The 288,358-nt window shown below is 39.6% G+C and overlaps 2 protein-coding genes across 3 annotated transcripts; one reads left to right on the forward strand and one right to left on the reverse strand.

Moving 5' to 3' along the window:
• Window positions 1–84,727: 84,727 nt before the first annotated feature.
• On the forward strand, window positions 84,728–210,979 carry LIN28B (lin-28 homolog B; the record flags this gene model as incomplete). Of its 2 annotated transcripts, XM_080700328.1 has the most annotated exons (5): window positions 84,728–84,761; window positions 93,743–93,930; window positions 149,820–150,004; window positions 152,561–152,632; window positions 210,610–210,979. In XM_080700328.1, 5 exons carry the CDS (start codon window positions 84,728–84,730, stop codon window positions 210,977–210,979), a joined length of 849 nt encoding a protein of 282 aa, XP_080556454.1. The 2 variants fall into 2 exon arrangements, with proteins under 2 accessions (XP_080556454.1, XP_080556455.1); XM_080700329.1 differs by lacking the exon at window positions 152,561–152,632.
• Window positions 210,980–230,741: 19,762 nt separating this feature from the next.
• On the reverse strand, window positions 230,742–264,065 carry POPDC1 (popeye domain cAMP effector 1; the record flags this gene model as incomplete). The annotated part of the gene is made up of 7 exons (XM_080700676.1): window positions 230,742–230,936; window positions 249,373–249,514; window positions 250,434–250,601; window positions 256,741–256,849; window positions 257,704–257,891; window positions 261,327–261,451; window positions 263,840–264,065. 7 exons carry the CDS (start codon window positions 264,063–264,065, stop codon window positions 230,812–230,814), a joined length of 1,083 nt encoding a protein of 360 aa, XP_080556802.1. The 3' UTR covers window positions 230,742–230,811.
• Window positions 264,066–288,358: the final 24,293 nt, after the last annotated feature.

Here is a 288,358-nt window from a genome sequence, read left to right on the forward strand (position 1 = left end):
CGTCCGGGTGCGCGTCGAGGGGCGGGGCCTCGAGAGCGCGCGCGGGCCCGGAGCCCCGCCCCCTCGGCGCCGGGCGGGGCTGCGAGCACGCGGAGCCACGCTGGACCCCAGGACTCCGCGAGCCCAGGGGGGGCTCCCCCGGCGTCCCCACGCCCCGCCTTCCCTACCAAGCGGTGTGGGAACGCTTTCCCCCCGTTCTAACCTATAAAGCAGTTTGGGGACGGGCACAATTGTTCTTAAATTCATCCTTACCATCCCCGTATTTGTTTTCCCAATTAAACGGCTTAAGTTTAATTGGGAAAACATTAAATTAAATTCATTACACGGAGCCAGCATCTGGATACAAGAGTCTCGTCTGCCCAGCCAGGACTGAAAGGAACCCACCCACAGTGGCTGTTTAATGGGTGTTCCCTGCCAGAGCCACCCTAATTCCGTCACGTCTCACAGGTCAAATTCGAGGAGTAGCTGGGCGTCGTGACCAACGCTTGTAATCCCAGCATTGGGGAGGCTGAGCCAGGACGATCGCGGTTCGCAGACAGCCTCGGCTACTTAGTGAGGCCCTTTGCAACTTAGTGAGACCCTGTTTGAAAATAAAGAATAAAAAATAGAGCTGGAGGTGTCGCTCAGAGATAGAATGCCCCTGGGTTTCAACCCTAGTATCGAGGAAAAAAATCGAGTAATAAAAGTGAAAGCAACACACAGGTTTTCCTTGATTGTAGGTAACTTAATATCTTAATTATGTGTTCCCCCTGTTGGATGACTTTCTGGGGGTAAGGACATCACTCTGTCGTGTGCCTTGTAGTCTCCGTGTACTTAACATCTAGCACCAAGTTGGAACTTTAGAGACGATATGAAGGATAGCAGCTTGAAAGAAAATTTTTGCTTATGGCTGTTTCATAATGACAGAACCCAGTGGGGGAATGAAAAGACTTAGACTTTGTGAGCTACAGAAAACCTAGCTACCAAAAAAGTATGGAGGAAATTAAGAGAAAAGAAATCAGTGAGGGTAAATCATGTTTGTCAGCGGTGCTCGATGTTGACCCCAAGCCAGGATAAAACAAAAATTTAAGCAACTCAAACTTGAATTAACCCAATCTGGGGGTGTTAGCCTGGCTAACACCACTGAAAATGCAAAGTTAAGGAAGAACTTCTTTCTTCTTGAATCTGTAACAAGGGCCAAGGTGATGTTGGAGTAGGAGAAGGGCAAAGTGCTGGACTTCCTCAACTTCTCCCTCAAACACACAACACATGCATAAGAATAAAAGATCCCACCCGCCCATCCAGGATAGAAAGGAATAATAGTGGCTGTTGCAGGTGTTTCCTGCAAAGCCATCCTAAAACAGTCCCAACCTACAACTGAAAGCCACTTGCGCTTGCCTGTGGGGCCACAGGCCCAGGGCGGAGCTCCATCATCTTCCACCTAACCAGTTTGTTCAGTTGAAACCTAAACTAGTCTGGCAACCAGGTGGGAGAAGTCAGAGCTTCAAAGGAATACCAACTGCCATGGCCCAATCTGGCCATGCCCAACCTTTGCAACCTGTCTTCAGCTGAAAATGCTTCAGTCTTGCTTGGCGTCCCTAAATTATTCAGAAAGTTAAGAGTCCAGGCTAGGAGGATAGCACTGTGGTAGAGTACTTGCCAAGCGTGTGAAAGGCCCCAGCTTTCATCCTCACTATCACAAAATATAAAATAAAATCTGCTTCAATAATGGGCAGACTGTTGTCCCAGCTACTCAGAGCCTTAGGTAGAAAGATTGCTTGAGCCCAGGAATCCAGGCAATATAGCAAGGCTCTATTCTTGGGCGGGTAGGGTTGAGGATTCCCATTGCTACATAGAATTTAGCCTCTCAGCTCCTATTATCACCATTACTCATGATCTCTTGCTCCACACGAATCAACTCAAGAGCAGGAGCCCCTAACAGCCTCCACTGTGTGCACTGCTTCCCATGTTGATCATTGTTCACTGTAAGACCGAAAGATGCTGGAACAGCATTACAGATGCTGCTATGCATTGTCAGTTCCAAATTCTGCCATCCAATGTGATCTTTCAAACAGCTCCGTTCCAAGGTGTTGAAGCTGCAGTACTACGATGGGCTTATCGCCTCTCTTTCGATAGAAACACTACAGTCATAGAAATGTTCTATAATCTTCACTGACCAAAATGGTAGCCACTAACCAAATGTGACGACTGGGTGCTTGAAATGTGGCAGGTGCAACCAAGATTTTAAATTTGTGTTTAAGTGCAGTTAATTTAATTAATTAGTTTAAATTAAATAGCCACATGTGACTAGGGGGCTACCAGATTGGACAGAGCATCACAGCAAGAAGAAAGCTGCTTAGTAAGGCACCAAAAAAGCCAAAAACTTCCTCATAAATTATTAGCTAAAGAGTCAAATATTTTTTTCACTTGTCTTATGAACACAAACACCAAGACTTTCAAATGGAAGCTTTAAAATGACATTTTTGTCTCATCAGTTATAATATCAAAAGAATAAAGGTTCTTGATGTTTGTTTATGTTTTGTTTTGCTGGGCAGGAGGACACACAGCTGTGATCCCAGTTCTTGAGAGGCTGAGATGGGAGAATTGCAAGTTTGAGGCCAGCCTCAGCAACTTAGTGAAACCCTGTTTCAAAGTAAAAATAAAATAGGGTTCAGCTCTAGATGAAGGAGTAAAAACCATAGATGAGCAAATAAGGGGGTCAACTGGGAGTGATGGGAGGGGAAAAGAGGAAAATTCCCTAATGCACATCATGTACATACAGACATATCAAAGTCAGTTACTAAGCCAAATGAGAAGGAGGGATGGGAAGGGAATGGGGTGGAAACTGAGGAAGGGCTAAATGAGTGCTGTGTGCATGTATGCCTCTACCATCCTGTGCTCCATTAAGATGCATGACTGCAATGCACCAACAAAAAATTACTGTTCAGGATGTAGTTTGAAGGTAGAACACCCCTGGGTTCAATTCCTAGTACAAAAGTAAATAAATAAGCAAATAATAAATAAATAAATAAATAAATAAATAAATAAATAAAACTGAACCCCAAATAGCATAGAGTTGGGAGTGTATTTCAGAGGTATATACCCCTGAATCCCTCTCCAGAACCCTTCACACACACACACACACACACACACACACACACACACACACACACACAGCATACACCTTTTCACTTTTAAGAATTCAAGTTTAAGCCCGGCGTGGTGGTACACGCTTGTAATCCCTGCTAGGGAGGCTGAGACAAGAGGATTGCACAAGTTCAAAGCTGCCAGAGCCAGCCAGCAAAAGTATGGGTTCTGAAGAGAGGAGTGAGGATGAAATAATTCAATTCTAAGAATTCAATTCAAAGAATTTAATTCAAGCATGGAAGGGTCGCCAGTCTACTGGGCCGATATCTCTACTGGCTGACAACTGGGTTTATTCTCTTGTGGTTATTTACACAGTTTCTAGCTTCAGGTTACCCTGGAATACAAGAAAGACAAGTCCAAAGTACATATAACACGGGGCAGGTCAAACAATACCCTGGTGCAACACAAACAACACAAACCTAATCTTAGCTCAGACAGAACAATAGCATCATTAGTTCTGAGAGAGTCTTACTTTGAAAGCTCCATGACCCCAAACCTTGTTGACTCTGGGTGGAAGGACAGTTAGAAGTATTCTTTTAGTAAAGATAAGGGGAAGACCTTAATGGCTCCCACACGAAGCCAGCCTCAGCTGGCTTAAGAGACCCCGTTTCCAAATAAAATAAAATAAAATAAATAGGTCTGGGAGTATAGCCCGGAGGTAGAAAGTCCCTGGGTTCCATCCCCAGGACCACAAAAAAAAAAAAAAATTTCAAGTTTAAGATGCTGCCAAGTTGAGCCTGGTGTGATGGTGCACAGTTGTAATCCTGGAGCTTGGGAAGTTGAGACAGGAGGATCACACAGATTCGAAGCCAGCCTCGGGTACTAAGTGAGGCTCTCAGCAACTTAGTGAGACCCTGTTTCCAAATAAAGTATAAAATAGGTCTGGGAGTATAGCCTGGAGGTAGAAAAGCCCTGGGTTCCACCCCGAGTACTGCAAAAAAAAAAAAAAAGATGCTGCCAAGTAATCAGACACTAGGAGGGGATCTTCCTGTTATCATAAAACAATTACAATTTTCCCTCATATATTAAGGGCTGATATGCCCTGATATAGCATGGACCAGATTTTGACCTCAAACTGTTTGGCTTATTAAACAAATCTTATGTGTAACTTTGATTATATATAGATATATATCAATCCAGGTTCTGTGGTCCAATATTTTCTGCCTTTTTTTTTGTCTCCCAGAAATTGGTCTTATTTAGAGTACCTAAGATTAACTTTCTCCAGTAAAAAGAAGAAAAAAGCAATCAATTAAACAAAGGCATAAAGAAAGAAAAAAGTGTAAGGCATGGTGGCACACACCTATAATTCTAGTACATAGGAGGCTCAGACAGGAAGATCATAGATTCAAGGCCCAGCCTTAGAAACTTAGTGAGCCCCTATTTCAAGTTAAAAAAAATTAAAAGAGCTGAGGGTGTAGCTCAGAGATAAAATGCCCCTGAGTTCATTCTGCAGTATAAGGGAGAAAGGAAGGAAATATAAGTTCAAATACATCCATAATACATGGAGTAAACCCAATGGTCAAGTCACAGAGGTCTCAGATTGTATGTATAAGACAAAAATAAAAGTAGAGGCCATGATTTAGATAAAACCAAGGCCAACTGGGTTCAAGGCCAGAGCCATGAACCAAAACTTAAATCATCGTGATTTCCCCAAAATGCTATCTCTAATCATAAACACAAAATGTAAGTTTTATGTTCTTTTCAACATAATTCAGTAAAATTAAACCAATCATCTATAGACAAATTAGCTTAAATAGCTGTTTACCAAAAAAAAACGGTTAATCATACCAGCCAATCACAAAAAGGTCAAAGTCCTTCCTCCTTTAATGCTCTATAAAATGTGCTTAACTTCAGTAAGGTGAGCTTCTTGCTACTGATTCAAAGTCTCCTGGGTCACGACCTATGCTTTTTGTATGACAATAAATTTTCAAATTGTTTTCTAACTTGATCTGATTTTATTTTGACATACAAAAAGGTAAAACAAAATAGCAATTTGCTGTTTCTAAGAGATTACCATTTCCTGTGATTTCAAATAAAAATTGAATATATATGACAAATATTAATAAAATATCAAGTACAACAATGTATTTGTCAAGGTTCTCCAGAGAAACAGAACCAATAGCGTGTACGCATGTGCGTGTATGTATGTATGTGTGTAAAGAAATTTATTGTAAGGAATTGGCCTACAGTGTTACAGAAGCTGATGAGTTCAACTTTTGTGGTTTGGGCCAGCAGGCTTGAGACGTAGGACACCCAACATTGCAAATAAATTGAACGGCAGTCTGAGTCTGCCAGAGAGTTCCCACTAGCTCTAGGAGGTCAGTCTTTTTGCTCACTGGGGCCTTCAACTGATTGAACAAGGCTTGCTTACCTACATTATGGAGGACAGTCAGCTTTGTCCACAGTACACAAATTTAAACTTTAGTCTCACCCAAACACAAGTTGACACATAAAATTAACCATCAAAAACAATATTAATATGATCAAAATAAACTTCAAGGCAAAAAAAACCACATTATTTGAGTCAAAGAAAATCACTGAGGAGTTCATAATTATCCAGAAGGCATACCTAAGAACATAAACTAAAAATAAAACTACATGTGGCAGAATTACAAGAATACATTTCACAACCACAATGGTAGATTTTTAACACCCTTTCCTCTGAAACTGACAGAATTAGCAGCAACAAAAATAGGTATGGTATAGAACATTCAAAATATTCATTGACAGGCTTCATCCAAGGGCATATGTGAACATTCACTTTGCCTAACAGAGAGGGAATGAACTTTCTTTTTTCTGAGTCTAGGCTATAACTCAGGGCACTCTACTCTGTATCCCCAGCCCTTTTCTTTTATTTTCCTTTCTTTTCTGTTTTTATTTTTATACTTTATTTGGAAACAGGGTCTCATTAAGTTGCTGAGAGCCTCACACAGGATCGCGCAGGTTTGAAGCCAGCCTCAGCTACTGAATGAGACCCTGTTTCCAAATAACGTATAAAATAGGCCTGGGAGTATAGCCTGGAGGTAGAAATCCCCTGGGTTTCAACCCTAGTACCACAAAAAAAAAAAAAAAGATGTATAGGATACAATATCCAGACAAGGAAATAGGATGATAGAGAGCATCCTGGATGAAGAGAATGGAATTTGCAAAGATCCTGTGGAACATGGACTGTTCAAGGATTGGTTGTGTGTGTGAAAGTCAAGTAGTCAAAGGGAGTCGACTGACAGAAGGAGAGAAGAAGCAGTCCACACAGGACTCTGAAGGCCGGATGGGTCTGTTAGCATACATAAGGGCAGTAAGATAGCACTAAGAATGCAAGGCAGGCAAAGTGGCACATGCCTGTAATCCCAGTACGTGGGAAGATGAGACAGGAGGATCGCAGGTACAGAGCCAGCCTCAGCAAGTGAGGCCTTTGCATCTTAGTGAGGCCTCCAGAATTTTAATAAATAGTAATAAAATATGGCTTGGGAGCCGGGCATGGTGGCACACTCTTGTAATCCCAGTACTTGGGGGGCTGAGACAGGAGGATCACAGGTGTGCAGGCAGTATCAACTACTTAGTGAAGCCCTCTGCAACTTAGTGAGACCTTGCTTCAAAAGAAAAGACTAAAAAGTAGGGCTAGGGGTATAGCTCAGAGGTAGAACACCCCTGGGTTCAATTCCCAGTACCTTATACACACACACACACACACACACACACACACACACACACACACACGCAGTAGGTGGAAATAATATGATCAAATCTGTGTTTTGAGGGAAAAAAACTTTACTTAAGGTATAAAAATAGGTCAGATTGACAGTTAACTACTCAACTGTAGTTAACTAGTTAGTGGACTACAAGTTAGTACAGTTAAGAAATAATTATCTTTATAAGTATCTTTTAAAGTTGGGCATCATGGCATATGCCTGTATTCCCAGCTACTTGGGAGGCTGAGATTGGATGATCCTTGAATCCAGAAGTTAAAGAGAAACTTGAGCAACATAGACTCCATCTCAAAACAAAACAAGAAAAAAGAAAGAACAATTATATTTTAGACAGCATGGTGGCTTCAAACGTAGAAAGAACTGGGTGGATTAAGATTAATGTTTTTGTATCCAGGCATGATGGCACATGATTATAATCCTAGTACTTGAAAAGCATGAAACAGGAGGATCAGAAGTTCAAAGCCAGCTTCAGCAATTTAGCAAGGCTCTCAGCAACCTAGTGAGAACTTGTTTCCAAATAAAATATAAAATCAGGCTGGGAGTGTAGCTTGGAGGTAGAATGCCTCTGGGTTCAATCCCCAATACCCGCAAAAAATGTTTTTATAAAATTGTACCACTTGCAGGAAAATAGAACTCGAGAATATTATACTACGTGAGTATACCCAGTCCCAAAGAATGTATGCTCTCTCTTATATGTGAAGCTAGAGAGATGTTCTGAAACAAGGGTAACATAGAGCTGGGAGTGGTGGTGCACGCTTGTAATCCCAGTACTTGGGGGGCTGAGACAGAGGGATCGCAGATTCGTGGCCAGCCTCAGCTACTTAGTGAGGCCCTCTGCAACTCAGTGAGACCCAGTTTCAAAATAAAAAGAATAAAAAAAAAATAGGGAAGGGGGTGTAGCTCGGAGTTCAAATGCCCCTGGGTTCCATCCCCAGACCCGAAAAAAAAAATTAAAGTACAGGAAGCTTTGTAAGTAAATACTGTTTAAAACTTCAACAGTAAAATTAAAAGCTCATTGAATCAGAATCCAAATAATGTTTATACATTCCATTTTGTTGATATATGACTAAAGCCTCTCTTAATCTATGGGATCACTTTCCTTTTACCCCACTTAACATTAATTATAAATCCTACCCTCATTCAGGTGCCCACAGTTCTGCATAGCCAGCATTGTCTCTTCCCCTGGCTCTAGTAGCATGCAGCCCAGGTGTAATCTCATCCCAGGCCACTGCTGACAGTTGAGAGTTCAGAACTCAGACCAATGGCTGTAATCGCTTACTTGGGAGGCTGAGACAGGAGGATCACAGTTTCAACACTGGCACACAGTAACTTATATGACTCTGTTTTAAAATAAAAAATGGGCCGGGCGTGGTGGCGCACGCTTGTAATCCCCGCGCTTGGGAGGCAGAGACAGGAGGATCACGCAGGTTGAAAGCCAGCCACACACGGGCTGGCTTAGGAGGCCCTGTTTCCAAATAAAAATGTAAAAATAGGTCTGGGAGTGTAGCCCGGAGGTAGAAGGGCTTCCAGGAACCCCGGTACCACCAAAATAAATAAATAAATAAATTAATTAATTAATTAAATTAAAAATGGAATAAAAAAGAGGCTGGGGTGCAGTTCAGTGATAGAAAGCCCATGGATTCAAAAGAAAGAAAGGAAAAAAGGAAGAAAGAAAGAAATAAAGAGAGGAAGGGAGGGAGGGAAAGAGGTAGTGAAAGGAAAGAAAGAGAGAGGGAGGGAAGGAAGGAAAGAAAATAAAAGAAAAAATAATTCAGATCAACAAAAATGAGAAATTGCTGAGAACTGTCAGGAAAGAAGTTTCCTTAACCTTATAAAAAACACTTTGAGAACTTAAACACTCCTTTTCTTCCCTGCCTCCTTTTCTCCCATCATAGAAAGCAGGAAAAAAAGGCAAAAATTGATTTCAGTCTTTTAAAAATTCTTACCAAATGATACCATTATGAAAATGAGTAGGTATTTTCTCCATAGGATAAAACATTTACAAAGCACATATATCATAAAGAATTTTTTTTTTTTTTACGGGTTTGGGAATGGAACCCAGGGGCATTCAACCTCCGAGTTACACCCCCTGCCCTATTTTTTATTCTTTATTTTGAAACCAGGTCTCACTGAGGTGCAGAGGGCCTCATAAGTAGCTGAGGCTGTCCGAAAACTGCAATCCTCCGGTCTCAGCCTCCCGAGTGCGGGGATCACAAGCGTGTGCCACCATGCCTGGCTCAAAAAGAATTTTTATATGAAGAACTCCAACCACTCAAAAGACAAACTACCCAATAAAATGAAGTTCATGCTATACTACTCTCAAGAAGTATAATATGGCCCCAAGAACCAAAAGATGTCCTAATATCTCTTATGACACATTAATAAGTGTATATTCCCCCCAATGCAAAACCTTTCTTCTTTAAAACCAAGATGAATACTTTAAAACCAAGATAGATGGAAATGGTCTCCTTTTTTACACAACACATTTTGCTTAATATATTAGTCCTGAAAAAATCTAAATTCACTAAAATATTTTTCTATTGTCTTGAATCTTAAGATAATACTTAGCATGTATAAATCTCTGGGTTTGACTCTAGCACTGCAAAAAAAAATCCATTTATAACTATAAATTCAGAGCCCTAAAGACAAACATGGTGGCACATGCTTGTAATCCCAGTACTTGGGAATCTTAGACAGGCAGATCACAGGTTCAAAGACAGCCTCAGCAAGTAGTGAGATTCTCATCAACCTAGCAAGACCTTGTTTCAAATAAAAAATAAAATAGGACTGGGGCTGTAGCTCAGAGGTAGAGTCCCCTGGGTTCAATCTCCAGTACCAAAAAAAAAAAAAAAAAAAAAAAAAATCCCTGCAGATCTCACTTCTCTTTCCTGAGGATCTATTATGGGAGGTACATGCTAACAGCAACTGATCTTTGTGGATATAAATTACAGACTGTCAGAACTTTCTCAGGAGTAGATTATTACAAGCCTACTTTCATGTTACATTAGCTCTTGGGAGAAATATAAATTATGATTTTTTTGTGTGGTACTGGGAATGGAACCCAAGGGCATTCTACCTCCGAGTTACCAGCCCTCTCTTTTCTTATTTTGAAACAGGATCTCACTGAGTTGCAAAGGGCCTCACTAAGTAGCTGAGGCTGATCCATGATCTTCCTGTCTCAGCCTCCCGAATGCTGGAATTGCAAGCGCGTGCCACCGCGCATGGCTTGATGGGATTTTTGTAAATCATATAAATTGATCGTGTAAAGTAGGAGCTTTTGGCTGTGCTTGAAATAAATTTGGTGTTTCAAACTTTCATGTACCTATTGCAAATAGTTCACTAAAAGCAGTGCTGGGTCTTCCAAAGTAAAATATAATATTTATTATAATATTATTATAATAATATATTATGATTATATATAATAATGTATTATATTATATAGTATAATTATATATTATTAATATAATAATTATATTTTATTATAATATTATATTATAATATTTAAAGTAAGATATAATATTTTCTCTCTTTTTTTTCAGTGTTGGAGATGGAACCCAGGGGCATTCTATCTTCGAGCTACAGCCCCAGTCCTATTTTTTATTCTTTATTTTGAAACAGTCTCACTGAGTTGCAAAGGGCCTTGCTAAGTGGCTGAGGCTGTCTGCCAACCGTGATCCTCCTGTCTCAGCCTCCCAAATGCTGGAATTAACAAGCATGTGCCACCCTGCCCAGCTGATTATAATATTAGTAAACAAAGACAACATTCAAAATTTGATTTATACTGAGAATGTGTGTGTGTGTGTGTGTGTGTGTGTGTGTGTGTGTGTGTGTCGTACTAGGTACCAGAGATTAAACACAAGGGTATTCGACCTCTGAACTACATCCCCAGACCTATTTTATTTTTATTTTGAAAAACAGATTCTCACTAAGTTACAAAAGGTCTCACTAAAAGTTGCTGATGCTGGCCGAAAACCTGAAATCCTCCTGTCTCAGCCTCCCAAGTACTAGAATTACAAATGTGTGCCACAACCCCAAGCTTCATACTAAAATTTTAAAAATATTAGCCACTAAAGCACTTGTGAAAGTCTGTGGCTTCCATAAAAATTGAAATAAAATGAGGAATGAGTCCTATAAAAATTTTCTGAGGTTTATAGTAAATTCAATGACTTATTTATTTATTTATTGGCGGTACTGGGGGTCCTGGAAGCCCTTCTACCTCCAGGCTTTACTCCCAGACCTATTTTTTTTTTTTAATATTTTCTTTATTTGGAAACAGGGTCTCTTAAGCCAGCGAGGCTGGCTCCGAACCAGCGCAATCCTCCTGTCTCTGCCTCCCAAGCGCGGGAATTACAAGCGTTCGCCACCACGCCCGGCAATTCAATGACTTTATTGATCACTTTAGAGAGCAGCATGGAAGATCATGTTTCCTACAAAAAAATAATAGTGCAAGGAAAACTAGTACATTGTACCTGTATGGAGGAAAACATTTTTATTTATACTTAGTTGGGTTTTTTTCATTTAGTAAAGTGCTGTCTTTTTAAAACATTATATTTGGTTAGATTAAAAAGTCCTGGTTACTGGGCATGGTGACCTACACTTGTAATCCCAGCATTCAGGCGGCTGAGACTGGAGGATCATGGTTCACGGACAGCCTCAGCTACTTAGTGAGGCCCTCCACAACTTAGTGAGACAGTGTCAAAATTAAAAAATAGAATAGGGTTGGGGGTATAACTCAGAGGTAGAATGTCCCTGGGTTCAATTCCCAGTAACACACACACACACACACACACACACACACACACACGTGTTCTGGCGAATTTGCCCTGGGTAACTTGGTCCCAAGTTGTACACATATTTCTATGTCCCAAGTTGTACACATATTTCTATGTAAGGTGTAAGTACAGTAAAGAATAAGAGATTTTTTTCTTATTCAAGAAATTCAACTTCTGGAAAGAAAGTTAAGGCACATACAAATGTAATAGTAATATACAAAAAACTATGGAGAATCCTTTTGAATTATACTGAAACCCCTGGAGTTAGGAGGAATAGGAGGGAGAAAGTCACCCCTTCAAGGTAGAAAGGGTGTAGAACGGGAGCGATTTTACACCTGAAGGAGATCACATTTACACATGGAGAACAGAAATGAGCAGGACAGGTGAGGGGTGGTGAAGCACCCCTGAAACTGCAGCAACTGGAGAAGTTAATCCAGAAGAATCACAAGTTCAAGGCCAGTCTGGGCAACTTGGTGAGACTTTGTCTCAAAACAAAATTGAAAAGGGCTAGAAGTGAATTGAGTGATAGAGTTCAATCCCCAGCATGGCAAATAAACAAACAAACCAACAGGACAACTGCTTAACAACAAATGATGATAGCTGATGGTTGTTGAGCATTAATAGCTGATTTAATTGAGGCCCATAGATAATTGGAGAATTAACGTGACAGCCAGGGTTCATTTAGCCTTAACTGACATGCTTAGGAGCTTGAAGCTGATTCTGCTAGCAGTTAGGACTCATCATTAGGTGGTAGTGAGAAAGAGTGTCAATAGCTGAATGAGTTTTAAGGCTACTACCATTTTACAGGTGAGTGGAAACCAAGTATTAAGATGAGAGTGAAGAAGATGGATATTAGTACTGTGAATTGACAGGATGCAGGATCTAGAATCTAGAAACTAATGTCCTATGGGTAAGAGTTAAAGGTGACTTGAAAGTCAGTTGTAGTCAGAAAAAGAATAGGTCTTTGGAGAGAGAAAGGCTGGTTCAAAAGTTAACACATCACCCTCTCATCCTTGGGGTTTTATTTGGGTGGCTGTTTTGTTTTATTTTGTGTATGTGCTGGGAGTAAAACCCAGGGCCTCGCTCATGCTAGGTAAGTGCTCTGCAATTGACCTACACTCCCAAGAAACCTTTTTATAACAGATTTTCATGGAAGAAAACAATTTTCTATTTGAGACATCTATTTCTCACAAAGCCACATCTGAGACATTCAAATTTAGAGTTCTGTTTGTTTGATTTTTGTCCTTTACTTCACTATAACGCAGCAGACTTGCTGATGAGTACATGTTACCATGGTTCTTGCTGTTGACATACACATGCTGTATTTCTAACCAGCCTGAGCCTGGAGCATAGAATGACCCTATGGGGAGGTTCATTTCCTAACTGCTTCTGTTGTCTCAGCACTGGTTTCCCACACGCCTATTGGTACAGGTTTAATTTACAGAAAATCACTTTCAATCGCTGTTTTGGAAAAACCCTGTGTACAAGAGCAGGCCACTAAAGGCAGAAGTTGCCAAGAAATTGATGAAGAGATGGACAAATCCAGTGTTGCACAAATTGCAGTTTTTTAGGGACTTCAAAGTATGTGTCAGGGGTGGCAGAAAGAAAGAAATATTCCTGTAACATGGGGCAAGAGGAGAGTTTAAATGCTAAGAGACAAAAGTGGACCAGCAAGAATGTACCTGGTCTTTCTCAAAAGTTATTAACAAGCACATTTATAATCCCAGTACTTGGGAGGCTGAGACAGGAGGATCACAGGTTTGTGGTCAGCCTCAGATAGTTAGTGGGGCCCTCCACAACTTAGGAGATGCTGTTTCAAAATAAGAATAAAAAATAGGGTTGAAGATATAGCTCGTAGGTAGGATGCCCCTGGGTTCAACCCCCAGTACCGAAAATAAAAATAGCTCTTAATATGTCAAAATATCACTTAAGCCAAGGGTGGTTGTGCACACCTGTAATATCAGTACTTCAGAGGCTGAGACAAGAAGGAAGCAAGTTCAACCTAGCAAGACTTTCAATAACAGAGTAGTGGTGGCACATGCCTATAATCCTAGTAGTTAGGAGTAGTGGTGGTACATGCCTATAATCCTAGTAGTTAGGAGTAGTGGTGGCACAAGCCTATAATCCTAGTAGTTAGGAGGCTGAGACAGGAGGATGACAGATTGAGGTCAGAGACTTAGCCAGACTCTATTTCAAAATGAAAAGGGGGGCCTGAGGGTGTAGCTCAGAGGTGGAATGCCTCTGGATCCAATCCCCAGTACAAAAAAGTAAAAGGGTCGGGGGTGTAGATCAGAGATAGAATGCCTCTACGTTCAATACCCAGTACCTCCCACAACACACACACACACACACACACACACACACACACACACACACACACACACAAATCAGTAAAGAAAGTCTGGGAGCCTGGCATCATGGCATGTCTGTAATCTCAGTACTTCAGAGGTTGAGACAGAGATTTCAAGTTCAAGGACAATCTCAGCCATTTAGCAAGACTCTCAGAAATCTAGCAAGACCCTTTTGAAAACAAAAAGTAGTGCTGGGGTGTGCCTGTAATTCCAGTACTTGAGAGGATTAGACAGGAGGATCATGAGTTCAAGGATGCCTCAGGATTTAGATAGATTCTTCAGCAACCTAGGTAGACCCTGTTTCAAAAAAAAAAATTCTAAAGGGCTGAAGGTACAGCAAAGAGGTAGATGTTAGGTTGAAAATAGAGTTAGGGGGTTTAGGAGGGAGGTATAAACACCAACAGGGTTATCAGAGACTGCTGATTTATTCAGACCCGGCACCCTCCGGAGAGTCAGCCGGCCATGGGGGAAGGGACCGACGGGCCACGTGTCTGGAGAGTTACGCATAGTCCTGATCGGCCGGCTGAGTCACGTGGTGGATCGGACGCACTGATGTTTTATAGGCATGCCGATTCTCGCAACATCTGTAGTCTCGGGATGTTTGGAGTCTCGAGGCACCTGGAGTCTCGCAATATCTCCGCTTCTGGCTTCTGGGGTTCCGCTGCCAGATCACATGGGGGAGGGACCCAACTTATCAGTAGAATGCCTCTAGGTTCAATCCTAGCATCGAAAAGAAAGAAAGAAAGAAAGAAAGAAAGAAAGAAAGAAAGAAAGAAAGAAAGAAAGAAAGAAAGAAAGAAAGAAAGGTAAGGCATCTCCTTTGATATACTTTTCTTTTCTTTCTTTCTTTCTTTCTTTCTTTCTTTCTTTCTTTCTTTCTTTCTTTCTTTCTTTCTTTCTTTCTTTCGTGTGTGCTACTGGGGATTGAACCCAGGGGCATTCTACCTCCAAGCTACAACCCCAGTCCTATTTTTATTCTTTTTTGTGTGTGTGTGTGTGTGTGGGGTGGGGGGGTTCCTGGGAACCCTTCTACCTCCGGGCTACACTCCCAGACCTATTTTATACTTTTTTTTTTTTTTTTGAAACAGGGTCTCTTAAGCCAGCACGGCTGGTTTCAAACCTGCACGATCCTCCTGTCTCTGCCTCCCAAGCGAGGGGATTACAAGCGTGTGCCACCACACCCGGCTATTCTTTATTTTTTTGAAACAGGGTCTCAGTGAATTGCAAAGGGCCTCACCAAGTAGCTAAGGCTGTCCACCAACTGTGATCATCCTGTCTCAGCCTCCCAAATGCTAGGATTACAAGCATGTGCCACCACGCCCAGTTTAGAGGAGTTGTTTTTAATTTTATTTATTTATCTGTTTGTTTGTTTGTTTATTTATTGTGTGGTACTGAGGATTAAACCTTGGGGCATTCTATCTCCAGTGTACACCCCCAGACCTATTTTTTATTTTGAAATAGGGTCTCACTGAATTGCCAAGGGCTTCACTAAGTAGCTGAGACTGTCCTTAAACTGTGATCCTCCTGTCTCAGCCTTCCAAATGCTGAGATTACAAGCATCCCCCACCATACCCGGCTGAGTTGTTTTTATTTTTATTTATTTATTTATTTATTTATTTATTTATATTTATTTATTTATTTATTTATTTTTGTGGATCTGGGGGTGGAACCCAGGGGCATTCTACCTCTGAGCTACACTCCCTGCCCTATTTTTTATTCTTTATTTTGAAACAGGGTCTCACTAAGTTGCAGAGGGCCTCGTTAAGTAGCTGAGGCTGTCCACGAATTGCGATCCTCCAGTCTCAGCCTCTTGAATTACAAGCATGAGCCGCCACGCCAGGTTTGGAATTGTTTTTAAAAGAAGAAAAAAACTGTGGGTGTCAGCGGTGAAAATAAAACACGTGTGTGTGTGGGGGGGGCATTACCTACCTCCAAGCTACACCCCAGCCCTTTTTATGTTCTATTTTTTTATGTTTGGAAATAGGGTCTCACTAGGTCGCTGAGGCTGGCCTCAAACCTGCAATCCTCCTGATCCTTAGCTTACCAAATATTGGGATTACATGTTGGTGTCACAGTACCTGACCAAAATGTTTAAAGTTGTAATCAACAAGGAAGTTACAGGTGTAGCTCAGTGGTAGAGTCTGCGCTTGGCATCTGAGGCACTGGGTTCACTTCCCAGCACCAAAAATAAATAAAGAAGTAAACAAAAAGCCATCTTGGTTGCTACCACCATTTTGCTGGTTGGAAGATCCTGGCACACATTCCAAACCCCACAAGATAGCAAGTTATTAAGACAGTCAGCCAAGCCAGGAGTGGTGGTGGGCACCTATAATCACATAGTACTTGGGAGGCTGAGACAGAAGGATTGCAGGTTCAAGAAGAGCTTCAACAAGTAGTGAGACTCTCAGCACCCCCAGAGAGACTTCAAAACATAAAAATAAATAAAATTTCAAAAAACAAAAAAGGCTGGGGGTCTATCTTTAAGTTAGAATACCACTGTGTTTAATCCCCAGTACCTAATTAAATAAGTAAATAGTAAAAAGAAACATACGTACATGTCGGGAAGTGGAAAAGAGCTTGGAGTATTTGAGGAATAGCACAAAGCCTCATGTAATTAGATTAGAGGGAGCCTGGGTGAAAGAGGTAGGAAATTTGGTCAAAGAGGTGGTAGGATTATTTGATGGGTCACAAGATGATTTGAACCAATGGCTTAATGTGACTCAACAAAATATATTTTTAAAAATATTTCCCTTGCTAGCCAGGTGAGGTGGCGCACACTTGTTATTTCAGAATCTGTGAGGCTGATACAGGAGGATTGCGGTTTGAGGACAGCCTCAGCTACTACTTAGTGAGGCCCTTTGTAACTCAGTGATACCTTGTTTCAAAATAAAAAAATAGGGCAGGGGGTGTAGCTCAGAGGTATAATGGTCCTGGATTCCATCTCCAGTACTGCAAAGAAAAAAAGAAATTATATATATATATATATATATATATATATATATATAGAGAGAGAGAGAGAGAGAGAGAGAGAAGAAGAAGAAGAAGAAGAAGAAGAAGAAGAAGAAGAAGAAGAAGAAGAAGAAGAAGAAGACGGAGGAGGGAGAGAGGAAGGGAGGAAAAAAGGAAGGATGGAAGATAAGGCTGGGGGTGTAGCTCAGAGGTAGAATACCCTGGGTTCCATCTCTAGTACTGAAAAAAAATTACCCTTGCTACAGAGTAGAAAGCAAACTATAGGACTTGAAAGAGTGCAAGCCAAGAAGTCAGTCAGGCAGTCACTGAAATAATTCAGCAGCCCCTTGGACAACAAGGTTTATAGTAAGGTGATGAGATAGGATGGCTTCTGAGGATTTGCTGGAGATAAGCCGGGCGTGGTGGCGCACACTTGTAATCCCCAAGCTTGGGAGGCGGAGATAGGAGGATCGCGCAGGTTCGAAGCCAGCTGTGCTGGCTTAAGAGACCCTCTTTCCAAATAAAAAAATAAAAATAGGTCTGGAGTGCAGCCCGGAGGTAGAATGATTTCCAGGAACCACAGTACCACCAAAAATAATAATAATAATAATAATAATAATAAGAAGAAGAAGAAGAAGAAGAAGAAGAAGAAGAAGAAGAAGAAGAAGAAGAAGAAGAATTTGCTGGAGATAAAATAAGAGGTTTGAGTGAAAGAGAGAAGTCAAGAATCTAACACTTAGAGCTTAAGGGTGTGGACTTGAGTTACTGGGTGCCTGGAGCTTTTTGTTATAGCTATGGAAGACATGGGAAAAGGAGCAGCTGGGAGGGGGAAGAATAAAGAGTGTCTTAAGATTAAGCTGCTTAGTAAGTACCTACAAAAATATATCAAGTAGAGCCAGGCGTGGTGGCACACGCTTGTAATCCCCACACTTGGGAGGCTGAAACAGGAGGATCTCACAGGCTCGAAGCCAGCCTCAGCTACTTAGTGAGGCTTTCAGCAACTTAGTGAGACCCCTGTTTCCAAATAAAATATAAAATGGGTCTGGGAGTATAGCCCGGAGGTAGAAAGCCTCTGGGTTCCACCCCCAGTACCACTTAAAAAAAAAAAAAAAAAAGAAAAAGAAAAGCAAAAAGAAAAAGAAAAAAATCAAGTAGGAAAATGAATACAAGAGTCTGGCATTGAGAAAAGAGGTTGTGGCTGGGTTTACTATGTGATAAGAGTCATCAACAATGGGTAGTACTAAAACTGAATGAAACCACTTAGGAAAGATGATATTGAAACTTGAAGTAATAAGTCATCCACCATTTACAGATAGGCAAATGGAGAAGGATCTAGCAAACCAGTCTAAGAATGAGCAACCAGGAAGCCAGGCATGATGGCTCACACTTGTAATCCCCGCACTTGGTAGGCTGAGACAGGAGGATCACACAGGTTCGAAGCCAGCCTCAGCTACTTAGTGAGGCCCTCTGCAACTTGGTGAGACCCTGTTTCAAAATAAAGAATAAAATAGGGTTGGGGGTGTAGCTTGGAGATGGAATGCCCCTGGGTCAATCCCCACTACTGCAAAAAGAAAGAGCAATCAAGAGAGTTGTTGGATCAGAAGAAAAAAAAAATCCAAAGTTTTAATGGTCCTGTTCCTGTTAAAATAAAAAAGATTGAAAATTAATTATTGAATTTGATAACATAGGGGCCATTTGTGTCCCTGAATTGGTTTCAGTGAAATGTAAAACCTGATTGGAATGGATTTAATGGAAAAAGAAACCATTTTCCTATCACCACAGAATGTTAATTAGTATAACCCATTTGAGGATAATTTGGCAATATCTATCAAACTTCAAACACATAAATTAGATGCAGTGATCTTGCCTGTAATCTCAGTACTTGAGAGGATAAAACCAAAGACCAGCCTTAGCAATTTAGAGAGACAGAGTCTCAAAATAAAAAGGACTGGGGTATAGCACAGGGGTAGAAGATCTCTAGATTCAATCTCCAGTACCTGGTAGGTACCATCTTAAAGCATCTGAATTTGAACTTATTAAATGTGTTGCCTACTGATGTGTATGTGAGGGGGAGGGGGTAGCTGGGGATTAAACCCAGGGGTGAGCTACATCCCCAGCCCTGTTATATATTTTTATTTTAAAACAAGGTTTTGCTAAGTTGCTGAGGCTGGCCTTGAAACTGTGATTCTTCTGTCTCAACCTCCCAAGCACTGGGATTACAGGAGGATACCGCCACACTTGTTTAAATTTCTGGATTCCTGATGCTGAGTTCAGTCCCCAAAGAAATTAACTAAGCCTAGGATGGCCTCGCTGAATCTGAATTTACATATGTGTATCACCTGGGTTTTGTTTCTATAAATTGCAACTGCTCCTATGAGGCCTGTGAGATGCTGCTTTCCCTCAGTTTGATCAAGCTACATACAACTCAGTTTTCCTTTCTTCATTGTCTGCCTATTTCTTATGTAGGTTGGTGGGGGAGTCGCCTTGTGGGGGCAGCCTTGCTGGCTGGGCTGCAGGTGACACTTGTTCTCCAGTTGCATCCTGCTCACTCACACATCCCGCCTATGCCTGTGCTGTCGCCTCCCCTGAAGTGTCCCTCCAACCTCATCCACCTGCAACTCCTGCTCTTCCTTCAAGATTCAGCACTTAGCCGGGCGCAGTGGCGCACGCTTGTAATCCCAGTGCTTGGGAGGCTGAGACAGGAGGATCGCATAGATTTGAAGAGAGCTTGGCTACTTAGTGAGACCCTGTTTCAAAGTATAAAATAGGTCTGGGAGTATATCCCAGAGGTAGAAAAGCCCCTGGGTTCCACCCCCAGTACCACCAAAAAAATTAAAAATAAAAAAATAAAAGATTCAGCACTTGCCTAGATGAGTTAGGGCCTGCCCTCTGTGATCTCAGAGCCTCTTCTACACACATGTATTACAACTTAATTCCCCAGTGTCAGGCGGTTTACTATCTAGGCCCCTGGCTAAGTAATGTCTTTTCTTTCCATTTCTTTTTTGGTAATGGGGATTGAACCACATTGAACTAAGGAGCATTATACTTCTGAACAACATTCCAAGCCCTTGTTTTTATTTTGAAAATATTTATTTTATTTATTTTTAAATAGCCCTCAAACTAGCCTCAGCCTTCTGCCTCAGCCTCCCAAGTACTGAGATAGAGTTATGATATCTACATCCTCATTGCCTTAAATATTTAATAAATATTTGATTTATTGATGATGGCCAGTCATGGTGGTATACACCTGTAATCCCAATACTTGGGAAGTCGAGACAGGAAGATCACAAGACCAGCCTCAGCAATGTACTAAAACTCTCAGCAACCTAGAGAGACTCTGTCTCAAGACAAAAAAATAAAAAGGGAATGGGGGTATCTCAGAGGTAGAATGCTCTTGGGTTCAATTTCCAGTACTCACACACACACAAAAAAAAAAAATGATGATAAATAAATAGTACCATTGGGGCAAAAAATAAAAGAATTTCATTGGACAAATAAAGGAGATCTAGCCAGATTAGAGTTATGCAAAGCTACACAATTAACTATGACAGAACTAAAACTATAATTTTTCTTTTTTTTCTTTTCTTTTTTTTTTTTGAGACAGGTCTTACTAAGTGCTAAGTTGTCTAGGTTGGTCTTGTAGGCCTTAAACTTTCCATTCTTTTTACCCTAGCCTCCCACGTTGCTGGAATTACAGACATGAAACGCCGTCATGCCCAGTTTCTCTGTGACTACTCTTATTAGGAAGAGGCTATTCAGTACCTCAGAGAAAAGTTACCCAGGTTTTATCAATTTCATACATACAAAAATCATTTCTATCATAACATATTTATTATTTTTATTTTTTGGTGGTACTGGGGTTGGAAACCAGAGGCTTTTCTACCTCCAGGCTATACTCCCAGACCTATTTTATATTTTATTTGGAAACAGGGTCTCATTAAGTTGCTGAGAGCCTCACTAAGTAGCTGAGGCTGGCTTCGAACCCGTGCGATCCTCCTGTCTCAGCCTCCCAAGTGCGGGGATTACAAGCATGCCCACGCCTGGCTAATCATAACATATTTAAAAGCCTATGTCTTCAAACACGGTCAGCTGATCTGGCAGTCTGGTTTTTTTTTGTTGTTGTTGTTGTTGTTGTTGTTTGTTTGTTTGTTGGTGGAATTAGGGTGGAACCCTTCTACCTCCGGGATACACTCCCAGACCTATTTTTATATTTTTATTTGGAAACAGGGTCTCTTAAGCCAGAGCAGCTGGCTTTGAGCCTGCACGATCCTCCTGTCTCACCTCCCAAGCACGGGGATTACAAGCATGCGCCACCACGCCCAGCTAATCATAACATATTTAAAAGCCAGTGTCTTCTAACACAGTCAGCTGATCTGCCAGTCTGGGTTTTAGTGGAGCAAGACATGTCTTTAGACGTTGATGTGTCCATAACATAAAATAGCTTTTTGCTCTCACTATTGTTAATCAAGTTATATTTGATCACTTATGTTCCTGCCAGTGCTCAGACACAGTAATGGCAGTAATTGTTGGCTCAATAAAAGTAATAGAGTCAACCAACAGCAGTAGGAAGCTGGGGCACACGAGTGACCCAAAATAAAGTTACCTGACTCTGCATGTGAGGCTATAATTATAGGATCAGAGGCTCTGAATCATAGCTCTGGAAAAACTAGAGGAGTATTTCCAAATCACTGCTTCCTGGTGTTTTATAACCTCGGGTTAACAAGTTATCATGCCTACACAGTTGGGTCTAACAACAGGGAGCAAATATTTTTTTTAATCTTTGAAATTGTTTGCTTTGTTTTATTTTATATTCCAGAAAGGCTCAAAAGCTTGTCATTAGAATAATGAGAGAAACCGGGCGTGGTGGCGCACACTTGTAATTCCCACGCTTGGGAGGCTGAGGCGGGAGGATCGCATGGATTTGAAGCCAGCCTCAGCTACTTAGTGAGGCTTTCAGCAACTTAGTGACACCCTGTTTCCAAATAAAGTATAAAAAAGGTCTGGGAGTATAGCCCGGAGGTAGAAAGCCTCTGGGTTCCACCCCCAGTACCACCACCAAAAAAAAGAAAAAAAAGAATAATGAGACAACAGGTTTTTCCTGAAAAGAAAAACTTGTTGATTTTAATTTGTTTTGTTTTGTTTTAATGTCTGGGAATCAAATCCAGGGCTTGTGGTATATGCCAGGCAAACATTCTACCACTGAGTTACACCCCTAGTCTCAAATAGTTATTTTAAATACAGGAAGTAAATTCCTACTTAATGACTATTTATATCACCCGAATACAATTAGTTTAAAATTTAATTGGCAGGAAAACATATAATACAATGACATATGTCCTATAACAAAACCAGGTATTTCTGCATTTACATATCAATATAATTCATATTTTTAATTTTTACTTTTATTTATTTATTGGTAATGGTGAATAAACCTAAGGGCCTTCTACTTCCAAGCTACGTCCACAGCCCCTTTTATTTTTTATTTTTATTTTATTTTTATAAATTTATTGGTGCATTATAGTCTCACATCATAATGCAGTTCAGAGTGATAATGAATATGTGTACATAGAACTTGGTGGGCTTCCCCCAGCTCCCTCTCTACTCTCCCTCCCCTATACAGGACACTGATGTTGACATTGGTATTCTCACAGATGTATATAATGTCAGTGGAAGTGTTTCCTTCATTAATTCTCCCTCTCACCCCCCTCCACCCCACACCCCCATCCTTAGACCACCTCCCTTGCTCCACTGGAGTTTCTCTTTTGTTATCTAAAGTCACTCTTGGAAGCCAGGATGGTGGCACACGCTTGTAATCCCAGCGCTTGGGAGGCTTGAGACAGGAGGACCGCACAGGTTCGAAGCCAGCCTCAGCTACTGAGTGAAGCTCTCAGTAACTAAGTGAGACCCTGTTTCCAAATAAAGTGTAAAACAGGTCTGGAATTGTAGCCCGGAGGTAGAAAAGCCCCTGGGTTTCACCCTCAGTACCACAAAATAATAATAATAATAAATAAAGACACTCTTCTATCCCAATTACTCCCTAGCTTCCATGTATGAGGGAAAACACATGGCCCTTCAGGATTTCACTAAGTTGCCGAGGGTCTCACTACATTGCTGAGGCCGGCCTGCAACCTTTGACTCTCCAACCTCCAATGTATTGAATTAGAGGTGTGCATTGGCTTTTTAATAAAGCATCGAAGGTAGAGACTAAAAAATGTACTGCAACTGGGTGTGGTGACTTGTAGTCCCAGCATTTGGGAGGCTGAGATAGGAGGATCAAGGTTTGCGGACAGCTGCAGCTACTTAGTGAGATCCTTTGCAACTCAGTGAGACCCTGTTTCAAAATAAAGAATAAAAAATAGGGCTGGGGATATAGCTCAGAGGTAGAATGCCTCTGAATTCCATCCCCAGTACTGCAAAAAAAAAAAAAAAAAAAGTTCTGCAGCTGGGTGTGGTGGCATATGCCTATAATCCTAGTGTTTGGGAGGGTGAGATGGGGGATCACAGGTTTAGCCTCAGCAACTTAGTGAGATCCTGTTTCAAAATAACTGAACTATACTGATGGTGTAGTTCAGAGGTATCATGCCCCTGGGTTCAATCCTCAGTATCAAGAGAAGAACATCTATAATGACATTGGTATTTTCTGTACCAATGCTCTGTATGGGGAAATAAATATCTGATCTCCACTCATTGCAAAGTTCATCTTTACCACAATAAACATATTAACAAAAGAAAAGCATAATGACTTGCATGTTTAATATCCACTCATAATTTTTTTTTGGTGGTACTGGAGATTGAACCCAGGGGCATTCTACCTCCTAGCGACACCTCCAGGCCTATTTTTATTCACTCATAACTTTTTCTTTTTAGCTGTGGTCTTTGGTTCTAGGCATCTTTTGGTTAAATGAAAATAAACTCAAGTGGCGGCTGCAGACCCTATTCACTATTTTAGTGCACCACCTAGCATTTTCCTACAGGCACTTTGCAACCTAAACTAGTGGTATTGTCCAGTGTGTGGCAGGATAGAACTGGAAGGCCAGAACCATGGACCAGGCTAGAGAGCAAGATGAGAGGAGGCAGGTGCGTTGACAGCAACACCACAGTGTCCGGGCTCAATGGCTATTCAGAACCATGGACAGCGACATTTTTTTTTTCATTTTTTTTTTTTTTAATCTCTTACCATCCTCATGGTGGGCTGTCTGCTCACACGGAAAGGAAATTGTTCCTGGGTTTCAGAGGAACTACCTGCGAAGGTTAATGTGACATCCACAGAACTTGGCAGAGCCATGATAAAGGCCATAACCTCCAAAGGCTCATACTCAGGAAAAAAAGAAGTTAAATTTGAGGACAAAATGGAAAAATAGAGTAGAAGTGAAGTATGAAGGAAATTGAAAAGGGAAGGCATCCAGACTTAGGGGTAAGAAACAGCACCCAGGGCAGGAGCAGGTAAGCAGGTCCACACAACGTGGGGCTACAGTAAGGTCTCCCTGCCTATGAAGCTGAATTCAATTTATATTGGTTCAAATCCACAAGCATTCAGTGTACATCAGTAACAGCAAGATCATGGTTTGTACTGCAGTCCTGGTGTGGGAAGACAGGAGCTGACAGGTGTTGTAGTGCTCACATGTGTGAACAAGATTAAACAGATGCTACTGATCACACCTGTGGCCTTCACATTTGGAAGCGGGTATCTTAATTCACTGCCATTTTTTTTTTTTGCACTTATCCAAAAAAGATATAGAAAACATAATGAAAAGAAGAGGAAGATATCTGGGGAAGGTAAAAGTAGTAAGTACTGTCATGATCATTCCCAGCCATATCTTGGTTATTTCTTGTGTGTGTGTGTGTGTGTGTGTGTGTGTGTGTGTGCGTGCGCGCGCACGCGTGTGTGCATGTATGCACCGTGCAGTACTGGGGATTAAATCCAAGGGCACTCAACACCTGAGCTATGCTCCCAGCCCTATTTTATTTTATTTTATTTTATTTTATTTTATTTTTTATTTTTCAGTACTGGGAATGGAACCCAGGGGCATTCTACCTCTGAGCCACACTCCCAGGCTTATGTTTTATTCTTTATTTTTGAAACAGGATCTCATTGAGTTACAGAATCCCTCACTAAGTAGTAGCTGAAGCTGTCCATGAACCACAATCCTCCTGTCTCAGCCTCTCAAATGCGGGGATTACAAGCATGAGCCACCATGCCCAGACATTATTTTTACTTTGAAAGAGAGTCTCATTAAGTTGCTGAGGCTGGCCTTGAACCTGTGATGTTGTGTCTCAGCCCTTCAAGTACAGATATGTGCCATTGCACATGGCTAGTTATTTCACTTCAACTTTTTTTTTAATCTCTTAGGTCAAAAAAGAAAAGAACTGACCTTATGTGGACTTACTTTAGAGATGAAACCACAAGCATGGTTTTTGTTTGTATGTATAGATATACATAAAAGTTGAGAGTTCTGCCTTAGTTTTATTCTAAATAAAAAAAGTATGCCAAAAAAGTTCAGCGAAATGGACAAATAATACTTTCTAGAGAGCATGACTGTAATCCCAGTACTTGGGAGGCTAAGACAGGAGAATCACAGGTTCAAGGACAGCCTCAGCAATGTGGTGAGGCCCTGAGAAACTTAGTGAGAAAACTCTGTTTCAAAATTTAAAAACGAACCAGTCATGGTGGCACATGCTTATAATACCAGTACTTGGGAGACTGAGACAGGAAGATCGCAAGGTTCGAGACCAGCCTCAGAAGAGTAGTGACCCTCTCAGCAGCTTAGTGAGATTCTGTTTTCAAACAAAAAGTAAAAAGAGCCGAGGTTGTAACTTGGAGGTAGAACGCTCCTAAATTCAATCTCTAGTACCACAGAAGAGGAGAGGCCAAACCTGGTCTGTAATGATTTTTCATCTGCAGTGCTATGATTAGAGGCTTTGAATAAACTCCAAGAATAGGGCTGAACAAGCTTTTTCTGTAAAGTACTAGGTAGTAAATATTTCATGTTTTATGGGCTATATAACCTTCTCTGTCACATACTCTCCATTTTGTTCTGTTGTGTTTTATAGTGCAGCGATCCAACGCATGGCCTTGGCATGCTGAGCAAGTGCTCTACCACTAAACCCACCCCCATTCCTGTTTTGTTCCTTTTGTGTGGGGGGGTGGGGGGGGTCTGGGGATGGAACCTAGGGGCATTCGACCTTGGAGCTACACCCCCTACCCTATTTTTAATTCTTTATTTTGAAACAGGGTTTCGCTGAGTTGAGGAGGGCCTCACTAAGTGGCCGAGGCTGTCCATGAACCACGATCTTCCTGTCTCAGCCTCCTGAATGACAGGATTACAAGCTTGTGCCACCACACCCGGATTGTTTGTTTATCTTTAACAACAATTTAAAATGAAAAAAAAATTCTTAGTTTGTGGTCTCTCTGAGAACAGACAGATTTGTTCTACAGGACACCTAGTTTGACAACTCCTGCAAGGAAAAAGCTTAAAGGAAAATTAGAATTGTTTAGCCAAAAGAAAATATGGGGAAGAGATCACATCACTGAAGCCAGGGAAATATAAATAACTTTCTAAAGAAGATGTGATATACCTTTCCTAATGGGATGATATGGCCCTACCATCTGTATTTTGGTTTCTTTGACAACTGAATTTATTTTGCTCCTTAGAACATTCCATATGAGCGGTAACGTTTGTAGAAGAGAATGGATAGGAAAGGCTGCTGACAAACTCAAGTATTTGCCATCCTTCGTGACTTCCCATCTCAGAGCTGTTTAAGGAGTAACCCAAAAGAAAAAACTTGCCTTCTATACTACGGGGGGAAAATGTGTATATGTGCATATTAATGTATAGAAAAATATAAGACATATTTTATATAAAATGAGTATATAAAATTATGTATATAAGTACACAAGCACATTTATATATTCTCTCTACTTCACACTTCACATTTAATAGATGCAGCTTTCATATATCATCAAAAAATATATAAGGGTAGCCAGGCATGGTGCTACATGCCTGTAATCCCAGTACTTGGGAGGCTGAGACAGGAGGATCACAGGTTCAAGGGCAGCCTTAGCAATGTATTAAGACTCTCAGCAACCTAGTAAGAGTCTGTTTCAATAAAAAAAGAATTTTGTACTATGTTTTGTAAGGTAATTAGCACATATGTAATCCATTTGTAGTAGAGAGTACTACCTGCTTGAAAATAAGATTATTAATCCAGTGTATACCGTTATGAAAACTTCTTCCTCCAGGAAGAATGGTACTAGGTACTGGGGATTGAACCCAGAGGCATTATAACCCAAGTTATACCCCCAGATCAATTTTATTTCTTATTTGGAAACAGGGTCTTTATATGTTGTAGAGGGCCTCTCTGAGTTGCCAAGGCTGGCCTCGAACCTGCCATCCTCCTGTCTCAGCCTCCCAAGTACTGAGATTACAGTCATGTACCACCACCACACCTGACTCAAACAAACAAACAAACAAACAAACAACAACAACAACAAAAAAAAAAATATATATATATATATATATTTTTTTTTTTTGCGGGTCTGGGGGATGGAACCCAGAGACATTTGACCTCTGAGCCACACCCCCTGCCAAATTTTTAATTCTTTATTTTGAAACAGGGTCTCACTGAGTTGCGGAGGGTCTCACTAAGCAGCTGAGCCTGTCTGCAAACTGCGATCATCCAGTCTCAGCCTCCCAAATGCTGGGATTACAATCGTGCGCCACCACACCTGGCTTCAAAAATATTTTTTTCCAGCCGGGCGTGGTGGCGCACGCTTGTAATCCCCGCTCTTGGGAGGCAGAGACAGGAGGATCGCGCAGGTTCGAAGCCAGCCGTTCTGGCGTAAGAGACCCTGTTTCAAAAATATAAAATAGGTCTGGGAGTGTAGCCCGGAGGAAGGAGGGCTTCCAGGAACCCCAGTACCACCAAAAATATATATTTTTTCCAAAATAACTTTATTTTTTATTTATTTTATTTTTTTATTTTTATTGTAATCATATATCACTTTGAAATATAAGACTTGAGAGGATATACAAGCACATATCATCCAATAAGCCTTCATCCAATCCCCATCCCATTCCCTCCCCCTCTGTCGATCCCATGCTTAATTGGTGATTATCTTTGATATAATTGCTTACACACCTAATGAGTTTTAAAGAGATTCCATCCTTCTCCATCCCCTCCCCTCTGATTGGTCACCTTAATTGCTTCTCAAAAGGGCCTTTTCTACTACTCGACCTCCTCCTGTTACCCCTTTCCTCCTAGGTCTTGCTAATTAGGGGAAGCATCTGGATTTTATTTTCTGTGATATTTCTCTGTGCATGCTGCATTGCAAGTTCCAATCCCACTCTTGACGGCCCCAGTAGTGGCCTGGCCACCCAGGGGACTCTTATCCCGACCTCACTGGCTCCAGCATCAGCTTTGCCTCATGGGAGGCCCCGATCCTGGCCTCGCTGGCCCCTGCACAGAACTAACCCCTCGGCTGGCTCCTCTCCAGCCTCAGAGGCCCCAGCACCGGCCTAGCCTCACGACAGGCTCCAATCCCAGCCTCGTTGACCCTGGCACCGGTCAAACAGCTCAGCAGGCTCAGAGACTATCCTGGTCTCTCATGTCCCAGCTCCGTCCTTGCCTCACGGCAGTTTCCGATCCCAACCTCACTGGCCCTGGCACCGGCCTTACCCCTCGGCAGAGTCCAATCTCAGCCTCGGAGGTCCCAGCACTGGTCTTGCCTCATGGCAGGCTGCAATCCAGACCTCGATGGCCCCAGCACTGGCCTAACCCCTTGGCAGGCTCTGATCCTGGCCTCGGAGGCCCCATCACCTGCCTTGCCTCACGGCAGGCTCCGATCCAAGCCCCCTCTTCACCCAGCAGATTGTCCCACGTTCCCTAGGTGCATGGTGGTAGTATTCCACCTCTGAGGTAATTTCTTCAAAAAGTTCCAGGTGTATTATGTCAGATCTCTGCCTCCCCTGAGTACTTGCCGCTGCCAATGTGACTGCCTCCACCATTTCAAATCTTTCCCAAGCTCTTTTCCCATACTGTATAATGTCCAGTGTTCCTAAGCATGCGCGATGGTAGCATTCGACCTTTGGGGTAATTTCTTCAGAGGATCAGGGTGGGTTGGATCAGATGTCTGCCTCTCCCAAAGACAAGTCTCCACTGTCATCTCGGCCACTACTGCCGCCACCGCCTTCCTCCTAGGTCTCCGCTAGACTCTCTCCTTACAGGTGATGTCCAAAAATTCTTAAAGATGTAGAGACGCCTCAGTCCTCCTTCACGGGGAATTTTTCCAAAAGTTCCAGTTCAGATGGATATATTTAGTCTGCATCTCCAATATTCTAGCTGCCGCCTCAGCCATCTTAACTTCTCGCAAATATTTTTCTTCTCTCTCTCTCTCTCTCTCTCTCTCTCTCTCTCTCTCTCTCTCTCTCTCTTTTTTTTTTTTTTTTTTTTTTTTTTGGTGGTACTGGGGTTCCTGGAAGTCCTTCTACCTTCGGGCTACACTCCCAGACCTATTTTATATTTTTGAAACAGGGTCTCTTACGCCAGCACGGCTGGCTTCGAACCTGCACGATCCTCCTGTCTCTGCCTTCCAAGTGCGGGGATTACAAGCATGCGCCACCACGCCCGGCTATTTTTCTTTTTTCTTTCCCCCCCCCTTTTTTTTTAAAATAGAAGAGAGCCAGGTGTGGTGGCGCATGCTTGTAATCCCCGCGCTTGGGAGGCAGAGACAGGAGGATCACACCAGCCGCGCTGGTTTAAGAGACCCTGTTTCCAAAAATAAAATAAAAAAGTAAAAAATAGGTCTGGTAGTGTAGCCCGGTGGTAGAAGGGCTTCCAGGAACCCCAGTACCACCAATAAATAAATAAATAAATAAATAAATAAATAAATAAATAAATAAAGTATGTGTGGTTTGGGGAGGATGTGGGATCAGGCACTTGGTAACAATGAAAAATTTTTTTTCATTCTGGGTGTGTGGGGTGGGGGTCGCCTAAGGGTGCCCTGCCCATGCCAGCCCACATGCCCAGAGTCGGGACCTGAAGGCCCAGACCTCATGGTCCTTCCGGGTGGGGAGAGGGTCGCCTAAGGGTGCCCTGCCAGCGTCTGCCACCTGCCCAGGGTCGGGGCCTGGAGGCCTGGACCCAAAAATATTTTTAAGAGGACTGAGGATGTAGCTCAGAGGTAGAATGCCCTAGGTTCAATCAGCAGTACAATACACAAGTGCACACACACACACACACACACACACACACACACACACACACATTCTCTCTATAGGGGTTCTAATATAGTAGAAGACTAGGAATGGCCACCATACAGCCATCTGGATACCCCTCCATAAATACAGGACATACTCAGTGACGTAGCAAAGCAGTCTCTAGTGTCGCTTTAGAGGATAGTACGCAGGTCCAGGGTGAAGGGGGCTCTGCATTTTCCCAAGAGCCATCAGCAAGGCACGTCTTACCCATATCCATTTAATCAATCAGCCACTCCTGGAGGAAGAAGTTTTCATAAGGGTATACACTGGACTGATTAATCTTATTGTCAAACAGGTAGAACGCTCCGCTACAAGTGGATTCCATATGTGCTAATTACTTTACAAACACAGAAGCCATGGAGAGATTACAGTAATGACTTGGCTGGATGAACAAATAGGTCAGCTAGAGATAAGTAGACTGATTTGTCTAATATTAGAATTGAGCCCTGCAAAACCATGCCTGAGCTAAGACATTCAATAGCTTTGCAGCTTTCAAGAATTTCTAGTGTGTTTGAAACCTTCAGAGTTTCATATCTTTGTATATTGCCAGTCTTCTGTGTCCGGAGAGTCACTAGGAATGTAAAAACATGATCTCTCCCAAAACTGCATTCCTAAGGGGTTATGATTTATCAAATGATTTCTTACGTCCTGGAAGGCTTTCATGATTTTCCTAATACCCACTATAAAAAAGCTCTGAATGAAAATCCTCAGCAAGTATGTGGACTGCAGTCATGAACAAATAATGAATGTAACACAGAGATATTCTTCAGTAACACGTATCAAGAAATGGGACATAAACCAGGCTCAGTGGTGTATACATGCAGTTCCAATACTTAGGAGGCTGGGACAAGCGGATCACAGGCTCGAGGCCAGCCTCAGCAACTCAGCAAGACTCTCGGCAACCTAGTGAAACCCTGATTCCAAATTTAAGAAAAAAGAACTGGGGGTGCATCTTGGAGGCAGAATGCCCTGGGTTCAATCTTAGTACCCTTACAGAGAAAGGGGGAGGGAGAGGAAGGGGGAGGAGAAGAAAAGAAAAAGAGAGAGATTAGACTTTAGTAGATAATATGAGGTCCTAAGTTGGGCATTTAAGACAGAGGGTTTGCAGATGGTGGAGTCAAGGGAGAGATAGTTACATTATCCCTGTCGTAAGGGAAGTTATCCTTAAAGCATTTTATCCCTCAGTGCCTCATTTTTCTCATCCTATCACATGCTAGCATATACACTTCAGTTAACATTAAAGTTATCTGAGAGTACGGAAAGCTGGGCCTGGTGGTACATGCTTATAATCCCAGCATTTGGGAGGATCATGGTTTGAGGACAGCCTCAGCTACTTAGTGAGGTCCTTTGCAACTCAGTGAGACCCTGTTTCAAAATAAAGAATAAAAAATAAGGCTGGGGTATAGCTCAGAGGTAGAATGCTTCTGGGTTCCATTCCCAGTACAAATTAATTAATTAATTAATTAATTTTCATCTCAGATCCACAAAAGTAAAAAATACAAGATCAGTGATAGAATGAATAAGAACATATACTAAATACATTGGGATATCATTTAAGGAAACAGTTTAATGGGATTTTAAATTTCTATGTAATCACTGTTATCTTTTATTATTGGTCAAGTAAATTAAAAAAGCTACCCTATTAGGCAATACAAATTTATACTTTTTATTTTTTTATTTTTTGGTGGTACTGGGGTTCCTGGAAACCCTTCTAACGCCGGGCTACACTCCCAGACCTATTTTTTATATTTATTTTATTTGGAAACAGGGTCTCTTTTTTTTTCTGGTGGTACTGGGGTTCCTGGAAGCCCTTCTACCTCCGGGCTACACTCCCAGACCTATTTTATATTTTTTATTTGGAAACAGGGCCTCTTAAGCCAGCGTGGCTGGCTTCGAACCTGCGCGATCCTCCTGTCTCCGCCTCCCAAACGTGGGGATTACAAGCGTGCGCCACCACGCCTGGCCAAATTTATACTTTTTAACTAAAAAGTTGATAATTTTATTTTCAAAGTTCATAATACAAACAATAACTGCATAATTTTGGTCCTACTACTCCCTCAAAAACTATTCTCTCTGCCATGCATGGTGGCATACACCTGTAATCCCAGGACTTGGGAGGTAGAGGCAAGAAGATCACAGATTTTCAAGGCCAGCACCAGCAACTCAGTGAGACCCTCAACAACTCAGCAAGGTCCTGATTCAAAATAAAACATAAGAGGGCTGGAGATTTAGCTTGGGGGTAGAATACCCCTGAGTTCAATCTTCCATAAGCAAAACAAAACACATATTTTTTCTTTGGTAAAAATGGGGAATAATCTTCCTTGTCATGCTGATAGAAAACAAAATCACAGCACCATGATCTTCCGGTACAATAGAATGAGTAATATAAAACTGATTATATTAGTCTGTTTTCTATTACTCAAACAGAATAGCTGGGCTGGATCACTCATAAAGAAAAGATGCTGCTGGGCATGATGGCACATGCTTGTAATTCCTGCGCTTGGGAGGCTGAGACAGGAAGATCACATAGGTTCAAAGCCAGCCTCAGCCACTTAGTGAGGCTCTCAGCAACTTAGTGAGACCCTGTTTCCAAATAAAATATAAAATGGGTCTGGGAGTATACCCCGGAGGTAGAAAGCCTCTGGTTTCCACCCCCAGTACCACAAAAAAAAAGCTTATTTATCTCAGAGTTTTAGAGGTGTAGTCTAAAATGATGAGGCCCCATCAGTTCAGCCTCTGATGAGGGCTTCCTTGACTACAGCAGCAGAACATGGTGGAGTGCATGAAGAGGGTATGAGAGGAAGCCAGAGATTTGAAAGCCAGGTTTGCTCTTTTTATATTCTCTCGCTCTCTCTCGGGATTGAACCCAGGGGCAGTCCCCCTCTGAGCTACACCCCCAGTACTTTTTATTTACCATTTTGGAAACAAGATCTGGCTAAGTTGATGAGAGGCTCACTATTTGCTGATGTTGTCCTCACACCTGTGATTCTCCTGTCCCAGCCTCCAAAGTACAGGAATTACAGGTGTGCACCACCATGTCTGGCAATATAGCAGTCCACTCTCAAAGAAACTAACCTGGGTCCCACAAGACCTTCCCTGACCCTACTGAGGGCAGAATCCCCAGGGACCTAGTCATCTCCCTCTGTGCTCCACCTCTGAATGGTTCCACCGCCTCCCAACACCATCACACTGAAAGCATCTAGCACGTGAGGCCTTTAAGGTGCACACTTAAACATGTCCAAGCCATAGCACAGATATGAAGACACCTTATCTCTATCTTCAGATATCTGTTTGATTCATTTCTGGTGGTGTGGGAACCTGTCATGTGATGGGAGAGAGATCTCTTCATTGGGGGTCCAGGCATCATTGGCAGGTGGCCTTCCTGTAGAGCCCCATTCCAGGAGCAGGTCCCAGTTGTATTATCCTGGGAGGAGAAGGGACCATCACTGGCACCCTGGAAGCTCCCCCCATATGGAGTGCTGGCATCGTACCAGAATGAGAAGGACAGAGAAGAGTGAGGTGAGGTGGCTCATTGCCTCTGCAGGAGGGAGCAGAGAAAAAGTAGAATGTATCTATCCTTGCTGAAGGGCAGGCACTGTTCGTCCATCAGGCTCTGGGCTTTCTCTTCTGCCCACTTCTGATCGTAGCGCATTCTTTCTGTTTTCCATAATAGCAGTGCATCTTTCTCACAGGGATGAGTCAGGGGTGAATTTTATTATAAATAGCCATGCGTGTGTTGCTCTGAAACCTGTGGACCAGTCTATTTCATGCCACCTGGAAATTACTATATCCCTGTTTTATTTGTTTTTTGGGGTTTTTTTTTGTTGTTGTTGTTGTTTTTTGGTTGTTTTTTTTTTTTTTTTTTTTTGGTGGTACTGGGGTTCCTGGAAGCCCTTCTACCTCCGGGCTACACTCCCAGACCTATTTTTATTCGGAAATAGGGTCTCCTAAGCCAGCGCGCACGGCTGGCTTCGAACCTGCGCGATCCTCCTGTCTCTGCCTCCCAAGCGCAGGGATTACAAGCATGCGCCACCACGCCTGGCTACATCCCTGTTTTAATTTACTTAGGCAACCAAAGACCATTACTATGGTGCTGTCCAGACATCTTTGTGGTGAGAAGTTAGAGAAAGCTTAAATAAGGCCAATTTTATCACCATAGGAAAAATGGAAGGCTACCCATGTGCTTGAATATAGTGGAGACCCTACTAAATCAAAATCAGCATTTAGACATGTCTGGACTTACTATTAATTTGCTTTTTTCCTTTTCCTTTTCTCTTTTTTAAACCCTGCCACCTCCCACATTTGCACACACCCCAACCACGCACCTGAGGTAAAAGATGGAGAAAACAGTATATTATATGTCTTGTATACTCATCTTTTGGCTTAGCTCCATTATGTGTCTTGGAACCCTTCAAAGAGAAAAGTTCCTGAAAGAAATCCGAAGACCAGCAGGCATAGTAGCACATGCTTATAATCCCAATACTTGGGAGGCTGAGACAAGATGATCACAGATTCAAAGGCAGCCTCAGCAACTTAGCAAGATCCTGTCTCAAAGTAAAAAATAAAATAAAAAAGGCTAGGGGCGTATCTCAGTGGTAGAATCCCCAATACCAAAAATGGAAGGAAGAAAGGAAGGAAGGAAGGATATATGGAAGGAGTCCATGGGCCACTTTATATGGACTCTGGAAGTCAAGGAGACACAGCTTGATGAGAAAGGGAGACCATTCTCCATGTTTACTCACAGCACAGGGTGAAGGGGCATCACCCAGAATAGCTTCAGAAAAAGCATGGCTACATCAGCACCTCTAGATTTGGCTGCCCTGAAGACAAAAAAAGATGATGAAGACAGAGGAATTCACTCATTTGGATTTTTTCTGGTCAAACCAGATTTTATATTCTACCTATTGTGTTCATATATCATGGAAATGCATAAATTTCATCTTCATACTTTATGCTCAAGTTGGGGGCAGAAATATAGTTATCATATTTGGATGCTGTAATCAGAGAGTTGTTAGACAGCAACTTCCAGAAAAGAAATTTATTTTCATTGCTGAAATTCTGCCATAAATAATGTATCTCTTGTTATGAAGTGCCGCTCTTTGAAAGCAAATCGGTTCCTTCGCCAGGTAGACGGGAGATAGAAATATTGCTGAGGGAGTAGTGAAATAAAACTGAGAGGAAACCACAAGGAAAATGCCTCAGACCTCACAATGCTTTTATTTTGTTTTTGTTTTTGTTTTCAGTACTGGGGGCTGAACCCAGGGGCATTCTACCACTGAGCTACACCCCCAGCCTTTTTTATTTTTCATTTTGAGATAGAGTCTTGCTAAATTGCCCAGGCTGGCCTCGAATTTGTGATCCTCCTACCTCAGCATCTCGGTAGCTGGGATTACAGGTGTGTATCATGCCCATCCCGTCCCTCACAATCCTGACTAGTGCCTTTCTTCCCCTCTAGTCTGTGCTCTGGCTTTCCCCTCCCCAGTGTGCCTCTGAGCAGTATCTGGTTACATTGGTGAAATGACTGATGGTTGGTGTAAGAATGACTGGGATTAAGAATTAAGACATCTAATTTTGGAATTTTCTCTCGAATTAGTTAACAACTGGCTTTTGAAATGGGAGGGGGAGGGGATCAACCATAACTTATAATACATGTCCATTTTTGTGATGTGAACATTCCGATCATAACTTCTTTTAAGCTACCAGCCTGATGTCAGTGAACTTGGAGTCATGAAGAGATGCAAAGTGGCATACTGCCATGTGGTAGTGCCACCATAGAGACACAACACATGTCAACAAACAAAAACACAGACAATGACAAACGCAGTGAAATAATTAGGACACAAGTTCTAAGTATTTTATGCATGCATGTGTGTTTTTAAAAGCTAAATTTTATTAAATTACCACTATGGGTCAGTTTGTTTTTTAAGTTAAGTTGTAATGAATATATAATAAATTGCATATATGTAAAGTATACAATATGACAATGTTGGTAGACTTATTCAAGACAGTGAACACATCTATCACCTTCAATAGTTTTCTCATGCTCCTTTGTAATCTTTTCCTGCCCCTCCCACTATATTTTTTTATTTTATCTTAACTTTTGGTATTGGAGATTGATCCCAGAGTAATTCTCTCTTCAAGCTACACTCGTGTGTGTGTGTGTGTGTGTGTGTGTGTGTGTGTGTGTTTGAGGATTGAACCCACAGACATTCTATCTCCAAGCTACACCCACAGTCCTATTTTTATTTTATTTTATTTTTTTATTTTGAAATAGGGTCTCACTAAATTACTGAGAGACTCACTAAATTGCTGAGGCTAGCCTTGAACCTGTGATCCTCCTGTCTCAGTCTCCAAGTACCTAGATTACAGGCATATGTGACAATGCTGCCCCTACTCTACTTTTTAGCCAAACTCCAATTTGCTTTCTATCACTATAAATTAATTTGAATTTTCTACAGTTATTTAAGTAGACAGATATAATATGTACCATTTTTTTCTAACCTTTTCACGGACCAATTATTTTGAGATTTATCTGTATTTCTGTGTATAGCAATAGTTTCTTTTTATTCCTGAGTAGTATCCCATTATACAGATACACACCTATCTACAAGTCATCTGGGCATGGTTTATTCATCCTTTTATTGACATATATTTAAATTATTTTATCCCAAGTTCACAAAGGCCCTTTTTGCTTAAAATAGGTTACTCTTGCTTTTTTGAGGTTTTGCTTGGTTTGGATTGGTACTGGGGATTGAACCTAGGGCATTCTACCTCAGAACTACACCCCAGCCCTATTTTATTTTTTAGTTTGAAACAACAAGGTCTCACTAAGTTGTGGGGACCTCGCTAAGTTGCTGAGGCTCGTCTCCAACCTCTGATCCTCCTGTCTCAGCCTCCCAATTACTAGGAATACAGGAATGTGCCACCACACCACACTCAGCTCTTTTTTGAGTTTATTGTGAACAGTTCTCTCTCTCTCTCTCTCTCTCTCTCTCTCTCTCTCTCTCTCTCTCTCTCATATGTATGTGGTCCAGGGGATTCAATCCACCACTGAACTACATCCCCAGCCACCACCACCCTTTTTTGAGACAGGGTCTCATTAAGTTACTGAGGCTAGCCTTGAACTTGTGATCTTCTTGCCTCAGCCTTTCCAGTCGATGGGATGATAGGCATTCACTTCCTTGCCTGGTGAGTTTCTTTTGCTATATATTCAAGTGTACCAGTCTTCACTTCTGCAATGTCTAGTCAGCTGTTAATCTAGTTTGGGGTGTTTTTCAATCTCAAACATTGTGGTTTTCAGATATGTATATTTCACTTGAGTCATTGTATATCTTCCATGTTTCTACTCAAATGCTGACACATGGAAGCGGTCTTTACCAATAACATACTCCAAAAATATCATTTAAGCTGGGTGGGGTGATGTATATGCCTCCAATCCCAGTGTATATGAAGATGATATCGTTGTATCACATGTTCAAGGCCAGCCTTGGCAACTTAGTAAGACCCTATTTCAAAATTTAAAAAAATTTTAAAGCTCTGGGAGTGTGATCAGTGGTAGAGTACCCCTTGGTTCAGACCTTTACTTACCATAAGTAAATAAATAAAATTAGATAAATACAACTTATATCTCCAGTCTGTACTTTACTAGGCATATGGTAGGTGCTTGGTAAATATTTATTGAATGACTAATGAAAAAATGATTATCCAGAATTCTTTTGTCAACTGGATAATTCTTAAATAATCTTCAGAGCCTGTTTTAGGGTTTGCTCCTATGTGAAGTTTTTTTATTCATCTCTCTGATATTCTCTTCTGTTTCTTTTGTTTTATATGTTTGCCTTTTGTTTTGTTTTGCAGGTCTGGGGATGGAACCCAGCGGCATTCGATCTCCAAGCCACGCCCCCTGCCCCATTTTTATTCTTTATTTTGAAACAGGGTCTCACTAAGTTGCAGACGGCCTCACTAATGCCTTTGTTTTGGTACTGAAGATTGAACTCAGGGGCATTCTACCTCCAAGTTACACCCCTAGCCCTTCTTTATTTTTATTTTTGGAACATGATCTCAATAGGTTGATGAGTTTCACTACTTGCTGAGGCTGTCCTTGAACCTACAGTTTTCCTGTCTCAGCCTCCCAAGTACTGGGATTACAGGTGTGTGCCACTATGCTTCACTCTCTTCTGTTTTATTTTTCCAATCCTATGACATAGCTCAAATTTCTCCCTATTACATGAATTTGCAATCATTCCATGACATTGCTTGTTTTCCTTGCCTTACAACTTCTAAATAATGAAGTAAGTTTTCTTTCTATTTGTTTTTGGTTTTTTGTTTGTTTTGTTTCTTTTTTTCTTTTTTTTTTTTTTTTTGGTGGTACTGGGGTTCCTGGAAGCCCTTCTACCTCCGGGCTACACTCCCAGACCTATGTTTATTTGGAAACAGGGTCTCTTATGCCAGCGCGGCTGGCTTTGAACCTGCACAATCCTCCTGTCTCCGCCTCCCAAGCAGGGATTTCAAGCGTGCGCCACCACGCCGGGCTCTATTTGTTTTTGGTGATCACCAAAACAATTTAAATTTCTAGGAAAGCCCACTAAATTTAAGCATTTTGACTATCCGGTGATAGTATCCGGTGATAAACACATACAAAACTTAATATAGTATGCTCCGAGGAGTTTGGGAAGCTTCTTACCTATTCCCTGGGACTTCTCACCCCTCTTCCAAGCCTGTGTTCAGAATCATCTTGCGCAGCATGATGGTTTAGCAGAGAAATCCTGCACTTGTGAATGGCACACTTCTGCAGAAAAACAAGTTTGAAAACTTTGCATTTGGGGTTGGGGTGTAAATCAGTGGCAGTGTGCTCATCTAGTATATGCCAGGACCAGTATTACATTAAAAAGAAGAAAAAAAAAAAAACTCAGCCAGGCGTGGTGGCGCACACTTGTAATCCCCGCACTTGGGAGGTGGAGACAGGAGGATGGCACAGGTTCGAAGCCAGCCGCGCTGGCTTAGGAGACCCTGTTTTCAAATAAAAATATAAAAAGATAGGTGTCTGGGAGTGTAGCCCGGAGGTAGGAGGTAGAAGGGTTTCCAGGAACCCCAGTACCACAAAAAACAAAAACAAAAACAAAACTCTGAGCCAAGTGTTGTGGTGCGCACCTATACTTCCAGTACTTGGAAGGCTGAGACAGTAGGATCACAAGTTCAAGGCCAGCCTGGACAGTTTACCAAGCCCTTGTCTCAATATAAAAAAAAACATGTCTTGAGGTTATAGCTTAGTGATAGAGCACCCCTGTACAAGAAAGAGGGAGAAAGACGAGAGAGGGAGAGAGAGAGAGAGAGAGAGAGAGAGAGGAGAGAGAGAGAGAGAGAGAGAGAGAGAGAGAGAAAAGAGAGAAATGGAGAGAGAGAGAGAGAGAGAGAGAGAGAGAGAGAGAGAGAGAGAGAGAGAGAGAGAGACCTTAATTCCAGGGTTTCAGAATTTTTTAACTAATGTTTTTCCAAATTATAAGGAGAAATATTACCTAAATTTTGAAGTAAATACTTTTAATTTTATTTTTAACGGGAAAAGAGTACACAAAATTTATTCTATGCCTTAGGCATGGCAGTATTAGACTTTGAAATAAGTATCTTTTAAACTCTATGTTATGATATATCCAACAGAAAAAGACTGCCTGGATAGTGCATTATCAAAGAATAACAACAACCACTAGATGTCAGTACTTAGGAACTCTAATCCAGCCAAGTCACCGCTGCCAACTTGTTTCTTATTTTTAAGATTATGATTTATGTTGATTGCTGGAAAACAAACACAAAATGTTTGCTTGAAGTATATAAGTAATGCATTTATAAAGTAATAAGCCAGGCTTGGTGGCGCACGCTTGTAATCCCAGCATTTGGGAGGGTAAGACAAGGAGGATCTCAATTCCGGGAAAGCCTTAGCTACTTAGTGAGCCCCTTTGTAACTCAATGAGACCCTGTTTCAAAATAAAGAATAAAAAAAATAGGGCTGGGGGTGTAAGTGGGAGGCAGAATGCCCCTGGGTTCAATCCCTAATACTGTAAAAAAAAAAAAAGTAATAGAGTAGCCAGAAGTGGTGGTACACATGACATCCAGTACTTGGGAAGCTAAAATAGGAGGATCACAAGTTCGAGGCCAGCCACAGCAACTTAGTGAAGCCTTCCTTAACTTAATGAGATCCTATTTCAAAACAAAAATAAAATAGGGTTGGAGGTATAGTTCAGAGGTAGAATTGCCCCTGGGTTCAATTCCCAGTACCAACAAATAAATAAATAAGTAAACCCTGAATTACAGTGATAATTCTTATAACAAAAAGAAAAATCTCATCTTAAGTGATCATTTTGTAAACAATGGGAATCCACAAACTGGTACTTTGGCAAAATAAAGCCAGGGAAAAACTTCTACACACAGGATTCTTCACAGGCAATACCCTATCAATCTCAAGAGCCAAATCTGTGTGTTTGGGATACACAGAGACTTTGAATTGGGGTTTTCTTCAGGTCATGAGCAACATACCCCTCTTCACAAAAGAACCACACATTATGATCTTGTATGTGTGCTATCTTTGCAGCATTTTGCCACCTACCCCAAAACTGTACTGTCTCCAGTTACATGTGTGTGTTTGTGTTACTGGTGATTGAACCCAGGGGCATTCTAACCTTCAAGATACACTCACAGCCCCATTTCTTTATTTTTTATTTTGAAACAGGGTCTCACTGAGTTGTGAAGGACCTCGCTAAATTGCTGAGGTTGGCCTCTAAACTGTGACCCTTCTTTCTTAGTCTCCCATGAACTGGGATTACAGATGTGTGTCACCATGCCCGGCTTCCATTTCTTTTTTTAACTTTTGTTTTCTTTTTGAGAAGGGATCCGGCTATGTTGCCCAGGCTGGCCTCAAACTCTTCCTACACTCAAGTGATCCTCCTGCCTCAGCTACCCAAGTAGCTGGGACTCCAGGCACATGCTACCATCACCACCACCCCACCACCCCCGCCTCTCTTTTTAGACCAAAGCTGTGGAATTACCTAAATCCATAGTACTCATCTTTTGAAGCACATTCAACAAAGCAAACCAAAACCAGTGCACTTACAGGCTGCCTAAAATATAAACTTGGTAGAACATAAAAATCCCTTTTGGGCTGCCTCTGAGGAGCAAAACAAAATGAGATGCCCCAAGAGCAACGATCACCCCAAAGGTGGGTCCACTGGGTGGGATCTGAGAGCTCACTGGAGGGCTGCAAGTCTAATGAGATGCTTAATGAGCCATTTGAAGCTGTCTAGGGAGGAGGGAGAAAAGTACTTGCTTGGCTCAGCTGACTGGCATCATTTTCATCAGAGTCTGAAATGAAATAATGCAATTGTTAAACCATTAGAGTGTGTGTGTGTGTGTGTGTGTGTGTGTGTGTGTGTGTGTGTTACTGGGGGTTGAATTCAGTAGTGTTCTACTTCCAAGCTATACCCCCAGCCCAATTTTTTTTTTTTTAAACAGAGTCTCACTAAATTGTTGAGGTTGGTCTTATACCTTCAATCCTCCTGTCTCAGCCTCCCAAGTACTGGGATTACAAGCATGAGTCACCACGCCCAGCCAGCCATTGAATACTTTTACAGGTAGCCTCAGAGATCTCTTCCACATCTGAGGTTCTGTAACCTGCTGAGGCTAAATAGTCCCTGTTCCTTGCATCACCTGAACTCATTTTTAGAAAACGACAGTGGGTTTTATTCTGATTTTTAATATAAAAATATGGTAAAGTCATGTCACAAAAGTAATTAATTGTGGCCCTATGGCAGGAAAGAAGACACTAATACTAATACTGCTTTTCATTTTCCCCAGCTATCCAACTATCCAACTTCCAATTTTTACTTAACATTCTCCTTCAATAATTTAATATTTTTATTCTGCACTTGGACCATAATTACCAGAGCTATTTAATTCTGTGTGTGTGTGTGTGTGTGTGTGTGTGTGTGTGTGTGTGTGTTGTGATAGGTATTAAAGCCAGGGAAATTCTTCCTCGGAGCTACACTCCCAGCCCTTTTTATTTTTTTGTTTTGAAACAGTGTCTCTCTAGGTTGCTGAGTCTCACTAAGTTTCTCAGGCTGATCCTTACCCTGCTATCCTCCCAACTCAGCCTTCCAAGTATTAGGATTACAGTCATGCGTCACCACATTCAACTTATTCTGTGTTTAAACAGGTGCAATATATATACCACTAGTCTTTTCCTACATAATCCAATTATTTATTTTCATTTATCTTTATCTTTTTTTTTCTTTGTGGTACTTGACATTGAGCTGAGGGTCTCACACATAGTAGGCCAAGTGCTCTAACCACTGAATTACACCTCCAAATCTTCATTTATCTCTTAAGCAAAAAGTTGTGTGTGTGTGTGTGTGTGTGTGTGTGTGTGTGTGTGTGTTCACACACATGCAGCACTGTGGATCAAACCTAGTGGCACTCTACCACTGAGCTATATCCCCAGAAACAACCCCCACTCCTTTCAAATTATTGTTATTATTTTTATAAAGTCTCACTAAATTGCCCTGTCTAGCCTGAGTTTGCAATCTTCTTGCCCTAGCCTCCCAAGTAGCTAGGATTATAGGCATAAGCCACCTCTCCTAGCCAGAAAAAAAATGTCTTCAAGTATTTTGTTGTTGTTCACTTATTTGGTCTAGTAAAGATAATGTGAATAATTAGAAATAGAGTTAGAGTTATTTAACATTGTCTTGTTTTGCCAAGCCCATATTTTCTCTAATGTCCTTGAAAATTGAAGCAATTATGTAAAATTTTGTTCTTCCAAAGTGTGCTCTTCATCTGTAATTCACATCTTCTATTCTATTCTGGTTTTGTTGCAGCATTTCTGTGCAGGTCTCCTGTGGGTTTTTCTTGCTGTTTGTCAAAAAATAATGGCAGTTGAATCATCTTGCTGACATTTCTCATTCATTTGGGGCCATTTGAATTCTTACCTTAAAATATGAGCTGGAAGCCGAGCATGGTGGTTCATGCCTGTAATTCTAGTACTTGGGAGGCTGAAACAGAAGGATTGCAGATTTGAAGCCAGCCTCAGCAACTTAGTGAGGCCCTCTGCAACTTAACAAGACTCTTTTTGGAAATAAAAAATAGAATAGGGTTGAAGCTGTAGTTCAGAGGTAGAATGCCTTTGGATTCAATTCCCAACACCACACAAAAAATAAATAAATAAAAGAGCTGGAGATATTTTTATATGCTTTTTATTTTTTATTTATTTTTGGTGGTACTGGGGTTCCTGGAAACCCTTCTGCCTCTGGGCTACACTCCCAGACCTATTTCTATATTTTTATCTGGAAAGAGGGTCTCTTAAGCCAGAGAGGCTGGCTTCGAACTTGCAGTCCTCCTGTCTCCGCCTCCCAAGCTCCAAGGGATTACAAGCGTGGGCCACCACACCTGGCTGCTTTTTTATTTTTTAAATCAGCCCTCTAATTGCCTCTTAAGGACTGGGTTAAAAAGTCTGGGGATACCTGGCTTGGTGGTATATGTTTGTAATCCCAGTACTTGGGAGACTGAGACAGAAGGATCTCAGGTTCAAAACCAGATTTGGCAACATAGAGAGGCACTCCAGAATATAGTGAGACCCTGTTTCCAAATAAGAAATAAAATCAGACTGGGGTGTAGCTCAGAGGTAGAATGCACCTGGGTTCACCACCTCAAGCACACACACACACACACACACACACACACACACACACTCACACACACACACCTGGAGTTGTAGGTAGTCACAGTATTGGAACTTTATGTTTGAAACCATCTACCACTGTCTAGTTCTGACAAATTGTGAAAAGTATTTTTTTATTCTTTAACTTTATAGTGAGTTGCACAGCTTGGTGAGATCTGGTAAAGTGTGACATTTTACCTTTCTTAACCACTTTCTTTTATTTTGTTCTTTCCTATTTCCTTTCCTTTTCTTTTAACTTTCCAACTTACCTTTTTTCATCCAATCATCTTTGCTCTTTTCCTCATATTTGAGTCATAATATAGAATCCCCTCTTCTTACTCTCTAGATCCCTCTCACTGAGATTAAGGAACTGGATTAGAGATTTGTTTAAATATGGTAGCTAATGATGACAAGGTATATTACAGCTGGGCATTTACATTAAAGCATGGGCTCTGGATGCCTTAATTTTTGCCTTTCTCATTGCCTATCCATGATTTTAACCTTGCATTATTTTTTTCTTATCTTGTCTTTTATTTTATTTTTTGAGGTATCGATGATTGAACCCAGGGGCGTTATAATGCCTCCAAGCTACACCTCAGCCCTATTTTATTCTTTGTTTTTATTTTTATTTATTTATGTATTAATTAATTAATTAATTTATTTATTTATTTATTTTTGCGGTACTGGGGATAGAACCCAGAGACATTCTACCTCCAAGATATACCCCCCCAGTCCTTTTTTTTTTTTTGGTACTGGAGATGGAGGTCATTCGACCTCTGAGCTACAGCCCCTGCCCTATTCTTTATTCTTTATTTTGAAACAAGGTCTTACTGAGTTGCAAAGGGCCTCACTAAGTATCAGCTGATGCTGTCTTCGAACTGCGATCCTCCTGTCTCAACCTCCCAAATGCTGGGATTACAAGTTTGCACAACCACACCCAGCTTTTATTCTTTATTTTGAATCAGGGTCTAAGTTGAGGAGGGCCTCACTAAGTAGCTGAGGCTGTCCGTGAACCCCGATCCTCCAGTCTCAGCCTCCCAAGTGCTGGGATGCACCACATCCAGCTTTTTTTAATTCATATTTTGAAACAGCTTCTCACTGAGTTGCAGAGGGACTCACTAAGTATCTGAGGCTTGCTGTGAACCCTGTCCATCCTCCTGTCTCAGCCTCCCATGCATTGGGATTACAAGCGTGATCCACCACACCCTGCTTTAACCTTGCATCTTTAGGGATTGCGAGAGATGGAAATCAAAACTACCCTGAGATTTCACCTAACTCCAGTTAGAATGGCAATTATTGAAAACACAACAACAAAAAATGCTGGCAATGGTGTGGAGAAGTGGGAACTTCAGTACATATTTGATGAGATTGCAAATTAGTGCAACCACTTTGGAAAACAGTATGGAGGATCCTCAGGAAAATGCGAATAAACCTACCATATGATCCTGCAATACCACTTCTTGGTATCTATCAAAAAAAATGGAAAGAAAACTAATGCATATGTATATATATATATATATATATATATATATATATATATATATTCATAGACACACGATTCACAATTGCCAAACTATGGAACCAACCAAGATGTCCATCAAGAGATGAATGTATTACAAAACTCTGGGATATGTACACAATGGAATTTTACTCAGCCATAAAAAAGAACAAAACTATGTCATTTGCAGGGAAATGGATGGAACTGAAAAATATTATGCTAAGTGAGATTAGTCAGCCACGAAAAGTAAAAATTCGGGTGCTCTCCCTAATATGCAGAAGCTAGGGTGAAAATGGGTCTTGGGAGGAACTCTAGATGGAGGAGAAACCATAGATGAGCAAATAAGGCGACCTCACTGGGAGTGATGGGAGGGAGGAAGGGGAAATTCCCTAATACATACGATGTATACCCACAAACATATCAAAGTCAATCACTAAGCCAAACGAGAAGGAAGGAGGGGAGAGGAAATGGGGAAGGGCTAAATGAGTGATGTGTGCATGTATGCCTCAACCATCTTGTACTCCATGAAGATGTATGACTGTAATGCACCAATTAAAAAACGAGAGGGGCACCATATTTCCATGACTTCCTCTAACACTACAGAATGACCTCAAGTAAGAAAATGTTTTCTGATGCTTTGCAAATGCATATAACAAAAAATTTTTTTGTAGTACTAGGGATTGAACCAAAGGGCAATCTACCTCCAGGCTATACCCCCAGCCCTATTTTATTCCTTACTTTGAAATATGGTCTCACTAAGTTGTGGAGGGCCTCACAAGTTGCTTGGGCTTGCCACAAACCTGTGGTTTTCCTGTCTCTCTTCTAAGTACTGGGGTTATAAGCATGTGCTTATAACCTGACATTATACCAAACTCAGTGGGGGGGGGCTTATTGGGGGTTGAACCCATGGGCATTCTACCTCTGAGCTACATCCCCAGCCCGATTTTTTATTCATTATTTTGAAACAGGGCCTCACTGAGTAGCTGAGGCTGGCTTTGAACCTGCGATCCTCCTATCACAATCTCCCAAATACTGGAATTACAAGCATAAGCCACATGCTCAGTTTATACCAAACCTATAACTCTGCCAACCCTACTTATTCCCTTATGTGCACTATCATGTTCTCGTTATTTCAATATAATTATTTGATTTCAACAACTTTACAATTAAAGTTTTTAAAAAGTAATCAGCTGCCGGGCATGGTGGCGCACGCTTGTAATTGTAGCATTCAGGAGGCTGAGACCTGAGGATCGCGGTTCACGGACAGCCTCAGCTAGTTAGTGAGAGATCCTTTGCAACTCAGTGAGACCCTGTTTCAAAATAAAGAATAAAAAGTAGGGCTGAGAGTGTAGCTCAGAGGTCAAATGCCCCTGGTTTCCATTTCCAGACCCACAAAAAAATAAATAAATAAAAGCCAGGCGTGGTGGCGCACGCTTGTATTCTCAGCATTGGGGAGGCTGAGACCACTGGATCGCGGTTCTCAGACAGCCTCAGCTATTTAGTGAGACCCTTTGCAACTCAGTGAGACCATGTTTCAAAACAAAACAAACAAAAATATAGGGCAGGGGGTGTAGCTCGGAGTTCGAATGCCCCTGGGTTCCATCCCCATACCCGCAATAAATAAATAAATAAATAAATAGTAAGTAGTCAGCTTTGCTATTGAGGTAATCTCCCCCCCCAAAAAAAAAAATCAGCTTTACTATTACAGCAAATAAAAATTTAGAACATTTGACATTTATTTATTTATTTATTTATTTATTTATTTATTTAGAGGTACTGGGGATGAAACCTAAGGGCATTGTACATTTGAGCTACACCTTCAGCCCTATTTTTTAGTCTCAATATTTAAGCTTAATATTTGACATTAAAAAAAAAAAACTTTGGCAGGGGTACAAGGACTGAACCCAAGTTGCATTCTACCTCTGAACTACACCCCTCAGCCCTTTTCAATTTTTATTTTGAAACAGGGTCTTGCTGAGTTGCTGAGACTGACTTCAAGCATGCAATCCTCCTGCCTTAGCCTTCAAAGTACTTGGGTGACAGACAAGTGCCATGGCACCCAGTCTACATTTGATACTTAAATGTGGAATGGTAACATGTAAATAAGGAAATGATTTGAAGAAAAAAAATGAATAAAATTATTGTTGAAATGAAAATTTTCCCAAATGAAGCTAAACACACTATAGCAGGTATATAGACTGCGGACAGGTTTAATTTTATTAAAATGCAATGAAAATTTTTTTATATTAGTATTAAAGACTAAGAAATTATCTAGAGCTTATTACTGAATTAATTGATTTACTTCAAAAGTGTTCAAACGTGTTTTTGCGTGTATAAATACATTTTGATTTTCCCAGTTATCAAATGAAAATTATTACAGCTCAGTAAGCCACAGTCATCTTCCATAAGTGTTTGAATCAGCCTCCCAGGTGCTTCTGTGAGATGATGATTATATTAGAGATGCTCATCCACATAGATATTGTAACTTAGAAGAGACAAATTCCTTGTAATGCACTAATTATTATCCAAACTCCTTCCAAGTTACTTGTTCAACTAAATTACAGTGTATGTATGTTAGGCCTTTGAGAAAATCTTACAGAAATCTGAGTGAAAGAAATCTGATCATCACTCAGTCACTCTAAATTAACTGTTTATTTTATTTATTTATTTATTTATTTATTTATTTATTTATTTATTTATTTGTGTGTGTTTGTGCATATGTATGTGTGTGTACACATGTGTGTGTTTCTGGGAATTGAGTCCACAGTGTTCTACTTCCAAACTACACCTCCAGCTCTATTTCTATTTTGAATCAGGATTTTGTTAGGTTGAGTCAGACCTGCAATTCTCCAGTCTCAGCCTCCCAAGTACTGGGATTACAAGCACGCACTACCATATCTAGCTTCAAGTGTTTATTTTAAGACTAACTGCTCCCATGGGTTTATCCTGAAGGTAGAGTATCACCATGGTAGAGTAAGATATTAGAGTAAAAAACGTTGTTCCATGAGCCAATATCATGGTGTCTTTTCTTAAAATTTTTTGCTTTATTTATTTATTTATTTATTTATTTATTTTTGTGGTACCAGGGATGGAACCCAAGGCTTTTCTGCCTCCAGGCTACATTCCCAGACCTATTTTATATTTTATTTGGAAACAGTGTCTCACTGAGTTGCTGAGAGCCTAAGTAGCTGAGGCTGGCTTCAAACCTGCGCAATCCTCCTGTCTCAGCCTCCCAAGTACTGGAATTACAAGCGTGTGACACTACACCCGGCTTTTTTTTTTTTATACTATATTAAAAATGTGTGTGTGTGTGTGTGTGTGTGTGTGTGTGTGTGTGTGTGTGTTGCTGAGGATGAAATCCAGGGGCCTTCTACTTCTGGGCCACACTTCCAGATCTATTCTATATTTTATTTGGAAACAGGGTCTCACTGAGTTGCTGAGAGCCTCACTAAGTAGCTGAGGTTGGCTTCAAACCTGTGCAATCCTCCTGTCTCAGCCTCCAAAGTACTGGGATTACAAGCATGTGCCACCACACCCGGCTCCTGTTGGACTTTTGTATATTAACTTTTGAGTCCTCCAACCTTACAATAATGGCTTATTAGAACAAGAAATCTTTTTGTCAATTTTTAAAATTTTCTACATAGACAATCATAGTCTGTGAACAAAAATAGTATTTTCTTTCTTCTGAATATGTATACTTTCTTGTTGCATTAGCTAGTAACTCTCGTATGATGACCAAAATGTGGGGGTGGGAGGACAATGGGGACGGAACTCAGAGACATTATACCTCCAGGCTATACTCCAAGCCCTTTTTAAGTTTTTGTTTTGAAACAAGGCCTTACTAAATTGCTAAGAGTCTCACCAAGTTACTGAAGCTGATTTTGAACCTACAATCCTATCTCAGCCTCCCAAGTACTAGAAGTACAGGTATGCACCACTGTGCCAAGTTAAAAGAGACATTCTTGTCTTGTTCTGATCTTAGTAAGAAAGCTTAAAGTTTCTCATCATTAAGTATGATGTTGGCTGTAGGGTTTTTGCAGATATATTTATTTACTTATTTTTCTTCATTCAAATATTCACTTATTTTTGGTGGTATTAAGGATTGAATCCAGGGACTTGCACATACTAGGCTGGTGCTCTACCACTTAGCTACAATACCAGTTCTGAGTGAGTGAGTGTGTGTGTGTGTGTGTGTGTGTGTGTGTGTGTGTGTGTGTGTGATAAGATCTCACTAAGTTGCCCAGGCTGACCTTGAACATGCAATCCTTCTGTCTCAGCCTACCAAGTAACTGGGATTACAAGCATGTGCCACCATGCCTGGCTAATAGATATTTTTAAGATGAGGAAGTTCCCTTCTATTCCTAGTTTACTGAGAATTTCAATTATGAAGGGTGTTAGATTTTGTCAAATGTGTTTTCTGTATCTATTGATATAATTGTCTGATTTTTCTCCTTTAGCCCGTTGATGCAATAGATTATAGTAATTGATTTTTAAATGTTGAATCAGACTTGCAGAACTGAGATAAATTCTAGCTGATGAGCGTGTGATCTTTTTATACATTGTTGAGTTCCATTTGCTGGTATTTTGTTAAGGATTTTTTTGTCTATGCTCTTTTTACTGTGGTAGTGCTGGGGATCAAACCCAGGGCCTCACACATACCTGGCAAGCACTATACCACTGAGATATATGCTCAGCCCATTTTTCTTTTCTTATATTGTGTTTTATTTTTGTGCTAGAAAAATGTTAGCTTTACAGAACATATTAGAAATATTCTCTCTGCTTCTATCACCTGAAACAGACTGTAGAGAATTGGCATAACATCTTCCTTAAATACTTGGTGAAACTCAAGAATGAATCAATCTGGGCCTGGTGTTTTATGTTTTAGTAGGCACTAATTATTCATTCAATTTCTTTAGTAGATACTGACTTATTCCAATTGCTTATTATCTTGTTGCATGAGTTTCTGCAAATTGTATCTTTCAAGGAATTGGTCCAGTTCATCTAAACTTATGGGCTTAAAGTTATTTATAGTGTTCCTTTATTATCTTTTGAATGCCCATGATATCTGTAGCAATGTCCCATCCTTCATTTCTTTCTCTCTCTCTCTCTCTCTCTCTCTCTCTCTCTCTCTCTCTCTCTCTCTCTCTCTCTCTCTCGTTGTCTTAAGTGGACTGCAGACATCAATTTATTGATTTTTTCCAAAGAAAATAGCTTTTGGCCTCATTGATTTTCTCTATTGACTCCTTTTTCTTCAATTTCTTTGATTTGTACCCTAATTATGATTTCATTTCTGCTGCTTACTTTGGATATAATTTGCTCTTCTTTTTCTAGTTTCTAAGGTGTGAGCTTAAATTATTGGCTTTAGATCATTCTTCCTTTCTAACATATGCATCCAATGAAATAGATTTCCCTCTAAGCACTGCTTTCACTGTATCCCACCACAGATAATAGTTTAGTACGAATCTTGTTTCTTCTTAGTTGTGTGAAACAAACCTGCAATTGTCCTGTTTCATTGTTCACGTGTCTTACTACTGCTCAATCCCAAGGCTTATGATGTGGTCTCCCCCATCTCTCTCTAGTATGGTTCTATAAGCCAAAAAGAATTGGACTGAAGCTCTCTACGCTCTCAGGCCTGAAACTCTCAAGTCAGTTCCCTGGACTTGTCCAAGTGGCGCTTGCTCCTCATTGTTAAACATTGCAGAATTCTGTTCCTTAGCAATGCTGTTTTCCTATCATGCTTTTCTCCTATCATTTTTTCCTACTATCACTGTGATATGGGCACCCTTCTTTACAACTGCAGTCATAGTCTGCTTCTATTTTCCATTGTATTGCGGATGCAGTGGAAGACAGAGAAGTGATGGATAATTATCAGCACTGATCTCAATAACATGTACAGGGAGGCAGAGAGAGAGAACTGGGATCTGGAGGAAACACAAGTGCGCTGTGCATGTATGTTTCCATCATTCTGAATGTCACCATGATATCATGGCAGCGCACCAATCAAAGTATATAAAAAGAAAATCCTGTCATACTAAACATTAGGAAAACCACAACTTAGATGAGACCCAGACAATTAAATGATACAAACATGAGATGAATCATATGTTGGAATTATCTGACATGGTTTTTAGAGCAGCTCTCAGAAAAAATGCTTCAACAAGCTGGGAGTAGCGGTGTGCACCTGTAATCCCAGTAATTGGGACGCTGAAACAGGAAGATCGCAGGTTCAAAAACAGCCTCAGGAACCTAATAAGACTCTTATTTCAAAACAAAAAATAAAAAATAAAAAGGGCTGGGGTTATAGCTTACAGGTAGAAAGTCCCTGGATTCAATCCCCAGTAACACAAACACATAAAAAGGGCTGGGGTTGTTGCTGAGAGGTTGAATGCCCTGGGTTTAATTTCCAGTATCAAAAAGAAATTGAGAGCCAGGCGTGGTGGTGCACGCTTGTAATCCCCGCGCTTGGGAGGCTGAGACAGGAGGATCTCGCAGATTTGAAGCCAGCCTCAGCTGCTGAGTGAGGCCCTCAGCAATTTAGTGAGACCCTGTTTCCAAATAATGTATAAAATAAGTCTGGGAGTATAGCTTGGAGATAGAAAATCCTCTAGGTTCCACCCTGGTACAAAAAAAATTTTTGAAAAAAAAAAATGGAAAGAAAAGAAAACTGAAAAAAAAAAAAAAGTAGTATGTCAAATACAAAAAAAAAAAAAAAAAAAAAAAAAAAAACAAAAAAACCTCACTGGATAGGTTCAGTCACAGAGTGGAAACAGTGAACTTGAGGACTAATACATATAACTCACTTGAACAGATGAGGGAACAGATGAGAAAACAACCACAAAAAAACAAATTCTTTCCCTGTTGATCAGCAAGAATCTCTCTTTTACAATACAGTGAATTCCTTTACTGATACATGATTCTCCACTCCCCTCCTCCGCAGAGGTTGGATGGATTTTGTTTCCCCACTTTGTCCTGATTTCAGTATCACTAAGAGAGTTCAGGCTGTCAGTCCTGGAGCCTTCTCCAGGTGGTACTGGAACCCTAAACAAAAAGGAAGCTTTGAAACTGGCTTGAGCTTCTCACCAGGTATTTATTTATTTATTTTTGTGGTACTGAGGGTGGAAACCAGGGACTTTTCTACCTCCAGGCTATACTCCCCAGACCTATTTTTTAATACTTTATTTGGAAACAGGGTCTCACTAAGTTGCTGAGAGCCTCACTAAGTAGCTGAGGCTGGCTTCAAACCCGTGCGATCCTCATGTCTCAGCCTCCCAAGCGCTGGGATTACAAGCCTGTGCCACTACACCCGGCTCTCACCAGGTATTTAATAGCTATGGCTACTCTCTCCCCCTTACCATCTCCCAAGCAGCAGATATTTCTTATCTTTCTTCATATAAGAGAGTGGGCAGTCCCATCAGGACTTAGAAGCTCAGCCTACTAGTTAGAATCTGTTTATGACCTTTTGAGTTCCAGAAATTACCTCTGTTAAGTTAGAGAAGAAAAAGTTTAAATCTAATATGTAACTATTTCTTTTAGTCTTTTTGTGGCACTGGGAATTGAAGCCATGGTAGTTGTTCTATCTCTGAGTTATACCTCAGCCCTATTTTATTTTTTAATTACTTTTTTTTTTGGTGGTTATGGAGATTGAACCTAGGGACATTCTATCCCTGACGTACATACCCAGCCTTATTTTATTTTTATTTTGAAACAATGTCTCACTAGTCTGATGAGAGTCTCACTACTTGTTAAAGCTATCCTTCAACCCATGATCCTCCTGTCTCAGCCTCCCAAGTATTGGGATTTTAAGCATGCACCACCACGCTTGTCTATTTTTTATTCTTGAAACAGGGTCTCACCAAGTTGTGGAGGACCTCACTAAGTTGCTGAGGCTGGCTGGGAATCTGTGATCTTCCTGTCTCAGCCTTCCAAGCACTAGGATTATAGGTATGTGCTACCACATCCAGCTATAATTCTTTATTAAGAGTAAATTTGAGCATTTATCAATGACACCCCCCCCCTTTTTTTGGTACTGGGATTTGAACCAGGTGCTTGGAGCTATATCCTCAATCCTTTTATTTTTTTTTAATTTTGAAACAAGGTCTCGCTGAATTGTTGAGGCTGGCCTTAAAACTGCAATCCTCCTGTTTCTGCCTTACAAGTACTGGAATAATTGGTGTGTGCCCCCATATCTGGCAATGTTGGAGTTTTTTATTTTACTACTTTTAAGAAAAAGAGAAAGCTGGGCGTGGTGGCCCAAGCTTGTAATCCGCGCATTTGGGAAGCTGAGACAGGAGGATCCTGGTTCAGGTACAGCCTCAGCTACTTAGTGAGAGAGACCCTCTGCGATTCAGTGAGACCCTGTTTCAAAATAAAGAATAAAAAATAGGGCTGGGAGTGTAGCTCGGAGGTAGAATGCCTCTCCATTCCTAGGACCACAAAAAAAGGAAGAAAGAAAGAAAGAAAGAAAGAAAGAAAGAAAGAAAGAAAGAAAGAAAGAAAGAAAGAAAGAGAGAGAGAGAAAGAAAGGAAGGAAGGAAGAGAGGGAGGGAAAAGAAAGAAAAAGAAAAAAGAAAAAGAAAGCTGGGCGTGGTGGTGCATGCTTGTAATCCCAGGATGATTCAGGAGGCTGAGACAGGAGGATCATGGTTCTCAGACAACCTCAGCTACTTAGTGAAACCCTCTGCAACTCAGTGAGACCCTGTTTCAAAATAAAGTATAAATAATATAGGGCTGGGGGTGTAGCTCAGAGGTAAAATGCCCTGGGTTCCATCTCCAGTACTGAAGAAGAAGGAGAAGGAGAAGGAGAAGGAGAAGGAGAAGGAGAAGGAGAAGGAGAAGGAGAAGGAGAAGGAGAAGGAGGAGAAGGAGAAGAAGAAAGGGAAAGGGAAAAGGAAAGGAAAGGAAAGGAAAGGAAAGGAAAGGAAAGGAAAGGAAAGGAAAGGAAAGGAAAAAGAGAACTCTTTCGCTTCTGGTACATCATGCCCATTCACAAGTGTGTTAGCTGCTTCAATGGTATGTTCTACAGTTTTGACACCAAAAGCCTTACTTTAGCCTGTTCAACTGTTTTGGAACTTTAGGTTTTTGAAGCTTAGACTTGAAGTCTGTTGTTAACTCATTAGCTTTGGCTAATTACTTGCGTATTCTAATTGCCCTAGCTCTCCAGGCCAGAATCCACCATAATCTCTAGATCTTGAATTCTTGGTGATTGTTTTATTTGGCAGCTTTGGCTTCCCTGTGTCTTAAAACTTGGCTTCTACAGTCTCACCCTCCTGTCTGTCCTGCAGCCCAATACAGCAACAGAGGAAACACGAACAAATTCCAATATAAAATGTGGTTCTTGCCACTTTCTGCTTCTGAACATGTAACATATGTTCATTAAGACTACTAGTAGCCAGGTGTACTGGTACACATCTATAATCCTGGTACTTGGGAGGCTGAGAGAAGAATCTCTAAAAAAAACAAGGTTGGGGTATAGCTCAGTGGAAAACAATAACCCTGGGTTAGTCCCCAGAAACACACACACACACACACCTACAAGTAATGATAATAGCACTAACAATTATTTTTGGTGCTATTCCAGACAGTTTGTTAATGAAGAGATTGGGTACATGCTAAAGTCTACAATGTTTATTTCTTTTGATTTTACTACCTTAAATGACAGATAAAATATTAGTAATAGGACCCTATGTAACATAGAAATGTAATTATAGATACAGCTACTGAATTAAGGAATTCTGTTATGATAAAGATTAACTTATGAATTAATAGTTGACCACCAAAAAAACTTTCATGTATTTTATAACTTTTTATAATTTAGTACATTGTTTTTTAAAAAAAAATAACCCAGAACTTATGATTCAGAGGCATATGAATTGAGGACAAAAAATTTAAATCTTTATCAAATGTCCTAGGTGATTTTGGGATGACTGACTTGTGTAACACACTTTGAGAAACATGAAGTGAGCAGCCATAGGTTTTCCCTCTACAAATGCAAAGGATTATGCTCACAATTTAGGTTTCCCTTGTACATAAATACTAAGAACAGTGGCTGGTGGCTGGTAAACAGTCAACACATGATAATTCTTTACCTCACATCCCTTTCTTTCCCTTTAGGTGTTATTTTTCACTATAACTATATAAAAAAAGAAGTGCTGTATTACAATATAACTTCATCCTTCTCAATCAGATCACATTTTAGCATTGAGCTACATTTAATTTGTGTGTGTGTGTGTGTGTGTGTGTGTGTGTGTGTGTGTGTGTGGTACTGGGGATGGAACCCAGGGGCATTCTGCCTTCAAGCTACATCCCCAGCCCTGTTTTTTTATTATTTATTTGAGACAGGGTCTCACTGAGTTGCCAAGGGTCTCACTAAGTAGCTGAGGCTGTCGGAGAACCAGGATCCTCTCGTCCTAGCTCCCCAAATGCTGAGATTATAAGCGTGACCCACCATGCCCAGCTTACGTTTACTTCTGAATAGCTTTGCTGACTACTTTAAACTGGTCTTCCACCTACCCTGAGTTGACATCCATTATACCATGTCCTAATAAATATAAACCCAATGGCATTCATGCTATTTTAATTCTGTCCCATAATTTGAGCTAACTTGCTCATACCTTACATACTATATACCTTAAATACCAAATAACATTTGGATTTTAACACTGTCCTTCCATGGCTTAATCTATAGATCTGAAAGCACAGCAATTTTAGTTTCTTAGGTAGGACTAATGGAGAAATGACCCTGGGCACGTATCACTTAGAAATTTTTCACTGATAAGCTCTATAATGATTTTTGAAAATCAAGTTAATATAATTTTTGTTAAAATTAAAGAAAAAAGCCATGTGTGAACCTGGCTCTGTGTGTGTGTGTGTGTGTGTGTGTGTGTGTGTGTGTGCACACAAGCATGCATGTGCCTGCATGCATTCATCACTAGGGACTGAGCCCATGAACATTCTGCCTTTGAGCTATATCCACCCCTTGCCCTATTTTACTCTTTATTTTGAAAGAGAATCTCACTAAGTTGTGAAGGGCCTCAGTAAATTGCTGAAACTAGACAAGTACCTGTGATCCTCCTTTTTCAGCCTCGCAAGTCCTGAGATACAGGTGTGCACCAAGCCCAGCTCTGAAAATGTTTGGAGGCATCATCTCTTTTCTTTCTTTGACCTTTCAAAATTTGGTGCAACGAAATAAATCCAATGTCTCCCTCCCCCAACAGATATACTCCTGTGGACAATTCTTGAATGCTCTGTGAACTTTAGAGGTGCCATGTTAGTATCTAAAACTTGAAAATAAATGGGTACCAACAGTTGGCAGGGACATCTTCCTGCCCACCATCACCCACAAACCTCTGGTGGGTTCCTCTAGTTAAAAAAAAAATGAGCTAGTCACCTTGGTGCATGCCTCTAATCTCAAATGCTTAGGACGCTGAAGCAGAAAAGTGGAAAGTTTGAGGACAGTGTAAGCAACATAATGAGACCTGGTAAAGAAAGAAAGAAAGAAAGAAAGAAAGAAAGAAAGAAAGAAAGAAAGAAAGAAAGAAAGAAAGAAAGAGAGAGAAAGAAAGAAAGAAAGAAAGAGGGAAATAGAGAAAGAAAGAGAAAGAAGGAAGGAAGGAAGGAAGGAAGGAAGGAAGGAAGGAAGGAAGGAAGGAAGGAAAAGGAGGAGGGAGGGAGGCAGGGAGGGAGGAAGGAAGGCGGGCAGGCACGCCCCAGGGCACAGATGCTACTCAAGTCTGTGCTTGTGTCTCATTTGCTAACTAGGCAATGTTGTGGCAACATGAGAATTCCTCACTGCCATCCCAATTATCAGAAGCATAAATAAGCTGGGCATGGTGATGCACGCTTGTAATCCCAGCGCTTGGGAGGCTGCGACAGGAGGATCACACAGGTTTGAAGCCAGCCTCAGATACTTAGTGAGGCTCTCAGCAACTTAGTGAGACCCTGTTTCCAAATAAAATATAAAACAGGTCTGGGAGTATAGCCCGGAGGTAGAAAAGCCCCTGGGTTCTACCCCCAGTACCACAAACACACAAAAAAGAAGCATAAATGAGTTTTCAACTTTATTTTTGGAGCTGTGCACAGAGCTCACTGGTAGTATTTCTTAACATGTTTAAAATCCAGAGTTTGATCCCTAGCACCACAAAAACAAACAAATAAATACATTATTCTTATTACATGTCAATTTTATGTTGACTGGGAGCTCTTCATTTCTTTTTTCATGACTTGAGATGATAGATCCTCTTCCATCTGGAAAATTGCCAGACACAGCAAAAGGAAAAACAGTAGGGATTTTTTTTTTTTTTTTTTTTTTTTTGCGGGATGAAACCCAGGGGCATATGACCACTGAGCTATACCCCCTGCCTTATTTTTTTATTTTTTATATTGAAACACAGTCTCACTAAGTTGCCAAAGGCCTCACTAAGTAGCTGAGGCTGGCCATGAACTGTGATTCTCCTGTCTCAGCCTCCCAAATGCTGGGGTTACAAGCGTGTCCCACCATGCCTGGCTAACACTCTTTTTTGTTTTTTTTTTTTTTTTTTTTGGTGGTACTGGGGGTGGAACCCAGGCGTCTTCTTCCTCCGGGCTACACTCCCAGACCTATTTTATATTTTATTTGGAAACAGGGTCTTTTAAACCAGCTGAGGCTGGCTTTGAACCTGCGCGATCCTCCTGTCTCAGCCTCCCAAGTGCAGGGATTACAAGCGTGTGCCACCACGCCCAGTTTAACACTGGGGGTTCTTAAACTGGCAATGAGATGTTCTGGCCCCAAAGAGGAACGTGTCACTTCCATCCATAACCAATTATCTAACACTACAATATGGCTCTGCCATACCATAAGCAAGACTCCTGAATATCAGAAGAGGAGATATGGATATGGGGGACCCTCAAAAGTCTCTTCTACAGCTGGACATGGTGGCACATGCCTGTAATCCCAGCTACACAAGAGGATTGCGAATTCAAGACCAACCCAAGCAATTTAGTGAGACCATATTTTGAAATAAGAAGTGAAAAAGGCTAGAGATGTACAGTGCTTGCCTAGCATGTGCGAAGCCTTGGGTTCAATCCCCAGTAACACACACCCACACACAGACACACACACACACACACACACACACACACACACACACACACAGACACATACTCTCTCTTCTCCAGTCTACTTTTCTTGTCACCATAAGGCCATGTCTCTTTTCTTTCCAGACACAGACACACAGAATCCATAACCTCATCTCCATGGAAGATGGCCCGAGTCCCATCCATTTATAATATAAATCTCAAAATTCTACAATTTTAGTGACTCATAATGGTCTCATAAGGTCTAAATGTGAATCTCCTAGATTACACTATATGTGAACCAAAGAGGCATCTACTTACACCCCCCCACACACACTCCTCGAACTATACCCAATAGAATGTGGCAGAAGTAGGACTGTAATCGACACTCCATTCTGAAAGAGGGAACACTGGGCGACACACTGTGGCCACTGGGAATCCTACTTGATAGATGTTTTGAGACCCTCCTAACTGCGGTCTAGGGACTCTTCCTTGACTAGCTCCTGGCTTTGCTTCTGAACAGGAGCTCCTTTGTTGGGTGGTTCCATGGCCTTTGCTCTCGCCTTTCCACGCCAACCTTTCCAGAAGACTATTCCTTTCCATGACCTCTTTGGCCACATCTGAAGTGATTGTTAGAGAATATTCCCATGTTTTCCAACTCTCTTCCTATTCATCGACTCTTATGAGCCTAATTGTAGTTTTAAGTTAGAGCAATTTCATTCAATTTTAGACCTGGTTATACTTGCTTTGGCAGTATATCTCTTCCTAAATGTGAACTTTTCCCCCTTTCTATATAATAACAAGCCAGTTACTGGCTACATGTGCCATTAGCAGTATCCATAATTGACTTTTGTTTTTATTATTTCCTTATCTCTCTTCCTTTCTCTAATGGTGGTGTGTTTCAGTAGCTCCACCTGAATCTCCTCCAGCTCCTACCTCTCTCTCAGCTCTCCAAATAACCATAATTTTCTTATACTCCTAAGACATGAACACACACACACACACACACACACACACACACACACACACACACACTTCTAATCAATCAGTTACCCCAGCTCTGAGAATTTTTTTTTTCTTGGTACTGGGGATTGAATCCAGGGACCTTCTACCTCTGAGCTACACTCCTAGCACTTTTTATTTTGAAACGGGTTTTCCCTAGGTTGCTGAGGTTGCCATCCTTTTGTCTTGGCCTCTCAAGTACTAGGATTATAGGTGCATGACTCTGTGCCCTGTAATTCTTAGGCAGACCCCGGGGGATGTATATATACACAGTGTGTGTGTGTTACTGAGAATGGAACCCAGGGACATTCTACTCCTGAGCTACACCCCCCAATCCCCCTTTTTTTCCATTCTGGGGATAGAAACCAGAGGCATTTTACCTCCATGCTATACCACCGGATATATATATATATATATATATATATATATATATATATATATTTTTTTTTTTTTTTTTTTAAAGAGGGTCTCACCAAGTTGCAGAGGGCCTCACTAAGACAGCTAAGGCTGGCCAGGTTAGCGATTCTCTGGTCTCAGCCTCCCAAATGCTGGGATTACAAGAGTGAGCCACCATACCCAGCTGACCTCAGAGTATTGATGGTAGAAGATGAGAAGGAAAATGGACATAACTGAAAGAAACTAAGGTTAGAAGGAACAGAAAAAGAAAACATAAGATAAGAGAGGACGTCCTTTATTGCAAAGCAAGATGATGGGCTTCTTAGGATAGAAAGGCACCTCTGAATGATATTCCAAAAGAGGAATGTCAAAACTCTTCAAAGCTGAAATGCTGGAATATATATATTAAGTAGGCCACATTCATGTCAGTGGACAAATTAAAGTATGTTGGCAGGAAAAGCAATCTCACTATCATAGCAATTTATATTCAAATACTAAATTTGTTAGGATGGTTGGGAAAAGGACCACTAGCAACCCACAATGGTGAGGTAAATGTGTAGAGCTTCTGTTTGACTTTTAGATTTAGAGTCTAAGTACTATGTGTGTTGTTTGTAGACCTTGAAGTAAAGACATCAAGCAAATTTACTGAAAGCTTACTACATGCCAGGAACCTGTGCATTTTACACATGTGAGATTTGAAGTTTCAAGAGGTATGATGATTTGCAAAAGGTCAATGAACAGATTAAATCACCAAGCGAGGCCGGCATCAGAGCCTGCCTTGAGGCAAGGCCGGTACTGGGGCCTCGAGGCCAGGATAAGAGCCTGCCGAGGGGTTAGGCCGGTGCTGGGGCCAGCGAGGCCGGCATCGGAGCCTGCCTTGAGGCAAGGCCGGTACTGGGGCCTCAGAGGCCGGGATCGGAGCCTGCCGAGGGGTTAGGCCGCTGCTGGGGCCAGTGAGGCCGGCATCGGAGCCTGCCGTGAGGCAAGGCCGGTACTGGGGCCGCCAAGGCCAGGATAAGAGCTTGCCGAGGGGTTAGGCCGGTGCTGGGGCCAGTGAGGCCGGCATCGGAGCCTGCCGTGAGGCAAGGCCGGTACTGGGGCCTCGAGGCCAGGATAAGAGCCTGCCGAGGGGTTAGACCAATGCTGGGGCCAGCGAGGCCGGCATCGGAGCCTGCCGTGAGGCAAGGCCGGTACTGGGGCCTCCAAGGCCAGGATAAGAGCTTGCCGAGGGGTTAGGCCGGTGCTGGGGCCAGCAAGGCCGGCATCGGAGCCTGCCTTGAGGCATGACCAGTGCTGGGGCCTCCGAGGCCAGGATCGGAGCCTGCCGTGAGGCAAGGCCGGTACTGGGGCCTCCGAGGCCAGGATAAGAGCCTGCTGAGGGGTTAGGCCAGTGCTGGGGCCAGCGAGGCCGGCATCGGAGCCTGCCGTGAGGCATGACCAGTGCTGGGGCCTCCGAGGCCGGGATCGGAGCCTGCCGAGGGGTTAGGCCGGTGCTGGGGCCAGCGAGGCCGGCATCGGAGCCTGCCGTGAGGCAAGGCCGGTACTGGGTCCTCCGAGGCCAGGATAAGAGCCTGCTGAGGGGTTAGGCCGCTGCTGGGGCCAGTGAGGCCGGCATCGGAGCCTGCCGTGAGGCAAGGCCGGTACTGGGGCCTCCGAGGCCAGGATAAGAGCCTGCCGAGGGGTTAGGCCGATGCTGGGGCCAGAGAGGCCGACACCGGAGCCTGCCTTGAGGCATGACCAGTGCTGGGGCCTCCGAGGCCGGGATCGGAGCCTGCCGAGGGGTTAGGCCGGTGCTGGGGCCAGCAAGGCCGGCATCGGAGCCTGCCTTGAGGCAAGGCCGGTACTGGCGCCTCGAGGCCAGGATAAGAGCCTGCCGAGGGGTTAGGCCGGTGCTGGGGCCAGCGAGGCCGGCATCGGAGCCTGCCGTGAGGCAAGGCCGGTACTGGGGCCTCCAAGGCCAGGATAAGAGCTTGCCGAGGGGTTAGGCCGGTGCTGGGGCCAGCGAGGCCGGCATCGGAGCCTGCCTTGAGGCAAGGCCGGTACTGGGGCCTCGAGGCCAGGATAAGAGCCTGCCGAGGGGTTAGGCCGGTCCTGGGGCCAGCGAGGCCGGCATCGGAGCCTGCCTTGAGGCAAGGCCGGTACTGGGGCCTCAGAGGCCGGGATCGGAGCCTGCCGAGGGGTTAGGCCGCTGCTGGGACCAGTGAGGCCGGCATCGGAGCCTGCCGTGAGGCAAGGCCGGTACTGGGGCCTCCGAGGCCAGGATAAGAGCCTGCCGAAGGGTTAGGCCGGTGCTGGGGCCAGCGAGGCCGACATCGGAGCCTGCCTTGAGGCAAGGCCAGTACTGGGGCCTCGAGGCCAGGATAAGAGCCTGCCGAGGGGTTAGGCCGCTGCTGGGGCCAGCGAGGCCGGCATCGTAGCCTGCCGTTTGGCAAGGCCGGTACTGGGGCCACCAAGGCCAGGATAAGAGCTTGCCGAGGGGTTAGGCCGGTGCTGGGGCCAGCGAGGCCGGCATCGGAGCCTGCCGTGAGGCAAGGCCGGTACTGGGGCCTCCGAGGCCAGGATAAGAGCCTCCTGAGGGGTTAGGCCGGTGCTGGGGCCAGCGAGGCCGGCATCGGAGCCTGCCTTGAGGCATGACCAGTGCTGGGGCCTCCGAGGCCGGGATCGGAGCCTGCCAAGGGGTTAGGCCGGTGCTGTGGCCAGCGAGGCCGGCATCGGAGCCTGCCGTGAGGCAAGGCCGGTACTGGGGCCTCCGAGGCCAGGATAAGAGCCTGCCGAGGGGTTAGGCCAGTGCTGGGGCCAGTGAGGCCGGCATCGGAGCCTGCCTTGAGGCAAGGCTGGTACTGGGGCCTCTAGGCCAGGATAAGAGCCTGCCGAGGGGTTAGGCCGGTGCTGGGGCCAGCGAGGCCGGCAGCGGAGCCTGCCGTGAGGCATGACCAGTGCTGGGGCCTCCGAGGCCGGGATCGGAGCATGCCGAGGGGTTAGGCCGGTGCTGGGGCCAGCGAGGCCGGCACCGGAGCCTGCCGTGAGGCAAGGCCGGTACTGGGGCCTCCGAGGCCAGGATATGAGCCTGCCTAGGGGTTAGGCCGGTGCTGGGGCCAGCGAGGACGGCATCGGAGCCTGCCTTGAGGCATGACCAGTGCTGGGGCCTCCGAGGCTGGGATCGGAGCCTGCCGAGGGATTAGGCCGGTGCTGGGGCCAGCTTGGCCAGCATCGGAGCCTGCCTTGAGGCAAGGCCGGTACTGGGGCCTCTGAGGCCAGGATAAGAGCCTGCCAAGGGGTTAAGCCGGTGCTGGGGCCAGGGAAGCCGTCATCGGAGCCTGCTGTGAGACATTACCAGTGTTGGGGCCTCCAAGGTCGGGACCAAAGCCAGCTTAGGGGTTTGACTGGTTCAGGGGCCAGCGAGACCAGAACTGGGTCCTCCCATGAGGCAAGGCCGCTGCTTGAGCCAGCGAGGTCTGGATCAGTCCACTGAGTAGCCAGGCCACTACTGGGACCATCAAGAGTGGGATTGGTACTTGCAACGCAGCATGCACAGAGAAATATCGCAGAAAATATAAATCAGACGCTTCTCTTAATCAGCAATAACTAGGAGGAAAAGGGCAACAGGAAGAGGTTGAGCTATAGAAAGGGCCCTATAGTGAAGCAACTAATGTGACCAATCAGAGGGTATGTAATACTGGAGGACGGAGCCTCTTTAAAACGCAGGAGGTACATAAACAAATGTATCAAAGTAAATCACCAAAGAAGTGTAGGACGGAGGGAGGGGGAGGGAATGGGACGGGGGCTGGAGGAGGGCTAATTGGATGATGTGTGCTTGTATATCCTCTCAAGTCTTGTACTCCAATGTGATTGATATATGACTACAATGCACCAATTTAAAAAATAAATTAATTAAAAAAAATAAAAAATAAATAAATAAATAAAAAATAAAATAAAATAAAATAAAATAAAATTAGATGCGCCAACACTTGATGCCTATATATTTATGACCATTATATCTACTTGATAAATTGCTCTTTTCATCAATATATGATGCCCTTTCCTGACTTATTTCTTTTTCTTAAATTCTATTTTGTAACAATGATGTATAGTTAAACCTTCTTGCTTTTGGATTGCTTTTATTGGAAATAAATTTTCCATTTGTTCACTTTCAAAAAATAAATAAATAAATAAATAAATCACCAAGGTGAGACTCAAACCTAAGTCTTCTGTCTCCAGAACCAGTGATCTCAGGAATTTTTTTAAAAAATATATGTATATACTGAGATTGAACCCAGGGGCATTCTACCTCTGAGCTTCACGCCAGCCCTTTTTATTTTGAAACAGGGTCTCACTCACTTGTTGAGGCTGGTCTCGAGCCTGCAACTGTCCTGTCTCGGCTTCCCCAAGTACTGGGATTACAGGTGTGCACCACTGCACTGGGTACCAGTACCAGCAACCTCTACACTGCATTGTACAGCCTTTTGTATATAATGAGGCGGTAATACGGTGAAGAAAACGTAACCAACTCAATGCAAGTAAGGATTGAATAGCATCACATGAACAGTCTAAGAGTAGCAGAAAAAAATATCTGTTATGCTGACCAGATAACAACTTGAGAAAGTAGAGAAACTTGCTCATTTTAAAATTCAGAGACAAGCCGGGTGTGTTGGTACACATTTGTAATCCCAGCATTTGGGAGGCTGAGACAGGAGGATCTGGGTTCACGGCCATCCTCAGCTACTACTGGTGAGGACCTTTGCAACTCAGTGAGACCCTGTTTCAAAATAAAGAATAAAAAAATAAAAATTTGTATTTTTGCAGTATATACCTAGTACTGCAAAATAAATAAATAAAAATTTTTAAAATGAAATAAAACTCAGAGATACCAGTCACCTGATTTCTAATCCTATGCTTAGCCCCAAACATTTATATCAATATGTAAGATAGTCAAGCAGAGTCTTGGATCAACTTCCAAAATAACCATTTGTGGGAAGTGCTGGGGGTGTAGCCCAGTGGTAGTAATGCTTGCTTACTATTCCAGAGGCTCTAGGCTCAATTCCCAGCACCATAAAACAACAACAAGAACAATCACTAGGCATTGTGTTGCATGCTCACAAAAACAATCACTAGGCATTGTGTTGCATGCTCCCAAGTAGCTGTAGCATGCTCCCAGCTACTTGGGAGGCTGAAAGAGGAGAATCGCGAATTGGAGGTCACCCTGTGCAATTTAATAAGACCTTGTTTCAAAATAGACTTTTTAAGAAAGGGATGGGGAATCAGGCATGGTGCTGTATGCCTACAATCCAAATACTTGGGAGGCTAAGACAGGAGGATCACAGGTACAAGAACAACCTCAGCAATATAGGAGATTCTCAGCAACCTAATGAGACCCTATCTCAAAACAAAAATAAAAAGGGCTGAGATAGGAGGATCACAGTTTTGAGGCTAGCCTCAGCAAATTAGTAAGACCTTGTCTCAAAATAAAAAAATAAAAAAGAGTTAGGGGTGTAACTCAGAGGTAGAATGCTCCTGGGTTAAATGTCTAGTACCACAAAAATAAATAAATAAGAATAAAAAGAGATGGGTATGTAGCTCAGTGGTAAAATGCCTAGCATGTGAAAAGATTTTAATGTTTAATAATACACACACACACACACACACACACACACACACACACACACACAGAGTGAAGGCCTCTACAAAGTGCCTGTAGATAAACTTTGTATCAGGCTCCAAAAAACAACCATTTGATAAATGTTAGATAATATTATTATTTGGTGATATTATCTTAAATAAATTTCTACTGACTTATTGTTTATGGCAACAGAATATCTGCCATGCTATATATATTAAGAGAGATGTACCATAATTTAACCTCTTCCCTATTTCATATCACAGATCAATGATGGGATAAAATGTTTTAAAAGGATAGTATGAACAAGAGAAGTATTGTTAAGTCAGAAGAGGCAGAAAAACACAAACTTAAAATATTTAAAAAGGCATTATTTTAGCCAGGTGTGGTGGCGCGCGCTTGTAATACCAGCATTTGAGAGGCTGAGATAGGAGGATTGTGGTTTGCGGCCAGCCTCAGCTACTTAGTGAGGCCCTTTGCAACTCAGTGAGACCCTGTTTCAAAATAAAGAATAAAAAATAGGACTGGAGGTATAGGTTGGAGGTAAAATGCCCCTGGGTTCCATCCTCAGTACCGAAAAAAAAAAAGAAAAGCATTATTTTTATCTTTCTATAGCAGGCTGGGGGAGATACTAGAGAATGAACCTGGGGCATTCTAACTTCAAGCTACACCCCCAGCCCAAATATATATATATAATTTTTTTTTTTTGCATGTCTGGGACTGGAACCCAGGGGCATTCGTCCTCTGAGCTACACTCCTGCTCTATTTTTAACTCTTTATTTTGAAACAGGGTCTCACTAAGTTGTGGAGGGTCTCACTAAGTAGCTGAGGCTGCCCGTGAACCGTGGTCCTCTGCTCTCAGCCTCCCGAATGCTGGGATTTCAAGCGTGCAACACCAAACCCAGCTACTGTTTGTTTTGAAGCAGGGTCTCAGTAGGTTGCTGAGAGCCTGGCTAGACTGCTGAGGTTGTCCTTGAACCTGCAATCTTCCTATCTTGACCTCCCAAGTACTAGGAATATAGGCATGCATCACTACACCCGGCTGCATTATAAGTATTTAATCATTATTTTTTTTTTTTTTTTTTGGTGGTACTGGGGTTCTTGGAAGCTCTTCTACCGCCGGGCTACACTCCCAGACCTATTTTATATATTTATTTGGAGACAGGGTCTCCTAAGCCAGCGCGCACGGCTGGCTTCGAACCTGCGTGATCCTCCTGTCTCTGCCTCCTAAGCGCAGGGATTACAAGCGTACGCCACCACGCCTGGCTAATCATTAATTTGAATAAAAAAATAAAAAAGAAACCCTGAGTAACAAAAAAGTTGAATAACAATGTAAAATTTTAAACTGTAAAATTCTAGCTAAATGTAGGAATAGCGGGAGAGGTACCACCAGCAAGGGTAAGATTAAAATCTAAGGATTAATAAATTTGTGTAATGGAGAAAGAGCAAGTAAACTTTTTACATGTATGAATTAAGAAAAAAAAAAAAAAGGTTGTTGAAATGTTCCTGTACTTGTTTCTGAGGCTGGCCTTGAACCTGCAATTACAGGCATGCATCATCACACCTGGTTTGGAGCTCTAAAATATTCCTGAATTTGTGATTTAAGAATCTAAAAAAAAATCAGACTGAAGGAGCCCTAGAACATAGAGAGAATGCTGTATTGAGCTGAAGGCGAGCTGAATTTGAAACCTAGATTTTAAGTAAAAGTAGCCTGTCAGTTTTTTTATATCTATTAAGTGGGGATAATGGTTCCCTTTCTGCCCCAAAGACTTGAGAGAACTGGATGGACACAGTGCAAATACTCATTTATTCAATCAAGTGAACATATATTATTGTGTAGTGATTCCAAAGGAATAAAGGCAAGAAAAAACATGTCTTCATGGAAATAAATATATTATAACATATGTAAGTAACACTACTGACGCCTTTACACTAATGTCACCTCCCCTACTGGGAACTGGACCAGTATGATGGTCCAACTGGACCAGTAGGAATGATGCTCTACCTCTGAATTACTTCCCAAGCCCCTCCCCTCCCTTCCTTCCTTCCTTCCTTCCTTCCTTCCTTCCTTCCTTCCCAGATTGAACCCAGGGGTATTCTATATCCAAGCTACACTCCCTAGCCCTTTTAATTTTTTTTTTTTTTTTTTTTTTTTGAAACAGGGGCTAGGTTGTTGAAAGTTTCTTTACACTACTGAGGCTGTCCTTTAACCTGTGATCAGACTATCTCAGCCTCCCAAGGACTGGGATTACAGGTGTGCACCATTGCACCAGACTCCAAACCTCTTTTTATTTTAATTCTTGAAACAGGGTCTTGCTAAGTTGTCCAAACTGCCTTCAAACATGAATTCCTTTTGCCTCAGCCTCCCAGTAGACAGGATTATAGGCATACACTACCATAACCAGCTGAGAAAGCCTTCTATAAACCAAGGAATGGCTGTGCAAGGTAGGAAGAAGTCATTGAGCAGATTCTTTTTATTTCTGGCTCTAGGAGGGACTCAACCCTGATGCAGTTTTAGTTCAGATGTCTAGCCTCAAAGACTTTGAGTAGATTTCTGTTATTTTAGCCACTTTTTCTTATAGTACTTTGTTATGACAGTCCTAACAAATACTATTCTTACCTTTATTTAAAACTCTATATTTCATGCCGGGTGTGGTGGCACACGCTTGTAATCCCCGCGCTTGGGAGGCTGAGACAGGAGGATCACACGGGTTCAAAGCCAGCCTCAGCTGCTTAGTGAGGCTCTCAGCAACTTAGTGAGACCCTGTTTCCAAATAAAATATAAAATGGGTCTGGGAGTATAGCCCGGAGGTAGAAAGCCTCTGGGTTCCACCCCCAGTACCACCAATAAATAAATAAGTAAATAAAACTCTATATTTCAAATTGTTTTAGACTACAAAAAGGAATAAAGAGCCTAGTTTTTTACATTATAACAATACTTATAACTCACAAGTGAAATGACATGATGTCTGAAATTCATTTTTATATATTCCAGTAATAAAAATAATGGGCATGAGATATATAATAAATGACATTTTATATTTTCTGTTTGTCTTGCTAGTTTTTTGCTTGCAAATGTAATCAAGGAGAATTCTCATGGACTTATTTAAAAAATATTTCTTTCACACTGCTATGTGCCAGACACTGTTGTAGGAATGGGAGATATTAAGACTAAGAGCCTGTTCTCTTCAGATATAATTATTAGACATAATTTTAAGAGTAAATCAAATTATCACCTGAGGTAGAAAGATTCTTTTTTTTTTTTTTTTAAGAAAGAAATCGCCCATCTGGGTGTGGTGGTGCAAGCCTGTAATCCCAGTACAAATTGAGACAAGGAGGCTGAGACAAAGAGGATGGCAGGTTTGAGGACAGCTTCTGCAGCTTAGGGAAACTCTCAGCAACTTGGTGAGACCCTGTCTCAAAATAAAAAATAAAATAGAGCTTGGAGTGTATCTCAGAGGTAGAATGCCCCTTGGTTCAATCCTCAGTAAACACACACACACACACACACACACACACACACACACACACTGCCAGAGCCATGTCTTAAAGCTTTTTAATCTACTTCTAATCTTGCTAAAGTAATCCTTAGTGTTTAAACCATCAAAGTTCATCATTACCCTTTCCACATACCTTACATAAAATAATATTAAATATTATAATATCTGATTTTTCATTTTGGTGACAGCTGCACAGTGCCATAATGATAATTAGTTTGAGATAAAAAAGAAAGATGAACTGTTGTTTGAGATACCAACTCTGAGTTATAGTATAATGTTCTCATTTTTATTTTCTGTAGACAGTTCTGTTTGGTCCTGAAATTTCTTCTCAGGACCAAACTGATATTTCATACATATACATCATGCCTACAGTTATATCGTTATATGGAAAGTCTTACAAAGCACCTAAAAACATAGTTACTAAAAAGAAACAAAGTTCAGTCTGTAAGTGCATCATTTGTAAGCTCTATTCATAAATAAAATTACTATAATGCTTTTAAGTGAAAGTATATCACATTTCAGATGACAATATATAATGAATTGCTGTTTTTCATTTCTAGTAGTCAATGTCTGAATCCTTTTCCTCTAAATTATATTTGGAATCAAAAGGCAAATTTTGTAGCCTTATAACAAATCATTTATGTTTGATTGATACAATTACAATTAAGAATTGTATCTAAAAGAATCCTTTGACCTACTCAGTGAGAAATATATAAGAAATATTTTATATACTTGCTAGTGAGGATATCTTTAACTCACATTCTTCACTAGCCCAGTGGAAAGTTGAGTGGGGAATTTGTAGAACTAGGAAAAATCTAGAAATTCCCTAACCTAGGGAATTTGCAAAAGGTATTCAATCTGGAAAATGTTTAGGGGGAAACAGAGTGTCACAATGGGATTTTGCTTCTGATCAGCTTGTTCAAATTTTTCTCATCCTAGGTCAGTGATGCTTTTTAATCCTTTAGAGAGGAACTGGTTTCCTAATCCTAATCTAAAAATTGGAAAGGAGAATGTAGTCATCATTATACAGCAACGGTTTAGAGATTTGCCTTTTAGAATATTATATATCTAAATGGACTTTTCCAGTCATTTTCATTTTTTTATACCCTGTAGTTTATGTTTTCAACACATCTGGTTTTAGTTTGCTGAAATATTTAATCCCTTTGATCATTTCCACCAAGTAGTCCAGATCACTAGATGATATTTGATTTTTGTAGCTGGCCGATCAGGACTGCATCAGTTCTGACAGTATGTAATGAGAAACTTCGGATAATGAGAATTATGAAATTATCACGTAGAAAATAACAGGAAAGGTAGTGATATTTTGGTAAGCTATGCCAAAGCTAGGAATATTTGTATCAACATTTCTGGCCACAGACCTTTTGGCTCTTTGTGATAATTAGTTAAGTCTGTACTATTCAATTTGAGATTATGCATTTTATTAGGAACAGCTGATACTAGGTTCCCCAAACTTCTGACAATGTCTATGATGCTCACTGGATTGAGATACATTACTAATTATTGCTTCAAATTGCGCCATTAGAACTTATCTCGTGGCACCTCCAGGGCTTTTGTAGCATCGAGAAGACCAAGACCGGGCTTCGGATATGATATTAGCACCTTCTTGGAGGTGTAGGTGTGTGTGTGTGTGTGTGTGTGTGTGTGTGTGTGTGTGTGTGTGTGTGTGTGTGTGTTGCTGGGGATTGAACCCAGGGGCCTTCTACCTCTGAGCCTATTTCATCTGTTTTTGAGACAGGCTGTCAGTAAACTGCTGTGCCCGGCCTCCACCGGACCTGCGCTCCTCAGGTCCCTGGCCAGTCCAGGGAGGACGCCCGGCTAGGCTACCTGGCGCAGAGCCGGGTCCGGCTGGGGCGGGCATGGGAGGCCGGCTGCCCGCGGCGCCCACCTGCGCGCCTCCGGCCGCTCGGGAGCGCGCCTGCGGGGGCGGGGGAGCGCGTGCCCGGGCGCCGGCGGGGACGCGGGGCGGCCGCCCGCCGGGCCCGGAATGAATGGAAGGTTCAATCTCGCGCGCCGGGCGCGGGCAGCCAATGGCGCGGCGGCGGGCAGGTGCGCGCGAGTCGCCGCCTGACGCAGGCTCCAGCCGAGCCGCGGGAGCCGCCGCCGCCGCCGCCGCGCCCCCCAGCGCCGCCGGCCCCGAGCTCCCGGCCCCACCCGCGGGCTGCGGCGGCCGAGCGGGGCGACCCGGCGCCCGCGCCCCCCGTGCCGGCCCCGCCGCCGCCGCTCACGTAGCGACAGGCCGCGGCCCGGCCCCGGCCCCGCGCTCCCCGGGCTGGCGACGCGAACATGCGGCCCCGGAGGTAAGGGCGGCGTCGAGGGCGCCCGGGGGGCGGGGCGGGGCGGGCGATGTGCTTCCGGGTTCACACCTCGCCCCGCGCGGCGGGCCGGGGCCGGGGCCGGGGCCGGGGGCCGAGCGCTCGCGGGCCGACCGCCAGGGGGCGCCCGCGCCGTCCCGCCCCGCCCCGCCGCCGGGTACCCGCCGGCCCGGCCGCCGGCGGGCGTCGGGGATCCTGCTCGCCTCGGTCTCCCGGGTGTAAATTCACGCCGGAAAAACCCGACGTTTGCGGGAAACGGAGCAAGACGCCCCGGGATGGAGGTGGCTTCCGAAAGGAAGGAGGCAGAGGAGAAGCGATGCGTTCGCAGCAGCCTCCAGCGGCTCCCGCGACACGGCGTGGCGGGCGCCTTGCGAACATCTGTACTCCAAAACTTTTTTTTTTTTAAACTTGTGCGGTGGCAGGTGCTGCGTGTTTGCGAGCGCCCCTGAGGTGTGCGTGCGGTGCCCGCTGCGGGGAGCCGCGGATGCGAGCCCGCCATCTTGGATGCGCCTGGCCGCCCGCTCGAGGCCGCGGCCTCCGCTCCGTGGGCGCCGAGGTCCCGGGCGGCCGTGCGCGGGGCGCGCGCTCGGGGTCCCAGCACTCGGGAGGCTGAGACCCGAGGATCGCGGTTCGCGGGCAGCCTCGGCTACTTAGTGAGGCCCTCTGCAACTCAGTGAGACCGGGTTTCAAAATAAAGAATAAAAAATAGGGCTCGGGGTGTCGCTCGGAGGCCGGATGCCCCTGGGTTCCATCCCCAGGACAGCAAAAACAGAAAAACAGAGGTGTTTAAGGGTTGCCGAGTAGTTACTGTTCAGAGACCTAAATTTCACCGTGACGATGTTTATCCCTAGAATTGTGAACGCAGGGGAAAACACCTTACGTTCGTCTTTTATTGTAGTTTTTAATGTCTTGATCACGAATATTGTGGAAGTCAAAATTACACCTGACGACGAGTATTAGAATGAATTGAAAACGTTGGTGGAGAAGTCTCACTTAGAGTGACTTTTGCTCTGATCGAGAAAATCTTCGTGCTTTTTTGGGGGGGGGGGTGCAGATTATTGCTGTATTTAGCTTGATGATAATACAAAAGCGCTTCTTTAAAAAGCAAAAATTTAAATTTAATAAGTTATATATCACGATTTAATTTTATGACAGCTTTCAAGGACGTGTGAACATTTAAATTGAATTCTTGAAAAATATGCCAATTTGTGTGATTTTTTTTAAAATATAAGATTGTTGTGAGATTTATGCCATGTTTTGTTTTCTTTCCCTACTGTGGGTTCGCACAGATTCGATACGGAATTAGTCTGTAAATCACACAAAAAATAACAATCAGTATTCCATTTAGATTAACATTCGACCCATATCCATTTTGGGGGCAGTTCTCTAGAAATTATCTTTGCATGTATGAAATACTGCAATACAGTGTGCTTTAATTTCTTAAAGAGCTTAGGATTTAAACGGACAGCCCTTTTTCTAGTACTTGAGGAGGGAGCAGTACATCAGTGAAGTTTTTTTACACGTTTGCATCTTACAAGTAGAATCAGCTAGTCATTTTTTGGTAATCACTTAAAATTTTTAAGGATTCGAATCAATTCGCAGTGCGTATTGGTTATTGAAACTGTTTATAGGTAATTCTCAATAAACATGGAACCAAATGGCCCAGTGATTATAGTCCCATTCATTCATTTCAGGTGTCTTATATGTTTTGTGTTCAATCTTATGAATGAATGGTTTGATGTAAAATTAATACAGATGATGGGGAAATATGATAAATATATTATGTAAATAAAGCAGATTGAGATTTAAAATGGTTGTGCTAAAATTAGTTTTCATAACTTGTCTTAAAGCTGTTACACATTTAAGTTCCAAAATGCCACCATAATTTAGTAAATACACTGGATCTAAGGTTTTGTTTTTATTTTGTGTTGACTCTGCAGAAAGATTAAGCAGTTGTTATTTGCCTGAAACTTTAATACTGCTTGATATCTGATAATGTCACTTTCAGAATCTGTAGCATACTGCTATCAATTTACAAATCATAATTAAAAGAAAAAATAATTTATTGAACATGTATGTATGATAGTCTTCAAGTATAGGGAGGGACTGATGTTTTTCTAAAATAACTGAAATGCTATGCATTGCTACCAAATTTGGGGACTGTATTAGCAAGCTCCGGTCGCGAAATGATCTATAAACATTTAATTCCTAGTTGAGTTCATAAAAAGTGGTAATACAGAGATGAATCAGCTTAGAAGTAATTAAGGTATTGATTTTGAAAGGATATTAACATTTTAGTCAGATAAATTAGGGTTTTCTTATTTGATATTTTTCAGTAGAATTTTTCTTTCAAAATTCTCAGATGCCCAAAGATTTTGTTAAAACTATTTAGGATTTGATTACTTATCTTTTAAAGGGACTATATTGTTTTTATAAATAATTATTGTTTTTGATGAGCTACATGGTAAAAAATTTCTAGCTTACCAAGCAGAACAATGAAAATTCCTAACATTTAGATACTTAGGATTGATTTATACAAATATGTCTAAGAATATGTGATATATAAAATTACAGTGGTTTGAGAAACTCACCCACTACATAATTGTATAACAATATTGTATTGAATTTCTCTCGACAAAATGACCTGCTATGAAGTCGCTGACCATAGTGCTGAATCAAGACAGCCATATTGGCCACTGCTAAATCTAACTGAAAACTGCACACAGAAATTGTGTAGAGGTTCAAGTGACATCGTGACTATAGGAAATTATAGAAACATATTTAATACATTTTTATATTTTTTACCTTTTACTTAGTTGAATTGCAATTATTGAGAAGTATATTAACTTACTGTACATCAGTGATTTTGAATAATATCAGTAAAATCAATTGGATCAGTGGTAGGGTTTTCTTTCTTTGAAAGCTGCCACTTTCACATGATGATAAGATTTTAAAACCAGCTTAAGCAATAAATTAGCTTAACATTTCAGTTTTAGTTGATATCACTGTAAGTTTGAGTGTGAACTTCATGTTTGCAATTTTTAATTCTTATTCATATACTATCAAAACCAACACCAAAATTTGTGATTATCAAGTACACTCAAATTAAAAATCACTCATGAAATAAATTCCACCTAGGAACAATGATGACATAGGAGTTTTCTAAATAAAAGAATATGAGTTTTGAAATTGTAATGATCTTGACCTAGCATTTTTAGTGTATTTTCTATTGTTTGCAGCAGAACAAATACCAGGCTTTCATTGCTTACAGTTATGTACTGTGTTTTACTTAGTGTGAGATAAACACTGGTATGAAACAAATGTAGAAATTACTTGATAAGGAATGTTATACATTTCATATTCTAGTAAAAAGTGCTATTTTAAGCATAGAACTTTGACATTTTCCTAAAAATAGGTTGATATTCATGATCATCAAATTAAGGGTCAAAGGTAAAAAAATTAGGACAGAGGGCATGCAGCTCATTTTCAAGTAATTGGTTTCTAGGTTTTTCATGACTGAACAAAAGTTCAATTATATCAAGAAAAGTTAGTGTGAATGAAAAGTTCTAATAGTGGAAAAATATGTTTTAAATTTTCTAGATATTAAGCTGGGTGTGCTTGCTCATGCTTGTAATCCCAGCATTCGGAAGTAAAAGCCAAGATGGGAGGATCTCAGTTCATGGCCAGCCTCAGCTACTTAGTGAGCCCACCCCCCATCCCCCCAACTTAGTGAGACCCTGTTTCAAATTAAAGTATTAAAAAATAGGGCAGGAGAGCTGGGCATGGTGGCTCACGCTTGTAATCCCAGCATTCAGGAGGCTGAGACCAGAGGATAGCTGTTCGTGGACAGCCTCAGCTACTTAGTGAGGCCCCCTGCAACTCTGAGACCCAGTTTTAAAATAATAAAAAATAGGGCAGGGGGTGTAGCTCAGAGGTCGAATGCCTCTGGGTTCCATCCCCAGACTCCCCCCCCTAAAAAAAAAATAGGGCAGGAGATGTAGCTTGGAGTTTGAATGGTCCTGGGTTCTACTTCCAGATCCTAAATAAATAAATAAATAAATACTCTAGATATTTTCAGATCAGTATTCTTGTACAGATGTATTTGGGAATACAAAAGCTGAAACTACTGTTTTTCAAATAATTTTTTATGTAATATTTGTCCAAACTCCTTAAAAACATTCAACTAAAAATTCTAGAATTTTTACATGGGCTAAATATATTTTAGTTTTTTATAGATTCAAGATTTTTTTAAAAGTCTGTAAATAAATACTGTTTTTTTCTAACATTAGTTGCTTTTATCTTCTCTCTTGGCTAGAATGTAATCTCAGTAAAGGGAGTTATGTGATATTATGTTTACTGTTAAATCAGTATCAGTGATGAGCAACATCTAAAACATGTCTATATTAAATGTTTTTAAAATGTTTGTTGAAGATATTTAGACTTACCTACAATTTCTTATTTAGTGTATCTCTGATAGTATAAGTTTTAAGTTTTAAGTCAATAACAATGTATATTAAAACTTACAATATATGTCAAATAAAATTTTTTGTTAATATTGTAATTAATGGTTAGTTTTGCTTAGAATCATTTTTATTTACTATATAAAGAAGCTACTTTAAAGTTCTTAAGGTTATTTATCTCAAAATATATGCTTACCTTTTCAAAGACAAGGATTTTGATTCTTTAAACCACTATTATTTTTATTTTTCTTCTATTTAATGTGACCTAAGAAATTATTCATCTGTGAGTTTTATTACATATAACAATTGTTCTTTGTATTGAAAAATACAAACATTTGCTTAGCAAAACCAACTTTGGTGTTATCACTCAATGTTGTTGAGGCTCAACTATGCTGTGTACATTTAAGTTATAGGATTGTGTGACCAGTTAACATTTGTGTCGTGACTGTTGCTTTTACACAGTCTTGACAGTATGCCTGTTTACTGAGATTATTTACTGAAGATTAACATTCATAGTAAATTTTTATTAAAGCATTTGAAGAGAATGATAAAGCTGCCTGTGTCATATATGAAGCCAGTAAAATTCAATTTGTGAAATGATTGAGAAAGTTAAATTCATCTATTGTGATTCAGCAATATTCCAGTAATATCCTCCAATTTATGATGGTTTTATATAACGTATTACAAGGTAAATCACATGCTTTATAAATATAAAAACAGTGCAACTATGGAATTTTTTTTGAAGTAATATGAAATTTTTTATTCTTTCAAAATAAATTTCAAAATGTTTTTACCAAATATGAAACATCTTGTTTTAAAACTCCACTAACCTAAGCTTTTTTTAACTGTATAAAATCGCATTTTTAAATATTTGTTTTAAGCCAGGCAAGGTGGCGCACGCTTGTAATCCTAGCATTCAGGAGTCAGAGACAGGAGAATCGTTGGTTCCTGGCCAGCCTCAGCTACTTAGTGAGACCCTCTGCAACTTAATGAGACCCTGTTTCCAAATAAAACATAAAATAGGTCTGGGAGTATAGCCGGGAGGTAGAAAGCCTCTGGGTTCCACCCTCAGTACCACCAAAAGAAAAAAAAGGACAAGTAATTTTAGCCAGGCGTGGTGGCGCACACTTGTAATCCCTGCGCTTGGGAGGCTGAGACAGGAGGATCACACAGGTTTGAAGCCAGCCTCTGCTGGCTTAAGAGACCCTATTTCCAAATAAAATATAAAATAGGTCTGGGAGTGTAGCCTGGAGGTAGAAGGCCCCTGGGTTCCATCCCCAGTACCACCCCTAAAACCCCCCAAAAACAAAGAATAAAAAGTAATTAGGCTAGGGGTGTAGCTCAGAGATAGAATGCCCCTGGGTTCAAAGCCCAGTACAGTAAAAAAAAAAAGTTACTTCATTTAAACTTTATTTTTTTTTTTTTTACTAGTGTATGATTGAGGCTATATAAGTAACAAGGTCAGTTATATCTAAAATTACAGAAGAGTTTTGTTTAGATTTCAAAATAATTGATTTTGATTTTGCTTAGACAACGTTTGAATCTAGTCTACTGACTAAAAAGAATATTCTCGAGCCGGGTGTGGTGGCACACACTTGTAATCCCAGCATTCGGGAGGCTGAGACTGGAGGATCGCAGTTCGTGGACAGCCCCAGCTACTTATTGAGGCCCTTTGCAACTCAGTGAGACCCTGTTTCAAAATAAAAATACAGAATAGGACAGGGAATGGAGCTTGGAGGTATAATGCCCCTTGGTTCCATCCCCAGATCTGCCAAAAAGAAAAGAAAAGAATATTCTCAGTAAGGTGCTTTAATTCATATTAAACATTCTTTTATAGGATTTTTTTTCTTAAAAACCAAAAACCTTTTACGTACAGTGTTTGTCAGCAAATTACTAAACTTCCCAGAGCTTCATTCACCCACCCTTTAATGCTAAGATTATCCCTCATTGTAAAGAAAATTCAACCCTGTTTGAAACTGGCCGACATGCTGTATAGCAGACTACAAGGCTGTGATGCCAGGTTCAGTAGTACTTTTCCTCCCTTATGACTACCAAGACCAATGTTGGGATCTGTTGGGAAAGGGAACCGGAGGGTTATAGGATTTTGATAAAGTATCCACATTCACTTTGTTGTTGAGGTTCCATATCTAATGTTGTATAAGATTTGTATATGTCCTATTTTCATTTGTAGTCAGTGTAAATAATTATTGTCTTAGGTATTACCGATGTTTGAATAGTATGTTTGCTGTATGTTTTAAGTATTTTGCTATATGTCTTAAGTTTTGTCATTTTAAGACTTTTTTTCTAAGAAAAATCACATTGTCGCTTCCCAAGTACTGGGATTACAAGTATGTTCTACCATGCCAGACTCTAATTATATTATTTTAGAAAATACTGATAACAGATAAAAATTATTTTAAATATATTTTCAATATTGAGAACAATTGTGATAAGTAACAATTTTATTGCAGTGAATATTTTTCTTGATTGCTATATTTGTTGACTTTGACTTTTGCATTTTATTAATATTGGAAAAATATGTAAATTGAATTGACAAAGTTCTGAGTAGTATGTTATAGTATTTTACTTTGATTACTCAATTCTCTGGGTGGGACAGTTTAGCAGTTTTATTTATTTATTATTTAGTGGGTCTGGGGATGGAACTCAGGGGCATTCAACCTGTGAGCTACACCCCCTGCCCTGTTTTTTATTCTTTATTTTGAAACAGGGTCTCGCTAAGTTATGGAGTGCCTCAATAAGTAGCTGAGGCTGTCGGTGAACAGCGATCCTCTGGTCTCAGCCTCCTGAATGCTGGGATTACAAGTGTGCGCCACCAGGCCCGGCTAGCAGTTTTTAACTGAATGCCAATTTGTAGTGACAGTCAATTCACTTCTCATGATTTTGTTACATTAGTGGATTTTAACAACATACAAAATGCGTAAGACTGTTTTAATGGGAAATATGAAACCTAAGAATATTTGTAATGGAGCATGATTATTAGTAGAGAGTTGTGTAGCAGTAAATCCATATCTTTTTCTAATATATATAACTTTTTTTTTCCTTTTTGTAGTACTGGGGAGTAAACCCTAACGCTCATGCTAGGCTAGACACCCAAGCACCTCTTTTTTTTTTTTTTTTTTTTTGTTACTGGGGGTTGAACCCTGGGGCATTCACTTCTGACCTGCATTCCCTGCCATGCTTGCTTGCTTTCTTTCTTTCTTTCTTTCTTTCTTTCTTTCTTTCTTTCTTTCTCTCTCTCTCTCTCTCTCTCTCTCTCTCTCTCTCTCTCTTTCTTTCTTTCTTTCTTTCTTTCTTTCTTTCTTTCTTTTTGTGGTACTGGAGTGGAACCCAGGGGATTTTATACCTCCAAGCTGTACTCCCAGACCTATTTTATATTTTTATTTGGAAACAGGGTTTCATTAAGTTGCTGAGAGCCTCACTAAGTAGCTGAGGCTGGCTTTGAACCTGTGCAACCTCCTGCCTCAGCTTCCCAAGTGCTGGGATTACAAGCATGTGCCACCACGCCCAGCCTGCCATGTTTTATTTTGAAACAGGGTCTTACTAAATTGCTGAGGCTATTCTTGAACCTGTGTTCTGGTCTCAGCTTTTCAAGTTCTGGGATTACAGGGATGCTTTACCACACCTGCTTTCCTCTGTATTTAAAATAAGATTAGATTGGAATTTTATATAACTTTATAAATATTTTACATTTGCAGTAGTCAAATAATCAACTGCTTATCACATTTTTTCTTCTTAGGAAAAAATGATTTGATACAAACTTTTGTTTTCCATGAAAGCTGTTCTAGAAATTATCAAACCAAGTATAGAAATTCATTAAATTAATTAAAAATATGTATTGGGCATTGAAGGTGACTAAGATTGCAATACTGAGTGAAATTGCAATATTGAGTGAAATAACAAGCATCTCTGCCACTAGAGAGCATAAAGCTGAGCTGGGAGCTGGGAGAAAGAAATTGTCAAGGCTATTACAGTAAATTGTGATACTGTATGACATGGTTAGGAGCCTTGTACTCAGTACACAACTAACAAAGAGAGCTCCAAGGAGATTTCAATGATGGGCAAGGGCTAACCTAGTGAAGGGGCAGAGAAATATATTCCAGGGTTTCACAGGTTAGATTTTGTTTCCTAATAAAAGGCAGTCTACTTCTATTAAATGAAACATTTTACCAAAAATTAAAATATTAAATAGGTTCTTGATAAGTTGCCAAGGGTTTACTCTCAGTTGCTGAGGCTGTCCTTGTACCTATGATCCTCCAGTCTCAGCCTCTTAAGTAGTGGAATTACAGGCATGTGCCACCATGCCCGGCCCTATTCTTGCATTTTAAAATTTTACTTCTTGGCCGGGTGTGGTGGTGCATGCTTGTAATCCCCGCACTTGGGAGGCAGAGACAGGAGGATCCCAAAGGTTCGAAGCCAGCCGCACTGGCTTAAGAGACCCTGTTTCCAAAGAAAAAAGTATAAAAATAGGTGTCTGGGAGTGCAGCCTGAAGGTAGAAGGGTTTCCAGGAACCCCAGTACCACCACCAAAAAAAAAAAAAAAAAAAAAATCTTTGTTATTTCAAAAAAAGTCACGTAATATATAAACATTTAAATTTCCAATAATTTATATAATGTTTACCTATCATTCCTATCTTAGTTCAATAAATGTAGATGGATGGGGTGTATCATCCATATCTAAACCTGATTCTGTTTACCAATTCTTTTGTTTTTGAAAAAATTTTAACTATTACTTAATGAGATATGGTGTTTGGGGAACTAATAGGTCAGTGGTAGAGTACTTTGCTCTGTGCCCTAGTACTGCAAACAAAAGAACATCAATGAAACGTGAATTGTATGTGAAATAATTTCATTTTATTTTTTTAAAAGTGATACAAGTATTGCCGGGCATGGTGGTGCATGCTTGTAATCCCCACATTTGGGAGGCAGAGACAAGAGGATCGAGCAGGTTCGAAGCCAGCTGCACTGGCTTAAGAGACCCTGTTTCCAAATTTTAAAAAAAATATAAAAATAGGTCTGGGAGTGTAGCCCAGAGGTAGAAGGGTTCTATTCCCCAGTCCTACAAAAAAAAAAAAAATACAAATATTAAAACTTTTAATAATCAAAGACATCTGACTACATTTGGATAGTGAAAAATCTGAATATCTTGATCATTCAAATTGGTTTTTTTCTTTTAAATACCAAAAACTCATGGTTAGAACGCTTATCTGGTGGAGCATGCTTGTAATCCCAGCATTTGGGAGGCTGAGACAGGAGGATCTGGTTTGTAGACAGCCTCAGGTACGCAGGCTCTTTACAACTCAGTAAGACCGTTTTTCAAAATAAAGAATAAAAGGCCGGGCGTGGTGGCACACGCTTGTAATCCCCACTTGGGAGGTGGAGACAGTTCGAAGTCAGCTGCGCTGGCTTAAGAGACCCTGTTTCCAAATTAAGAAAAAGTATAAAATAGGTCTGGGAGTGTAGCCCAGAGGTAGAAGGGCTTCCAGGAACCCCAGTACCACCAAATAAATAAATAAATAAATAAATAATAAAAAATAGGGTTGGGGGTGTAGCTTGTAGGTGGAATGCCCCTGGGTTCCATCCCCAGTACTAAAAATAAATAAATAACATTTAACCCATTATTTTACAAAGTTCTGCCATATAGCCGGGCATGGTGGCACATGTCTGTAATTCCACTACTTAGGTGGCCAAGATAGGTGGATCGCAGGTTCAAGACCAGCCTCAGTAACTTAGTGAGACCCTGTTTGAAAATAAAAAGTTAAGCTGGGTGTGGTGGCGCATGCTTGTAATCTTAGCATTTGGGAGGTCGAGACAGGAGGATTGTGGTTTGCGGCTAGCCTCAGCTACTATTTAGTGAGGCCCTTTGCAACTCAGTGAGACCCTGTTTCAAAATAAAGAATAAAACATAGGGCTGGGGATATATCTCGGAGGTAGAATGCCCCTGGGTTCCATCCCCAGTACTGCAAAAAAAAAAAAAAAAAGGTTTAGATATAGAATGCCTCTGGATTCAATCCCCAGTACAGAAAATTAATTAATTAATAAAAATCTGTCACTTATAATAATTTGTTTAAATAATTTAAAAAATTTAAACAAATCTATTGTATTTACACAGCTTTGAAATATGTTGATATGTTGGTTTGAACTTTTTAGTTAATATAAGCAGAGAAAATTTAAGTATTGGCTGTGTACTATTGGAATAAAAAAGCGAAAAAGGTTTTGCTGAAATATAGATGTATAATAGTCAAGTAATATGTAAACCAAATGTTCAAAATAAAATCTGATACAGGCACAGTGTAAAGGAAAGCCCTATTTCAATACATTTTAAGAATAAAATTTGTTAAAGTTAGGGAGGATCTGTCACTATCTTGTATCATGGATGTAAACACAGGTTAACCAAAAGATTTAATGTATGGAGCCTTTATGTACTTTTGTTCACATTCTTCTATTCTTTTCAAATCTTAGTGGGATTGTCATCCTTTTAGGAGGAATCTTGAGTCAACATTCAGTAGAACTCTGCTCTTGGAAGAGCCTCCATTTCCTTTTGAGAAGAAAAGTATAATGCAGCCTAAAGAATCTGCACATAATATTTTATTTTTGTGAGATTATATAGTAGATACTGTTTCTAAAATTTAGTGAAGGAAGCTGGGTGTGGTGACTTACACTTGTAATCCCAGCATTCAGGAGGCTGAGACCAGAGGATCATGGTTCACGGCCATCCTCAGCAACTTAGTGAGGCCCTCTGCAACTTAGTGAGACCCTGTTTCAAAATAAAGAAAAAATGGGCAGAGGGTATAGCTCAGAGGTCACATGTCCCTGGGTTCCATCCCCAGACCTGCCAAAAAAAAAAAAAAGTAAATAGCCGGGCGTGGTGGTGCACACTTGTAATCCCCACGCTTGGGAGGCAGAGACAGGAGGATCGCGCAGGTTCGAAGCTAGCCGCGCGCGCTGGCTTAGGAGACCCTGTTGCCAAATAAAAATGTAAAAATAGGTCTGGGAGTGTAGCCTGGAGATAGAAGGGCTTCCAGGAACCCCAGTACCACCAAAAAAAAAAAAAAAAAAAAAAGTAAATAAATTTAGTGAAGGAAAGAAAGACAGTTGTATGTGGTAGTAGGTGAGTGCATGCACGTTCAAACCAATCTACTTTCTAAACCTTAGTAACTGATCAAGGATAAATATGGTAATTCATTGGTAACCAAGAGTTTTTCTTCTAGGTGCTATATTATTTGGTGGCCTCTTTATTGCAAGTTCATTATGTCGTGGCATTTCTTAGTGGACATATCAGAAACATCAATACTCAGATGTGGTGCACTCCAATAATCCCAGTACTTGGGATGCTGACACTGGAGATCCAGGTACAAGGACAGCCTCTGCAAGTTAATGAGATTCTCAGCAACCAGACCATGTTTCAAAATAAAAAGGGTTGAAGTGTGGCTTGGGAGCAGAATGCCCTGAGTTTAAATCCCTAGAATAACAACAGAAAAGAAACATCAACACTCACTTTTTTTTTTTTTTTTTTTTTTTTTTTTTTTTTTTTTTTTTTTTTTGCAGTAGTGGGGATGGAACCCAGAGGCATTTTACCTCTGAGCTACACACCCCAGCCCTGTTTTTTATTTTGAAACAGGGTCTCATTGAGTTGCAAAGGGCCTCACTAAGCAGTAGCTGAGCCTGTTCGCTAACTGCGATCCTCCTGTCTCAGCCTCCCAAATGATAGGATTACGAGAGTACACCACCACAACCAGCTGACACATTTTAAAAATGAAAACTTCCTGGGCTGCTGTCACATGCATGTAATTCCAGGTGTCACATGCATGTAATTCCAGCATTTGGGAGGCTAAGACAGGAAGATCTCAGTTCCTGGACATCAGCTACTTAGGCCCTCTGCAACTAAGTGAAACCCTGTCTCAAAATAAAGAATAAGAAATAGGACTGGGGTGGAGCTCAGAGATAGAATGCCCATGGGTTCAATCCCCAGCACTGAAAAGAAAAAATAAAAATGAAAACTTAACTGCTTTTTAAAAATATGGGTTAATACACGTTAGATACCTTTAAATATATTCAACAGCTAAATATATTACTAGTGTGTGTGTGTGTGTGTGTGTGTGTGTGTGTGTGTGTGTTACTGGGGATTGAACCCAGGGGCATTTACCTTCGAGCTACTTCCCCAGCCCTATTTTTTATTTTTTATTTTGAAACAGGGTCTCACTAAGTTGTGGGGGGCTTTACTAAGAAGCTGAGGCTGGCCATGAACATGTGATCTTCCTGTCTCAGCTTCCCAAATACTGAGATTACAAGTCTGTGCCACCATGCCCAGCTTGTATTACTATTAAAGTCATTTTATCTAAAAAAAAGCACTTGAGTGTAACAGACCCAATTTTAATAGTATAGTAGCATAATTAGTTGCTCATGATGTATCTTCTATCTGAAGAGAATAGTTCAAGAAACAGTATTGTAGGTTAGGTAAATTTTAATTATGGTTAAAAATACTGGAATTCTTTAATTACAATATAAAGTTAAATATTAAAAAAAACCTACACTGGCCCAGTGTGTTGGCACACGTTTATAATCTCAGCATTTGGGAAGCTGAGACAAGGAGGATCATGGTTCAAGGACAGCCTCAGCTACTTAGTGAGGCCCTTTGCAACTCAGTGAGACCCTGTTTCAAATAAAGAATAAAAAATAGGGTTGGGAGTGTAGCTTGGAGGTAGAATGCTCTTAGGTTCCATCCCCAATACCGCAACAAACATCTTTAACTCTAAAGGATTTTGTCTTAAATGTGCTTTAAACACAGTGTCCTTTAATAGAAATAGAAGTCAAATTTATGCTAGTTGGTATCCAATTTTGCTAGGTGAGTCTTAAAAAAAGGGTTTACAGGTCACTTCACAGTCAAAACCTGGGCATTTTATTGCTTTCTAATGAGCCATTAAGCTGAAGAAGAGGCAATTAAATAGGCAATTAATGTAGAACTGACTTGAGCTCTCTGATTTTAGGTTCTTCAGAAGACAATGAGGTCATTCAACCAGGTATCATCAGCCCCAGGTTAGTCTGTTTTTTAAATTAAATATTTTACTTAACTGATGTTTTAAAAGATCACTAGAGATTTGTGGGAGAACTTGGAGACCACAAGATTTTGTATTCCCACTTTGTCAAGATGTGTGTAGTGCGCCATAATACTCCATCCAGATCATGCCATGTTTAACACTGGTATGCCTATGAGGATTGTATGGATGGCCTTTTCTTTTTTTTTTTTTTGCGGGTCTCGGGGTGGAACTCAGGGCTATTCTACCTCCAAGTTACACCCCCTGCCCTATTTTTTATTCTTTATTTTGAAACAGGGTCTCACTAAGTTGCAGAGGGCCTCACTAAGCAGCTGAGGCTGTCCTCAAACCGGGATCCTCCTGTTGCCACCAAGCCCCCCCCCCCCTTGGGTGGCCTCTTCTAATTAACTCCTTTTTCTCTGGTTTAGTAGTATTGAATTTGTGTGATTCATTTTTTTCATAATTTAAGCAAGATAACAGATTTAATTTATGGTGACTAATAGTATTAATGTCTTACTCATTTTTGTAATTCTAAATAATCACTAATAAATATGTTGAATTAAAGTAAAAATAGGTATGTAGTACTATTTTCAAATAATTCACTATAACATAAATAGCATAATATAGTATATTAGACTTTTATGAGAGTATTTTCCTAATCCAGAAGTTTGTTTATATTGTTCTTCATGTACATATATCAAAATTGGCCCCATATTATACAACTGCAACTGGATGGATCATTGGACCTTTTGATATTTTGACATATAAATATTTTCTCATATTACTGAAACTATATAATATTTTAGTAATGATTTTATTTAATAATAATGTGTTATTCTAGCCTCTACCTTGATGAATTTAACACCACAACTCAGCAGTGTGTGTGTGTGTGTGTGTGTGTGTGTGTGTGTGTGTGTTACTGGGGATGGAACTCAGAGGTTTTCTATCTCTGCGCTATACTCCCAGACCTATTTTGTTTTATTTGGAAACAGGGTCTCATTAAGTTGCAGAATGCCTCATTAAGTAGCTGAGGCTGGCTTCGAACCTGCCTCATCTGCCTGTCTCAGCCTCTCAAGTACAAATGTGCAACACCACACCTGGCCATGACTCAGCTTTTTTGACAAGTACTACTTTGAAATCACACATAATGTAGCCCTGGTGTGCATGCCTGTAATCCCAGTACTTGGGAGGCTGAGACAGGAGGATACTCAGCAACTTAGTGAGACCCTGGTTTTTTTTTTTTGGTGGTGCTGGGTTTCCTGGAAGCCCTTCTACTTCCGGGTTACACTCCCAGACCTATTTTTACGGTTTTTTATTTGGAAATAGGGTCTCCTAAGCCAGCGCACGCACTGGCTTCGAACCTGCGCGATCCTCCTGTCTCAGCCTCCCAAGCACGGGGATTACAAGTGTGCGCCACCATGCCCGGCTGAGACCCTGTTTTAAAATAAAAATAAAACATGGCTGGGAGTGTAACTTAGAGGTAAAATACCCTTGGATACCCTTGGGTTCACTCCTCAGTTACACACACACACACACACACACACACAGGAAAGCACACGTAAAAGCTGTGAGATTCCTAAGTACAAATAAAATGATGTTATTGTAATAAACTTATCAAAATGAGAGCCGGGTGTGGTGGTGCACGTTTGTAATCCCAGCATTTGGAAGGCTGAGACAGAGGCTGAGACTGGAGGATGTGGTTCATGGACAACCTCAGCTACTTAGTGAAGTCCCTTGCAACTCAGTGAGACCCTGTTTCAAAATACAGAATAAGCCGGGCATTGTGGCGCACACTTGTAATCCCAGCTCTTGGGAGGCTGAGACAGGAGGATCACGCAGGTTCGAAGCCAGCCTCAGCTACTTAGTGAGACTCTCAGCAACTTAATGAGAACCTGTTTCCAAGTAAAATATAAAATAGGTCTGGGAGGGTAGCCTGGAGGTAGAAAGCCCCTGGGTTCAACCCCCAGTACTCCCCACCCCACCACACACACACACAGTGAAAAATACAGAATAAAAAATAGGCTGAGGGTATAGCTCAGAGGTAGAATGCCCCTGGGTTCCATCCCCAGTACCGAAAAACAACAACAAAAACTTATCAGAAGAGGATTGGAGCCAAAGGAAAATAGTAAGGATCAAAAGGTTTAATGGAGAACACCCTGATAGGTATTGACATTTGATAGCATTCTACTTTTTTCTAGAGTGAATTTTTTTTTAACATGGAGATGTTCTGATGAGTATTGTGAAAAAGAAGATTCTTAAAAGTTGCTATAGTATTTTAGTTTACCAAATACTTTTCTCTTACTATTAATTGTGCTGTTCTGTAGGGACAAATTGGGGGCAAAAATGTCTAGGGACATTTTTTTTTTGTTGGGAAATAATGTTAACGCTAGTGTGTTACTGACTGCAGTAAAGTTCATGTTGTGTTTCCTTATGATTACAAGGAGGTTGGAAATGAGAGGTAGCATTTCCACCAAAGGGAAAGTTATTTCTAGAGTTTACATTTTAAACTAAAATACTTTGAATATCAGCTGGTCCAATCTCACTTTGTAGATGAGGGAAGTGAGGCTGGAGAAGCTTGGTGATTAGCCCAAGGCCACAAAGTTAGTGACTGGAACCAGAACTCTGGCTTCTGGGTTGTACCTGACATTTCCCCCAAAGATTTGCTTCCTACATAAATATCTTTATTTTATTCTTTAATTATTTTTGGTACTAGGGATTGAACCTAGGAGTACTCTACCATTGAGCTACACCTCTAATCCTTCTTATTTCTTTATTTTGAGATATGGCCTCACTAGAATGTACAGGCTGGCCTTGAACCTACAAAAAATAAATGCTACTGTCTCAGCCTCCCAAGTTGCTGGGATTGCGGGTGTGGGTGTGTGCCTCTGGCTCTGTACTCAAGGATCTTTAAAGGCTGAAGATTTTTTCTCACTTTCTTATCTTTTACTCTTTCACTGCTCTTTTCTCTCTCTTTTTTTTTTTTTTTTTTGTTATTGAATCCATGATCTTGCTAAATTGCTGAGGCTGGTCTCTTACCTGACATCCACCAGTCTCAGTGTCCCAAGTACTGGGATTATAGGTGCGTGATACCACTACCGCCTCTTTCCTATTTTTGATATAGCTGCCCCTTTCCCCCAAATAAACTCAGTGTGAATATATATATGTGTGTGAAATAATATGTGGAGATATTTCATACTCTTCCTTTGGTGGACTCTTTTCCTTAGATATTATTGTTGTTGTTATTTGTATTGGGAATTGAACCCAAGGGCATTCTACCTCTGACATACAACCCCTGCTGTGCATTTTATTTTTTTAATATGAAACAGAGTCTCACTAGGTAGATGAGAGTCTCACTACTTGCTGAGGCTATCCTCGAACCTATAATCCTCCTGTCTCAGCCTCTCAAGTACTGGCATGTGCCACTAAGCCCACCTAAAATTAAGGTTTATTTATTTATTTTATTTTTATGGCACTGGGGATGAAACCCAGAAGCATTCTATCTGAGCTACACCCCAAATTCGATTTTATTTCTTATTTGGAAACAGGGTCTCACCATACTAAGTAGCTGAGGCTGGTTTTGACCTGCAATCCTCCTGCCTCAGCTTCCCAAGTATTGGGATTACAAGTGTGTGCCACCACACTGAACCGTTGAGATTAAGTTTGAGAGAATAAATTTATTCAGGACTTGAGGGGAGGGAGAAAGAATTGTATGTTTACATTTTTAAGTCATGTTCCCCCCACATTCATTATATATATATATATATATATATATATATATATATATATATATATATATATTGCTGACCAAAAGAAAGCATTTGTAAATGCTTGTGTTTTTGAAATTTGAAGGCAATCTGAGTGGAAATAAAATTTATGATAATCTCTTCGTGTATATTCCATAGTTTTACTTAGTTATTTCCTGAAAAATGTGTTAAGCCTTTTGATGAAAATTTTAAGAGATTTCTTACAGCTATCAAAAATTGTAAAAGTCACAATTGTATTAAACTAGAACTTTTTATCTCCCCATAAGAAAATTAAATGAAAACGAAATTTTGCTTTTAGAAATAAAAAACTTCAGAAGTGCCTCTGCTGTGAGACTAACAAACAGTTAGGTACCCCTTTCGTTTTGAGAATGCCACGAAAGGATTGCCGAGTCCTTTGCTGAGATGGAGAGGGTGGAACCCGACACTCACTGCCCGGCGCACGATGTGCGGGCGGGCGCTTCAGTTTCTGCGGGAGGGTGGATGCTCCGGAGTCCCGTCCCGCCACCCGCCACCCCTCCCGCAGACCGCTCTTCTTGGTCCTCCCAACCTCCCCAGGCTCTCAGGGACGTTTTCCTGGCTTCCTGATAGGTCTGAGCGGGTCTGTTTGAAGGCAGTTCCATTTTAGGCTTGGCCCGGTGGGGATGGGCAGTCATTTTCTTGGGTTCTTCTGTTCACCCTCTCCCCTTGGCCTCCCTTATTTTAGATTTAGAAGGTTCTGGCATCCCTTAAAGGCTGAAGTTATAAATGTTATACGTGTGAAAATAAAGTAAAAATACCGGATTGTGCCTAATGTTTCTGGCATCGCGGTGAGGGCAAGGACTTCTTTTGTTCTTGGGGACAAGATGACAAGTGTAAAAGTCCTTTAATTAGGGAGACATGGCCAACTTTTGGAATTGCCCTGTTTTAGAGAGGAGGCTGTGATGGGAAGAGAAAGGTGACTGAAGAGAGGGAGAGGAAGGGCTGGGCCGGCGGAGGGAAAGGGCAGTGTGCTGCCAGGCTCCTCGGGACCTGGGGCGCAGCTCCCGCCCAGGGCGCGCCGCTGCAGACCTCCCTGGGGCAGCGACCTGCGACCTGCCTGCCTGGGAGGAGGGGAGCAGCGGGGTCATTCCCAGCCTCCGCTGCCCCTCCTTCTAGATTTAAGGAGAACCAAACCCTTGAAGTCACCCATTGCTTTAGTTGGAAACTTTGGTGGTGAGCTGTCACCTCTTTTGGCCCCTTGCATTGTACTGTTTGGGGTGGTGGTGTTAAGCTGAGAAAATATGTACTTTTTTTTTTTTTTTAATGGGGAAACTAGGATTGTGATAACCATCAGGCGCATAATAGATTATTTCTTTTGATTTTTTCCCTCCCACTGCGTTGACAATTTTTTTTTTTAGCTACTTGAACTGTTTAAAGACATTTTGAAATAACTCTGATAAATCAAGCTATAAAACATTTGGCTTTCACAAGTATAAAACATGCGTTTTGAGTCAAACACAGGTCTTTCTGCCAGTAAAACCAAGTAGGAAATGAGAAAAAAATTAAAACCAGAAGACTTCAGGAAGGTGACAAATTGCAAAGCATTGTAGGAGACTCATAGGACTATTTTATGTGTAAGAAGCATTTTATAAGCTTTAAGAGCTATGATCAGTTTATAAAAGGATCTTAGGCTCAAAAGATTTGGGGAGGGAATAGAAAAGACAAATCTATATAAAAAACAGTGAGTCCCAGATCCATCAATTGGTGAGTCTGTGCTCTCCTTACCAGCCTTTCTCTCCTTTTCTAGCTATTTTTCCTCTACCCTTTTCTCCTTCTAGCCTTCCCAGGCTTCATCCCCTTTGTACCCCACCCCCAAGGTATGTAAATGCATTTGCCTTAAATTCTTTGTGAATGAATTGTAGAGGATTTCTCTGGGTTCCCAGTTGGAAAAAACCTTCTACACAACTTGAAAGGCTGATGTCCCTCTCAGGAAATGAATGAGTCGATAACCTCTGACATCAGTGACCAATCCAGTGAACCCTACCTTAATTCCCCTAATACTGGACGTCCCTACTCAGGCACTGAATTCAATTGTGAATCTCTATAACTATCCGAGATAGTTCTGCTATGGTATTCCACACTTTCCATCTACATACTGATAGGTTTAAATTTTGTCAAATTTAAAAATAAAAATTCAGAATATACTTACATAATATGTCTGATGTTATAAGGACTTTTTTTAAATCAAGAGGTAAATTGTCATTTACTATGGTGTTTAATAACATCAACTATACTGACTTGTGATTTTATAATTTTGTGTAAATAATAGCACTTCAACTCAATTTACAGGAATGCTTCAGATTATTCTGTATAATCAGATGTTGGTTTTAAGAGTAATTCTTATTTAAATTAGTTTTCTCATAGTATATAACCTTTAATACCATCATTAAAATTACTTATTAGTCAATGTAATAATTGAAAAAATAGCAACCAGTTTCTACTATTAAAAATGCCTAGTGTTTAGTTAGCAAACAGAACACTTGTCTGGATCTTTGGTTATACTTGCAAAATCAAATGTATTTACACCTTTTTTCCTCCTTCCCAGCTGGCACAATGTTATTCCCTTCAAAATAAAGCAGAAAGCTTGATTTCTTTTCTGAGGACAACGGAATAAATAAACAGATGAAAATTTTTCCTAAATTGATCAGTTTGATTGACACCTTTTATCAGAAACAGCTGAGAATGACTTCTATTTTTATATAAATGTTTCTTTCAGATCTGAGTGAATTAGTTTAAATTTATTTTTAGTTTAATATGAGAAAGAGATGTTAATAGGCATAGGGTTTTCAATAGCTTTTCCATTCAAAACCCCCAACATTTTAATTTGTATGAAACAGAATGTGGACTGGTTTAGAAGAGAGGGAGGGGGTTGCCCGCATGGTGGGGGAGGGTCTGCTCCCTAGCTTTGCGGAAGGGAAGTGGTATCTCTACAGTTAGTTTTTCCTTAAACTGCCTGTTTAAGAAAATGGGGGGTGGGGTAAAAAAGGCTGATGGGTGCCTTTTCAAAACGTTGTTACAATAAAGGAAGTAAGTCATTTCTATTTAATATATAATATTTACTCAAGTATTCACAAACGGGGGTATGTTACCAGCATCTTGTAATCAACAATCCTTTGTACCGATTTATAAGGTAAAAAGTAAGCATTTTGAAACGGGGCTAGCGGGAAAGGGAAGGGAATGGAAGGGAAGGGAGCCTACTCGTCACGAAGTTTTCACCGATTCTACCTGAGGGCAGTGGTAGTGGATGACTTTCCCTCTTCTCTCCCGCACGCCCCTCTCTGGCACCCAGTTCCGTCCTTTGGGTGGCCCCCTCCCCAGGCCGCCCCCCCTCGCCGCCCCTCCCCCTCCCGCCTGGCCCGGCTCTTGGGGAACAATCACCACTGATTGAGGTTCACTCTGTTAGACTGAAAAACGGGGCTGTTATTTAGGAAGTCATTAATCACATCTCCTCCCCGGAAAGAGATGGCGGGAGAAACCTGTGAAGAACAATTCCTTACCAACCTCCTGTAATTGTCCCGAAACGATAAACCTAAACATAATTTAACGACGTGAGAGGTGATAGTGATCATTTTCCGGTAGGATTTTATTTTAAATGTGAAAATAAAAAATCTGGATATAAGTAGGTAACTGCGCTTTCGCTTTTTTCCCTGGGTGTATGTCACCATTATCTAAAGTTTAATGGGTATGTAATTAGGTTTAACTGGGTCTTTTACAAATTGTATATTTCCTTATAAATGGTAAATATGAAATTGCTGTCCCAAGTAGGTTTACTGGTATGATGTAGCTGATTCTCAAAGGAAAAAAGAATAATATCAATTGATTTACTTAACTGACTCCCCCCAGAAGATTATTTAGACAGGGCACGCGTGTGCACATCTATGACTGGCGTTTTTCTAAGTAGGCGATATTCAAGGACCCTCCATTGTGTTTAAGTAGGAGTACAAAAATCAGCCTTCTGATTTATCGTAAAGAAGCGTCCCGAATCGCCTTTAAGATAACACGTCTGAGTTTTTCGTGTTCATTCATAAATTATTTTGATGTCAGCATAGATGAAATGGCGATTGGTTATCTCTTCCTCTTGCCAGCCCCTTAAGGATCCGAGGTGAAATTAGTAGCAAGAAAGCATGTAATTGACAAAGTCACGTGTGCTCAGGGGGCCAGAAACTGGAGAGAGACGAGGAAAAAAAAAATCAAAAGAAGGAAAGCACATTAGACCATGCGAGCTAAATTTGTGATCGCACAAAATCAAGATGTTAGATTGATGCAGAAGATCACTCCGTTCCAAAGGGAAAGTTTTCATCTCACGAGTTTGGAGCTGAGGGTCGGTGGGGCAACATGGCCGAAGGTTAATTTTCTTTTCTATTGTTTTACTGTGATTTTCTTTCTTCTTTTTCGTCCCCTGCCCCCTTTCTCATTCTTCTCTGCCTGTCCCCCCTTCCCTCTTTACCCCAATACTGGGCACTACCTCCCCACCCCCCATCGCTCAATGGGGCTTTATGCAAACCTTATTGTTATAGATCTCCAAAAATGTTTTGTACCGCCCACACTGATTCACAACTTGAAAAGCTTTCAGGGGGCTATTGTTTGAATTGTGTGAGTGTGATTAAGCGCAGTTTCAGTTAGTGAGCCCAAGAAAACTTTTATACACCTGCCCCCTCCCCCAACCTACCCCAACTTTAATTGAAAGTTATGGGGGGGAGGGGAAGGCACGTTGCGAACAACCCTGGATTCTCTGCTGCCGCGTGTGCACTAACTAGTAGTTCTAACCATCTTCACTATTTCTTCCTTTCTCCTACCCACCGGATAAAGTACTTTAGCTGAAAAATCTTTGTAAGTGAGATCAGTGTTTAATCAGCAATAAGCAAGTAACATATCACATGCCGTTCTATACTATGTCGCTGAAAAATGGAGTTAAATGAAGCAACTACACGTATGTACAGAAACGTGGAAGTTGGTGTGATCGATAGAACTGTGGCCTCCCTCTTCCCCCGCTTCCTTTTTTTTTTTTTAACCCTTTTCATTTTAAATATTTTCTGTAGAAGAAAGGGATTCAAACCTACTAATGATTTTTTTTCACCCTATGAGCCTCTACCTCTCCCACCCTGCAAGCGGGTTATTATTATTATTTTTTCTTTCAGTGATTGCAGTGTGGAAATACAGACTAACTGACTTTTTTTTTTTTTGTCCTGTTCTATCTCAGGCGGGGCAAGCAAAGGTGGTGGAGAAGAGCCTGGGAAGCTGCCAGACCAGGCAGAGGAGGAATCCCAGGTTTTGCACGGAACTGGCCACTGTAAGTGGTTTAATGTGCGTATGGGATTTGGATTCATCTCCATGATAAACCGAGAGGGAAGCCCCTTGGACATTCCTGTCGATGTATTTGTACACCAAGTAAGCCAATATATACATATATATATATATATATATATATATTTTTTTTTTACCCTCTCTTCACCTTTTTTTCATGTGGAGGAATTGATTTGTAGTTATGTTAAATGTTAATAGATATTAAAATATGTTGGATATATTGAAATATAAACTCTTCCTTAAAATCACACAGTAAGCCAGTTTTAAGGGCATGAATATGAGCCCATTTTAGGATATCTTTTCCTAAATAGAAAAAGAAATCTCTGATATTTCACTATTTGGATTTGGTTTGATGTTATTAGCCTTTCTTTCTTTTCACTTGGTAGTGAAATTGCCTACTTGTATCTTCCGGTGTTATAGGTTGCCTTTGCCTTATTAAATGCATGGGGAAAAATGTGGGAAAAATGAATGAAGAAGCAGTGATTACTTTTAAAAAAGTAGCAAAATATTTTGTTGTTGTAACAAATGTGTAGATTACCCATAAACACCTAGTTACACAGTAGCCTTTTTATCATTTTATTGCTACTTGCCCTGTAATTGAGGATGGAAATTAAAATATTTTGATACCAAAGTAAAATAAAACAGGACACTCTTGGCCTAGAATGGCAGAGTATTCTTGGTAATCACACATTTAAGAAATGTGTTCTCTGTAGAACATTGATCCAAGGATGATACTGTCTCTTTAAGAGCTCCACTAAAAGAAAAAAGAAAAAAAAGAAAAAAAGAAAAAAAAAAAAAAAACCCCTACACAAACATGTGGCCAAAGGCAGGTCTAGATTGTATATTTAAAATGTGCTAGTGTGCTACTTGGGGTCAATTTCTACCATTGCTTGTATTGTGTTGCAGTTTTTAAAGATGCTTAAACATTGTCATTGCTTCCTAATTTCAGAATTTCGTCCAGGAAATAATAAATTAGTACTGCTTCCTCTATCATTCCTTTCTATTAATTAATCACTTTATAGTAAAAATGATATTTATAGTTTGCAAGCCTACTTGTTCTGTCAAAAGAAGTTAAGAAAATTTTAGTTCTCTGAAGTGAATTCATGAAGAAGCTTAGTAATAAAAAGGTTTGTTTTGGCTTGCTATCTTAGTTAAAAAGAAATGAATGGAAAAAAAGAAATGAACGAATAGATGTTAGTACTGCAGGTTGACTGATAATAGATGAAATTCTTAGTATCTGTGTTTGAAAGTGACATATTTATTTGATACTGTGTTGTATATTCCTGGTAATACTTATGGCTCCCAGGAATATCATCTTTAAATTCTGTATGTCAACAATAGGAACATATGAAACCATTCTGTTTGATCTGTTGTCCTATGGTGTTGGGTGGCTTCCTGACCTTGCTGGTGCTGTGTGTTTTCCTTTCCTAAAGGCCTGGCTATCATTATTGGCTGTTTACATGCAGAATGATCAGCGTAATTTGTGAATTAAAATAAGATTTAAATGCATAAATAAGAGTCTATGAACTGGCTCCTGAATTTTATGTTTTCTATATTACAAAATGAAGCTGTATTAGATTGAATGTAGTGTAGACGGAATGATAAATCTATTTTTTTCTCAGGCTCTTGCTTCCCCCTTTGAACCTTTTTTAGGTTGTTAAATTGTTTTTTATGATCTCATAAATTTATTTTATAGATGAAGGAAAATAGCATTTTTCTTTTTTGTCTGATCACAACAGGATATGATTTGGCTTTAAGCAAAAATTAAATATTAGAAATTTTGTTAAACAATATTAATGTTTAGAACCTTGAAATATCCAAATTGAAGCTATTTAATGGTTATATGTTGATACATTCTTATATCCACTGAATTAAAAAATGTTATTTTGCTGATAAAGTATTTTTATATAAGCTAATAGTTTCTAGGTTATGAACATTAACATTTGACTTGCATTAATCTTCTGTTATACATCATATATACATGGAAAGGACAATAATTAAAGGAATCCTAAAGGAGTTTCTATCTTTTAGTGAGATTTAAATAAATTGCATATAAATTTAATGATGATTGTTTAACAGTAGGAAGGAATCCTGGTTTTACTCAGACAACAAAAAGTAATAATTAGATGGTTATAAATTGTCTGTATAGGTATTATGTGGGCATCCTCTGTAGAATCAGATTACAACTCAGGGCCATTTTATAAAATTTCTAAAAATGTTTTTCATCTTAGCTGTTATTAATACTGTGTAAACCTTTTTGAGGATATGCCAGATCTTACCTTTAAGTTTCATAATTTTCATTAGGTCTATATATTATTTTGTTATTTGGATTGTGTGTGTGTGTGTGTGTGTGTGTGTGTGTGTGTGTGTGTGTTAAGAAGTACATGTAGCGGGGCATGGTGGCACACTCTTGTAATCCCAGCATTTGGGAGGCCGAGACCAGAGAGAGGATTGTGGTTCTTGGACAGCCTCAGCTACTTAGTGAGGTCCTCTGCAACTTAGTGAGACCTCATTTCAAAATAAAGAATAGAAAATAGGGCAGGGGGTGTTGCTTACAGGTCGAATGCCTTTGGGTTCCATCCCCAGACCCCGCCCCCGTCAAATAAAAGAAGTACATGTGGAGCCAGATGTGGTGGCACACGCTTCAAATCCCAGTACTTGGGAGACAGGCACAGGATCCAGGTTTGTGGCCAGCCTCAGCTACTTAGTGAGGCCCTCCACAGCTTAATGAGAGACCCTGTTTCAAAATAAAAAATAAAAAATTGGGCTGGGGTATAGCTCAAAGGTGTAGAATACCCCTAGGTTCAATCCCTAGCAACACACACACACACACACACACACACACACACACACACACACACACAAAGTACATATGGCATTGGGTTTCTTTTTAAGTATTTGTAACACATTTTTAATGGTATATACTTGAAAAAATAAAAATAAATGATGCTAGTTTATTTAAACTATTTAAAACTTCATGCCATGTACCAAGGACTTTTCTTTATTTAAATATTGATTGTACCCAGGCACAGTGGCGCATGCTTTATAATCCCAGTGTGTGGGAGGCTAAGAGAGGACGATTACAGGTTCCAGGCCAGTCTCAGCAATTTTAGACCCTCAGCAACTTAGTGAAAACATGCTTCAAAATAAAAAAAAAAAGAAAATAGCTGGGGGTGTAGTGTAGCTCAGGTAGAATGCCCTGAAGCTCAATCCCAGTATTTAAAAAATGTTATATATAATGTTATATAATAACAACCTGTTGATGTTTGTTATTATATGAGTTTTTCTTTAGAAAACTCTTGATACTTATTCCCAAAGTCTGTATTTCACCTAAGAAAATATGACTTGAATTGCATCTTCTTATTGAGAAGTAGAGAATTTTTTCTTATTGCCTTTCTCTCAGCCTAATGGGATTATGCATATACTTTGCCATACAGTATGGTTCAAATACTTTTTCATGAGCATTTCATAATTTATGCAATTTTTCCATAAAGAAAGAATAATTTCTGCTTTTGATATAGGGGATGGAACCTAGGGCATTCTACCTTTGAGCTACATCCTGAGCCTTTTTTATTTTGAAACAGGGTCTTGGTAAGTTGCTGAGAGGCTTGGTAAGTTGCTGAGGCTGGCCTTGAACAACTGTGATCCTCCTATCTCAGCCTCCTAAATATTGGAATTATAGGTTTGGAGTTAATTTCAAAGTGACTTAATGAAGCTATTCTTTTAACATAGGCTGAAATAAATAAAAATATGTATATATAAATTTGGTTTTATTTTTAATTTCACTGGATTTATTTATTGGTACTGGGGATGGAACCCAGCCGAGTGACACCCCTAATCTGTTTTTTTATTCTTTATTTATGAAACAGAGTCTCACTGTGTTGCAAAGGGCCTCCTTAAATCGCGATCCTCCTGTGTCAGCCTCCAGAATGCTAAGATTACAAGTGTCTTGCCACCTTGCCCAACTTTAAATTGGTTTTAAAATCAAGTATAGGTATTTTCTTATGCTCTTTATTTTTTATTAATATTTCCATCTTTATGGATAATACAAATATCTACAATACAAAGATTTTATTTGTTTCATATCTTATTGACTAAAGAAGCATCTCAAGGAATAATGCATATAGATGAAATAAAAATAGTAGCCGGGTGTGGTGGCGCATGCTTGTAATCCCAGCATTCAGGAGGCTGAGACCCTGAGGATTGCTGTTCACGGACAGCCTCAGCTACTTAGTGAGGCCCTCCACAACTTAGTGAGACCCTGTTTCAAAATAAAGAATACAAAATAGGGCAGGGGGTGTAGTTTGAAGGTCAAATGCCCCTAGGTTCCATCCCCAGACCCACACACACAAAAATTACAATAATAGAAATTTAAAGCATTATTAACAGTATCAGATTTTGAAAACATTTACAGATGACTAATATTTAAGTATATGAAAAATTTAAGTATTATACAGTTTATCAGTTGGTCTTGCAAAGTTCATATCTATGTATATTTTCAGTGCTAACTATACAATATATGAAGACAAATTCACTCTAGTATGTTTATATTTGAGGGCTTTTCATATTATATCATTGCTAGTCAATTATTCACATTCACTTTTGTCTTCACATGCCAAATATAGAATATTTAGAATTATTATTTTACAGGGTATTAAAAATGACAGTTTTATCTTTTTAGAAAAATTTATTCTGTCATTATGGTTAAACCCAGGGCTTCAGGCATACTAGGCAACACTACCACATAACTACATCCCCAGCCCAAAATACAAATTTTAAAAATATATGGATATACTTAGAAAAAAATCTTGGAATATTATCATCAACATTTGTAGCTCAGTTTTATATTATATATTTTAATATTCTGAAAATGGTTTCTAACCTACCTTAATTTTCCCAGTTGATCAGTTCAGCAGAATTGCAAACTAAATCCGTTAGAGCTGTTTAATCCTAAAATGATATGTAAAGAAATTTAAATCAACATTTTATAAATCTTAATGTAGCTCTAAATGTTTTATTTAATTTATTATTATTATTAATGGTACTGGGGTTTCGGGAAACCCTCCTAACTCCGGGCTACACTCTCAGACCTATTTTATATTTTTTTATTTGGAAACAGGGCCTTGGCTTCGAACCTGCGTGATCCTCCTGTCTCTGCCTCCCAAGCTTGGGGATTACAAGCATGCGCCACCATGTCCGGCTATGTTTTATTTTATTTATTTATTTATTTATTTATTTATTTATTTATTGTGGTACTGGGGGTGGAACCCAGAGGCTTTCTACCTCCGGGCTATACGCCCAGCCCTATTTTATATTTTATTTGGAAGCAGTGTCTCACTAAGTTGCTGAGAGCCGCCTCACTAAGTAGCTGAGGCTGGCTTCGAACCTGTGCGATCCTCCTGTCTCAGCCTCCCAAACGCGGGGATTACAAGTATGCACCACCATGCCCGGCTAGCTCTAAATATTTTAAACAAAAAATCTTTTTGATTTTTCAAGCAATGGTGCCTTTTCCAGATTCCTTTTGTGTACTTACTTTAAAAAGATGCTTATTCTCATTCAATTTAAATTTCAATGTGAAGTAGGTGCATATTTAAGATAGTCACTGTTTTATTTTAAAAATATTTTTCTCTCTTTTTGTGTGTTAGGAATTGAATCTAGATCCTTGCACGTGCTAAGCAAGTCCTCTACTACTTAGCTCTATCCCTAGCTCTCTCACTTTAAAAAAAAAAAAAAAAAAAAAAGACTGTCTTTTAAGAGCAGTTTTAGGTTCATAGCAAAGTTAGGAGGAAGATAAAGAAAATTTCCTGTGTAGGTCCTGCACCCATACCTGCATAGCTTCGTCCATGATCAACATCCTCCACCAGAGCAGTACTTTTGTTAAAATTATGATCCTACATTGATTTACCATGAGTATTCAAGATCCATACTCAACATTAGGGCTAGCTCTTGATATTGTGCATGTGCAAATTTTAAATTTTTTAAGACTGTTCATAATAAATGAATTCTTCCGTCTCAGCCTCTCAGGTACTGGGATAACAGTCGTATGCTCCCATACTCAGCTTCCGAGGCTGTTTGTTATAGTTTTATAGTATAGAATATCGTTTAATATTGTTTATAATGCCCATAGTCCCAGCTACTTGGGAAACTGAAGCAGGAGGGTCACTTGTGCTTAGGAATTCCAGACTATCCTATGCAATATAGCAAGACCCCATCCCAAAAAGTAAATTATTGAAGGTATTAGGGTATAAACTAAAGTTTGGAAATACTTGGCTGTATAGAGATTGTTTTAAGCGGTTAGTGTACAATGAAATTTTTCACTTGGGTTTGAGGTATATACATAATGATTTTGAATATTCTTCAGCATTAGTTAAGGGGGAAAATACTGGTTTAAATAGTCCTTCTTTGTTAATTATTATTATTTTTTTGTACTGGGGATTAAACCCAGGAACATTCTGCCTCTAGGTTACACTGCCAGTCCTATTTTATTTTTGTTTAGAAACAGGGTCTCTCTAGCTGAGGCTGTCCTGGAACCTGTGATCCTCCTTTCTCAGCCTCCCCAGTTCTGGGATTACAAGCATGTACCACTGCTGTGTTAATTTACTACTTACTGCTCTAATTATAGTTATTTAATCCTTGTAAGATGAGAAAGTATAGTATAGATGCTGGTCAAATCCACCAGTATTCAAATTCCAGTGTATTAGATCTCTATGGGGTAAATTAGCTTCTTTGTCAGTGTCTCAGTGTCCTATAAATAGGGAAACAAAAATGAAACTTACTTCATATGGGGTTTTTACAAGGATTAAATGTTATATTGCTCAACACACTTGGCAGATAGTAAGGACATAATTAGACTTACTGATATTCATTATTTTTTCCTTTTTTAGGTGGTGCTAGAAATGAAACCGAGGGACATTCTATTTCCACCCTCATCATTATTTTCTACTTTTTTTTTTTTTTTTTTGTAGTACTGGAGATGGAACTCAGGGGCATCTACCTTCGAGCAATACCCCAAACTTATTTTTTTATTCTTTATTTTGAAACAGGGTCTCATTGAGTTGCATAGGGCCTCACAAAGTAGTAGTTAAGGCTGTTTGTGAACTCGGATCCACCTGTCTCAGCCTCCAGAATGCTGGGATTACAGACCTGTGCCACCACACCGGGTTTATTTTGTACTTTGAAACAGGTTTTACTGAATTGCTGAGGGCCTCATGAAGTTGCTGAGGCTGGCCTTGAACCTGTAATCCTCCATGTCTCAGACTTTCAAATACTAGGATTACAAGTGCGTGTCACCAAGTTTTTATTCAACTAATTTTTACTGATCACTAAGTAAAAACCCTGTTGGATGATTTATTCAAGGATTCTGCTCTCTGGTTCCCTGTATATATTTTGGCTTTTAAATTTTGGTACACTTTTGCTGAGTGAGGTAGTACATACTTCTTATCCCAGTACTTGGAAGGCCGAGACTGGAGAATTACAGGTTCTGGGCAACCTCAGCGACTTAGGCAGATGTGTTTCAAAATAAAAAAGGGGTGGGGGCTGGAGGCATAGCATAACATGGAGGTAGAATGCCTGTGGGTTCAATCCCCACTACCAAAATAAAATAAATAAATGAATAAATAAATATTTGGGTACGTTTTAAAGATTTTTTCTAGTTGATCCTTATTGTCATAATAGGCATAAAAACAAGTGTCATTTTTTCCTATGTACTATTAACTTTCTTTTTTACAAAGTGAAATTATATAGCCTCTACTGATTTTGAGGTTAACTGTGATTAAAAAATGTTAGTTTTAAAATTTTGAATACAGTGCTTTCCCAATAGTCTTAAAATATATTATTTTCTGATTTAATGTGGAAAAACTATCTTTGCTTGTGCTCAAAGTAATATTTAATATACTTATTTTTCACTAGTTGTTTTAAATCTTTTTTATAATGGTCTACTTATTAAAATCAAAGCCAACTTAAATTTACTACTTTTGTTAGTTATTATAACATTGGACTCTTATTTTAAAATGTTGTAAATTTAATTTGCTCATCAACCTAAGAAGGTTTTTGTTTAGTTTTATAGTTTGTGCTATATGGTTTAAAGACTCCCTGTAAATTTCAACTTACTTTTACTTTGGCCAGGACTTGTTCAGGACCCTTTCTTTCCTTAATTTTTTAAGTAATTCCCTAGAGCCATTAGCATTGATGACAAGAATCTTCCCAGATTCTATGCCTGAATTTTTTTCCTTAACATTTTTTTTTCATTCAGATGAACTGCGATTATCTTTAGTTCCTTCTGTCTGTGTCAAAAAGACATATAACACAGATTACATGTTTCACTTTAAATACTTAATAGGTCAGTGGTACATTGTAAAGTTTGGAATTATGTCAACCCTTTTTCCTAAGTATGATTTAATAACACATGATTTTTATTGCAATACAGAAACACTGGTACTTGCAAATTAATTGTGCTTTTCAGCATCTTTTTTAAGAAGATTAAATGTTAGAGACATACCTAACATAGTTCAGGATAAGCCATAAATTTAAAAAAGTGAATCAGTTCCCTTTCCATTTTAACAAGAAAAAAAGAAGGCTCCCTTTTGAGGATTGGTTAAAACTGCATTAAAATTTAATCACAATATTGGCTTCATCTTTTTAGCTCTCTAAATGTTTAGCTGAATGCTAACTCTAGGCATAGTTGGATTTGCATGTTTGCCCCTTTCACTGTTTCCTCCCTCCTGCCATTGAAGAATTTTTGAATGGTGAGGAATTTGCGCCCTTTGGCTCAGGTTGCAGACCCACTTGATCAAGCCTGAGAAGCCAGGGTCAGGACTATTCATCGCTTATCTTTTCCTTGGGCTACTTGTAAATCTTGCTTTCAGTTCTGCAAAAACAAAACAAATAAAACCTCTTCTTTATATTGAATTTATATATGAAGCCTGGAATATAATAGTTGATACTTGATTGTAACACCATATGGATTAATTTCATTATTTTGAGTTTTTATTGCTTTGTAGCTTATTTGATGTATATAATTTTATTTTAGACACATTTTATATGGTATTTTAAATGTCTTATTGGTGATGAAAACGTGTTGAAAAGCACCATGTTCTCCCTCAGATTGAGTTTTACCTCCTTGAAAGGTAGATTACTTTTAAGAAAATTGCATCAGTTCATTTGAATAAGATTTATAAAAAGCCCAAATATATTTCATTATAGTGTTACCTGAATCAATAGTAGCACAAGTTTATAAAGCTGTACCAATAATGATATAAAGACTTTACAGCTAGACTCCTGTTTAAACAAACATAGAACACTTTGTTTTTATCTCAGCATCCCTTAAAAGTATACAGCTCTGGTTCAGGATCTCAAGACCACCCATCACCCTAGACACTGGATACTGCCATTTATTCCAGAGGCTTGTGAAGTATCTGTGTGTTTGTGGGGGATGGGGGATGTATCTGTTTAGGGAATCACAGCGAAGGTGATTTTATCCCCCCTCCCCAGGCAGCCACATTATTTAGAAACCAGATTATGTCCCTGTAGAATTTTGGATCTGTGAAACTACATGTTTGTTATTTTATATAAGTGCTGGTTGAGTTCACATTTTTATTGTTTCAGAAGATTAAAGTGAGCTCCCATTAAGATTAACCTCAATTTATTACAGCTTTTTGGCTTGCAGGCCCCACCCATTGGTCTCTGATAGCCAATACTAACCTTTTGTTTCTTCCTGTAGAATGGAAAGGGAAGAAAATGTCTTTCTTTTTCTTTGCTGAAGTCATGTGACTTCCCATTACTTTTTCACAGATAGGGCTGAAATGAATCTCAGAATAAGATGTCAAAGTTTTATATGCATAGAAAATATTTACTAAAGTGTGCCTCTTGTTTAATCCATCTCTTTTATACATCTGAGTGTTTTGGATAACTATACCTTATTTATATCCATTTTGTTCTTACTAAGTGGATTTTTGAGCAATCCTGACATTTTTATCTTGGTGTACTTATTTTTCTTTTAGCATCAGTTAAGGTTTCCAAACTTTAGCTTATTTTTCAGAATGCACAGTGTAGAGAAAGTAAGGGTGGTGGTTGGGATAAAATTAGCAAAGTTTTCTGGTGGAAAAAAAAAGCATATATACAACTAGAAATGTTAAAGAATTAGATATTTCTTGCTTCTCACCTCTTATTAATAGTAAACAGGGTATAGCTAGCTGTTTGAGAGAAAATGCTCTACATCTCTTTGATATTCATATCATTGGATTAATACTTGATTTTAAATTAATTAATTAATTTATTTTTGTGGGTCTGGTGATAGAACCCAGGGCCATCTGACCTCCAAACTACACGCCCTGCCCTATTTTGTATTCTTTATTTTGAAACAGGTCTCACTGAGTTGCAGAGGACCTCACTAAGAAGCTGAGGCTGTTCGCGAACTGCGATCCTCCAGGTGTCAGCCTCCCAAATGGTGGGATTACAAGCGTGCGCCACCACGCCTGGCTGATATAGTTACTTTTTAACAAGGTTTGATATTTATAATAAAATGTAAGCTGGGTGTGGTGGCACAGGTTTGTAATCCCCTCGCTTGGGAGGCTGAGACAAGAGGAGCGTACAGGTTCGAAGCTAGCCTCAGCTACTTAGTGAGGCTCTCAGCAATTTAGTGAGACCCTGTTTCCAAATAAAATATAAAAGTAGGTCTGGGAGTATTGCCCAGAGGTAGAAAGCCTCTGGGTTCCATGCCCAGTACCCCCCAAATAAATAAATAAATAAATAATAAAATTTTATTGAAAGGAGAAATGTTGAAAGTTTCCCCTTTCATCACTCTTTTTTTCTTAGTGGAGATTTTTATATGATGAAAAGTAGTTTCTAAAATAAACGATTTGGGCTCTAAGTGTTCTCAGGTTCAGAAGTACAAGGTTCATTTGGGGACAGTGGGTCCCTAATGATTGAGCTTTATTGCTACTGGTTTACATTTGAGTGTTATAAATATAAGGATGATGAATGACTTGGCTTTTGACTTTCTTCTAAAAGACACATATTAATAAATATAAAATAATTTTCAAATAGTTGAATTATATGAATATAACTCATGTTGTACCATATTTAATGTTGAATATTTTGTAAGGACATTTTGATAGCAAATAATGTGTAACATGATGTTTGAGAGATTATCTTGTTAGGTATTGCTGACTTTCCGTCCTCTTTGTCTTTAGGGGTGTGTGTGTGTGTGTGTGTGTGTGTGTGTGTGTGTGTGTGTCTAGGAATGAAACCCAGGGGCATTCTACCTCTGACTTATACCCCAGCCCTATATTTTTTTGTGGTTCTGGTGATGAGACCCAGAGGCTTTCTACCTCTGGGCTATACTCCCAGACCTATTTTATATTTTATTTGGAAACTGGGTCTCACAAAGTTGCTGAGAGCCTTGCTAAGTAGCTGAGGCTGGTGATCCTCCTGTCTCAGCCTCCCAAGTACTGGGATTACAAGCTTGCACCACCGCACCTGGCTCATATTCTTTATTTTTGAAACAGGGTCTCAGAAAGTTGTGGAGGGCCTTGCTGTGTCAAACTCCCAAGTGTGCCACCACACTTGGCTCCTGCCTTTAGTTTTGAAGTATCTGGTCACTCTCAAACCTTAATATTCCTAAAGGTTATTCTCAGAATTTCCCATGAGTTCAAGTATTCCATATATATTAAAAATCACCTAAGGCATGGAATAATATTTCCAGAGTGAGATTTTAATAAAAAATTATTCACTAAGTCGAACGTGGTGGCACACGTTTGTAATCTCAGCATTTGGGAGACTGAGAGCAGAGGATTGTGGTTTGTGGACAACCTTAGCTACTTAGTAGGCCCTCCACAACTTAGTGAGACCCTGTTTCAAAATAAAGAATAAAAAATAGGGCGGGGGTATAACTCAGAGGTCAAATGCCCCTGGGTTTCATCCCCAGACCCCCCCCCCCCAAAAAAAAAGAGAAAATAAGAAAAAAAAGAAAAATGATTCACTTAGTTTGATTTATATTTTTCAGTTTTTAGGTAGAAATTGAAAAAGGAAATTACCCAAATTACTAATGCATTTTTTGCCATCTCCAAGTTATTCTCTGTCTCTCCAAGTTATTTCTTTCCCTATCATTATAATCAGGAATTATTGTAGCCCCAAGAGGTCTCTTAATTGTCTTCTTTTCCCCTTTCCCCCCTCCCCCACTCCCCTTTGGGAAGGAAGCCTGTGGCCCTAACTCTAGAGATACCAGAAGAAACCATTCACTCAGCAAAAAGTGTCTGTCTTTAGCAGAAGTAAGTGTCATTTCTTGGAAAAAAAAATGTTGTTGCCAAGAGCTTAACAAGAGATAATACAGTTTTGGAATTTATTCTAAATTAGAATTATTTTTGTTACAGCTGAGTATTGCTGTTATGAAAAAAGGAATGTACTTTGTATGTTTAGGCATTAGCTTAGCAAAGTCAGATTTCTTCACCATTTTTCTCTTAGGTTGAGTTAAACTTTTTATATCTTTTGAAAGGCTTTTTGCCAATTTCTCTAATAATATTAATGGAGAGTGATTTCTTAAGTATAATGGATGGTTGGGTAATTAAAATTTTTTTTGTGGTATTGGGGATGGAAACCAGGGGCATTCTACTTCTGAGCTATACTCCAGCCCTATTTTTTTTATTCCTTATTTTGAAACAGGGTCTTCTCATTAAGTTTCAGAGTCCTCATTAAGGAGTTGAGGCTGGCCTCTAACCAGCGATCCTCTTGTCTCAGCCCCCCCAAGTACAGTGATGATTAGCATATGCCAGCATGCCCATCTTAAAATGTCTACACTTAAGGCCGGGCGTGTCGCACGCTTGTAATCCCAGCATTTGGGAGCTTGAGACTGGAGGATCATGGTTTTCCAACATCCTCAGCTACTTAGTGAGGTTCTCTGCAACTTGGTGAGACCCTGTTTCAAAATAAAGAATAAAAAAATAGGGCTGGGGGTGTAGCTTGGAAGTCAAATGCCTCTGGGTTACATCCCCAGACCCGCAAAAAAAAAAAAAAAAAAAAAAAAGTCTACACTTACTGCTATTACCCATATTGTTAAAGAAAATGGGCATGAATGTTTTACTCTATATCATATGTCTAGACAAAAGATAATGTTTGTGTGCCTAGCACTTTTTTTGGGGGGGTGGAACCTGAAAGATGTTGCGGGTCCCACTGGCGCACAGATACACGCGGAGATCCATAATCGGTATTACGGATGTCTTTATTCGTGGGAGATCAGCCTCCAGCCCCCGCGTGCAGGGGTTGGTGGGGAGAGTGCGTCTCTCCCTGTCTCTCTATCTGGCTCCCCTCTGAACTCTCATCGAGAGGCGTGGTCCCCTCTCGGAATCGCAGAGCTCCACCTCCTAGCTTCCGGCCCTGCCTCCTGTGGGGCAGGGGCGACTCGAACCTTTCAGAACCTAAGGGCTTTTTTTATTTCTGGGCTATAATCCCACATCTATTTTTATACTTTATTTGGAAACAGGGTCTCACTAAGTTGCTGGGAGCCTCACTCCGTAGCTGAGGCTGGCTTCAAACACTCGGTAACTGAGCCTGGCTTCAAACCTGTGTGATCCTCCTGTCTCAGCCTCCCAAGCGCTGGAATTACAAAACGAGTGCCACCATGCCAGGTTTAGCGCTTTTTTTTTTTTTTTTTTAAACAAGGAAGGCTTTTGAAACCACAGATTGACTTATAAAATAGTCTGACAATGAAAACAGATATTGATATATCTGGAAATATCTTAGTTATTTACTTTATAGATACTGTTTTTTTTTTTTTTTTTTTTACAGTACTGTGGATGGAACCCAGGGGCATTCTACCTCCAAGTTACATCCTTAGCCCTCTTTTTTTATTCATTTTATTTTGAAACAGCGTCCCACTGAATTGCAGAGGGCCCTACTAAGTAGTAGCTGAGGCTGACCGTGAACTGCAATCCTCCTGCCTCAAGCCTCCCAAATGCTGGGATTACAAGTGTGGGCCACCACGCCTGGTTTATAGATACTTTTTTATGACATTAATTTTTTTTTCTGGGATGAGTAAGAAAATGCAGATGCAGTTGGATAAGGCATAAACACTTATAGAAGAGTATAAGATGAAGGGCCCAAGTTTCTTCTATCATGCTGTAGATGTGTCTGCTAGCTTTTCTTAAAGAACAATCTCTTTACTTGGATCTACCTGTTTTTGGTTTTTGTTATTCTTGTTGAGTCTAGTTTGAAACACTTAAGCAATTTTGTAATGAGATCTAACAGTGAATTTAAACATGATTTTTGCAGTGGGAATTTAAATGTGAGGTAAGAAAAATTAATATTGCACTATACTTATATTTTGAAAAATTTAAATATTTTTAAAGGGAAAACACAAAAGTAAAAAAGCTATGTAGATTTAAGGAAATGTAAAATTTGCAAGAAAGCTGGGCATAGTGGCATTTATTGTAATCCCAGCCTTTGGGAGGTTGAAACAGGAGTATTGTAGTTCATGGACAGCTTCAGCTACTTAGTGATGACTCAGTGAGACTCTGTTTCAAAATAAAGAATAAAAAATAGGGCTGGGGGGTGTAACTCAGAGGTAGAATGCCCCTGGTTTCCATCCCCAGAACTGAAAAAAATAGGGCTGGCCGGGCATGGTGGCTCATGCTTGTAATCCCAGCATTATGAAGGCTTAAGACAGAAGGTTCTTGGTTCGGGGACAGCCTCAGCTACTACTTAATGAGGTCCTTTGCAACTCAGTGAGACCCTGTTTCAAAATAAAGTATAAAAACAAAATAGGGCTGGAGGTGTTGGAGGTAGAATGCCCCTGAGTTTCATCCTCAGCACCGCAAAAACAAACAAAAACCAGGATGAGGATGAAGCTTGGAGGTGTAATGGCCTCTGGGTTCTATCCCTACTACTGCAAAAAAAAAAAAAAAAAAAAAAAAAAAGGAAAAATTTCAAGGATGTGTAAGCAATCTTAATAATATAATTTTAAAAATACACTTGGATTGTAGTCCTGTGTTTCTCCTTTTTGGTTCAAAGCTTTTTCCAAATTAACATTAATAAAAAAATAAAACCTCTCCGTATTTTTTTTTATTTTTATTTTTATTTTTGGTGGTACTGGGTGTGGAATCTAGAGGCTTTCTATCTCCGGGCTATACTCCCAGACCCATTTTATAGTTTATTTGGAAACAGGGTCTCACTAAGTTGTTGAGAGCCTCACTACGTAGCTGAGGCTGGCTTTGCACTACTGTGATCCTCCTGTCTCAGCCTCCCAAGAGCTGGGATTACAAGTGTGCGCTACCACGCCCGGCCCAAATTAACATTTATATTTATATTTATCTGGGTGTAGTGGCGCATGCTTGTAATCCCCGCACTTGGGAGGCTGAGACAAGAGGATCGCAGTAGTGCAAAGCCAGCCTCAGCTACTTAGTGAGGCTCTCAACAACTTAGTGAGACCCTGTTTCCAAATAAAGTGTAAAATAGGTCTGGGAGTATAGTCCAGAGGTAGTACCCCCCCACACAAAAACCCCCCAAATTAACATTTATATTTATTTGATTTTAGGTATTTGGTAAGACTCAGTTCCCACAACTAGCAATCCTTAGGTGTAGACTCCACTTTGCCACCAAAATGGAAAAGTTTCTCACTGATCATCTAGAACGTCTGGTATAACACCCCTTGTTCTGCCAACAGGAGAACCCTTGGCTTTTATCCTGGTAGTATTATAGTAAGGATGATAAAGACATCAATAATGCCAACACAAAATAATAATATTAGGTAACTTTTATAACAACTCTTGCATGTGCCATGTACTGTGCATTTTATATTCATTACCTTTTCACAATTCTGAAGGATAGGTATAATTATTGTACCAGTTTTGTTGGTGAAAGGATATGATCATAGAGTTGCTAATTGCCCATTTCACACAATCGAGTTAGCAGTATTGAAACGGAGGTTTCTTGAGAGAAAATCCAGTGAGTTCTTGTCTACGGTGAGCGAAGAATGACACCCGCAGAACTCAGGAAGCCGCAGACCTCAGGAAGCTGAGTAAAAGGTTTATTGGAAGCAGCAGGGATTGGGGGGAGAGTGGCTGAACACCCACAAAGGGGCTGGAACTCTGGGGTCCAGCAGCTGCCTTCAGGACAATACTTGAGAGTAGCCCAAGCCGAATTGCCTTCAGGTACAGGCTGCTTTCTTCCAGAGTCCACAGGATCTGCCAGAAGGTAATAGAGAAAAGTGGCTGAACACCCCATAGGGGTGGTCGGAACTCTGGGGTCCAGTAGCTGCCTTCAGGGTGTCGCCCGAGCCAAGTGCCCATCAGTTGCAAACTACTTTCTCCCAGAATTTACGTGATCACCCCTAGGGGCCTGGTCAGCCATGATGTCCAGCAGAGGCCAAGTGCCCTCAGATGTACTCTGCCTTCTCTCAGGGCCAACATGACCTGCCCTACAAGAGAGAGAACAGCTCCCCAAAAGGGGAGGGGGTCCTGAGTGGGAAAGTCCCCCTTTTGCCATCTGGTCAGGCCTTGCAAGTCCACTTTTGGTTAGGGTGACTTTTGGGATTCCAAGGAGAATTTGCATAGGGTATTTGCAAGTCCTTTGAAGGGTCTCATCTCCTTTCATTCAGTAGGAGTGTCCACTTGCTCTGTGTTGGCTCCTGGGTTTGTTGATTAGTAAACAGATGGCTTTGTGAAGCTCTGGCCTTCTTATCTCTAAGCCTTTAGAGTTTCAGGCATTTGTCACCCCTCAGGAAACTCAGGAAATTAACTTTTTTCTACCAAGGCCTTTTCCCTATGTGCCTATTTCCTTTCTATCTCCTCAGTATGACTCCAGAGACTTAACAGCCACATTTAACTATTTTAATTTCATATTAATGTGCTTACTTTGTACTAGGTGGTAGGGATTCACTTTGAGCAGAGAGGGATTCTAAAGACCAGTCAGGGAGACAGTCCAACAATAGACTTAAAAGGAAAGTTAAAGCTGCTGAAAGCCTCGTGTGGTGGTATGATCCCAGTACTTTGGTGGGCAGAGACACACCAAATCTCAGGTTCAAGGCTAACCTCAACAATTTAGTAAGGCCCTTAGCAACTTAGAATCTGTTTCAAAATAAAAGACTCCTTGTAGCTCCTTGACAAAATGACCCTGGATTTAATATCTAGAAACTCCCCCCTCTCCTGAAAAAGGCTGCTATAGGTCAATGAAGAAAAGGTATACCATACTGTGATTATGATGCTGAGGGACCTAATGTAATATCCGGCTAAAGGCTTTTTTGGGACAGAAGATTTGTGATGAGAGATAAAGAATGAGTTGGTGAAGAACAGGAGAAACACATTATAACAGAGGAAGAGGTTGTGTGTAGAGGCTTTGTGACAGAGGGAAAATAGAACTTCAATGAACATTAGCTCTATAAAGTAGTAAGATTACAGAGCTCAGTAATAGCCAGTTCCTGTCTTTAGAGCAGTTCTCACAGAATGATAAGTATTAATGGAAGAGCATTATGGTAAGAATTAACTAATTAACTATGCTTCTAGTAATAGGGAAGGCTTTACATAGGGAGTTGATTTTTTTGTGTATGTGCTGGGGATAGAGCCTAGGGTCTCATGAGTCCTTAGGAAAGCTTTCTACCACTGAACTGTATCTTCAGCATGGAAAAGAATCTTGAAATACCTAAGAATTTGTCAGTCTGAGAGGACATTCTGTATTTTAAGTGTATAAGGATGGGAAGTGATGAAAGCCTCTGTAAGGCCATGTATGTCTAGGGCACCAGGGCTGATGGCTGACAAGCGGGCGGGCTGGCTGAGCCTTGGAGAGAGGAGGGCCAAAGTGGTAGAGGAGTGGGGGAAGATGAAGAAGCTTAAGTCAGGGAGAGCCAGTTTGTGCACAAATGGGCTTTACCTTTCTTGTTGGTCCTGATCCTGAACATTGCTACTTGTGGTTTTTCTTTAAAGTATTCAGTAACAACATGGACTGAATGCCAAATGTGAAATGCTTTAATGTATTTATTTTTAAGATGCTGTTTATCTTATTTTTCTGATTATGAATGTAGCCCATATTGATTGTAGGAAATTTAGAGACAAAAAAAGACAATAAAGCTGATGAAAAATCATTCATTAAGCTTGGTACTATAGCATATTCCTGTAATCCCACTACTTGGAAAGACTGCTATTGGAAGATCATAGGTTCAAGGTCATCCAGCTTGTGGTAACTTAGCAAGACCCTATTTCAAAATAACAAATAATAGGGCTGGGGTGGGGTATGGCTCAGAGTAAAAACTCCCCTGGATTTAACTTTTGTGTGTGTGTGTGTGAGTCCGGGGATAGAACCTAGGGGCATTCAACCTCAGAGCTACACCCCTCGCCCTATTTTGTATTATTTTGAAACAGGGTCTCACTAAGTTGCCAAGGGCCTCACTAAGTAGCTGAGACTGTCCACAAACCGCGATCCTCTGGTCTCAGCCTCCTAAATGCTAGGATTACAAACATGCACTACCATGCCCGGGTTAAACACCCCTGGATTTAATCCCCCATACCTTCCCAAAAAATCATCCATTATTCCACTACATGGAGATAACTACTGTATACATTTTGGTGTATTTTCTTTTCCTCTTCCACTTTATTTTGTTGTCGTTTTGTATTGGGGATTGATCTCATGGGTATTCGACCTCTGTGCTCTGTGCTCTAACTCTAGCCCTATATTATTTTGAAACAGGATCTCAACTATGTTGCTGAAGGTCTTGCTAAGTTGCTGTCGCTAGCCTTGAACCTGTGATCCTCTGGTCTCAAGTACGGGAATTATAGTCATATGCTACCCAGCCCTCTTTTTTCTCTTTCTAACTTAAAAACAAATTATACTATTTTCAAATTAGTTATTTTACGCTATTTAATAAAACCTTTTTTATATACAAATAGGGGAAACAATTTTCAGTTTCCAGGAGCTTCTTTCAATTTTATCTTCCTGTATTGGTTTCATAGACATAAAAATGTGTATATTTTATAATTAGAAGGTCATATACTGATGTACATTTAAGTGGCAAGTATACTTCAGTTTTTGTCCTGCATTGTAGAAATTAAAAACTAATGTTAGCCGGGCGTGGTGGCGCATGCTTGTAATCCCCGCGCTTGGGAGGCAGAGACAGGAGGATCGCGCAGGTTCGAAGCCAGCCGCGCGCGCTGGCTTAGGAGACCCTGTTTCCAAAATGAAAATGTAAAAAATAGGTCTGGGAGTGTAGCCCGGAGGTACAAGGGCTTCCAGGAACCACAGTACCACCAAAAAAAAAAAAAAAAAAAAAAAAAAAAAACCTAATGTTAAAAATGTTTCATTTAATATTAAGGGTAACGGCTTCTGTACTATTTTTTTTAACATTCCGTTCTCTCTCATGACTGATTCATTATATGCCATGCACATAGGCATTAGTTGTCACTCAGGTATCTTCTCCATATACTGAGATTTCCATTCTGCTCACAAACTAAATTAACCTTTTCATATCATGTCTACTTAAATTATTTTCTCAACATAGCCTGTAGGAAAGACAGCCAGTCCTAATCCGTTGCTTGTTTTCTTCCAACCATATACTAAAATGTATGTCAAATGCTATCAGTTTCTGCAGTGTGTTTCTTACTAAATATTTTCTCTCTTGTCTCTTGAGTATTTGACCTGTTCTAACATAATGCCAGAGAGAGTGGAGGCTGTACATAATCACAGGCTCTGAAACATTTTATTTTAGCTAGTGAAACACGGCATCACAAAGGATGTAGGACATGGCCTCCACATTATAAATTCACCTTAGCCTTTGTTTCCTTTGTTATTATTTCCCGTCTTTTCTAAAACACTGCTATTTTAAATCCTTTCTCTCATTTTTGCTCCTCTCACCATTTTGCCCCCCCCCCACTCCTTCCTTCTGTAGGAAATTGATAACCGTGTCTTTCTGCTTCAAAGTCTTTAACACATGGAGCTGGCTGCTAAAAGAAATTGACCAGGCTCCTGTGATCCTTGTCAGTTTCTCTGATTAATCAATTTTTCTTTACTGGAGAAGCTGCACTTAACAAAAGAAAACGAACATGAAATTTCTGTTATTTGCCCATTGCTGCTTAGCTTGTGTCTGCTCTTTTTCTGGCCCTGTCATTTAATTCTTTTATTATAAATTTACAAGTGTTGGCTTTCAGTTCTCCTTTTTACTGGTGAAGGAAGAGCTGATTCACTGAGATTCGTGTATCTTTAATAATTCCACCTAATTTGAATGCTTGCATAATTCAGTTTGTAAAATGGTTTCCTACCAAAAGACAATCATTGCAAATAAAAATAAGTACTGTTCTTTTCTATAACTCTTGTTGAATATCCAGCAAAAACCAAGGGAAAGCAATTCCAGCCTGTTTGAGCAAGGATCATGCTGTCATAGAAAGTAATGCAAGGACACCCAGAAAAACAAGTTATTTGTTGTGCCTATAATAGGAATGTTTCTTTTAAAGGGTAGTGGCGCGTGATTGTAATCCCATTACTTGGAAGGCTGAGACAGGAGGATCACAGGTTCATGGCCAGCCTCAGCTACTTAGTAAGGCCCCTCCGCAACTTAGTGAGACTGTGATTCAAAGTAAATAATAAAAAATAGGGCCGGGAGTGTATCTTGGAGGTAGAATGCCCCTGGATTCAACCCCTAGTTCTGCAAAAAAAAAAAAAAAAAAAAAAAAAGTCAAGCACTGTCATACTTAGATACAGACTTAAAAAAATGTGTTTGAGCAGCCAAGTTAGCCAGAAATTAAGATTATAAGAACTAAAGAGGATATTTTCAAAATGGCCAGAATGTATTTGGCCAAAAGGTAAATGAAATGAAATAGTCGTTCGGCATTACCTAATGGTGTTCATACATGGTAATTAATATAGACAGGCTTATCGTAGGAAAGAGGAATTGATTTGCATGTCCTTCAGCTTAGTGATGAGACTGAATGGTTTTGTAAACAAGCAGTTCCACGGTGTATTAGTAAGTGTTGTGTGAAAGAAAAAAATATTCCTTATATAATAAGTTTGGGAAATTATTAGTTACACAAAATTTGAGCAGTTTTTTCATTTAGTATATAACTCCTGAATGTATTATTTATAATATGCTATAATTTTTTGAGATGGTGAAATAGGGTGTAGTATTTTAATTATTGAATATTGGCCCTTTACCATCCTCTAATCTTTTTATTTTTCTTGATGGTATTTTATTTTCTTAATTGAACCCAGAGGCATTCTACCTCTAAGCTATACCTGTAACCTTTTTTAATTTTTGTTTTGAAACAGTGTCTCACTAAGTTGTGAGGTCTCACAGAGTTGCCGAGGTTGTCCTCAAATCTGAGGTCCTCCTGTCTCAACTTATCAAGAACTAGGATTACAGGGGTGTGCCATCATACCTGATTTCTACCCTCCTTTTTAAAGTATCATATCATGGGACATGGATAATTCTCTGTTAAATTCTCTGGTAAGCCGGGCGTGGTGGCGCACGCTTGTAATCCCCGCGCTTGGGAGGCGGAGACAGGAGGATCGCGCAGGTTCGAAGCCAGTCACGCTGGCGTAAGAGACCCTGTTTCAAAAATATAAAATAGGTCTAGGAGTGTAGCCCAGAGGTAGAAGGGCTTCCAGGAACCCCAGTACCACCAAAAAAAAAAAAAAAAAAAAAAAAAAAATTCTCTGGTAAATTCTCTGTTGATGAGCAATTAATACATCACTTTTAATATCTTCACTATTTGTTCATGATCATTAACTTAGAGTACATTAAAGGTCTTGTAAACATCTTCTAAACATTCTAAGTAATATATTTTTATTTTACAAATGAATAATTTGAGGTGATAATATTTGAGGCATCCAAAAAAGCTGTGTGTGGATAGGTGGTTTATCACATAACAATGGCATAGCAGATGAGCTCAAATCAGGTGAGTGTGTAAAAGCCATCAACCATGCATCTGGGTATCTTAAATGGAGAGTGAGGATGGCTCAGAATAAGGTAGATGGAGGTGGAAGTGTTAGAGGAAGAGGAGGAGTATGGGGTATACAAACTGGGTCTTGCGAAGTTGATGAGTCTCTCTGCTTGCTGAGGATGTCCTTGAACCTGCAATTGTCTATCTCAGCTTCCGAAGTACTGGGATTATAGGCATGTGTCACCATGCCTACCATATATCTGTTTTCTAATGCATTGATTTCTGCTCTTGATTATTTTCTTTCCAATTTCCTTTGTTTCTTTTTGTGTACAAAGGATTTGAACCCAGGGGTATTCTACTTTTGATCTACACCCCCAGCTCTATATTTTATTCTTTATTTTGACACAGGGTTTGTTTCAAAAGACCTAAATTGTGGAGGGCTTCACTAAGTAGTTGAGGCTGGTCACAAACCTGCGATCTTCCTGTCTCAGCCTCCCAAGTACTGGATTACAAGTATGTACCACCATGCCCGGCAGTAGGCATCACCTCTTCTGCCCAGCTTCTAAACTGAAAATGTTCTGAACTTAACTGCCTAAACTGAAGACTACAAGTAGAGAAATATATATTTAAAAATATAAAGCCGGGCATGGTGGCACACGCTTGTAATCCCAGCATTTGGGAGGCTGAGACAGGAGGATTGCGGTTTGCAGACAGCCTCAGCTTTTTAGGGAGGTCTTCTGCAACTTAGTGAGACCCTATTTCCAATAATGAATAAAAATTAGGGCCTGGAGATAGAATACCCTGGGTTATTTATATATATATATATATATATATATATATATATATATCACCTTTGAATCACTCATTGTAATTCTGCCAATTTGTGGGCAAATTAATGTATTAAAAAAGGCAATATGGCAATTGTTTAACAATTGACCTTTCAAAAATAATATGTATGTGCTAATTTTATAGATGTGAAGGATATAAAACAATTTACAATAAATACATAGTACTATTTATTATAAATTTCATGAGTTGAATCCTGAACTTTCATATTGATATTTTGGACTCTGTATCTCTCACCAAATTGTGCTTGCAAGGCGGACATGGTGGCACATGCTTGTAATCCCAGCATTTGGGAAGCTGAGACAGGAGGATAGTGGTTTGCAGATAGCCTCAGCTACTTAATGAGACCCTCTGCAACTCAGTGAGACCCTGTTTCAAAATAAAGAATAAAAAATAGAGTTGGGGGTATAGCTCCGAGGTAGAATGTCCCTGGGTTCCATCCCCAGACCTGCAAAAAATCAAGCAAGCCAAAAAACAAATTGTGCTTGCAACTGATGAACAAGTCTTTTTTAATGAACATTAAGTGGTATTTTTTTCCCCCCGGGTCTGGGGATGGAACCCAGGAGCATCCGACCTCCGAGTTACACCCCCTGCCCTATTTTTTTTATTCTCTATTTTGAAAATGGTTCTCACTGAGTTGCAGAGAGCCTCACTAAGAAGCTGAGGCTGTCTGCAAACCGTGAACTGCGATCCTCTGGTCTCAGCCTCCCAAATGCTGGGATTACAAGCGTGTGCCACTACGCCTGGCTAAGTGGTATTTTTATCTTAATGAAGAATACAAAAGTAAAACAACAAACATAAGAAATGTCAGAATTTTATTTGTTTGAAAGTGTTAGCAATTTCTTTGTTAAAGTGGCTAACAGGGTTTGAATACTATAAAATTATTCCCTAAATTTTTGTGTTGTTTACAGTGTTATGGCCATAAACATGGTATGTTGTTAAATTTAATATGCATCACTGGAATCTTCTTCTTAACTTTGCTAAGTGTCTAAACAATCAAAAGAACAATAAATCAAGCCATGATTGGTAGCATATGCCAATCTCCATGCTGTAAATATTTCTCCCATGTCCAATTTCAAGCTAGTAATGTAATGTCATATGGATTTTGGGGAAAATGCAGTGACAAATTGTAGGGTAGGAAAAAACCCTTTTTCTCTTACTTTCTTAGGCCCTGTAAACTAGACGAACAAGACAGGCTAACAAGAGAAAAACATACAGATGTATTTAGTATGTTTGTATGACATGGGAGCCTTTGTAAGAAAATATATTTGAAAAAATTATTAAGCCTGACTTTTATACTAGAGGTGAAGAGGGAGGTAGGGAGGTCATGATAGGACATAAGTGTCTACACTTATTTTTTAAAAAAATTTTTATTGGTGCACTGTATTCATAGATCATAGTGGGATACAAAACCTTTTGTAGACATACATGCACACATCGCCTATCAGCCCCCACCCGATCCCCACCCTGTTCCCTCCCCATCCCTCCTTCCCATGCTTGGTTTAGTGGTTGACATCTAGTATTATAGCAATTTATCCAAAATTAAAAATGATAATCTCACATAACAGTTTCATTTGTCTGATACCAAGCTTTTGATGGTAGTACATATCTTGATATGAATTTTCATCATACATGTATATGTGTTGAGCAAATATCTCTTAATCTGTGGCTTGCCTTTTTAACTTTATTAATGCTGGATGAACAGAAATTTCAGATTTTGATAATGTCCAATTTATCTTATTTTTCTTGTAAAAGAATGTTTTTTATGTTTTATAGAAAACATCTTTGTTTTCTATAAAACATAAAAAGTATTCTACCATATTTGTATTCATACCCCACGGTAATGAATACATTCCCCCATATTTTCTCCCAGACAAATTACAGGTTTAACTTTATGTCTATGGCAATTATTGAGTTAAATCTGTGTGTGGGGGGGGTATAGTGATGGGGATGGAACCCATGGCCTCATGCATGATAAACATGTACTCTGTCACTTAGCTATTCTACAAGCTGTCAAGCTAATTTTTGATTATTCAATCAAATATATGTTAAGGCTCATGTTATTTTGAATTAGGGGTATCCAATTGACCCAGTATCCTATGATAAGAAGATCATCTTTCCCCAATGAATTATAATATATCCGTTGTCATAAATCAGTTATTTCACTATGTGTAGGCCTGCTCATTCACTGCTCTATTTGTTGGTCTTTGCACCACCATTACATTACTAGTGTAACTTTATTTATTATTATGGCACTGAGTATTGAACTCAGGGGCATTCTACCTTTAAGGTCTCCCTTCCCTTCCCACCCAGCCTTATTTTATTTTTATTTGGAAACAGGGTTTTTTTGTAGGTTGGTGAGAGTCTTGCTACTTCCTGAGGCTATCCTCAAACCTACCATCCTCCTATCTCAGCCTCCCAAATACTGGGATTACAAGCATGTACAACCACACCTGGCACCTAGTATAATTTTATAGTAAATCAGTATCTGGTAATTTAAGATCTCTAATCCCATTTTTTCTCAGTATTGTTGCTTTTGTCATTGCCGCCGCCTCTTCTTCCTCCTCCTCCTCCTCCTCCTCCCCCTCCTCCTCTCCCTCCTCCTCTCCCTCCTCCTCTCCCTCCTCCTTTTCCTTCTCCTTCTCCTCCTGCTCCTCTTTTTATTTTGTGGTGCCATGGGTTGAACCCAGGGCCATTAATTTTTTTTTTTTTTTTTTTTTTTTTTTGCGGATCTGGGGATGGGACCCAGGGGCGTTCGACCTCCAAGCTACACCCCCTGCCCTATTTTTATTCTTTATTTTGAAACAGGGTTTCACTAAGTCATGGAGTGCCTCACTAAGTAGCTGAGGCTGTCTGTGAATCATGATCCTCTGGTCTCAGCCTCCCAAGTGCTGGGATTACAAGCGTGCATCACCACACCCAGCTAATTTTTTTTTGTGTGTGTGTGGTACTGGAGGTGGAACCCAGAGGCTTTCTAGCTCCGGGCTATACTCCCAGACTTATTTTATATTTTATTTGGAAACAGGGTCTCACTAAGTTGCTGAGAGCCTCACTAAGTAGCTGAGGCTGGCTTCGAACCAGTGTGATCCTCCTGTCTCAGCCTCCCAAGCGCAGGGATTACAAGTGTGCGCCACCACGCCCGGCCATAAAGAGCTTTATTACTCTCTTTCAGAGATATTTTTGATTTTTCAATACAGAGGTCTTTCAGATTTTTCACTAAGTTTATCCTATGTATTTTATTTGGGGCATGATCATGTTAAATAATATTACAAAAATTTATTTACTCTTTGTTACTATTTATATATAACAGTAAAGTTATTGCCCTTACATCTTGCAACCTTGTTTCCCTTTCCCTTCCCTCCCCTCCCCTCCCCTCCCCTCCCCTCCCCTTCCCTCCCCTCCCCTTCTCTCTCTGTCTCTCTGTCTCTCTCTGTCTCTCTCTCTCTCTCTCTCTCTCTCTCTCTCTCTCTCTCTCTCTCGCCCCTTTCCCCTCTCCCCTCTCCCCCTCTTCCTCCCTCTCACTCTCTCTTTGGCAGTACAGGGTGGGGGCAAAGGGGGGGTTTGGACCCAGAGGTGCATTACCACTGAAGAGTCCCTGCCTTTTTAAATATTGAGACACAGCCTCCCTAATTTGTCCTGGCTGACCTCAGACTTGGTGATTCTCATTCTCAACCTCCCCAGTAGCAGGGGTTGTAAGTGTGTGCAGATGTTCCCAGCTTAATTTTCTTATTCTAATAGTTTATGGACTTAGATATTATACTGTATAAATAGTCATTCCATTTTTAGATAATAACCTATTTGTTTCCCCATTTCAATATCTCTTTATTGCTTCTATGTTATTAAAAGTTTGTTAGACAGCTGGGCATGGTGGCACACACTTGTAATTCCCTGCGCTTGGGAGGCTGAGACAGGAGGATTGCACAGATTCGAAGCCAGCCTCAGCTACTTAGTGAGGCTCTCAGCAACTTAACCCTTACATTTCTCGCACACTGGAAGAGTATTTCAATGGCCAACCAGTGGTTATATGATGGCTGAGAGTTATTATTGCTGTTTTGTTGGAAGGTTCTTAGTTACTGATTCAGTTTTTTAACTGGATTTAGGATTAACTTTTTTCTTATGCCAATTTTGGCAAATTGTGCTTTTTAAGGAATTTATGTATTTTATATACATTTTCAAATTTATTACCTAATATAGCCCATAATAGCCTCCTTTTATTTTCTTAATTTCTGTATGATACAACACAGTGATGTTTCTACTTATATTACTCATATTGGGACATTATTTTAAGTTCAATTAAAAAAAATTTATTGGCACATTGTAGTCATACATCTTAATAGAATTTTATTGTCTCTGTCTTGTTTGCGTTTTGGGGGGAGGTGCAAGGGATCAAACCAAGGGGCTTGAACATACCAGACAAGTGCTCTACCACTGAGCTATACCCCTAACTCTCTCTTTATCTTAATTAATCGTGCAAGGGCTTTATCAGTTTACCTTTTACTTTGTTGATTTTTTTCTATAATACCCTTCCTTCCTTCTTTCCTTCCTACCTTTTTTTGGGATAAAACCCAGAGGCATTTTACCTTCATACAACACCCCCAGCCCAATTTTATTTTTATTTTTATTTCTTTGAAACAGGGTCTTGCTGTGTTGATAAGAGTCTCACTCCTTGCTGAGGATATCCTTGAACCTGTGATCCTCTATCTCACCGATTACAGGCATGTGCCATCATGCCTAGCTTATATCTGTTTTCTAATACATTGATTTCTGTTCTTAATTATTTTCTTCTTTCCAATTTCCTAGTGTTTGGTTTGTTCTTTGTTCTTTCTTTTTTGGGGCGAGCCCTGGGCATTGAACGCATGGGGCATTCCACCTTCAAGCCACACTCCTGGCCCTTTCTATTTTTATTTTAAAATAGGGTCTTTCTAAGTTGCGGAGGGTCTCTCTCACTAAATTGCTAAATCTAGCCTCTAATCTTAAATTCCCATTTTAGTCTCCCATATACCAGGATTACAGGCATGTGCTTAATCTTATGTTTAAGTGGACAAGATTTCTGGCTAAATAAATCAGAAAATCAGTTAATCGACTTTTATATTTAGTTCTGTTTTGTGTTAGGCATGTGTTAGATACTTAGGATATGGGTTTGGAGTGTAGCTCAGTGGTAGAGCACTTGCCTACAATGCATGAAATATTGGGTTCATTTCCCAGCACCACAGCTTGAGAGTGGGGTAGTTATTTAGGATAACAAAAGTGATTTTTGTTATTGGTTCTGTCTGTAAAGATCCTGAGGTTCAGAATAGAAAAGAAAACTATAAACAAGTACATTAAGGTGATGATGGTTCTTTAAGTATTGGGGATGGAACCAGGGGCATTCTAACTGAGCTACACCCCTAACCCAATTTTTTATTGTTGTTTATTTTGAAACAGGGTCTCAGTGAGGCCTGGGCATCACTAAGTTGCAGGGGCTATCTGTGAACCTGTGCTTTTCCTGTTTTACTCCCCCAAGTACTAGGATTATAATTGTGCACCACCACTCCCTGCTGCATGGATGATTTTTGAGATTTTTTTTTTCATTACTGGGGAATGAATCCAGGGACATTCTACCTCTAAACTACACTTCCAGCCCTTTTTAGTTTTTGTTTTGAAACAAGATTTCACTAAGTTGCTGAGGCTGCCCTCAAATAAGAAAGAGTCAGTTGAAGAGGTGAGAAGGTTGGAGGGCTTGGGCTTCAGCCTGCTGATCTGCTAGCCTGTAAATTATTGGCATTGGGAGTTTTGAAGGGTTTTAGGCAAGAAAATAACCGGAATAGATTTTACTGTAGTTGGTTCCTGCTCTAGTATATTTGGGGATGGAGTTGAGGGAAGTCAGGTAAATGTAATTCTAGGAAACGGTACAGAAAAACCTTAAGGGAAGCAGCAACACAGGAGACAGACAGGAAGGTGAGAGTGTAGAGGTTCTGCTCAGGACTTGGTGTGAAGTGCTCATGGTGGAAGGCAGTCGAGGAGCAACTTATATAGATGACTCCTAATTTTGTAACTTGAGTGATTTTGAGTGAATGGGAGAAATGCAGGTGAGAATTATAGGTGAGGAAGAGGAGCAGCAGAACTGGCTGGATGTTGAGTTCTGTTTTAGAAATATAAGCATTGTGGTTTTGTGACCCTCCAGGTGAATGTTTTTATGTGGGTCTTCACAAAGAAGGTGGGTTCAAAGCCATGTTTGGTGACACACATCTATAATTCCACTGCTTGGGAGGCTAACACAAGAGGTTTTGGGATTTGAAGCCAGCCTTAGCAATATAGAGAGACCCTGTTTCAAAATAAAATATAGAATGGGCTGGAAGTTTAGCTCAGAGGTAGATTGCCCCTGTATTCAACCCCCAGTACTAACAAAACAAAACAGCAACAATAAAAAAAAAAGAAAAGAGGCATTTTCTACATACATATTGGGGGCTAATCAGATTTAGGTGGTTATGAAATTGAAGTGGATAACATCACAAAAGGAGGCCAAGACAGGAGGATCTCAGGCTGGGGCCAGTCTCAGCAACTTAATAATACCCTGTTAAAAAAAATAGAGCTAAGATCATAGCTCAGAGGTAGAATTTCCCTGAGGTCAGTCCCCAAAACACACACACACACACACACACACACACACACACACACACACACACACACACACACGAAGGAATTGTAGAATGGGGGGAGAAGGATCTGGGAATAGAACTTTGGGAAGTACCAGTAAGTCAAAAGGATTAATGACATCTGTTGACCATCAATATAGTGATGAAAATTATAAATTTTGGGGGCCTTAGAAAAAAGCTTCTTTTATAGCTGTAGGGTGTGTGCATGATAAAACTAAGTGCCTGAAATGCAGTATGAACTGTAAATACATATGTGAACTAAATATAAAACTAAAAGCAAAACTTAAAACCAGCTTAGATAATAAAGGGGGAGACTTCTTAGGTAGTATGTGTTTTAAATGAGGTTAAAATTTTTTTAAAGTATTACATATCATGTATTATTCACCCCCCACCCACACACACACACACGGACCATCAGGAAATTTTTGAATCAGACAAGATTGGGTTTATGAACTTGCAGCAGGGAGAAACAGCACAGAATGTAGACTCTTGGAGCATTTCAGTTAAGAGAATGTTAGGAAGAACTTACTAGCATTTGGTTTTTTGTTAGGTGATTTGGAGCGAGGGTCAAGGAAACAGGAATTAGTTCTGAATTGGATGCTGTCAGAAAGAAGGGGTAATTCTGTGCCAGGGGAGGGGTGAAAGAAGGGGGAGGGAGAGAGAGAGATACGTGTGTGTGTGTGTGTGTGTGTGTGTGTGTGTGTGTGTGTGTGAGACGCTGGGGATAGAATCTAGGGGCATTCAGGCATTCTATCACTGGACTATACCCCTAGCCCAATTTTATCTTATTTTATATTTGAAACAGGGTCTCACTAAGTTGCTGAAAGCCTCACAAAGTTTTGAGGTTGGCTTTGAACCCTGAATCCTCCTGTTCCAGCCTTCCAAGTACTGGGATTACAGGTATGCACCACCATGCCTGGCTTGTGATCAGATATCTTACTCTTATCTAGAAAGCAAGAGGAATGTAGTTAGGCTAACACTAGAATTGGTAAAGAAAGCTGCTATATTAACTAGAAAAGAGTGTTTGATAATTTTTCAGTTTGACCAATATTCTTGTTTTGTCTCTGTTCAGATAAGGTCACAAAGTGGTCTTGTCTGATGTGGGTGTTCTCTGAATTGTTTATGTTCAACAGGAGAACACCTAGGCCTAACTGATAATGCCAGATCAGTTTCCTGCTATGAGGGGTTATTTTGTCTTTCTCCGTATAGAGCAGTGATAAGGAAGAGGAGAATTCAGCAAAGGCTCAGTGGCAGAAAGAAATATTGGGTGTTGTTAAAGTGCTCTAGTAAGTTCATAGTTGGGATGTGATAGGGACAGTAATTAAGTAGAGGGGTCAGGTCAGGAAAGTGGGTGCATGGTTGTACTTGATAAACTTAATGCAGTTCATGTAAATTCCTGAACCAGTTTGTTGTGAGTGATAAAATTACTGCTTGTGGACAATGTTGCCTTTTAAAATCATTAAATATCTAGACTTTTTTTTTTTTTTTTGGTGATACTGGGGATGGAACCCTTCTACCTCCGGGCTACACTCCCAGACTTATCTTATATTTTTATTTGGAAACAGGGTCTCTTAAGCCAGTGTGGCTGGCTTCAAACCTGCGTGATCCTCCTGTCTCCGCCTCCCAAGTGCGGGGATTACAAGTGTGCGCCACCACGCCCGGCTACATGTTGTTTTAATGAACATCACCTTTTCTATAAATCCACATCAAATAACTTTTTGTTTAAAATATTGTCCATCATCCAGGCATGGTGGCGCACGCTTGTAATCCCAGCATTCGGGAGGCTGAGACTGGAGGATTGCGGTTCGCGGACAGCTTCAGCTGCTTAGTGAGGCCCTCTGCAACTCAGTGAGACCCGGTTTCAAAATAAAGAATAAAAAATAGGGCAGGGGGTGTAGCTCAGAGGTCAAATGCCCCTGGGTTTCACCTCCAGACCTGCAAAAAAAAAAAATTGTCCATCTACATTTCACATGGATATAATTATAATTTTATATTCTGATTTTTGTATATTAATAAAATAGAAGAATAAGAAACGTTTAAATCCTATAAATAACAAAATTGACCCATATATTTACATATAGTTCTTAGTTGGATGAAAAATTATAGTATAATATTTACAAAGAATGTAACACCCAACAATGTTATTTCTGCAAGATAACCTGAAAGTTGTAGTAGAGACCAGACCGCTAAAATGAGAACATGTTTTCAGGTTGGAATATATGACACTTGGCGATAATAGTAGAGAATAATAGAGATAGAATTTATAATAGTAAGAAGTTGATACTTATGAAATCAGAACTTATCTCCATTTAGAGGAGTTCATATCCCTTAAAGATTAATCTGAGCACATTAGTAAAGGCCTCTGCTTCTGAGTTTACATGCCCAGCATCCCCATTAATGTGGGTGGTACTCATTGGAAGCAGCAGCATCCTTTCATTCTTAATTTATTCCCTTGTGCCTTTTTGATGAGGTCTTCCTTTAGATACTTTTGAAAAAACTGTCTTAATTTACACACAGTAGTGAACTGAAGAGAGAAAGGTTTCATTATTGAAGAAGTCTGATTGTTGGAAATTATTTTAAACCTTTTATGCTGTAAAATTTGAGTACTTTTGTTATCTATTTCATTTTAGTTATAAATAGAATAGTTTTAGATAACTAGAATATGTGATATAGATTAAACCACATTATTACAGACTATTAAAGTAAACATACTTTATGACCCATATTTTTAAGAACAATTTCATGTTATTAAACTCTACAAGAAAAAAAAACACCTAGAAATAATTGAAGTTCATTACAGTAGATTATAATCTTTCTTATAAAATTTTGAGACACTACCTTTTGTTTGTAAAGCATAAAGGTCAATGTAAAATTTAACACATTATTATAATTTCATTTAGATTTTTCAGTGTTAAACTATGGAATAGTTTAATTTATTGTTAAATATAGGTAATACTTAAGTTATTAGTGTTTTTAAAATTTGTTGACTATCAGTTATATTTAATTGCTTTTTGTTTCTCTAGACTTGCCAGTTGTGTCATGTTACAACTGCATTTATAAAAAATTAATTTCTTGTCTGTTCATTTCCTCTTAGAATTCTGTATCATTAATCATTCACTGATAGCGACACTTAGTCAATTTTATATTTAGATGACCTATTTATAAAACCAATGATGGCTGTTTAATTAGTAAAATATATCATTTGAAGTGTATTTTAATATTATAAAGACAGTTTACTTATACATTGTAGTTTTCTATATTTAAATAAAGTGACTATCATACCAGGCGTGGTGGCACACGCTTGTAATCCCCACGCTTGGGAGGTGGAGACAGGAGGATTGCGCAGGTTCAAAGTCAGCCGTGCTGGCTTAAGAGATCCTGTTTCCAAATAAAAAAAAGTATGAAATAGGTCTGGGAGTGTAGCCCGGAGGCAGAAGGGTTTCCAGGAACCCCAGTACCACCAAAATAATAATAATAAATAATAATAATAATAATAATAATAATAATAATAAAAATAAATAAAGTGACTATCTGGAGAATATGATAAACCAGATAAGCTTTTGGATATTGTGAATGATTGTGAATCATTGTTATTTTAATTTTAGTTTTGTTGTTAATTAAATATAAATAGCTGGTAGAAACTTGTAAGAAAATTGAAAAGCAAATTATGAAGTAAGGAAATTAAAACACTAAGCATTAATATTCTTTCTTTTTAATATATATATATATATTTATTGGTGCATTGTAATCATATATCACAATGGAATATAAGACTTGTGAGGATATACAAGCACACATCATCCAATTAGCCTTTATCCAATCCCCATCCCATTCCCTCCCCCTCCCTCAATCCCATGCTTGATTGGTGACTAACTTTGATATATTTGTTTACGTACATCAGGAGTTTTAAAGAGATTCCATCCTCCCCCATCCCATCTCCTCTGATTGTTCACCTTAATTGCTCCTCTGTAGGACCCTTTCTTCAACTAGATCTCCTCCTATTACCTGTTTCTTCCTAGTTTTTGCATATTAGGGAAAGCATCTGGTTTTTTATTTTCTGTGATATTTCTCTGTGTATGCTGCATTGCAAGTTCAGATCCCACTCTTGACGGCCCTGGCACTGTCCTGGCCACCCAGCAGACTCCGATGCCAGCCTCGCTGGCTCCAGCACCGGCCTTGCCTCATGGCAGGCCCCGATCCCGGCCTCGCTGGCCCCGGCACCAGCCTCACCCCTTGGCAGACTCCAATCCCGTCCTCAGAGGCCCCAGAACCGGCCTTGCCTCATGGCAGGCTCTGATCCCGGCCTTGCTGGCCCCGGCACCGGTCTAACCCCTCGGCAGGCTCCAATCCTGGCCTCGGAGGCCCCAGCACCAGCAGCATTAATATTCTTATGGTATACAAGCTCCTGTGAACTACTAAGAAAAAAGCAAGCATCTCTATAGAAAATGACTAAAAAGGAGAAACATGGAAATTCACAAAAAGATAAATATAAAAGCAAGGAAATGTAAGGTGAAAATGGCTTTTTTCTTCTGTTGCATGGGGGATTGAACCTCAGGGGTATTCTACCTCCAAGCTACACCTCCAGCCCTATTTTTTATTCGTTGTTTTGAAAAAGGGTCTCACTAAGTTGCAGAGGGCCTCACTAAATAGCTGAGGCTGGCGACAAACCTGTGATCCTCCTGTCTCAGCCTCCCACATACTGGGATTACAGGCATATACCACCATGTCTGGCTTGAAAACAGCATTTAATAAATGAAAGTTTGATAAAATTGTTATTGTTTTAATGATAATAATACCTGACATTGGCAAGATTGCAGAGCAGTAGACAATTTCAGGTATCTCTGACAGACATATATACTGGTAACAAGTTTCCAGAGTCTAATTTGGCAGTCTTTGTCAAATGTATGTAAATAAAGATATACACAAAAATATTTGTTATAGTACTTTTTTAATCATAGAATTAGAAATAATTAAATGCTCATTATTTGTTGATTAGTTAAATTATGAACGTGAAATACTGTGTATTAGAATACTGTAATGTAATGGAATACTGTTTTTCATTTAAGTAAATGAAATGCTAAAATTTAGATTGTTAAACTATTCATCTGTTCCCTTGATTTTGTTGGTATTACTTTGAAGATTATCTGGAGAGACATCTCTATTCTGTATCAACCATGGTGTGTGTATGGGGGGGGGGCGAAGAGGGGGAAAGAGAGAGGGAGGGAGATTGGTTGATTTAGAGAGAGAGAGAGACTGACAGACAGACCCAGGCTTCACTGGAACCCAGGGCCTCATACATACCAGGCAAACATTTCACAACTGAACTATATCCTCAGTGTCTGTCTGTCTGTCTGTCTGTCTCTCTTTTGTATAGAAACTTCAAATGATCTTTGCCTAAAAAAAAAAAAAATGAGGAAGGGACACATTTGGCTACTCAAACTGTGGCTTTAAATAGGTCAAGGAGAGCCTGGCGTGGTGGCACACTCTTGTGATCCCCATGCTTGGGAGGCGGAGACAGGAGGATCGCACAGGTTCAAAGCCAGCCTCGCTGGATTAAGAAACCCTGTTTCCAAATAAAATATAAAATAGGTCTGGGAGTGAGAGCGAGAGAGAGCGAGAGAGAGTGAGAGAGAGAGCGAGAGAGAGGAGTGTAGCCCTGAAGTAGAAGGGTTCCATCCCCAGTACCACCAAAAAAAAAAAAAAAAAAAAAAAGTCAATGAGTTGGGCGTGGTGACAGACACTTGTAATCCCAGTATTAGGGAGGTGGATACAGGAGGATCACAGTTTGTTTGTGGCCAGCCTCAGCTACTTAGTGAAGCTCTCTACAACTTAGTGAGACCCTGTTTCAAAATAAAGAATAAAAAATAGGGATGGGGATGGAGAAGCTTGGAGGTAGAATATTTCTGGGTTCAATTCCCAGTTTCTCAAAAAAAAAAAAAAGTCAATAAAGTGGAAAGATAGTCATGTTGCTTTCCTAAATTAAAAGAGTAGAGTATAAAATGTTTTGCATTATGGGAATAATATCCTTACAGTAAAAACAACTCCTGCAAATAAATTAAGAGTAGAGTATAAAGCCAGGCATTGTGGTGCATGCTGGTAATCCCAGCATTGGTAGGCTGAGACAGGAGGATCGCAGTTCGCAGACAGCCTCAGCTACTTAGTGAGGCCCTTTGCAACTCGATGAGACCTTGTTTCAAAATAAAAAATAAAAACTAGGGCTGAGGGTGTAGATTGGAGGTAGAATGCCCCTGAGTTTTATCCCCAGTACTGCAAAAACAAACAACTTTCTAAACTTAAAAATCAGAAAATGTGCCGGGCATGGTGCACACGCTTGTAATCCCAGCATTTGAGAGGCTGAGACAGGAGTATCATGGTTCATGGACAGCCTCAGCTACTTAATGAGGCCCTTTGTAAATCAGTGAGACCCTGTTTCAAAATAAAGAATAAAAAGTAGGGCTGGGGGTGTAGCTCAAAGGTAGAATGCTCCTGCGTTCCACCCCTAGTACCACACACACAAAAATATTTTCTTAGTTTAGAATAATAAAAACTAAGTGTAGAATTCACCAGGTACTATTGTAAGCAGTTATTCTGTATTAACTTATCTAATTTTTTAACAATCCTGTGTTTAAGGTATTGCTATTATATACAGAGTTTAAATATTGTTTTACTCTGTCACACTATTGTTTTAAACTGCTTTATATATCTCTTCTGTTATTCATAGAGTTATATCTCATTGGACTCACATTACTAATTCTTTTACATTTTAGGCCTCATTTAAAACCTGTAGATGCTAAAACATATAAATATGTTGATTTTTTATATCTATATTTGATTTGCTTGTATTTTCTCACCTTTTTTGAGGTACTGGGGATTAAACGGAAGGGCATTCTTCCTCTGAGTTATACCCCAGCCCTTTGTTTAAAATTTATTTTTTTATTTATTTTGAAACAGAGTCTTACTAAACTGCAGAAGGCCTCACTAAGTACCTGAGACTGGCTGCAAACTTGTGATCCTCCTGTCTCAGCCTCCCAAGTACTGGGATTACAAGTGTGGGCCACCATGCCCAGCGTATTTTCTTTCTAAACCTCAGTCTTTTAGAAGCTTTTGACTTGCAGTTACTTTACTTATTCCCACCATCATAAGTAAATTCTGTAATCATTTTTTTGTTATTTTAACAGTACCAAATGCTAGATGGCTTTATAAAGAAAAGAGGTTTATTTTGCTCCTAGTTCTGGAAGCTTAAGGGCAGTGCTAGAATATGACTCTAACAAAGGAACACATTCAGGATCCAGAGACCAGCTCTCCAGACAGGAAATCCAGAGTTGAGGGAAGAGGCCAACACTTGTTTTTCTAATAGCCATTCTTATCAGAGTTAACTTGGGGTTCCCTGAGAACCAGCCCATTCTTTTATGTTTTGTTTTGTTTTTGCAGTACTGGGGATTTAACCCAGGGGCTATCTCTGAGCTACACCCCCAGCCCTATTTTATTATTCATTTTGAAATGAGCTGAGTTGCAGAAGTGCTCAAAGAGTTGCTGAGGCTGGCTATGAATCTGTGGTCCTCCTGTCTCAACCTCCTAAGTACGAGGGTTTACAAGCATGACTCAAGACCATTCTTATTAAAATGTTTTAGAAGCCTCTCTAATAGTCATTGTGTTCCTTTTAGAAGCAAGACGAATACCACACGTGTGTGTGTGTGTATGTGCGCATGTATTTATTTATATGCTGCTCCTGTAATACATGTATAAATAATTTGTATTTGGAACCTAAATTAGTTTTGATACTAAAATATGGCATTTCTTTTGGCATTATATCCTCATCCATACTTCTCATTGTCAGCAATGTCTTCTTATTGTCAGGAACCATTCTCCCAGCCATCCTTGGTGCCTTCAGGGACTTGGCTGAGAAAGTTGGAAGAAGTCTAACTGCACACAAAGACTTAATAATTATGATAGATGTGCTTTTTTCCAATGGCAGGTAGTGTACTTCCAAAATACTATTTTAGTTTAATAAGTAGCTGAAAAAAATTAAATGACCAAGATTCTAAGGGAAAAGGGACATGTATAAGAGAAGGAAAGATATTAATAAGGTCAGTGAAGTATGGTGAATAAATGGATATAGAGGCAGGGAAAAGTTTAGGGGAAGTGTAATACTGAAATATGTTAGAAATGAAAACAGTAGTATTAAAGATATGAAAGGGGATGGTTCCATTAAGGAGAAATTCTGATATTCTTAAGAATAAGGAGCCCTTCCAACTTTTTGATATTAAAAAATTTGTGTCCTGAGCCGGGCGTGGTGGCACATGCTTGTAATCCCCGCGCTTGGGAGGCTGAGACAGGAGGATCGTGCAGGTTCGAAGCCAACCTCAGCTACTTAGTGAGGCTCTCGGCAACTTAGTGAGACCCTGTTTCCAAATAAAATATAAAATAGGTCTGGAAGTATAGTTCGGAGGTAGAAAGCCTCTGGGTTCCACCCCCAGTACCACCAAAAAAAAAAAAAAAAAATTTGTGTCCTGCCGGGCGTGGTGGTGCACGCTTGTAATCCACGTGCTTGGGAGGTGGAGACAGGAGGATCACGCAGGTTCGAAGCCAGCCGTGCTGGCTTAAGAGACCCTGTTTCCAAATAAAAAAGTATAAAATAGGTCTGGAACTGTAGCCCAGAGGTAAAAGGGTTTCCAGAAAACCCAGTACCACCACAAAAAAAAAAAAAAAAAAAAAAAAAAAAAAAAAAAAAAAAAATGTGTCCTTAGGTAGGAGATAATTTTTGTAGAGAGTATTCAAATATTGGAGAAAGATGGGAAGAGAGGAAGTTTATAGGACAGTGACAGATTAATGTAGCCTTTGCTTAAATTTTTTTTCTTTTCTGTTTGGTTATCTGGAACTATTTTTAGTCATGTAGAAACTTTAATATGGTAAATCTGGGTTGTTGGCTTCCATGTATCCATTGATGTATTCCATGGAAGAATTAGAACTTTGTTTAACTTTGTGTAAAGAAGGAATAGATTTTCAGAGCTCCTTTACAGAATATCTTTGATAGTAGCATAATTTTATGATTGCATTGTGTGAGGTAGTCACTAGCCTTGTATAGCTATTTGAATGGAAATTAATAAATTGTTGTGCGAAGTTGCACACGCTTTTAATCCCAGCATTTAGGATACTGAGACAGGAGGATCATGGTTTCATGGACAGCCTCAGCTACTTAGTGAGGCCCTTTGCAACTCAGTGAGACCCTGTTTCAAAATAAAGAATAAAAAAAATAGGGCAGCGGGTATAGCTTGGAGGTAGAATGCCCCTGGGTTCCACCCCCAGTACTTAAAAGAAATAAAAAGATTTAATTGTGTAAAGAAGGAATAGATTTTCAGTGCTCCTTCACAGAATATCTTTGATGGTGCCATAATTTTATGACTGCATTGTATGAGGTAGTCACTAGCCTTGTATAGCTATTTGAACGGAAATTAATAAAAATTAAATAAAATATTTGGTTCCTCAGTTGCACTAACAGCATTTCAAGTTCTCGATAGCCACAGGGATAGTTGATAGCTACCATCCTGGACAGAGTCAATAGAAAACATACCCATTGTTGGCTAATATTCTGTTGGTCAGCACTTCTATACTGCATATCTTCAGAGGAAGTCATTGCTTTTGCCTCCTCCCTGGCCCTCAAGTTTGGGGCGGCGGGCATAGTTCAGTGATAGAGAACTTGCTTAGCACCCACAAGGCCCTGGTTTTGATCTCTTTTTATTATTTTGGTTGGAAACAGGGTCTTATTAGGTTGCATCCTTCCTACAGTTTCTCACAGACTTGAGCTCTTGTCTTCAGGCTTTGCTATACACACATCTTGGGAATTTCCCTTGCCTGTTTACTGTGTCTGGAGCTCAGCTCTTCATATCAGCATCAAGGTAGTGTTAAGTACATGCCATTTTTACTAAATATTTTATAAAGATAACGTAATGAAATTAAGCTGGGGAGTTGCAAAGGAGGTAAACACCAGCTGAGTTATCAAAAAAGCTGGTTTAATCAAACCTGGCCTCTCGGACAATATTTCCGATCCGTGGGGGAAAGAACCGATGAGACACACGCAGTCACAGCAGAGTAGAATACCAATGTTTAAAGGGGTGGGGACTAGCAGTGTGGGAATGCCAATTCTCTCATGACATCCATAATCTCGTGACCTCTGCAGTCTGACTCGCAATGCCTGGAGTCTTGAGGCACCTGGATTCTTGTTATATCTCTGCTTCTGGCTTCCCGGTTCCGCCTCCTGTCCCCTTTGCTGGGTCCTGTGGGGAAAGGGAGGGACCCAACCTATCAGATAAGAATAATAACAGCATTCATATCAGCTTACTATTTAAAATTTAAGTTTAAGCATGTTAAGATCACCCTTACCCATAAAGCATCTCTGTCAAAGATGGATTTTTCAGTATTTTTAAATGAAAAATTTGAAACATACATAAAAGATTGGAAGAATCTTAAGTGAGGGTCATTTTGACCTAATATTTAGATTATGTTGTTAACATTTTCTATAATTTTTCCCTGTTATCTGTTATATAACTTTGCATCTATTACCTGTGGATCCATCTATCTCTGATGCATTTAGAAAGAAGTTATAGATATCAAGATGCTGTCCCCTAAATCTCTTTTAAAACTTTTCTTTTGCTGAGTGTGGTGGCACATGTTTGTAATCCCAGTACTCAGGAGGCTGAGACAGGATTGCATAGGATCAAAGTCAGCTTCAGCAACTAAGTGAGGCTCTCAGCCCCCGGGTTCCATCCCTAGTACCACCCCCCCCCCACACACACAAAAATAAATAAAAATAAAATAAAACTTTTCTTTTGCCGGTATTAATAGTTGATGAAAATATCCACCACAGTTTTGATTATTTGTGACATGTGATTCACTAGGTCAGGAGACCGAAAAGGGTGGCCACATCTAGCCAATATGCTCCTCCTCCATTTAATTGTGTTTTTTATTCATTTTGAAATAATTACAATTTCACAGGAAGTCACTGTGTTTCACAGGAAGCCCTGTACATCCTAAACTTCTTCCCCCAATTTTAACATATTTTATAACTTTAGTTTAACATTAAAACAGTGAAACTTTATAAAGGCAGGAAGGCCTTTGGGATATATCTCATCAGTAGAGTTTCTCTTGTAAGTACTGAGAATATTAATTTTCCTGTGACATCATTCTGTTTTAATTTAAATGTAATGATAATAAGAGTAATCTAGTTCAACATTGTGCTTAGCATGTATGAGGCCTTGGGTTCCATCTCTAGTACCAAAATAAGGAAATAAAACCATGGAATTGACCTTGGTATTGTGACCTTGGTATTGTATTGGGCTGCTGTAACAGACTGGTGGCTTTAAACAGCACACATTTTTTTCCTCCTGAAAATTCTGGAGACTGGGGTGACTGAGATGAATGTGCTAGCAGAAAGCTTCCTGGATTGTAGACAGCCACCCTCTTGTGTCCTCTTATAGCTGAGAAAGATTTCATATATGTGTTATTTTGTCTTATGAAGGACACTAATCCCCTTCAGGATCTAGTAACCTACCTCTCAAAGACCGTACCTCCAAATGCCATCACATTGAATTAAAATTAGGGGTTCATAGGAATTTATAGGGGATACTATCAGTCTATAGAAAATCTACAAAATGTAGTGAGATTTTTTGGGAGTTACTCATGTAATTGTGTGTGTGTGTGTGTGTGTGTGTGTGTGTGTGTGTGTCCCATTTTTATTTATTTATTTTATTTATTTATTTTTATTGAGTCCTTTGTCTTTTCAGGATTGAGTTGTAAGTTTTTTTCTGTATCCCAAGTACCAGTTCTCTATCAGATGTTTTGTGCATGTTTTCTCCCCATTCTGTCTTGCCTTTTTATTTTCTTAACAGCATCTTTATTTCCCCCCAATTCCATGTAAGCCTTGTTGTGGATTGCCTTGCAGAACCATCTGCTTTGGAACAAGGCAGGCTACATATGAAATTCTGGCCTATCATGGAATCAGAGAAATGTGATTTCTTTTTTGATTTTTTAAAGTTTTTGCAGTACTGGAGATTGAACCCAGGGGCATTCTACCTCCCAGCTATACCCCCTGCCCAATTTTTTATTCTTTATATTTGAAACAGTTTCTCACTATGTTGCAGAGGTCCTCACTAAGTAGCTGAGTCTGACCACCAGCCTGTTACCCTTCTCTCTCAGCCTCCCAAGTACTGGGTACAATGTAATTTCTATGTTACTTGTGTTGAATGAGATGGATGAGCCAGTTTGTCTATTGCCCATGGACTTTTGGCTCTTCGATGTTCACATGCGGACTTCTAACATCATCTCTACATAACAGAATAGCAAAGGCATCATCTCTCAGCACCACGCAGGGCAAACACACATACATAATGTAAGGCATACTCACCTTCTCCCCTACAGGGTTTTATCAAGTCACTGCTTTCATTTATGGTTGTTTTCATTCTTCCTTTAGTTCATACACAGCCCTGTTTTGAAAGCATATAATATATGGACTAAGTTAACAAACTACCATAATGCACATTGTATTTTAGAGAAAGGGAAATGAGAGGTGAGTTAAGTATATATAAACAGAAGAATTAGGGGAGAAAATGTAGTTAATTATACTAGTTCTTGGTCATCCTACTCCAGGCTATCATTTGTATTTATAACTTTACTACATATTCTTCAGCGTGTGTCTAAGTTGTAGTCTCTTTGTTGTTGTCATCTTCCTCCTCCTCCTCCTCTTCCCTGCCACCTCAGCCACCTCCTCCTCTTCCCCACTTAGGGCCCCCCTTCTCTCCTCTTCCTCCTCCTCCTCCTCCTCCTCCTCCTCCTCCTCCTCCTCCTCCTCCTCCTCCTCCTCCTCCTCCTCCTTTTCTTCTACTGGGGATTGAACACAGGAGCATCCTATCTCTAAGCTACACCCCAGCCCTATTTAATTTTTTTTAAATTTTGAAACAGGCCCTTGCTAAGTTGCTGAAGATCTTGCCAAGTTGCTTAACTAGACTTGAACCTGCCATCCTCCTGCCTCACCCTCCTAAATCCTGGGATTACGGGCATCTGCCATGCCCTGATAAATTCTTTTTCTAAAGATGTAATTATTTTTATCCCTGGTGTACTTGAGTTCTTTGAGCTTTTTCTTTTTTTTTTTTTTTTTTTTTTTTTTTGCGGGTCTGGGGATGGAACCCAGGGGCATTCAACCTCCAAGCTACACCCCCTGCCCTATTTTCTATTCTTTATTTTGACACAGGGTCTCACTAAGTTGTGGAGGGCCTCACTAAGTAACTGAAGCTGTCCGCAGACCGTGATCCTCCGGTCTTAGCCTACCAAATGCTGTGATTACAAGTGTGTGCCACCACGCGTGGCTCTTTGAGCTTTTTGTAAGGGTTGCTGGGCATGAGAGTGGTATGAAATGGTCTAGAGCATCCTGTGGCTTCCAGATCTATGCCTTTCTATTATGTTTAGAAATAATTCATTGGATGTTTTAAACCATTGCAGCTATAAAATCTTACCCTTTTTACCTGTTTAGTGGCGTGAAGACTCTAAAATGACAGAATGGTATAACTTAGAATTTAAGAGAAACACTATCAAGATCTCTGGTGGAAGCTTTAGATGCTAAGCTTTTTTTTTAATAGAAGAAATATTTTAATAACTTTCAGATAATTGTGAACATTGAGCTTTTTTTTTGTGGTGGTACTGGGGTTCCTGGAAGCCCCTCTACCTCCGGGCTACACTCCCAGACCTACTTTTTAAATATTTTTTTATTTGGAAACAGGGTCTCCTAAGCCAGCGCGGTTGGCTTTGAACCTGTGCGATCCTCCTGTCTCTGCCTCCCAAGTGCGGGGATTACAAGCATGTGCCACCACGCCCAGTGAACATTGAGCTTTGATACTACATTAAGTTGAAAGTTTTAGCTTTGTTAAAAGTTCTTTGTGAAGTGGAACTTGAAACTGTTATTGAATAGTTTGTATTTTGTAATATTAAACTTAAAGGTTTTTCTTGCCCATTGAAGGATCTTATGCTAATTGATATTTTAGGGTAGTGCATTTTTTGACCAATCTAGATATGTCTTCTACTGTTGACACATTTAAGTACAAATTATCAAATAGTCACATGTTACTATTACCACACAGTTCACCAAAAAATATTGTGTTTGGGGAAGTTGTCAGTTCAGTGGTGCTGGATTCAAGTTCTTAGAAATTCTAATGTTTGCTTGAGAGCTCCCATTTTATCATTGGCCAAAATACTGTCAGTGCATCATCTCAGAGGCATAGGCTCTGGTCATTTAGAGATTGACAGCCACATAGCTAAGTCTAAATGATCATTGTTTCTGTCTTTCACTATTAGATGCTAAGCTTTCTAACAGGTCTGAGTCCAGCATAGAGAATAGGTCTTTGTTAGGTCTAATAGGTCTTCATTAGGTATAATAATGATATCCTTTCATATAGAACCATACAATGGTCACGTCTTCAGAGTGTATATCACATCCTATTGGATCATACCAGGATCTCTCAAGATAGTTATGCTTTTTAAAATTAAATTTATTTTTAACAGACACAAACACATAAAATTATACAAATTAATAGGATGCTTTCTGATTTTTTAGTGCATTTGTCTCTGTCTGCCTGCCTGCCTGCCTGTCTATCTGTCTCTCTTTGAGGCACTGGGAATGCCCTTTTTATTTTTTGTTTGGAAACAGGGTCTGGCAAGGTTGCAGAGAGTTTCCCCGTGATGCTGAGACTGTTATTGAACCTGCGATCTTCCTGTATCAGCCTTTCAAGGGATTACAGGCATGTGCCACCATAGCTGGCTAATTTATCATTTCTTTATGGTCAAATCTTTCAAAATGCTTCTAGCTTTCTGAAATTTGCAGTATGCAACTGTTTTCTGTAGGCACCCTGCTGTACCAGACCTTCTTACTCCTACCTGACTCTGATTTGGCACCATTGGCCAAGCTTCTGCCAGCTTTTCTCCCCTGCATTTCTCCAGCCCATGGAAACCACCGTTCTACTCTCAACTTCTTGAAGGTCAATTATTTAGATTCAACATATAAGTGAGATCATATGGTACTTGTCTTTTTGTACTTGGCTTATTTAGCTTAGCATGCTTCCCAGCCCATTCATGTCAGGGTTTCACTCTCTTTCATGGCATTCTTTTGTGTATATGTACTACATTTTCTTTATCCACTCATCAGCTGATGGGCTATTTGTTTCCATTTCCTGGTTATTGTGAACGGTGCTACAGTGAACATGGGAATGCAGATGACTCTTCCACATACTGATTTTATTTCCCTTTCCTACGTACCCAGTAGTAGGATTGCTAAGCATATGGTACTTCCATTTTTAATTTTTTGAGGAACTTCTATGTTTACCACAGTTACTGTATAAAATAATGTTCCCACCAACAGAGTACAAGGATTATCTTTTCTCAACATCCTTGCCAACATTTGGTACTTTTTTTTTGTCTTTTTGAAAATAAACATTCTAACTGGAGTTAGGTAACATCTCATTGTGGTTTTATTTGCATTTTTTTGATTACTAGTGACATTTAGCACTTTTATATATTCTTGGTTACTTGTATGGCCTCTTGAAAAATTTCTTTTTACTTCTATTGCCTATTTTTAAATTGGGTTGTTACTACTACTATTTTTGCTGTGGAGTGTTTGGAGTTTCTTATATTCTGGATGTTAAAACTTTGTCAGATATTATATATCTATATATATCTATATATATATATATATATTTTTTTTTTTTTTTACTTTCATTCTGTAAGTTTTCTCTGCTCTAACGGTTGTTTTCTTTTGCTGTACAGAAGCATTTTAGTTTGATATAAATTTTTCTGGATTTTGCTTTTGTTGCCTAGTCCTCCAAAACTTTGCCATCCCAATATTCTATTCTGTGTTTCATTTAGTAGTTTTATAGCTTCAGGTCTTATATTTCTATCTTTTTTCTATGAGTTAATTTTTATAATTGGTGAGAGATGGGGATCTGTGTTCATTCTTCTGCGTGTGGATATCTAGTTTTCCCAGCAACGTCTGCTTTATTCTTTATTTTACTGGATTGCTTCGGTACCTTTGTCAGAAGTCAGATTACTATATAGGTGTGGATCTACTTTAGGGTTTAGTTTTGTTACTTAATAACATATTCATCAACACATATTACCATACCTGCCCTCATTATTGTAGCTTCTTGTTAAGTAGTTTTAAGTCCTATTTTCAGTTCTTTTGTATACTTTGTCTTTTGTTTCTGTATGAATCCTAGAAGCAACATATTATTTTGTATCAAAAAACTCTGATGGACTGTGGTTGGGATTCTGTTGAATTTATAGATCACACTGGAGACAATGAAAGCCTTTTTTTTTTTTTAACAGCTATTATATCTTCCAATCCATTACATAGCATATCTCCCCATTTACTTAACACTGTTTTGTAGTTTTCACTATAAAGCTCTTTCACATTTTTTATTTAATAACTTTTAGTTATTTTGTGTTTTTTATATAAGGGTATATTTAAATTTTTTTTAAAATTTCTCAGGTGTTTTGCTGCTAGTACATAAAAACACAATAGATTTTTTTATGGTTCTAGGAATTGAACCCAGAGGCATTCTCTCTCTGAGCTACAACCCCAGCCCATTTTTATTTTTATTTGGAAACAGGGTCTTGCTAGGTTACTGGGAGCCTTACTAAGTTGCTAAGGCTGGCTTTGAATCTGCCTCCTAAGTACTGGGATTAAAGGTGTGCTCCAGCCGGGAGTGGTGGTGCATGCTTGTAATCCCAGCACTTCAGAGGCTGAGACAGGAGGATTGTGCAGGTTCAAAGCCAGCTTCAGCTACTTAGTGAGGCTCACAGCATCTTAGTGAGACACTGTTTCCAAATAAAATATAAATATTGGTCTGGAAGTGTAGCCCAGAGGTAGAAAGCCCCTGGGTTCCATGCCCATGACCACCCCCCCCACACACACACAGTGTGCTCCACTATGCCTGGCAAAACACACAAGGTTAGACGTTTACACAGTAACCTTGGATCATCAGACTTGCTGGATTCACTTATTATAATGTCCTAGTGGTTGTCTTGAAGATTCCTTAGGATATTCTGCAGAAATATTCGTGATAATCTGAAAATAAGAGGCAGATTTACTTATTTCTTTCCAGTAGTGCTGTTTTGTAGCATATTTATTATAATGGCTGGGACCTCAGGCATGGTTAAATGTGAGATTCACTGTCTTGTCCCAATCTGGTGAAGATATTATTTCATTATTAGATTTGATTTAGCTTTAGATTTTTCAGAGATGCCATTTAGTTGATTGGAAATGTTTCCTCCTTTTCAGTTTGCTGAGAATTCTTATTGAATTACATTTTATTGTATTCACTTTATTTTTGTTATTCTTTTTCTCCTTGGCAGTTTTGGTGAGTAGAAAAAACAAACTCAGACTCAGTTTTTAATGCCAAGATGTTTGAGGTTTCTCCTCACCAGTAATCTACTCTGAGAAGATACTAGCTGGTCATGCTCTAATTCAGTTCACTTCTGACACTTTCCACCTGGAGATAGCAGCAGATCCCACAAATTGAGTGCTGAGTCCCATAAAACTGCCCTACCTGAGACCTAGGTACAAGGCTGTAGCCATTTGGATAGAATGGCTACAAATTGGGATTTCTTTATACTCCTCGAATTAATTTGCTAGAACAGCTTTTAGATTCCAAGGAAACACTATACTTATATTTACCTTTTTATGGTAAAGAGTATTTTAAAGGATACAAGTAAGTAGCCAGATAAAGACATATACAGGACAAGGTCTGGAAGGTTCCAGAGTTTGGGATCTTCTGTCACTGTGGAGTTGGGGTGCATCGCCCTCGGGCATGTGGATGAGGGTTTCTTTTGTTCTATTTTATTTGCAGGAGTGGGAATTGAACCCAGAGCCTCTCTCATGCTAGGCCAGTGGTGTACCACTGACCTGCACCCCCAACTCCATGGATGAATTCTTATTTACCCTTCTGTAAGCCTCCATGTGCTCAGATGTCTGGAAGCTCTCCACACCTTGCCCTTGGGAAAGGTACAGGCACAGTTGAAACAGGAACAACCATGTGGAAATATGATTGAACAAAGATGGTCTGATCTAAAGGTGATAGACTGAGTGTGGAAACCCAGAAAGGCCTGTCTGCTCAGATTCTTTTTGGCCTTTGGGCAGCATTCTTTCTTTGAGGGTGTGGGCAGGAGTCTTTCTGAAATGGGGATCTTATGATCTACTATCAGGCTAGATCAGAAATTTTCCTAACAGCCAGCAGCTCCAAGTCAGGATAAGATGAGATTATATTTTGAATTTTTATGACCTGCCTTGAGGAAGAGAAATTCTAGTTTCTGTGGCCTTTTTGGGGGGTCCTGAGACCTAAAGTGCTTCAGCCTTATTTTAGTTTCTTAGGCAATAACAAGGGCTATAGGAGTAATTAGCCAGGGCTGTGGATTAAAACCAAAAAATGTATATTATATCACAGTAAGCTTACCTTCAGAGGACTGTCTGTTTCCTCTAAGTTGTTCATCTCATTGGTAGTCATTTCTTCATAATATTCCTTTTTTATTTTTATGAGGCTTGATTGTAATTGATTTACTTTGACTTCTCATTTTAGTAGTTTGTGTTCTTTTCTTTTGTTAGTCTACCTAAGGGCTTATTGATTTTGTTGAAACCACTAACTTTTGACTTATTGCTTAGTTTTTTGTGTTTTCTCCCTTATTTTATTGACTTATGCTCTTGTTATTTTCTTTATTCTACCAACTTTGAGTTTGCTTTCACATTTTTCTTTGTATTTTTTTTATTTCTGTGGTACTGGGCTTTGAATCCAGGGCTTTTGCACATACTAGGCAAGGGCTCTGCCACTGAGCTATATCCCCATCCTTTTTTACTTTTTAGTTTGAGACAGGATCTCATTAAGTTGCTCAGGCTGCCCTCTAACTTGTGATCCTCCTGCCTTAACTTTCTGAGTTTCTAGAATTACAGGTATACACATCCTGCCTTTTTAGCTTTTGAAGGTAAAACCCTGACATTGGTTTGAGGCCTCTCCCTTTTTAAAATATAATTATTTAAATCTGTAAGTTTAGCTGGGCCTGGTGACACACTGCTGTAATCACAGTACTTGTGAGGCTGAGACAGGAGGATTGCAAGTTAGAAGCCAGCCTCAGCAACTTTGTAAGACCGTTTCCAAGTAAAAATAAAATAGGGCTGGGGTATAGCTGGGATGTAGAATGCCCCTGGGTTTGATCCCCAGTGCCACAAAAATAAATTAAAAAGTAATAAAGAAAAAAAATCTGTAAGTTTTTTTTATGGAGAGCTTTAGCTACATCCTACAGGTTTTTGATGTTGTATTTTTCATTATCATTAAGTTAAAAAAGTAATTCCTCAGCAAGCATGGTAGCACACACTTGTGATCCCAGAGCTTGGGAGACTGAGACAGGAGGATTGCACAGGTTCGAAGCCAGACTCAGCTACTTAGTGAGGCTCTCAGCAACTTAGTGAGACCCTGTTTCCAAATAAAATATAAAATAGGTTTGGTATTTAATTCTGCTTTAATCAGAGAATATGCTTTGTAAAATGTTTGCAAAGTGTGTGTGTGTGTGTGTGTGTGTGTGTGTGTGTGTTGTTTGATTTTTTTTTTTTTAATTTGGCATGTTTGTGGTCAAACTGCTTTAGTTTGTAACTAGGAGGATCAGGATTCAAACCCAGGATTCAAATCCAGTGTCAATTCCTGCATGCTTTCCATTTTGCTTTTTCCAGTGCCATTTGAGTCATGTTGCCAGTTTTAGTGCGTCCTTTTCAATTTTGAAACAAAGGCCAGAGGGAAGGATTTAAGGTTTCCTTTAGCACTCAAGGCAAATAGCAAAGTTTCATTATTTTTTTTATTTTATTCTTGTGCAATTTAATAGTTTTGAGTTAAATTGGATTTCATCTGTTTAAGTAAAACTTGCAGTGAACATTGACTTTTACAATGCCATATATATTTTCTGTTTTCTTAAGGGATTTGAATTAAGAAAGAATTAAAATCTTACTCCTCTTTGGTGAATTAGGACATACTAAGAATGCAGGAAGGGAAATTTCAGTGTTGACTAAAAGATAGTTACTTATTTCTATGTCCACTTAGGTAATATTACGTACAGTCATAAATTTTTTTTTTTAGAATTTTTTTTAACAAAAATAGTTGCCTGTATTTTATTACAAAAAGAAAGGGGGGAGGGAAACCTGCCTAGCTATGAGGAACTTGTTCAAAGTTATAGTATACACAGTAGTACCTCCCTCTGTCTCTTTCTCCCTCTTTTTCTGTTCTATAGTCTGGAAGATTTTCTTATTTTTAATTTCAACCCACTGAAGTTTAATAATAATTTTTAACTATCCAAGAGTGATTTTAAATTTTCTAATTTTAAAAATTATTTTTAGCCGGGCGTGGTGGCACATGTTTGTAATCCCAGCATTCGGGAGTCTGAGACCGGAGGATTGCGGTTCGTGGACAGCCTCAGCTACTTAGTGAGGCCCTTTGCAACTCAGTGAGACCCGGTTTCAAAATAAAGAATAAAAAATAGGGCAGGGGGTGTAGCTCAGAGGTCTAATGCCCCTGAGTTCCATCCCCAGACCTGCCCCCCCAAAAATTATTTTTGATGTTGTCTCCAGTATCTCTGGACATACTAGTTAGATGTAATTAGTCGGTGTATGAACTTTTTTCTCTTGTTTATCTTGGCCTTGCATGTTTTGTGATTCTTGGATGACTCTTCAGATATATTGAAAGAGAGATCTGGATAGCTTAAGGTTGAATGAATAAGGAGCTAACTCTTATACGAGTATTCAGAATGAATAAATGTTTGGGTGTAGGTCCCAGTAATTCACCAGTTTCTGATCTTCAGTTCTTCAGAGAAGTTCCTTGTTGGTCTGGAGGCGGTAGTTGGCTGATTTTGTGAATGGAGAGATAGGTATTGGGGTAGGAGGATGAAGTGGGCACCTAGACTCTATGCAAACCTCTTTTTCTTTTTTTCTTTCTTTCTTCTTTTTTTTTTTTTTTTTTTTTTTTTTTGGTGGTACTGGGGTTCCTGGAAGCCCTTCTACCTTCGGGCTAACACTCCCAGACCTATTTTTACATTTTCATTTTGGAAACAGGGTCTCCTAAGCCAGCGTGCGCGGCTGGCTTCAAACCTGCGCGATCCTCCTGTCTCTGCCTCCCAAGCGCGGGGATTACAAGCGTGCGCCACCACGCCCGGCTGCAAACCTCTTTTCAAGTATTTGGACTTTTCCTATTCCACTGGGGATTGAACCGTGGGTCTACCTCTGGGCTACACTCCTAGCCCCTTTTGTTTTTTGTTTTGAAACAGGGTCTCACTAAGTTGCTGAGCGTCTTTCTGTATGGCCAAGGCTGCCCTAGAATCTGCAATCCTGCAGTACTGGGATTACAGACATGTCACATCATGCCAGCTACACTTTTACTTAAGAAGAAATTTTTTAAGTACTAAAAGTAGGAGCTAGAAAATTTTACTTCACAACTTATTTATAAGAGTGCAATCCATCTTTCCCCCAAGAATTGGGCTCATAATTTGTGTGTGTGTGTGTGTGTGTGTGTGTGTGTGTGTGTGTGTGTTGTTGTGTGTGTTTTGTTGTGTGTGTGTGTGTGGTACTGGGGTTCCTGGAAGCCCTTCTACCTCTGGGCTACACTCCTAGACATATTTTTTTTTTTTTTTTGAAACAGGGTCTCAAACCAGCACGGCTGGCTTCAAACCTGCACAATCCTCCTGTCTCTGCCTCCTAAGCACGGGGATTACAAGCATGCATCACCACGCCCGGTGGGCTCATAATTCTTATTTTTACTGATGCCAAATGTAGAATTCTTTTAAGTGCTCTGAGTGATGGCTACTTGCAGGTATTACCGTGAGCCCTTTGAGAAGTAGCATGATATGCGTCACACTCCCTAGCCTTCAATAGAAAATAAGTCCAAAAGATCAAATATGATGTAAGGCAGTACATTGTACACATACATAGAAGATTCAACCAAGTGAAAGAGAAAACCATTTCCAACTTTGGCAGTGGAGGATGATGACATAAAGGACGTTTGAACTATGCCTTGAAGCTTGCATAAGAGTTGTGACAGGCAGCTGTGAGCAGGACGATGTGTCCTGACCAGAATCAGCTGCGGTAAAGAGCTGAAATGATCTTCAGGGAAGTACAAGTCAGCCACTTTTATAAGTAGAGGGATTGTGTGGTTGAGTAGTGGAAAAGGAAATGGGAAATTTTAAGTATAGGAAAGATTATAAAGGACCTTGCCTGCAGTCTGAGAGCAGTATTGCATGTTTGAGAGACAATAGGCTAAGAATTATTCAGAGAGAATATGCAGATATGGAAGATACTGTCAATTAGGGAAGAAATTTGTGCTGAAATACCAATGGAGAAGCTATTACATTTATCCTGGTAGAGCATATTAGGACTCTGAAAGTTGGCAATAACAATCCAATTAAATAAATGGATCGGGCCGGGTATGGTGACACATGCCTGTAATCCCAGTACTTGGAAGGCTGTGATCCGATGTTTAAGGTCAGCCTCACTCAGTAACTTAGCGAAACCTGTTTCAAAATAAAAAAATAAAATAGGGCTGGGGTTATAGCTCAGAGGTAGAACACTCCTGGGTTCAATCCCTAGTACCAAAAAAGAAAAAAGAAAAAGAAGTGTATGGAGCAGATAGAAAAATTAGCTACTTTTAAACAAATCTTTCTCACCTATATTGTAGTTATTTTTGTAAAGTAGCAAAGAGAATATTTTTGTGAAGTGACAAGAGAATATTCTTGTTTATTGTAGTCATTATAGTTTTGTAGGACTTTTTCTTTTTTTTAGTTTTATAGGTTTTTTTTTTTTTTTGAGACATAAATTACCCAGGCTGGCCTTGAACTTGATTCTTGTGCCTCAGTTTCCTGCGTTGTTGGGATTATAGGCAATATTGTTGTTTTGTCAACTATTTGAATCTAAATTGTCTTATATACTAATTTGGGGAAGGAGAGGAGTGTGTATGATGGAATAAAGCATGTATTCTTTCAGAATATCATGACTAATAGCCAGAATTTTGCTTTAATTTTGGAAAAGCATTTCACTTGTAAATGATACCTATAAAATTTTAATAATGAAAGATGAAATAAAGTTAAGTTGAATGTGCACCCATACTCTTGGAACTATGAGGAGACTAATAAGTGATAACATTTTTGTTAAGAGAAACATGTGAACACTCAATAGCTTTAATTAAAAGTGCTGCTGCTTCCATTCTTGTAATTCAGTAGTTGAACTATGTTCCATTGCATCTGACTTAAGAGAAATAATCTATACTTCCTTGAGTGGGAAGGGAGAAAAGGAATGAAAACAAAGGAACTGTTCATAATCAGTGAGAAGAAAACTTAAGGTGAAAAAATGAGAAGATGCTTTAGAATTGTTAAAATAGCTTTAAAATTTTTGCTATTTTATATATTTTTGAAGGTTTTTTTTGTGTGTAGTATTGGGGATTGAATTCAGTGATGCTCTACCACTGAGCTGTATCTCCAGCCTTTAAAAAAAATTTTTTTTGAGACATAAGTTACCCAGGCTGGCCTTGAACTTGATTCTTGTGCCTCAGTTTCCTGAGTTGCTGGGATTATAGGCATGAGCCTCCATACTGACTTGGTATGTTATTTTAATCAGTTGTGATTTCCACCCCCTACATGCCATCAGACGGCAGAAAAGGTGTTGTCAAATTGTAGACTTCAGCATGAAGGATTTCACTGTGTTAGGCAACCTGCACTAGAAATAGGTTAATAACTCTATTTCATGTATCATATTATTTTCACAATGAAATCTCCTTTTGCTTTTAATTTTGAAGTGTATTATTTGTTGCTTGTAGTGATATATAATTACAATAGTTTCTACTTTATCTGAAGGGTCTACATTCAAAGCCCTCCTATAGATGCCTGAAACCAAGAACTAGTATGTGCCCTACCCTGTGTATATACTGTGTTTTTTCCTTACATATACAACTTCAGTGCCTTTCTCATCTTTTCTGAGCACTTACTACACACAGTGGCTGTAACTTTTGCAGGTTAAGGAGTAATAGCAAAACTAGCATGAATTTGTATTTCACACTGTCATGGAGAGATGATTTTGTTTGTTGTCAGTGTAGATCTTAGCAACCTCAGCATATGATTGTTTTTTTCTTTGCTTATCAAGTTAAGAACTTCACTCTTTCACTAAAAAGAAGCATTTTATAGCTTCTGTTTTAAAATAATCTGAATTCCCGACATCACCACTCTTAACCCTTTGGGACCATTAAATAAGAGTTGACTTCAACACAAGAACTGTAGTACTATAAGTTGATGTGATGATCAAGATTGCTACTAAGGTGACTTAGAGGTGAGTAGTATATAAAGAATGAATACTCAGGATGAAGGGGATGGTTCCTGTTCTGGGCAGGATGGAGTGGCATGACCAGAGATTATCATGTTATTCAGAGTAGTGTGCAACTTAAAACCTATGGCTTACGTTTTTTTCTCGAATTTTCCATTTAATAATTTCTGACTGCCATTGACTCTTTAGGCAGCTGAAACCCTGGGAAGGAAAACAGTAGATAAGGGGGACTAAAGTATTTAGCTGCTATGTTTGTTTTCTGTTATTATAACAAAATATTTGTGCAAGCTAATTAAAAACTCACATTTAGCTCACAACTCGGGGGTTCAAAGTCCAAGATCTTATAAGGAAGGGAGAATTGGTTCAACCTCTGGTGAAAACAGAGGCAGTTGGCATCATGGCAAGGGCACATTGGAGAGCAAGAAATCAAATCGCAAAACAGGAAACCACCTTCCATTAACCAACACTGTCATCTTGGAACCAAGCTTCCAGCCTGTGAATCCAAACCATAGCATAAGCCTTTAGAATCATGGATTTGAGAAGGGCAAAGGTTTTCTGGTCCAGTATTTCCCCACATATGCTAGTCACCTGTGCTTGTAAAGAGGGGGCTCTGGGATCAATTAAGGCAGCAAGTTGCTGAGTTAAATACGGGTAAACATGATTTTTATTCTGGTAGCAGTGGGGTAGGAGAGGACATTTCTGAGACCAGTATGCTAAAGTGACTGGCCCCATTTGAGAAACAACATGTCACAAATTTATTTGACCACAGAAGCCTGTGTTCATGGAGTCTTTCTCAGATTCACTGTAACTCAGAACTAAAATTGCTTGAATTTACAACAGAAAATAAATGGTTCATTTAAAGTTATATTGCTGTTTACTTAAAGAGCTGAATTAAAGTTGCCTACCATATTGTGTTTCCTTCCTTTTGCCCCTATAAATTCAGATAAATCTTTACAAACCACATAGTATACTAAATTAGATCTGTACAAGGTATACAAGGGGGTTTGAAGAAAAATAAATAAAACTAATGATGGTATTATTTTTACCATATTTTTGAATCAAATTTACTTTAACATAGTAGGATTGAAAGAGCCAATGAGTATTTGACGTCAAGATTACAAATTTGTAATTGTGGGTTTTTGGGGTTTTTTTTTTTTTGCAAAAGATAAGTTATCTTTGAAATCATAAAATTAGTTTCCTTATGTATTATAAAAAGCTCAGAAAGTGCAGTAAAGTGTATATAGAAGCTTCCTTGCCTTCCCAGAAAAGAACTGGAGAAAATGACTGATTTAATGTCTTGCTGTAGACCCCATCCCCACAGAAATAAACATATGTTTAAAAAAAAAAACATTATATAGACGTTCTTATAGTAGATATACTATTCTTTAAACTTAAAGGTTTTACTCAACAATATTACATGTTTATACTCACATCAATGCATGCAGATCAAAAAAATTTAGTGAGTTGATAATGTTATGTTATTTTGCTCTTTTTTTTAGTTTATTTAATTTCTGAAAGGAAATAGAAATTAGAGTACTCATAATATTTTACCTAACCATGCTGGTGTTGTCTTCTTATTTGAACTTTTTATGAATTTGTCTCTAGTAGAACCATTGAAGTAGAATCACTGGGCCAAAAAATAATATGTAGCCGTGCATGGTAGCCCATGCTTGTAATCCCAGCATTGGGAGGCTGAGACAGGAGGATCGTGGTTCTCAGACAGCCTCAGCTACTTAGTGAGGCCCTTTGTAACTCAGTGAGACCCTGTTTAAAACTAAAGATAAAAAATAGGGCTGGGGATGTAGCTCAGAGGTAGAATGTTCCTGGGTTTCATCCCCAGGACTGGGGAAAAAAAGGATATTTAAATTTTTCACATATTACAAAATTGTCTTTAAAAATTTTATTCTCCCTTTGCATTTGAACACATTAAAATGATGTTATTTCTACTGAACTTAAAAAAATAAAAAGGACTAAGCGTGGTGGTACACACTTGTCATACCAGTACTTGGAAGGCTGAGACCAGGAGCATCACGGCTAGACTTAGCTACTTAGTGAGGCCCTCTGCAATTTTGTAAGACCCTGTTTCAAAAATAAAGAATAAAAAATAGGGCTGAGGATGTAGTTCAGAGGCATTCAGTACTGCCATTAAAGAAGGACTATACATTTGTAATAGGTAACACATTATCTTTCTTTGTTAATCTTAAAATTATAGAGTTATTTGTAAATCAGTGATGAACATGATCTTTTTCTCCCTGTTCCTGCCTCACTTTGTAGAGCAAGCTATTCATGGAAGGATTTAGAAGCCTGAAAGAAGGAGAACCAGTGGAATTCACATTTAAAAAATCTTCCAAAGGCCTTGAATCAATACGGGTAACAGGACCTGGTGGGAGCCCCTGCTTAGGAAGTGAAAGAAGACCCAAAGGGAAGACACTACAAAAAAGAAAACCAAAGGGAGACAGGTAATCATTTTATTTGGCTAATTTATGAGTTTATTATATTTAGAAAAGTTTTCTGAAAATGTCTTTATTTGTGTTATGTTACTGAACTTTATGTAGTTCAGCCAAAAGAAAATGCCACCACCATGTAGTTGAATAGAATATAGCAAGAATATAGCCTATTTTGCAATTTTAATTATCTGCAGAGTATACTGAACTGGTAACTCAGCATAAAGCACTGAATGGTCCTGTGACTACCGTTTTTACCAGTGCTCTAAGACTGCAAATGAGGAACTGAAGTTCATAACACAGAGAGGTAGCCCTCTCTACATCCAAAATTTGCTAACACTCAGCTTTTTTTTTATTTTTATAACACATGTATTACCTTGCCTGTTTTTAAAAGGTAACTCACATATGGGAAATTAAAACTATACATAACTAAAGTAAGAAACATTTATATGAAGTCCTAGCTTTAGGTGGGAATCATAAAATACATGCTATATTGAAACTTGCAAGTTTTCCCCATTTAAGGGTATATCACAGTCATGTCAGTCATTAGCACCTGCACAAATTCTCACTTTATGAATGTACCAAAATTTAATTTAAATGAACAATATTATTTTAATGGATAGTTAAGATATTTTTATATCCAATAAATGTCACTCTATAAATTCTTATGTATACATTTTGTAAAAGTTGTCTGATTACATCCTTAGAGTAATTCTTAGTAGTGACAATACAGGATTTAAAAAATGGCACTTAAAATATGATACCTATTTCTAAACTGCTGTTGAGAATAATTAGGGCAAAAAAAAATCCCTCTAAAAGTGAGACGGCTCACTGAATGTTGTCATTTATTTAATCTTTTCCAATAGCATAGCTTAAGAGATGCACCCCATTATTTTTCTTTGCATCTTTTGATTAGAGATGGAATATAATTTTATCTGTTTCACTTTTTTTGCTTACAAATTAACAAGTTTTTAGTACTTAAATCTTATCTATTGAGTTTTTTTTATTATTATTGCTTTCTCATTTCTGTTAGTATATTTAGGATATGATCCTTTTGTCTCAAATAAAAAATGAAAAGAAATCCAGCTTATAAAATATATTTGACTTTTACAATAGTGGTTTCTAAACATGGCATAGAAGTTTTGAATTTTTATGGAACTGGGGTTGAATCCAGGTGCATTCTACTATTAAATTATACCCCTAGTCCTTACAAATTTTTTTGTGGTACTGAGAATTGTACCAAGCAGCATTGTACCTCAAAGCTACAACCCCAGCCATATTCAATTTTTATTTTGAAATAGGGTCTTACTAAGTTGCTATCCCAAGCCTTGAACCTGTGATTTTCCTGTAGCGGCCTCTCAAGCATTGGGATTGTAGGTATGTAACACTATGCCCAGCTGGAGTTTTGAATTTTTATATAAACAAGCATGGGACTCTTTCCATAATAATAATAACAACGAATTTTAATCACAATCTACCTTAACAAACTATAAGGTGCTGGAGTATCGCTCAGTGATAGACTAGGTGCTTATTGAAATGCCTGAGAAGCCGGGCATGAGAAGCTGGGCATGGTAGCACATGCTTGTAATTCCAGCATTTGGGAGGTTTGAGACAGGAGGATCATGGTTCGGTGGCAGCCTCAGCTACTTAATGAGGCCCTTTGCAACTCAATGAGACTCTGTTTCAAAATAAAGAATAAAAAATAGGGCTGAGGGTGTTGCTCAGAGGTAGAATGCCCCTAGATTTTATCTCCAGTACCGTAATCAATCAATCAGTACATACATACATACATATATGAGGCCCCACTAAAATGTGTTTAGTCCTCAACACCAGATTAAATAAAGAAAAAATATATACTATATCTAATATCCATTTATATTTTTATTGCTCTTGTTAATTTATCTTTTAAATTTAGCTATTTCCATTGTAATGTAATTTGATTTTAAAGACAGTACTATCTATAAGGATTTAGCTTTTCTTTTCTTTCCAAACTGCCAGCTAGTTATCACGATACCACTTACTGCCTACTCCTCATTTTCTCAAAATGACTTGAAAAGCTATCCAGTAAGAGAATAAATTGTTTCCATTCATGCATTTTTGAAAAAAGGGGATCCAGGAAATTGTGTGAATGTTTAATGACTTATTTACCTATTAAAATGGTTTCCTGCTCTCAGAGAGATGCAAAGAAAAATAAAATAAAACAATCCTTTATGTTCTTAGATTATATGTTTAGCATATAGTTGTATATATTTGGTATGATTTTTATTTCGACTCAGGGAGAGTGGTTAAGTGTTAAAGTATAAGACCATTCCTTCATATAATTTTTTTTTCACCCATTTTAAGAACTTTGATTTTGGAGAAAGTGGGAAATCATTGGAGTATTTTATCGATTTGCCTCCTTAAAGTATCATTCTAGCAACTATGATTATAGCATATTTTAGAGAGACAAGGATGGATGCTCATAGACTACTAAGGAGGTTTTTTCTAATGCTATGGGAACGAGATGGTGGTGGTTTGGACTGGGATGATGGCCTTAGAAGTGGTGAGCGAAAATTCCAATATGTTTTGAAGGTGGAGACGGCAGGATTTACTGATGGATCAGAAGTGGACTGTGAGAGAAGAAGAGTCCAGGATGACTCCAAGGTTTGCTTGGCCTGGGGAACAGGAAGGACTGAGGGATCATTCACCAAGATTGGGGAGACTGCAGAAGCAGCAGTGCAACAAAGGAATGGTTTGGGACACATTTATTTAGACATACAGAGTGAATATCTAGGTGGAGATGTAGATTAGACAGATGTATAACATACAGCTATAGGGCTGGAGATTAAAAGCTTGGTAATATTCAGAGAAAATTTGATGTTTGAACCATAATATTGAGTGAGACCACCATTAGATCAAGTAGACATAGAAGAGGGAACTAAATTCTGGGGAATTTTAAACACCGAGAAGGAGAAACAGCAAAGGGTACTGAGGGGGAGAAATAGAACAGTCAAAGGAGAGTTTTATTCTGGAAGTCGAGGAAAGAAAGAATTTCAAGAAGGAGAGATCCTTTCAGTGATGCTGGTCCTGAAAGGATCAAATATGATGACCACTGAAATTTGAACCACTCAGTTACATGAAAGCCAGTGAGGCTGGCAAGAACAGGTTCAGTGGACTTAAGGTAGCAGAAGCCTACATGGGATGTTCTCACAGTTAATGATAGGAAAGGAAGCAAAGACGGCAAGCATGGATTTTTTTAAAAAAAACGTACTTTCCTATAAATGAAAGCTATAACTGAAGTAGAAGCTTTATTGATGAGGAATGGTTTAACAGAAAGATTAAACATGCAGGAGAGGGGAAGATAGTTGGTGCAGTGGTTTTTGTTTTTGTTGTTGTTGTTTTGAATTGGCGAGAAGGGTTGAAACTGAAAGCACAATTGTGAATATAGATGGTCTATTCTTCAAAAGTCCAGGCAAGACAGAGCCTACAGCACAGATGGAGGTTGGTAGGTAGATGTTAGGTGGGAGAGTGAGATTTTTCACCACTTCATACTATATGCTTAGTGGAATTTGAAGCAAGGTCATCAACTGAGAATGATGGTCGAATAGGAGGTTTGGCTAATTGATAAAAGGTATGAACTAGAAGCTGGGCATGGTGGTACTGAAGAGGCTGAGATAGGAGAATCACAGGTTCGTAGCCAGCCTCAGCTACTTAGTGGGGCCCTCCACAACTTGGTGAGAACGTTTCAAAATAAAGAATAAGAAAAATAGGGCTGGGGGTATAGCTCAGAGGTAGAATGCCCTTTGGTTCAATCCCTAATTTCGTAAAAACAAAAAACAAACAACAAACAAAAAAGCCCAACAATGGCATGAAATAGAAAAATAGAAGAGTACACACATTGTAGAAAAGGAAAAGCATTCCAAACAGTGTCAAAGATCCACTTAAGGTGAGTGCATTGAATATTTATTTATTTATTTATTTATTTATTTATTTATTTATTTTTTGTGGTACTGGGGTTCCTGGAAGCCCTTTTACCTCTGGGCTACACTCCCAGACCTATTTTATACTTTTTTATTTGTGGAAACAGGGTCTCTTAAGCCAGTGTGGCTTCGAACCTGCGTGATCCTCCTGTCTCCCCTCCCAAGTGTGGGGATTACAAGCATGCACCACCACGCCCAGCAAGTGCATTGAATTTAAAATAGTATAATTACATTTTCTCAGCCATTGTTGACTTCAGGGTTATATCTCTTAATTCAGCATTAAAATTATTTAACTAAAGTTGGTAGGTAAGCTAAATTTTCCCTGAGAATGACAAAGGGACAGAAGCAAGGGCACTGAAGATGAAGGGATCAACTGTAATGGTGGGTAATAGGAGTGAATACACCAAAAGGGCTGGGAAAGGCTTGTATGGTTTGTAGGCTGCACAGGGAGGGGCCCACGAGTGACTGTGGTTGGGATATTAGAAGGAATGATCTTGCAAGATAGAAGGTGGTGGTAGTCAGAGGTGACTAACTGCTCCAACTGCTGACTTTTTTTGTTGTTGTTTTGTTTTTTTTGTACATTTTATTGTAGTTAAAGCTTTGACACATTTGATATCTAATGATTTACAACTTTCTAATAAGTTTGAGGTGCCCATAATTTTTGTCACTAGGATTAGCAACTCTGGTTTTCTATGTACTTTTTACAAAATGACATCAGGCAACCTACAATAAAATTTTTAGTAAAATTTACAGTAAAATATTCAGTTAAGCATAGAGAACCCTGAAAAGAAACTGAAGCAATAAGAAAACAATATTTGACAGTGTGGTAGCAAGAAAATGGGTCTTTGTTAACTTATGGTTGGAACAGTTACCAAGGCAGGGATTGCTCCTTCAGTGGCTAGGAGATTTCAGAGATCTTACTAACTTTCTTCATTTCTTCTGTGGCTATTAACCATGTCTTAGTAATGAGAATAAAATTGTGCTTTAATTCAGCTTTCATGTTTATTAGTATAATTGTATAAAGTAGCCATATAAAACCTTAAGATAATCTGAATTTTCTAGTTGTTTGCCTATTTTCACATACATTTTACCTTGATTGTGTATTCTATTATATTTCAACAGAATGAGCTCATATATTAATTTATTGTGCTGTTTTTTCTAATACTTTCTATGATTTTTCTTATATACTTCCTTTTTATTATGCAACATTTCATAATACAAGAAAGTAGGAAGAGGGTGTGGTCACCACTCATATATACTGATGTCTTGTTATTTTGTTTGTTTGTTTTTTGTTTGGGTGGTACTGGGGTTCCTGTAAACCCTTCTACCTCTGGGTTGTATACACTCCCAGACCTATTTTATATATATAACCTATATATATAATAATATATAATATATATATATATATTTTTTTTTTTTTTTTTTAATTTGGAAGCAGCGTCTCTTAAGCCAGCGCGGCTGGCTTCAAACTTGCGCAATCCTCCTGTCTCTGCCTCCCAAGTGCGGGGATTACAAACTTGCGCCACCATGCCTGGCTACTGATGTCTTATTTTCATTAATTATAAACGTTTTTGTGGAAGAGTTTTAAAGTATGTTACAGGTGCCTTAGCACTTTTATCTACCATTATCCTTATCAAAATAAATACAGAAGCCAATCCATATCAAAATTTCCCCACTTGACTTCTCTTTTGTGGCTATTTTTTCAAAACAGAATCCTGTTGAAGAACATGCCTTTCAGTTTTTCTTTGCCTTAAGTCTCTTGTAATCTAGAACAGCATTCCCTACATAGACATTAGGAAACAATTTCATAACAATAACTTTTTTAAGAGACTGGCCCAGTTGTCTTGAAGATATCTCATGAACTACATTTATTTCACTGTCTTTAAATGTGTTTCTATTATTCCTGTGTTCCCTGTAAATTATAAGTAATATGCTAAAAGTTTGGGACTTGAATCATTTCAATTTATAGTCAATATAGGGGTTACAAGTTGAAAACGATGAGGATGAATCCAGATCATGGTTTGAGTTTTCTGATAATTTCTTATAATTAGATTGAGGTTATTTGCTATTGGCAAGAATATCATGGAAGTTATACTGTGTTCTCATTTTATCATACAATTTTGATGTATCCTGTGACTAATGATTGTCTTTGACCATGTGGTCCATATGGTATCAGCTTCTCCAATTTAAAGTTAAGTTTTACTTTTGTAATTAGCATTTTATTGGAAGATATTCCAAGACTGTTATAAATAGCACATTCACTATCATACTTAAAAGCTTTCATTCATTGATTATGTTAGGGTCATGGGCTTCTGTTCTTTTTTTTTTAATGAAACATAATATGTGGCCATCACCATTTATTTTAGAGTTCAAATCATCACAATTTAGCTATAATATCCCCCTTCAGGCTGTATTCTGTGCCCTTTTGATAGGCATCTATTATTTTTTGAGCATTTATTTATTGGTATAAGACTTTTCATATTCATAGCCTACAAAATACTTAAAATAATGATATTAAATAATTGATTTGGTTTGCCAAATCAATTTTAGAATCTAAATTAAATTAATTAGATTCTAAATCTAAATTTAGAAATTAAATTTCTAAATTAAATTTAGAAATCTAAAATTTAGGTTAATTTATATTAAAAGAGATATAAAATGTGGTTATTTCTGTATATTTTGTTTGCTTGGAATACATTGTTTTATTTTTAAATTGTTGTGTAGTAAATTTGACTTTTGTTTTTTCTTTGGTGTACAGTTCTGTGAATTTTGACACATATACATGTCTTAGTGTCTTAGTCACATGTGTAGTCACCACCATCATCTGTATTCAGAACGGTCAATCACCCCAAAGGAAAAAAAACAATCTCTTTTTTAAGTTATCCTACCCCCATCTATAACCCGTAGTAACCACTAACCTGTTCTCTTTCACACTAGTTTATCTCCTTGTGGGTGGCATATAAATAGAATCATAGAGTGAATACCCCCCCCCTTTGCAGTATTGGGGATAAAACTCAGGGGCATTCTACCTCTGAGCAACACCCCCAGTCCTATTTTTCTTCATTCTTTTTTTTTTTTTTTTTTTTTTTGGTGGTACTGGGGTTCCTGGAAGCCCTGCTACCTCTGGGCTACACTCCCAGACCTATTTTTGCATTTTTATTTGGAAACAGGGTCTCCTAAGCCAGCGCGCGCAGCTGGCTTCGAACCTGCGCGATCCTCCTGTCTCTGCCTCCCAAGCGCGGGGATTACAAGCGTGCGCCACCACGCCCGGCAAAATCGGAATTTTTACTAAGTACAGTGTCTTTGACATTCATACACACTGAAGTGTATCAAAGCTCATTCTTTTTTAATGCTAAGTAATATCCCATTATGTGGATATAACAGTTTTTCCATTCGTCTGTTAAAGAGCATTTGGGTATATCTCACTTGTAGCGATTATGAACAGAGGCACTGTTTGTGTATAGGTTGTTCTGTGAACATCAGTTCTTATTTTTGGAGAGGGATTGCTGGATAATATTGTCACCACTACATGTTTATCTTTGTGAGCAACTGTGATTGTTTTCCAGGGTAATCGTACTATTTTGTGTTTCCATCAGCAGTATACGAGGGTTCTACCTACTAGGCATCTTTGCCAATGTTTGGTATTGTCACATTTTTTAAACAATTGTTATGTGTATGTAGTGATATCTTATCATGGTTTTAATTTTTATTTCCCTAATAGCTACTGATACTGACCATTTTCTAGGTATTTTTTATGCCATCTTTATATTCTTTCTGGTAAAATGTTCGTATCTTTTAACCATTTTTTCCTTTTTTTAAGTTGTACTTTGTTAGCGCTGTGTGCATTGTGGGTACAAGACTTTATAAGCATTATGTACATGATTTGCAAATACTTCCAGGTGGCTTATCTTTCTAATCTTTTACAGCACAGAAGTTTTTAATTTTGATGCAGACAATCTTTTATTTGATGTCATGTTTAAGAATTTCTCAACTTTAGCCCAACTCAGTGGCACATGCCTGTCATCTCAATATTTGGTAGACTGAGGCAGGGGGATCACAGGTTCAAGGCCAGGCTCAGTAATTTAGCAGGGAGACTTCAACAATTTAGTGAGACCTGTTTCAAAATAAAAATTAAAAAGCATTGGGACTCGGATGGATGTAGAATGCCCCTGGTTTAATCCCAGCATTAACAACAACAACAACAACAAAAAAAAACCCTCTTGAGTCCATCTGTAAAAGATTTCTTTCTGGCCGGGCATGGTGACATGCGTGGTGGTGCACGCTTGTAATCCCTGTACTTAGGAGGCTGAGACAGGAGGATTGCAGGTTCACAGCCAGCTTCAGCTACTTAGTGAGGTCCTCTGCAACTTAGACCCTGTTTCCAAATAAAGAATAAAAAAATAGGGCTGAGGATGTAGCTCAGAGGTAGAATGTTCCTAGGTTCAATCCCCAGTACTGACCCCCAAAAGAATTCTTTTATTTTTTTTTCTCCAATATTTTAATAGCTTTTTTCTTTCTTTTTTTCCGGGTCTGGGGATGGAACCCAGGGGCATTTTCTTTATTTTGAAGCAGGGTCTCACTGAGTTGCGAAGGACCTCACTAAGTAACTGAGGATGTCTGCAAACCATGATCCTCTGATCTCAGCCTACTGAATGCTGGGATTACAAGTGTGCGCCACCACGCCTGGCTTTAGTATCTTAATAGTTTTGTATTTTCCATTTATATCAATTACCTATTGAGTTAGTTTTTATATAAAGCTTGAGGCATAGGTCAAGATTGATTTTGCTTATGAATTATATGAATTGTTCAAATACCATTTATTGAAAGGAATATTCTTTTTCTCACAAAGCTTTTAGATTACAAGATTTAATTTCTGTCATTTTATTTTATTTTATTTTTTATTTTTGCGGGTCTGGGCATGGAATCCAGGGGCATTCGACCTCTGAGCTACACCCCCTGCTCTATTTTTTATTCTTTTTATTTTGAAACAGGGTCTCACTAAGTTGCAGAGGGCCTCACTAAGCAGCTGAGGCTGGCTTTGAACCTGTGCAATCCTCCTGTCTCAGCCTCCCAAAAACTGGGATTACAAGCGTCCGCCACCACGCCTGGCTTTAATTTCTGTCATTTTAAATTAAAAAGTAGAAACTTTGAAGTTTTTATCACATGGAATTAATGTTTAAGAGAGTCACTTATGCCTCATCACTCAAGAACTTACTTATTCAGTTCTAATATTTACATTCAAGGTAGAACCATATTTTTAAAGAATTATATCTTTGTATAAAAATTTAATTTTGAAGATTGTACCTTAATTATAACTATATTGTTTTTAAAAGTAAGTGAGACTATCTTTTCACTATCTTAAAATTCTGCTAAATTTATTGTCCATCTACTAGTGTCCAGTTACTTAATAGTAGTACATGGTTTTTATTTATAAAATTTCCATGTTTGAAGTTTTCTTAAAATTTTAAATAAAATAATTTCAGATTTATTCTATTTTGTTTTCATTATGTTAATTTGCAAAAGAGTAAGGGTATTTAATGACTGAGCTTTCTTGATACTGAAATAAAGATTGTTGTTGAGAAAAGATTAAGAATCTTTCTTCTAAAAAGCTTTTCTTCAAAAAACTTTTCAAAAAAGCTAGCTTACATTTGGGTAACTTTTCCCTTATATTATACAATATACTATAGGGAAAAAGAAGTAAATTCTAACAATGACTTTCTGGAGGAGGTGATAGGATTATTTTGTTGACCACTATTGACTTTTAATATAGAATTAATATATAATATAATAAAAATTTAGTAAATTTTTTAAAAGAGTAAAAGGATTAGATGGTTTTACCCTTTAATAATTAGTGAATAAAACATATGCAACTTTTAAGAAGATTTGAAGAGCATGCTTTTGTAGTAGATGTATATGCTGAGTGTATACATACAGCTTTGGTTTTTTTTGTTTGTGGCTTTTCTTTCTACCTCCTCTTTAATTTTTTTTCCTTCTGTAGTAGTGATTATTGCCTTTTTTCTCTTTAAACCTTCCACATCTTCTTGACCCAACCACATACTCCAAGAAGTGCTATTTATAATAATTCAAGTTCTCTTTCAACAGTGTGTTGACTTGAGACTTTTAAAAATAACTTGAAAAATAATACCAGTGTGCTACTGCTTTTTTTAAAAAATTTTGTACAATGTTTAATTTGCATAAGTGCATTAGCACATGAGTAACATTTTTATTTTCTACACACAAGTTGAACTGGGTAGTACATTTTGTTTAGAAATACAGTTAATTGTTTAATTGTTTAAATACAGTTGTTTAAATACAGTTAATTGGATGTTTGGTATTACCACTTCTGTTGTGGAAGTATAAGGTATTTCTTTCATTGGATCATATTAGAAACACTTCTTAATTTATCATTTTAGAGCTATTTTTATTTATACTTAAATATTGATTATGAAATTTGATATTCCTTCTACTTCAATAGTAAAATTTGATATTCTTTTTAATTCAGTAATAAAATGGTAATATTATGATATTTTTATCATTTAGGATCAGAAAATCCAGGGTGAACAGTAACTAATTATATGATGTCAGATTTACTCTGAACCCAGAAGAGTTAACTTGCCTTTATGTGTGATACTAAAGTTGTTTTTATAAAGCTATAACCTTGTGGGTTTAAGATGGTTTATGGAAGCTATAAGGATTTGTTGGGGGGGGGCTTTAAAAATCTACTTAAGCTTTCCTTAATGAAGAGCTATTTTACTTGTTAAAATGAAAAATACTTATTGCCCTCATTTGCCTTTAGTGCAAGTGAACTCAAAATTAGTAGTAATTCTGTCTTGTTTTACATCAGTTAAACTTTTTCCCACTCTAATCTCAGTAGTATAATTTGAAGGTTTTCAGTATTTTATACTTAGGAAATCCAGTGCTATATATTTTGAAATCTTTATAGCATTTCTAAAAATAATAAACCCATACTTAGGTTTATGATTTTGTTTTAGTAAGGAATATTTGTTTTACTCTGAAAGTTATTACAATGATTTTATTTTCTTGTTTTTCTCAAGACCTATTTCCAAAAAAAAAATTAAAATCTTCTTTAGGTGCCACAGATGTTTGAAAAAATGTAAATCAACAAATTCCAATAAATAACTGTTTCACCCTGATATTTGTGCGATTAGAGTTAGGAATTTGCTGTTTAGTAGGTTCCTATTGTAGCAGAGAAATCTTTCAGGCATGAATTGATAGTCCAGATCCTTTGAGGTCTGTCTGTTCTGACCTATGACCCCTATTCTTACAAGGTCAACATCTGAGGGCAGGAGATTAAGGCAGTTTAAAGACCGGAATGGCAAATGGAATGGAAAAATTAGCCAGCACATTTTGGGTGCAAAACATCAAAGTCATCAAATAGTTTGCTTATTTTAAACCTGGCTTATGGGTATACCAAGCTAATTTTACTATTTGTTGGAATCAAGAAAATTTAATAACCATAATTCCATTCAAAGTAATATTTATATAATAAGTTTTAACTGTATAGAATACAAATTAACCTCATACAGCTAAGCTTCAAGATACCAGAAAATGCAAAAAATAATTTGTTACAATATCGATACATTTTAATTTGGATTGGGAAAAGGTTCTTTAGCTTTTACTGTGAATTATTTTAACCTGTCAACAGTGTTGGATAAAATATAGAAATGTATATTGACTTATAATTTGAAATGACTGAGGACTTAGCTGTAATTGTATACTAGTGACTTAAAAACATTTTTTTTAAAGGTGGAGAGAGAAAATAGAAAAATTCATCAGGCAGACGATTTGCACTTTTTTCTCCTTTTCCCTTTGGAGACCTTGCTCTTTTATATTTTACAATCATGCCCTTTAAAATATTACTTAAGCCTTTTAACTCTATGTTTTCTGTTGTAATTCCAAAATAATAGACCAGTAAGTATTTCTTCTAAGTTTCTATGTGTTGATCCCTTGTAAGAAATTCGTCCCAAGCTTTATTTTACATTTGTTTGTATCCTGGACAGCTGTAAATTTGCATCTTCTGTTTTCTTCTAATGACTGGCCAGGCCTGGGGCTGAATAACGGAACTGTTGCATCTAAGGCTTCATTCATCTATGTATGACTAAGGAAATAACCAGTAGAATATCTGTCTCCTTCATTCTGCATTTTTTTATTCTATTCAGAATTTCCTTATTGTAGACCTAATTTTAGGGTAGTTTTCCGATTCCTTTTCTTCTTGCAATTATTTGGCCAGGGATCTCTTAATGAGGCAATTATAGTTGTTTCCTCCATTCACATTATCTTAGCAGATGCTCTCCCTGCTGTGACCTCCGTTCAGAGTAAGCAGACAATGTGTGGCTCTCATCACCCTCCAGACATTGTGTGGGGCTGAGCTGCATTTTGGCACTACATAGATCTCTCAGGATGCCTGATGGGAATGGTCAGAAGCCAAGGAGCAAGTAATCGGAATTTTAGGTTGATTTTTTGATTGCTGTTTTATTTTAAGCATAATAATTAGTAACATAATGCTTATATGGGTAAAGAGTCCAGAAGCAGCTCTAATAACATTATAAGCAGAAATTAGGGATTTAAGAAGTAACTTTAGTTTCTTTTATTAGTGTATATCCTTAGTGAAAAGGAGATCAGATATTTATTGTATGGTTTTATTTATCAGGGTATTATGAAAATTGTATAACATTTTAAAACTTGAGATTCTTTTTGTCAAAAGAAACCATTTATTCTCTAATATTAAGTATATATATTTTGGTACTGGGTATTGAATCTAGAGACATTCTACCTCCAAGCTATGCTTGATTTATTTATTGGTTGGTTTGTTTGCTTACTTAATTATTCATTTGGAAACCAGTGTTCACTAGGTTTTTGAGAGCCTGATACATTTCCAAGGCTGGCTTCAAGCCTACCTTCCTCCTGGCTCAGCCTCCCAAGCACTGAATCAAAAGTGTGTGCTACCTTGCTGGGATTAAGCACATATGTCTTAATGAACATTATGCCATTGCTGAAATTATCATTTCTATTTATTTTTCATTTTCTTTTTTTGGTATTGGGGATTGAACCCAAGCTACAGCCCCAGCCCAATTTTATTTTTTATTTGGAAACAAGGTCTTACTAGGTTGCTGAGGCTGGCTTGGAACCTATGATCCTCCTGTCTCAGCGTCCCAGGTACTGGGATTACAAGTGTGTACCATGCCTGGATCATTTCTAATTTAAAAAATTTTTTTAAATGTCTTTATTTATTTTTCTGTGTGGTACTGGGGGATGGAACCCAGGGGCTTTCTGCCTCTGGGCTACACCCCCAGCCCTATTTTATAATTTATTTGGAAACAGGGTCTCACTAAGTTGCTGAGAGCCACACTAAGTAGCTGAAGCTGGCTTCAAACCTGTGCGATCCTCCTATCTCAGCCTCCCAAGCACTGGGATTGCAAGCGTGCACCACTATGCCTGGCTTAAATGTCTTATATTTGAACATAAATCTCTCGTTTTTTTCCTGTTAATTATGATGTTCAATCTGTTCCTGTGTGAACAATGTAAAGACTGACCAATTCAAAGACAAATCAATAGAAATTTTTTTTGGTGGAATGTTTTACTAAACCAAGGTTTTATTTTATTTTATTTTATTTGGTGGTACCGGGGATGGAACCCAGGGGCCTTCTACCTCCAGGCTACACTCCCAGACCGATTTGATATTTTTATTTGGAAACAGGGTCTCTTAAGTGAGCGAGGCTGGCTTCAAACCTGTGCGATCCTCCTGTCTCCACCTCCCAAGCACAGGATTTACAAGCGTGTGCCACCACACCTGGCTAAACCAAGGTTTTAAATTATATATCCACCTACAGTCTGTAAACAAATACAGTTCACATGTAAGTAAAGTCTGGTAAATTATATTCATTCTGCTAAATTCTTCTATTGAGGGACTGGGGTTATAGCTCAGTGGTAGTGTTTCTCTAGCATGTGGTTTCAGTCCCCAGCAGTGCCAATGAATGAGTGAATGAATGAGTCCTTCCACTGAAATACTTGTGTCCCAAACCCAAGTAACAGTCTAGGAGATTCATAAAGGTGTTAGCAATTTTTAATGCTCCATTAGTAAGGAGAGACAAGTCAAAATAAGTTGAAGAGCATATGCAGAGGTTCTTCTACACTTATACTGGAGTTTTAATTTTTGAAGTTTGGAAAGTAAATTGAAGAGCTAAGATGAACTATTCTCATAAAAAGGTTTGTATATTTGTTGGTATAATAAAATTACCTCTACTTAATAATATATAAATAATATATAAATCTGCTTGCACTTGAAATGTTGAAAATGGAGCTTGGGAGTCACAAACAAGATAAACTACCAGTCAAGTTATCAAAGCTGCTGCTTTGTTCGGGACCAGCACCCTCAGGGAGTCAGCAGGCCATGGGGGAAGGGACCAATGAGCCATGCATTTGGAGCTGCCGCCGTCCCAGTGGGTTGGCTGAGTCACGTGGTGGAGCGGAAGCACCGATCTTTTATAGTCGTGCTGATTCTCTCACGACATCTGTAGTCTTGTGACCTCTGGAGTCTGTCTCACCATGTTTGGAGTCTTGTGGCACCTGGAGTCTCGCGATATCCCTGCTTCTGGCTTCCAGGTTTCTGTCTCCTGTCCCCACCAAGGGGTCATTTGGGGGGAGGAGGACCTGACCTATCAGCACTTACCAGTAAAATGTAATTATGTAGATTTTCTTTTTGTAAAATCAGATTTACTTATTTGTTTGTACAGTAACTCATAATTAGAAACTATAGCTTCAAAATAGGGTTAATTTGGGTGCTGGGGACACACAGTGCAGTGGTAGTGTGCTTATCATGTTTGAGGTGCTGGGTATGATACCTAGCACCAAAAAAGCAAAAGGAAGATTATTTTATATTTGAAATATAAAATGTAATACAATATACCCAGAAAAATAATGAATGGCAAGACTCAACTTTTTTTGTAGAAGCATTGTGGGGTATTTGGAATCAAAACCAGGATCTGGCATATGTTAGGCAAGTGCTCTACCACTGAGCAGTATGCCCAGCTTGAGACTCAATATTTTAAAGAAAATAATTCCCATAAATTAATCTATGAATTCAATGAAATTTAATTCAAAATTCCCATGAGATAAACTATGTAAATATATAATTAAGTAAATTGTTGGCCCGCTTAAAGGCAAATAGAACATTGAAAAGAGAATATATCTAATATATATATATATATATATATCTTGATATATGAAAGGGGTGGCAGTTCATGGAAAATGAATGGGCTGAGTGGAGAAATCAGAGCATGTAGGGAATTCTAAAATGCACACCTAACTATTGAAGGGGGAGCCAGGAGTCCCAAAAGGCCCCTGGAAATATCTCTGCCTCTGGCTACAGCCTCTGGATTTGCAAATAAGGGCTGGTGGCCTACTGGTCAACAGGGCAGACAATTAGGAAGAGAAGCTTCTACAGAGCATCAGAGAGAAGAGCTTCAACCTTCAGGGTGTGTGTCTGTGTATTTCTGTGCCTGATCATGAGGACTTTTGAATAATAGCCTTTTTACTTTTGTCTTTCAAGACTTGGGCAGTTGTTTTTTTTTAACTGACTAATATGGAACCTAGTACAGAAGGGAAATCAAATAACAGCCCTAACCAAGTAGACATAAAACAGTCTAGTACTAATAATATAAACAAAGCTCAAAAATAAAATAGAGTGCAGTGAGAGATTTGAAATGCATGTAACTGATTAATTGTGGCCCCTGAATTAGCATTAGTATCAGATGGGGTAACATTCTTAAGCCTCTGGCCTATGTTGGCTTATGGATCTTAGCTATCAGATTTTTTTCTCTTTCCCAACAAACTCTCCAAATAATTTTTAAATGATCTGAAATTTAAGAGCCACTGGTTCAAGGAGAGAAAAGGAAATGTATTGATTCACACAATTTATAATTCCAGAAATTAAGATAGTTTCAGTTACGTCTGGATTTGAATGCCCAATCTCAGTGGCAAGAGGGCTATGATTCCCAGGATTCTACCCAAAACTTAGGATTGTTTTATTGATCTAACCTAGAAAATGGTTGGATGAGTCATTTGTCCACTCCATATACCATGGAGTCAGGTAAGCCCCATCCAGATGATAAGGATGAAAAGTAGGGCAGTGAGTATTCAAAAGAACATCAAAGTACCATCATGAGAGGAGATATTGAACATTGATATGCATTTGGTAGGGTTTTACACACTGATATATGTGGAAACAGTGCTACTCAAAGAAGACAGTCTGCAAACTATTACTAGACAAGAAGATTGTGTAGTTTGTCAGCACACCACTTCCTTCATTAAAAGGTCTTGCTATAGAAATTGTCACCTGTACTAAGTATTCATCTTTTCATGTGTTCAGAAAGTTTCTTATGTTATTTGTTTATATGTTTCTTCTTTACTTTCTTTTCTCCTAGAAATCCAGCTACTCAATTATTAGTGCTCTTAAACTGGTCTCTAAATTTTCTTATCTTTCCTTTTAGCATTTCCATCTGTTGTCTTGTTTTTTGTTGTAAGAGTATTCATTCTTTATGAACTGTAATTGAGTTCTTCCAGACTATTAATTGAAGGTCTCAGGTGTGACTGTCTTGTTTCACTGTTCTTTTTTGGTTTTCTATTTAATTGTAAAACTTAAGATCGTATTTTTAATCCCAAAGAGCCTTCTTTTCTGTTCTAAACTGATCAGTTTATGTTAAAATTAAATTCAGATGTCAACCACATTTGGTAAAAGTAGCGCTTTCTCCCTCAGGTTACTTTATTCCTATAAGTTATTGCTGCTTTTTTCTCCAGTCATGGTTTTACTTTCCTTCACATTAATACAGAGCTGGCTGTTAGCTCTCTTGAGTAGAGTCAAAACTCCATGCTCTGGAAGGACTAATTTTTCCTTTTGTGAGCTAGTGATAATATATTTGCATTGCTTGTCCTGCCTTTTCCATGACTTGTTTTAATTGCTATATTTTACAATACTTTTTAAAGTCTAGAAATCAAATCTTCTTTTATTAATTGTTCTAAAATATTCCTATAGCTATTTTCATTTATGTCTTTATGTGATTTTAAAAAAACATCAGTATGTCAAATCTTCCTATTACTACCAAAAGATCCCATTGGTATTTTCGTAAGAATTCAAATTATTTTATCCACTATTTATAGTATAGGAATCTTTTTTACAGTAGTATACCTATGAATAAAGATTTTAATTTCTATAATAAAGCTATAAATCTAATCCTAGGTGATAAATTAGTACTTCATATAGTTTGATCTAATTATGCTCCCTACTTGATTTTTTTTTTTTTTTTTTTTTTGGTGGTACTGGGGTTCCTGGAAGCCCTTCTTCCTCCGGGCTACACTCCCAGACCTATTTTATATTTTTGAAACAGGGTCTCTTACGCCAGCACGGCTGGCTTCGAACCTGCGCGATCCTCCTGTTTCCGCCTCCCAAGCGCAGGGATTACAAGCGTGCGCCACCACGCCCGGCTCCCTACTTGATTTAATATAATCTGTTAAAATTATCTTTTTCTTTTTCTTTTCTTTTTTTTTTTTTTTTTTTTGCAGCACTGGGGATTGAACTCAAGGGCATTCTACCTCTGAGCTATACTTCCAGCTCTATTTTATACTTTATTTTGAAACAGGGTCTCACTAAGTACATGAGAGCCTTATTAAGACTTGGCTGGCCACAACCTGAGATCCTCCTGTCTCAGCCTCCCAAGTACTAGGATTGCAAGTGTGCACCACCATGCTTGGCTTTGTAAAAATTATCTTAATAAAAACATGTTAATGTTCTATTTATATTAATGAAAAATTTCCCTCTGATTATATCTACAGCTATGCAATTTGCAAGATTTTGATCTTTTACAAATTGGAAAGGCATTGTTAAAGGCTGAAGGAAAAATTATACTATAAACAAGTAGTTTAACAGTTAAATTGTTAATTAAATAGTATAATTGGAAAAATTATACTATACTATGGTATATACTATGATATATATAACACATATATACATATAACAGTATAAATGGAAAAACATACTATATAACAGTATAATATAAAAATAAAAATTTCCATTTTATAGTATAAGATGGAAAATAGACAAATACTTATATATAATACAAGTACTATAACAGTTTAATTGTTAAGTACAATAATAAAAAATGGCAATAAAACAATCCCACATCAGGTTGAGAAACATTTTGGAATACCTGAAAGCACTTCTTATTCTATGTAAATATTATATAGGTGATGCTGTGTAGTTAAATTTTGAGCCACCCTCAATCTCCTTACTTTAAATGCTTAAAAGTTGCTCATTTTTGCCCGGGCGTGCCGGCGCATGCTTGTAATCCCCACACTTGGGGGGCAGAGACAGGAAGATTGCGCTGGTTCGAAGTCACCCTCCCTGGCTGGCTTAAGAGACCCTGTTTCCAAATAAAAATATAAAATGGGTCTGGGAGTGTAGCCTAGAGGTGGAAGGGTTTCCAGGAACCCCAGTACCACCAAAAAAAAAAAAAAAAAAAAAAAAAAAAAAAAAAAAAAAAGAAAGAAAAAGAAAATTGCTCATTTTTGGCTTTGGAAGGAAATCTGGGTGTCCTGAAGTACATGCCAGGCTGCTCCTCAAAGTTCAGTTGGTAGAATGCCATGCAAAACCTTACCAGAACTTAAAACTGTAAACTTGACCACATCTCTCACCAAATGAATAAAAGAAATAGACATCCAGGGATAAGTAGTTGTAATTGAATGCTGAGGGCTGCTGTATACTAGCTTTATTTAGTTCTAAGTATTTTTTAAAGTTTGATTAAGCATTTGCAAAAGAAAGGCTCATAATCTGAGCTCTTCTGCAATGTGGGCTCCATGAGGACAAGTACCTGATCTCTGCCTTATTTACTGTTTTATCTCCAGCTGCAAGCACAGAGTTGGGTACTTACTAAATAAGGTAGCTGTGACCTTGGGCAGTTAACTTACTTTATTCCTCAGTTGTTGTTTTTGTGAGTTCTTTCATTAACTTTTCTAACTTTTGATGAGTACATACAAGGTACCATGCACTGTTCTAGGCACTGGGCATAGAGCAGAGAATGTGACATATAAAGGTGTTGATATCGAAGAGCAAACTAATTTAGAGTGTGAGGCACATATTCATCAGATAAATGTATAATATAACATCATGTAGGGATAACTTCTGTAGACAGGGGGACAGAGTGACAGCTGAAATGTCTTAGGTCAGGTGGTCAGAACATGTCTGAAGAGGTGACATTTGAGACCTGGCTGAAGGAAACACACTTGTGAAGTTCAGAAAGATATTTAAAAGGATGAACCTGAGCAGAGATTCTGTTTGAAGAGATCCAAGCCAGCCATATGACCAAGGAAACTGATGAAAGAGGTCCAAGAGTAGGGCTGAGAAATTGGCAGGAGCCGGGCTGTAGAGGGCCATGTAGGCCTGCTTGTTTATGAAGTTTGAATTTATTCTTGATAAGGTGTGTAGCCATTGAAGGGTTTGGAGAAAGAGTGACATGACCTATGTTTTGTTTTGCAAGGATCACTCTGGCTGCTGTGTGGAAAACAGATTATGGTAAGGCAAGAATAAAAGTAGAGGAGCTGCCGGGCGTGGTGGCGCACTCTTGTAATCCCTGCGGTTGGGAGGCGGAGACAGGAGGATCACGCAGGTTCAAAGCCAGCCGTGCTGGATTAAGAGACCCTGTTTCCAAATAAAGATATTTTTAAAATGGGGGTCTGGAAGTGTAGCCTGGAGGTATAGGGTTTCCAAGAACCCCAGTACCACCACCAAAAAAAAAAAAAAAAAGTAGAGGAGCTGTTTGGAGGAGATGATGATGGCTTGGATCCTGACTGTGGCTTTGGGTGTAGGAAACAGCTCTGGACATATTTTAAATGAGCCAACAAGAATTGCTGATACACTGGATATGGAATGTGAAGGAAAGAGAGGATTCAGAATGCCTCTTAGCTTCTGATGGAGCCAAGGTGATGGAGTTGATGATACAGTCTGGGTAAAGGATGATGCAATTTGCTGAGATAAGGATGGGAGTGAGCAGTGGTGGAGAATCAAGAGTTCTCTTTTGGGCATAGTAAAGTCAGTCTGTCTCTAGAGCCGGCTGTCAAACAGGCATTTGAAAGGATCATTCTAAAATCCATAGTAGAAAAAGGAAATTAGGAACCCATCAATATACTGGTGTGGCAATGTTCAAAGTCATGGGGATAGGTGAGAGTTCAGGACTGAGAAAAACCTTGAAGTCAGAATTAGAAGGTATAGCTAAAGAGTGGGCAGAGGAGCAAGGACAGGAGAGTTTTCCCTTTCGAGTGAGGTGAACTGCCTAGAGGAAAGAGCGAAAATGCTGCTGAGAAAGTAGCAAAAAGATTTAGCCATTTGACTTGGCAGATGGAGGTCTCTGGTGACTGTAGTGAGAGTGCTTCTAGTGCTAATAAATTAGACTAGATGATTACTCCACTATCTGAAAAGAAAAGTCACTTTAGAATTCAGTTTACATGTATAAACTGAAATATACAATATACATTATTTAAAAGGCCACTACTTAGATGAGTTTACAAGACTCCTCAGCCCTTAGATATTTGGTGTTAATATTAATTTTTAAATAATTTATAACACATAGTATTTTATTAAGAAACAGTTCCTCCTTTTGTGCTTACAACTCTGTCTTTAATGTATATTTTAAATTCCCAAAGCAATATAAGACCACTTTAGAAAAATACAACAATGCATAAAGATAATTAAAAAATGACATGTAACCTAACATCTCTTCTTTGTAAATATACTTTTTTGTATTTTATAATTTTTTGTACATTTTCAAACTTTCTTCCCTTTTCCTGTTGGGGGAGACAGAGTAGCCCAAGCTGGCCTCAAGCACCCCAAATTCTCTGAAGGATTTGCCTTTCTCAGCCTTATAAGTAGCTCACTGCACCACCATTCCCAGATAAACTTTTTTTCTTATGATTTTTTTAATCTAAGTTTTTGGGTAAATAACACTTTCCTTTGGTTTAATCATCAAAATGTCTAGGGAGGTGCAGAGCTAAAAGTTCTGTTTCCCATACCCTAGCTTTCATCATTATAACAATTAATCACCATTCTTAATTTCTATTCTTGTAGAGATTTTAAAATGTCCATACAGTTGATTAAAAATGTATATTTTTTCATGAAGGATGCTATTTCACAAAATGTTGTTTGGCTTCCTGTTGTTTTAGTGTTTTTTATTTTACACAGTCAATATATCAAGCATTAGAAAGCTTAAAAATAGACGGGCGTGGTGGCGCACACTTGTAATCCCTGTGCTTGGGAGGCGGAGACAGGAGGATTGCGCAGGTTCGAAGCCAGCCACTCTGGCTTAAAAGACCCTGTTTCCAAAATAAAATGTATAAAAAATAGGTCTTGGAGTGTAGCCCGGAGTTAGAAGGGCTTCCAGAAACCCCAGTACCACCCCCCCAAAAAAAAAAAAAAAAAAGAAAAAGAAAAAGAAAGCTTAAAAATAGCACAAGGATTCTGGCCATGGTGATCCATACCTTTAATTCTAATACTTGGGAGTAATTTAAAGACACTACTGGCTCTTACAGTTAGTGTATGTGTGTTATCAATCTCTCTCTCTCTTTTTCTTTTTTTTTTTTTTTTGGCGGTACTAGGGATGGAACCCAGGGGCATTCTACCTTGGAGCTACACCCCCAGTTCTATTTTGTATCCCTTTTTTTTTTTTTTTGCTGTACTGGAGATGGAACCCAGGGGCATTTTACCTCTGAGCTACACCCCCAGCCCTATTTTTTAATCTTTTACTTTTGAAACAGGGTCTCACTGAGTTGCAAAAGTTCTCACTATGTAGCTGAGGCTGTCTGCCAACCATGATCCTCCAGTCTCTGCCTCCCAAAGGCTGGGATTACAAGCCTGTGCCACCGCACCTTTTTTTTTTTTTCCCTGTGGTACTGGGGGTGGAACCCAGGGGCTTTCTACCTCTGGACTATACTCCCAGACCTATTTTATATTTTATTTGGAAACAGGGTCTCACTATGTAGCTGAGGCTGGCTTGGAACCTGTGCAATCCTCCTGTCTCAGCCTCCTAAGAGTGGGGATTACAATCGTGCGCCGCCATGCCCAGGCCAGCCTTATTCTTTATTTTGAAACAGGGTCTCACTAAGTTGGAGAGGGCCTCACTAAGTAGCTGAGGTTGTCCTCAAACCACGATCCTCCTGTCTCAGACTCTCAAATGCTGGGATACAAGTGTGCACCACCACACCCGGCCCATATTTGTTAATTCTTATAATGTATTTGGAAGTCTAAATTCAAGTTTGTTGTTTATGTTGATTGTCATGAGTGGCCTTTTTATTATAGAGTTCAAAGAGTTCTTTAGACTATATTTCGTATACAGTTTTATTGACAGATGATATATACTGAGAATATTTTCTCTAATGTTGAAGTGTGTTATGGTGTGTCTGTGTACATGTGTGCACACCTGCATGTGGCACTGGCGATTGAACCCAGGGATGTTCTACCTTGGAGCTACATTTTCAACCCTTTTTATTTTTTATTTTAAAAGAGGACCTCTCTTAAGTTACTTACTGCAGTCCTCCTGTTCAGCCTCCTAAGTACGGGGATGACAGGTGTCTTGTACCCTGCTCTTTTTATTTTCATATTAATAGGTTTTGGTAAACAGAAGATTTTCAAATTTGGGGTGTGTGTGTGTGTGTGTGTGTGTGTGTGTGTGTGTGTGTTACTGGGGTGATCCTATACCTTTGAGCTATACCTTCAACCTTACTTTATTTATTGTTTTTGAATTAGGACTCACCAAGTTGCAGAGGGCCATTAAGTTGCTGAGTCTGGCTGTCTTCTTGTCTCAACTTCCCAAATACTGAGATTTGAGGCATGTACCACTAAGCCTAGCTGCTTTCTTTCTTTCTTTCTTTCTTTCTTTCTTTCTTTCTTTCCTTCCTTCCTTCCTTCCTTCCTTCCTTCCTTCTTTCTTTCTTTCTTTCTTTCTTTCTTTCTTTCTTTCTTTCTTTCTTTCTTTCTTTCTTTCTTTCTTTCTTTCTTCTAGCTTCTTTAGGTAATAATTTAAACTAGTAGCCAGTTATGGTGGCTGCAATTCTAGTATTTGGAAGACCGAGGCAGAAGGTTTGCAAGTGAAGCCAGCCTCCCTAATGTAACAAGACCCATAACAACTTAGTAACACCCTTTCAAAATAAAAAGTGCTAAGGAAATGGCTGGGAGGTAGAATATCCCTGGGCTCCATCCCCAGTATAAAAAACAAAACAGAAAACTTAAACCAATGATTTTCAAACCTTTTTTTTTCCCAAAATAAACATTCGTAATTGGTTATTTCCCTCTAAGCACTGCTGTAGTTCTATCCCCACAAATTTTTTCACTTCTTATTTCGTGTTGTGTGTGTGTGTGTGTGTGTGTGTGTGTGTGTGTGTGTGTGTGTGTGTATTTTTGGTAGCATGGGGGGTGGAAACCAGAGGCATTCTACCTCCAAGCTACACCCCAAGCCTTGCTTTTTATTCTTTTTTTTTTTTGAAACAGGGTCTTTCTGAGTTGCAAAGGACCTCACTAAATAACTGAGGCTGGCCACAAATGACAATCCTCCTGTCTCAGCCTCCAAAATAAATGGTAGGATTACAAGCATGCGCTGTAATCTCAGTGCTTCTTGGGAGGCTGAGACAGGAGGATCGCACAGGTTCAAACCTAGCCTCAACTACTTAGTGAGGCTTTCAGCAACTTAATGAGACCCTGTTTCTAAATAAAGTATAAAATAGGTCTGGGAGTATAGACCAGAGTTAGAAAAAACCCATGGTTCCACCCCCAGTACCACACCAAAATATTAATTAAAAAATGTACTATTTGCAAAATATTTTGAGATTTCTGTATACCTAATTTACTTCTAATACAGTTCTCTTACAGTCAGAAAGCAAAGCATTCTGTAAGATTTCAACTTTATGAAATTTATTGCCACTAGTTTTATTTTTCTTTCTTTTTTTTTTGTATTGAGATATGTTCTATCCTGGATAGTGTTCCCTGGTACTTGAAAATAATGCATGTTAAGCAGATATTGAGTAATTGAGATATTGATATCTATAATGTTAATTAGATAATGGTAGTAAATAGTGTAACCCACATTTTTATATTATTGTGTGTGTGTGTGTGTGTGTTTTTATTAGTTACTGGAAAAATAATGATAAATTTCTTTGCTCTTTTTTGGATTTTAATTAATTTCAATATGATGCAAAAAGTATGTTTTCTTTGTATTTATAATGTTCCAGGTTCTCTGAGTTTCTAAGATTTGTTAATCCAAGATGTTTTTCAAAAATTTCAGATTTTTGACCATTATTTCTTCAAATATTCTCTTTTCTCCTAAAATTTTAATTTTTATGTATAATGTTGTCCCATATCATATCACATAGACATATCACACAGACTCTAGTCATGTTTTATAACTCTTTATTTTCTTTGTAATTCAGTTTGTGTTATTTCTTTTATAATCAGTCTTTATGTTCACTGGCTCTTCTATTGTTTCTAAAACACTTTATCTAGTCATTAAATATGTTCATTTAAAATATTATAGCTTTCTGTTCTAGAATTTCTAGTTGGTTTTTTAAATAGTTCTAAATAGTTCTCTCTTTTTTTGTTGCCAAGATTCCCCCATTCATTATGTCATTTTTTCTCAAGCATATATGTGATATATGGTTCGAGTTCTTATGTGCTATGTCTAACATTTGGGTCTTTGCAGAGTCTTGACTACTTTTTCTTTTCTTTTTAATATGATTTGCTTTTTTCTTGCCTCTTTACATGTATAATAGTTTTTTTGTTTTATGTTTTTTGTTTTTTCTAATATACAGAAAGTTGGGCTGATAGGTTATAGGGAGTCTGGGCTATTTTATCTTTTTTTTTTTTTTTGCAGTACTAGGGGTGGAACCCAGGGGCATTCTACCTTCGAGCTACACCCACAGCCCTATATTTTATTCTTTATTTTGAAAAAGGGTCTCACTGAGTTGCAAAGGGCCTAAGTAGCTGAAGCTGTCCTCAACCCACAATCCTCCTGTCTCAGCCTCCTGAATGTTTGGAATACAAGTATATGCCACCACACCCAGCTGAGACTGACAACTTTCTGAGGCTGTCCTTGAACCTATTTAAGATTCTCCTGTCTCAGCCTCCCAAATGCTGGGATTATAAACGTGCACCACCACACTTGGCCTTATTTTAACTTTTCAAGACATTGAGTTTTCTTCTTTTATGCAGTTGTGTTACAGGTATATTTTGTTTTTTGGTTTTGTTTTGTTTTTTTGCGGTACTGGGGATAAAACCCAGGGGCAATGTACCTCTGAACTATACCCTCAGCTCTATTTTTTAGTCTTTTTTTATTTTTTATTTTTTTATTTTTTATTATTTTTTGGTGGTACTGGGGTTCCTGGAAGCCCTTCTACTTCTGGGCTACACTCCCAGACCTAATTTATATTTTTATTTGGAAACAGGGTCTCTTAAGCCAGCGTGGCTGGCTTTGAACCTGTGTGATCCTCCTGTCTCCGCCTCCCAAGAGCGGTGATTACAAGCGTGTGCCACCACACCCAGCTAGTCTTTTTATTTTTGAATCAGGGTCTCACTGAGTTGCAAAGGGCCTTGCTAAGTAGCCTCGAATGCTGTGATTACATGTGTGTGCCACCACGCCCAGCCTATGAGTATATTTTGATTCTGCAACTTTATTATTCAAAGTTAAGGTAGATCTATTTTGGGGTGTGTTTACAGTTTTTTTTTTTTTTTTTTTTTTTTGCCTTAGCAAAGCCCTTTCTTTAGAGTAAGGTATAAACTTAGTAAGCTCTTAAGTAAATGCAGTGCCCAAGTTCCCTAACTTAAACTTCAATTGTAGTTTCTGCCCTATGGCTAGTCTAAAATTCTAGTATCTCCCAGTGTTGTGTGACTGTGGGCATATTTGCTTTGTTTTCTGCCAAATAATAATGCCTCTTTCTCTTATGCTCGGCAGGAACTCAAGACCTGTTAATGTGCAACTTAGCCCTCAATCATAAAGAATCAGGAATAGGGATGGGGGAAGTTGGTTTTCCTTTGCATAGATCTCTTCTTTGCAATAGCCTGTCTCCTGAGTTGGGTGTCTTGAGGAACCCTGAGTTCAAGTCTGTGTCTTTAGCTCACTGACATTACTATCCTACACTTGAGTTTCATTTCCTTGCCACTCAGTCCTGAAAATCTACCCAGATAGAAAGCTAGGGCTAACATGGTGGTGTGCTGTGTTTCCTTGTCACCAAGCATCACAGCTTTATTTTGTTCTGTCTGCCCCCTCCAACTGAACCCAAAGGTATTCTACTACTATACATCCCCAGCTCTTTTTATTTTGACATGGGGTCTCACTAAGTTGCTGAGGCTGACCTATACAGTTTGTTATCCTCCTCTGTCCGCCTTTCAAGTAGCTGGGATTTTAGGCATGAGCCACCATAGCCAGCTCTCACAGCTTTTCACTACCTGTTTTCCCTGACCCGTAACTATAAACACTTGCCTCATATATATTTTCTAATTTTATAGTTGTAGACTGCAAAAGAACATGTCTAGTAACAAGTCTGCTGTGTTCAGAAGCCCACTGAGTCTATATATTTTTAATTTTTTGTAATGCAGAGATAAAATATCTCCCTCTCTCTCTCTCTCTCTCTCTCTCTCTCTCTCTCTCTATATATATATATATATATATATATATATATATATATTATTTTTTTTTTTGCGGGTCTGGAGATGGAACCCAGGGGCATTTTACCTCTGAGCTACACCCCCTGCCCTATTTTTTATTCTTTATTTTGAAACCGGGTCTCACTGAGTTGCAGAGGGCCTCACTAAGTAGCTGAGGCTGTCTGGGAACCACGATCCTCCGGTCTCAGCCTCCTGAATGCTGGGATTACAAGCGTGCGCCAACACACCTGGCTATAATATCTATATTTTTATAATTACATGTATAATGTTTTTCAGCCTTATTGTGATAACCATTTCTAGAAATAATTTCTTGGGAAACTCAGGTATGGTGGCACTCACCTGTAATCTCCAGGGTTTTTGTTTTGTTTTGTTTTTGCAATACCAGGGATGGAACCCAGGGGCATTCTACCCCACCCTACATCCCATGTAGGGTCTCACTAAGTTGAAATAGGGTCTCACTAAGTTTTAGAGGTCCTCACTAAGTAGCTGAAGCTGGCCACGAACCTGTGATCCTCCTGTCTGAGCATCTCAAGTACTAGAATTAAAAGTGTGTACCACCACACCTGGCTGTAATCTCCAGTTTGTGAGAGGCTGAAATAGGTGGATCGCAAGTTTGAAGATAGCCTCAGCAACACAGCAAGGTTCTCAACAATCTACTGAGACCCTGTTTCAAATAAAACAAACAACCCCCCCCCCAAAAAAAAACCCTAAAACAAAGGGTTGGGAGTGTAACTTAGATGTCGATGCCCCTGGGTTCAATTCCAGGTACCACAAAAAATAAAGAGAAATGGGGGGGGGGCAATTTTTTGTACTCTCTTCTATTTTTTTCTAGTCCATTAGGTGTTCCCTGTTACCTATTAAAGTATATGATCTTCAGCCAGGTGTGGCGGTGCATGCCTGTAATCCCAGTACTTGAGAGGCTAAGACAGGAGGATCATGTTTACAGCCAGCTTCAGCAATTTGGTGAAACCCTGTTTCAAATGAAAAAAGAAAAGGACTGGGGATAGCTTAGAGGTAGAATATGTCTGGGTTCAATCCCCAGTATAAATAATAGGTCTCCAAGGTCTTTTTATGTATTTGATGCAAAATTTATGTCTCATAATATGATAGAGTTGAATATATGTGATATGTTTTCTACTATGCGTCATCACTGTCATAGGACAACATAGGGAATAATTTGTGTGCTACATGTGTACATAAGGTCTACCTCATTTGAAAGGTGTTGTTTTATCTCATTTTTTTCTATGCTAATTGGTTTAATTAGTCTTGACATGTTTGCTTCAATCAAAGTGATTTTTCTCTCTTGTATGTTTGTACAGCCATGCTAGTATCTACCCGCATCTCTCATCTTTTATTTTCATGTACTCATATGGAATGGCTTTCTCATTTTCTGTAGAAAAATACAAGCACTGATCCTGTCCCTGAGTTTCATGCATAGTTTTGCCACTGCATTTTTAAGTGTGTGTTATTTTTACTATGAAATGTCTTTTTACTTTACATTAAGGGTGATATATGTTTTAAATTATATCTATAAGTAGATTAATTTTCAGAGTAGGAGTAAAGGCATTACAAGGATGATTGATATATTTTAAATTATGTCTATAAGTAGGTTATTATTTTAATTTTTCAGGGTAGGAATAAGAGCATTAGAAAAATATTTATTGTAAAAAGGAAATATTAGCCTGCTAATGTTAACAACTATTATTTAAACATGTCAAAACAGATATTTTACAGTCTGGATCTGACTAATCAAATATCTGAAATCTTTGGGTCTGATTCTATTTACCATAGTTCATGGGTGTTTAATTTTCCTTTTTTTATGACTCTTTTTAACCAGAAAGTCTTATTTCTTCAACTTTTATCTATAAAAAATTCCATGACTCCTGATTTGAAAGTACATTTTCACCGGGAAGAAATTGTTTACTCAGTTTTGTGCCTGGAAGTACTTGTACCAACAGGGAACCATGTTAAAATAAATTCTGATCGTGAATGGTGTTCCTGCTTGAGCTGCAGCCATGTGGAGTCTGGTGTGTGGTTATCAGTTCTCAAGGAGAAGATTTGTTTTCTCTTCCTTCCAGCACCAAGTTGGAAACAGAAAAGTTCTTTTGCCATCGAGTTCCTTGGGACAGCTTTGCTTTTCATTTATCTTTACATTGTCAGTCAGAATGTTCGGCTCCAGCTCTGTGGTGCAGGACTCCTCATTGCTGAGAGCCTCCGTTCAGGACTGGTTTCCTGACCCCTCTGCAGCATCCTCAGAAGGGAAGCCCGTAACCATGGTAGTGCTCACTAGATTTTCTAGAGTGGAAGTCTGTTTCAGTGCTCCTCTCACCACCTGCTTTCATTTCATCTTTTGGTTTCTAAGTACTGATTACTTTCCTTTGCTACTTATTTTACTTTTAGCAAAGTATTTCAAAAGATGTTTTGAAAGTATCCTACCCACCATTTTGAATTGTTTTCAGTGGTATGGTTGTTCAGAATATTTTGTTACTTTCAAGAATGTGTAATTCGTTGCTTTTTATTGTTAATATGCATTTTTGCTACTGTATTTTAAAAATGTTTGTGCCAGTTCTCTTTCTTTTTCTTTTTTTTTTTTTTTTGTAGCTGCCTAATCATTACTCTCCTCTATATTTCTCTTGGACTCTGATGATTTGCAAAGAATATGTTATTACATCTTTAAAAGGGGCTTCTTCTGTGCTCTCAAAAGCAATAAATTCCCATGGAAGGCCTTCTAAGATAAGTTTGTCTAACTTTGTGGTAGTCAAGTTTGATGCTAGCACTCTGTTTCAGTTTTAAAACCTTCATTCTGTTCTTGTATGCTATGTCTGAAGCCTCTTAGTACCTCTTCTAAATCCATCAACCTATTTTAATCTCTTTTTTTTTTTTTTTTTTTTTGCAGTCTTGGGGATGGAACCCAGTGGCATTCTACCTCTGAGTTACACTCCCAGCCCTTTTTTTAATTCTTTATTTTATTTTATTTTATTTTTGCAGTACTGGAGATGGAACCCAGTGGCATTCTACCTCCGAGCTACACCCCAGCCCTATTTTTTATTCTTTATTTTGAACATGGTCCTGTTGAGTTGCAGAGGGCCTCACTAAGTAATAGCTGAGGCTGTCTACGAACCACAATCTTCTTCTCTCAGCCTCCCAAATGTTGGGACTACAAGCGTGCGCCACCACGCCTGGCTCTTATATCTTGTTTGAGCTCTCCAATAGCCACTTTCCTAAATATTAAAGTATATTTTGTTTTTGTGTGAAGTATATTTTATTTTTATCTCAGGAAATATCTCTTTTCTTTCCTTCCTATGACTTCTATTACTGTACCTTCTGAGACACCTAACTTGTTCCTTATCAGAGAGTTATTAAATAGTGGTATTCCTGAAAGTTTCATATGCATTTCTTGTCCCAGTCTTCTCATTTCAACCTTATATCATTCTTCAAATTTCAGATAGGCAGGATCTCTAGAAATGCGCATGAACAGATAGTGAACTTTTTGTTCGTTTATTATTTCTTGAATAATTCTTATAATGATAGGTTGAGATTAATATGACTTGATTGAAAATGACTGAATAAAAGGAAATTGAGCTGTTTGGTGCTTTTTAAACCTATAGATGAAGCTTCTGCCTTAGTCGCCTGGTAGCTTACTGAGAATCTGGCACTCTTCAATGTCAATTAGAATATATGACAGTAATATTGGGTCCCAACAGGATGGCAGGCAGGAACTCATGTTTTTTTGCGGGTCTAGGGATGGAACCCAGGGGCATTTGACCTCCAAGCTACACCCCCTGCCTTGTTTTTTATTCTTTATTTTTATTTTTATTTTTTAATTTTTTTAATTTTTTTATTATTATTATTTTTTTTTTTCGTGGTACTGGGGTTCCTGGAAGCCCTTCTTCCTCCGGGCTACACTCCCAGACCTATTTTATATTTTTGAAACAGGGTCTCTTACGCCAGCGCGACTGGCTTCGAACCTGCGCGATCCTCCTGTCTCCGCCTCCCAAGCACGGGGATTACAAGCGTGCGCCACCACGCCCGGCTTTTATTTTTATTTTTTAGGGTCTGGGGATGGAACCCAGGGGCATTCGACCTCCATGCTATACTCCCTGCCTATTTTTTATTCTTTATTTTGAAACAGGGTTTCACTAAGTTGCGGAGTGCCTCACTAAGTAGCGGAGGCTTGGCTGTCTGTGAACTGCGATCCTTCTGTCTCAGCCTCCCAAATGCTGGGATTACAAGCATGCACCACCACGCCCAGCTTTTATTCTTTATTTTGAAAGGTCTCACTAAGTTGCGGAGGGCCTAAGTAGCTGAGGCTGTCTGCGAACTGGGATCCTCCGGTCTCAGCCTCTCGAATGCTTTGTTCCTTCTTACACTCATCATTTTCATCTTACCTTCTTTAATGATGCTGCTCTTTAAAGTACTCAAGGCTTCTTTTTCATTGTAAGGTTCTAGTATTACAGTAGTTTTTCTTAGTTCTCCTTTTTTTTTTTTTTGTTAAAATGCAAGGAGATCAATTTAGTAATTAGCTTTTTGCTTATTTCACTTATTTTATTTATTTATTTATTTATTTATTTATTTATTGGTGGTACTGGAGGTGGAACCCAGAGGCTTTCTACCTCCAAGCTATACTCCCAGACCTATTTTATATTTTATTTGGAAACAGGGTCTCACTAAGTTGTTGAGAGCCTCACTATGTAGCTAAAGGCTGGTTCGAACCTGTGCGTTCTTCCTGTCTCAGCCTCCCAAGCCTGGGGATTACAGGTGTGCGCCACCACATCCGACCACATATTATTTGAAATAATGCAAATATGGTTATCATTAGTTGGTAATTGAGCCAATGGGTGGGCTAGTAGATGTACTTGTCCTGGCGTGAAGGCTGGAGTCTAGGAATCTATCATCCAGTGGACAAGGAGCTGAGAGAACTGTTCATTGATCTCACAGAATTGACTTATGAGTAAGCATGATGTTTCTATTATATTTTCAAAGGCTGAAATATACGATTTTAATAATATGATTTTAATAATACCTATTTCTTTGAACCAACCAAATACTATACCAGTAAGCACAATGTCATGGTGAATGGTGGAACTTAAAGGTAAATCAATCAATATTGGAAGAGATTTGGAAACTGGGGATAAAAATGATCTTGAAACGATGAATTTAAGATGATGGGAAGACATCAAAACTGAGAATAATTGGTAAATGATCAACCTAAAGATAATTGTTTAAGTGAAATTAATTTTTTTTCAAAAAGGAGATGATAAACTGTAAGTCTAATCCTTGGTGGATTTGGAAATATGTTAAAAATAAGATAGAGCTACACATGGTGGTACACACCTCCTGTACTTAGGAGGTTGAGACAGGAAGGTTGCAGGTTCAAGGACAGCCCCAGCAAGCAGTGAGATTCTCATCAACCTAGCCAGAACCTGTTTCAAAATAAAAATAAAATAGGGCTGGGGGTGTAGTTTGGAGGCAGAATGCCCCTGGGTTCAATCCCCAGTACCACTAAAATAAGAATAAGACGTAAGATAGAGAGAAAACCAGTAATAATAGAGTACCTGAAAATCAGATGAAAGAATAGCTTGAACAGTGAGCAAATTCCCTATACTTCAAACTATTTTATAAGCCAGGCCCAGTGGCACACACCTATAATCCCAGTATTTGGGAGGCTGAGACAGATTGTGGATTCAAGGTCAGCCTCAGTAATTTAGCAAATGCATGGCATCTGCAACAAGACAAATTAATTTACTAGTGTCACACCAGAATGCATAGTAGGTGTTAGGGGTGTCACTTAGTGGTAGAATTCATGCATAACATGTGCAAGGCCCTGGATTCTATCCCTGTGACCCCTGCCTCTCCCCCCAAGAAATTCCAGTGGAAAAGGAATAGAAAATAGAAACTATGGAGCATCCGTAAGACATGTACAGTAGTGTCAATAATGGTTTTCTTTACTGTTCTTTTAAGGAAAAGATATTCTGAGCTTCTTTGTTATTTGTTTATGTTCTTATCCTTATTCTTTAGTCTCCCTCCTTCCCTCCCTCTTGAACTGGAGATTGAACCCAGACACATTCTACCTCTAAGCAGTACTAGGGATGGAACCCAGGGGCATTCTAACTCTAAGCTATACTCCCAGTCCTATTTTTTATTCTTTATTTTGAAACAAGTCTCACTGAGTTGCAAAGGGCCTAAGTAGCTGAGGCTGTCAGTGAACCACTATCCTCCTGTCTCAGACTCCCAAATGCTGGGATTACAAGCATGCATCACCACGCCTGGCTCTATTTTTTTAAAATTTGAAACAGGGTCTCACTACATTGCTGAGCTTGGCTGCAAACCTGCGAAGCTCAGCAGCCTTCCTATCTCTGCTTCCCAAGTACTGGGATTACAGATAATGTGCCAGCACTCCTGGATAGCACTCATTCCTTCTACCAAAAATTATTTTACAACTAGTATAGTAGAAGTTCTTCAGAAATATAATACCCAAAGCCAGGCGTGGTGGCACACGCTTGTAATCCCCGCGCTTGGGAGGCGGAGAAAGGAGGATCGCGCAGGTTCAAAACTAGCCGAGCTGGCTTAAGAGATCCTGTTTCCAAATAAAAAAGTATAAAAATAGGTCTGGGAGTGTAGCCCGGAGGTAGAAGGGTTTCCAGGAACCCCAGTACTAACAACAACAACAAAAAAAACCAGAAATATAATACCCAAGATTAACAAGAAGTTTGAGCTAGCATTTATGTGTGGCACTTTATAGTTTACAAATCACTTAAAATATCTAAAAAATAGTTAATTTTTAAAAAATTTTTTATTGAGCCAGGCATGGTGGCGCACACTTGTAATCCCTGCGCTTGGGAGGCTGAGACAGGAGGATTGTACGGGTTCGAAGCCAGCCTTAACTACTTAGTGAGGCGTTCAGCAACTTAGCGAGACCCTGTTTCCAAATAAAATATAAAAAAGGTCAGGGTGTATAGCCCAGAGATAGAAAGCCTCTGGGTTCCACCCCTAGTACCACCAAAAAAAAAAAAAAAAAAAAAAAAAAAAAAAAAAAAACCCAGATTTTTTATTGGTGCATTGTATTGTTCATACATCATAATGGGATAAAAAAAAAAACGTGTGTAGACATACATGCACACATTGCCCAGTTAGCCCCTACCCAATTCCCACCCCATTCCCTCCCCATCCCTCCTTCCCATGCTTGGCTTAATGGTTAACATCTAATATTATAGCATTTAATTCAAAATTAACAATCATAATCTCATATAACAGATTCATTTGTCTGATATCAAGCTTTTGATCAATTAGAGATAACATTTTAATATTTCTTTTTGCTTTCTTTGTTACCAGAAGATATTTTTTCTTATTTTTTTTTAAGGTGAAACTATCATACATTTAGTTTTCAGAAAAAAATCTATCCTAACATGAGATATGAAATCTAAATATCCAAAACATTCTTGAAAAATAACAAAGCTAGAAGATGTACATTTTCTGATTTCAAACCTTATAAAGCTACAAGAGTTGAAGCAGTGTAGTACTGCTATAAAGGCAGATATATAAACCAGTGCAGTAAAATAAAGAGCCTAGAAATAAATTCTTCCATATATGGTCAAGTTATTTTTGACAAGGTTTTCAAGAACATTTGGTGAAGAAAATAATAATCTTTTTGCTAAATATTGTTGAAAAGTAATAATTACATGAAAAAGAATAAAACTCGACCCTTACCTAACACCATATACAAATATTAACTCAAAATAGATAAAAGGCCTAAATGTAAATCCTTTTTTTTTTTTTTGCTTTTTATACTTTTTTAATTTTTTTTTTATTGGTGCACTGTATTCATACATCATAGTGGGATACAAACTTTTGTAGACATACATGCACACATCGCCCAGTCAGCCCCCACCTGATCCCCACCCCATTTTCTCCCCATCCCTCCCTCCCATGCTTGGCTTAGTGGTTGACATCTAGTATTATAGCAATTTATCCAAAATTAAAAATGATAATCTCACATAACAGTTTCATTTGTCTGATACCAAGCTTTTGATGACTTAAAGATAACATTTCAATATTTCTTTTTACTTTCTTTCTTACCAGAGAATATTTTTGTCTATTTTTTTTAGGTGAAACTATCATATATTTATATATTTATTTTTCAGAAAAAAACTCTATCCTAATATGGAATATGGACTCTAGATACCCAAAACGATCTTGAAAAAGAACAAAGCTAGAAGATATATATTTTCTGATTTCAAACCATATAAAGCTACAATAATTGAAACAGTGTAGTACTATTCTAAAGGCAGATATATAAACCATTGGAGTTAAATAAAAGCCTAGAGCTAAATTCTTCCCTATATTGTCAAGTTATTTTTGACAAGGTTTCCACGAACATTTGGTGGTAGAAATAATAATCTTTTAACTAGATATTGTTGAAACATAATAATTACATGGAAAAGAATAAAGTTGGACCCTTACCTAATCCCATATACAAATATTAACTCAAAATAGATAAAATACCTAAATATAAATCTTAAGACTATAAACTTTTAGGAGAAAATCTGGGTCATAAAACCTCACAACAATGAAATTGGCAGTGATTTCTTGGATATGATTTCAATGGCACAGGCAACAGAAGAGTATACAAACTCCCTAAAAAATAAAAAAAATATTGTATATCCAAAGACAATGTAAACAGAGTTAACAGTTACTAATAGAATGGGATAAAATATTTCCAAATGCTATATCTGAAGGTATATTAATATTCCAACTAGAAATCCTAAAAATTAACAATAAAGGCAAACAATACCATTTAGAGATAGGTAAAAGACTAACATAAATAATGAATCTCCACAGATAACCAATCTTAGTTGTCTGTTGGATGGAAAATCTTGTTTCTCTGGTTCTGGTGTGTGTTACCTATTTCTTCTTTGTAGTTAATCTCTTTGAGTATTTTCTCTAGCGCTGGTTTTGAAGACATAAATTCCTTCAGTTTCTGTTTGTCATGGAAGCTTCTTATTTCCCCATCTAATCTGATAGATAGTTTTGTTGGGTAGGAAATTTTTGGCGGACAGTTGTTTTCTTTCAGAGTTTGGAATATGTTACTCCAAGCCCTTCTGGCTCTCATGACTTGGTTTGGGAAGTCTGGAGTGATTCTATTTGGTTTGCCTCTGAATGTCACTTGGCCCTTTGTTTTTGTTGCCTTTAAGATTCTCTGCTTGGCTTCCACATTGGTCATTTTGACAATTATGTGGCATGGGGATCCTCTTCTTTGATCCTGTCTAAAGGGAGTTCTATAAGTTTCCTGGACCTGCGTATCGACCTCTTGCTCTATGTTTGGAAAATTTTCTGCTATTACTTCCTTGAAGAGATTGTTGATCCCTTTGGTTTCACTTTCTTTTCCCTCCTCTATTCCAATTATTCTTAGGTTAGCTCTCTTAAAATGGGCCCATATTTCTTCGATGTCAGATTCCTGCTGTCTGATTTTTTTTTCTAAGTTATAATTTATGCGTTCTTTTTTAGAGTGATCACCTTCTAGGAGCGAGATTCTATTCTCCATGTTGTCTAATTGATTGTTTATACTTTGAATTGAGGCCTTTACCTCAATGATTGCTTCCTTTATTTCTTTTAGACTCTCTCTAAATTCTTTTCAAAGGTCCTGTATTATTTCTACAGTTATAGGCCTGATTTGATCTTCTAGAGATCTCTGAATTTCTGTGTTATCAGGTTCTGATGTTGTGGGGTTGTGGGCATTCATTGCTCTATTGTTGTTTTTCTTTCCCATGATTTCAGAATTTTGTGCCTTCCCTGGGTCACTACGACTTCACCTAGGGTGCTCTGGATCTCGAGTCTGTGGTAATCTCAGTCACCACTACTCCTTTACTGGGTTGTATCGCAAAGTCTCAGATCCAAGGAGTTAATCAAGGCTGCGCGATACCGTGGGGTTGCCAGGCTGGGCGTTTTCCCACGGGGAGCTGTGACTAGGGTGTGGTATCTCTGCCACTGCTACTCCTTCATTGGGTTGGACTGAAAAAATCTCAGACCCAAGGAGATTATCAAAGCTGCGCAAGTCCCTGGGAGTGCAGTACAGGGATTTCTTCTTTAGGGGCCATAATTTTACTCACAGTTATTGTGTGTGCTGATCAGGAGCTGGCGCAGGGCGCAGTGAACTCACTGTTGCTGCTGGCAATATGGCGCTGCTGCTACACCCTTGGCCGTGAGGCTGGCATATTTCTTTTCTGGTTTTGAGCTCCGTTCTGAGTCCCTGGAAGGCATGATGAGCTTGGCCACTGGGAGTTTTAGGCGTTCTTTGTGCTGAAAGAACTGCTGAATTACCCCCGAATGATCTGCAGCTGCTCACCTCAGCTCCTTGTTTACCTTTTCTCTCTGGAGCCTGGTGCTGTGAGGGAAGATGGTGCCGGTGTGGCTCTGCTGCAGCATTGCAGGCTTGATTTCTTTAGTGGTCTCTGGTTGTTCTTCTAGTCTTTTTTTCTCTGTCCCTTGTGTTTACATTTTTTATTTCTCTGTTGCTAGTGTTTTCTGGCTATGAAAAGTGCTGATTTTGTGGCAATAGAGATCGAGTGTTAGCAGGACTTGTAAATGCTGCTTTTCTCGGTCGCCATCTTCCCGGAAGTGATCTCTGTCATATTTGATAACAATACTAAGCATATGAAGCAAGTAGGAATTACATTTATCTTTAAAAACAGGTTGAAAGAGGATGAAACTTATTATGGATGAGGAAACCTGGAAAGATGAGGTGATTTTTATCATGGATCACCTCAGTTGTAGCACATTCTGCTCAGTTTCCATCTTCCTTTCCAGGTCATCAATGTGCCATCCTGAACATGTTCTTCAGCTTCCCACTTGTCTTCCTACTCTTGCCTTGGATTACCTGGCCTGTTTTCTTTTATTTCTGCATATATAAACCTTACTTTTTTGGGGGAGGGGGGTGTCCCTGGATGGAACCCAGGGGCATTTGACCTCCAAGCTACACCCCCTGCCCTATTTATTTTTTATTCTTTATTTTAAAACAGGGTCTTACTATGTTGCGGAAGGCCTCACTGAAGCTGAGGCTGTCCACGAACCGTGATCCTCTGGTCTCAGCCTCCCAAATGCTGGGATTACAAGTGTGTGCCACCATGCCTAGTTAAACCTTACTTAATTTTTATTAGCTTTTAATAACCTTGCTGCAGTTAGACCAACTCTTTTATAAAGTCATCTCTATTATTCCTAATAATTGGGATGATAATATATTCCATTGAAAAATATAACACTTTCTGTTACAGCAGATGTCAAATTTTACATTTTATTAGTCATAAATATGTCAGGAAGAATATTTTACCACCTGTGTCCAATAGGCTCTTAAAATATTTATTTATTTATTTATTTATTTATTTATTTATTTATTTATTTTTGTGGTACTGGGGATGGAACCCAAGGGCTTTCTACCTCTGGGCTACACTCCCAGACCTATTTTATATTTCATTTGGAAACAGGGTCTCATTAAGTTGCTGAGAGCCTCGCTAAGTAGCTGAGGCTGGCTTCAAACCTGAGTGATCCTCCTGTCTCAGCCTCCCAAGTACTGGGATTACAAGCTTGCACCACCATGCCTGGCTAGGCTCTTAAAATATTTTAAAACTAGTACTTCAAAATAATTTGCAGATTCGCAGATAAAAGGATTTTTTTAAAACAACTTTTTGTTGCATTTAACAATTTCTCTCTCTCTCTCTCTTTTCTTTTCTTTTCTTTTTTTTTTTTTTTTTTTTTTTGGTGGTACTGGGGTTCCTGGAAACCCTTCTACCTGCAGGCTGCACTCCCAGACCTATTTTATATTTTTATTTGGAAACAGGGTCTCTTAAGCCTGTGAGGCTGGCTTTGAACCAGCAAGATCCTTCTGTCTCCACCTCCCAAGCAGGGGTGGGTGGGTGGGGGTTGGGGGTTACAAGCGTGCGTCACCACGCCCAGCACTTTTCTCTCATTTTAATAGTATGATGATATATGTATTCAAAATAGACAGTATTTCTTGAATGTGACTAAATGCACATTGATGATCCTGGAACACACCTGCCTTGTACATACTAATCCATGTTTCAGGTGTGTTTCAGTATACTCCAGCCTTAATACTTCTTTCATTCTTTCATTTGCATCTCCAAAATGGGAAGTCTTTTGAAAATTTTTTATGGTTTTTAATTCTGTTGAAAATAAGGTAGTCATCCCCTTTGGCCTATAATTTCAAAAAACTTTTTATTTTTTAATTTTTTTTAACATTTTCATTTTTAGACGTTGATTAAAATGTTTAAATGATATTTCAATAATGTTTTTTAAATTTTGTGGTATTTCCTTTTAGAGTCTTCAAGATTTGTCCATCTATGAACCATATCAAGTAAATTTCCTAGTAAAAACCTTATAAAAGGTGAAAGAATACTGTTATATAATCTAAAAATATTGCATAATAACATTGTCATTGTAAAATGACTAACTAGATATCAACTTTTCCTTTAATCCTTAGAAATACATTGTCTGCTCAATGATTTTTTTCCCCCTTTTTTTTACGGGCTTGGGGATAGAACCCAGCGGCATTCGACTTCCAACCTACACCCCCTTCCCTATTTTTTATTCTTTATTTTGAAACAGGGTCTTACTGAGTTGCAAAGAGCCTCACTAAGTAGCTAAAGCTGTCTGTGAACCATGATCCTCTGGTCTCAGTGTCCTGAATGCTGGGATTACAAGCGTGCACCACCACGCCTGGCTCTTGCTCATTGATTCTTGAGTTTGAATTTATAAAAGTATCTGTTATAAAGACTCATAATTTGTGGTTCTGCTTATAAAATTAATTTCACCATCATTGTTAGAATGTGGAATGCTACTGTTTTTCTATATTTATGCTCTTATTTATCTAACAATCGTGAAACATTGTCCGTCTTCTGTCAATTCTCTATCTTTATGGACAGAAAATGAAAAATCCTGAATTCTCAGCTCTGTTCAGTAAAAGGTTCAAAAGAAAAAAGACTTTAAAAATTCTGTCTTACAATGTCTCTTACATATTCTTGAAAGTTCAGGCAATACTTTGAGAAATATAATAAAACTGAAAGAAGACAAGGTATCTCTCAAGGAAATTACATCCTTTTTGTTATTTTCATCTCCTTTTATTATCTTTTTATCTTATTGTTAATCACATTATTACATAAGATTTTTCTTTACTATGTCACATTAATAATAATTGTAATATAGTAAATGTAATGATTATAATAGTAATCATATTTTAATATTTGTAGCATATTTGGAAATAATTTACAAAATTTTGAAAAGAACAGAATGTTTCAAAACATGGGAAAAATAAGATTAGCAAGAAAGAAACTAGCCGGGCATGGTGGTGCATGCTTGTAATCCCAGCATTTGGGAGGCTGAGACAAGAAGATCGTGGTTTGAGGACAGCCTCAGTTACTTAGTGAGGCCCTTTGCAACCAGTGAGACCCTGTTTCAAAATAAAGAATAAAATAGGGCTGGGGGTATAGCTCAGAGGTGGAATGTCCCTGGGTTTTATCCCCAGTACTGCAAAAATAAATAAATAAATAAATACATACATACATACATACATACATACATACATACATAAAGAAAGAAAGAATAAATAAATAAATAAATGAAAGAAGCTAACATTGGGTCCAGTAGCCTTGAAGTTTAAAATTAGTTGTGCATTTATCTGATCTCCTTTCCTTAATCTGTGTACTGAAAAAGGCAATGAGTGACCGACCCATGGTGATTTTTGTATCTCACAGTGGCTTCTCTTTCTCTTTTTTTATTTTGGTTGGACTGACCTAACCTTTTTTTCCCCCATGCTCTTATTGGTGCATTATAGTCTCACAACATAATGTAAATCATGTTGACAGTAGTATACATGCACATGCTCTTATGATCCTCCCTCCCCATTCCCCTTCCTCCCAATATGGAGTACCCAGACTGATAGTCTGTGTAGTATCTCTCTCTCTCTCTCTCTCTCTCTCTCTCTCTCTCTCTCTCTCTCTCTCTTCCACCTCCCAAATTCTGGGATTATAAGCTGTGCCACCACACCCAGCCCCTGTGGTAGTATTTCTAATAATGAACCTAAGTTTTCCTCCACCCCTACCTACCCTTATATCTCCTCCTTGGCTCCCCTGAGGTTTCTCCTCATCATCTGGAGTCTCTTGTATCCCAATCGCTCCCTATATGCACATATTAAAGATATTAAAGAAATCATATGACCCTTCACTCTCTGTGATTGGCTAATCTCACTTAAAATATGTTCTCCAGGTCCTTCCATTTTCTTGTAAATGATATAATTTTATTTTTCCTTATTGCGGAGTAGAAGTCCATTGTGTATATTTTCCATAATTTTGTAATCCATTTATCTGTTGATGGATACGTAGGTTGGTTCCATAGTTTGGCTATTGTGAATTGTGCTCCTTTGAACATGGGTATGCACATATTACTGTAGGTCACTGATTTCAACCCCTTTGGAACGATACCCAATAGTGGTATAGCCAGATCATTTGGTGGACCCATTCCCAGTTTTCTAAGGACTCTCCACACTGATCTCCATAGTGGCTGGACTCATTTGAAATTCCACTAACAATGTAGAATAGTACCTATTTCCCCACAGCCTCACCAACATTTATTGTTATTTGACTTATTTATGATGGTCAGAATGCCTTCTCTAGTGAATGTTCATTGTATGCCAGAATTCATTTTTTAAGAAAGGCAACATCAGGTGGGTGTGGTGTCACATGATTACCAGTGCTTGGGAAGCTGAGACAGGAGGATTGCACAGGTTCAAAGCCAGCCTCAGCTAACTTAGTGAGGCTCTCAGCAACTTAGTGAGACCCTGTTTCCAAATAAAGTAAAAAATAGATCTGGAAGTATAGCTAGCCTGGAGGTAGAAAAGCCCCTGGGTTCCACCCCTAGTACCACAAAAACAAAAACAAAAAAGGTAACATCATGTCTCTTATACAGATATGAGTGTTAAAATTTTATTTAGCTCAAATAACTGAAAACCAGGGAGACATTATACCTGGATCAAAGGATAATCCAAAGAGCAGACCATTTATAGATCAGGGATATTGAAATGAATGTGCATATGGAGGCAGAATAACTTTTTCTGTTTTAGGCCAGGGAAATCATTTGAAACTGTGCCAGAATGTAATTTGCCTGTGTTGCTTTCAGTTAGGATCCATGTAAAGAGCTATAACAGCCCTAGCAGTCAGAACCAGATAATCCAGAAGTATGCTTCTTGGATCTAGACAGTGTATTCCACTGAAATACTTTTCCCTGTACATAATTTAATCAAATTACAAAAATCAAGCATGTGAAGAGAACTTCATATTCATTCTCATAAATAAATATAGCATTTTGCCATAGGCAGCTATCATTTTAAATATTTATTAGTTTCTGAAATAAATTAATTGTAGAAAAATGCAATCAAGTATTAGTCAAATAATTTTACCTACTTTTACTATACCTGTCAGGATATTTTTCCAGATTTTCCTTTTTTAGAAAAACATATATAGTGGCTTTATTTCTTATCTCACTAAGAAAATAAGTTCTTCATGTAAATGTCCACCAGCTAAATCCAGCGGGTGACCAAGAGACATGAAAACTAATAATTCAGATACTTACAGAATTGTCCTCATTAGAAAGCCATTTTCCTTTGATGTATAGAGTATGTGCAAATAAATTTGTAAACAATTACAATCTAGGATTATGATCAAATATTGAGAATACGTGGACATGTGTAAACAATGTAGTTCCATCTGGGGATTTAAATTTCTTCCCATACTTACATTCAGTTTTGTGGTTGGCTAGTTTGTTTTGTTTTTGGGTGCTGGGGATTATCAAACCCAGGGGTATACTATCTCTGACCTCCACCCCCAGCCCTATTTTATTTTATATTTTATTTTATTTCAGGGTCTCCCTAAGTTGCTGATACTGGCCTCCAGCCCACAATCCTCCCATCTCAGCCTACCAAATACTAGGCCTACAGACATGTGCCACCACGCCTGGTTTACCTTTGGTTTTTACCTATCCTTAGCTCCACAGCTGTCTATGTCAGTAGCCATGTGTCCACAGGGGCAAGCCTTAAAGTGTTCAGTTTGGGAGATAAGATTCCTCAAGGGATCAGTGACAGAAAAGATCTGCAACAAAGTCTTAGCAGCTTGACTCTCAAGCTTTAGTCACACATAAAGTCACACATATTACATGAAAGGCAGCCTCAACTCCTAGGGAAAAGAAAAAGAAGGAACCAAGGAACCATAAGCCCAAGAATACCTTACTTGACTTTGCCTTCAGCCCAAATTTTCAAGACTAACCTACATGGGAAGAAAATATCACATTTGACAGAGATTATCTGAACACTATAAAATTGTTCAATTTTCATCCACCTCCTTACATGAGAACAATTTAAGAACTGCTGATTCTTGGCAAAGGGCATACATGGCCAGACACTAGAAGACCAGTTTGATTAGAGGGAGAAATAGACAGAGGTTATTTACTTCTCATCTGTACTTCATCATTTTCATCAGCCATATCTGGTGCCAGAATGGTAGATCAAACTGATCGATCATTAGAAGCCTTCTTTGGTGATTTCAGCAAAATGGTTTTAACTCCTTTTGATTCCTGCATAGCTATTAAGGGAGAAGATGGTTTGGCACAATCTTCTTTTGCTTCTAGTTCCATGAATTAGTCCTGAGGGCACATTTTGGATAGATCACAGCATATTTTTTTAATGCTATTTGTTATAAACATTGTCCAAATGGAAGGTTTTGTCAAAATGTAAAAGTTATCTAAATGAAAATGATTATTTCTTCCCAACTCAGTAATTAATCCTAATTCAGTGTTAATAATTCAATAATACAACAATACAGAGATCTTTTAACATTGTCTTTATAAAAACCAAGATACTGTCAACATTATTACTTATATCAAAGGTAACACCATCATTATATCATGGTAACATCAAAGCTCTGAATAACCCAGCAAATACTCCCTTGGCTAAGCCTAGGATAACATCTTTTAATCTAGTCTGTTTTCTGCCTCTGGCTTACAAATAACCAGTATAAACAAAAACTTTTATCTAACTAATTACTCTTCTGCACAATCAATCATGCCACCAAAATTGATTCTTAATCTCTGTATATCTTTCTTCCTTTGGAATTTCTCATGCTGTTTTCCTTCTGTTTTAACAGAGAAGTATGTATAATAAAATATTTTATGTATCTAAGATGTTTTTTAAAGAGATTTTATTGTGGTATTTAAACTCTTTGGGTTTTGATGTTCACATCTACTTCTCTAGGTAACAAATAATTGCTTCACTTATCAAGTAATCATGACGAAATTCCTTTCAAAATTTCTTGTGCTCCTGTCAATTGATGATTCAGTGTACTCATAGAAGAAAATTAGTAATATGTACATGTGACTTTAGAATGACTTATAAATAACACCATAGGTGACTGTACTGTCTATTTGCAAAACCAAAGCTTAAAATAGATCATGTGATAAGCAAAAAAATAAAGTACTTTTAAGGGTTGACACAAATTACTAGTGTAATTTAACTTTTTTTTTTTTTTTTTTTTTTTTTAGTACTTGGGATTGAACCCAGGGGCATTCTACCTCCAAGCTAAACCCCCACCCCTATTTTTTATTCTTTATTTTGAAACAGGGTCTCACTAAGTTGTACCAAGTAGATGAGGTTGGCTAGGAACCTACAGTCTCTATGTCTCAGCCTCATAGTACTGGGATTACAAGCATGTGCCACCGTGATTAGCTGGAATTGAACTTCTTTAGGCTGAGGTGATGCTTATTTACAGCAGATGTCGCACCACTGACATAAATCTGCTGGGGGTGAATTTGGAAAGATCTGGCGAAAAGTAAGCAGTCCTGTGTTTTTAAGTTTCCAGCCACACTCCTATCATAGATGAACAAGCAAACACTTTTATACTGCATATTATAATCGGATTCTCCTGTCTACCTAAGCAAATACCCATTTGGAGATAAGTTAAACACTGAGTATCTTTCTTTTATAATTCATAATAGCAATAACCTCCCAGAATATTCTGTACCTAAAGATCAGTGTGACCAAATAGGGTATGCCAACTGTCAACTTCCAACAAGGATGGACATTTGCAGTTTGGATAGTTACGACACTGCTACCGCAAAAAATGCATTTGGCATGTGTGTGTCAATGTGTGTGTGAATGTGTGTGCATGACTCCTGACCTGTACATTCCCACTTTGTTGTCTTGAGTTCTGAAAGCAGCATTGGCAGAGTGCCCACTGTGTGTGGGATTGGGTCCTTTTTCATAACAAACTGCTTTTACTCCCAAGAAACTGAAAGGCATTAAGCTATCTGTGTTTAAGTACATCTTTCTCCTTGTTTTTTCAACTTTTCCATTAGTCAGAATATATTACCTGTCTGGGATATTGTTTGTCACCTAAAAGAGAGATAAAATTTCTATTTCAAATAAAGATTTAACTTGTGACCTAAAATGCATTATTATGCTCCTCAAATTATGGGCCAAAGTAGAAGACTTGGCAAGTGATTTGTTTCTTGGTATCACTGCAGAACCTACCGAGTACTTTTAAACATCCTGAAATAAAATACAAGAAAAGTTTCACTTATAACTATCCCTGCTGATTAAAGTGCCCTGACATGAAAAAGATTCCCTTTGCCCCTCACCCCTCTGGTGATTTCTCTTCCCTTCTGTGGCCTCTCCTCTCTTAAATCAGTTGCATGCCCATCCCTACTTCTCAGTGACCTGCACTACCATTCATTACGTATCTTTCCCCCACACTGTCCATCTTATCTTGTTGTTTTATAAGATGAAAGGTTTACGAAAAGAGCTATTGCTGTGTCTTAGCTGGACTTTAAGATACTGTGGTGCATTTTTAGCTGGTGTTGCAAGATGGACCATGTCATTAATCATAGAGCCCCAATACTAATAAAACAAAGATAATCCAAAAAGCAGTAAAGAGAAGACACCAAATGAGGTGAAATGTGCAAACCTTATTATATAGCTAACTCCATATATCTTTCATTGACATCTCGTACAATAAAGCTGTGCATGTAATATATATTCATAAGTGTTCTTTTTCCTTGATTTTATGAAAATGACCAAGTAAGTATTATAAGCAGCTGAATCCACTAACAGACAAAGTCTTTAGGTAGTTTCTCATATATAACCAGACACTAAAAGAGGTCAGCAGAAAAACACCTCTTTGGCTTATGGCTCTGGAGGCTGCGAAGTCCTTTGTTTAATCTTATCTTTTTGGTACTAAAGATTGAACCCAGGGATATTCTACCTTTGAGCTACATCCCGGAGCCCTTTAATTATTATTACATATATATTACACACATACACACACACACACACACACACACACACACACACAGTGACAGAGAAAGACGGACAGGACTCATTGTTGGACATCTCACTAGCTTGCTGAGGCTGGCCTCTAACCCGTGAATCTCCTGTTTCAGTTTCTCAAGTACTGAGATTATAGGCATGCACCACCACATCCAACTTAAAAAGAAACCTTTTGAATCACTTCAAATCTCAAATCAGTTTAGTTGGTTAGGAAACAGGGTTTGGGGGAAGACACAGACTTCATTTCTACTGCCAGCAGTTTCAGTTTCCGCCACACTCTGGTTCCATGCTACCACAGAACTGGGCAACACAGAGCTATCGAGGACTACCATTTAGTACGTGCTAGAAAGAACTAACTGACAATCCTGCTGACTAAGATTCACTCTTTTATAATAATATTGGGAACCAACTCATACAGTGGTCTGATTACACAGAATTTTAACTGCTACAAGCTTCTTTTTCTCTAAATATAGAGATCAGTAGTAGTACCATAGTAGTGACACTCTTGTAGGCAACATATATTTTTTTCAAAATAGATCATTTTTATTAAAAACACATCGTATTATTGTACCCATAAAAAAGCATTTTTTTTTTCAGTTCTGGGAGTGGAACCCAGGGGCATTCTACCTCTGAGCTACACCCCCAGCCCTATTTTTTATTTTATATTTTGAAACAGGGTCTTACTGAGTTGCAAAGGGCCTCACTTAAATAGCTGAGGCTGTCTGTGAACCCGGATCCTCCTGTTTCAGCCTCCCAAATGCTGGGATTACAAGCGTGCGCCATCACGCCCGGCTTAGCAGTTTCTTCTTATTTTGTTTCTTTTGCAATACTGCAGATGGAACCCAGGGGTGTTCTACCTCCAAGCTAAACCCAAGCCCTATGTTTTATTCTTTATTTTGAAACAGGGTCTCACTGAGTTGCAAAGGGCCTCACTAAGTAGTAGCTGAGGCTGTCCTTGAACCACAATCCTCCCATCTCAGCCTCTCAAATGCTGGGATTATAAGCGTGGGCCACCACACTAGGCTAGCAGTTTCTTCTTTAAAAGCCAACAGAATTGGGCCATTAGGAGAAATATTTGCAAGAGTATGGCCATATCAAACAAATGTCTGTGCTTTTTAAAATTGTTCTAACTATGGATAACTAAAGATGAGAATCAAGAGAGTTATGGTAAGTCAGATGTTCATTGATCATGATGGTGAAGTATAGGGAAAGTAGCAACTAATTATAAATTATGCCAGAAGTAGGAGCACACACTTGTAATTCTAGTATTTGGGAAGCTGAGACAGGAGAATTATAGGTTTGCGGCTAGCCTCAGCTATTCACTAAGGCCCTCCTCAATTTAGTGAAACTTTGTTTCAAAATAAAAAAAATAAAATAGGGCTGGAGGTGTAGCTTGGATGTAGAAAGCACCTGGGTTCAATACCAGTACTGCAAAAATAAATAAATAAATAAAAAACCTGTAAATTATCTTTCATTTTGATGACACAGTTACCTATACACTGAACCTGTTTCTGACTAATGAACTAATTATAGTATAAATAATTTCAGAACAGAAAACTACTGCTGAAATTAAATTCAGTAGTTTTTTTTTTTTTTTTTATAGTGTTTTCCTTCCAAAATAAGCAGGGATCAGTAATACTGAAAAGTTTGTGGGCTTTTTAGCTCTGACCAGCCAGAAATTTCAGGTAGTCATTTTTAGTTTCCAGAAAGGAAATAAGATAAACATTTTCCTTCTTCCTTCTGTCCCTTCTTCCTTCTGTCCCTTCTTCCTCTCCCCTCTTTTTTTTTTTTTTTTTAGGCATTATGACTTGTTAAAATAGTGTGTTGGGAGATTTACCCTGTTCTGAACCATATATCTTATAGTAGTTGGTATTGTACAGCGATCCTTGGGTGAGAGTAGCAACATAAAACTTGGGTGCATTTACAGCTGTGGTTCTCAGGTAGCAGCACACTACTGTCTGCAGAGGAGCTTTTTTAAAAAGTGATGATGCTTGGAGCTTCTCCCTAGAAGATTCTGACTTAATTGATCTGGAGTGGGTCCTAGGCATTATATTTTTAAAAGCTTTCAAGATGATTCTAGAACCACTGTTACAAAAGTTTATTGCAACATAAGCAATAGTGAAGGTCAAATGGAAATGGAATTATATAAACAGGTGCACACATATAATCCCAGTGTTTGGGAAGCTGAGACAGGAGAACCAGAGTTTGGAGCTTATCTCAGCAACTTTAGTAAGACCCTATTAAAATTTTAAAGGGGGGGGGTGCTAGGAGTGTAGCTCAGAAGTAGAATGTCCGTAGGGTTCAATCCCCAGTATCCCAACCCCCAAAAAACTTCATGGGAAATAAATGCCCTTTCACCTTACTAAGTATTCCCCAGATGAAACCACTTTTAATTGTTAATTTACCATTTATCCTTCCAGGATCTTTTTTTTTTTTTTGGGGGGGGGCAGGTCTAGGGATGAAACCCAGGGGCTTTCAACCTCTAAGCTACACTCCCTGCCCTGTGTTTTATTCTTTATTTTGAAACAGGGTCTCACTAAGTTGTGGAAGGCCTCACTAAGTAGCTGAGGCTCTCCACGAACTGCAGTCCTCTGGTCTCAGCGTCCCAAATGTTGGGATTACAAACCTGTGCCACCACGCCCAGCTCTCCCAGAACCTTTTCCATACCTTTAAAAATGCCTGTAATTACTGGGTGTATTCATTTTGAGTCACCTCTCCATGCCAGTCTGGTATGGAGCTGTATTTCTATTTTTTGTATTTCTATCTTTCTAATAAACTTCTTTAAATCTTCAGCAAAAAATGCATGTAATTACTTGAATCATGTATATTATCTTTGAAACACAAAAGTGATTATGCTTTATCATGTATTATCCTGTGGTTTACTTTTTTTGTGGTGACGGAACCCAGGGAATGGAACCCAGGGGAATTCTACCTCTGAGCTACACCTTTAGCCCCATATTCTGTTCTTTATTTTGAAACAGGGTCTCACTGAGTTGCAAAGAGCCTCACTAAATTAGCTGATGCTGGCCACAAATCTGTGATCCTCCTGTCTCAGCCTCCTCCTAAATGCTGGGATTACAAGCATGTGCCACCACGCCCAGCTCTATGGTTTACTTTTTTTTACTTAACAGTTTGTCTTGGAGATATTTTTATGTCAGTGTGTAAAGATGTACTTCAGTTTTTTAAAATTTCTTTACTTCACAATCTGCTGAGTGTTCCTTGGTATATGCCTGCATTTTGCATTTATACATATGTATAGCTTAGTGGCAAAGAACATGAACTCTGTGGCCAGACGTCTGTGCTTTATTGTATTTATTACCATTTACTTTTTCTAACTTTTGCCAGTGTGGCATCATGTTAGTTCATATGTTAGTGCCCACATTATTGTGCTTATCAGTGAATGAGCATGGAGGGCAGATTCCTAGAGTTAGAATTGCTGCATCCAAGGGTATGTTTATTAATATTTTGAAATATGCTGTCAAATTATTCTCTGAGAAAGGCAGTCTCAATTTATATTTACTCCAACCAGCACAATCTGATTACAATATCTCAAGGCCTAAAAGCATCATTCACATCACAGTATGATTTGAATGGCTAACTAAAATGTCAGGCTTCTCTCTTTGACTGGAATTTTATTGAACCTGTTTCATAGCATTGATTATAGTATGCCAACCCACAGTTCCAATTTATAGCCTTAAACACATGATTAAATAAAGTAGAAAATTACTTACAAATACTTTTAGAAAAATTTTTAACAAGAAATATAGGAGAGATAGAAATAAAGCCTGGCTTTCTTAGTGAAAAAAAATCTGGACTAAAGTCCCACCTTTAATGAAATATAAATATAAATAGGGTAGCTCAAAGGGAGAAGCTCACCTTTCCACAGTAGAGTGACAAAATACTAATCTAAATAGCAAGGAAGTTTTCCAAGTCATGCATATGGGTATATATGTGTATATGTAGATTCTGGTGTTTTAATTCAAGACCCTATATTTTAGACTTATATAATAAATTACATCAATATTGTTGGGTATAACATTTAGTATAAGTATTACTTTCAATTAATATTTCTCTCCAGGTGAACTCTGAATCTTAATTCTTTTTTTTCGGGGGGATGGTACTGGGGTTCCTGGAAGCCCTTTTACCTCTGGACTACACTCCCAGACCTATTTTATATTTTTTAATTTGGAAACAGGATCACTTAAGCCAGCGAGGCTGGCTTCGAACCTGTGCGATCCTCCTGTCTCCACCTCCCAAGCGCGGGGATTACAAGCATGCGCCACCACGCCCAGCTGAATCTTAATTCTTTATCAATATCATGAAGAAATGACAGTACTCATTTCACAGAGTTTGGGGAAATATTATATAAAATTATATAATTAAAATCAAATTAAAATTATATAATAAAAATATTATATAAAGTTATATAATTTGTATAACACATTAAAAGTCTTGAGCAGTGTCAGGAACATGATAAGCTCCCAGTAAATTGAACCTAATATTATTATTGTTTTTTTAAATTCTATTAACAGTATGTTTAGCTTTACTGTACATAGATTATTTCATTTTTAGCATTAAATAAGGTAAAAGAGGAAGATGACACTGGCTTTTATATTTCAAAGAATACTAATGAAACTTTTCTGGTATTAAATTTGTATTTGTTCTTCAGGGAACTTTTTTTTTTTGGTGGTACTGGGGATTCCTGGAAACCCTTCTACCTCTAGGCTACACTCCCAAACCTATTTTTGTACCTTTTTTTTTTTTTTTTTAATTTGGAAACAGGGTTTTTTAAAATTTGGAAACAGGGTCTCTTAAGCCAGCACGACTGGCTTCGAACCTGTGCGCGATCCTCCTGTCTCCACCTCCCAACGGGGATTACAAGCATGTGCCACCACACCCGGCTTCAGGGAATTTTTTTAAAGAACATATATCGCAGCCGGGCGTGGTGGCGCACGCTTGTAATCCCCGCGCTTGGGAGGCAGAGACAGGAGGATCGTGTGCAGGTTCGAAGCCAGCCGTGCGCACTGGCTTAGGAGACCCTGTTTCCAAATAAAAAATATTTAAAAAGTAGGTCTGGGAGTGTAGCCCGGAGGTAGAGGGGCTTCCAGGAACCCCAGTACCAAAAAAAAAAAAAAAAAAAAAAAAAAAAGAAGTAACTGTTCAAACATAACAGAGTTGAGGAACGTTATTAGTATATAAAGTTGAGGCGTGTTCTTATTACCATTCCTGTTGTTTTGCTTCTGGCAGTTGGACTCAGGGCTTTGTGCATGCTGAGCTATATCTCAGCCCCTCATTTTTGAATTTTAGTTGGATTGGATATTAAAAGTGGTAATTCAAAGAGTCAGTTATCCTTTTACAGTTTAGTTCCTGAAATTCTTTCCAGTCCCTGACTTTTCTTAATTCCCTTTGGCATCCCATTAGGAAACTTTATCAATCCTTTTTCTCATCTGATGTCTTTTCCAGAGAGTTTAATCTAGTCCTTCCCTATACTCACACCTTTTCCTGCCCAATGTTTCTGCTTCTATTTCTACTCTTTTCTCTCTCTGATACTGCTTCACTTACTAGTCTTTCAACAATTTCTTCCTCTGGAGAAGCCTGCTCTATCTTTATCCTTAACATACCCATTGTTTTCTTAACAGTTTCAAATACCAAAAAACACCGTAAATTATGCTTTTGTCCCATTGAACTTTTAGAAAAGCACCTCTGGCTCTCACTTTGTGGTGCCACATCTTACTTAATGTAATATTTGTTGTTATTTATTTATTTTTTTGGTGGTGGTGGTACTGGAGTTCCTGGAACCCCTTCTACCTCCGGGCTACACTCCCATATCTATTTTATACTTTTATTGGCTGGATTCGAACCTGCGCAATCCTCCTGTCTCCGCTTCCCAAGTGTGGGGATTACAAGCGTGTGCCACCACGCCTGGCATATTTGTTGTTATTTTGGATATCAGGGGGGAACATGATTTGAAGAAGCCTTTTAAGACATTGGAGTTTATTTAAAAGTTATTGTGTTGGGGAAATGGTTATTGGGGATTGAGCCTAGGGGCATTCTACCTCCAAGCTCTACCCCCAGTTTTATATTTTTTTTGAAGCAGGATCTTACTAGGTTAACTAGAGTCTCGCTACTTACTGAGGCTGTCCTTGAACCTGTGATCCTCCTGTCTCAGCCTCCTTGTATACATATATTTTGATCTAGTCATTGTCAGTTGAGCTTAATTATTTACGTTATTACTGGTTTTGCTTGAAATACTAGTAAATTTGGTCATTTAGACCAAAATGAGATATTTTCTAAAAGGTCATAGCAGATCCTTCTTGTCCTAGGGATTGAATCCAGGGGCTTTTATCTGAGCTATACCCCCAGCTCTTTATTTTTTATTTCGAAACAGTATATCCCCTTAAATTGCTGAGGGTACCTCACTAAATTGCTAAGGCTGGCTTGGAACCTGCAGTTCAGTCTCAGCCACCCATATATGGGGATTATAGGTCTGCACAATCTTAGTCAATTTGATGATTATATTTTCAGAAAAGAAGAAGTCTAGCCCAGTGCTGTGGTGCATACCTGTAATCTCAGTATTTGGGAGGCTGAGACAGGAGGATGATAAATTTCAGGCCAGCCTCAGCAATTTAGCAAGACCTTGTATCAAAAAATAAAAAGGGCTGAGGGTATAGCTTGGAAGTAAAATGTCCCTGGTTTCAATGCCCAGTATCCCCCCCAAAAAACAAAAAAAAATCCTCAGGAATTTAGATGTTTTCGTTGATTTATTACTGAATATAGGTGTTTGGTTTTGTTTTATTAAAAAGTCATAATTTCTTTCAGATTGTAATTAAGTAGTTCTAAATGCCTAAGAGATTTGTTTTTATTTATTTAGCAATCTCAGATACTTTTTGGGGGGAGGTGGCAATGAGGATTGAACCCAGAGGCATTCTACCTCTGAGCTAAACCCCCAGCTCGATTTTATTTTTTATTTGGAAACAGGATTTCACTAAGTTGTGGAGGGCCTTGCTAAGTTTTTGAGGCTGGCTTCGAACCTGCAATCCTTCTGTCTCAACCTCCCAAGTACTAGGATTACAGATTTGCGCCACCACGCCCGGCTTTTTCAGATGCTTTTATTTAATTTGTTGATGACATTCTTTCATTAAAAATTTTTAGTTTTATTTTGATAACCTATTAAAAATGTGACTTCAAATTTTATTCATCTTCCATCTTATTTTTAAAAAAAAATAAGAAATAGTACTCATAGAATATGCTATCTCAGCCAGGCGTGATGGCGCAAGCTTGTAATCCCCACGCTTGGGAGGCGGAGACAGGAGTATCCCGCAGATTCGAAGCCAGCCGCGCTGGCTTAAGAAACCCTGTTTCCAAATAAAAATATAAAATAAGTCAGGGAGTGTAGCCGCCTGGAGGTAGAAGGATTTCCAGGAACCCCAGTACCCCCCCACACACACACACACAAAAGAATATCCTGCGCTTGGGAGGCGGAGACAGGAGGATCGTGCAGGTTCGAAGCCAGCCGCGTGCTGGCTTAGGAGACCCTGTTTCCAAATAAAAATGTAAAAATAGGTCTGGGAGTGTAGCCCGGAGGTAGAAGGGCTTCCAGGAACCCCAGTACCACACACACACACACACACACAAAAAAAAAAAAAAAAAAAAAAAAGGAGACTTCCGGGAAGATGGTGACCGAGAAAAGCGGGGCTTAAGAGTCCCGCTAACAACCAATCTCCATTACCACAAAAAGAGCGCCTTTCATAGCCAGAAAACACCATCACCAGAAAAACAAAAAAACCACCAGGCTCCAGAGAGAAAGCGGACTGAGAACAGAGCTCAGGGCCACAGAGGAGACACACGCGCCCGAGGACGCGGCAGCAGCGCCATACTGCCGGCGGCAGCGACGAACTCAACGGACGGCTACAGCAAGCCGAGGTGAGCCGATGCGGAACAGCCAGGCGGGATCTTTCGGCGCAGACAGCATTTAAAGCTCCCAGTGGCTGAGCTCAGCACACGCTGCAGGGATTCAGAGTGGAAATCAAAACCAGAGAAGAAAAAACACGCCAGCCTCATGGCCGAGGGCGTGGCAGAGGCACCATATTGCCACCGGCGGCGGCAGCAGCAGTGAATTCACCGAGTCCAGTACAGCTACATCTACGTACTCAAGAACAGTGAGTCAAATTGCGGGCCACAGAGGAGAAATCCCAGTATTGTGCCTCCTGGGACTTGACCCAGTGAGGGAGTGGTGGTGGCAGAGATATCACACCATAGGAGAGCGTGCAACCTGGCACCCCCCATAGTTTAAAGCAGCCTCTATCGACTCCCTGGGTCGGAGACTCTGTGATACAACCCAGTAAAGGAGTAGTAGGGTCTGAGATAATACAGACTCGAGATCCAGAGCACCTTAAGTGAAGCCATAGTGACCCAAGGGAAGAACCCAGAGAAGGCACAAACCTCCGAAATCATGGGAAAGAAGAATAACACTGGAGTAATGAATGTGCACAACCCCACAACATTAGAACCTGATAAAACAGAAAATCAGAGATTTCTAGAAGATCAAATCAGGAAAATAACTGTAGAAATAATAGAGGTGCTTCGAAAAGAACTCAGAGAGAGCCAAAAAGAGATAAAGGATGCAATTAATGAAGTAAAGGCCTCAATTCAAAGCACAAACAACCGATTAGACCACATGGAGAACAGAATCTCACTCTTAGAAGATGAGCAATCCAAAAATGAATGCATAGTTTCTAATCTAGAAAAAGATATCCAACAGCTGGAATCTGACATTGAAGAAATATGGGCCCATCTTAAGAGAGCTAACCTAAGAATAATTGGAATAGAGGAGGGAAAAGAAAGTGATACCAAAGGGATCAACAATCTCTTCAAGGAAGTAATAGCAGAAAATTTTCCAAATATAGAACAAGAGGTTGATACACAGATCCAGGAAACTTATAGAACTCCCTTTAGACAGGATCCGAGAAGAGGATCCCCACGCCATATAATTGTCAAAATGACCAATGTGGAAGCCAAGCAGAGAATCTTAAAGGCAACAAAAACAAAGGGCCAAGTGACATTCAGAGGCAAACCAATTAGAATCACTCCAGACTTCCCAAACCAAGTCATGAGAGCCAGAAGGGCTTGGAGTAACATATTCCAAACTCTGAAAGAAAACAACTTCCAGCCAAAAATTTCCTATCCAGCAAAACTTTCTATCAAATTAGATGGAGAAATAAGAAGCTTCCATGACAAACAGAAACTGAAGGAATTTATGTCTTCAAAACCAGCGCTAGAGAAAATACTCAAAGAGATTAACTACAAAGAGGAAATAGGTAACACTCACCAGAACCAGAGAAACAAGAGTTTCCATCCAACAGACAACTAAGATTGATTATCTGTGGAGATTCATTATTTATGTTAGTCTTTTACCTATCTCTAAATTGTATTGTTTGCCTTTATTGTTGTTAATTTTTAGGATTTCTAGTTGGAATATTAATATACCTTCAGATATAGCATTTGGAAATATTTTATCCAATTCTATTAGTAACTGTTAACTCTGTTTACATTGTCTTTGGATATACAATATTTTCTTTTATTTTTTAGGGAGTTTGTATATTCTTCTGTTGCCTGTGCCATTGAAATCATATCCAAGAAATCACTGCCAATTTCAATGTTGTGAGGTTTTATGACCCAGATTTTCTCCTAAAAGTTTATAGTCTTAAGATTTATATTTAGGTCTTTTATCTAGTTTGAGTTAATACTTGTATGTGGGATTAGGTAAGGGTCCAATTTTATTCTTTTCCATGTAATTATTATTTTTCAACAATATTTAGTTAAAAGATTATTAATTTCCACCACCAAATCTTCGTGGAAACCTTGTCAAAAATAACTTGACAATATAGGGAAGAAGTTAGCTCTAGGCTTGTATTTAACTCCAATGGTCTATATATCTGCCTTTAGAACAGTACTACACTGTTTCAGTTATTGTAGCTTTATATGGTTTGGAATCAGAAAATATACATCTTCTAGCTTTGTTTTTGCTTCGAGATTGTTTTGGGTATCTAGAGTCCATATTCCATATCAGGATAGATTTTTTTCTGAAAAATAAATATATGAAAGTTTCACCTAAAAAAAAAGAAAAAAATATTCTCTGGTAAGAAAGAAAGCAAAAAGAAATATTGAAATGTTATATTTAAGTCATCAAAAGCTTGGTATCAGACAAATGAAACTGTTATGTGAGATTATCATTTTTAATTTTGGATAAATTGCTATAATACTAGATGTCAACCACTAAGCCAAGCATGGGAGGGAGGGATGGGGAGAGAATGGGGTGGGGATCGGGTGGGGGTTGACTGGGCGATGTGTGCATGTATGTCTACAAAAGTTTGTATCCCACTATGATGTATGAATACAGTGCACCAATAAAATAAAATTAAAAAAAAAAAAATTAAAAACTAAAAAATAGGGCAGGGGGTGTGTAGCTCAGAGGTGCAATGCCCTTGGGATCCACTCTTAGTAGCACAAAATAAATAAATAAATAAAAAGAGAGGATATAGGAGGGCTGGGGTGTAGCTTGGAGGTAGAATGCCCTGGGTTCAATCCCCAGTATAACACACACACACACACACACACACACACACACACACAAAAAAAAAAAAAAAAAAAAAAAAAAAAAAAGAATATGCTATCTCATTCCATGAAGAACATAACATTCTAAGATTGGACAGTATTTTTTTATTTTTATGTTTAATATGTGAGGAAATATACTTTGTGTCATAAAATACTTAACATGGATAATTTTATTACTTAAGATTTTTTTGTGGGGGGGGCACTGCTGAAGACTGATCCCAAGCCTCGTACATTCTGGCAAATGGTTTTATTCATTGTTTTCAATGTGGGGCTATAGGACCACATAATGGCATATGATTAACAGCCTATGATTACAGTTTTCTTTGTAAGGTCTTTTCTTATTACACTGTGCCCTTCTCATTCTAAAGCATGTAGCTGTATTTGGGCACGATTAGCCACTTTTATACTCACATAATGTAAAGTTAATTCAAACTAAGAAAAATAAACTGATTTGGAGAAGTGTGGAGAGTGAACAAAGGGACTAGAACTAAATAAAGCATGTATGGATTATGTGGCTGTGGAATCACTTAGGAGCTGAGAGGTAGCGGACATTTCCATTTTGGTGTCAATCCCTTGGGAAGGAAGAGATTTCATAATGGGGTGTGATCTACAATTTAAGAATGATTGACATTGAATGATTAAATAGGAGAGGAGAATAAATACCATTCCTGTTTTAAAGCTAAGCATATATACTCTTAATACATATTTTTTCAATGCAGAAGGCAGTCTGACCTAATAGCACATATCTGAAAAGCCAAGGGGGTGAATTAACCATGGAGAGCAGAACGCGGGAAGTCAAAGTTATGTATTATCCTTAAAAATAACTCTTATAACTCAAATGTAATGGCAAATGCAGAGTGTGATTGAAGACACCATTTGCGGAAGTAGATTTCTGACACCAGGCTGCTGGTCTGAGCAGGCAGAATAGTTCCCCGCATTGAATGGCAGGCAGCCCATAGCCCAGTGAGTGATGAATCCACTCGTCCGCGGGAGAGCCGGCTCTGTTACTGAAGCCTTCCACCTATTTCTCTCTTTGAAAATGAGCTCTTGACTGGATGTTGTCCTCAGGAAGTGAATTTAATTCAAAAGAAGATATTTTACAGATGGGCAAATTTAATTTAAAAATTTGCTTATCCATTCTAGAAGATAAAAATGTGAAAAAAAACCATAAGTAATGTGATGACATTTTTCAAAGATGCAGTTTTGAATGTTATCTGGGAACCCGAATTTGAAGCATCTGTCGTTCATTTTTATTATTCTTTAGTTTTGTACCATCTCTTTGATGGCTGAAATAACATTAAATCTCCATTATAATGTTGCCTTGTTAATTTATTATGTTATGCTAGATAATTGTACAATAATTTAGTTAGCACTTGATTTCTCTTTAATTTTTTAGAACAATTCATCTGTTAAGACAAATACCTGTTAATTATTTCCAAGAATAAAAGCCCATCTTGTGACTCTATTGTTCTAAAATCCGTAAGATAATATAGATAATTGAAAAAGCCTGACAATAGTTGCCATAGTTTTTGACAGTTGAGAAAGCTTACCTTTTATCCCCAAAGCCGGGCATGGTGGCCCATGCTTGTAATCCCAGCATTCCAGAGGCTGAGACTGGAGGATCAAGGTTCAAGGACAGCTTCAGCTACTTAGTGAGGCCCTCTGCAACTTAATGAAACCCTGTTTCAAAATAAAAAAAATTTTAAAATAGGGCAGGGGGTGTAGCTCGGAGGTAGAATGCCCCCTGAGTTCCATCCCCAGACCTGCAATAAATAAATAAATAAATAAATAATAAAAAAATAAAAAAATAATGGATCCCCAATGGCAAAGTACTAAGTATTCCACATACACTGCCTATCAGGTTGGTAGTAGATAGTAGTTTGTCTTAGACATATAAGGTGGTTATAAGTAAGTTTGCTGTTCTATTACACATACAAATATAATTAATTTTTGTTGTTCTTATAGGGTTAAAGTAATTGTTACATATTTTGCTATTTTGTTTTTAAACATTGAAATTATGAAGTCATAAGGTATTAGGAAACTAAATTTAAAACAGAAAGCTCTTAAAACATTTATTTAAAAACAAATCAGCTGGGTGTGGTGGAATATCCTTATAATCCCAGTACTAGGGAGACTGAGACAAGAGGATCACAGGTTCACACCAGCCTCAACTACTTACTGAGGCCCTCAACTTAGTGAGACCCTATTTCAAAATAAATAATAAAAATAGGTCTGGGGCCGGGCATGGTGGTACATGCTTGTAATCCCCACGCTTGGGAAGCAGAGACAGGAGGATCGCACAGGTTCGAAGCCAGCCACGCGCACTGGCTTAGGAGACCCTGTTTCCAAATAAAAATGTAAAAAATAGGTCTGGGAATGTAGCCCAGAGGTAGAAGGGCTTCCAGGAACCCCAGTACCAAAAAAAAAAAAAAGGTCTGGGGATGTAGCTCAAAGATAGAATGCCCCTGGGTTGGATCCCCAGTACTGCAAAAACAAAACAAACAACAAATCACTAAATAAACTGTATGTACAACAGTCAGGTTAAAAGTCTTTGTAAATGTAATATTTTCTTAGTTTCTTCACTTTTTTCTTCTGTTGTTTTCAATATAAAATTTTTTAAAATCTAGCCAGGCGTGGTGGCGGACATAAGGCTGAGACAGGAGGACCAAGGTTCTCCAACAGCCTCAGCTACGTAGTGAGGCCCTTTGCAAATCAATGACACCTTCTTTCAAAATAAAAAGAATAAAAAAATAGAGGCTGGGGTGTGCCTTGGAGGTAGACTATCTCTGAGTTCCATCCCCAGTACCAGAAAAAAAAAATATATATATATATTAAGTCTGATTGAAAACGAGTAAATATAGCCTCCAAAACATCTTTGCTCAACTTTTAGAAACTAAGTCAAATTTTCAAACTTCTAATACAAAGCCATGTCCCCAATATGCATTCAGATATTAATTAAGGAAGGATTTGTGTTTATTTAAACTTAGAGAAATTCACACTAAGGGATACATACTTCTTACAGAAAGAAAAGATAGTAAGCTTTTCTAGTCAGTGAACTAGTTTTAGACTTTATGAAATTGATGTAAGTATATAGTTTCTCTTTTAGCATTGTCCTGATTCAGACACTCTGCATTGCTGTAAAATTACTTGGTAATTTGCCCGGTATCATTCTGACATTCTGACTAGATAACTTTATATATCAAATTTCACTGTACTACTTAATTTTGTACAAAGGAAAAGAATTCTTCCAGTTCAGCTGACTTCTACAATCACAATAATTAACACTTAAAGAAGTGTTGAACTCATAAAATTTAATTTGGTCTATAATTTTCCCAATTGCTGAACAAATTGCCATTTTACATTATGGCAAACAGCTGTATTTTTATACTCTTATTTTTAAAGCTAGTTGGTTGTTTTCTTTAAATATTGACTGCCCTCTAGTGGGCTAACCTGTTCTTTTAATTTAACCTGTCAATCCACACTCAATGATATACCCAGCAACTCTGGGGACTAAGGCAGAAGAGAATTACAAGTTCGAGGCCAGCCTGAGCAACTTAGCAAGACCCTGGCTCAAAATAAAATATAAAAAGGATGGGGATGTAGCTTAGAGAGAACCACCTTTGAGTTCAATCCCCAGTATTGCTAAAATAAGATACAAATCACCTCAAACTTGAGTCATTTATCTACATGGAAATGATGAATCTTTCATGTTTTAGTACTCTTGTTTTCACTGGCTATATGTTTAACAACTAATTTAGAAAGTTGCTGGAATATTCTGGCAATGATGGTCCTTGAAGCAACCAGTATAAATAACATCAATTTTAAGAAGGCATATTAAAATAAGCAGATGTCATTGACAGTTTCTATATTTGGGTAATTTTTAAAAATCACATTCCTATGTAAATTATTATTTTAATGATACAGCCAGTTTCTAAGACGTTTTCCTCATTCTTGCTTGCAGATGCTATAATTGTGGTGGCCTTGATCATCATGCTAAGGAATGTAGTCTACCTCCTCAGCCAAAGAAGTGCCATTACTGTCAGAGCATCATGCACATGGTGGCAAACTGCCCACACAAAATTGTTGCACAGCTGCCCGCGAGTTCTCAGGGAAGACAGGAAGCAGAATCCCAGCCGTGCGCTTCGACCTCACCTCGAGAAGCAGGAGGAGGGCGTGGCTGCACATCACCACCTTTTCTTCAGGAGGCTTGGTTAGAGATCTCAGAACGGCCAGGCAGGTCACCTCAAGAAGCTTCCTCTGCGAAGGCATCTGCAGCACCAGAAGAACAAAACAAAAAGGGGCCTTCCGTTCAGAAAAGGAAAAAGACATAATGCTTCTTAATGTATCGTTTTCTCTACCCGGTTGGGAAGTCTACCTCATGCAAGTACAGGGGAACAGTATTTCAGATAGCAGCTGACCTGAGATTTTTAACTACTGTTGAGGAACTGTGAATTTTTTAAACAGACAAATCACTCTAAGAAAATGACATATGAGCAGGGTGTCATGTTTTATGTAATTCAGAAAATGAGATACTATGTATATTAATACATGAGTGAGAGGGAGAGAGCCTGAATCTGTGTGTGTCTTGGTGTGAGAATTCTCCACGGGAATGTAGACACCTATATAAAGAGGGTTCGTCTTTATATATGTGTGTATGTAGATAGAAGCACACACCCTCCCTCACATAGTTAGATGTCTCCGAGAATTGAAAAATCCATATGGAGCATTTAAGATGGTTTCAAAGATAACCCCTGGAGTTTTTCCTAAAAGTACCACTTTTATATTCCATTAAAAAAAAAAACAAACCCTGACTGTTATCTTTTGTTTGAACCAAAGGACACTTTGGTACTCTCAGAGCTGCCAACCATATGGTACTAAAGGTTTTTAAGACATCCAGTTTCTCCTAAGTTTGAGAATTCCTCTTTTTCTTGATATCTGCGGGGTAGTTTTTGTTTTTTCTCCTATTGAAGGTAGTACTTTAGCTCCATATGCCTCTGACTGCCATAAGCTTTTTGATTCTGGGATACATAACTCCAGAAAAGACAATGAATGTGTAATTTCTGTGCCGACATTTCAATGTTTTTAAATCTATGTTTTGATTGTAAACTACATGGCTATTAAGAGAGTGAAGGGGAGGGTAATGTATAAATTTAGTGACTTGATTGTTTCCAGTCCTGTGTTGATTCCAGGTCTTGGTCATCTCGTACATGTTCTGCGACTTCCCTTGACCAAGTCAGTCTTCTAACCCTTACTTGGAGCAGGGAGCCCTCCTCACTTACTACTGAAGACCTTAGAGGAAAATTCCAATCATTTGGTGTATATTTTGGGTGGCTGTTTTTATTATTCTCCCTGGAGAATTCTCTAACTTGTTCCAAAAACATCAGAAGCAGCGTGGAAATTAATAAAATGCTGGGGCTGAAAACGAGCATTGAGTGGATGCTCACATTTGCCCAGTATGTATGACCTGAGAATGATACTAAAAATGTAGTGTTTGATGACAGGCAAGTAGAGTGGCAAGCCTGGGGAGGAGGCAACAGAACCTCTCCCACCATGCAGCTTGAAGCATCTTGTATAGCACTGATCTGAGGGAAGTAACCTTCAGTACTTACATTGAAGAATCCATATTGTGGATTCAGGATGAATGTTAGGTGCTGAGGATAGAGAATTGTTGCAGATTGGTTCTGTTATAGTTAAAAAAACAAAAACAAACAAACAAAAAAAACGGCTAGGGACTAGTGGTAGTATTGGTCCCTTTAGGTTTCAATTGTGAAAAACTATTTTGGACTCATCCTGGTTATAGATGTTATGGGCAAATTTCTGAAACATATATAAGAAAGTACCAATTAACTATAGTTTGGCAATAGAATTTTGTATGGGCCTGTTGGTGTAAGCTCGGATAATCAAAAGAAAACGTAGCATGACTCAAATGAGATATATATTGCAAAACAGTCCCTACTCCCTATCCCACATGTCCTGTCATAGGATGCTGGCATAGTTGCTGCTGTCTAAGCAGGGCGCCAGAAGGAATGGCCCACCAATCCTTTACAACTCAACTTTAATCTCTCAACAGCATTCATGAGAATCTCCTTGGTATATACTGAAATGTCAGTGTGCTGTGAAACACAGCTTACCTTTGACGATATTGAATGTGATATAGCTATAGAGAAGTACTTCCTTGCCTTATGTGAGGACTTCAAGCTTATTTAAATTATGTAGACAAATCAAAGTGGCATCACTTAGTTTTTAGCAGGTATAATAAGCAGGTTAACAGTAAAAATGCAAAATGTGATGTGATACATCACTTTGAAATTTCAAACCAAAGTTCCTTGACTTTATAGACATAGGAAATTATGGACTTGAAAATTGGACATTCTCTGTTTACACATAGAAGTTCAGAGCTGAGATCATGGTTAAAAAGATGAAAATAGAAAAGACAGAAACACTTGAGAAATGTGGACCTTATGGTTGCAATTTAAAATCTATTTCAGCATCTGACCAGACTGAACTACTAAGAGCACATACCAAACCTATCTTATGGTTAAGAGTTGGGGTTTATTTTTTATATGAAAAAATTGTCACTATTACATAACATACTCAGGACAAAAAACTTTGCTCAGGGAACATACCATATAATGTTGTTATTGTTTCTTTACAGGATAGTCTACAGTCCTGCTTACTCAAAACAAGCCAAATAACTTAGACCTTTATGTAAGTACATGTACTCGATCTTAGTAACTACCTCTGAGTTTGACATAGATCAAAATCCTAAATATCAGATACATTTCTTTTTTTTTTATTTCATGTGAAAAGTCCTCTAAAGCAGAATTCCCCAACTTCATACAGATGTGTATATCACTGATATGAGTACATTGTTCATTTACATGAGCAAAATATTCTGTTTACAGAAAAAGGCTACCTCATAGTTGATACATAGCACAACTTTATGCTGCTCCAGCCTTACAGGTGGCTGATAATTCTCTGGTACAGAATCTTTTTATCTATTTTATAGATAGCATTCACAGCTGCATGTTTCTGACAAACACTTGTGAATAACGAAGCATTTCATTTTAGTTAGCAAAGTTTCCAAGCATTTCCTTGAAGTTATCATGTATTTTAAAGAATGATGGGCACTCTTCAATTTAAACAAAACACAACACAGAAGCAATTTTGGAATTAGCTGCTTTGCCCAGAGGTGAAGGACAAGAAGGGGTAGCTCCTGGAGGAGTTGGTGTATGAGTGTATTCATGCTGGGCAGTTATCAAAGATGCCAATCTCCTTCACTTACATGTCTCTGCTGCCCTGAAGCCCCAAAGCATATTGCAGCCCCAGGCATGTAACTAATTAGCACTGGCTTGCCAAAGAGTGAACTTGAAAGTGCAATGCCATTCCTAGCCACTGAGGGAAAGGGGTCTATGTGAAACATCACTTTGCAGGGGTTACTAATGGGGGGGCAGTAGGCCCATGAATTCAGCTGTCTCTGAGACTCACCCTCATTTTGACACAAATGTAATTCCTAAACAAGATGCCGTATCAGTCTCTAATCCCTGTGAGCTGTTCATTTGCTACATGTCAGATTATAATGGAAACATTTTTCTACTTACATTTCTAGTCTTTGAATGTATTTTTACAATTAAAAGATTTAGAAAGATTTTTTACCTGCTTTTAACTTGGAAGTTTGGCGTGCAATGTGAAGAAAAAAATATCGAGAAATATCATGTTGTCAGCATCATTCCACCTCCAAATACAGGATGTTTTTATTGCCAATAATTGTTTGTATTCTGGCTTAGTTTTATTTTGCACCAGTGCAGCCCACGTTACTGCTGGTTGTATTTAGTTTGTGAATAGGAGCCCATAAGTGTTAATAGACTTTGTAACATTCACTGTAAGAATTATACAGGACATGGGAAATCTCATTAAGTCTTAAAGTTAATTTAAATTAATTTATCTGTTTTCTCTAAGAAATGTTTATCATAAAGTATATATGTGTATCCCCCTTTTGGTTATAAAATCTGGGAATGTACCAATACAGCCGCACTAACTTTAATTTTCTAAGATGTCTTAATGAGATTTATTTGTTTTAAGAAGGAACAGCTTGTTGAAAGCATCAAATTCTGTCTTGTGTAACTGTCCACAGCCTCTTTAAGTGTGGTGATTGTGTGATCTGTGTTAGCTGTTGAGTTCAAGTGAGAGGTTGACCAGTGATTGTTGTTAACTTTGTTTGGAACAAGCTGCAAAGTCATGATAAAGTATTATACATCTGTGGCTTAACCCTTGAGTTACCAGCTTGAAAACAGCAGTGTTGACTACCTCTTCAGTCACTTACCTCTCCCAGCCACTGGCACCTACCACCAAGCTGGCTTTAATCAGTATGTGTTGCTTTTTTTTTTTTTTTGTATTAACAACATACTAGAGACCAAAGTGAACCCTGATTTCTATATGTCTTTAATACAGTATTTTATCTAGCATTTTAAAATTACCCTGTGTAGTATTTAGATTACTTCATGTCCATTTTGACTTATGTTGTTTACAAGCGAAAAAATCCAAACACTTGGGACTATTTGTTTTTAAAGGACAAAAAGGAGTCGGACTAAAGTGCTGTTTGTTTTTCTGTAGACATGGGTTTTATATGCTCGTTTCATGCTTAATGTCTTATCCTGTCAATTATGGATATTTTGAGGCTTAAAAATACTTGATTAAAAATAAAACATATAACGTTGGCATTTATGACTGGTTTGGGAGATTTCTCATAATTTATGTAATTGCTAAATAAATTGATAAAAGACTATTTTAGACAGTATTTACACAAGTGTAAGCCTAAGTTAAATGTTTTTAACATATTCTAGATAGTGGTGGTTATTATCATGGAACTTATTTACAATAATACAAATAAGAGGGTGGGTTCTATCATTAGGAATTGTCCTGTACTAGCCAGCAGGGATTACACAAGTTTGTAAATCATGACATAATTTGTGTTATCTCAAAGAGCAGCCTAAAATAAAAATTTCAAAGCTGTTTAGAGAAGTATTTTTAGAATTCTTACAGGTTTTTCCTAGTGATTATAAGGAATTTGAAAGAAACAGTCAAACCCAGGACACACTGGTATCCAATATCTAAAATGTGAATGTTGATTGATCAGACTAGTGATACACTGTAAAAACAATATAAAACTTTTGAGTTTATAAACTGGACAATCCCATAATTAAACTCATTTTCTACCTGGATGATTTACCTTTTTCTTTTTTTGGTGCTAGTCTACTAAGATTCTTACTTTTTTTTTATCATATAATGTGAAATTATCTTACTTTTTAACATAACATATAACATAATATCTTGTTGTTTCTTTTCTTTTCTCTTTTTTCTTCTGTACTGGAAATGGAACCCCAGGGGCATTCTACCTCTGAGCTACATGCCCAGCTCTATTATATAGTTTAGTTTTCTTTTTTCCACTAAGTTGCAGAAAGCCTTACAAAATGGTATATAGATACCAGAAGATAGATCCTACAGTGTCTGACATCCATCCAATCAAAGCATAATGAAGCATGCTAAAGATCAATTGGAAACAAAAACAATAGACAAAAAGATATGCCCAGGTTAGTTGAGATGTTGTAGTTATTATACAAGGACTTTAAAAATTAACTGTAATAAATAACTGCAGGAGAACATACAGGAGTGAAATAAATTCTTGGCCTAAAACATATATTACCAGAAAATAAGAATTCAACAGATGAAGTTAACCATAGGCGAGAAGCCTCAGAACAGATTAGTGAGTAGGGAGACAGGTCAAGAGGAAGGATCCAGATTGATGGACAGAAACATTTAGTGCAATATATGTGAAAGCAGATGGCAAAGACTTGAAAAAACAGAACTGTGGTCTTTACTACTTGTTTGAAATGTAAAATGGGAGAGAGTAAAATAGAGGAATATGACAACTAGAAAAGTTAAAAGAATTGACTACTCTTTTGTTCACAATGTTATTTAATTAATAGGAAATGCGTAAAATAGAAACGAATGTGGGAGTACAACCACTTATTATAATTATACAGTTGTTTCCTTAAAATGGTGATATTGAAAAAAAGAAACACCTGCTCCCAGTTTCCTTGCTAGAAGAGCAGCTGGAAACCCCATTGGGTTCTGCTCATTGCTTTTATGCCCAAACATCATTGTGAAGTTGAAACTCCAGTGAATCTGTCAATAAAACCAAGATAGAGAAGCAATCCTCATGCTAGGAAAAACCAACCCGTTGCTTCCATCCCTCAGTAGTGCTTACTCATGCGCTTGTTTTTATTCTTTAGTAATCCCCTAGCACATTTGAAGGCAAAGAGGAGTGGAACCTTTGGGAAGGAAGTCAGAAGGTTCTAGAATAGAGACTAAGTATGGAACTAATTTCATGAAGAAACAAGGCTAAAGGGGTTTCTCATTACTTTCAGTTGCTAAGTGGTCATTTGGGAGAAACATAACAAAACTATCAGCAATGTGTGTATATTCATTCTGAGAAAGAAATAATTTAGCATTTTAATGAAACTTCCCATGCCATTATTGAAAAGTGGGTGTTTAGCCAGGCTTGGTGGATCTCACCCATAATCCCAGTACTAGGAGACTGAGACAGGAGGAACATAGGTTCCGGGCCAGCATGTGGTCATTTACTGAGTCTGTTTCAAAATAAAAAAGGTGGGAGCTGGGCGTATGCCTCTGATCCCAGTACTAGAGAGGCTGAAACAGTAGGAACACAAGTACTGACCTCAGCAATGTTACCGAGCCTCAACAACCTAGCGAGATCCTGTTTCTAAACAAAAAAGGTTGGGATGTAGCTTAGACATAGAGTGCCCCTGGGTTCAATCCCCAGTACCAGAAAAGAAAGAAAGAAAAAAGGAAGAAGGAAGGAAAGAAAAGTAGGGATTTGGTGATCTGAATTTTTATAAATGGTTAGAAATACACAATCATGCTGGGCGTGGTGGCGCACGCTTGTAATCCCCGTGCTTTGGAGGCAGAGACAGGAGGATCGCGCAGGTTCGAAGTCAGCCACGCGCTCTGGCTTAGGAGACCCTGTTTCCAAATTTTAAAAAAATGTAAAAATAGGTCTGGGAGTGTAGCCCGGAGGTAGAAGGGCTTCCAGGAACCCCAGTACCACACAAAAAAAGGAAAGAAATACACAACCATGTTAGACTGTTGCACCCCGCGTGCTGATTTAGTGAAGCCCACTTCATTTGTCCTCTCCAGGGAGCCACACTGGGGAAGATATGAAGCTGTAGTGTATAAATAATAGGTAGAAGAACTTGATAACTAAATTATAGGTGATCCAATATGCTTCTGTCATTCATGTTTCTTTTTTTTTTTGGTGGTGGTGGTGGTACTGGGGTTCCTGGAAGCCCTTCTACTTCTGGGCTACACTCCCAGACCTTTTTTTTTTTTTAATATATTTTTATTTGGAAACAGGGTCTCTTAAGCCAGCACGGCTGGCTTCGAACCTGTGTGATCCTCCTGTCTCCACCTCCCAAGCGTGGGGATTACAAGCGTGCGCCACCACACCTGGCTTCTTTTTTCTAATAAAGAAAAAACAAGCCTGTTTAGGACAAACAGGAAGGCTCAAAATCCTAGGCTCTCATTCTGTAAACTGGCCACTGCATCTGCATTACATGTCCATTTGCATCTCCCATATAATATGAAAGTTATCAGAATTAAAATGGAGTCACTTGACTGCTCTAACCAAAACTAAATAAAGCTGGAAGGTTGTGAAGAAGTCTCCTCTTGTGCACATGCCCAATAACAAGAACTTTAGAACCTCCTAAGTCTCCAAGTGTCCCAGGACAATACCCTAACCACCCCAAACCAAAGCAAACAGCGACAAAACACGAGTCAAATTCAGATTATTTAAGAGACCCCAGTTGGAAGTGCCATAGTGACAATCCGTAGTTTTTCTTTTCAGTTAAAATTACTTGTTGCCAGACTTGTTGGTGCACACTTGTAATCCCAGCATTTGAGAGGCTGAGATAGGAGCATCATGGTTCACAGACAGCCTTAGCAACTTAGCGAGGCCCTTCCCAACTCAGTGAAACCGTTTCAAATAAATAAATAAATAAATAAATTTTAAAAATTACTTCTTAATGGGACACTGACTCCTTAAGAGACTGAGATTTTCTTTAGGGTTTATGTACAAGATAAATACCTAAACAATATTAACACAATATAACCCGGATATCCTAATGTAATTTTTCTTGAGGGTCTGGGGATGAAACCCAGGGGCTTTCGACCTCTGAGCTACACCCCTGCCCTATTTTTTATTCTTTATTTTGAAACAGGGTCTCACTAAGTTGTGGAGGGCCTAAGTAGCTGAGGCTGTCCTAGAACCACGATCCTCCAGCTTTTAATGTAATTTTTTATACAATGGGTCTTTGGAATCATAAAAAATTTTTGGCAAGGGAAAGAATAGTTGATTAATTAATAGTTGATTAATGATTAATAGACACCTAGGCTTGTCCATGTTCCCATTGCCTTAGGGGAAGCAATATCTTGTTAAAGAACTGTTTTCACACCCAGGTGTTCTGGGTACCAAGTTACAGTTAGGAGTAAGAAGTTCTTCTGACAGTAGGGTCACTAAAGGTTAAAATTAGGATTCTAATCATAGCTGACTAAATGAGATAAATTCATTTAACCTTAAACATTACAGTGTATATGTGTATCGAAACATCATATGGCATCCCATCCATATATTGTCTTACATATCATTTAAAATAATTTTTAAAATCATTATGGTTAAGGTGAAAGTCCGCCTTTAAGAAGCTATACAACTGGAGTTTCCTGTTCTGTGACTGAAGATTGAGCGGGATGCAGGTCAGTTGCTGCTTAGTACCACTAGAGGGCCCTCTTCACCTTCTTTCTGAGCCATTTATATAGCCTCATGGCTACTACTTGAACATCTAAATGGTCGACTCATCTAGGAAGATTTCTGACTGCAGAAGTGTGCAATTATAAGAGCTTTGTGGACTCATGTAGAACACAGATGCTGTTAACGTGGAATTCATGAAGGGGACAGAATACCAGTATTGGTAATGGCCTAGGACAAAATATCCTCTCTACTCCATCCTGGAGATTGAACCCAGGGCCTCAAGCACACTAGGCAGGAACTCAGTCACTGAGCTACATCTCCAGCCTTTGGGCAAGGTATTTTATCTGAGCATTTCTAGGTATTTTTGTAATAAGAACCTTCAAAATTGTTAGCACCTGTATTGTACTAAATGCTCATACTGCATTATTAGCCCATAAATGTCTCACTTTTCAAGCTATAAGAAATACAATGCTTCTAAATTTCTTGGTTGGGGTTTTATTGTTTAAGACTTTGATGTTACTAGGCGTGGTGGCGCACGCTTATAATCCCAGTTCTTGGGAGGCCGAGACAGGAGGATCTCAGGTTGTGGCCAGTCTCAGCTACTTAGTGAGGCCCTCCACCACTTAGTGAGACCCTGTTTCAAAAGAAAGAATAAAAAATAGGGCTGGGTAGCTGGGAGATAAATGCTCCTGGGTTCATTCCCCAGTGCCGGAAAAAAAAAAAGACTTGTATGTTTCTCTCTTCTCACTCAGACACCTAGGCCTGTCCATGTTCCCATTGCCTTAGGGGGAAACGATATCTTGTTAAAGTACTGTTATCACACTTAGGTGTTCTGGGTATTCGATTTATATGTGTGCATCTAGAAGCAGGAACAAGTTAGAAACAAGTTACAAAAAAGCATTTTTTCTAGGTATAATTTAGTGCCTTAGTTCTTTCACCAAAGGTTTCATTTATGCATCACTGACTAGTATACTAACTAACAGCTTTCACTTTTGAGGTACATTGTAGTTTGCATGATATTTTTAAATTTGATTTTCACAAAATCTTCCTAAGGTAAAAATGGCAGATACTAATATTTCTTTGTTACAAAGGAATGTACAGCTGGCTGAGAGTATTAACTGCTCAGGTCACATAACCAAGATTGGAGCTGGAAAAACACTTGAGAATTCTGTTTTGACTACCCTGCCATTTCAGTACCTGCTTGGAAATCTACACCTTACCCCTGTACTCTGGATTCTGGCCACATCCCTAGCTACATCTCTAGCCCTTATTATTTTGAAATAGACACTAAATTACTGCATGCTGGCCTTGAATATGTGATCTTCCAGCCTCAGCTTTCTAAGTATGGGATTACAGGCATTTTCCACCTGCCTGGTTTGAAAAAAAAATCTACCTTCTTTACACAGTTAAAAGGATACAATGACAAATTTGTGTTATGTATCTATATTTCTTTCCAAAGCCCTTCTCAGGAGGGGCACCATCACCCACTTTGGGAATCTATGGACCTTCTCTTCTGCCAGATATGAGATCCAGGCAATAAATGTCTTTCTGCCTTTTTATCCCCCCAATATCTAACCCAGGGCCTTGAGTGTGATAGGCAATCAGCCTACCACTGAGGGCTTCGTGCTCTGCTTGCTTAAACTTTATCGGTTGTGCTTCACTACCTGAATCCCCTTTCTGAGTGCTGCACTTGCTGTCCTGACCTCAATTTTGATTTCAGCAAGACAATGACCCGATACACACCAGGAGGCACGGCACCATGTTACTACGAATACAGGTGTGTACGTGGTATAAAAAGAAACAATATTGGTGGTTGTTACGGTTTGAGATGATATGGTTTTGGGGAAACTGTCCCCAGGGATCTTTGTTAGACCCCTGGGAATAATTTCCTGAAAACTCCCCAAAGAAACAAAAAAACAGAAAAACAGAAAAGACCTGAAAAACAGAAAAACCACAGGTTCTTGTCCTGAGATAAGGGTAAATACACATTAGCCCGGACTCTTGCTGAAGATTTAAAGAAGTTTATTAAAAAGATAGAAATACAGAAGATAGTTATAGCCCAATGCCAGAATGGCATGGGGGGGGGTTCAAATGAATGCCCCACCAAAGATACAACATGTGGACCAGACTTTTTATACCCATGACCCCCATCTTGTTTACGTAATTCTGGCCTAGTAAACGCCCCTATAAGGTTCCTCCTGCATTAAGGTGTGGCAAGGTGGTCTCCTTATGAAGGTCAAAGGTCAACCCCTCCTCCCATCCTAGCTAGATTATCCAATTATTATGTAAACCTGTCTTTAGAATGAAGATGTTCAGGAAGTCCTAGTTCCCCTCTCCTATAGACTTGCTAATTACCTTTAGCTAGGTTAATTTACATGGGAATAATTGCCTGCTTCTAGGCATAAACCAAGTCCTTTCACAGATTTACCCCTCACCCAATTTTTGGAATATATTAATAATCATAGCTTTCTCAAATCTTCCTAGGCCATTCCCAATACTGGTACAGTGATGAAAAAAATACAATAAAACTCTGGATAATAACAATAATAATGAATAATGACATCGTGACTTTATTTATTTATTTATTTATTTATTTATTTTGTGGTACTGGGGGTGGAACTCAGGGGCTTTTCTACCTCTGGGCTATACTCCCAGCCCTATTTTATAATTTATTTGGAAACAGGGTCTCGCTAAGGTGCTGAGAGCCTCACTAAGTAGCTGAGGCTGGCTTCGAACCTGTGTGATCCTCCTGTCTCAGCCTCCCAAGCACAGGGATTACAAGCCTGCACCACCACGCCCGGCTGACATCATGACTTTAAACCAACTCAGTGTTAGTGAAGGACAGGGCAGGGATGGAGCTGCCTCAGGGGTGAGGACGGCTCGCAGCAGGGCAGCACAGCGGAGGAGGCTTTACCTAACTGCCCATGTCATCTTTAACCAAAAAAGAAAAAAGGCCCCCAGATCTCATGCAGATAGACAAGAGACTAGAAGTAAAGAGATACCACGTCATGTCAGGCCTTAAAAGCCATACACAGAACCAGGCATTCTCAGTACTTGGAGGATGAAACAGGAGAATCACGGGTTCAAATCCAGTGTCAGTAATTTAGAGAGGCTTTTAGAAACCTAATGAGACCCTGTTTCCAAATTAAAAATATAAAGTTCTGGGGATATAACTCAGAGGAAGAATGTTGTTAGTTTTATTTATTTATTTATTTATTTATTTATTTATTTATTTATTTGTGGTACTAGGGGTGGAACCTAGGGGATTTTTACCTCTGGGATATACTCCCAGACCTATTTTGTATTTTATTTTGAAACGGGTTTTCACTAAGTTGCTGAGAGCCTCACTAAGTAGCTGAGGCTGGCTTCGAACCGGTGTGATCCTCCTGTCTCAGCCTCCCAAGCATGGCTTGGTTTTAATTCCTGGTATCTCCCCCCCAAAAGAAGTATAATCACTTTGTGTTGTGGGCTTTGTGTTTACTCAGGTGGGAGATGGGTTGGCTTGGTTCACACTGGGTTTTTTATTTAAAGAGTTGGATCATGAGCTGGTTATGTTGGTGCACACTTATAGTCACAGTACATGGGAGGCTGAAACAGGAGGATCTCAGGCTCAGCTATTTAGACCCTGTTTCAAAAATAAAGGCTGAGGGTATAGCTGGGAGGTAGAATGCCCCTGGGTTCAATCCCCAGTACCACAGAAAAACAAAAAAGAGCTGGAGCATGAAATCTCAAGGCATAGTGCTCTCTTTCTAGGGAGCAGGCCCTGGGTGCTGGCCCAGCGATGTCCAATATGCGACAGCATGGTTATTTTTGAGAGGCGACCGGTAGGTAAGAAGTTAGAAAGGCCGCACTGAAGCTGGGCGTGGTGACGCATACTTATAATCCCAACGCTTGGGAGGCTGAGACAGGAGGACCACACAGGTTCGAAGCCAGCCTCAGCTACTTAGTGAGGCTCTCAGCAACTTAGTGAGACCCTGTTTCCAAACAAAATACATCTGGGAGTGTAGCCTGGAGTTAGAAGGTCCCTGGGTTTCATCTCCAGTACCACCAAAAAGAAAAAAGCAAGGCAGCGCTAAACGCTAGAAAGAGGTGAATTTTCTATGTATTCATCATGTGTTTTTTATGATAAAGACAGAAGCTTGAGACCTTACAGTCAGTGGGGATATGTTTACCCCCAGTAAATAGCAAGGTAGTGACTAATGCAACCTCGAACACCCAGGATACAGTGAAACAGCAGCCAAGAGGAAACAGCCCAGACAACGTTGGATTCGTCCAAGGCCCAGAGCCAAATGAGAACCAGGCCTAAGGATGGAGGAGGCACTGAGCAGGAAGAGCCTTTCCTGCGCTGTCACAAGTAGGAAAGACCCGGCCCAGCCAGGTGTTTGGGTCGCAGTCTTGTTGCCCACCAGCAGTGTGACCTTGGCCATCACTTGTGTCCCTGCCTCCTAAGGAGAGGCCACTGCTGCCCTGTCACTTTCATGTTACTGCTGGGTGCTCATGCAGAGGGGTTAAGCCAAAGAGGTTTGCTAAAGTGACTTTGGAACCTTTGTAGTCATCCCCCTGTATCTGAGGGGGATTTGTTCCAGGACCCCACCTAGTATTCAAGCACCTTATGTAAAATGGTGTTGTATTTACATGTAACCCGCATACTCCTGTATGCTTTAAAGCATCTCTTTTTTTTTTTTTTTTTTTTTTTTTTTTGGTGGTACTGGGGTTCCTGGAAACCCTTCTACCTCCGGGCTACACTCCGAGACCTATTTTTATATTTTTATTTGGAAACAGGGTCTGTTAAGCCAGCAAGGCTGGCTTCGAACCTGCGCAATTCTCCTGTCTCCACCTCCCAAACGTGGGGATTACACACCCGGCTTAAAGCATCTCTTGATGCGTATACTGCACCACACAATGTGCTATGAAAATCATTATACTGTGTTATTTAGGGAATAATGGCAGCAAGAAAAAAAAAATGTCTGTACCTGTCAACAGAGACACCATTTCTTTTCCTAAATGTTTAGATTTAGGGTTGGTTGACTCTGCCCTGGTAGGAAGGTCCTGATGTAAGGTCCAGCCACACTGTGGATGGGCGGAACCCAGGGCAGCCTTGGGGGCCATCCTGGGAGGGAGTGGCACTTCAGTGGGGAGAGAATGACGCATCTCAAGCACCTGCTGGACCTGGTGTGGTGAAGTCACTCTCCCTGCGCCCCTGGAGTGGGGGCTGTGGCTGCAACACTGAGAACGTGGGCTTTGCTCTGCAGGCCAGGGGGCCAGCGAGAAGGTTTCCATCTCTGAGTTTTCAGATTACTCTGCCAGCCCACCAAGACTGGTTAGAAAACATGGGTTCCATTACAGGAGCCGAAGAAGAGATGCTGATTCCGAGGCAGAGGTGCATTGGGAATGTTATTGCCTGTAAAAAGACAATGGTAACAAAACACATGTGTCTTGAAAAATAACTATTATAAACCAGATATGGTAGCACACACCTATAATCCCAGTATTGGGAGACTGAGACAGGAGGACTCCAGTTTTGAGGCCAGCCTTAGCAATTTAGCGAGACTGTTTCAAAATAAAAATTAAAAAGAGCCGGGCGTGGTGGCACACACTTGTAATCCCCGTGCTTGGGAGGCGGAGACAGAAGTATCGTGCAGGTTCGTAGCCAAGAGACCCTGTTTCCAAATGAAAGTATAAAATGGGTCTGGGAAGGTAGCCCGAAGGTAGAAGGGTTGCCAGGAACCCCAGTACCACCAAAAAATAATAAAAAATAAATAAATAAAAAGAGCTTGAGTGTAACTCAGAGGTAGAATGGCCCTGGGTTCAATTCCCAGTAACACACACACACACACACACACGAAAAGAAAAACAGTGAAAAGAATCACTTTTTTTAATTTTTGCAACTCTTTTCAAAAGATGCATTTCATGGGAACTGGATCTCATATCTGCTTTCCACTTAGCAAGCTGCAATATGTTGCTTTTATTGAAGAATATCAAGAAAATCTGGCTTGTCATGGACTTTTGAAAAGGAAGGAGTATTTGAATAGCCTTTACAGGTAATTATAGATATTATTAGTACCATAAGACATTTTCCACAGGTGTTAGTTTCTTAAAGATGAGTTGTGATGTGGAATCTGAAACCGTACGAAGCACTTGTGTGACCATTGATCTAGCTAGCATTGGGATCTTAAGCGTACACCTGACTATAACATCATGTGCTGATCACTTAAAAAATGTCAGCTCATGTTATGTGTATCTTCCAACGTTAACACATTTCAAAATAAGAGATCAAAAAGGTTTTATTTATTTATTTATTCGTTGGGGAAAAAAACCTTGCCCAAAAAATTGTTTTAGGAAGTTGTCATGCTCACAGTGCTATCTTTAGCGTGTGTGTGTGTGTGTGTGTGTGTGTGTGTGTGTGTTCGTCTTACTGGGGTTTGCACCCAGGGGCATTCTGCCTCTGACCTATACCCCCAGTCTTTATTTTGAAACAGGGTCTAAGTTGCAGAAAACCTCACTAAATAGCTGAGGCTGGCCGCGAACCGAGATCCTCCTGTTTCAGCCTCCCAAATACTGGGGTTATAAGTGTGCGCCACCAAGCCCAGCTTCATCTTTGGCTTTAAAATCTTTATGTTCAGCCCAGATTCTCCCACTGAGCTCGAGACTTGTGCATTCAGCTTTCTACTTGACATCCCTCTCCTCTCCACTATTCCAAAGGCCCCTCCAACTCAGCATGAGGAAGACATGCCAGGCTTTTCATCCAGGCCAGTGCTGGGTCATGTCTCTAGTCCAGGAATGATCATGTGAGCCAGCAGCCCTTGACACACCTCTCTCCCTCACCACCACCTGGGCTCCTGCAAATCCATGGCCAAGGCCCAGCAGTGTTACCTTACAGCAGGTGGTAGCCATGTCTGTCCACAGAAGAACTTCAGCAGGGGCACATACGTGGAAACTCTTAGGCCTTACAGCACATACATAGGTAAGGGGATATTGCCCTGTAGCTGTTTCAGCAAGAAGCTCGGGGCTCAGAACCTGGACGTTACGCCCAAGTGATATGGCTTATTGGACCATAGAATCAGTTCATTTATGGTTGTAGAAGATGCCCTTTCTAGTTGAGTCTTGCTTTGAAGGTGATCAGGGCAAGTTTGTTGGGTGTTCATATAGGCTTCTAAAGGCCAAGCCTCCATTCCAATACCTTGGATAGACCATAGAAGAAAACATTAGCTTTTCCAAGAATAGAAAGACTGTTCCCCATTGCCCACCTAGAGCAGATCCAGGGGAGGTTTTCTGTCTCCTTCATGTGGCTCTTTGTATTTCTGAGCCTTATGAAACTAGAAAGAAGTGTTCAGATGTGGCAAATAAAGTTGGAACTAGAATGTCTGGCAATGAAAGCCCAAGGCTTCCCAGTTGCTGCACCCAGTCAGACTATCCAGCCGCCGTGCGCTCATCACCCCTTATGGTCAAAGGCAGCCAAGATGGCAGACCCACCTTGAAATGAAGTGAAACTGCCCAAGAGCTTTACTGCTGCCTGTCTGCTCAGACGATCTAAACAGGAGAGATTCTCCTGACCTCTGGAGGTAACTGAACCAACCCCAGCTCGGGGCATGGAATTACACCAGATCAGTTATTAGAAAAAAAAAGTGAAATAAAAAAATACACATGCTTTCTAAGTAAGAAGTTTATTTGATCAAATGGCAATCTGTGAAGACATTTTAAACTGTGAGATTCTATTCAGACATAATGGAGTACAAGCAAATGTTATCAATGTAAATGGCACCTAAAATCACTTTCCTATAATGTGCCTATATAAAGCATTTCATAAAATCCTCATGTACTATAAAACGAGGTTGAAAGCATAACCAGAAGAACCTGTAGAGGGGACTTAAGAGCAGGTTTCTCAGATTTATGACACCTATGCTTGTGGTTATATGGAAGGTGTTGGGAGCTCTGTGCTAAGCACAGCAACCATCGCTGAGAGAGGGCTGTCCCCTGAGGATCAGAACTGAAGCAGTCGGTGGGCTGCAGCCTCGAGCTCCACGTAGCATCCTACCAAGGACACTGGACTCCAAACTGCGTGGGTGGGAATTCTAATTGCTCTCGTTGATAATAAATAGAATAGGAAGTGGTAAAAAACCAGGGCTGGAAAGAGGGAGGGAGGGGGACAGTGGCATGAGAGGGTCAAGGGTTTCTGTAGAGCAGCTTTAGAAATGGCTGAAGAAATGGATTTATTTTTAAAGGTGAATCTTTGGAGCTACACCCTGGGGTGCGCATGAAGGAGAGTATCAAGCTCCAAAGTGGGGCTCTGCCTGACCCGTGTTTGGCTGGGAGCCACCAGGCATGCACGGCATCTTCACTAGGGGGCCACCATGCCGCCAGGATGCACTGGGACAGGGCAGTGTTTCCTTGGCTTTCCCCAAAGATTTTTCTAGAATCCAAGTGATTTTATCTTTGGGACCATAATAGGACCCAAGAAGCAAAACTTGGCAGCTCCAAATCATAAATTCAGAAAATCTTTGTACACAGGGAAGGGAAACTAGATACTAGGCGACCTCTCTGAGGACACCCACTGAACAGCAAAGCACAAAATGTGACCAGCGGTTAAAGTGAAGCTGAGTGACAAGGAGAAATGGCAGAGATGTCAGAAGCCAAGGAAGGTAACTGGAAAATAGTTATATAGCACCCTTATTACTAAAGCGTGATGGATACACATCACTGAGGACTTATATAGTGTCTGTGCTGTCTTACTTTTATAAATATAAACATTAGAGACCTCAAAATATTTTAAATGACACATATATTTTATGAATATTATACTCTAGATCCATATAACTGACTTTTATGTTATATTTAAATATAGATTTATGGTTATACATAGAATATTTTTGCAGACCATTTTCTGAACATTGAGCACATAGCTAAGTGAATGCAAAAAAATAAATACAAGAAGCATCTTTTAGGGAACTTTAGCAGCAAACATGATTTTATCTATGTACTAATGTGTTCTACAAAGAGACAGTTGTTCATTTGTATAAATACATTTAAAGTCATCCATAGGAGATCTTACAGTCACTATTGTTCTCTTATCTGCTACCTTGCAATCAAGCCTCCATGGGTGGGCTAACACAATGGCTTATGGCTCCTTTTCTCTGAGTCTCAATGTCTTCCTTGGAGGTGTGTATTTAAAAATAGTTTCATGTTTCCCCTTCAGGCTAAGTGGCTCTTCTAAGATTCCTAACCTTAGGATTACAATCTTCCTTATCAATCACACACACACACACACACACACACACACACACACACACACATGCTTCAATAAAAAACTGTGCTTTTAAAACACAAAGTGTGCTTGTTCCTAGCACAACAGAAAATAAACTCCAAACACAACCAGGTTGATCATTAGAGATCACCTTCTGTGTTCTATGCGGTTGACACAGTGTGGTAAGTCAGTCAGGAGGGAAGACAGTTAAGAAAAGCCCAAGTATTCATGGGGATCCACAGAACGTTAAAAATGTGGCTACAGCAGAATCTAAAATTACTTTGTCTTCAGGGAAGGATGTCATAACTAAGTACTCTATAGAGCAATTTTGTGCACTGGTCTTATGCACATGTAAACAAATTGGGCTACCCAACCTAAATCCAAATGGGATTATCACACCAAAGCTAGACCCATGTTCTCAGGTGCACAAAAAAATCTTAGCTATTTATCTATTTTGTGGCATTAGGAATCAAACCCAGGTACATTTTATCTCTGAGCTACACTCCCATCTGATTTAATGTAATGTTTTATTTTGAAATAAGTTATGGAAAGCCTAGCTATCTGGCTTCGAATGTCCTTGAACCTGCCATGTTCCTGTTTCAGCCTATCAAGTATGGGGATGTCAAGCATGCACCACCACAACTGACTTGCTTAGCTACTTAATGCAACAGTGGACTGACTCAGTTAGTTTTAGTGGAGGAAACAAACACAAACGGGGCACAGTAGTAAGTAGTATAGCAAAGGGCTTCAACTGAGTGTCCTGGCCATGCAAGCTGACCAGGTGGACTAGTTTTGCTTACCTATTGTTTTCCACCAGCCTAATACTAGTGGGTTTTTTTTGTTTTGTTTTGTTTTGCGGGTGTGGAGATGGAACCCAGAGGCATTCGACCTTCGAGCTACACCCCCTGCCCTATTTTTTATTCTTTATTTTGAAACCGGGTCTCACTGAGTTGCAGAGGCCTAAGTAGTTGAGGCTGTCCGCGAACCGCGATCCTCCGGGTCTCCGCCTCGCAAATGCTGGGATTACAAGTGTGCGCCACCACACCCGGAAATACTAGTGTTTTCTAAAGCATGATTCTCATATAAAAGGGAGATCTAGAATCAAAATGCTCACAGTGATATCTAGGTTGAGCATCTGTGGCATGACCTAAGGTGGCCACCTGCCCCACAGCTGAATTCAGGCCCTCAGAGAATTTTGTGTCTCTGGAATATGACATTCCAGAAACAAATCAGGGAATGAAGCTGGTCTTGAGTAGTTCATTTTGAGGCTCCTGCTCGGCCACTTGACTCTCCCACACCTCCCCAGCAAGCACAGCCTTTCCTACACCCAAGAGTGCGGGACAAGATGGCTCCAAGCCACAGGAAGCTGAGCTGGGCTGCATGCTGACACTAAGCTCAGAAATGCTTCTATTTGCTATTGCTCTGTCTTCTGGTTTCAGGCCAATTAAATGGCATAATCTAAGGGTAATACGAGTAAAGAGTAAAGTCAGATAAGCCTGATCTTTATCGTGCAATCTACACAGTGCCCAAATAAGTAAGGTGATCTAGTGGAGGAACATTTTGGGCTTGGGAGAAAAGAAAACCAGTCAAATCAAATATTTCCCTAAAACTCCCACAAAAAAATCAGCTGAACAAATCATAAGATTCCCTGCTCTTTAATATATTAACCTCAACTGCAAGTTCAACTCATAAATTTTGTTATAACGATCAAATAGACAGCCTGTTCTAAATTGCTATGGTAGAGAAGGAAGTTCTCCAGGAGGAAAATGAACTACAACTTACAAAAATAAAAAAAGGCATTTTCATTGGCAGAGAGCCCTAAGATTTTTAAAAGACAAAACAATAATATACTGTGCCTAGAAAATACTGTGAAAATATATATCTCAAAATAGAATAAGCTTTAGTTGGAAGAACTTAGAAAGCTATTAAAAGGACAGGAAAAAATAATCTTTCCATCTCTGACCCTTCCTCATTCTCCTGTCCTCAAGACTTTACCAGTCTGGATGTAGTGAAACAAAATAATGTAAAAGCCATGAAAAAGTGCTGGTATTTCTCAGGACCTCTTGAGAATAGTTTCCATCTTGGTAATGGGATCCTGCTCAAGGCAACTGATGGATTTTCAATGTATTTGGAGAAAGTGGTTCAAAGACATCATCATCATCCTCTACCCCTTCTTCTATGGGCTTCATCTTGGCAGAAGCTCGATGCTGTGGGGAAGACACATCTGTGGGAAAAAAAAAAAAAAAAGAGTGTTGAAAGCATAACCTGCTGGCCCTGGCACCATGTATCAATTACAAGCCCCAATTTGAAAATAAAACTCTAGGGGACTCTATATCTACTATCAGGAATCCAATGTTGCTAAATGTTGTATTTTCAACTCAGCATTTAAAGGAAACACCAAAGTCAAGAATGAGATTTTCAATCTTTGCCATCACAAGAACAGATATGGAACAGATTCCGTTGTGTGTGCCTGGATGGTTTGAGTTTCTTAAGCTTAGAGAGGTGTCTGTAGGTTGCCATGGGTGGTCTGTTTAGGAATCAGAATACATTTTCCTACTTTGATGTCATACGTGGTGATTCAAGTCCTGTATTGGCCCTAAAAAGTTTACTTAACTCCTCATTTTCCTAAAGGACAATTCTGTTCTAGCTGGGCATGGTGGTGCACACCTGTAGTCTTAGTACTTGGTAGGCTGAGACAGGAAAGTCACAGGTCTCAGCAATCTAGTGACATGCTGTATGTCTGTGAGTGTGTGTGTGTGTGTGTGTGTGTGTGTGTGTAGGAGAGAGAAATGTTTAAAAGCAAAAATATAAAAAGGGTTGGGGGCATAGTTTAGAGGTAGAGAATTTCTGGGTTTAATTCATAGTACCACAAAAAAAGAATAGTTCTCCTTTAAGCTGTGGAATTTAACACCATTTATAGTACTACCAAAAAGTAGAGTTCTTGCCAGAACTGGTCCACCCATTCCCAGGACTGATACGGGTGGGAGAGTCTGGGCATCAGGAGGGATAAACCTGGTGGAGGAAGTATTGCCCCCGGTAGCAGCAGTGTAAAGAGCATCCTAGGGCCTCTTAGGGTGCCGCTTAATCAGAGAAACCAAGAAATGGTTCACCCACTCATGCATTCATTCCTCAAATGCTCATGGCCAGCCGGGCATGGTGGCCCTTGCCTGTAATCCCAGTACCTGGGAGTCAGAGGCAAGAGAGTCATAGGTCGGAGGCCAGCCTCAGCAACTTAGCAACACCTTGTTTCAAAGTAAAAATAAAAAGGGTTGGGGTGTAGCTAGGAGACAGAATGCCCTTGTGCTCAATCCCCAGTGCCACACACACACACAAAAAATGGACATTATGCTTGAAGAAGAAGAAAATACTGTAAAAAAGTAAAAGTAGAAATTACAAATAGGCTTGTCAGGGTGCTGAATCAACAGCTCATAAGACAGCTTAAACACATGCTCCCTTGCACGCAGACTCCCCATTCAGGGCAGTGGTCCATCTTGGCCATGTCTCCATCTGTCCTGCTACACAGCAGCTGTGCTCTCCTTACTGCCCCACTGCAGGGCGAGTGGCCTCCTATCCGCCGCCAAAGGCTGGGCTCAAAATGGGGGGAAGACACATGGGGTTGGGACAATGGGGAAACCTCTTTAAATACTTGTTAAGGGCCAAGGAGAGCAGAGGGAGCTCAGATGTGAAGCTGAGTGACTACAAGATGACCATGGAAATTTGTAAAGATCAGCTGCCAGGTGCTGGCAAGAGTCAACAGCAGAAGCAGGGCCGGCAGGCACCAAGAGCATGCTGTGGCCAGCAAGAGGAGCAGAGGCCACCCGTGCCTCTCGAGGCGCTCTCGGGAACAAGGCACAGTGGGGCAGGCAACAACTGCTCTGAATGCACAGCCATTCTCTGCCCCTGGCATGGCAGGGAGGAAGGCCATGTTCACATTGGTCAACACCAGAGCCTCAGGAAACATTCCAGGGTTCAAATCTCCACTCTGCTGCTCCCTAGCTGTGTGACCTACATTCAACGACTAAACCTCTCCAAGCCTAATTCCTGTATCTATACAAACAGATATTCATCTCCTTCAGAGGGCTGTTGGATGGATTAAACAGATGATGCATGTAATGTGCTTAGCAGGGGGCTGGACACATAAATGTCATTTACTATTAACTACACAGTCACTGCCATACATCTAGGGAAATTCCACCACCAACAGCCACATCTTCCAATATGAAAAGATAATTATGATGGGTGTGGTGATGCACTCCAGTAATCCCAATACTTGGAAGGCTGAGATAAGAGGATCACAGGTTCAACAACTTAGCAAGGCTCTCAGCAACTTAGTGAGACTCTGTTTCCAAATAAAAAATAAAAGGTCTGGGAGTGTAGCTCAGAGGTAGCATGCCCCTGGGTCTAATTCCCACCACCACACAACAAAAATAAGTAAAATAAGAAGGGCTGGGGTTGTAGTAAAGAAGTAGAATGCCTTTGGTTTGTCCCTCAGTACCAAAAAATAATGTTTTTTTAAAAAAGATAATTATGCAGGGATGGACTTTGCTAGAGCTAATGTGTGTTGTACGTATATGGAAATCACTTAGAGACATTTATAGTCAAAATATTGAGTTTCTTGAAAGATGACTATTAGCATACACTGTAGAAAAAAAAGCTCTATTAAGATGGTCCAAGAACACAGTCTGTCACAGTGCATAGCATGGTAGGTTCTTAGGCAAGCCTTTTTTTATCCTTTTCCACTCAGGCAACTTCAAACAACATACTTGCTGGGCATGGTGGCACACGCTTGTAATCCCCGCACTTGGGAGGCTGAGTCAGGAGGATCACGCAGGTTCGAAGCCAGCCTCAGCTACTTAGTGAGGCTCTCAGCAACTTAGTGGGACCCTGTTTCCAAATAAAATATAAAAAAGGTCTGGGAGTATAGCCCGGAGGTAGAAAGCCTCTGGGTTCCACCCCCAGTACCACCAAAAAAAAAAAAAAAAAAAAAAACCATACTAGACATAACCTGTACTTCACATGCCTACTTGAATGGCATGGCTACTGTCTGTGTGACCTCGGACAAGTGATTTCATTTCATTGTGCCTCAATTTCCTTATCTGTGAAACAGGAATAATGAGAATAGTACCTACCTTATACATCAGTTATAAGAATTAAATGACTTATTATTTGTAAATAATACAATGTAAATTCTTGGGTCAGGGCCTGGGATATAGTAATCGCTCTGTAATGTTTGTAATAATATACCATTAATTAATGTGGTATTTGGAGGAAAATGATACAAACAATGAAAAAAATTTGTCAAACTTCACCATTGCCCAATACAGGAAATGGCAACTGGCTTGTGTTTCTGGATCTCAGCTGTCCGGAGCGCAGCAAAATTGTCTTTGCAATAGCCAGGGCTTCCGTCCTGTTTGTAGCCTTAGGCTATGATTGAATTTCATAAAATATTAACTTGGGCTGAGTATCTGTGATCATCTAAAGCCCTTAGGACAAATAAGATGCCATGTCTAAGGGCATTAAACCAAATCAATAATATAGAGCATTTAGACATAAATGTATAATACACATAACAGCAACACAGCCCATTCATTTTGACAGAGGAAGTAGAACTAATTGTTCTGTATTTTCTAGGCCCCACTATCAATCCATGGGTGACAGTCTGAAGCATACTGAGGCAGGGATCCATACTAGGGCCAAAACGATATTTGAGCATTTCAAAAACTTCACCTCTCACTGCATTTTTTCCCCAGAAAGAAAACAATGTAACTTCCAGTTATATGCTCTAGTATAACTGCAAATGATCAAGTGAAAACGTTGGTTTTTTTCTGTGAAAGACTTTATCCTGTTCCTATAACATTTGCCAGGGCAAAACAGTTGTGATACGGTATTACAGTAAAAGGATAAGAAGAGTCTCCCTACAGCTTTGAGGTGACATCAGTGTCTCCATGGCGAGCCTCCTTCCCCTCTCTGGCCTAAGCCCTTGCAAACTCACTGCTCTCCGATCCACCCCAAACTTTTCCTCTTCCTTTTTTCTCTCCACTTCAAATAGTTCCTCTGCTCCCATCAAACTCTTGTGCATCCAGATATTCCTCAAAGTTTTTCCTCAGGGCGGGTTCCTTCCTGTAGAATCCTCCCCAATCCATCTGCAGGAGCCTCTGTCCTCTCAGCTCTGCCGCTCGCAGCCGTCACCACGCTTGAATCTCTCTCTTACTGGCAAACAAGCAGCGGACAGTTGCAAGTTCTCTCTCCTACAGCCTCAAATAAACACCCTGTGTAACATGGGGGCCTTCATAACAAAGGGCAAGGAAAAGAGAAGGAAAACAACCCCTCCTCTCAGATGCCACAAGAGGACCTTCAGAAGCTGATGCTGAGTGTGAGGGAAACACGGGAGGCATTTCTCAGATGGGCAGAGCACCATGACCTTCCTCCAGGGCAGGCAGGCTCAGGTCCTAGCAAAATAGCATTTGAAAACCTCACCCTGTTCTGCCTCATCCCCCATCACACAGGAAATTGAACCCTGGGAATACTTGCTGCACCTCTGGTTTGGACCACTGCGCATGTGGCCTCTGTCTGTGTTGTACTGGGGCCAGTGAGGTGGGATGCACCGAGAGGCTCCATGTGGCTGAAGGGAAATCACTTTCATTTAGTTGACTGATTCTACAGTTCTTTGAGCATGGGTATAAGCTCTGCCCTCTCAAGGAAACATCAGTGTTACTGCCTGCTGAAACCTTTTCATCTAATCAGCAATAAATAAATAAATAAATAAATAATAAAAAAAAGAATCAGTGAGTGATGACTACAAGGTGCCAGATGCTGGGTTGGGAAAATATAAATGAATCGGGCTCTCCAGGCATGGTGGCACACATCTGTAATCCCAGTTCTTGGGAGACTGAGACAGGAAGATCACAGGTTTGAGGTCAGCCTCAGCAAGTTGGCAAGACCCTGTTCCAAATTAAAAAAATAAAATGGGGCTAGGCATGTAGGTCAGGGGTAGAATGCCTCTGAATTCAATTCCCAATACCAAAACAAACAAACAAACAAATCAGGCCTACTCTCTGTCTCTATCTTACTTTACTTCTTAGGAACAAAATGCTTTCAGAGCAACTCATTCTCACACTGTCGACACTGTTATTTCTATTTTATACTCAGAATCTACAGCAAAGACAACCAAGAAAGAAGGACCGAGATGGGTGGCTGCTGTGGATGACTCCCTTCTCCAGGAGGGAGCGAGCCAGTCAGACAGAAACATGCCCTGCAAGGACAAACCAAACCAGGTGGCCTTAACAATTTAGCAAGATTTTAATTTTTCTACAAAATACCAAGAATATTGATTCACTTGCAAAGTTAATATTGCTGGGGACTGAACCTGTGTGGGAAGCATCCTGCCTCTGACCTACACCCCAGCCCTTTTTATTTGGAAACAGTCTTCCTCAGTTGCTGAGGCTCTCACTAAGTTAGCTGGCCTTCAATCTGTGGCCTCCTGGCTCAGCCTCTGATTAGAGGTGTACTCCACCATGCCGGGCTTTGGTTCACTTTTCTTTCAGGCTTTGTGGCCTGAGAAGGCCTGAGGCCTGTTAGTCAACCCTCAGGCCTCGGCAGCACTGCCCAGTGGCTCTTTCTTCACTGTGGCAGGCACACTGGCAGAGGAGAGGGAAAGGCTTGCCCGGTAACTGCCAGCAGCCACCGAGTGCCCCAGGCTCGGAATCGAGCTCACAGAGCTTGCGTGGCTCTTTTGTAGCCATCTCATTCTGCACCTTCTGCACCATGAGGGCAGAGTATGATGTTAACAGCCAGGAAAATGATTAAGATGATCCATGAGTCCACGATGGCAAGGCCGGCTCCCAGGGTGAGGAGCTCACCTGGGCCGGGAGGCGCTCCTCCCCAGCCACACGACGAGGCTCCGGGTTCCGTGGAGAGGCAGAGCCCGTCGTTACACAGCTTAGAAACTGCCCCCTTGATCCCTAGGAAATCCAAAAGCAATCTGAAGGATGAACAGCATCACAGTTGGAGGGAACGATCTCCTAAGATGAACATTAATACATTCTTCCTGGTTTGCCTGGTTTGTCATTAATTTTAGGCACTGAAGCATCATCAGGGACTTGTCCCTTGCTAGACGTGAGAGAACTAGAGGAGGAGAAGAGACAGGCTTAGCCCTGGACGGCGCCTGCCCTCCAAGGACTTCACTGCGAAGTGCGTGACCTCTGTAGAACACCTTACTTTTCACTTATTCCCGATTCTAGAGGGGCAGATAATGCCACATCCATGCATTTTCTAGGAATTGATTCTTATTTTTCTCCTATTTTACTGTTGGGAGTCACAAGTGGTTAATCATATCCTGTGCCATTTATTGTGACCAGGAAGAGTTCATTATAATTAATTTTTTTTTTTTTTTGCTATTAGCTATAATCGCCTTCCAATTTGCTGGGCTCTGGCTCCCAATTAGCACAGTTTATTATAAAACTATATGAAATAAAGTCTCAGACTGAATTGTACTCCAGACTTACCAGGTGTGAAACTGTTAAAAAGTAATCAATAGCTATTTTTGCTTGAGAGATGCTTCATATTACACCAAATGGAAATATATATGATATAGAAATTATATCCATTTATATCACCACCTGCCCAGTTCGTTCGTTCATTCTTTCTCTTTTTTTTTTTTTTTTTTTTTTTTTTTTTTTTTAGCGGTACTGGGGATGGAAGCCAGGGGCATTCTACCTCTAAGCTATACCTCCAGCCCTATTTTTTATTCTTTATTTTGAAACAGGGTCTCACTGAGTTGCAAAGGGCCTCACTAAGTAGCTGAGGCTGGCTTCGAACCTGCATGATCCTCCTGTCTTAGCCTCCCAAATGCTGGAATTACAAGCGTGAGCCACCACGCCTGGCTACCTGCCCAGTTCTTATTGGTGCATGGAGAAGGCAGTGGCAGAGTAGCGCTTTTCTCTGAACGGGATGCCACGTTTCCGGGACAACCAGGTGAGAGGGGATTGTAGCACCAGTCCACACTCCAGAGGGTAAGAAAGAAAATCTCAAAAACCTGGGCTTTGAGGAAATGTAGACTACTAAGACTCAGCAGTAAGAGCCCTTGAACCAAATAGAGGACAGACACCTCTGCTCGTGCCAGGCAGGCACCGTGGTACCCCCAGGAGTTTGGATAAGGCCAGCAGAGTCCCTCTTGGGCACACCCGAGCAGACGGTGGCTGGTGCCCATTCCCGGCCAAGAAGGACAGGTGCTTACCAGGAGGTCCCACCACAGGCCTGGATGTCGGGTCCTTGTCTGTGAATACAAATTAGGATAAAGGCAGAGGGACGGCTCAGGCACCACAAAGAGCCTTTTTGTCTTCCTGGAGTCCTGGGTTAAGAAGCCATGGAGACTAGGGAAATGAAGGTGACAATCAGTCAGAAGTTTAGGATACCTCTAGGATATAGGCAGGGAAGCTAGGTAAGAGAAATTCAGAATGAAGGAAATCCAGAATGAAGGTCACACCAGGTCTCCAGGATTAGTAAGCTACTTAAGTAGCATAATATAAAACTCGTCAAGTGACTTTTCTCTCACTTTAAGAAACAGTTTTAAAAGGAGCTGCACTATTCAGGTGTGGTGGCGTATGCTTGGGAGGCTGAGACAGGAGGGTCACAGGTTCAAAGCCAGCCTTTGCAACTTAGCAAGGCCCTCCGCAACTTAGTGAAACCCTGTTTCCAAATAAGAAATAAAATTGGGCTAGGGGTGTAATTGGTAGCTCAGAGGTAGATTGCCCCTGGGGCCAATCCCCAGTGCAAAAAATAAATTTAAAACATTACATTTTGTAATCTAGCCAATATGTTCTAAGATTTTTTTCCCCTCTCCCCTGTTAACTTTGATGACATTTTCTTCATTCTTTCAGAGTGTTATTATTTTTATTATGTTTAACCATCTGGCCAATTGCTTTAGCAAGTAATTAAAAACCTTATAAAAGTTTAGAATTTTAATTAGATTATACAATTTTTGATGAATGGAGATGGGGAAGGATATAATGGCTTTTTTGCTAAAAAGGATTAACATCACTTTTCCTGTTTTTGATTTGATGATTTTTTTTTCCAGTGCTGGGGATCAAACTAAGTGCCTTGCGCATGCTAGGCAAGTGCTCTAACACTGGGCTACACCCCAGCCTCATAAGACTTTTTTTTTTAATTGAGGAAATTGAATTTGTATTGAAGATTTCTGAACAATAACACTGATGTATGCTGTTTGCACCTAATTTTCCCTTCAATGGACTCAGCACTAGGATTGAGGAATTCAAGCAAAATGTACAAAATCAGGGCAGATGGCGAGGCTGGTGTAGGTGAGTGGCTCCCAGGAACAGGTCTTCTCTGGTCCAAGGGGTCACGCTCAGGTTACCTCCTGACCACTCAGATGGGGATGGAGCCTTGGACTGCAACGGGGGGGGGGGGTGAGCAGCCCTGGCGAGGAAGCAGAGGGAGGGCAACCCTCGGGAGAGTGAGGTAGCTTCCTGGATGGAGCTCTGCCACAGCCCCGGGGACAGCCAGGGTGGGATGAAGGAAGAGACGGGAAGTGGAACTGCATCTCGAATACAAAGCAGGGTGAGAAGGCCTGGTTCAAACGGAGAATAAGCACTTGGAGACTCGAAGAAGAAATAAAGTGCCTTTCACCTAAAAGAACGAGGCAGAAGCTTGGAGCCACTGGGGATCCAGGGAATAAGATGTTTCTTCTCGACAAAAAGCAAAGTGTTACGTAAAGCAACTTCAGGGGGAAACAAGCCAAAGCACTAAGCACACCATGGTAGGATGGGCATAATGTGTCAGCAAAAATAAGTTTCTGGTGTTCTATTGCACAGAAGGGTGACTACAACTAGCAATCATGTGTTTCCTATCTCAGAGAAGAGGATTTCAAATGTTCTCACCATGGAGAAATTATAAATACTTGAAGTGAAGGCTATATATCAAAGAACCCAAGGTGATATTTTGAGATACCACATTGTAGCTGGGCGTGGTAGCGTACGCTTGTAATCCCAGTACTTAGGAGGCTGAGACAGGAGGATCACAGGTTCATGGACAGCTCAGCTACTTACTGAGCCCTCCCAAACTTAGTGAGACCCTGTTTCAAATTAAAGAATAATAACAGGGCTGGGCGTGGTGGCGCACGCTTGTAATCCCCGCGCTTGGGAGGCAGAGACAGGAGGATCGCTCAGGTTTGAAGCCAGCCTCGCTGGCTTAAGAGACCCTGTTTCCAAATAAAAATATAAAATAGGTCTGGGTGTGTAGCCCGGAGGTAGAGGGTTCCATTCCCAGTACCACCAAATAAATAAATAAATATAAAATAAAAAAGGTTGGGGGTATAGCTTGGAGGTAGAATGCCCCTGGGTTCAATCCCCATTACCGCAAAAAAGAAAGAAAAAAAAAAAAAAAGAAAGATCACATTTAGCCAGGTGAGGTGGCTCATGCTTATAATCCCAGGACTTGGAAGGCTGAGACAGAAGAACCGCAGTTTCAGCCTCAGCAACTTAGCGAGAACCTGTTTCCAAATAAAATATAAAATAAAATAAATCTGGGGTATAGGCCAGAGGTAGAAGACCCCTGGGCTCTATCCCCCAAAAGAAAAAAGTATCACATTGTATCCTATAAATATATGCAATTATTGTGTCAATAAGAAATAAATTTCAAATAGTATCCAGATTTTTAGAAATATATTGTGGCTTTTTTTTAAAGTACTGGGGATGGAACCCAGGGGCACTGAATCTCCGAGCTACACCCCCAGCCCTATTCTTTAGTCTTTTTATTTATTTATTATTAATTATTTATTTATGGTGGTACACGGTGTGGAACCCAGGGGCTTTTCTCTCTCTGGGCTACACTCCCAGGCCTATTTTATACTTTATTTGGAAACAGGGTCTCACTAAGTTGCTGAGAGCTTCACTAAGTAGCTAAGGCTGGCTTCAAACCTGTGTAATCCTCCTGTCTCAGCCTTCCAAGGGCTGAGATTACAAACATGCGCCACCGTGCTGGGCCATAGTCTTTTTATATTTGAAACAGAGTCTCACTGAGTTGCAAAGGGCCTCACTAAGTAGCTGAGGCTGTCTGCAAACCACAATCCTCTGGCCTCCTGCCCCTCGAATGCTGGGACTACAAGTGTGCACCACCATGCCTGGCTTGTGGCACATTTTTAGTGTTGTATACCAAAGGAGAAGAAAATATTTCTGCATGATATTAGAAACAGTCTCCTTTAACAAAATAAGAGTCATGAGATTGGAATCAGAAAGAAAGAAATAGGCACAGCTCACTATTTGGTTCTGTGCAAACCATAATAATGTCAACTTTTGTTTGTCTTAACCTTTGTGAAACAACCCATAGATGCGGCAAAGAAGATTTAACAGTGGTTACAAAAGAGAACGTGCAACAACCTTGAATGTTCAAGACCCACAGTGTTTGAAGCTAGATTAGTGGGGCGTGGTGGTGCACGCTTATAATCCCACCATCCGGGAGGCTGAGCCCGGTGGATCACGGTTCACGGACAGCCTCAGCTACTTAGTGAGGCCCTCTGCAACTCAGTGAGACCTGATTTCAAGGTAAATAATAAAAAATAGGGCAGGGGGTGTAGCTCGGAAGTCAAATGCCCCTGGGTTCCATTCCCAGACCTGCAACAAGAAAGAAAGGAAGAAAGAAAGAAAGAAAGAAAGAAAGAAAGAAAGAAAGAAAGAAAGAAAGAAAGAAAGAAGGTAGGTAGGTAGAGAAAAAGGAGTAAAGGAGAGTAGGGAGACCGGTGGCCTTACATTTAAAAATGGTGCAGAGACAAAAGAAAGGGAGGTGTGAGTGCCTTATTCAATGTTACAAAGGTAAACAATAAGAGAATTAGGACAAGTGACATTACCCTATTGAGCAGAAAGGGGAAGAGAAGTCAGAAGTGAGCCGAGAAGATGAAGGTTAAGTAGACAAAGCAATAAATAACAGCGCATCACTTAGCATTCAGAACAAGAATAAGTGTCCAAAGTCATTGCTCCTTGGGAGCAGGACTAACATTAAATTGGAGGACTTTTTTCCACTATAAGAGTTCTTCATCTTCTTATTTTTAACTGATATCTTCAAATGTATGTTAGCATGATCATTTTAAAATTTTTTGGTTGAAAGGATTTAAAATGTCTACTTGAGCTGGGCATGGTGGCACATGATTGGAATCCCAATACTTGGGAGGCTGAGAGAGGAGGATCGAGAATTCATAGCCAGCCTACTTAGTGAGGCCTTGTTTCAAAATCAAAGAATAAAAAATAGGGCTGGGGTTGGAGGTTGGAGGTAGAATGCCCCTGGGTTCCATCCCCAGTATTTAAAAAAAAAAAAAAAAAGTCTACCTGTAGAAGATCCCTTCACTGCCACTTTACAGTAGAGAAATCACTGTTAGGACAGAGGCCACGTGCTGGACTGGAGGACAGGGCTCTGGAGTCAGGGGACAGGCACAGCCCTTGCTGCCTGGGGACCAGCACCAAGAGCAGGGAGATGTCATAGTCTGTCTCATAAGAGGGAAGAGTGAACACCTACCCACCGGGTGGCGATGAGCGTGGGGATTAAGTGAAGATGCACACAAAAGGGCTCAGGAACTGTCAGCTGCTACCGTAGAGTTCCATCCCCACACAGAGTTTAACTCACACTGATATATAACTGGAGTAAAAAGCAAAGCAAGAAGTTGGGCATGGTGACACATGCCTACAATCCCACTACTTGGGAGGCTTTGAGGTCAGTCTTAGCAACTTAGCAAGACCCTAAGTAAAAGTAAATAAAAGCCTGGCTTGGTAGTGCATGCTTGTAATCCCAGCATTCGGGAGGCTGAGGCAAGAGGATCGCGGTTCATGGACAGCCTCAGCTACTTAGTGAGGCTCTTTACAATTCAGTGAGACCCAGTTTCAAAATAAAGAATAAAAACTAGGGCTGGGGGTATAGCTCGGAGGTAGAAAGCTTCTGGGTTCCATTCCCAGTGCCCCCCCAAAGTAAATAAAATAAAAATATAAAAAGACATAGTGTGTAGTTCAGAGGTCGGATGCCACTGGATTCAATCCCCAGACTACAAACCAATAAAGCAAGAACTTACATCACATCTAACACTTCTCTGTTTCAAGGCTAGCCATGGAACCTTGACCAGGTTAATCAAGCTCCTCAAGGTGTGTTTTACTCACTGTAAAACACTTTTCTCTAGCCCTTTTGGTGGGTCTAGGAAGTTCTCATAGGCTGTTCCCCCACATTCCTCCTGCCTGGTCATATTTCCTTTCTACTTCTCTGTGTAATTCATGCAAGACTTAATTGTTTATAAGTCTATAGCTGTTCATGGTGGGAATGAAATAAAAACTGAGTTAAAAAGATTATTTTTAAAATGAGCCTTAAACCTAAGAATGCTGTCTTGGCTTTTTATATCTTTCCACATAAATGAATATATAAGAGATCTAAGAGAAACTCGTTATGTCAGATATGTTAGTACTCTTTGCAGACCAGAACACTAACCAGATACAAGCTAACTTGACTTAAGCATATTTGCACAACTAGGTCATATTAAATTTGTAGATTGTCCAGAGCACCATCTTGACACTAATAACAACAAACAAAATTCCTAATGACTTTTTTCCCAGTGAGAAATATCTTCCTAAATATTCCAGAGTATCTTTAGCAACATCATAAATTTTGATTATTTTATGGGGAAAAAATGGCTTAAACAAACTCAAAAGTGAGTTTTGGCTGACTATTCGGCGTAGGCTGTTTCATTAAATGCTCGCACGCGCTCGCTCTCTCTCTCTCTCTCTCTCTCTCTCTCCTCCTACTCTCTCATTCTCTCTCTCCAAACAATAAGTTATTTAGCCTCAATTAACAAAAACAAAATTCTGCAACTTTCAAGGAAACATAACATGTCCTTGTGTTGCCATGGAAATGCCTTTTCTCAGCATCACTTATTAGTTATGGACCTGCCAAGAGTAATCTGTGTGTGTGTGTGTGTGTGTGTGTGTGTGTGTGTGTGTGTGTAAGAGAATGAGAGTGTTTTGCACATTATATGTGGGGAGCTAAAATCTTAGGAGAGAAGATGACTATGTCCTTTGATGAGCAGACTCCTTGGTCCTGGAGCAGAGAGAAGGACGCTTATATATGTGCCATGGCATTAAAAAAATCCTTCCTGCACATCTAGGACATTTGTCCCTCTTGTTTCTCTCTTCCTATATACAGTTACCTGTACATTAAATCCAGTAACTGAAGAGAATGAAGTTAATTGGATTATGAGCATTTGAATAAAGAGAATGAATTTTCCTCAGGCCTGTCTCATTGTCTCACATTCTCCCCTTTAAATGACAGTTTGAAGCGGAACACAGACTCTGTGTGGTGGAGAGCAGGGATCTTGCTGTAGGCTTAGCACTGGTTGACATGTGTAAAAAGGACACAGAATAGAAGCGGAGTGGCAGTCACTTCAATGGAGGAGTTCACTTAAAGTTTCCTTCACCTTTCTGTCAACTGCACTTCTATTGAGCTGCGTTTCTGCGTGTGATAAAGAACACTTGGAGCATTAGAGCCCCTGGCCTAGACCTATATAGTGCCTTCATCAGACAGCATCTAGTTTGAACCACCAGGAGATGAGAAATACAAGAACTCACTAATCCATGCAATGGGCTGAATTCCAGAATGCAGTTGTGAGCCACCGGCTGGCCATGCGGGCATCACCTGAGCCCTTCTAATAACAGGGCACTCCCAGGCTGCTATGGCTTGAGTTTGGAACATCCCCCAAAGGCTCATGTTTTGAAGGCATGTCCCCAATGAAGCAATATTCAGAGGTGAAATAATTGAGTTAGGGCCTAATATTATCAGTGGGTAAGCCCTCTGAAGGATTAATAACTTGAATGGATTTACTGGGGGGCAATTTAGGCAGGTGGGCTGTGGCTAGAGGAGGCAGGTTACTGAGTGTGGCCATGGGACCGTATCTACATCCTGTCACTCTCTGCTTTCAGGCTGCCATGAGATGAATTGCTGTCCTCCACCACACACTGTGCAGTCACGGGGTCTGCCTTGGAGTCATCCAGCTACACACTGTTCCTCTGAAACTGTAAGTCCAAATAAGCCTTTCCTCCTCTACATTGTTCTATCAGGTGTCTCGGCTACAGTGATGGAAAAAGAGAACTAAGTCAAAGATTCCACTTCAGACCTGCTGCGTCAGGGTCTTTAATAAGATCTCTGAGTGACTGAAGGATACTTTTAAAAATCAATATCCTACAGGACAAACAAACAAAAACACAAACCAAAATTTAGGAGCATATATAGAGAGTCAGAACTGGAACTGAATCATTATTTATTTATTTATTTATTTATTTATTTATTTTGGTGGTACTGGGGTGGAACTCAGAGGCTTTCTACCTTTCTACCTCCGGGCTATACTCCCAGACCTATTTTCTATTTTATTTGGAAACAGGGTCTCACTAAGTTGCTGAGATACTCACTAAGCAGCTGAGGCTGGCTTCGAACCCGTGCGATCCTCCTGTCTCAGCCTCCCAAGCGCGGGGATTACGAGTGTGCGCCACCACGCCCGGCTTATTGTTTATTTTTTGAGATGGGGTCTTACTGTGTTGACCAGACTGGCCTCAGACTTTTGATTCTCTTGTCTCAGTCTCTCAAGTAGCTGGGATTATAGGCATGTGCTACTGTGCCCAGCTGGAGCCCATATGTTAAGAGACTTTAGAACTATATCCCTCGAATGCAGTGCACACACGAGGTTAGAATAATAACTACATAACTACAGCTGCTGAGGCCAGCTCACAGAACTATCAGGTTCAAAGGCAAGAATGGATGACAAGGTGACTTGTAAATCATAAACGCTCTGGTCAAATGTCATCTGTAGCTTTTTTTTTAAACATCCAGTTTTGAAATGAAGCCAAAAAATGACAACTTTCTGGTTCCTAAAAAGTGATCGAGCTATTTTTCAGGACGAAGACAGAGATCCCTAAGACCAGACCTAAAATTACCTTGAGAACCTGTGGGAACCAAAAGCCTCTGAAGGGTAGAACCTGAAGAAGAGGACAGGGCAGGAGGGCTTAGACTGGGAGTGAGGGGTGCTCTCTAGGGTTCTGAATTATCCTCACTTGCTTTGGTCTATAGGGAATGGACGAAGCAATTGGCCCTGTATTTCTCCTTTCCCAGGGCCTCTTAAATTTTTTTGCCACTGATCAATCAACAGACAGATTTGAGCTTGCTTTCTGTCTCCTTGCCAATTGGCCTTCAAGAAATTTCTTTCTTTTTGCAAAATCTCAGTACCATAGCATTGGCTTCTCTGTGCACGGGGCAGCAAGCCCTTACTGGGTATATCTGGCCTATAAGCATGAGCTTTACAATATAATGCAGGATCCTTAGGTGTGTATCCCAACACCAACCTCTTTGGAGATGAAACAAGTGAGTAAGCATCTTATGTTCCCAATTTCCTTGTCTATAAAATACACTGGGTTGCTGTCAAGCTATCTGCTCTCTGTCTCTTCGTAGCTCTTTTCTGCATAGCAGAAGGATTAAATGACCTGCCATTGACCAAAGTTCTGCTCAAATGACTTCTCTGGGCCAGGGAACATGGGTGGAAGTGGAGCAGGAGTTTTGAGAGCCAAGGAGAGAAGCTGCCACCACTGTCTTCCCTGTGGTAACTATGGTAACAGCCCTGCTACAGCTGCTCCTTTGGCCAAGTCCTGGAGTGGGGAGGACACAGCCCGAGGTGACACCCCGTCTACACCTGAGCCTCAGTTAACACCTTCTGAACATTACCATGGGCCAAAATGCAAACATTTCCAGTTTCTCACTGTTTTTAAACCCCCTTTAGATTCAAAACACATTTCTGTGCCTAGACTTTGCTTAGAAAGCTTATATCTGAAAGGGTTAAAATATGCAATTATAGCATATTTACTGTTTTGAATTAAAGGCACTTTTTAAAAAACAGCAGATGCAAGGAGATTGCTGTGTCCTTCCTTCTTTTTCTTACAAGCAGGAGTTGAAATTCTCATGTGAAAGACGCCTTCCCTGTACAAGACAGAAATTCAGCATCCTTTTCAAGGACAGGAAGCTGAAAGGTTCCTGTCAAACCTCATTTAAATCCCGCTCTTCTTTAACTCTCTTGAAACGGTTTAGTTGCCTCTTCAACACCCCCTGTCTTTGTCCAATTCAGTATGTATGTGTGGGACTATGATTCTTTGGGTCCTCATTCCTTAGGAGGGCTTCCATGCCACGTAAAACTTGTATTACATGTGTATGCTTTTCTCTTGCAAATCTGTCTTATGTTGATTCAATCCTGAAGCCCAGCCAAAAGCCCCAAAAGGGAAGAGGTGAAGTTTTACCTCTTCTACATGCCAATTGTATGGCCTTGTAAATTTCAACCTCTCATGACTATGCAATACTAAACATGGTTAATCCAATGTATTTAAACATACAAAGTTATAAGATCATTTATGTGAAACTTTAGGACTGTTGATTGAGTGATGGATTTTTTTAAAAAGATTCATATTTCATTTTTGAAACATGAAGTTTTTTGTTTATGCAATAGAAGAATTTGTCTGCCTTTTTGCAATTTCACATGAATTTGTTCAAAGTTCTTATAGTAACAGAATAATTCTGTGTGTGGGGGGGTACTAGGGATTGAACCCAAGGGCATTCTACCTCTGAGCCAAACCTCCAGCCCAATTTTTTATTCTTTAATTTGAAACAGGTCTTGCTAAATTATGGAAGGCCTCACTAAGTGGTGGAGGCCCTCTGTAACCAGCTGAGGCTGGTCTTGAACCTGCAATCCTCTTGTCTCAGCCTCCCAAATACTGGGACTACAGGTGAGTGCCACCATACCCAACAGAATAATTCTTTAATTTTTTTTTGTGTGTGTGTGATACTGAGGATTTAACTCAGGGGCCTCTGAGCTACAACCCTATTTTATAGCTCCAGCCCTATTTTATTTTTTGTTTTTGAAACAGGTTATCACTAGGTTGAGAGTCTCACTGCATTGCTGAGGTTGTCCTCAAACCTGTGATCCTCTTGTCTCAGCCTCACAAGTACTGGGATCCCAGGCATGCACTACTATACCTGGCTTCTTAAATTAATTTTAAGCACTGAATTTTTAAAATAATTTCGATCTTCTCATTTTTCTTAATAATTTTCAACATCCATATCATTAATGTTAGTTAAAATAATTCAAAGTAACCTAAAATCTAGAAAAGTCATAAAAAACTTGCCTCGTGGTTGGTGTGTGAATGAAGTTAACTTACAGGGGTGCTGAGTGATCTTCATCTTCAATTGTTTAACTCTTGGTGCTCACACTGAGATAATTAGCCAGCAGAAGAATATCCACCAACTGTTTTTCCTATCATTATTATTATTGTGTGTGTGTGTGGGGGGGTCTGGGGATGGAACCCAGGGGCGTTTGACCTCCGAGGTACACCCCCTGCCCTATTTTTTTTTTTATTCATTATTTTGAAACCGGGTCTCACTGAGTTGCGGAGGGCCTCACTAAGTAGCTGAGGCTGTCCGTGAACCGCGATCCTCAGGTCTCAGCCTCCCAAATGCTGAGATTACAAGCGTGCGCCACTTTCCTATCATTTTTTATAAATTGCTAGGTTCAGGCTTCTACTCTCATTAAAATCATGAAAACAATGCCAAATATCCACCAAACTACCTGGGCTCTTTTACACTCCCAGTGAACCAGTATTTAGGTGAAGTACCTGACAAAATGAGTGAACGATTTCTGAATCAGAAATAAGAGTTCTAAAGTTAGATTTTAGCTCACATGAAATACAGGGGTGACGCCAGGCGTGGTGGTGCATGCTTGTAATCCCAGCACTGGGGAGGCAGAGACCAGATGATCACGGACCATGGTTTGCGGACAGCCTCAGCTACTTAGCGAGGCCCTTGACAACTCTGTGAGACCCTGTTTCAAAAACTAAAAAGAATAAGCTGGGCGTAGTGGCATCCGCTTGTAATCCCCGTGCTTGGGAGGCTGAGACAGGAGGATCGCGCAGGTTCAAAGCCAGCCTCAGCTACTTAGAGAGGCTCTCAACAACTTTAGTGAGACCCTGTTTGCAAATAAAATACAAAATAGGTCTGGGAGTATATTCCGGAGGTAGAAAGCCTCTGGATTCTACCCCCAGTACCACAATAAATAAACAAACAAACAAACAAACTACAAAATGACTAAAAAATAGGGCTGGGGGTGTACCATGGAGGTAGAATGCTCATGGGTTCCATCCCCAGTACCACACACACACAAAAAAGAAAGAAATAGCTGGGCATGGTGGCGCACGCTTGTAATCCCCGCGCTTGGGAGGCGGAGACAGGAGGATCTCGTAGGTTTGAAGCCAGCTGCGTTGGTGTAAGAGACCCTGTTTCAAAAATATAAAAATAGGTCTGGGAGTGTAGCCCGGAGGTAGAAGGGCTTCCAGGAACCCCAGTACCACAAAACAAAAGAAGAAAGAAAGAGAGAGAGAAAGAAGGAATGAAAGAAAGAAAGAAAGAAAGAAAGAAAGGAAGGAAGGAAGAAAGGATAGCGGTGGAAGCCAAAAAACATGCCGTTGTTCTTATTGCTCTGTTTAGGTTGCCAAGAGTTGCTTACAAAGCTGTTTTTCTGATCAAAGTTGTCATCTGCCTATCCTGGTGACATCTGTCATAAGCCTGGGGGTAGTACCAGTTTTGCAGTAACTTACGAAGAGAGGACGTGCTGGAGGAGCCCCGCAGGAACTGGTGCAAGCCGTCTTCGCCATCGCTGGAGCTCGTGATACTGTTCCTCATTTCCAGCATGGAGATCTGTGCACAAAGGCTGAGCTTGTGCTCCAACTTTTTGGTCTTCTACAAAAAATAGTTTCAAGATTTCTGAGATTTATGGAAATTAAACCATATATGCCCAGAAAGCGGTACTTTTCCTTGAAATAAGTTAGTGCAACACACACACACACACACACACACACACACACACACACGAGAGAAAAGAAAGAGTACCTCATAAACATTAATAAATATAAGCTATGATTTTTGTTGGCTATTACTATAAATACACTATAAAATTAAATATACTCAATAACTTATTTGTTAACCCGAAGTCATAAGCACCAACTCTATTTGATAACCAGCCTTGGCTAGATGACTTAAAGAGAAACACACCCATCCTCTATGTTCTAGGTGAACAGTGTGCATTGAGAAACCATGTTTTGCAAGTTCTCTTCTGTGATCTGTTTTAATTTCCTTCTTAACAAATATGGGAAGTTAAGATCAGATTCAAAGTGTTGAAGTTCTATGCGGCTCTGAAAGTTCACTCTCTCCTGTTACGTGTGGGCCTCCTGGGTGGGGTCTGATGCGCAGGACCAGGAGGCACTGAGGCCCCAAGGCCGGCTTCCTGCTCTAGGGGCTGCATGTCAGTCTCCCACTGCAGGACCCACCCCGGCCTAGCCCACCGCATCCCTCCCACTACCTCACCGTCTTTCTTAGATTGCTTAAAAGACCCTTGAAGAGGACAGTACGTCCTCCCCATGTATGCTGGTCCCTGACACTTACATCCTTTTTGCTAATTAATGGCAAATTTAATAATTACAAAATACTAAATTGCTCTGGAGAAATAAATGATTCACTGAAGGATCTCTCCATTATAATCATCCCCTCTGCACTTAACGTAGGACTACTTAGTGACAATTTAGGAAACTATATTGGGTAAAGGGAACATTACCTCACTACATAGATTTATTTTACAAAACAATTTTGAAAAAGCACTTACTTTATCATTTAAGGTGGGATCATTCAATGAGTAGAGTTTATTTGTAATGTCTTTTCCTATAAGGTACCTAAATATTTCATACAGGAAAGGCTCTGATTCCAGAAAGTAAGTCAGTCTCTCTCTTGACCAGCATAAAAATCTGCAGTTATCATCTGCAGTAATGGTGACCTGCCCAAAACACAAACACATAAAGAAAAAAGTACATGTATGTATGTGAATTATGACTATAGTAGTTTGGGAGAAAGGAAGAGTAGCAAGCATTATCATAGTAATGATTTATGAAATTAGTTAGTATCCAAAGCATACTAGCTTCTCTAACAGTGTGCAAAATTATGCTTAAAAACAATCTGTAAGCCAGGGGTGGTGGTGAATCCTTGTAATCCCAGCTTTTGGAAGGCTGAGACAGGAGGAACATGGTTCATAAGCAGCCTCAGCTACTTAGTGAGGCCCTCTGCAACTTAGTGAGACCCTGTTCCCAAATAAAGAATAAAAAACAGGGCTGAAGGTGTAGCTCAGAAGTAGAATGTTCCTAGTTTCCATCTCTCCATCTCCAGTACTACAAAACAAAACAAAACTAAAAACCAAAATTTCCCCCCAAAACCCCAAAATAAAACAAAACAAAAAACAAATACAAAAAAAAATCTGAAGACTAAACACAAATTTTGTTTTACTTAGTGAGATCTGGATCCAAGTATCACTACAGTGTCAATACCGATGCTGTAGAGTGTGCTACACTGATCTTGCAATTTAGTTAATTAATTAATTTATTTATTTTTCAGTACTGGGTGTTGAACCTAGGGGCATTCTACCTCGGAGCTACACCCCCAGCCCTATTCTTAATTTTTAATTTAAAAATTTTTTAAATTTTTTATTTTATTTTATTTTTAACAGTTTGATAGTTTACTGTAAGATGAAACACGCTTATGTAGGATCCATCATCTCCTTCCAAATATATGTAAGGAAAAGGAAAATATTTGTCCACATAAAATCATGTCTTAATCATCCATAACCGCTCTATATCCACTAGTGAAAAACAAATGAAGACATAGAACCCAATGTGGTGAGACTTGTTAGAAGAGAAGTATAAGGTCAAGCCAGCCCTGGGGAGATCCCAGGAGCTGGAGGAGAGTAAGGAAACATCGGGAGGCAGCTGGAAAATGCCCCATAGATGAGAGAGCAGAAAGGTGAGCGCGGGTACCCACGGAGGCCCAGCCACACACCCCAGCACTGAAGGTTAGGAGAACCGGGGTGCCATCATTTTGCCCTCGTCACCTGCCACTTTGGAAAATACAAATCGCATGCAGTGCGGCAAGGAGGTAAAGGAGAAATCACCCAGTAGAAGAAGAAATTTTACTTAGGCGAAACATAAAGCATTTCTTTTCTCTTCAAACACCTGCATTACCTCAAGCTTCCTCTGGGGCAAGGCAACTTTTACTATGACACTCTAATGTGCCTACATATCCACTTTTTTATTTGTAGTTGAAAATTACTTTATACCAGTTTAAATTATTGTTGAATGTAAACTTAATAACAGCACTCAAGTCGTAAGCTGTACTAGCTACCAGACTTGGAAGCCAGTAGTTAGCATGTTGACCGAGGCGATTTTACTTGATAGCTAATGCTTCACTTCTGCCAAATAGGTGGTTTTAGTTAATGATTTCCTGTCGTAATGGTCAAATAAAGTGTGTTTTTAATGAGGTCTTTTTATAAAGCCATACAAGAACTTTTAAAGCCTCTGTAAAATAAATCTGCTCCCTAAGTTATTAGGGTACTGTGGCAGTGCCACGCTTGAGGTCTTGTGGAGAATTTTACTAAGAAATAAAAGCAAGTGCAGCAATGTATGATATCACCAGGAGACCTTTCGGGCAGAGACTGGACTGTTTGTGACAGAATCTTTTGTGGTTTTTCTGAAAGCATTGCCTGGATCAGTCCCTCACTTTGGTTTCCAAACCAGTTCTACACTGTGCCAGGAAAAAAAGGCAGCGGCCTGCCTTATAATCCCCGTGCTTGGGAAGCGGAGACAGGAGGATCGCGCTGGTTCGAAGCCAGCCTAGCTGGCTTAAGAGTCCCTGTTTCTAAATAAAAAAATATAAAAATAGGTCTGGGAGTGTAACCTGGAGGTAGAAGGGTTTCCAGGAACCCCAGTACCACCAAAAAAAAAAAAAAAAAAAGGCAGCAACCTCCATCCTGGAAGAAGGAGCCTGTCTGAGGAAATTGAGTGAGCGGGTATCAGAAAGAGCAGTCTGAGGTCGCACACACCTGTAACCTCAGTACTAGGGAGGCTGGGACTGGAGGATTGAAGGCTTGAGGCCAGCCTCAGCAACTTAGTGAGACCCTGTTTCAAAATAAAAAATAAAAAAAGGGCCAGGGATTTGGCTTAGGTAGAATGAACCTGGGTTTAACCTCCAGTACCCACACTCCCCCCTCCCCCCAAAAAAATAGCAGTCTGAGATAAAGACTGGTTGCTTGCCCTGAGGGAAGAATTTATTACTTTTTTATGCATCATATAGAATTCTACATACCAGGAACATGAAAATGTCCTAGAATTAGTCTATTCAACTGGTATTTACTGAGTTCTCATAAGCACTAAAATGAAGCAGCCCAAACTGGCAGATTACGTTGCTTTACAGATTCACTGAAGCATTTCTCTAATATAATGTGTTCTTAAAGTGCCAGTTAAAAGTTAAGTGTTCATAGCATTCGGGAGGCTGAGACCAGAGGATCGCAGTTCACGGACAACCTCAGCTACTCAAAATAAATAATTAAAAATAGGGCAGAAGGTGTAACTCAGAGGTCTAATGCCTCTGGGTTCCATCCCCAGACCCGCAAAAAAAAAAAAAAAAAAAAAAAAAAAGTGTTCAGCCAGGAAGCTGAGACAGGAGGATTGCATGTCCAAGGCCAGCCTGAGAAACTTAGTCTCTCAGCAATTTAGTGAGACCCTGTTTCAAAAATACAAAAAGATCTGGGGTGTAGCTTGGAGGTAAAAATGCCCCTGGTTTCAATCCCCAGTACCATAAAACAAAACAGAATATATTAAAAAAAAAACCTTAGTGTTCATTTGTTTCACAAGAATGTGGATACATGTCTCCAAGATATTCCTCTTCCCTTAAAGTCAGTAAAACTGGTTTTCAGGCTTTGCAGCACCAGCTCATGCTACTGGCTATGGGGAGGCAACAGCATCAGATAGAATATAAAAGAAAAATGAGTGCAAGGTAATGCTCCCTTCAGAGAAAACAACTGCCCAGAGAAATGGAGACCAAGCACACACCACCACCACCACCACCAATACTACTACTACTACTACGACTACTTCTTCCTTCTCTTTCTCCTCCTCCTCCTCCTCTTCCTCCTCCTCCTCCTCCTCCTCCTCCTCCTTCTTCACACTACTGGGGGTTGAACCCAGGAACATTCTACCTCTAAGCTACACCCCCAGCCCTATTTTATATCCTTTATTTTGAAACAGTCTCACTAAGTTGCAGAGGGCCTCACTAAGTAGCAGAGGCTGGCTGCCAACCATGATCCTCCTCCTGTCTCAGCCTCCCAAGTACCGGAATTACAAGCGTGCATCACCATGCCCGGCGACAACACTATTTCTACCTTTTATAATGACACTTAAGATTCTATTAATAGTTCTAAGTGGCAGCTTCGGCCTGCTAAGTACCGAACCAACTGCAAGCGCCTTAGGAGAATGAACTGCGAATCCTGAATCTGTCTTTTCAGCAGCACCACCGTGACTGAGATCACTCTAGTTACTGTACTTTTTGTTTGTTTGTTTTCTTCTAGTTACTGTACTTTTGACTGAGCAAAACTGCTGCAGGGTGATCTCAGGGGACAGTCGCTAAGCCCACGCGCCTTCTCTCTTCTTTTTGTCCCATTATCAACACCCTCACCATAAAACAAATTTAAAGAAATAAAAATTCAAAGAACTAAGCTCCTTATCAGAATATTCCCTAACCAGTCAGAACTAGGGAAGGATGAGATTAGCCCAGGTAAAAAGCGCATGGGTGTAGAAGTCCCACTGCTGGCGATTTCAAGTATCCGCTGTGGTTGGCACAGGGAGTAAGTTGTGGGTTCTGGAAGCAACATAACATTTTTCACTTGGGAACTTACTTTTCAGTGAGAGACCGTGTGCGTAGCACTCCCACACAGATGTGCGACAACTATTTTTTACTCTTGAGTATCTGCCAACAGGAACATTTTGTAAGCAATCAAAGCACAATCTCTCCCAGGAGCTTCCTTGAATGGGTTTGGCTCTGACTGTACAGCCAGGCACAGGGCTCGATGGTGCTAGAGGCATGTTTACCCACTGGCCAATCGTAAAATGCTACATGGGCTCTATGCAAAGGAAAGTCAAATCAGTGTCCCTCCTCCAGCTACGGTACCTCAATTACTCCAGGAAAGGATGAATCAGTGTCCTTCCGCCAGCTACAGTACCTCAATTATGGTCATGTTCTTAGAATCTTTACATTAGTTAACAGGAACAATTCTCAATGACCCAAATCCAATCCCCAGTCCCTAAGAAGAAAGGAAACTGTATCTGCTGGTAGGATTTTTGTTGTTGTTGTTAATTATAAATATAATTTGAAGTCTAGTGGAAAAGGCAATACATGTTTTTATGCCTGGCCTCTCAGGGACCACTTGCATGGAACTGCTGAAATCATGGTAAATCAAATGAACTAAACTGCATGCCTATACATTTTCCCTTTTGTCTTCATTCTATGGCATCTCAAATTGGATGGCATCTCAAAAGGAGACTCCAGAGTCCTGCCATCAAGAAACACTGCCATTTCTTCCTCCCTTAGCCGGTAACATCCTCTGATTCCATTATCTACCTGAGCTCATGTACTCTCTTGCTCAAAAAAAAAAAAAAAAAAAAAAAAATACAGTTCTGCTGTTTATCCTGAGGCTGAGAGTAAATGAAACTTTCATCCATGTTCTTGGTTACTTTCTTACCAATAACACATACAGTAAGAGGGCCGGGCACTTACAAAAATGAATCAGAACAAAATACAAAAAAGAATCAGAACAAAATGTCCTGTAAGGAAGCAATTTAAAAATACAGTAAGAATTACGCTGAACACCCATGTTCAAAATTATTACTACTGCTAAGAATTTTATTCTTTGCCCTTACACATAGTCATTAAGTATAAAAGAGTAAAGTGATTCAACTTTTCATAAGGATTAACAAATAAATTCTCTAGGCTGGGTGTGGTGGTGAGCTCTTGTAATCCTAGTACTTAGGGGGCTGAGACAGGAGGATAGCAGGTTAGCAGCCAGACTCAGCTACTTAGTGAGAACCTCCACAGTTCAGTGAGAGACTGTTTCAAAATAAAGAATAAAATATAAGGCTCGAGGTGTAGCTCAGAGACACAGTGCCCCTGGGTTCAACGTCTAGTTCTGAAAGGAAAAAAAAATCTCTAGGGCAAAGCCAGTTTTCTATTTTTCCCTAATAAAAATAAGTAATTATGTATTTTAGAAATACTGATTACTTACAACTGACATTTTCCTTTTTTCCCTCATAATAAAGACATTCAATATTTTCTTTGAAACAGTTAATAGAAATTAAAATAAGTGAAAAGAAAGAAAAATTTAAAAACAAGTAAACTCACAACCCAGAAACAACAGTGTTAATATCATGGCTAAATTTGGATGTACTTTTTTTTTTGTTTTTGGTGGTACTGGGGATAGAACCCTTCTACCTCCAGGCTATACTCCCAGACCTATATATATATATATATATATATATATATATATATATATATATTTTTTTTTTTTTTTTTTTTTTTTTTTTTTTGGTGGTACTGGGGTTCCTGGAAGCCCTCCTTCCTCCGGGCTACACTCCCAGACCTATTTTATATTTTTGAATCAGGGTCTCTTACGCCAGCACGGCTGGCTTCGAACCTGCGCATTCCTCCTGTCTCCGCCTCCCAAGCGCGGGGATTACAAGCGTGCGCCACCACGCCCGGCTTATTTTTTATATTTTTTTAATTTGGAAACAGGGTCTCTTAAGCCAGTGAGGTTGGCTTCGAACCTGCACGATCCTCCTGTCTCTGCCTCCCAAGCATGGGGATTACAAGTGTGCACCACCACGCCCTGCCTTAGATGTATCATTTTAGACTTCTACTTGTACACGTATATATGTATGCATACACACCCCCACACACACACCCACACCCCCCCCACACACACACACTACATATGCCATGTGGTAGCCTCTTTGTTAATAAATCATGGCCATTAACATTTGTTGGATTTTGATGAGATACAAATTAGTGTCAATCTTTTTAAAAATCATGCAAAAATATACCTGGAATTTTTCACCTTTGTGCATCTGAGTTGCTCTGAATTCAGGAGAATCTATAAAGGCACAGGGGTAAATATTATGCAGAAAATGTCCTCGATAGGAGACCTTCATTCTAATGACAGAAACCAGTGTTAATAAGCATATAATATTTCACAAATAGCATTATCCCCAAACCATCATAATCTTATAGAATTACATTTTATACTAAAGTTTTAAAGATTCCACAAATGACAGGCCCAAGTATTTACTCTTCTGGTTGGAGTGACTACATAGTTTGTTACTTAAACTGGGAGACTTGAGAGGGAAAGGGACGCTATGAATAGTTAAACCTGCACAACACCCACTGGCTCTCTCCTCAGAAGACGGATTCCTAAAAGTTATAGTTTTGTAATATTCAAAAAATAGGCAAGTCACCTCTGTTTTTTGTTCTTTTGTTTGTTTGTTTGTTTGTTTTTAGGTGGTACTGGGGTTCCTGGAAGCTCTTCTACCTCCGGGCTACACTCCCAGACCTATTTTTACATTTTTATTTGGAACGGTCTCCTAAGCCAGCGCGCGCGGCTGACTTCGAACCTGCGCGATCCTCCTGTCTCTGCCTCCCAAGCGCGGGGATTACAAGCGTGCGCCGCCATGCCTGGCTGACAAGTCACCTCTGAAGCACACATCACCTTCTTGATATGAATGCCAAATTTAAACCTACTTCACTTTCCGCTATTAACTTGAAACCTAAAGCCTAAAACATTAAAAATACTTGCAATTGAAAACTTTGTCGTAAACGAGATTCAGAGCAGGGGTGGCTCCCCAGCTTTAACACGCAGCTCCAGAGCTTGACAACTCCAGCTGTACGATGGAATTCCACCAACACACCCTGTGACTGCTCCTTCCACTGGCTGGCAACATTTCCTCCTCTTCATTTCCTCCCCAGAAGACTCAAGGCAAACTAGAATTCCAGTTCCACAGAGCACTTACTTTCCCTTCAGGAGAATACTGAGACGGTCGTCGACTGAGGTTTTATCCTCCGCAGCATAAGTCTGGCCCTTCTTCAAGGTTTGGATCATGCAAAACTGTCCAGTTAATCTTCTGAACAAGTCAGGAGGCACACGAAGGGGTTCAAACAATCGCCGGTAGATGCCACTGAGTTCCCTTTCTATCTTGACCTGAAAGGTAGCAATGGCCGGCTGCTGCACTAAAGCAGCAAACCCAAAAAACGGACTTCTGAGGTCTACATACAGTTGTAAGGAAAAACACATCTGTGACACACACCGTCATCCTTCTGTATTTAGGCCAATGGAGTCTTACATAGAAAGTAAGTAGTGATGTTAGTTTGTACTTTATTTGTTAAAACAGCCCCTTCTGCAGTTAAGCTCAACTCTGAGAGCATAAGGGGAGGCGGGTATTATCAATCACACCTCTTTATCGACCAGGAAGAAGTTGTCAAGGTTTTGGATGTTGCCATGAATGCACCTTCTGACCTCAGCACCCTCTACAAATAACACAAAACCTTTGCTTCACAAAAATATGTTACATTAATTTTTAAATGTTCTAGCAAGAAAACATACAAAATAAGAACAAATGTGAATAGCTGGGCATGGTGGTGCACACCTGTGATCCCAGTACTTGGGAGGCTGAGACAGGAGGATCACAGGTTTGAAGCCAGCCTCAGCTACTTAGTGAGATCCTTAGCAATTCAGCAAGATCCCATTTCAAAATAAAAATAAAATAAAATAGGGCTGGGGTTGTAGCACGGAGGAAGAATGCCACTGGGTTCAATCCCTAGCAACACACACACACACACACACACACACACACACACACACACATCAATGTGAAAGCAAGTTTATAAAAATAATACCATACATACTTCAAGTATTTTATCTCCTTATAATCACTGTAATGCACCAATAGAGGAAAACAAACATCCAGGACTTCAATCATTGGTTCACATTCTCAAGCAAAGTGAAGGAAAATGAAAGGGTCTCACTTTCAAAGTAGTCATATCATTCTAAACTACAATAAGGTCTACAGGATGGAGAAGCCACTGGTGACTAAGGGTTGGGCGAAGAGAAAAGCAGAACGGCTTCACTGCCTTCGTTGTTGGATTCCCAGCCCTGGTCATGCCTCGTGTCTGGCCCTGGCCTGGGAGCCACACTCTGTGGGCAGCTGGGAAGCTGCGCTGCACTGTGATTGGAGTCTGTCCCAGGGAAAGCTCCGGCAGACACACCTCGAGGCCTGCAGACCTCGTGCTGCTCCAAGCTGACGTCACTCTAGCATTTGCAATGGCCCTACTTGTTCTGCTGCTGCTTTTTTTTTTTTTGCGGTACTGGGGATGGAACCCAGGAGCATTCTACCTCCGAGCTACACCCCCAGCCTGATTATATATATATATATATATATATATATATATATATATATATATATATATATATTATTCTTTATTTTGAAACAGGGTCTCACTAAGTTGCAGAAGACCTTACTAAGTAGCTGAGGCTGTCCGCGAACCGGGATCCTCTCGTCAGCCTCCTGAATGCTGGGATTACAAGCGTGCGCCACCATGCCTGGCTTGCTATTTCATTCCGATGAAGAGCCAGCATGTGTATTTTTCAACAAAGCAGGTGGATACCCGAGGAGAAACAAAAGCACAGACATCAAGCGCTTCATCCATTTGGTGCTTCAATCACATCAGCAACTTCTGAACTGTGCATTGGGGGTGCCAGAAAGTTCTATATTCAGGAATTGTCACACTCGTTGTTAAAACCGTCTACCTTCCCCTCTCCAGAGCTCTAGAATAACTTATTCACAAAGATGCCCCACTTCCAGCATGCACAGTATCCAGTGTGGCACGGCAAAGAACAGAGGGTCTGGAAGGTCTAGTGATGCAGACTCATACTCTGCTCATCCTGCAAGATGCAGCTCAAGACCTAATGGATGGAGATAGATACATAGATAGATACATAGATAGGGATGGAGATATATATATATATATATATATATATATATATATATTGGATATAATGATGATATATATTATATATATATCTTGAAGATATATAATGATGGTATATAATGGTGATATATTACATATATTGGAGATATACAATGGAGATATATATCTCCATTCCATTAGATTATATATAAATATAATCTATAGATATACACATACACATGCATGTATATACATGTATTTATGTAATGTGCATCATACACACATATGTGTGTTTCTGTACATGTATATATGCACACATAAAACTTTTTTTGTGGTACTAAGGATTTGAACCCACGAGCATTCACCCCCAAACTATATCCCCAGCCAGTTTTCTTTTTTATTTTGAAAACAGGTTCTTGCTAAGTTGCTGAGGCAGGCCATGAACCTGCAATCCTCCTATATCAGTGTCCCAAGTACTGGAATTACAGACATATTCAACTATGCTGGGTGTGTGTGTGTGTGTGTGTGTGTGTGTGTGTGTGTGTATGTGTGTATGCGTGTCATCTCTATCATTCAGTTGTTGTAATCTGTAAATTGTCTTGTTTTCTGACAGTTATTTATGTGTGTGTTGGGCTTTTGAACATAACATTCAGGCAAGCAATATATATATATATATACACACACACACACTATATATATACATATATATATATGTATATATATATATATATATATATATATATATATATATATATAGTGTGTGTGTGTGTGTGTGGTACTGGGGATTGAAACCAGGAGTATTTATTTTACTTCTGAGCTACACCCCCAGCCCCATTTTTATTCTTTATTTTGAAACGAGGTCTAAGTTGTGGAGATCCTCACTAAATAGCCGAGGCTGGCCGTGAACATGCGATTCTCCTGTCTCAGCCTCCCAAGTACTAGGATTACAAGCAGCATGTACTACTGCTGTAAGCAGTTGCATTATATCTTTTACCTACTAAATGTCTGCTGTGCTTAGGACGGTCAGTAATCTGCCTGGAGTAATTTCTAGGAGCCCTACTGTTTTCTTACTATATTTTTGTTCTTGTTATGACCAAGGAAACACAAAATAAATCAAAGTTGGAAATAAACAAATATTGGTATATTGGTAGCTGCCTACCAAAAAATAAAAACAAAACAAAGCCAGTTTTGCTTTCCATAAGTGAATATTTTTGACATATGAAAAAGTTTATAGTCATTACATTAAAAATAGTGTGAACTATTAACAAATCATTAGTATGTTTCATGGAAGTTGCCTAGTAGTAATTTTATAATGAAGCAAAGATATTTCCAAGTGACATTTGAGTATTAATAGACTAAGAAATAATCAAGTAATATGACTAAACACAAAGAATATTAGTCATCCTTTTTCATGCAGCAATGAGTTAAAAGTTTTAAAAAATTCTTCGTGGAACAAATTTCAGAATTATCAAATGTTTTACTTTCAGGCATATACATATATAATATATAACATAATATATATATATAATATATATAAAGTCTAATCTTCAGAGAAATGATATTAAAAGGACTACAGATGTTAGGTGCTCATTCTTAAGTCTGAACAAATGTACTTGTAAAAGCTTTTATTTTAAAAATCACTTCCTTATTAAATAATTTTAGTAATTACCGGTCTCTTCTTGTACAAAAGATATGAAAGATGCAAAATGTTGACACCCAAGAACACAGAGTTCCAGATCATTATATCCAAGGCACATCGGTAGAGAGTGGCCCAGACGATATAAAGGGTACATCCTGTCCAATAACAAAGTTAGCATGTTAGTTTAGTTATTTAGAACAGTTTCAGCAAGTATCTTAACAAATTTATCCTCTGTATTTATTTATTTATTTAATTTTTTTTGGGGGGGGTGGCACTGGGGGTGGAACCCAGAGGTTTTATACTTCCGGGCTACACTCCCAGACCTATTTTATATTTTATTTGGAAACAGGGTCTCACTGAGTTGCTGAGAGCCTCACTAAGTAGCTGAGGTTGGCTTTGAACCTGTGTGATCCTGCTGTCTCCGCCTCCCAAGTGCGGGGATTACAAGCGTGTGCCACCACACCCAGCATTCTTTATTTTATTTTATTTTACTTTATTTTGTTTTTATTTTTTGTTTTTTGTGGTACTGGGGTTCCTGGAAGCCCTTCTACCTCTGGGACTACGCTCCCAGACCTGTTTTTTTATATTTTTTTATTTGGAAACAGGGTCTGTGCAATCCTCCTGTCTCCGCCTCCCAAGCACTGGGATTACAAGTGTGCGCCACCACACCCGGCTACATTCTTTATTTTTTGAAACAGGATTTCACTGAGTTGCAAAGGGGCTCACTAAGTAGCTGAGGCTGGCCATGAATCGCTATTCCCCTGTCTCAGCCTCCCAAATGCTGGGATTACAAGCGTGTGCCACCACACCCGGCTTCAAAATTCTTGTCTTAAAGTTCATAATTAGATTTTTTTTTTTCAGTTCTGGGTATTTACACCCAGGGGCATTCCACCTCTGGGCTACACCCTCAGCCCTATTTTTATTCTTTATTTTGAAACAGGGTCTCACTAAGTTGCAGAGAGCCTCACTAAGTAGCTGAGGCTGGCCGCAAACCTGCACTCCTCCTGTGTCAGCCTCCCAAGTACTGGGATTACAAGCCTGTGCCACCATGCCTGGCCTCATAATTGGATTTTGATTTTTTATAAGTTGTGCCTTTTGCTTCCTTTTTCTGCTCCTGCTCTTCCCACCTTCTCAGAGGTCACACAGTCATAGAAGACCCACAAGCTGCCTTCCAGCCTCTTCTTGTCATATTTATATATTTTAGGCACAAAGGGCTACTCTTCATTTACCCAAACATGATGAATTTCCACCTCCCTTGTGTCCTTTACCAAGGTACCATACACACTCTGAGAAAAATCCTGCTCATCTTCTAAAAGCTGCAGCGGCACTATGGCCTCAGTGGGACCACGCTGTGTCTTCTCACTGAGCCCATCCTCTCCGGGCACCGGCTGCACAGCTGCGTCACCACATGTGACCCGAGCACTGTGACTGTCCCTCTGCTTCTATCCTAGAACCCATGACAATGTCTTCATGAGGACAAAGAGTGCCCTCCTCAATGTTTGTCTGACACATGACAGGTGTCAAATGCACCTGAATAAATGGGCAATATGGGAAATAATCACATAGAATAATTTATCAAGAAAGCCAGGCATGGTAGCACACGCTTGTAATCCCAGCATTTGGGAGGCTGAGACTGGAGGATTGCAGTTGGCAGACAGCCTCAGCTACTTAGTGAGGCCCTCCGCAACTTAGTGAGACTCTGTTTCAAATTAAAGAATTAAAAACAATAGGGTAGGGGGTGTAGCTCGGAGGTTGAATGCCCCTGGGTTCCATCCCAGACCCGAAAATAATAATAATAATAATAATAATAATAATAATAATAATAATTTACCAACAATCACTGGCACAAATGATACATTCCATTGTTTTAATATTTTGATGTGACTCAATTTAACCTGCTCAATCACAGTTACTGGGGACACACACACACACACACACACATACACACACACGTTTTACTTGAACTATTATATATGGGTAACTGTTTGTGTTTCCAATATTACTTTACTGGCCACAGCAAATAAGTATCTTTTCAATTAATAATGACTGAGACTGTAGCATTCTCACTGTGTGCCAGGTACTGTTGTAGGACAAATATATACATGTATTCCTCATATACACATATACTCATGTGATTGTTACAACCCCCTAGGAGTTGGTTTTACCCCTGATATATGAGGAAACTTAGGACAGAGTAGGGTCAGATCGCTTGCCTGAGCTATTCATAAAGCAGTAGAATCTGGATTGGGATCACACAATTGGTCTCAAAGTCCACATACTTGGCATATAAGTGGATTTTCTCATATCTGGAAAGACTAAACAATATATAAAAGCATACAAAATCTTACCCAAAATAAATAAGGGAGAAAGATGGTATGTGAAGGCCTATGCTCTAAGTTATTTGATACACTGTTAATTCAATGACAAAGAAAGACCTACAGTTTTTCGTATGCTGTGGGCGTGACAGGAATACTCTGACGTCCTCAGTCAAAACCCATCTGGTGCTATTATAGAAAAGTTATATAAAATCTCAGGCATCTCACCTATAGTTAGCATCACTCTAAGAAATATCATATGAAGTTGAAGAGTAGTTGGAATAACCAAACCGATTGCAAAACAAATATTTGCTACATGAAAAACTAGATGATGTATCTCTCTCCAGTTTTCACAAGTTGTCTCATTGGAAGGCACGGGTGTGACGCTTGCTAAGCCGGGCGTTAGACCTAGTGCAGATGGTTCTGCCAAATGGATGGACTCTGTATAATTCATGTTGAAAGTTCCTGTAAAAACAGATATATAAACAAAAGGACAATCATTAAGAATGGTAAATATATCTTATCATCCTTGTGATGGGTGCTAGGCCAAAATTATTTTTATGGGTTGGATTTTGGTAAATGAACTGCTTTAGTGCTTATGAATTAGATAGGTCCATATCCAGCTCAGTCACATATTAAATATACCCACTTCTTTATTTGTTAAATTATAATAGTTCACTTACCTTATGCTTAAGTGAAATAACAAATATAAAATACTTTGCATAGCCCCTGCTCTATGTGTGCATTATATATTTTATACATGTATTTATCTGTATAGATACATATGGACATATGCACTATTAGTGGAGGAGGGGAGAGTAAGGAAATTATCAAGTCAAAAGATGTTCTTGCTTCGGCAGCACATATACTAAAACACCTCGGTGACCACTGTTCATACACCACAGTGACTACAAGCTATTTAGTATAGTCTTTCATCATTTCCACAACAGCGAAACCCTCCCCAATCATAGGAAAAATAACCAAAAAACTGGTTTTCTTAAATACTTCAAAGATAATTAACACTCTCATATTTACTATTTGAAGGTTCAGTATATTTAGAAGGCTCTATTTTATATCATCATTCAATCAATGTCTCTCATCTAGATACATATTATACTATCATATATATAATATATAATCATATGCATTATTATAAACACATATACACAAAGATATAACATTTAAAGTTTCTCTTATTGTTCTAATTAAATATCTATTTCCTTTTCCGTAAAAATTTTAGTTGGTAGCATCTCACAAGTTAAAAGTCATAAACTAGTTGGATGTGGTGGCATACACCTATAATTCCAGTACTTGGGAGGATAAGACAGGAGGACTGCAGGTTTGAGACCAGCCTCAGTGATTTATTGAGGCCCTGTTTCAAAAATAGAAAATAGCCGGGTGTGGTGGCACATGCTTGTAATCCCAATACTTGGGAAGGTAAGACAGGAGGATTGTACAGGTTTGAAGCCAGCCTCAGCTACTTAGTGAGGCTCTCAGCAACTTAGTGAGACCTGTTTCTAAATAAAATAGAAAATAGGTCTAAGAGTGTAGCCCGAAGGTAGAAAGCCTCTGGGTTCCACCCCCAGTACCACTAAAATAAATAAGTAAGTAAGTAAGTAAGTAAATAAATAAATATAATAAAATTTTCTTTTTTTAATAAAAATAAAATAGTTCAAGATACATTGCTTCTAGGTTCAATCCCCAGTACCACATAAACAAAAAAAAAATATATAAGTCATAAACTTACAGTTTACTTATATGTACAGGAGTCATGACTATACACTTGAGTATTTATTTGTTTGTTTGTTTATTTATTTTTTGCGCGTCTGGGGAAGGAATCCAGGGGCATTTGACCTCCGAGCTACAGCCCCTGCCATATTATTATTATTATTATTTTTTTTTGGTGGTACTGGGGGTGAAACCCAGAGGCTTTCTACCTCCGGGCTATACTCCCAGACCTTTTTTATATTTTATTTGGAAACAGGATCTCACTAAGTTTCTGAAAGCCTCACTAAATAGCTGAGGCTGGCTTCAAACCCGTGCGATCCTCCTGTCTCAGCCTCCCAAGCGCGGGGATTACAAGCGTGTGCCACCACGCCCGGCTCTATTTTTTATTCTTTGTTTTGAAACCAGATCTCACTGAGCTGCAGAGGGCCTCACTAAGTAGCTGAGGCTGTATGCGAACTGCAATCCTCAGGTCTCAGCCTCCTGAATGCTGGGATTACAAGCGTGTGCCACCAAGCCTGGCTTCACACTTGAGTATTTAAAACAACACAAAGTAAACCGGGCGTGGTGGCGCACACTTGTAATCCCAGCATTTGGGAGGCTGAGACAGGAGGATTACGCAGGTTTGAAACCAGCCTCAGGTACTTAGTGAGGCTCTCAGCAACTTAGTGAGACTCTGTTTCCAAATAAAAAATATAAGAAAATAGGTCTGGGAGTGTAGTCCGGGGGTAGAAAGCCCCTGGGTTCCATCTGCAGTACCACAATAAATAAATAAATACATAAATAAATAACAAAGTAGTACTATTTCCTGAATATATTACTATTACCTCTTCTTGGTCTCTGGTCTTTTTTATCTCTGGTCTTTTTTTTTTTTTTTTTTGTACTGGGGATTAAGCCCAGGGGTATTCTACCTCTGAGCTATATCTCCAGGCCTATTTTTATTTTAACACAGGGTCTCTCTAAGTTGCTGAGGCTGGCCTCAAACCTGTGGTCTTCCTATCTCCTCCTGCTAAGGACTAAGATTATAGGTGTGACCCACAATGCCTGGCTGGTGTCTGGTCCTTCAAAAAAAAAAAAAACACTCTATTATCAATTATAAAAGTTTGGTCCTTGACAATACATAATTGTAAAATACATAAATTATTCTGTTTTAAAATACATAAAATTATTCTGTAAAATATATAAATTATTCTGTTTTAGGAAAAGAATGCCAAATGAGGACCCAAAACACCTTTAAATCTAATTTAGAAATATATACTTTTTTCAAAATAAAATTACATGATTAACCTTACTTTTCCATTCTTTTTTTTAGCATACTAAAGATTTTAGGTGATAAAACACTCTCTTTTTTTTTAGCATACTACATATTTTAGGAGGTAAAATAATTGATATAGATGGGGTATTTTTTTTTAAGATGGGGTATTTTGAGTGGATGTTGACAGAAATAATTTTACATCTCTTAAAATGACAAAAAATTGACTTCTGGGAAGATGGCGATGGAGAAAAGCAGGGCTTATGAGCCCTGCTAACAACCAATCTTTATTACCACAAATCGGCGCCTTTCATAGCCAGAAAACACCATCAGCAGAGAAACAAAAAATGTAATTACAAGGACAGAGAAAAAGAGGGCTGGAAAAATGAGACACCAGAAAGAAACCAGACCGCAGTGCTGTGGCTGGAGCCGCGGCGCGGAGTGGTGCAGGCGCCATCTTCCCTCGCAGCACCAGGCCCCAGAGGGGAGGGAGACTCAGAATGGAGCTCAGAGCCAGAGAGGAGATATGCCGACCTCATGCCCGAGGACGCGGCAGCAGCACCTTACTGCTGGCAGCAGTGGCGAATTCACCAGACAGCTACAGACCATCGCACTCAACAGCCCACCAGGCTCCAGAGGGGAGCAGCGGACAGCGAGCCGAGGTGAGCCGCTGCGGAACAGCCAGGCGGAATTCAGCAGATTTTTCGGTGCAGGGAGCATCTAAAGCTCCCAGTGGCTGGGCTCAGCACACCCTGCAAGGACTCAGAGCGGAGCTCAAAACCAGAGAAGAAATATACCAGCCTCACGGCCGAGGGCGTGGCAACGGTGCCATATTGCCACTGGCGGCAGCAGCAGCGAATTCACCTAATCCACTACAGCTCCATCAGCACACTCAACAACAGTGAGTCAAATTGCGGCCCCTAGAGGAGAAATCCCAGTACTGCATTCCCAGGGACTTGACCCATGGGGGAGTGGTGGTGGCAGATATCACACCATAGGAGAATGCCCAACCTGGCACCCCCCATGGTCTAAAGCAGTCTCGATTGACTCCCTGGGTCTGAGACTCTGCGATACAACCCAGTAAAGGAGTAGTGGGGACTGAGATACCACAGACTCGAGATCCAGAGCACCTTAAGTGAAGTCATAGTGACCCAAGGGAAGAACCCAGAGGAGGCACAAACTTCTGAAATCATGGAAAGAGGAGTAACAATGGAGCAATGAATGCCCACAACCCCACAACATCAGAACCCGATAAAACAGAAATCCAGAGATTTTTAGAAGATCAAATCAGGAAAATAACTGTAGAAATAATAGAGGTGTTTCGAAAAGAATTCAGAGAGAGCCAAAAAGAGATAAAGGATGCAATTAATGAAGTAAAGGCCTCAATTCAAAGTACAAACAACCGATTAGAACACATGGAGAATAGAATCTCACTCTTAGAAGATGATCACTCTAAAAATGAACGCATAGTTTCTAATTCAGAAAAAAATATCCAACAGCAGGAATCTGACATTGAAGAAATTTGGGCCCATTTTAAGAGAGTTAACCTAAGAACAATTGGAATAGAGGAGGTAAAAGAAGGTGAAACCAAAGGGATCAACAATCTCTTCAAGGAAGTAATAGCAGAAAATTTTCCAAACACAGAGCAAGAGGTCGATACGCAGGACCAGGAAACTTATAGAACTCCCTTTAGACAGGATCAGAGAAGAGGATCCCCACGCCACATAATTGTCAAAATGACCAATGTGGAAGCCAAGCAGAGAATCTTAAAGGTAACAAAAACAAAGGGCCAAGTGACATTCAGAGGCAAACCAAATAGAATCACTCCAGACTTCCCAAACCAAGTCATGAAAGCCAGGAGGACTTGGAGTAACATATTCCAAACTCTGAAAGAAAACAACTTCCAGCCAAAAATTTCCTACCCAGCAAAACTTTCTATCAATTTAGATGGGAAATAAGAAGCTTCCATGACAAACAGAAACTGAAGAAATTTATGTCTTCAAAACCAGCACTAGAGAAAATACTCAAAGAGATTAACTACAAAGAAGAAATAGGTAACACACACCAGAACCAGAGAAACAAGATTTTCCATCCAACAGACAACTAAGATTGGTTATCTGTGGAGATTCATTATTTATGTTAGTCTTTTACCTATCTCTAAATTGTATTGTTTGCTTTTATTGTTGCTAATTTTTAGGATTTCTATTTGGAATATTAATATACCTTCAGATATAGCAATTGGAAATGTTTTATCCCATTCTATTAGCAACTGTTAACTCTGTTTACACTGTCTTTGGATATACAATTTTTTTTTAGGGAGTTTATTTACCCTGTGCCATTGAAATCATACCCAAGAAATCACTGCCAATTTCAATGTTGTGAGGTTTTATGACCCAGGTTTTCTTCTAAAACTTTATAGTCTTAAGATTTATATTTAGGTCTTTTATCTATTTTGAGTTAATATTTGCATATGGGGTTAGGTAAGGGTCCAGTTTTATTCTTTTTCATGTAATTATTATTTTTCAACAATATTTAAAAGATTATTATTTCCTCCACCAAATGTTCATGGAAACCTTGTCAAAAATAACTTGACAATATATGGAAGAATTTATCTCTAGGCTTTTATTTAACTCCAATGGTTTATATATCTGCCTTTAGAACAGTACTACACTGTTTCAATTGTTGTAGCTTTATATGGTTTGAAATCAGAAAATATACATCTTCTAGCTTTGTTCTTTTTCGAGATCATTTTAGGTATCTAGAGTCCATATTCCATATTAGGATAGATTTTTTTCTGAAAAATAAATAAATAGATGATAGTTTCACCTAAAAAAAAAGAAAAAATATCCTCTGGTAAGAAAGAAAGCAAAAAAAAAATATTGAAATGTTATCTTTAAGTCATCAAAAGCTTGGTATCAGACAAATGAAACTGTTATGTGAGATTATCATTGTTAATTTTGGATAAATTGCTATAATACTAGATGTCAACCACTATACCAAGCATGGGAAGGAGGGATGGGGAGGGGACGGGGTGGGAATCGGGTAGGGGCTAACTGGGCGATGTGTGCATATATGTCTACAAAAGTTTTTTTTTTATCCCACTATGATGTATGAATATTATACCAATAAAAAATAAAATAAAAAATGACAAAATATCCAAATTTGCAAACTATGAATGAAATTATTGAGTCAACTAAATATATCTTCATATGATTCTAAATAGCTCACAAACAGTAATAGTTGACTTAAACTGATTTGCTACAAAAAGGAAAATAACAAGAATTCAACTACTTTCCAAATATCTGAGTCAATAAAAAATAAGCCTGTAGGCATGTGGGTTCATTATTTCCACAACTTCATTAAATCAGGTTTGCATTTGAGGGCCTGTTTCAAAAATTAAAAAATAATTTCCCTTTTTTTTAAATAAAAATAAAATAGCTCAAGATACAGTGCTCCTAGGTTCAATCCCCAGTACCACATAAACAAAAAAATAAATAAGCCATAAACATCGTTTACTTCGTCTTATAATTTCTGCAGGAGAGAGAACTCCTAAACTCATGTCAGTTCCCCTACCATTACGGATGCTAATAACAACTCCCATTTCTATGGCACTTTAGAATGTGCTAGAACTCCCCTTATCCCATTTGTCCCAGCTGCCCCACATCTGCCATGAGGCGGGGGTAATTTCTATTCATTCATGTACTTCCAAGGCCTCACCTACAAAGAATACCACTGAGGCAGAAATGAAACCGGAAGAGACATAAATGTGACCATCATTTTCAGAAATGCTCTTTGCAGTGGTTAAGTGCCCGGCCCTCCTGAGCCTGAGAGTCAGCTTCTACACAAGCCACCAGGGAGCCACATAAGCCAGGAAAAGCCACTGCTGTTCCTCAGTCTGCTTCTTCCTTAGAACAGAGGCAGCTGGACTAGTCGGCCTTGAAAGCTCCTTCAAGTTTTAACGGCCTCTGATACTTATATCAAATCAACCAATACACGTTGTCCCTGGTAGCTACTAACTTATGCCTGGACTGCCCACGAGTCCACAGTGGTTCAATTCCGGGCTTATGAAAGTTCTTAAAGTTACACTAAAAGTACCGATTTCTGGGCTGGGGGTTTAGCTATAGAGTGTGTGTCTAGCAATGATAAGGCCCTGGGTTCCATCTCAGCACTGCCCCCCCCCCCAAAAAAAAAAAGACAGGAAAAAATTCCACTGACCCGAGAACCAGAAAATATTAATAGCAATTTTAAAAGGTGGACTCATCCTAAAACATTTTGATACACCAAAGCTTATTAAAGATATGCCAGACATAGTTATAAAGATATTCATATGTTTATATATGTGTCTATTGTGACATGCCTCTTACCTGCTGTTACTAAATATTGACAAGATCTTCAGGGTTTCAGCTTACTTTGATCACCTCTTAATGGAGTTTCATGTCTTACAAGAACTGCTCTTAACCGGAGAATGAATGGATCAAGTGAGGCCAGTTTGGTAAAAATTAATTAATTTTGACTAAGTCAAGAAAAGTTAACCTTTTTCTCATCAGATCCTCATCGTCTCATTCCTTAAATTACCTCTCCTAAGTATCTTCTACTGGTTTTCAAATAGGCGTCTGCAAAGCCCAAGCAGCCAAATGGTGAAGCTAACATTAAAGCTTAACCAAACTCTAAAAATGAAGACGAAGGGCAAGTCAGAGTAAGAGCCGCGCAGGTCGCCTGGGTTCGCTGCGGTCCTAAGGGAGTCTTTGCACATCTTGGGAATGGCAAACAGCCCTGCGTTGCTAAGAGTCTTTTCGCACTTTCTCCTGCTTCAGAGCAAGCAGTTTCTGGGACTCGCCTGGCCATTTCCTAAAGACTCTGGGAACCCCGGGTCCATCTCCTCTCCCCTGCGGCGCCACTCACCTCGCGCCTTAAAGAAGGAGTCGGGAGCCGCGGCCTCGGCCGAGGACCCGGCGGTGCAGGTGAGCGCCGCGCCCACCTCGCCCGGGCGCAGCGCAGCTCGCGGGCACCCGGCCGCCCTGCAGGGGGCGCGGAGGGCGGGAGCCCCGGGGAGGAGGGCGGGCTGGCCCGGCGCCCCGCGGCCGGAGCGCGGGCGGTGGAGCTCGGCGCCCTCCCAGGACGGGGACCCCGCGGGGCGCGGAGCCGGGCGGCCGCGGGCACCGTCCCAGCTGCCGTCCGCGGAGCCGGGTCCAACTTTGGCCAGCGATCGAGCCCGGGGAGCGCGGGATGGCGAGCGGCGGGGCGCACGGGGGCGCACGGGGGCGCACGGGGGCGCACGGGGGCCCGGCGGCCGAGCGCCCGCGCCCTTACCTGGCGAGCGCCGGCCCAGCCAAGTCCTCGGCGGCTCCGCGGTCCCGGGCTGCCAGGTCCCGGCCGGTCCCCGCGCCCGCCGCCGCTTTGACTAAAATAGGCATCGCGGCCGCCGGGCTGGGGCCGCGCCGCGCAGGCGCCCGAGCGGTGCCCCCGCGGGCGGAGCCGCGCCCGGCCCGGGCGCCCGCCCTTTGCACACGCGTGTGAGCAGTTTAAAACGCCCGCGGCTTCTTCCTCGCCTCCCTCCGGCTTCGGAGTTCTGCCCTTGTTTGGGCATGAGTCGGGGATGGACGCCCTTTGGGGCCAGCGGCGTTGGTTGCCCGTCCCCACGGGGATGGAGATGGGGAGAAATCAGGCTGGGATGCTCTGGTACTTGGTCCCCTAGGACGCCCCGTCGGGGACCGTCCTGCTTCTGCTGCAGCGAAGGCCACACGAGACAAACTGATGACACGTGCCGCGGTTTTTAATTTCAGAAAAGGGTACTTGCCCGAAATTTGCTTTCCAGTGATGATGCAGTTCCCCCATGAAAAGCAAAAACGCCCCCTGAATTGTTGCGTCGGAGTCCCCAGTGCCCCGACACTGCCGCCCCAGCCTTTGGGACCAGTGATGGGGAATATTCGGAGGTTTGCTCCCATCGGTCGTGACTGTTTACTGGACAACAATTTGTGGTAAGAAACGCAGGAGTAATTTTAGTAACGAAGAGTTGGCGTTGTGGAGGGGGGTGTAGGATGGAAGAAGAAGGTCGGATGGGCATTCAGCTCCCACCAGAAGTGTCCCATTGTGTAATGGAATTTGCACCCGTTATTGGAGTATGCGGTCACTCATGCGTGCCTAGCGTGACCAAGTGTACAGAGGATCAAGGTATAAAGACCTCCACCCCGTAAAGATAGATATAAATAAAGTGAATTCGCGGGGGGGGGGTGCACACCGGCCGAGTCTCTTTAGAGAAGAAACTTGGTTCTGCCTGGTGTTCGAGGATATGGGCTTGTGGTGCCCTGCAAGCCATGTCTGATCCTGCCTCTAATACCAGCTTCTTTCTTATTTGATATATGTATATGTTATGGAATGGTTACCAGGCTCAGGTTAGTTAAACATCTGGCATCTCACTTGGATGTGTGTTTGTGTTATGAACAGTTATAAACTTTCTCAGTAAATTTCAAGTACAGCACAGTATTGTTAACTATAGTCACCATAGTAACCATGCTGTACATTAGATGCCCCAAACTTACTTGTCCTACAATGAGTAAGTTCCTCCCATCGACCAAGCATTTGACCCAATTCCTATTCTTCAACCTCCTCCACTAACTTCCTATTTACCCTTCTCATCAGCCCCTAAAAAAATAGACCACGGTGTGGCTGTGACACCTTGTTTTTGTGAGTTTGACTTCTTCAGTTTCACGTATAGATGAGATCATACAGTATTTGCCTTTCTCTCTGTCTTATTTAATTAATGCTTTCCAAATTCATCCACGCTGTCACAAATGGCATGATTTCTTTCTTTTTATGGCTGAATAGTATATTTCATGTTTCTGGCTGTCTGTGTATGAAATATATACTTGGAATATTCCATATATGTGTTTATATATTTATATATACTTTTTCTGCCACTTTTTTATATATTTACCCATTGACAGACATTGTTTCTTTGTTTTAGCTATTGTGAATACTACTGTAATGAACACAGGAATGCAAACATCACTTCAAGATAGAGATTTTGTTTCCTTATATACTCAGAAATGGGATCATATAGTGTGTATGTGATTTATTTATTTTTGGTGGTACTGTGGGTTGAACCCAGGAGCACTCCACCTCTGAGCTGCACTCCCAGAACTACTTTATTTAATTAACTTATTTGTTATTTATTTTGTGGTGCTGGGGATTAAACCCAGGAGCATTCTACCTCCAAGCTACATCCCCAGCCTGATTTTTTATTCTTTATTTTGAAATAGGGTCTCACTAAGTTGTGGAGGGCCTCACTAAGTAGTTCAGGTTGGCCACAAACCCGGATACTCCTGTCTCAGCCTCCCAAGTACTGGGATTACAAGCATGGGCAACCAGCTAGAACTACTTTATTTTTTATTTTGAAACAGGATCTCACCAAGTTGCTGAGGGTCTTCCTACGATGCCGAGGCTGGCTGTGAACCTGTAATCCTGTCTCAGCCTCCCAAGTACTAGGATTGCAGGCATGCATCACCACACCTGGCTCTAGTAGTTATATTTTCAATTTTGTGAGAAACTTCAGTACTGTTTTCCATAATGCCTCTACTAATTTGCATTTCCACCAACAGTGTAGAATGGTTCCTTTTTCTCTCCCTCTTGGACAACACTTGTTATATCTTATCTTTTTTATAATAACCATCCCACAAGTGGAAGGTTACTACCTTATTGTGGTTTTGACTTGCATTTCTTGATGTTTAGTAAAGTTGAACACCTATTCTTGAACCTCTTGGCCATTTGTATGGGCTTCTTGGGAAAACATCTATTCAGATCCTTTGCCCATGTTTTAATCCTTTTTTGTTTGAGTTGTATGAATTCTTTATATATTTTGGATATTTATGATTAAAAATATTTTCTTTCATTCCATCAGTTGCCTTTTAATTTTGTGGATTTTTTTTCTGTACAAAAGCTTTTTAGTTTGAGGTACTCCCACTTATTAACTTTTGCCTTTATTGCTTATACTTTTGGTGTTATATCCAAAATATTATTGCCAAGGCTGATGTTTCCTATTTCTGTGAATAGTGCCATTGGAATTTTTATATGAATTGTATTAAATCTATAAATTACTTCAGGTAGTAAAGACATTTAACAATATTAATTCTTCTAATCTGTGAATATTGGCTATCTTTCTATTTATTTTTGTTGTCTTCACTTTTTCACCAATTTTTAACAGTTTTCAGTGCCTTTCACTTTCTTGGTTAAATTTATTCTTAAGTATTTTATTGTATTTGCTGCTACTGTAAATAGAGTTATTTTTTTTTCATTTTAGTTATTAGTATATAGAAATGCAATAGATTTTTGTAGTTAATTTTGTATCCTTCAACTCTATCAAATTTTTTATTCATTTTAATAATTTTTATGGAATCTATAGGATTTATTATCTATAAAATTATGTCATCTACAAATAGATACAGTTTTACAGATACAAATGGAAAGAAAGACTCAGATACAACTGGAAACAGATACAATTTGGGGGAAAAAGAATTCTTCTAATACAGATGCCTTGTATTTCTTTTACATAAGGGCTCTGCTAAAGATTTCTAGCACTATGTTGAATAAAAGTGATGAAAGTTGGTAGTCTTGTCTGGTTCTTGATCTCAGAAGAAAAACTTCACTTTTCACCACTGGGTATGTTGTTATCTTTTAATATATACCCCTGGAATATATTCTTTCAGTTCTTAATTTGCTGAGTTTTTATCATGAAAGGATGTTGAATTGTGCCAAATGATTTTTTTGCTTCTTTTAAGATTATCATATGGATTTTTCCCCTTCATTTTGTCAATACAGTACATCACATTTATTGATGTGCTATGTCAAACCATCCTTGCATTCCAGGGGTAAATCCCACTTGATCATGCTGTGCCATTGAATAATTTACTAGGAATTTGTGGAGAATTTTTTAATCCATATTCAGGGATAATGGACTGGAATATTTCCTTTTCTTGTAGTGTTTTTATATGGCTTTAGTGTCAGGGTAATGCTGGCCTTGTAAAATGAGTTTGGAAGTGTTTCCTCTTCAATTTTCTGAAAGCATTTGAGAAGGATTTGTGTTAATTCTTTAAACTTTTGGTAGAATTCACAAGTGAAACCATCTGGTTCTGGGCTTTTTGCTGATGTTGTTGGGAGATTTTCCATTATTGATTCAGTCTCCTTACTCATGTTGCTCTACTCATGTACTTTGTTTTTTCATGATTCAGTCTTGGTAAGTGGTATATTTCTAGGAATATATTCATTTCTTCTAGGTTATCTAGTTTGTTGGTATATAATTATATATAGTAGTCTTTTATGAAGCTTTGAATTTTTGTGGAATAAGTTGTGAACTCTTTTTTGTTGTGAATGTCTTTTTGTCAGTGCACTGTGTGTGTGTGTGTGTGTGCGTGAGAGAGAGAGAGAGAGAGAGAGAGAGAGAGAGAGAGAGAGAGAGAGAAAGAGAGAGAGAGAGAGAGAGAGAGAGAGAGAGAGAGAGAGAGAGAAAGCAAGCCAGGGTACCTCTGAGCTACATCCCCATCTCTTTTTATTTTTTTATTCTTATACAGGATCTTACTAAGTTGCTAAGAGTCTTGCTACATTGCTAAGGCTGTCCTTGAACTTGCAATCTTCCTGTCTTAGCATCTCAAGCACCGGAATTACAGGCATGCACTACCATGACTGGATCAGCCCATTTCCTTTTACCATAGTGTAATATTCTATTGTAAAAACATCTTGTTTTATTTCAATTTTTTGCAATTATGAGTAAAGCTGGATAAAAATTCATGTGTAGGTTTTTATGTGAACATAGTTTTAATTCATTTGTGTAAATATCTCAATCATATGGTTAGATTATGTTTGAGTTTGTAAGAAATTGCCCTCTTCCAAAGTGGCTCTACCATTTTGCAATCTCACTTGTAATCAGTGAGAGCTTCTGTTCCACTACTTCATGTTAGCATTTGATATTGTCAAGTTTAAAAAATGTACTCATTTGGTTAGTTTGTCCAAAACAACCAAAACATCATATGCACTGAATAGTTGTTCTACATTTTGGATGGATAAAAAAAAAAAAAAACAGGAAACATCTAAAAAGAAAAGGGTATAAGCTTCCATATTATTGAGTTTCAAGCCCTATAATCTAAAAATGGTTAAATGTCCAAATACTTCTAATATTAAATTCAGGGATAAGCTGTCTAACCAAGGTAAATGACAGTTGATTAATTAGAAAATACACTCTTGCCAAAAGAGGTCATTTTGTCATTTAACTAAAAAATTTTTTATTAATAACCAAGAATGTGTGTGTGTGTGTGTGTGTGTGTGTGTGTGTGTGTGTGTGTTACTGGGGGTAGAACCCAGGGTTTTTGTACCCCCGGGCTATACTCTCAGACCTATTTTATACTTTATTTGGAAACACAGTCTCACTAAGTTGCTGAGAGCCTCACTAAGTAGCTGAGGCTGGCTTTGAACCTGTGTGACCCTCCTGTCTCAGCCTCCTAAGTACTGGGATTACCAGTGTGTGCCACCACGCTCGGCTCAGAAACCACGAATTTTAAGAGGATAGTGAGTTATGAAGACAGTTGAAAGTGGGGTTTTAGGATTAGCAGCTGATTTTGAACAATGATTTTATATTTAATAACCTGGGTAAATTCATATAACTTTTTATAAATTTCCTGAATCTCAGCTTGCTTTCTGAAAAACTAGGAAAACAACACAGAGTCAATAGCATTATTTTGATCTTTAGAGATTATGCTTTAAAATATGGCTGGTAGCCGGGTGTGGTGACGCACGCTTGTAATCCCCACGCTTGGGAGGCAGAGACAGGAGGATCGCGCAGGTTCGAAGCCAGCCGCGCGCACTGGCTTAGGAGACCCTGTTTCCAAATAAAAATATAAAATAGGTCTGGGAGTGTAGCCCAGAGGTAGAAGGGCTTCCAGGAACCCCAGTGCCACCAAAATAAATAAAATTAAATATATATATATGGCTGGTAATTCAGTAGTGTATCTTTTCAATGCTCTGCACATAGTACACAGTCAATGAAAATTTGCATTTCAGTTCACTTATTTAATTGAAATGAATTTTGGTTATTAAAATTACATTATCTTAATGTTTATTCCATAAACCATCCTCTGAATACCTGAAATAGCTAGAATACAGTATCACTTTCTATATTTATATTTGCCTGTTTAAAATAGATGAACCAGGTATGGTGGCACACACCTGTAATTCCAATACTTGGGAGGCTGGGACAGGAGGATTGCAGGTCTGTGGCCAGTCTCAGTAATTTAGTGAGGCCCTTTGCAACTTAATGAGACTCTGTTTCAAAATAAAAAACAAAACAGGGCTGAGGTATAGTTCAGATTTAGAATGTCCCTGGGTTCAATATTTTTTCTTTTTTCTTTTTTTCTTTTTCTTCTTTCTTTCCCTTCCTTCCTTCCTTCCTTCCTTCTTCCTTTCTTTCTTTCTTTTTCTTTCTTTTTGCTGTAATGGGGATGGAACCCAGGGGCATTCTACCTCCGAGCTACACCGCCAGTCCTATTTTTTATTCTTTATTTTGAAACAGGGTCTTACTAAGCTGCAAAAGGCCTCACTAAGTAGCTGAGGCTGTCTGCGAACCGTGATTCTACTGTCTCCGCCTCTCAAATGCTAGCATTTGGGAGGCCCAATTACAAGCATGGGCCCACCACGTCTGGCTCTGGGTTCAATTTCTAATACCACAAAAATAAAATATAAAATAAAACAAAATAGATGGAACACACAAGATATTTCAAACAAAACTTATTTAAAATTTGTAAGACTCTGGTGTATGCTAAAATTTCCAGTAGTTTAGAATTTCCCTGGAGTAGTCAGAAATGAAAAATTGACTTCAAAGGCAAACTCATAAAATATGCACCAGTATAGATTCTAAAAACCGGGCAGTTGGCAGAGCTACGTTACAGTAATGCACCATCTTGGGGTTGGCAGAGATATGCAGTGACTATAATGTCAAAAATTAGAGTGTTGATAGTCCCTTTTGTCTATTTTTTCTCACGTAGCTCTCCTAAAACAGAGGAGTTATAATTGTGAATATTTTATTTTAAATATTAATAATAACAGAGGCCACAGATAAAGCATTTAATAAGATTTCTAGCCCTTTAGGACATTATTTTAAAAAGAAGGAATTCATTATGAGTAACCAGGCATAACAGAACATTTTTTTAAATTTGAAATTTGAAAGAGGATCACAGAAGTAGCTCTGAATCCCACTCAATTCCCAAGTAAACAAAGGGGCCACGTTGGATTTTCACAACAAAACTGGATTCAGGCCCAGGCAGATATTCCCGTAAGAGCAGACTTAAAGGTTTGGTACTAGCTGTAGTGACAGCCTCTCTTGTCTTTTGTTCTTTTCTTTTTGTGAATTCCTAGGAATTTACAGATCCCAGAAGCCCACCCCTGAATCCCAAGCAGAACACCTCTACTTTCAGAGGTGAGAAATATAACTACCATTTGGTCCCTGAGAATGGCTCTATTCTTATTGTGTTTTGATCTTGATCTGATTTGATTTGGTTTGATTCTTTTTGCTACTCAGGGGTGTTCTACCTCTGAGCTACACCTTCATACCTAATTTTTTTTTTCTCTTTTGAAACAGAGGCTTGCTAAATTGTTGAGGCTGGCCTTGAACCTACAATATTCCTGTCTCAGCCTCGCAAGTACTGGGATTATAGGTGTGTGCCACCACACCTGGCTTGTTGTGTTTTTGTTTTGTAGTACTGGGGGTTGAACCCAAGGGTATTTTACTTCTGAGCTGCACCTCAGCCCTAAATATTTTATTTTATTTTGAAACCGGGTCTAGCTAAGTTACAGTGTGATGGCCTAGAACCTGTGGTCCTCCTGTCTCAGCCTTCCAAGTTCTGGCTGTGTGCCACTGCATCCAGCAGCATAGCACTGTAAAGGTAACTTTTTCGTTTTTAAAAAAATATGTAAGGCCGGGTGTGGTGGCGCATGCTTGTAATCCCAGCATTTGGGAGGCTGAGACTGGAGAATCGCAGTTCGCGGACAGCCTCAGCTACTTAGTGAGGCCCTCCGCAACTTATTGAGACCCTGTTTCAAAATAAAGAATAAAAAACAGGGCAGGGGTTTAGCTCAGAGGTCAAATGCCCCTGGTCCATCTCCAGACCCCCCCCCACCACCAAAATGTAAGTAGCCTCAACAACATAGTGAGAACCTGTTTCAAAATTACAAAATTAAAATTAAATAAAATAGGGCTGGGAGTATAGATCAGCGGTAGAATGCCCCTGGGTTCAACCCTCAGTAACACACACACAGACACACACACACACCCCAGTAAGTTTCTTGGTTATATGAAGTATTTAGTGGATAGAAAAGGAAAGTTGTTAATGGAAGAAGAATGCCTTTTGGCAGTTCTTAATAGCAGTTCTTATTTTGATGGTACAGATAAGGTTTTGATTGAAAGTGAAGCCACAGAATGACTTTTAATCTGTATCTGGCAAAAGCAGAAGTTTCCATCATACGGTTTCTATTGTGCAATATCATTCTGTTTTACAAATTAATCTCCAAAAAGGGCTGATTTTGGAGACAAATGTGAGGTCTGATAATAGCCAGCCAAGTAATTGACATAGGACTAGAAACAAAACCCCAAAGCAACATATTAGAAAGACAGAATAATAAAATAAAGTTGGGAATGATGATACCACCATCCAACGTTAATTGATGTGCACAAGCACTCAGAGTTCCCAGGAGAAAAGAATTATTTAAATGCAAATTTTTATTATTACGACCACTTAAATTGTTGTAATAAATTCATGAAAATAAGACACCTCACTAGCTAAATGCATATATAATACCTAATAAAATATTTATGAGCCACATACCAGCAGTTTCATCATTTTGCATAAAAAGATAAACATAATGAGACATTTCTTTAATCCAAGCTCAAACATATTCAACACAGGTTAGAGCTACTCAAAATTATTCTGGTGATATATGGCTTAAAAACTATGGACACTCTCACATGCTATCATAAAAGAAAAAAAGGTTGTGCTTTGACAAGAGGGATTTTAGTCCTCAAGTTTCTTTTTAATTAATGTGTGGAAAGAATAGACATTTTGGGTAAAAAATTTCTGACAGCTGATAATTTTGATTAATATGATTTATATATATGATAATTTTGATTTATATAATTTTGATTATATTTGTATACGCTTTTGTATAAGCGTATACAAAACTACGCTTATGCAGTTTTATTGTACACCACAACTCAGGCATTTCTTACTGTTTTTTTTACACCAACCACATCATTTTATCTGATGGAAGCATATGAATACGTTATAAGCTCAGAAATTGGCATCTAAAAGAAATGGAGCATTACTAATTTGAGTTTTATTTATTTATTCATTTTATTTATTTATTTATTTTTTTGGTGGTACGGGGGTTCCTGGAAACCCTTCTACCTCTGGGCTACACTCCCAGACCTATTTTATACTTTTTTATTTTTGCAAACAGGGTCTCTTAAGCCAGCACGGCTGGCTTCGAACCAGCGCGATCCTCCTGTCTCTGCCTCCCAAGCGCTGGGATTACAAGCGTGCGCCACCACCCCGAGCTGAGTTTTATCTTTTAGCCAAGAAGGAGACACAGGGGGATTAGAAGCAGGTAGTTTGGTTAATCGGATTATTATGATTATTAATTTTTTTGTAGAACTGGGGATGGAATCCAGGAGCATTCTACCTCTGACCTACACCCCCAGCCCTATATTTTATTCTTTATTTTGAAACAAGATCTCACTAAGTTGCGGAGGGCCTCACAAAGTAGCTGCGGCTGGCAGAGAATTGTCTCAGCCTTGATTACAAGGGTGTGCCACCATGCCTGGCTAATCAAATATTTCTTATTAATAGATGTCAAAAGGAGGATGGGTAGAAATGAAAGAGGAAGAGCAGTTCAACTATTGGAATAACCCAGATGAGAAATACGAAGATACGGAGAGTCTATTTTTTTGGTAACAGTGGTAGCCATGATGAGATCAGATATAAGACTCTCTCTCTCTCTCTCTCTCTCTCTCTCTCTCTCTCTCTCTCTCTCTCTCCCTCTCTCCCTCTCTCCCTCTCTCCTCTCCTCTCCTCTCCTCTCTCCCTCTGTCTCTCTCCCCCCTCTGTCTCTCTCTCCGGCTCTTCTCTCCTCTTCTCTCTCTTTCTCTCTCTCTCCTTCTCCTCTTTCTTTCTCTCTCCCCTCTCCCTCTCCTCTCTCTTTCCTCTCTCTCTCCCTCTCCTCTCTCTTTCTCCCCCTCTCTCCCCCTCTCCCCCCTCTCTCCTCTCTCTCCTCTCTCCCTCTCTCCTCTCTCCTCTCTCCTCTCTCCTCTCTCCTCTCTCTCTCCTCTCTCCTCTCTCCCTCTCTCCTCTCTCCTCTCTCCTCTCTCCTCTCTCCTCTCTCTCCTCTCTCCTCTCTCTCCTCTCTCCTCTCTCTCCTCTCTCCCTCTCTCCTCTCTCCTCTCCTCTCTCTCTCTCTAGCTGGGGATGGAGTCCCGCCCTTAGGTTTACTGGGCTGATGTTTTACTGCACCGAGTTGCATCCGCAGCCCCACAGTGGTTACTTTTGCTGTGCAAGGTCAGGTAGGTGATGGTGATGCCAGTCACTGTGTTCACTGATACATGAGGACAAAAATAAATATTTGGAGACAGAGTTTTTCATATTATACTGAGAAAAGCATTCCCAGAAGGAGCAAAAAGGCCCAGGATTCTAGTTTTGTTTCTGTTATCAACTCACTGGATAAGCAAGTAGCTAAACCCCTCTGACCCTCAGCTCCTTCATCTTTAACAGTGGTTCTCAAAGTGAGGTCCTGACACTCTTCAGAGGTCCACAGGGCTAAACTATTTTCGTTGTAATAAGGCATTATTTTCCTTTTTTGTTCTTTCTTGTGAGTGCACAGTATTTTTCAGAGGCTGCTGAATGTGTGATCTTATAGTAGATTGAAAGTAGAGACAGAACAATCCTGTTATCTTCTGTTAAGTCAGATATTAAAGTGATTTGCAAAAATCAAGCACCTTTCTCCTCTCTTCAGTGTGTTTTTGGAAAATATTTTTGATTAACCACTATGTTAACATGTAATGAATTTCTTATTTTTAAATAAATAGTTGTTTTTAAAACTTCTCAGCTTTAAATTTTAAGATCTTAAATGCTGATAGCTTTTAAATTAACAAAAGATTTTGGCCTCAATAATTTTTTGTGGTACTTTTTGAGGATTAAACTCAGGGGAATTCTACTTCTGAGGTACACCCCCAGCTCTTTTTATTATTATTTTTTATATTTTGAAACAGGGTCTTACTAGTTGCTGAGGACATCGCTAAGTTGCTGAGACTGGCTGTGAACCTGCAATCCCCCTGTCTCAGCCTCTTAGGTACTGGGTTTGCAGTCATGCACCACTACACCCTAGCTGCATCAATAATTTTTAAAAAATGCAAAGAGGCCCTAAAACCAAAATATTTGAAAACTAATTAACTATAAAATAGGAATAATTTTAGTCCTTTGTGTTGTAGCTTGGTTGTTATGAAGTCAGATTAGATGGTGCTATTACTCGAAAAATTCAAGATGTTAAGACTGAGCTTTGTTACTGCCATTAATTTTGGTGACTTTTTAAAAGGTGAAATAGATTAAGGACTATTTCAAACTATGAGAAGAAGGAAGGAAGGATGGAAGGAAGGAAGGAAGGAGAGGGAGAGAAATAGAAAGAACATTACCACATTACTATGTGAGTGAAGAAATCTGGCACATGTTAGAAGGTTTCATATGACTAGGTTTAATGAATAAATAAAACTTCTAATAGCTAGAAAATTTGTGTTGAGCTGGGCGTGGTGGCGCACGCTTGTAATTCCCGTGCTTAGGAGGTGGAGATGGGAGGATCGTGCAGGCTCGAAGCCAGCCTCGCTGGCTTAAGAGACCCTGTTTCCAAGAATAAAAAAATATAAAATAGGTCTGGGAGTGTAGCCCAGAGGTAGAAGGGTTTCCAGGAACCCTAGTACCACCAAAAAAAATTGTGTTGAGTGTGTGAAAATCCAGTAAAAAGTATTACTATTACTCTCTTGACTTGAGTACTTCTATTATTAATGGCTTGACATGTTGGCATGTGTTTCCTACTTGTTTTAAAGTGATATTATTAAAGTGCATTTTCTCCAGCCATATCACTCCTGGGTATCTTATCAAAGGGACTGAAATCAGAGAAGTGCAGTAATATATGCATATCCATGTTCATAGCACAATTCACAATAGCCAAATTATGGAACCAACCTAGTTGTCTATCAACAGATGAATGGATTATAACATTGTCGGATATACACACAATGAAATTCTACTCAGTAATAAAGGCAAATAAATTTATCTCATTTGCAGAAAAATGAATGGACTTGGAGAACATTATTTTAAGTGAGATTAGACAGTCACAGCAAGTGGAGGTCATATATTTTCTCTCATATGTAGAAGCTAGGGGGTAATGGGATACCAGAAGGACTTCAGATAATGGAAGAGAAACTCCGGTGGAGCCAGGGAGGTGGTCTAGGCGAAGAAGAGTGGGAAGATCAATGAAGGAATGACTTCCATCCACATCATGTACATCTGTGAAAATACCAATGCCAATCTCAATATCACGTATGGGGGAGGATAGGGAGCAGGAAGGATGCTGGGGGAAGCACGCCAAGTGCCAGGTGCATGTCTGTCACTATCACAGATCTATATTATGATGTGAAATTATATAATAAAAGTATATAAAAAATGAAAGTACATTTCCCAGCACTACCTTGTCTCTATCTCTGTTATTGCCTTTATTACTTCCTACTTTTATGTATTTATTTATGTAACAGTGTTATTTCTCCAAGATTGTAAGTTTTTGGAGGGTAGGAAATGTGTCTGACTCAGCTTTTTTAGCTCTAAGGTAGCTAGCATGTGATTCACGTTCATTTGGAACTCAGTAAATATTACTTGATTGAATAAATGAGGGCATCTGCGGTAGAAGAAACAGTAAACATTTCTCCAATAGAAGATGTAATACATATATTTTTATAAACTGTGTCTTACAACTTAAATTATTTTAAATAGACAAGATACCAGAATAAATATATACTGACATGTCAAGAGAAATTGGGTTAGGATAGTGGAAATACTGTCTTCTTCTCTTTTTCTAGTTTGTATTATTCATAAGATGGTCATTTAATTTTTCTAATAGAAGAAACAAATAACAAAATGAGCTGGGTATTGTGGCGCACACCTGTAGTCCCAGTACTTGGGAGGCTGAGATGGACCCTCTTCCAAAGTAAAATATAAAAAGGGCTGGGGTGTAGCTCAGTGGCAGAGCTCTCTTGGGTTTAATCCCCAGTACCATCTCACCCTACGCACACAAATGATACTTACTATTCTACCGAGTTAGGTCATTTATTGAATTATGGTCAGCGTCCCACCATGTGGGTGACATCCTACTCTCCTGCTCACCCCACACTTCCACCACCACCTCTCTCCCATCTTGCTGATGAATACAGGAACAAGATGGTAAAGATAAATTTGGAAGGAGTAGGAAGAAATGATGGGGCGAACAGAAAGTTTAGCCCTGAGATTGATTCCTTCAGAATCCATTCATTCACCCATCCAGAAATCCTGGTGAGGCTGCAGGATTTGGGGAAGACTGGCAGAGACCTCGATGTCAGAGGCAGCGGCAGGCCAGCCATGCCTTGGGGATGGCAGCCCAGATGGACAGAGTCCAGGTGGCCCAGCAACAGTGCAAGGGACCCAAGGAGGACTCAGAGGACAGCACTGAGCAAGGCCAGAGCACCGCTCCTCTGCCTCAAGGCCATGTCAGCTCATCTCTGAATCCCTGGAACAAGGAGAGGAACACTTTTTTTTGTTTTTTTACCTTCTGGTCTTGTACCAGAAACATTTTCTTATGTTATTACTTGCTTTTTAAAACTTTGTTTAGACACTTAAAGAAAATCTGCTGATGGTACGATTCGCCTCCAATCCACTCCAATTTGTATATTTTTTCCAATAAAATTACAATTTATCCTCCAAAAAATAACTGTCTTAAAATGGAAAGACACCTGTTTTATGTGGCAGGATCCACAGTTTTCTGTCATTGCTGGGAAGGGCGTGTGAGTGCAGGATGAAGTCAGTGGTAAGTTAGAAGAAAGGCGTCTTTTGCACAGGCAGAATCAGTGTTTCCTCTGCTTATACCTGTGCCACATTGAATTCATGTTTGTCAAAAAGAATCTAGCCGGGCGTGGTGGCGCATGCTTGTAATCCCTGCGCTTGGGAGGCAGAGACAGGAGGATCGCACAGGTTCAAAGCCAGTCGCGCTGGCTTAAGAGACCCTGTTTCCAAATAAAAATATATATATAAAAAATAGGACTGGAAGTGTAGCCCGGAGGTAGAAGGGCTTCCAGGAACCCCAGTACTACAAAAAGAAAGAAAGAAAGAAAGAAAGAAAGAAAGAAAGAAAGAAAGAAAGAAAGAAAGAAAGAATGAATTGAATGAGCTATTGCCAAACTGCCATGTACCAGGAGCTAGACCAAGGGAGATGTGATTTTTATTTTTCTTTTTCTTTTCTTTTCTTTTTTTTTTTTTTTTTTTTTGCAGGTCTGGGATGGAACCCAGGGGCATTTGACCTCTGAGCTATACCCCCTGCCCTATTTTTATTCTTTATTTTGAACCAGGGTCTTACTAAGTTGTGGAGGGCCTCACTGAGTAGCTGAGGCTGGCTGCGAACCGTGATCCTCTGTTCTCAGCCTCCTGAATGCCAGGATTACAAGCATGTGCCACCATACCCGGCTCAGGGGTGATTTTTGCATAGAAAAATATAAATAAAATATAAGTATGAAGACTTGGTTTACATGAGGTCAGAGGAGCTCCCATCTTTATTTTTAAGGAAAATGAAATACGAGAACCAGTCACATTTTTTATCTTTTAAAATGAAATGATTTACAAGACACGTAATAACCCATTACCTGTTTCTGTGTGTCGTTGTTTGTTTTAACTGGAGGCCATTAAGCTGAGAGGGCCCTAGTGTCTTGAGTTCTCAAACAAACAAACCAAAGCCCAGCATATACAGTAAAGTGAAATTTAAGTTTAAGAAATCATAAATCAACTAACCTTTAATTAGAGGCTTTGCCATTCATAAATCAACTAACCTCTAACTAGAGGCTTTACACATCAGAAACCACCACTAGTCTCCAACTAGGGAGTTTAGTCATCGGAAACCACTCTAACTAGAGAACTTTCCACTTTAACCAGTACAATACATTTTCTTCGTCTTGATTCCTTGAACACATAAAGTGCCTCCCCATCCCCTCGCACACACACAGAGGAGGCTCAAACCATTGTGGCCTGGGTGCTACCGGGTTCATGAACCTACTGTCTGCTTAATGAACTACTGACTGCTCAAATACACTCTACAATTTTAATATGCTGAAGTTTATCTTTTAACACATTCAATACAAAAAGTCTCTTAAGTAAATAAATTTACAGATTTGCAGTCCAATGAGTGTCTTGGAACCTAAATGCTATAACTGTGCACTTTGAACAAGGGGTGTGCAAACTCACTTCAACAACATTAGCAAGAAAAATTGGCATTATTACATCTTATTTCATGATAAAACTGCCAATGGCCCTAACATAATTAAAATCAAGTTGTGAGGTAGATTTTGTGTTAAAATTCAGATCCAGACTCAAGAACAGGTATAACTATCTTCCTTCTGAGCAAAACATATTTGTCAAGCCATTACCATGTGCCAGGCATGGTTCCCATGTGACAAACAAAATATAGACTAATGGGAAAGTTTAAAAGGAAAGTTATTTTCTCAGAAAAATAGATATTGTGCTTGTTCATTGGCTAAACTTTCCTCTCAAGGGAACCAATTTACACTCCACAGTAATGCCCTATTCTTTAGAAACTACTTATATCTCACAAAATTTTTCTTCTATACCTTGGAGCCTTTACTGAAACTGGAATTTAAAAAAAAAAGCTTCAATTTTTAAAAAGCTTCAGTTTAAAGTTTCACCCAACATGACGTTGTATTCAACCTGAGATAAGTGTTTTAGAAGCAGTGTCTCAAGGGCACTGACTTAATTTTCCTATAAGAATGGAGATACAGAGCCCAGAAAGCAAGATAGACCAAGATACCGAGGAATTCCAGGAAAACATCTAGAGCTCTCACATGAGCTGTGGAAATACCTGAAATGAAACTGGGCAGACCTCAAATATGAAGAACTTATTTAAATGGCATCAAAGAAGCGTGGCCCTGCTCTCTTTTAATAGATGCTTCCAGCCACTTTAATGACATTCTACTTGGTCACACATGTCGCATGTAGACCTCCTTTAGAGCAGAAATCCGACATTGAAGAAATATGGGCCCATTTTAAGAGAGCTAACCTAAGAATAATCGGAATAGAGGAGGGAAAAGAAGGTAAAACCAAAGGGATCAATAATCTCTTCAAAGAAATAATAGCAGCTGGGCGTAGTGGTGCACACTTGTAATCCCAGCATTTGGGAGGCTGAGACCTGGAGGATCGCAGTTCGCGGATAGCCTCAGCTACTTAGTGAGGCCCTCTGCAACTCAGTGAGACCTGGTTTCAAAATAAATAATAATAATTAAAAAAATAGGGCAGGGGGTGTAGCTCGGAGGTCAAATGCCCCTGGGTTCCATCTCCAGACCCCCCCACACACAAAAAAAGAAAGAAAGAAAGAAAAAAAATAGTAGCAGAAAAATTTCCAAACATAGAGCAAGAGGTCGATACACAGGTCCAGGAAACTTA

The sequence above is a fragment of the Muscardinus avellanarius genome, assembly GCF_963383645.1.
Source record: "Muscardinus avellanarius genome assembly, chromosome: 8".
Lineage (NCBI taxonomy): Eukaryota > Metazoa > Chordata > Mammalia > Rodentia > Gliridae > Muscardinus > Muscardinus avellanarius.